The 288358-nt window shown below is 34.2% G+C and overlaps 1 protein-coding gene across 1 annotated transcript; it reads right to left on the reverse strand.

Moving 5' to 3' along the window:
* Window positions 1-52384: 52384 nt before the first annotated feature.
* LOC139891610 (chitinase CLP-like) lies at window positions 52385-53968 on the reverse strand. Its single transcript, XM_071874585.1, has one exon. The coding sequence runs from the start codon at window positions 53873-53875 to the stop codon at window positions 52595-52597; it is 1281 nt and encodes a 426-aa protein (XP_071730686.1). The 5' UTR covers window positions 53876-53968; the 3' UTR covers window positions 52385-52594.
* Between the last annotated feature and the right edge of the window lie 234390 nt (window positions 53969-288358).

The raw sequence follows: 288358 nt of genomic DNA on the forward strand, positions 1-288358 counted from the left end.
TGTATTCTAATATATTATGTAATCTTGGGATACCATAGACACGTATGCAAATGTTTTGACATATCCTATCGACCCATGTATATATATTATTTGGAACAACCATAGACACTCTATATGCAGTAATGTTTGAGTTAGCTATACAGGGTTGAGGTTGATTCCAAAAATATATATACTTTGAGTTGTGATCTAGCCTGAGACGTGTATACACTGGGTCGTGGATTGATTCAAGATAATATATATCAATTTATTTTATGTACATCTAACTGTGGACAACTAGTTGTAGGTTACTAACGAGAACAGCTGACTTAATAAACTCAAATCATTATAACGTAATAAAAAAATGTTGTAAATATATTTTGAACATACTTTGATATATATGTACATATTTATTATAGGTTCGTGAATCGACCAGTGGCCAAGTCTTACTTCCCGACGAAGTAAAAATCTGTGAAAGTGAGTTATAGTCCCATTTTTTTAAATCTAACATTTTTGGGATGAGAATACATGCAGTTTTATAAATGTTTTACAAAATAGACACAAGTACGTGAAACTACATTCTATGATTGAATTATTAAACCGAATATGCCCCTTTTTAGTCTGGTAATCTAAGAATTAGGGAACAGACACCCTAATTGACGCGAATCCTAAAGATAGATCTATTGGGTTCAACAAACCCCATCCAAAGTACTGGATGCTTTAGTACTTCGAATTTATCATGTTCGAAGGGAGTACCGGAATGATAGGGGATATTCTATATGCATCTTGTTAAGGTCGGTTACCAGGTGTTCACCATATGAATGATTTTTATCTCTATGTATGGGATGTTTATTGAAATATGAAATCTTGTGGTCTATTATTACGATTTGATAAATATATAGGTTAAACCTATAACTAACCAACATTTTTGTTGACGTTTAAAGCATGTTTATTCTCAGGTGATTATTAAGAGCTTTCGCTGTTGCATGCTAAAATATGGACAAGATTTGGTGTCAGCATGATTGTATAATATTGTTTAAAACTGCATTCGAGATTTATTTTGTTGTAACATATTAATATTGTAAACCAATATGTATTGGTAGTGTGTAAGTGTGATATTTTTAGATTATCATTTCTGGATAATCTAGGTGGTGTCCTTTTAACCATGTCGATAAAATAAAGGTTATGGTTTGTTTTTAAAAACGAATGCAGTCTTTGAAAAACGTCTCATATAGAGGTCAAAACCTCGTAACGAAATCAATTAATATGGAACGTTTATAATCAATATAAACGGGACATTTCAATTTGCCTCACCCGGATGGTATTTAATATCACAATCATAATCTTTAATCAATTCTTGCCATCGTCTCTGATGCATATTCAGTTCTTTTTGTGAGAAGATATACTGCAAACTCTTGTGATCTGTACATATAACACAATAGGTTCTATACAAATAGTGTCTCCACAGTTTTAAAGCAAACACTACTGCTACTATTTCAAGATCATGCACTGGGTAACTCTACTCATGAATTTTCAACTGACGCGAGGCTTAAGCAATCACTTTGTCTCTCTGCATCAATACACAACCCAACCCAGCTAATGAAGCATCAGAGTATACCACAAAATCATCTGAACCCTCTGGTAAAGCTAACACTGGTACTTGACATAATAACTGTTTCAACGTCTGAAAAACCTTTTCTTGTTCATCACTCCATATCAATTTAACTTAGTCAACGGACCCACAATTTTTGAGAAATCATTGATAAATATGCGATAATAACCTTCCAATCCCAGAACACTCTTAACTTCAGTCGGAGTCCTCGGAGAATTCCAATTCATTACCTCTTCTATTTCAGATGGATCCACTTTAATACCTTTGGCACAAATCACATGACCTAAAAACTTAACTTCTCTTAACCAGAACTCACACTTTGAAAACTTAGCAAACAACTGTTCACGTTTCAACAAATTTAAAACCTGTCTAAATGTTCAACATCTTTGGTTTATATTTTATAATACACCAATATGTCATAAACACAATCATAAACTTGTCTAAAAATGAACGACACACTCTATTCATCAAATTTATGAAGATTGCTGGCGCATTTAGTAAACAAATGAGATGACCAAAAACTCGTAATGACCATACCTTGTTTTAAACGCTGTCTTTGGTATATCTGATTCCGCAACACGAACTTGATGATACCCTGAATGCAAGTCTATCTTTGAGGAATACAAAGTACCCTATAACTGATCAAACAAATCGTCGAATCTGGGTAACAGGTACTTATTCTTCACTATTATTTTGTTCAACTCGCGATAATATATACACAAACGCATTGAACCATATTTCTTTTTAACGAACAATACCGGAGCACCCCACGTAGAAGAAATCAGTCGAATAAACCCACGATCTAATAATTATTAAATCTGAGACATCATCTCTTAGATCTTAGATGGAGCTAAACGGTATGGAGCTTTCGCAATCGGAGTAGTTCCCGGCACTAACTCAATCTTATATTCCATTCCCTCACTGGAGGCAGACCTCGTAACTCGTTTGGAAACACCTCTAGGAATTCAAAAACCACTGGAATATCAGAGATCATTTTCTTCTCTTTCTTGGCATCAATCACATACGCCAAAAATGATTCATAACCGTTCGCCAACGACTTCTTCATTTTCATCATTGATATTAACAAAAAACCATACCCACGTCTTTCCCCTCGGGCGACAACACTAGCTCCATCAGTCAATGGAAGTTAATAGTTTTCCTATCACACTTAATGCTGGCCCTATGGAGGCTCAGCCAGTTCATACCTATTTCTACATCAAAGCTACTAATAGGCAACACTAAGAAAGACATAGAAAAAGGTCTTTCATTAACTTTTATGCTAACCCCAGACGCATATGTGGTAACTGGGACCGTCTTACCATCAGCTAACTCAACTCTTACAGGCTTAGACAACACATTAGCAGGTAACTTAAGCTTAGCAAAAAAATCCTAAAGACATAAATGTCCTATTCGCACCAGAATCAAACAATACTCTAGAAGGTACTGAGTTGATTAAGAACATACCAATAATTACATCATCATTTGCAGTACCCTTCTCAACTAACATCTGAAAAGTCCAGGACTATGCTATTAGAAGGTTCTTCCTCTTCTTCCAACTCGAGGTAGTAGACCCTCCGGCTGATGCTGAACGCGTACCCAACCCTGTCCCCGAACTAACACTCTTTGAATAACAACTTGCTGCACGATGCCCTGATTGATGACAACTCCAGCCTACACTACTCGGATATGAATACAATTGGGACTCATGCCCAATAACACCACATCTTATACACCGCCTTGTTGCATCTGTACACAGACCACTATGCAAAGATTTACAATTGCGGCACCAATCCCCTCTACCTGATCCAGACCCAGAACTACTCTAGCCACTTTTACCCTTCTGTCTAAACCCACTAGACTTCTTAGATTTAGATACTGACTGACTTGATGCGTACCCACTCTGGTGCATCACATTACTGAACATTCTATTTCTCACAGCCTTGACATCACTTTCCACCATCTTGGCCATCACTTTTCACCATCTTGGCCATTACAATAGCCTGAGATAGTGATGTAGTTATCCTTACAAAAGTTTTGTATTCTAGTAAAATCACATTCATAAAATGCTGAATCCGAGATGATTCAACTAGCACACCCTGTTGCACAAATCTTTGCTTATCCATGTATTTCTCCATTACCTCATCAATTGTCATTTTTAGGTGTCATCTTCATTTCATGAAATTTAGTTTTGATACGATTCATATCAAACAGATTTCAACACTATTCACACACTTTGCTATGAAATTGTTCCCATGTGATCAAGCTTACTTGTTCCCTCGATATGTTAGAGATAAATGAATCCCACCAAACAATTGCCCTACCCTTCAACTACCGAATAGCGTAAGTAACTCGTAACTCGGGCTCACACTGACAGGCTTCAAATACCCGCTCAATTTCTCTCAACCAGTTAAGAGGTCTGTCGAATCTGTACCTCCTGAAAATGCTAGCATTTTTCAATCACGGAAATTCTTGTAAGAACAATTTTTGGAGGTTGAATGAACTGTTGTGGAAACATCGGCAATTGATACTGATTCATCATCGCTTGATTTTGGTAAGGATAAGCATTTTGAGGTGGCAAATAGTACTGTTGAGGTATTTAGTTTTGCATCGGATACTAAAATTAGGTCTGGTTAACATTAGATAAGGTTTGGGATTGCACGGTTGGAAATTCCGGTGGTGTATCATCATTCCCCGAATGTATGACTAATTCAAGCTCATCAAATCTATCTTGAGCCTCTTTTAATTGACTTTCCAAATTGAGGATGTAACTCTGCTGGTCATCATCAGATTCATAACCTTCCTCTGGTGCTCTGAAGGCACCGGGGTTGGACGGGCCAGTCGCGTTTCTATCAGCCATCCCTGTGCTAAAAAATAGGTCACACAAATGCTTAGTGGATATCGATTAGTTCAAGCACAACTAACACACTAAATATCCTACATTCACTTAATCCTACCCCACTAACATGTTTAACTTATAAAAAGGTTTGGGAACAAGATACACACATGTTCTTGCGGCCAAACCTATGCTCTAATATCAACTTGTAACATCGAACATTTTTTTAAAACACAGCAAAAGACATTAATTTATTGAACACAACAATATTAACATTATTACATAAATCCAAGTCATGGCGTTAAACGTTTGCAACGACGTTACTTGATACAAAATACATTTCACAAAAGTCCACATCAGAGTTTATGATTCAAACATGTCTTCAACACCTGCACCCGATCCAACTAGCAGTACCTAAACCTGCAAGGGTGGAAATGTGGGGGATTCGCATAACGTTAAGTGAATGGAACCTATCTAACAGAACAAGCTTAAGAACCATACATGCATTTAGTGTAACATCCCGTTTTTCTGCATACATGTCCGAGGTACGTAATTGATCTTTAGAACGTTCATACTTGGTTGTATAATTGTATAAATATGATTGTACGAAGCGTGTATGAAGGGTACCAAGCATGTACGTGTTGCTTGTTCGAATGTCGAAGAAAACTGAACTTTGTTTGAGTTACAAGGTGTGTACGTACGTTTTTTACCCCAAATAAAGTTTGAGTTGATGTTTCAAAACCTTACCATTAGAAAGGAAATCTTATTACGTTTCCAACGATATTTGATTCATCGAAAACGGAGTTACAGTTTGAAAGTTACGACCAAAACAAGTGTCAGAAAAATGCGAAAAAGGGCCCAGGCGCAAATTGCGGCTGGTGGGCGCAATTTGCGGCTGGCGGGGGTTCTTCAGCACCCAAATGGGCGTATTCTTGCGGCCACTTTTGCGGCTGGCCATAATTTGCGGCCAGTAGGCTCAAATTGCGGCTGGAAACGCATTTTTGGTGATTTTCTTGATATTTTGAGTTTTAATGAAGGGTATTTGTGTCTTTTCACTTGTGGACGGATTTGTAGCCATAATATCAGTTTGGGATCCAATTTTGGATCATTTTCACATCCACACAACTCTCTCATCTCATCTTGGAGAGAGAGGGAGATTTCTAGTGAGAGAGTTAGAGATTTGGGGAAGGAGAAGCTTGAATCGATCAAAGGTCTGAGTATTAAAGTTTTTCTCCTCGTTCTTGGCTATGTTTTGGTTGTAGTGGTAAGTTCTAACTCCGAAATTCATCTTTATGATTTGATATTCAAGTTAGGGATTTAAGCTTTTTAGTTGTAAAACCCATTTAGATGATGAAGTGGGTTTATGGAAACTAGTTATTTTTGTTACATGGTGGGTTTTGGGATGATTGACGTTTTGGCCATGATTAGGCTTTGGTTTTGGGTGTAATCACTTAGTTTAGTGATTTTGGAAGCGTTGGAACCCTTTTGGGTATATTTGAGTTGACTAATTTTGAAATGGGTCAAGATTAGGGTTTATGTGTCAAAATGGGTTTCGAGTGTTGAAATTATGAGTTTGGGTCTTGCGTGTGTTGGTTAAACGTTAGAACACTTGTGTTGACTTGGTTTTTGGGTGTAAACCCTAATTTAGGTCAAAACGGGTCAAATGGGTATTTCGGGACAAGTAAGCTTGATTCGGTGTCAAATTAGGTTTTAAGTCAAGTTTTGATAAATCAAGTAGGTAAATACTTGATTTAAGTGTTAGTGGTTGTCTTGGAAATATAATCACTAGTCGTTAGTGATTTTGGGGCGTTTTATGATTTTGGTCAAAATGAGCAATTTGAATTGGGTCAAAATTGAGGATGTCACTAATTTGGATTAATTGGATGTTAAACGCAATTGTTAAGTGTTAAATGATGCTTTTGATGTAATTACTCGCGAGAAGTGATTTTAGGTTAAAATTTGGTGTTTTAGCAATAAAGTCAAACTTGGTCAACCATGGAATGGGTTTTGTGTAAAATACGAGCTAGTATGCGTTTAGAGGTTAAAGTTGACATATTTGGGTATTTCGGGAACGCAGGAACTAGTCTAATTAGTTTTGGACCTTCGGGTAGCGTTAAAAGTGCAAAAGGGTGTATTTTGCACTTGTTGTTCATTTGAGCGGGTCGAGAGTCCAAATGGGGTTGTATGTTGATTATGTGTATACCTATATGCGTATTATAGGTAAAATCTTGCTCGGTTGCGTGTGGTGAAGATTTCGCGCATGGTTTGTAATGCTCGAGTTCACGAGGTGAGTGGAATAATTATATATGTATATATATGATTTATTTACTTGTGGGGTATGGGTTTAAAGTTCGATGTTGACGATACCATATCCTCGTGCGAGTTGCTATTTAATGTATGGAGTTAAAGTTCGATGTTGACGATGCCATACCATTTATTGTTTGTTGGATGAGGGTTTAAAGTTCGGTGTTGACGATACCTCATGTATGGAGTTAAAGTTCGATGTTGACGATGCCATACCACTATTGTAGTGATTTTGATGAGGGGTTAAAGTTCGATGTTGACGATACCTCATATGTGGGTTTTAAGTTCGATGTTGACGATACCACATTAAATGGGGCGAATGGGGTTTAAGTTCGATGTTGACGATACCATTCGCGGGGCTAGCCTTGAAATCTCGGATACTAATGGATGTTGTGAACATCACTATTTTTGGTGTGATGTAGCGTAGCATATTATATTGTTCGTGTTATATGCTATTGTTTGTGCTAGCTTGCATATTGGAGATTTTAGCGTTATACTTTGCAATGGTATGCTAATTATATTGCTAGCGTGTACGCGGTAATTGTGTAAGTGATTGCAAGTAAGTAGATTATATATGTATGCGTATAATTATTGCATTCACTAAGCGTTAAGCTTACCCCTCTCGTTGTTTACCTTTTTACAGGTATTGTGATTATGAAGCTAGCTAGTTGTAGACTAGATGCTTAGGTGCGCTTGGGCTCGATGGGGTAGCTTTTGGATCTTTGGACGTGGATGGGGGATTTGGTAGTCCCCGGGATTATGCTCTTGGTATTGGGTTGGGTTATTGTGTATTAACCCGTATTTCTTGTGATCGGGTCATTATTACAAATGATTTTGTAAAGTGTAATTTGTGTACCAAGGGTCATAATAAATTGTTAAACGTATCATTATGATGTTATGTTTTGATTAAAACAGAGTAGAAAGTGTATTGTATTAATGGGACCTAACTTATATAAAAAAAAAATGTGCTCCGTTTTTGGTTAAACGGATTGGGGTTGTTACAAGTGGTATCAGAGCATAGTCTAAGGGAATTAGGTGACCTTGGAATAGGTGCCTAGTCTTAGACTTATTGGCGGTTGTGCATTACTTGCGGGACTTGTAGGAATACGGGTCGGATTGAGATTTGTTAGTGCCTTAGAGTAGGTGACTAACTAGGACTTGTGTTTGTCCAAAGTGTGATTATGTGGGCCTTATTTCGTGTGTAAATTAGTGCCTTAGATTGCTAGTGCCTAATGTAAGCAGGCGAACTTGGACGTTGTTTTAGTGATAGTCACATAGGTTGTAGGTTGACTTGTTGTTGCGGTGTACTTGTGTATATTTATTATTATATTATATATAGGTGTATATATACAGGTATCTATTGGTGCGGCGTCCTAGAGACGAATCTATTGGAGAGATTCGAATGTTTGGCGGTTCGAGTGATCAAGTTCGCGGCAAGGACTTTGGTCATTCGGGTACTAGGAATTATCTCGTCTTATTTTGTGTGAATGTTGCGTCAGTCCGGGTAAAGTACTTTGTGTGACCATGCGAAAATGGTAAGGTACGCATTTGTAATAGTGACCGATCACCATTATTACGAATGTGTATCTTGACACCAAGCATGACATGACGAGTACCGAGCAGAGGAAACGTGGCATGGTTGGGGTAGAATCGGGACGAGTTAGGAATCTTTTATTGGTTCCTAGGATATAGTAGTCTCGAGTGATGTACTTTTGTCACATCGGGTTCTCTGTGAGTCGGGAAGTATTACGGTGGATTCGGTTAGTTAAGTGAGTGAGCCAACTCACGAGTTTGATGCATGCTTAGTCACCGTAAGTAGTGGGTGCACTATTGAGATTGTTATTGGTTTTAGTTACCATCGTAACTATGATGACCGATTTATTGTATGCGTGTGTGTGCGTCGAGGACTTAAATTCCGTAATGGAATGCGACAAGTCTAATGATTGTAGTTTTGAGTTACACTCGGTAGAGTGTGTGGTTAGAGAATCGTGTTGGGATTCTTGTTGTGAGTCGCCTTGGAATTGGCGAATCGAGGAGTCTTCGGGTCATTAAACTCATGGGAGTGGGACCCGTATGACCGTGATTGCGTTGGTGCGTTAGTGTGTTATGGATTATAGGGTAACATTCCTAACGGAATATCCCTTGTAGTAGTGGTGTTATCGAGATGTAGAAGGGTGTAAGACTTGGTGTTCCCGAGCATCTCCTTAGTATTAGATGAAGGGCCTCATTAGGCTATATCGTTTGGCCTTGTGGAATTGCGGGTGATGTGTAATCGCTAGGAACTTTTGAGAAGACAATAAACCGTAAGGTTTGTCGGGTAGGTATGACTTCGGGTCATTATTGTGGAGACGTTGGTGACATCGGGTGTATGAAACCTAAAGATCGAGTTTCTAAATCTCGATAGGTTGCGGTGGGAGTTGCATGAAACTGCGACGGGTGCCTTTTTATACCTGCTGGTGTAATGGTCAACCCTGGTAGTGGTGTGATCACTTTGTGCTTAGGGTTCTCGTGAGATACCCTTGAAAGCAGCAGAGATTACGAAAGTGATCGATGGGTGATAGTAATTCGACGGTTGCGAAAGTCGAAGTTTAAGAGCATTGCGGGAAATACTTCTTATGAAGTGGTGGATGAGCGAATCTGGTTGCTCTTAAGTGATAGACGGGTAAGATGACCGGTGAGCCGGTGACGGACTTAATGGACGGATAGGCCTAAGGTTATGATGAAGTGTTGATATTGTGGTCAACGAAATTATTGTACCGGATTGGTCACTCTTCTCCATGAGAGTGAGCAATTACGGATACTGGTTCATTGAGTGGAAGGTCAGGTGATCTCGACTGAGATGCACGACTGATTTATCGGAGTGACGTATGCTTACGCATAGAGACGTATGTGAGACTTTGGTGGAGTTCGCTTTGCGAACGATTAAGGCAGTCGATTGTGAATTGTGGTATGAAAGTGCGAAGTCGTCACTTGTACGACATCTCTGGTAATTTTGTATGATGGCTCTGAGAGCCTAAAGTGAATTTACAGTGATTCGGTGTTTATGATCAGTGATGAGAATGATCATGTGTGTTGTGGAATGGAAATTCCGCGGTATGTTATCATCTTGGCGATGAGAATGTGGAGCTGAATCCAAAGTGGGGGAGTTTTTACTACCGCCCGAGGAAGCTCCCGTGGTACTAGATCAAGTGAAGTGTTAGACTTCTTATGTAAGGTGGTCGTGTAGTATCAAAGTGTGGTATGAGACCAAGTTTGAAGTTTGAGATCACGGAAGTGAGAGAGTGAAGCTGTCATTGGTGCTCTCGTAGTGAAAATATGGATTATCGTGAAACTCGGACAGTATTATTGAATGGGAACGAGTTCGATATCGTGGTGGTTGTTGTATTTATTCCCTATCGGGAAACGTGATCGTGAAAATTGTCAGTGGATTATTCCACTTCGTGAATGATTGTGAGGCGGGGAGTGCCGGTCCAGATAGTCTCACATAGAGACACGCGGTTGTTGTTTATTTGTGAGAGTGTGTTCCCTAGTGATGCGACCCGTTGGTGGCATGGAAATGTCGAGGCCATCCTTAATGGACTGTCTAGGTAGGAGGATTGACCCTGCATAGGTGAATATATTTGTAGGTCCGTGTGGCAAATCGAGAGTTGTTATGATGATAATTCGCTGTTGACGGGATTCTAGTACACGAATAGTTTCCATGCTATTACTAGGAAGCCGTAGTGTATGATGTGTTGTAGGGTTTAAGGGAGAAACCCTGTGTCGAGTGTTGATGTTTTGCCTAGTTCGTGGTGTATTATTGTCGTCCTGGATTAATCCGGAGACTGGTGGTCGTGTGCGGATCGATCGATGGGAAAGTTTGTGTTCCCTAGAGTGATTATTTTAGTGATACCGAAATTTCTTCGTTGAAGGAATAATCCGGTGGCGGAGATGAGGGAAGTTGTTTCTTGAAATAGAGAACATACTTGATTGGCCGGTTGAGTGGTGCGTTATGGACTGTTAAAGTACAGAGTTTTAATGGGGGCAATTTGAACGTCGAACGCGTGAAATATCGCTTGTTGCGATAATGCACGCTATTGATTATTAGCGTGTGGTGAAAACTTCGGATTAATGGAAATCGTTATTTGAATTGTTGCGGACATCAAGTTTGGATGTGTGTCGGAGGACTATAGAGTGTAGGTTCGGATTGGTTAAGTGACTAGGATCACGAGGACGTGATCGAAATAAGTGGGGGAGAGTTGTAACATCCCGTTTTTCTTCATACATGTCCGAGGTACGTAATTGATCTTTAGAATGTTCATACTTGGTTGTATAATTGTATAGATATGATTGTACGAAGCGTGTATGAAGGGTACCAAGCATGTACGTGTTGCTTGTTCGAATGTCGAAGAAAACTGAACTTTGTTTGAGTTACAAGGTGTGTACGTACATTTTCGACCCCAAATAAAGTTTGAGTTGATGTTTCAAAACCTTACCATTAGAAAGGAAATCTTATTATGTTTCCAACGATATTTGATTCATCGAAAACGGAGTTACGGTTTGAAAGTTACGACCAAAACAAGTGTCAGAAAAATGCGAAAAAGGGCCCAGGCGCAAATTGCGGCTGGTGGGCGCAATTTGCGGCTGGCAGGGGTTCTTCAGCACCCAAATGGGTGTATTCTTGCGGCCACTTTTGCGGCTGGCCATAATTTGCGGCCAGTAGGCGCAAATTGCGGCTGGAAACGCATTTTTGGTGATTTTCTTGATATTTTGAGTTTTAATGAAGGGTATTTGTGTCTTTTCACTTGTGGACGGATTTGTAGCCATAATATCAGTTTGGGATCCAATTTTGGATCATTTTCACATCCACACAACTCTCTCATCTCATCTTAGAGAGAGAGAGGGAGATTTCTAGTGAGAGAGTTAGAGATTTGGGGAAGGAGAAGCTTGAATCGATCAAAGGTCTGAGTATTAAAGTTGTTCTCCTCGTTCTTGGCTACGTTTTGGTTGTAGTGGTAAGTTCTAACTCTGAAATTCATCTTTATGATTTGATATTCAAGTTAGGGATTTAAGCTTTTTAGTTGTAAAACCCATTTAGATGATGAAGTGGGTTTATGGAAACTAGTTATTTTTGTTACATGGTGGGTTTTGGGATGATTGACGTTTTGGCCATGATTAGGCTTTGGTTTTGGGTGTTATCACTTAGTTTAGTGATTTTGGAAGCGTTGGAACCCTTTTGGGTGTATTTGAGTTGACTAATTTTGAAATGGGTCAAGATTAGGGTTTATGTGTCAAAATGGGTTTCGAGTGTTGAAATTATGAGTTTGGGTCTTGCGTGTGTTGGTTAAACGTTAGAACACTTGTGTTGACTTGGTTTTTGGGTGTAAACCCTAATTTAGGTCAAAACGGGTCAAATGGGTATTTCGGGACAAGTAAGCTTGATTCGGTGTCAAATTAGGTTTTAAGTCAAGTTTTGATAAATCAAGTAGGTAAATACTTGATTTAAGTGTTAGTGGTTGTCTTGGAAATATAATCACTAGTCGTTAGAGATTTTGGGGCGTTTTATGACTTTGGTCAAAATGAGCAACTTGAATTGGTTCAAAATTGAGGATGGCACTAATTTGGATTAATTGGATGTTAAACGCAATTGTTAAGTGTTAAATGATGCTTTTGATGTAATTACTCGTGAGAAGTGATTTTAGGTTAAAATTTGGTGTTTTAGCAATAAAGTCAAACTTGGTCAACCATGGAATGGGTTTTGTGTAAAATACGAGCTAGTATGCGTTTAGAGGTTAAAGTTGACATATTTGGGTATTTCGGGAACGCGGGAACTAGTCTAATTAGTTTGGGACCTTCGGGTAGCGTTAAAAGTGCAAAAGGGTGTATTTTGCACTTGTTGTTCATTTGGGCGGGTCGAGAGTCCAAATTGAAATGTCCCGTTCTTATTGATTAAAAACGTTCCATATTAATTGATTTCGTTGCGAGGTTTTGACCTCTATATGAGACGTTTTTCAAAGACTGCATTCATTTTTAAAACAAACCACCTTTATTTCATAAATAAAGGTTTAAAAAGCTTTAAGTAGATTATCAAATAATGATAATCTAAAATATCCTGTTTACACACGACCATTACATAATGGTTTACAATACAAATATGTTACATCGAAATCAGTTTCTTGAATGCAGTTTTTACACAATATCATACAAACATGGACTCCAAATCTTGTCCTTATTTTAGTATGCAACAGCGGAAGCTCTTAATATTCACCTAAGAATAAACATGCTTTAAACGTCAACAAAAATGTTGGTGAGTTATAGGTTTAACCTATATATATCAAATCGTAACAATAGACCACAAGATTTCATATTTCAATACACATCCCATACATAGAGATAAAAATCATTCATATGGTGAACACCTGGTAACCGACATTAACAAGATGCAAATATAAGAATATCCCCATCATTCCGGGACACCCTTCGGATATGATATAAATTTCGAAGTACTAAAGCATCCGGTACTTTGGATGGGGTTTGTTAGGCCCAATAGATCTATCTTTAGGATTCGCGTCAATTAGGGTGTCTGTTCCCTAATTCTTAGATTACCAGACTTAATAAAAAGGGGCATATTCGATTTCGATAATTCAATCATAGAATGTAGTTTCACGTACTTGTGTCTATTTTGTAAATCATTTATAAAACCTGCATGTATTCTCATCCCAAAAATATTAGATTTTAAAAGTGGGACTATAACTCACTTTCACAGATTTTTACTTCGTCGAGAAGTAAGACTTGACCACTGTTGATTCACGATTCTATAACAATATATACATATATATTAAAGTATGTTCAAAATATATTTACAACACTTTTAATATATTTTGATGTTTTAAGTTTATTAAGTCAGCTGTCCTCGTTAGTAACCTACAACTAGTTGTCCACAGTTAGATGTACAGAAATAAATTGATAAATATTATCTTGAATCAATCCACGACCCAGTGTATACGTATCTCAGTATTGATCACAACTCAAACTATATATATTTTGGAATCAACCTCAACCCTGTATAGCTAACTCCAACATTCACATATAGAGTGTCTATGGTTGTTTCGAAATATATATAGATGTGTCGACATGATAGGTCGAAACATTGTATACGTGTCTATGGTATCTCAAGATTACATAATATACAATACAAGTTGATTAAGTTATGGTTGAAATAGATTTGTTACCAATTTTCACGTAGCTAAAATGAGAAAATTATCCAATCTTGTTTTACCCATAACTTCTTCATTTTAAATCCGTTTTGAGTGAATCAAATTGCTATGTTTTCATATTGAACTCTATTTTATGAATCTAAACAGAAAAAGTATATGTTTATAGTCGGAAAAATAAGTTACAAGTCATTTTTGTAAAGGTAGTCATTTCAGTCGAAAGAACGACGTCTAGATGACCATTTTAGAAAACATACTTCCACTTTGAGTTTAACCATAATTTTTGGATATAGTTTCATGTTCATAATAAAAATAATTTTCTCAGAATAACAACTTTTAAATCAAAGTTTATCATAGTTTTTAATTAACTAACCCAAAACAGCCCGCGGTGTTACTACGACGGCGTAAATCCAGTTTTACGGTGTTTTTCGTGTTTCCAGGTTTTAAATCATTAAGTTAGCATATCATATAGATATAGAACATGTGTTTAGGTAATTTTAAAAGTCAAGTTAGAAGGATTAACTTTTGTTTGCGAACAAGTTTAGAATTAACTAAACTATGTTCTAGTGATTACGAGTTTAAACCTTCGAATAAGATAGTTTTATATATATGAATCGAATGATGTTATGAACATCATTACTACCTCAAGTTTAGTAGGTAAACCTACTGGAAGTGACAAGAAATGATCTAGCTTCAAAGGATCTTTGATGGCTTGAAAGTTCTTGAAGTAGGATCATGACACAAAAACAAGTTCAAGTAAGATTTTTACTCGAATTAAGATAGTTTATAGTTATAGAAATTGAATCAAAGTTTGAATATGAATATTAACTTGAATAAGAAAGATAACCTATTGTATATAACAAAGGTTTCGTGATCTTAGATGATTACTTGGAATGGATTAGAAAGCTTGGAAGTAAATTAGTAAACTTGAAGGGATTTTTGAAGTGTTCTTGAAGTGTTCTTCCTATGATGATTATAGGTTGATTCTTGAAGTGATTTTTGATGAAGATTATGATTAACTACTGGAAAAATACGTTCATAATAGTGTGTGTGTGTGTTGAGAGAGAATTAGAAAGAGAATTGGAAGTGAAATGGAGTGAATGATGAGTGGTAATTGGTGAGTGGTGAGTGGGGTTAAAAGGAGTTCTAGTTAGTTGACTAGCTCATGGTAGAAGTTAAAATTGATTAGTCATACATGACATAATCAAGAGTGGAATCCCATGCTAGTTTCTATTGGTATATACCCATAGTAAGTACGTTTTGAAGCTGTGTATAATACGGGTAAGAATACGACTAGAATTCTTGATGAAAGAAAAGAATGGGAAAGTAACTGTAACCATTTTCGTTAAGTATGAGTGTTTTGATATATGTCTTGAAGTCTTCCAAAAGTATTTTAATACATCTAAATACACTACATGTATATACATTTTAACTGAGTCGTTAAGTCATCGTTAGTCGTTACATGTAAGTGTTGTTTTGAAACCTTTAAGTTAACGATCTCAATTAATGTTGTTAACCCTTTGTTTATTATATCTAATGAGATGTTAAATTATTATATTATCATGATATTATGATATATTAATATATCTTAATATGATATATATACATTTAAATGTCGTTACAACGATAATCGTTACATATATGTCTCGTTTCGAAATCCTTAAGTTAGTAGTCTTGTTTATATGTATATAACTCATTGTTAATATACTTATGGAGATACTTATTTATCATAATCTCATGTTAACCATATGTATATCCATATATATATATCGTCATGTCGTTTTTACAAGTTTTAACGTTCGTGAATCGCCGGTCAACTTGGGTGGTCAATTGTCTATATGAAACATATTTCAATTAATCAAGTCTTAACAAGTTTGATTGCTTAACATGTTGGAAACATTTAATCATGTAAATATCAATCTCAATTAATATATATAAACATGGAAAAGTTCGGGTCACTACAGTACCTACCCGTTAAATAAATTTCGTCCCGAAATTTTAAGCTGTTGAAGGTGTTGACGAATCTTCTGGAAATAGATGCGGGTATTTCTTCTTCATCTGATCTTCATGCTCCCAGGTGAACTCGGGTCCTCTACGAGCATTCCATCGAACCTTAACAATTGGTATCTTGTTTTGCTTAAGTCTTTTAACCTCACGATCCATTATTTCGACGGGTTCTTCGATGAATTGAAGTTTTTCGTTGATTTGGATTTCATCTAACGGAATAGTGAGATCTTCTTTAGCAAAACATTTCTTCAAATTCGAGACGTGGAAAGTGTTATGTACAGCCACGAGTTGTTGAGGTAACTCAAGTCGGTAAGCTACTGGTCCGACACGATCAATAATCTTGAATGGTCCAATATACCTTGGATTTAATTTCCCTCGTTTACCAAATCGAACAACGCCTTTCCAAGGTGCAACTTTAAGCATGACCATCTCTCCAATTTCAAATTCTATATCTTTTCTTTTAATGTCAGCGTAGCTCTTTTGTCGACTTTGGGCGGTTTTCAACCGTTGTTGAATTTGGATGATCTTCTCGGTAGTTTCTTGTATAATCTCCGGACCCGTAATCTGTCTATCCCCCACTTCACTCCAACAAATCGGAGACCTGCACTTTCTACCATAAAGTGCTTCAAACAGCGCCATCTCAATGCTTGAATGGTAGCTGTTGTTGTAGGAAAATTCTGCTAACGGTAGATGTCGATCCCAACTGTTTCCGAAATCAATAACACATGCTCGTAGCATGTCTTCAAGCGTTTGTATCGTCCTTTCACTCTGCCCATCAGTTTGTGGATGATAGGCAGTACTCATGTCTAGACGAGTTCCTAATGCTTGCTGTAATGTCTGCCAGAATCTTGAAATAAATCTGCCATCCCTATCAGAGATAATAGAGATTGGTATTCCATGTCTGGAGATGACTTCCTTCAAATACAGTCGTGCTAACTTCTCCATCTTGTCATCTTCTCTTATTGGCAGGAAGTGTGCTGATTTGGTGAGACGATCAACTATTACCCAAATAGTATCAAAACCACTTGCAGTCCTTGGCAATTTAGTGATGAAATCCATGGTAATGTTTTCCCATTTCCATTCCGGGATTTCGGGTTGTTGAAGTAGACCTGATGGTTTCTGATGCTCAGCTTTGACCTTAGAACACGTCAAACATTCTCCTACGTATTTAGCAACATCGGCTTTCATACCCGGCCACCAAAAATGTTTCTTGAGATCCTTGTACATCTTCCCCGTTCCAGGATGTATTGAGTATCTGGTTTTATGAGCTTCTCTAAGTACCATTTCTCTCATATCTCCAAATTTTGGTACCCAAATCCTTTCAGCCCTATACCGGGTTCCGTCTTCCCGAATATTAAGATGCTTCTCCGATCCCTTGGGTATTTCATCCTTTAAATTTCCCTCTTTTAAAACTCCTTGTTGCGCCTCCTTTATTTGAGTAGTAAGGTTATTATGAATCATTATATTCATAGATTTTACTCGAATGGGTTCTCTGTCCTTCCTGCTCAAGGCATCGGCTACCACATTTGCCTTCCCCGGGTGGTAACGAATCTCAAAGTCGTAATCATTCAATAATTCAATCCACCTACGCTGCCTCATATTCAGTTGTTTCTGATTAAATATGTGTTGAAGACTTTTGTGGTCGGTATATATAATACTTTTGACCCCATATAAGTAGTGCCTCCAAGTCTTTAATGCAAAAACAACCGCGCCTAATTCCAAATCATGCATCGTATAATTTTGCTCGTGAATCTTCAATTGTCTAGACGCATAAGCAATCACCTTCGTTCGTTGCATTAATACACAACCGAGACCTTGCTTTGATGCGTCACAATAAATCACAAAATCATCATTCCCTTCAGGCAATGACAATATAGGTGCCGTAGTTAGCTTTTTCTTCAATAACTGAAACGCTTTCTCTTGTTCATCTTTCCATTCAAATTTCTTCCCTTTATGCGTTAATGCAGTCAAGGATTTTGCTATTCTGGAAAAGTCTTGGATGAACCTTCTGTAGTAACCAGCTAGTCCTAAAAACTGGCGTATGTGTTTCGGAGTTTTCTTGGTTTCCCACTTTTCAACAGTTTCTATCTTTGCCGGATCCACCTTAATACCTTTTTTGTTCACTATGTGACCGAGGAATTGAACTTCTTCCAACCAAAATGCACACTTTGAAAATTTAGCGTACAATTCTTCCTTCCTCATTACTTCTAACACCTTTCTCAAATGTTCACCGTGTTCTTGGTCATTCTTTGAGTAAATAAGTATGTCATCAATGAAAACAATGACAAACTTGTCAAGGTATGGTCCACACACTCGGTTCATAAGGTCCATGAACACAGCTGGTGCATTAGTTAAACCAAATGGCATGACCATAAACTCGTAATGACCGTAACGTGTTCTGAAAGCAGTCTTTAGAATATCATCTTCTTTCACCCGCATTTGATGATACCCGGAACGTAAGTCAATCTTTGAATAAACAGAGGAGCCTTGTAGTTGATCAAATAAGTCGTCGATTCTCGGTAGTGGGTAGCGGTTCTTGATGGTAAGTTTGTTCAACTCTCGGTAGTCGATACACAACCTGAATGTACCATCTTTCTTCTTGACAAACAAAACAGGAGCTCCCCACGGTGATGTGCTTGGTCGAATGAAACCATGCTCTAAAAGTTCTTGTAATTGGCTTTGCAGTTCTTTCATCTCGCTGGGTGCGAGTCTGTAAGGAGCATGAGCTATTGGTGCAGCTCCTGGTACAAGATCTATTTGAAATTTAACGGATCGATGTGGAGGTAATCCCGGTAAATCTTTCGAAAATACATCGGGAAATTCTTTTGCGACGGGAACATCATTGATGCTCTTTTCTTCAGTTTGTACTTTCTCGACGTGTGCTAGAACAGCATAGCAACCTTTTTTTATTAGTTTTTGTGCCTTCAAATTAGTAATAAGATGTAGCTTCATGTTGCCCTTTTCTCCGTACACCATTAAGGGTTTTCCTTTTTCTCGTATAATGCGAATTGCATTTTTGTAACAAACGATCTCTGCTTTCACTTCTTTCAACCAGTCCATACCGATTATCACATCAAAACTCCCTAACTCTACTGGTATCAAGTCAATCTTAAATGTTTCGTTAACCAGTTTAATTTCTCGATTCCGACATATATTATCTGCTGAAATTAATTTACCATTTGCTAATTCGAGTAAAAATTTACTATCCAAAGGCGTCAATGGACAACTTAATTTAGCACAAAAATCTCTACTCATATAGCTTCTATCCGCACCCGGATCAAATAAAACGTAAGCAGATTTATTGTCAATAAGAAACGTACCCGTAACAAGCTCCGGGTCTTCCTGTGCCTCTGCCGCATTAATATTGAAAACTCTTCCGCGGCCTTGTCCATTCGTGTTCTCCTGGTTCGGCCAATTTCTAATAATGTGGCCCGGTTTTCCACATTTATAACAAACTACATTGGCATAACTTGCCCCGACACTACTTGCTCCGCCATTACTCGTTCCGACACCATTTGTTCCTTTCGTTCTATTAACCCCTGGTCCGTAGACCTCACACTTCACCGCGCTATGACCATTTCTTTTACACTTGTTGCAAAATTTGGTGCAGAACCCCGAGTGATACTTTTCACACCTTTGGCATAGCTGCTTCTGATTGTTGTTGTTGTTGCGGTTATTATTGTTGTTGGGATGATTGTTGTAGTTGCTGCTGTTGTTGTTGTTGTTGTTGTTGTTGTTGTTGTTGTTGTTGTTGTTGTTGTTGGGCCGTTTGTTGTAGTTGCAATTGATGTTGCGATTGTTGGGATAATTGTTGCGATTATTGTTGTAATTGCTGTTGTTGTTGTATTGGTGATTCTTATCACCGTTTTCCTCCCACTTTCTTTTGACTTGCTTCACATTGGCCTCTTCAGCAGTCTGTTCTTTAATTCTTTCTTCAATCTGGTTCACTAGTTTGTGAGCCATTCTACATGCCTGTTGTATGGAGGCAGGCTCGTGTGAACTTATATCTTCTTGGATTCTTTCCGGTAATCCTTTTACAAACACTTCGATCTTCTCTTCCTCATCTTCGAATGCTCCTGGACACAATAGGCACAATTCTGTGAATCGTCTTTCGTACGTGGTAATATCAAATTCTTGGGTTCGTAACCCTCTAAGTTCTGTCTTGAGCTTATTGACATCGGTTCTGGGACGGTACTTCTCGTTCATCAAGTGCTTGAATACTGACCACGGTAGTGTGTACGCATCGTCTTGTCCCACTTGCTCTAGATAGGTATTCCACCATGTTAACGCAGAACCTGTGAAGGTATGCGTAGCGTGCTTCACTTTGTCCTCTTCAGTACACTTACTTATGGCAAACACCGATTCGACCTTCTCGGTCCACCGTTTCAATCCGATCGGTCCTTCGATTCCATCAAATTCCAAAGGTTTGCTGGCAGTGAATTCTTTGTAGGTGCATCCTACATGATTTCCTGTTCTGCTAGATCCAAGGTTATTGTTGGTATGTAGCGCAGCCTGTACTGCAGCTATGTTTGAAGCTAGAAAAGTACGGAATTCCTCTTCATTCATATTCACGGTGTGTCGAGTAGTCGGTGCCATTTCCTTCAAAATAGTCAAATGGAACAAGTTAATCATACAGAATATCAAGAGTAGTTAATAGTATTTCATAGCATAATATGAACTCATTTATAAAAGCTTTTTCTTCATATTAGCGTTTTATAAGTTTAAATCCGGGTAGTACCTACCCGTTAAGTTCATACTTAGTAGCTAATATACAATTCAACTACTACAATTCTATATGAAAAACTGATTATAATAATATTTCGCGTTCAAACTTTTATACAATATTTTACAAACTTACAATACCGCTTATTTTACATAAAGCATGAAATATAGCACACAATAACTTTGATACAAGATAGTTGTTTAGATAATTCTAGCTAGTACACAAGTCGTTCAGCAAAGGCAATAAAGACACGTAATTCATACATCCAGAAACAAGTCATGCATTCTGGTTTTACTAGGACTACTTCCCATCCTTGGTCTTGTGGAACATAACCGTTATGGCCGTTGATAATACAGCGTGTTGTAACGTCGTCAAAGGGACGAGGGTTACGTAATGTCCAACAGTCCCGTAACAATCTAAAAACCTCATTTCTTACCTCAATTACCGACTCCGTCACTTGTGGGAACGTTTTGTTTAATAGTTGTAGGCCGATGTTCTTGTTCTCACTTTGGTGAGAAGCGAACATTACTAATCCGTAAGCATAACATGCTTCTTTATGTTGCATGTTAGCCGCTTTTTCTAAATCACGAAGTCCAATATTCGGATATATTGAGTCAAAATAATTTCTTAACCCATTGCGTAAAATAGCATTTGGGTTCCCCGCAATATATGCGTCAAAGTAAACACATCGTAACTTATGGATTTCCTAATGTGATATCCCCCATCTTTCGAACGAAAGCCTTTTATAAACCAAGGCATTCTTGGAACGTTCTTCGAATGTCTTACAAACTGACCTCGCCTTAAATAGTTGTGCCGAAGAATTCTGACCGACTCTAGACAAGATTTCATCAATCATGTCTCCGGGTAGGTCTCTTAAAATATTGGGTTGTCTATCCATTTTGTGTTTTTATACTGTAAAATAGACAAGAGTTAGATTCATAAAAAAAATACTTATTAATACAAGCAATTTTTACATATATCATAAAGCATAAGCACACTACATTACATATATTACACCACACGAATACAACTATCTTATTCCGACTCGCTTGTTTCTTCTTCTTCGGTTTTGGTTCGTTTTGTCATGTTTCTAGGGATATATGATGTTCCCCTAATACGAGCCGTCGTTATCCACATTGGTTTAGAAAAACCTGGTGGTTTAGAGGTTCCCGGGTCATTATTACAACTTAAGGACTTCGGGGGTTGACGATACATATAAAGTTCATCGGGGTTGGAATTAGATCTCTCTATTTTTATGCCCTTTCCCTTATTATTTTCTTTTGCCTTTTTAAATTCAGTTGGGGTAATTTCTATAACATCATCGGAATTCTCGTCAGAATCCGATTCATCGGATAATTGGTAATCCTCCCAATATTTTGCTTCCTTAGCGGAAACACCATTGACCATAACTAACCTTGGTCGGTTGGTTGAGGATTTTCTTTTACTTAACCGTTTTATTATTTCCCCCACCGGTTCTATTTCTTCATCCGGTTCTGATTCTTCTTCCGGTTCCGATTCTTCTTCTGGTTCCGACTCTTCTTCCGGTTCCTCTTCGGGAACTTGTGAATCAGTCCACGAATCATTCCAATTTACATTTGACTCTTCATTATTATTAGGTGAGTCAATGGGACTTGTTCTAGAGGTAGACATCTATCACATAATATCAAACGCGTTAAGAGATTAATATATCACATAATATTCACATGTTAAAAATATATAGTTTCCAACAAAATTTGTTAAGCAATCATTTTTCAAGTAAACACGGTCGAAGTCCAGACTCACTAATGCATCCTAACAAACTAGATAAGACACACTAATGCAAAATTCTGGTTCTCTAACACCAACGCTCGGATACCAACTGAAATGTCCCGTTCTTATTGATTAAAAACGTTCCATATTAATTGATTTCGTTGCGAGGTTTTGACCTCTATATGAGACGTTTTTCAAAGACTGCATTCATTTTTAAAACAAACCATAACCTTTATTTCATAAATAAAGGTTTAAAAAGCTTTACGTAGATTATCAAATAATGATAATCTAAAATATCCTGTTTACACACGACCATTACATAATGGTTTACAATACAAATATGTTACATCGAAATCAGTTTCTTGAATGCAGTTTTTACACAATATCATACAAACATGGACTCCAAATCTTGTCCTTATTTTAGTATGCAACAGCGGAAGCTCTTAATATTCACCTGAGAATAAACATGCTTTAAACGTCAACAAAAATGTTGGTGAGTTATAGGTTTAACCTATATATATCAAATCGTAACAATAGACCACAAGATTTCATATTTCAATACACATCCCATACATAGAGATAAAAATCATTCATATGGTGAACACCTGGTAACCGACATTAACAAGATGCATATATAAGAATATCCCCATCATTCCGGGACACCCTTCGGATATGATATAAATTTTGAAGTACTAAAGCATCCGGTACTTTGGATGGGGTTTGTTAGGCCCAATAGATCTATCTTTCGGATTCGCGTCAATTAGGGTGTCTGTTCCCTAATTCTTAGATTACCAGACTTAATAAAAAGGGGCATATTCGATTTCGATAATTCAACCATAGAATGTAGTTTCACGTACTTGTGTCTATTTTGTAAATCATTTATAAAACCTGCATGTATTCTCATCCCAAAAATATTAGATTTTAAAAGTGGGACTATAACTCACTTTCACAGATTTTTACTTCGTCGAGAAGTAAGACTTGGCCACTGTTGATTCACGAACCTATAACAATATATACATATATATTAAAGTATGTTGAAAATATATTTACAACACTTTTAATATATTTTGATGTTTTAAGTTTATTAAGTCAGCTGTCCTCGTTAGTAACCTACAACTAGTTGTCCACAGTTAGATGTACAGAAATAAATCGATAAATATTATCTTGAATCAATCCACGACCCAGTGTATACGTATCTCAGTATTGATCACAACTCAAACTATATATATTTTGGAATCAACCTCAACCCTGTATAGCTAACTCCAACATTCACATATAGAGTGTCTATGGTTGTTCCGAAATATATATAGATGTGTCGACATGATAGGTCGAAACATTGTATACGTGTCTATGGTATCTCAAGATTACATAATATACAATACAAGTTGATTAAGTTATGGTTGGAATAGATTTGTTACCAATTTTCACGTAGCTAAAATGAGAAAATTATCCAATCTTGTTTTACTCATAACTTCTTCATTTTAAATCCGTTTTGAGTGAATCAAATTGCTATGGTTTCATATTGAACTCTATTTTATGAATTTAAACAGAAAAAGTATAGGTTTATAGTCGGAAAAATAATTTACAAGTCGTTTTTGTAAAGGTAGTTATTTCAGTCGAAAGAACGACGTCTAGATGACCATTTTAGAAAACATACTTTCACTTTGAGTTTAACCATAATTTTTGGATATAGTTTCATGTTCATAATAAAAATCATTTTCTCAGAATAACAACTTTTAAATCAAAGTTTATCATAGTTTTTAATTAACTAACCCAAAACAGCCCGCGGTGTTACTACGACGGCGTAAATCCGGTTTTACGGTGTTTTTCGTGTTTTCAGGTTTTAAATCATTAAGTTAGCATATCATATAGATATAGAACATGTGTTTAGTTAATTTTAAAAGTCAAGTTAGAAGGATTAACTTTTGTTTGCGAACAAGTTTAGAATTAACTAAACTATGTTCTAGTGATTACGAGTTTAAACCTTCGAATAAGATAGTTTTATATATATGAATCGAATGATGTTATGAACATCATTACTACCTCAAGTTTAGTAGGTAAACCTACTGGAAGTGACAAGAAATGATCTAGCTTCAAAGGATCTTGGATGGCTTGAAAGTTCTTGAAGTAGGATCATGACAAAAAAACAAGTTCAAGTAAGATTTTTACTCGAATTAAGATAGTTTATAGTTATAGAAATTGAATCAAAGTTTGAATATGAATATTACCTTGAATAAGAAAGATAACCTACTATATATAAAAAAGGTTTCTTGATCTTAGATGATTACTTGGAATGGATTAGAAAGCTTGGAAGTAAATTAGTAAACTTGAAGGGATTTTTGAAGTGTTCTTGAAGTGTTCTTCCTATGATGATTATAGCTTGATTCTTGAAGTGATTTTTGATGAAGATTATGATTAACTACTGGAAAAATACGTTCATAATAGTGTGTGTGTGTTGAGAGAGAATTAGAAAGAGAATTGGAAGTGAAATGGAGTGAATGATGAGTGGTAATTGGTGAGTGGTGAGTGGGGTTAAAAGGAGTTCTAGTTAGTTGACTAGCTCATGGTAGAAGTTAAAATTGATTAGTCATACATGACATAATCAAGAGTGGAATCCCATGCTAGTTCCTATTGGTATATACCCATAGTAAGTACGTTTTGAAGCTGTGTATAATACGGGTAAGAATACGACTAGAATTCTTGATGAAAGAAAAGAATGGGAAAGTAACTGTAACCATTTTCGTTAAGTATGAGTGTTTTGATATATGTCTTGAAGTCTTCCAAAAGTATTTTAATACATCTAAATACACTACATGTATATACATTTTAACTGAGTCGTTAAGTCATCGTTAGTCGTTACATGTAAGTGTTGTTTTAAAACCTTTAAGTTAACGATCTCAATTAATGTTGTTAACCCATTGTTTATTATATCTAATGAGATGTTAAATTATTATATTATCATGATATTATGATATATTAATATATCTTAATATGATATATATACATTTAAATGTCGTTACAATGATAATCGTTATATATATGTCTCGTTTCGAAATCCTTAAGTTAGTAGTCTTGTTTATATGTATATAACTCATTGTTAATATACTTATGGAGATACTTATTTATCATAATCTCATGTTAACCATATGTATATCCATATATATATATATCGTCATGTCGTTTTTACAAGTTTCAACGTTCGTGAATCGCCGGTCAACTTGGGTGGTCAATTGTCTATATGAAACATATTTCAATTAATCAAGTCTTAACAAGTTTGATTGCTTAACATGTTGGAAACATTTAATCATGTAAATATCAATCTTAATTAATATATATAAACATGGAAAAGTTCGGGTCACTACACAAATGGGGTTGTATGTTGATTATGTGTATACCTATATGTGTATTATAGGTAAAATCTTGCTCGATTGCGTGTAGTGAAGATTTCGCGCATGGTTTGTAATGCTCGAGTTCACGAGGTGAGTGGAATAATTATATATGTATATATATGATTTATTTACTTGTGGGGTATGGGTTTAAAGTTCGATGTTGACGATACCATATCCTCGTGCGAGTTGCTATATAATGTATGGAGTTAAAGTTCGATGTTGACGATGCCATACCATTTATTGTTTGTTGGATGAGGGTTTAAAGTTCGGTGTTGACGATACCTCATGTATGGAGTTAAAGTTCAATGTTGACGATGCCATACCACTATTGTAGTGATTTTGATGAGGGGTTAAAGTTCGATGTTGACGATACCTCATATGTGGGTTTTAAGTTCGATGTTGACGATACCACATTAATTGGGGCGAATGGGGTTTAAGTTCGATGTTGACGATACCATTCGCGGGGCTAGCCTTGAAATCTCGGATACTAATGGATGTTGTGAACATCACTATTTTTGGTGTGATGTAGCGTAGCATATTATATTGTTCGTGTTATATGCTATTGTTTGTGCTAGCTTGCATATTGGAGATTTTAGCGTTATACTTTGCAATGGTATGCTAATTATATTGCTAGCGAGTATGCGGTAATTGTGTAAGTGATTGCAAGTAAGTAGATTATATATGTATGTGCATAATTATTGCATTCACTAAGCGTTAAGCTTACCCCTCTCGTTGTTTACCTTTTTACAGGTATTGTGATTATGAAGCTAGCTAGTTGTAGACTAGATGCTTAGGTGCGCTTGGGCTCGATGGGGTAGCTTTTGGATCTTTGGACGTGGATGGGGGATTTGGTAGTCCCCAGGATTATGCTCTTGGTATTGGGTTGGGTTATTGTGTATTAACCCGTATTTCTTGTGATCGGGTCATTATTACAAATGATTTTGTAAAGTGTAATTTGTGTACCAAGGGTCATGATAAATTGTTAAACGTATCATTACGATGTTATGTTTTGATTAAAATAGAGTAGAAAGTGTATTGTATTAATGGGACCTAACTTATATATATAAAAAAAAATGTGCTCCGTTTTTGGTTAAACGGATTGGGGTTGTTACATTTAGCATCACAAATATTCTAACAACCAAGTAGCATACAAGTAAAGACAATACGAGGATCGGCGGCTTGTACCAGCACATGACTCCTAGCTGATCGGGCTAGAGTCTACCAATAGTCCTTGCTACTCGATTCATAGTATAGTTATCCGGATGCAAGGGATGCGTCATTCAACACTATACTCCATAATCAATAGCACTTGGACCCAACCTCCTCGGGCCTGGTTGACCTCATACGAATTCTAACCTCCTCGGGCCTGGCTATGAGTCCCCAGCCTCTTCCAGCCTAGCTGATGCCAAACACAGTTCGTACACAATATCACATAATCACAGCAAGAATGCAATCATCTAACTGTCATGGAAAATTATCTAAACATGACAATATCACTAAATCAAAGCAGGGTAAACGAGTTAATCATAGCAGCATGACATGCTACCTAATCTCTATCAGGAGATAGACCCACTCACCAATTACTAGCAACATCTCAGTTATTTAACTCTGAGCTTCGTCCTTGTTCTTATCGCTTGAGAACAATATAAACCAAGTGAGTATAGTGCTCTAATAAAAAATTAAACAAACGGGAACCATAACGGCTAAAAACGGGCTCTTTTCACAAAATTTCCCAAAAAAAAAAATACACTACCCGAACTTGGTAGTGGGTATTTAGACAGTCGGTCGAGTGTCTAGACACACGACCTACTAAGTAGAGACACACTACAGACTGTCTTTCAAAAGATACACGGCCAACTGAGTTGACAAACAGCTCACCAGAAAAGTCACACAGTCGAGTGTGTAAAGACACTCGATTGAGTGTGTTCTTGAGCTGCAGTAGTAGCAACAAACTCACGTGTTTCACCCAAAAAGCACCAGATCTCAATCTTGGACTCGATTTTGACCTCAAAACCAACCACATCTTGTTTGTAAAACATTATGGAAGATAAACCCACAAGATTTAGCGCAAACAACATCAAAATCAAGAAATTTAACAAAAAATCACCCTTATAATAAAACCTAACTTAAAACCCCAATTTGATACATATTTGGACATGAGAATGAACGATTCTTACCTTGATAGATTTAAAATGACACAAGGAACAATTTCTAAAACATATCAAGAACCAAATCGAGATCAAGAGATGATTAGGGTTTGAGATTGAGAAGATGTTAGGTGTGGTATATGTGTGTATGAAACTTCTGGAACCCAACAAGGAGAAATGAAACAGATGCATTCACTTATTTGGGTTAAAACCCATAACCCACAACACACGGGTATTTAGTAGTTATCTAAAATCTTACGTCCATAATAAGATGACCCCAACGAGTTCCAAATTAAACAAACAAACTTTTTCAGTGACCCTTGTCACAAACTGGTCTCCACCAAATAATAAAATTAAACTAAACACTTCACTAAAATAAAGACATGTAATTAGTTAAATATTAACCTAAGGGAAAAATAGTTATCTTACATCTAGTCCAGGTTTTATTCTGTTACAAATCCACCCCCTTAAAGAGATTACGTCCTCGAAATCTGGTCTAGGTCAAAAAATGAGGGTAACGAGTCTTCATCAACTCTTATGTTATGTAACATCTCAGAAATTTAAGGTATTATTTTATTATATTCTTATATATTAATTTAATAATACCAAGAGCGATCGAGATGTTTCAGGATGTTATTAGTGACTTGTGATATTATTATTTTTATAATAATAATGTGTTTAGTATGTCGGGAGTTAAATGTGTAAAGTAGTGAGTATGTTGTAGGGTTATGCGAACCTTCACTGTTTAGGACATAATTTTCTCGTACGAACTTGGATTTAGGCGTTACAAAAGCCCAGTCGACTGTAACTCGAGCCCGAACAACTTTATAAAAAAATAATAATAATACGGAGTAATAAGGTGGGCGCCACGTACATTATATGTGCACGCTGCGCACAGTCAGCAGGACAGAAGGGGCTGTTTTGTTAATTGCTTGAACTCGTGCCCTTAGATGCAATTATGCATGTGAAGGGTTTTAAACACCCAAACATGATTTTCGGGCATATTCATTTCATTTGTCACCCCCAAAATTCACTTTAAAGAGAGAGAGAGTGTGAGGAGAGCTAGAGAGAGCTCGAGATGGGGAAAAAGCGGGTGTTGCATGCACGTTTTAGAGTTCATCTTGGTTTCTCTAGCCACTAGGCTTCTTCTTGGTGTTTGTGGTAAGCCATATTATAAGTTTTATTGTTTTGATTTCGGGTTTGATTAGGGTTGTGCATGTATTGGGTTATAAACCCCATTCCTCATGAAATTTGGGATTATTGGGTCAAGATTAGGTGTATGAACCCTTAATATTGAGGGTTAGGGTTTGGATGACGAATTTTGGGTAATTAGTCATGATTTTAGGAGTGAATCAATAGTTAAGGTGTTAGTGGGTGTTTTAGATGTTCTTAAGAACATGTGTGTAAGTCAAAATTGGGTGTTGACTTTGATTTGGGTCAAAACTAGTGTTAGTCACTTGTATGTGTGGGTTAAGTACTTAAAGTACTTGGTTTATGTTGTAAATTGGTGATGTAACACTCCGTTTTTCAGAAATGTATTGCTTTGGAAGTCTTATGAAGTTCCAAGGTCTGTGAATGATTTTAGAATGTAAAACATTGACCGCGTTTGACCTATTTTGATCAAAAAGTGTAAGGTGCTGAAACAGCTAGACCTCGCGGTCGCGACCAGGCACCTTGCAGTTGCGATATGTGGTCAGGTGATCAACATTTTTTTTTATTTTGCAGGCTCGCGGTCGCAACCCAAAACCTCGCAGCCAGTTTTTGAACTTTGTTTTGGGGTTTTAAAAGGGGCATTTTGGTCCTTTCACTTAGAGGCCAAGTTTTAGGCCACAAATTTGGTTCAAGGCTCATCTTGAGCTCATTTCTTATCCTTTTAAACACTCCTATTTAGAGAGATATAGATTTATAACTCTAGAGAGAGAAAGCTTGATTCACGTGAAGAAGAAGCTAGTTCTCACCAATTAGAGTTGGATTTTTTTTTTATTAAATCCACTTGCTAGCCATCTTTTGGTGTTGTGTTAAGTTCCAATTCTAAATGCTAGTGCTTAATTTGAGTTATGGCTAGGGTTTGGTCATGTGTTGGGTGTAAGCCCCATTTCCATGAAAAAAATTGGGGATTTTGGGTAAGATTTATGTACATAGACCTAAGATTCATAATTTAGGGTTTGATGATGATATTTGTGGTTTGTGAGTCTTAAATTGTTGTTAAATCACTAGCACACTTATGTGTTAATGAAATGGGTGTTATTAGGGTTCATGTTTGACACAAATGTGGTTGTTGACCTTGAAATGGGTCAAATGGGTATTGAGTGACCCAATTAGCAAGATGAGGCTTTAATTACTCAAAACTTGTGTTAGTTAGTGTATTTAGACTATAATCACTAGCTATTGGTGATTTTTGATAGTCTTTACCTAGTAGGGGTGTTAGTAGTGCAAATGAGTCACATTTGCACTATGGGCTATAATTGCACTAGGGGTTATGAGTTGGTAAGTAGTCCAACTTGTTTGTGTGTTAATTGTGTGATTAATGTAATAGGTACATTTCATTGAAGGGTGCGGGACTTTGGTATTGACTTTCACCAAAATGATAAGGTGAGTGGAATAATTATACGTGTATGCATATAGTGTATTTACTTGTGCTATGGTATGAACCAAGTGCCAGTAGCACCATAGCGTGTGCGTAATGGGTGCTATGATGTGAACCAAAGAGCTGGTAACATCGTGGCATTTGTGTTGTGGTGTGAGCCAAAGATCCGGTAACACCTTAGTGTGAGTATGACTCATGTGTTATGATGTGAACCAAAGAGCCGGTAGCATAATGAGAATTACGTAATGGCGTGAACCAAAGAGCCGGTAGCGCCATAGCATATGACGTATGGTGTGAACCAAAGAGCCAGTAGCACCATAGCATGGGGATGGTTAACCATATTATGTGTGTGTTGTTAAATTAGAATTATTTATATGGTATGCTAATCGGTTGTTAGCTAGTTGTGGGTGGTGGTTATTTGGCTTTATACATTGTTATAATTGCTAATTGGAATTGCTAGCATGTATGCGGTATTTGTGTAAGTGTTTGCAAGTAAGTAGATTATATATGTTAATGTACAATTGTTGCATTCACTAAGCGTTTTGCTTACCCTCTCGTTGTTTACTCTTTTAGATTCAGGTGTGGATAAGGGCAATGGTAAGCTTGTGGATTAGAGATCTCCCTCTAGTGGATATTGGAAGATACTTTTGGATTCGACCTAAGTCGGGTAGTTTAACCCCAAACGCAATGCTCCTCTTTTGTTTGGAACTTAAACACTTTTGGTCAAAATTAATTTTTGGTTATGTTAAACGGGTCTTGGAAATCCACGGGTTGTTATGCCCATTTTGATACTTGAACTTATGTACTTAACATATTTAAGTTGTTTAAACTTGTTGATGTATTGGACGTGTTTTGAAAACGAAATGGCGATGATGATATTAATACTATTAATCTTATATATAAAAAAATGAAAAAAAAATTATGTCGGTTGAATGACGGGTTGGGTCATTACAGGTGACTAATCTTGATATTGGTCAAAATGTGTAATTTTGGGAAGTAAGTACTTAAGTACTTGGGTTAATTGGGTAATTGGTGTTTTGGTATCCCAATTACTAGAAATAAGTGATTGTGGGTGTTTTTGACGTGTCAAAATAGGTTTTTGTGCATTTGGGTCAAAATGGTACTTGTTTATGTGTGGGTTAATATTACCATCCATAGTAGTAATTTAGAGATGTCCATTAGGTGTCTAATTGGACGGGTTCTATTGAGCAAGGTGGGAACCCTTAGTTAAGGGTGTGGGTGCTAGATTCTGTTTTAGAGAATAAGTGTGTATGTGTTTAAATGCCTATGTGTCATATATGTGGATACTTGCTCGGATGAGATGACGAAGGTTGTACATACATGGCTTGTGTTTGTGTGTGTGCCCAAGGTGAGTGGAATAATTATGCATGTATGCATATGATTTACTTGCTTGCGGTGGATGTGTTTAGTGTTCTCCGTCTGTCAGATTCACTAGAGTGAATAAATCATGTGTCGTATCACTCAAGTTCGTGTGTTGACACCACATCGGTAACGTGGTTAATAAATCGTGTGTCGTATCACCATGGGTTGTAAGGTGGATATCGTGTGTTCGTACCACCTATGGGGTTAGTGAATAAATCTATGTGCAGCTCGACCTTCAATCTGCATGCAGCTCGAGTCAATCTGCGTGCAGATCGAGTCAATCTGCGTGTAGCTCGAGTCAATCTGCGTGCAGATCGAGTCAATCTGCGTGCAGATCGAGTCAATCTGCGTATAATATTACTTTTACGACTTGTACATATAGCATCAAATCTGTACCATGGGTAAATGTTTTAGTCCGTAGAATTTAAAGCTTGATAAATTTATTTAGGGTGAACCGGAATAAAATAGTGCTTTAAGATATTTTATTTTAATTTTATTACTTGATCTCATTCATTTGTTATTTTGGGTTTCATATATGTACGCTATCATTAAGTAGTATATATATATTAATTATAATTATATCCGTAACTAATATATATTAATATTACTCATCAAAAATTTTTAACGGATTTATTTTTCTTTTACCCACGAATTAGATTCCATCGCCATTACAGTTCAACTCAAAATAATTTTACGAACAAAACACAATAGATTGTATTCGAAACGTAGCTTCGATGCAAACCCAATATAGCATTTCTTTTTAGCAATAAATATGAAAGTCATTTTAATTTACAGTTTAAGTCCTTAAAATATATATCATACCATTATTTTACTCAAATGACTAACAACTTTTCTAAAATTAAACTCGTGGGTTATACTACTATTCAAAAAAATGTTGTATATAATATTTCTAAAGTAATATAACTTATATTTTACTAATGTTACATTTCATGAAAAATTTTCATTTTACTCTAAATATTAGGTAGTATATAATTTATATATTAAAAAGATATTAATGATGAGAAATAAAAATTGTAGACATTAAGTTACTAACACCATCCAAAATCACTTTTAAAATTTGTCAACACCACGGGCTCTTAAACTTAAATGAACTTTTAAAATTCGTCAACACCACGGGCTCTTAAACTCAAAAGAAATTTTTAAAATTTGTCAATATCACAGGCTTTTAAACTTAAAAGAATTTTTAAAATTTGTCAACATCACGAGCTCTTAAATAATTCATATATTTTTCCTATTCTTTTAGTATCGCAATTTACATATCAATATGGACTGCGAATTAAATTTTTTGCACAGTTTCTTACACACCCTTGCAACGCACGGGCTCAAAAACTTGCACGGGCTCAAAAACCTAGTATTCATACACACACACACACGCACACACACACACACATACACACACACACACACACACACACACACACATATATATATATATATATATATATATATATATATATATATATATATATATATATATATATATATATATATATATATATATATATATATATATATATATATATATATATATGGGTGGGATCAATGGGGAAGTAACCAATCGGGGGGAAGCGGGGGAAGCAATGTTTTTTTCTTCGTTTTTTTGGAATTTTTTTTCAGGCAACAAGATCACACGAAAATATGAACATTTAGAAAAGACATTTTGTGACGGCCCGTAAAAAACCATCATGTACGATTCGTCAACAACATGTCCATTACACGGTATAATACTACATGCTGTTTTAAAACAAGTTTTGCATTCATGAAAAGATAATGTTTTACAAAAGATAACGTGATACAAAGGTCGTTACAAAGCCATTATTCAAAATAACATAAGTTGCGAATGCAAAATAAAAGTTCCATGATTGAGACATCTCTAAGTAATGCAGCGGAAGTATAACATAACGAGTTTGTAACAGCAAGTCTATAACACCAAGTCTAACAGCAGAAGCAATAACATCTAAGCACCTAAGAAATACACGCTTAAAAAGTCAACACGAATGTTGGTGAGCTATAGTTTGTATTCAGTAATGTAATGCAGGCCACGAGATTTCGTATTCAAAACAGTATGAAAAGTATATGCTTATCCGTGGGCACCCGGTAACTAACTTAACAAAGAAATATAAATATCACCCCCTAAAAGTACACTTGGTGAGTGCGTATGTTCTTGAAGTATCAAACACCCGTTAAATGCTAGCGCGACTAGCCCGAGTGGGGATGTCAAACCCTATGGATCCATATCTAATATTCGCGTTCACCGGTTCAAAAACCAATGATTAAACGTTACCGTGCTTAGGGGAATCTTTGTGCCGTTATATCACCCACACATATATAAAGTTTAAGTACTCGTGTCTAGTATGTAAAACATAAAAAGCGCATGTATTCTCAATCCCAAAAATAGTAAAGTAAAAAGGGAAGCTATAACTCACAGTGAACAAGCAGTAAAAGTCGAGATGAAAAGTATGCAGGTAATAAGTCGGTCTGAAAGGTCGTCAACCTAAGTTAAAGGTTACTAGGTTAGTAAATTGTCCCCAAAAGTTTTAAAAGTGAATAAATTAAGTTTAAGTATCATCGTCATCATCATCATCATCATCATCATTCGTAAAAGATAAAGTAAGTTTTCAACAAGAATAGAGATCGAAGCAAAAGGCTGACTTCGGACAGCTGCTACGACCTCTATACAAACCGAAAAGACGTGTGGTTAGTGGCCAAGGCTCCGTATGAGAGTCCTTGTACCGCTTTCCAATGTTCAGATCCTAACTCAATGTCGTTTGACGGTGGTGAGGGTTCAAGCGCGAGTAGGTCAGAATTTTCAGCACATCGTTACATAGGCGTAGTGATTTTCGGAAGGCTATAAATCCTAAACAGTATATCGGATTTAGGCGAGTCTTAAATGAAAAGTCATCTAATCGAAACGAACTATCTGAAAATCAGTTTTCCAGAAGTACCAGGTGTGGTATCAGACCCCGAAAAACAGAAAACAAGTGCTCCGGTGGGTTTCTTGGTGCTTGATGCTCATCACGGTTATCATCCTTGATGCGTGTAAGCCTTAAGTGTACAACTATTTGATGTTTTAGCATCACTAAGTTTTAACCATCAACACATAACTAAGAGTAAAAGCTAACTTTTTACAAGTTTTGAACATCAAGGTTGTCTCTTTATTGTATAATCACGATAAAGCTTCAACCTTTGTCCTTTTGATACAAGTTTATGCATCTTCATCATATGAGATGATGAAGACTTGATTTTTATCACCATAAAAATCATTAAAAAGTTCCAAGTAAGTGAGATCTACAATAATAGCTTAGATCTTCAAGTATTAAGAAACCCTAAGCCAGAAAGCTTGGATCTTTACAAGATTAATGAGACCATAAGCTAGAAAGCTAAGATGTAGTAAAAGTAATGAGACCATAAGCTAAAAAGCTTAGATCTTAAACAAAATAATGAAACCCTAAGCTAGAAAGCTTGGATCTTAAATGTTCTTGAAGATTCTTAAAGCAAAAGGCTAGATCTTCAAGTTTCGTGAAGATCATAAACACAAGTTTTGATCTTTTTAACAAAATTAAGGGATCATAAGCTAGAAACTTAGATCCAACAAAGTAATGGATATTCAAAGCTAGAAAGCTTGAATCTTTCATGTTCTTGAAGGATTCAAATTAAAGTTTGAATTTTCAAGATATAACAAGATCAAGAAGCTAAAAAGCTTGATTCTTTAATGATGATGATCATGTCGTGTAGTAGAAGAGAAGAAGAAGAAGAAGAAAATTTAAAACTTACAATTTTTAGAGTGAGAAAGACTAGAGAGAAAATTAGAGAGTAAGTGTGTGTAAAATGAGAATGAGATCAAGTGTGAAATGGGTGAAATAAGGCTTGTATTTATAGTGGTGGAGGTGGTGGTGGGTGCCCTAAAACCATAGGCCTTAGATGGGGGACAAGGGGACAACTTTTTGCTTTTTGGTTAGTGGTGGTCTAAATTATTGTTAGGATCCCATGCAACATGTGTGGTAATGGTTAACAAAAATGCTAGTATGTTGGCTCTTATAAATGGGTTTCTGTCCTACTTCTTAATGGGTCATAATCCATTTAAAATTGGGCTTATTAAATGGTCCATTAGCTAGAGTAGGGTGGGCTAAAGTCCAACAAGACTAACTAGTGTGCATTAGTAAATTACTAAGCATAATTAAGCAACTAATAAGCCAAGAAATTGTCATTAGGAAATAACAATTAGTATTACGTAGTCATAATATTCCAATTATGACAAAAGTTAAACGTGCACCAAGTACATAGCTCGTTCTAAACGTCAAGTGACACTAACGGTCATAAAAGCATTCGAGGATCAAGTTAAGTGATTACGCACTTAATAACACGCTGTAAGGTATTAACGAAAGTAAGTAATCATGAAATAAGATCCCGGAGCATAAACTAGCTCAGTACGCATAAATACGCAGTTTCCTGAAAGTATAGAGCACAAAAATATAAGTCGAAAAAGTCGGGTCGTTACATTACCCACCTGTTAAAGAAAATTTCATCCCGAAATTTTGAGGATGGACCAACAACGGTACCGAATTTGAAGAAGAAGCAGCGTATCAAAGTTTCGAGAGATTCGTAGGCTCAGAAGTGAGCGATTTACCTTAAAAGGTACTTGAGCGTATAAAAGTAAGAATAGGTATATGCCATTAATTAAGTCTCTTATCCTAAGAGATCAACAAATTGATTTCGTTTCTGGTTAACATGAGTATGTCATCTGAATATATATCCACAAAGGAAAGATTATTTTTTTAGGCTTACAGGCATCTTCAGTAAGCTGGATGCATGAAATGCGTCATGAATGTTACCAAACTCATCTAAAACATTGAGCACTTATGTCGCAATACAAAGCTGACAGATAGAATGGAAAATATGGTGATCACAACCATGCGATTTGATGCCTGGATAGTGTTAGCCACGGATTTTACTAATCCCTTAATTTCGGAAGGATGTCATAGGAATAGAGAACCCGATATTTAAGAAACGTTTCATTTAAATAAATGAATTGAAATTTTAGCTGAGAGTGACTAATCAGACTTACATGCAATGCAAGCCATAATTATTTATAGTGTCTTCAGGATGGTCTGAACGGACAATGAAAGATATCACCCAGTTTACCATACTGCATGTAAACTTATCCTTGGATGGAATGAAAGCGCAGTTCCATAAGGTAACTATATGCCTTCAGTTACATGTTGAAGTTAGGGTTAACATCGACTAGAACAACATATAGTTGCAACCAATGAAGGAAGAAATATATAGAGTAACCACATCAGTGTTATAGATGTTTTAAGCAGTCCCTTCCAAGAGGATAACATGATTCATAGATTTTTAAAGTAATTTACATTACATTTCCAAAAGAAAATCGCACGAAAGGTGTGATCTTTGAACGAGAGCGAACTCTTCGTACAACGAGCGAATTGATCTAAATTTATCCTTATACTTAAGGGGATGCGCGGATGAGAAGATACGTAAACCCTTGGTCATATAGAATGGTTTACTCCAAGTAAAAAGAATCTCAAAAATGAGTTCTTGTACCTCAACATATCGATTCATAAAGTTGATGTTTACGAGGGTGTTGCGATTAGCCGTGAAATATTGAGAGTAGAACCCCACCTAGTGCATTTCCTACAATAGGGTGACCACTGAGTGTACCTCAGAAAATAGATTTATCGGCCCGCATTTTTGCCATGTCTAATCTTAAAAGGAACATTTTACGAGCGCAAATACTTCCTATCAAATTTTATAAAACTGCCATCCAAAGTGGCTCAAGAGTTTTTAACAAAGATCTTTATGGTAAGCTTCATCCCTAAATGGAGGACGAGAAGAAGTGTGATCTATACATGGTGTAGACTAATACGAAAACCTTTAATAAACTCAACCAATGAAGTTTTGAAAAACCTTTAAACGTTTGATGTGACAACATAAACGGAACGAAGTTCCTAGTAAATTTAGAAGTATGTACAATGTGTACCATTCTGCACAAAACTATTTGACTTAAGTTAGACAACTCATTAAAGGAGCGATTTTTAAATGATTTGAAGGTATAACTTAGTATGTACTAACCAAAATAAGTAAAGGTAAATTTATTAACTTAATTATATACAGACATATATGATTTTATAAATCGCATAAGTGACAGGAAAATTTTTATTACTTTCATTTGTCCATAAATCACGTGAGAACCGCACAATAAACGTGTAAAAATTTTGATAAACATAGTTTTTCGTATTTCAGAGGTTACGAGTTAAAAAAGATTGAGTGAAAAAAAAAAATCCTTGAATCATCGGGTGACATGTTACTAGGTAATGAAAACTAATGGATTAAATGTAGTTTTGATAATTATTAGGACATAATTCTTTGAGCCAAAAATGTTCACGTGTGAAGTCGTTGCTAAAAAGTGAGGTATGAACGATAGAGCATGAGGACGGGAAGTTAGTCGCTTCTTGACTTTTCAAAATGTCAAACTGGTCATGACTAATATTAAAGTCGGAATACTGATGGTGTCAATATCACTAAATGAGAATCTCCTGGAATAAGTCAGGACTTAGAGTTATGTAAAAAAGAGCATCGTTCCAACAGGTGTGGCAAATAAGATCCTTGGGGTAACGCAATAGTTTTGAATGGTTTAACTATTACTGGATGCCCGAAGGCTCTGCATGACGTGGTATTAAGTGCCTTTATCACATACACACACACACGCACCCATGAATCTCTTAATTTCGACGGTTGTAAAGTCTTCATGATGACTTAGATACGAATAAGCAACGAAGATTTTTATAGAAATCGTTTAAGGTGACAATATAAGAAAAGAAACGAAGTTCTGAGTAAACTATAGTTATGTACAACATGTACTATTCTAAGTAAAATATCTTTTGAATAAAAGAATTGATTTGTAAAAGCGAAAGTAAAATTTCATATGTACTAGTCAAAAATAAGTAATTATTTACTTTATTATATATATGATTTCTAAATTTGTACAAATGGCAATAAAATAAATTTATTTTTATAAACTTCGAGGGGATTGTATAGTAAAATAGTGTGGGTAAAATTTTGGCAAACAAAATTTTCATATTTCGGAAGTTACAAGTTGGAAAAAGTTTGATGAGGATTGGGTAAAAGATTTTTGAAAATTTCGGGTGATATTTGAGGTAATAAAAACTATTGAATTTAAATGTGGTTGACAACTATTAGTAGGACATAAGTCTTTTGACCACAAATGCTTAAGTGTAAAGTTGCTGCTTATAAGTAAGATACGAATGGGAGAGTATGAGGATGAGAATTAACCACCCATTGATTTTGGAAAATTTTGAACTGGTATGACTAATATCGAAATAAGAAGGAGGATGATGGTGTGATTATCATCGAATGAGGGATCTCTCGGAATAAGTTAGGATTTAGAGTCGCGTAAGAACGAGTATCAAATGAGATTCTCGGGTAGTCTTTAATATAGAATCTGAATCGCTGAAGTGACGGGATACAATTTCTTTTATGTATCGTTGTGCAAGTTTGTCCATTGTATCGGTTTCTTTTATGGCTAGAAAGTAAGCATTTTTGGTGAGACGGTCAACAATAACTCAGATAGTGTCCTAACCGCCTACCGTTTTTGGTAGCTTCGTGATGAAATCCATTGTTATTCCTTCCCATTTCCATTGTGGGATTTCGGGTTGTTGACATGCAACTAATAAGGTTCAGCTTAGGGCTACTTCTCTCCCCGTAAACTATTAATGGCCCACCATTCTCGCAAGGTATACGAATAATCTTCTCACTATAAATAACTTTGGCTTTCATCCTTGAAAGCCAGTCCGTTCTAACTATTTCATCAAAGCTTCCTAAGTTGATGAGTATTAGGTTAATCCTAGAGTCCATTCCAACTATTACATCAAGCTTCCCAAATTGATGGGTGTTATGTTAATCTTAGGGTTTATTCCAACCAAATCTTACTATACTACCATGAAAAATTCTACCAATCTTCTCAAATAACATATGCTTGTGCGTAGGTAACTAATCCTTTCTAACTACTTCTTTAAAACTTCCAAGTTTTGTTGACATGAGGTCATCTCCAAATGACTCACCTGTTAAATTTAAGGTACTACCTTAAATTATTCCTCTATCTCTGCCAGCTTACCATTAGCTTGTCCTATAGAATATTTAACTCTCATGGTTGTTAATGGCTTATTAGTCATAACACTAAGGTTCTTAGATATAAGGTTTCTATCGCTCTAGTATTAAAAAACTTCGAGACAATAAAACGTTGTGACGAAACGTACCCTAACTAAAATCAGGATCCATGCGAGTCTCCATAGCTGAGATAACGATTGCTCTACCGCAAGTAAGTCCAAAGTTTTTCCTATTTGAGGACTTTTTCCTTAAGTGTCCAAGGTGCCTATATCTATAACAAATTTTCGGGTTATCAATTCTGCAATCAAGGCTCTTCTTGTACAGTATCTGGGCTACGCAGTTCTTCTTTCCCTACCTCTAATAGACCATAATGCGTATACTCAAGTGGTTCCTACCAAAATTTTCTCTGAATCACTTCATAATCCTTATATAGTAACATTGGGACTTCTGCATGATTTACTTCAATATAATCACGCTGGCCTGGCGTCATTATATTGTACTAAATCGTACGTTCATTCCAATATCATTCCATATGGTCAATGTAACGTGATCACTTTAAGTCCTACTCAATTTCACCTAACGGTGCTTTATCTATGCCATCTCAAAACAAAGTCTACATAATTAATCTCACGGTATCTCGGTGTGGGTTCGTTGGTTCCGTAGGTCGTGCATCAATGCCTAAATGTCTCGAAATTTCTTCAAAATGTTCGGGTTTAGATAATGTCGTTAGGTTCCTTTCTAGAAATTTAATCTGGGTCTCATGTCGAGTTGTAGAAAGTAGTACTACGATATGTCTTGAGGCGACTCCCAAGTCCTTGGGTATGGCTGAGCATCAGTGAAAGACACTATGAACTTGTGAAAGGAGATGCCTTCCCGACTTCTCCAATGCCTAAGAGTGTTAGGGACCTAAGTCCAGAAGTGTCGTTAGATCGTCGAGTAGTGGTGAAGAATGAAAGAGATAAGTGACGGTCATGAAAGCGTACGGGATAGGGTCAACTTACAGAAACTGAACAACGTTGTACGTGGCTAATTAGGGTGATCTCGGGGGTACGGTTACTCCAACAAGTCCTCACATATCTCTTTCTCCGAGGATCAACTTTAGCGGGCGTGTAACCCGAGGGGCACTCTTCCTAGATTGTGTGAAGTAATGTTTCGATCTCTGGAACGGTGGAACGGTAGTACCAGGTGGAGTACAATACTAATCCTTAGGGTTAGACGAGTGGGAAAAGGGTTCAGAAAAACATCTGAACTAGGAAAGATAAATTTTCTAAGTCGGTACAGCGAATAGCAGACATGAAGCAAGCACGTAATCAGGCATAATAACTACAGCAGCCTAGATCGTCTACAGCAGTACATAGCATGACAATAATAACAGTATTAAATAGAAGTATCATGAAAAAAGCAGATAGTGGCATGCAGTAGCGAGAATAAGCAGTAGCATACAACAAGTTCACATGGCAGTAAAAGCAAGCGGTAGCATGCAGCAAGATCATATAGCAGTAAAAGTAAGCAGTAGCATGCAGCAGTTCCGCAGAAACAAGTAAACGAGCAAGTTGTAGATTAGTCCTGTTAACGAATCCTACTCGGCTCGGTCAAGACTCACTAATGCAACTTAATTCCCTATAACCAATGCTCTGATACCAAATGTGACGCCCTGTACAAAACCATCATGTACGAATCGTCAACAACAGGTCCATTACACGGTATAATACTACATGCTGTTTTAAAACAAGTTTTGCATTCATGAAAAGATAATGTTTTACTAAAGATAACGTGACACAAAAGGCGTTACAAAGCCATTATTCAAAATAACATAATTTGCGAATGCAAAATAAAAGTTCCATGATTGAGACATGTCTAAGTAATGCAGCGAAAGTCTAACACAACGAGTCTGTAACAGCAATTCTATAACACCAAGACTATCTAATCGAAACGAACTATCTGAAAATTAATTTTCCAGAAGTCCCAGGTGTCGGATCAGACCCCGAAAAACAGAAAACAAGTGCTCCGGTGGGTTTCTTGGTGCTTGATGCTCATCACGGTTCTCATCCTTTATGCGTGTAAGCTTCAAGTGTACAGCTCTTTGATGTTTTAGCATCACTAAGTTTTAACCATCAACACACAACTAAGAGTAAAAGCTAACTTTTTACAAGTTTTGAACATCAAGGTTGTCTCTTTATTGTATAATAACGATAAAGCTTCAACCTTTGTCCTTTTGATACAAGTTTATGCATCTTCATCATATGAGATGATGAAGACTTGATTTTTATCACCATAAAAATCATAAAAAGGTTCCAAGCAAGTAAGATCTACAATAATAGCTTAGATCTTCAAGTATTAAGAAACCCTAAGCTAGAAAGCTTGGATCTTTACAAGATTAATGAGACCATAAGCTAGAAAGCTAAGAACTAGTAAAAGTAATGAGACCATAAGCTAAAAAGCTTAGATCTTAAACATATAATGAAACCCTAAGCTAGAAAGCTTAGATCTTTAATGTTCTTGAAGATTCTTAAAGCAAAAGGCTAGATCTTCAAGTTTCATGAAGATCATAAACACAAGTTTTGATCTTTTTAACAAAATAAAGGGATCATAAGCTAGAAACTTAGATGCAACAAAGTAATGGAGATTCAAAGCTAGAAAGCTTGAATCTTTCATGTTCTTGAAGGATTCAAATCAAAGTTTGAATCTTCAAGATATAACAAGATCAAGAAGCTAAAAAGCTTGATCCTTTAATGATGATGATGATGTCGTGTAGCAGAAGAGAAGAAGAAGAAGAAGAAAATTTAAAACTTACAATTTTTAGAGTGAGAAAGACTAGAGAGAAAATTAGAGAGTAAGTGTGTGTAAAATGAGAATGAGATCAAGTGTGAAATGGGTGAAATAATGCTTGTATTTATAGTGGTGGAGGTGGTGGTGGGTGCCCTAAAACTGTAGGCCTTAGATGGGGGACAAGGGGACAACTTTTTGCTTTTTGGTTAGTGGTGGTTTAAATTATTGTTAAAATCCCATGCAACATGTGTGGTAATGGTTAACAAAATGCTAGTATGTTAGCTCTTATAAATGGGTTTTTGTCCGACTTCTTAATGGGTCATAATCCATTTAAAATTGGGCTAATTAAATGGTCCATTATCTAGAGTAGGGTGGGCTAAAGTTCAACAAGGTAGAAAGTTCAACAAGACTAACTAGTGTGCATTAGTAAATTACTAAGCGTAATTAAGCAACCAATAAGCCAAGTAATTGTCATTAGGAAATAACAATTAGTAATACGTAGTCATAATATTCCAATTATGAAAAAATTTAAACGTGTACCAAGTACGTAGCTCGTTCTAAACGTCATGTGACACTAACGGTCATAAAAGCATTCGAGGATCAAGTTAAGTGATTACGCACTTAATAACACGCTGTATGGTATTAACGAAAGTAATTAATTATGAAATAAGATCCCAGAGCATAAACTAGCTCAGTACGCACAAATACGCAGTTTCGTGAAAGTATAGAGCACCAAAATATAAGTCGAAAAAGTCGGGTCGTTACCTTACCCACCTGTTAAAGAAAATTTCGTCCCAAAATTTTGAGGAGGGACCAACAACGGTACCGAATTTGAAGAAGAAGGAGCGTATCAACGTTCCGAGAGACTCGTGGGCTCAGAAGTGAGCGATTTACCTTGAAAGGTACTTGAGCGTATAAAAGTAAGAATATGTATATGCCATTAATTAAGTCTCTTGTCCTAAGAGATCAACACATTGATTTCGTTTCTGGTTAACATGAGTATGTCATCTGAATATATATCCACAAAAGGAAAGATTATGTTTTTAGCCTTACAGGCATCTTCAATAAGCTGGAAGCATGAAATGCATCATGAATGTTACCAAACTCATCTAGAACATTGAGCGCTTATGTCGCAATACAAAGCTGACAGATAGAATGGAAAACATGGTGATCACAACCATGCGATTTGATGCCTGGATAGTGTTAGCCACGGATTTTACTAATCCCTTAATTTCGGAAGGATGCCATAGGCATAGAGAACCCGATATTTAAGAAATGTTTCATTTAAATAAATGAATTGAAATTTTAGCTGAGAGTGACTAGTCAGACTTACATGCAATGCAAGCCATAATTATTTATAGTGTCTTCAGGACGGTCTGAACAAACAATGAAAGATATCACCCAGTTTACCATACTGCATGTAAACTTATCCTTGGATGGAATGAAAGTGCAGTTCCATAATGTAACTATATGCCTTCAGTTACATGCTGAAGTTAGGGTTAGCATCGACTAGAACAACATATAGTTGCAACCAACGAAGGAAGAAATATATAGAGTAACCACATCAGTGTTATAGATATTTTAAGCAGTCCCTTCCAAGAGGATAACATGATTCATAGATTTTTAAAGTAATTTACATTACATTTCTGAAAGAAAATCGCACGAAAGGTGTGATCTTTGAACAAGAGCGAACTCTTCGTACAACGAGCGAGTTGATCTAAATTTATCCTTATACATAAGGGGATGCGCGGATGAGAAGATACGTGAACCCTTGGTCATAAAGAATGGTTTACTCCAAGTGAAAAGAATCTCAAAAATGAGTTCTTGTACCTCAACATACCGATTCATAAAGTTGATGTTTACGAGGGTATTGCGATTAGCCGTGAAATATTGGGAGTAGAAACCCACCTAGTGCCTTTCCTACAATAGGGTAACCACTGAGTGTACCTCAGAAAACTGATTTATCGGCCCGCGTTTTTGCCATGTCTAACCTTAAAAGGAACATTTTACGAGCGCAAATACTTCCTATCAAATTTTAAAAAAACTGCCATCCAAAGTGGCTCAAGAGTTTTTAACAAAGATCTTTATGGTAAGCTCTATCCCTAAACGAAGGAGGAGAAGAAGTGTGATCCATACATGGTGTAGACTAATACGAAAACCTTTAATAAACTCAACCAAGGAAGTTTTGAAAAACCTTTAAACGTTTGATGTGACAACATAAACGGAACGAAGTTCCTAGTAAATTTAGAAGTATGTACAACGTGTACCATTTTGCACAAAACTATTTGACTTAAGTTAGACAACTCATTAAAGGAGCGATTTTTAAATGATTTGAAGGTATAACTTAGTATGTACTAACCAAAATAAGTAAAGGTAAATTTATTAACTTAATTATATACATACATATATGATTTTATAAATCGCATAAGTGACAGGAAAATTTTTATTACTTTCATTTGTCCATAAATCTCGTGAGGACTGCACAATAAACATGTAAAATTTTTGATAAACATAGTTTTTCGTATTTCAGAGGTTACGAGTTGAAAAAGATCGAGTGAAAAAAAAATCCTTGAATCATCGGGTGACATGTTACTAGGTAATGAAAACTAATGGATTAAATGTATTTTTGATAATTATCAGGACATAAGTCTTTGGGTCAAAAATGTTCACGTGTGAAGTCGTTGTTAAAAAGTGAGGTATGAAGGATAGAGCATGTGGACGGGAAGTTAGTCGCTTCTTGACTTTGCAAAATGTCAAACTGGTTATGACTAATATTAAAGTCAGAATACTGATGGTGTCAATATCACTAAATGAGAATCTCCTGGAATAAGTCAGGACTTAGAGTTATGTAAGAAAGAGCATCGTTCCAACAGGTGTGGTATATAAGATCCTTGGGGTAACGCAATAGTTTTGAATGGTTTAAATGTTAGTGGATGCTCGAAGGCTCTGCATGACGTGGTAGTAAGTGCCTTCATCACATACACACACATACCCATGAATCTCTCAATTTCGACGGTTGTAAAGTCTTCATGATGACTTGGATACGAATAAGCAACGAAGATTTTATAGAAATCGTTTAAGGTGACAATGTAAGAAAAAAAAATGAAGTTCTGAGTAAACTAGAGTTGTGTACAACATGTACTATTCTAAGTAAAATATCTTTTGAATAAAAGAATTGATTTGTAAAATCGAAAGTAAAATTTCATATGTACTAGTAAAAAATAAGTAATTATTTACTTTATTATATGTATGATTTCTAAAATTTGTACAAATGGCAATAAAATAAATTTATTTTTATAAACTTCGAGGGGATCGCATAGTAAAATAGTGTGGGTAAAATTTTGGCAAACAAAATTTTCGTATTTCGGAGGTTACAAGTTAGAAAATGATTGATGAGGATAGGGTAAAAGATTTTTGAAAATTTCGGTTGATATTTGAGGTAATAAAAACTATTAGTGGGACATATGTCTTTTGTAGGATAGGGTAAAAGACTATTAGTGGGAATTTAAATGTGATTGACGACTATTAGTAGGACATATGTCTTTTGACCAAAAATGCTTAAGTGTGAAGTTGCTGCTTATAAGTAAGATACGAATGGGAGAGTATAAGGATGAGAATTAACCACCCATTGATTTTGGAAAATTTTGAACTGGTATGACTAATATCGAAGTAAGAAGGAGGATGATGGTGTGATTATCATCGAATGAGGGATCTCTCGGAATAAGTTAGGATTTAGAGTCGCGTAAGAACGAGTATCAAATAAGATTCTCGGGTAGTCTTTAGTATAGAATCTGAATCGCTGAAGTGACGGGATACAATTTCTTTTATGTATCGTTGTGCAAGTTTGTCCATTGTATCGGTTTCTTTTATGGCTAGAAAGTAAGCAGTTTTGGTGAGACGGTCAACAATAACTCAGATAGTGTCCTAACCGCCTACCGTTTTCGGTAGCTTCTTGATGAAATCCATTGTTATTCCTTCCCATTTCCATTGTGGGATTTCGGATTGTTGACATGCAACTAATAAGGTTCAGCTTCGGGCTACTTCTCTCCCCGTAAACTATTAATGGCCCACCATTCTCGCGAGGTATACGAATAATCTTCTCACTATAAATAACTTTCGCTTTCATCCTTGAAGGCCAGTCCGTTCCAACTATTTCATCAAAGATTCCTAACTTGATGAGTATTAGGTTAATCCTAGAGTCCATTCCAACTATTACATGAAGCTTCCTAAATTGATGGGTGTTAGGTTAATCTTAGGGTTCATTCCAACCAAATCTTTCTATACTACCGTGAAAAATTCTACCAATCTTCTCAAATAACATCTGCTTTTGCGTAGGTAACTAATTCTTTCCAACTACTTCTTTAAAATTTCCAAGTTTTGTTGACATGAGGTCATCTCCAAATGACCCACCTGTTAATTTTAAGGTACCACCTTAAATTATTCATCTATCTCTGCCAGCTTACCATTAGCTTGTCCTATAGAATACTTAACTCTCATGGTTGTTAATGGCTTATTAGTCATAACACTAAGGTTCTTAGATATAAGGATTCTATCACTCTAGAATTAAACAACGTCGAGACATTAAACGTTGTGACGAAACGTACCCTAACTAAAATCAGGATCCATGCGAGTCTCCATAGATGAGATAACGATTGCTCTACCGCAAGTAAGTCCAAAGTTTTTCCTATTTGAGGACTTTTTCCTTAAGTGTCCAAGGTACCTATATCTATAACAAATTTATATCAATTCTGCAATCAAGGCCCTTCTTGTACAGTATCTGGGCTACGCGGTTATTCTTTCCCTACCTCTAATACGTATACTCAAGTGGTTCCTACCAAAATTTTCTCCGAATCACTTCATATTCCTTATATAGTAACATTGGGACTTCTGCATGATTTACTTCAATATAATCACGCTGGCCTGGCATCATTATATTGTACTAAATCGTACGTTCATTCCAATATCACTCCATATGGTCAATGTAACGTGATCACTTCAAGTCCTACTCAATTTCACCTAACGGTGCTTTATCTATGCTATCTCAAAACAAATTCTACATAATTAATCTTACGATTTCTCGATGCGGGTGCATAGGTTCCGTAGGTCGTGCATCAATGCCTAAATGTTCTGAAATTTCTTCAAAATATTCGGGTTCAGGTAATGTCGTTAGGTTCCTTTCTAGAAATTCAATCTGGGTCTCGTGTCAAGTTGTAGCAAGTAGTACTACGATATGTCTTGAGGCGACTCCCTAGTCCTTAGGTATGGCTGAGCATCAGTGAAAGACACTATGACCTTGTGAAAGGAGATGCCTTCCCGACTTCTCCAATGCCTAAGAGTGTTAGGGACCTAGGTCCAGAAGTGTCGTTAGATCGTCGAGTAGTGGTGAAGAATGAAAGAGATAAGTGACGGTCATGAAAGCGTACGGGATACGGGTCAACTTACGGAAACTGAACAACGTTGTACGTGGCTAATTAGGGTAAGCTCGGGGGTGCGGTTACTCCGACAAGTCCTCACATATCTCCTTCTCCGAGGATCAACTTTAGCGGGCGTGTAACCCGAGGGGTACTCTTCCTAGATTGTGTGAAGTAATGTTTCGATCTCTGGAACAGTGGAACGGTAGTAGCAGGTGGAGTACAATACTAATCCTTAGGGTTAGACGAGTGGGAAAAGGGTTCAGAAAAACATCTGAACTAAGAAAGATAAATTTTCCAAGTCGGTACAGCGAATAGCAGACATGAAGCAAGCACGTAATCATGCATAATAACTATAGCAGCCTAGATCACAGTACATAGCATGGCAATAATAACAGTATTAAACAGAAGTATCATGCAAAAAGCAGATAGTAGCATGCAGTAGCGAGAATAAGCAGTAGAATACATCAAGTTCACATGGCAGTAAAAGTAAGCGGTAGCATGCAGCAAGATCATATAGCAGTAAAAGTAAGCAATAGCATGCAGCAGTTCCGCAGAAACAAGTAAACGAGCAAGTTGTAGATTAGTCATATTAACGAATCTTACTCGGCTCGGTCAAGACTCACTAATGCAACATAATTCCCTACAACCAATGCTCTGATATCAAATGTGATGCCCCGTACAAAACCATCATGTACGAATCGTCAACAATAGGTCCATTACACGGTATAATACTACATGATGTTTTAAAACAAGTTTTGCATTCATGAAAAGATTATTTTTTACAAAAGATAACGTGACACAAAGGTCGTTACAAAGCCATTATTCAAAATAACATAAGTTGCGAATGCAAAATAAAAGTTCCATGATTGAGACATCTCTAAGTAATGCAGCGGACGTCTAACACAGCGAGTCTGTAACAGCAAGTCGATAACACCAAGACTATCTACTCGAAACGAACTATCTGAAAATCAATTTTCCAGAAGTCCCAAGTGTCGGATCAGACCCCGAAAAACAGAAAACAAGTGCTCCGGTGGGTTTCTTGGTGCTTGATTCTCATCACGGTTCTCATCCTTGATACGTGTAAGCTTCAAGTGTACAACTATTTGATGTTTTAGCATCACTTTGATCAAGTTTTAACCATCAACACACAACTAAGAGTAAAAGCTAACTTTTTACAAGTTTTGAACATCAAGGTTGTCTCTTTATTGTATAATCACGATAAAGCTTCAACCTTTGTCCTTTTGATACAAGTTTATGCATCTTCATCATATGAGATGATGGAGACTTGATTTTTATCACCATAAAAATCATAAAAAGGTTCCAAGTAAGTGAGATCTATAATAATAGCTTAGATCTTCAAGTATTAAGAAACCCTAAGCTAGAAAGCTTGGATCTTTACAAGATTAATGAGGCCATAAGCTAGAAAGCTAAGATGTAGTAAAAGTAATGAGACCATAAGCTAAAAAGCTTAGATCTTAAACAAAATAATGAAACCCTAAGCTAGAAAGCTTGGATCTTTAATGTTCTTGAAGATTCTTAAAGCAAAAGGTTAGATCTTCAAGTTTCATGAAGATCATAAACACAAGTTTTGATCTTTTTAACAAAATAAAGGGATCATAAGCTAGAAACTTAGATCCAACAAAGTGGAGATTCAAAGCTAGAAAGCTTGAATCTTTCATGTTCTTGAAGGATTCAAATCAAAGTTTGAATCTTCAAGATATAACAAGATCAAGAAGCTAAAAATCTCGATCCTTTAATGATGATGATGATGTCATGTAGTAGAAGAGAAGAAGAAGAAGAAGAAAATTTAAAACTTACAATTTTTAGAGTGAGAAAGACAAGAGAGAAAATTAGAAAGTAAGTGTGTGTAAAATGAGAATGAGATCAAGTGTGAAATGGGTGAAATAAGGCTTGTATTTATAGTGGTGGAGGTGGTGGTGGGTGCCCTAAAACCGTAGGCCTTAGATGGGGGACAAGGGGACAACTTTTGCTTTTTGATTAGTGGTGGTCTAAATTATTGTTATGATCCCATGCAATATGTGTGGTAATGGTTAACAAAAATGCTAGTATGTTGGCTCTTATAAATGGGTTTTTGTCCTACTTCTTAATGGGTCATAATCCATTTAAAATTGGGCTAATTAAATGGTCCATTAGCTAGAGTAGGGTGAGCTAAAGTCCAACAAGGTAGAAAGTCCAACAAGACTAACTAGTGTGCATTAGTAAATTACTAAGCGTAATTAAGCAACTAATAAGCCAAGTAATTGTCATTAGAAATTAACAATTAGTATTACATAGTCATAATATTCCAATTATGACAAAAGTTAAACGTGTACCATGTACATAGCTCGTTCTAAATGTCAAGTGACACTAACGGTCATAAAAGCATTCGAGGATCAAGTTAAGTGATTACGCACTTAATAACACGCTGTAAGGTATTAAGGAAAGTAATTAATCATGAAATAAGATCCCAGAGCATAAACTAGCTCAGTACGCACAAATACGCAGTGGAAAGTATAGAGCACAAAAATATAAGTCGAAAAAGTCGGGTCGTTACACACTTCTTGATGAATGTTTTTATTTAGGCGGAAAAACGATCGACAAAATAACATTCAAGATAATATTGTTAATGAAGAATGTTAACGTTTTTTTCTTCTTCATGTTTTGTGAAGTAAAATTTAGCCCGATTTAGAGTTTAGGGTTTAGGGTTTAGGGTTTGGTGTTTTGGGTTTATGGAATAAATTCAAAACACCAAACCCTAAACTCTAAACCGTTCGTGTTAAAAATTCAATCTAAATTCTAAATCTAAACCCTAAATCTAAACTCTAAACCCTAAATTTCTAAACCCTAAATTTCTAAACCCTAATATCTAAACTCTAATATCTAAAATCTCAACATACGCCCGAAAAACACGATAATTGTTATATATTAGGTCTTCGAGTGTTTTTCCGCCGAAATAAAAACATTTATCACAAATGTCTTTATTAAATGTTCACATTTTCATCCAATCTATAATGTTCGTGAACAAAGTTTTTCCAAAAAAAAAAAAAAAAAAAATTTTGCTTACTTCCCTCTTGATCCTACCATTGTATATATATGGGAGATGATATTTCCACCACCAGTTTTACTACTTCCACCTAAATGTTCTATTATACCCTTAATGAAGTGTTACATGAATTTCTTGGTATACTCAAATAAGGGATAGTTTTGGAAATGAAGTATCAAATAATGGTGGAAAAATAAATTTCAATGGCGGAACTATCATCTCCTTATATATATATATATATATATATATATATATATATATATATATATATATATATATATATATATATATATATATATATATATATATATATATGCAGGATCAATGGGAAAGTAACCAATCGGGGGGAAGCGAGGGAAGTAAATTTTTTTTTTCCTTTTTTTTTGAATTTTTTTTTCCGGCATCAAGATCACACGAAAATATGAATATTTAGAAGAGACACTTCGTGATGAATGTTATTATTTAGGCGGAAAAACGATCGACAAAAATAACATTCAAGATAATATTGTTCGTGAAAAATATGAACGTTTTTTTCTTCATGTTTTGTGAAATAAAATTTAGCCCGATTTAGAGTTTAGGGTTTAGGGTTTGGTGTTTTGGGTTTTATTCCATAAACTCAAAACACCAAACCCTAAACCCTAAACTCTAAACCGTTTGTGTTAAAAATTCAATCTAAATCCTAAATCTAAACCCTAAATCTAAACCCTAAACCCTAATATCTAAACCTTAATATCTAAACCCCAATAGCTAAAACCTCAAAATACGCTCGAAAAACACGATAATTGTTATATATTACTTCTTCGAGCGTTTTCCTGTCAAAATAAAAACATTTATCACAAAGTGTCTACTAAATGTTCATATTTTCATCTCATCTATAATGTTCGTGAACAAAGTTTTTTCAAAAAACGAAAAAAAAAAAAAAATTTATTCCCCGCTTCCCCCGAATGGTTACCTCTTGATCCTACCAAAAAAAAAAAAAATATATATATATATATATATATATATATATATATATGACATGAAAACCAAGATTAACTAACAATTTAACGAATAAAAGGGAATTGCATACACCAAATCATCTCTCTTATTAACGGTCACACTTACAGATGATCACTTCATTATTACTTGATTTGGAAAGGAGTCGTTTACAATTTACAAACTACCCATTGATTAAATTCGACATTTTTATTCGAAAATTCTCTGCTGATCAACATATTATTAAGGAGCCCTCAAAGGCTTAGAAATATACATAGCATGAATTTTTGAATCCTTATTCTGTTGCCCATTACCATTTTCGAATCAATTCGTTTGGGTAAAGTTGAAGTTGCTGCAAGAAATGCCTCGAGCTAATAACGATGAACTGAACCCCAATTTTTGATTCTTTAAATCGAAGAACAAGAAATTATTCTCCATCTGAAACGTCCCGATCACAATTGGATCTTTAACTCCCGATCCACCGTCGACAAATGCAAGACACGCTGCACCGTTCCCAGCGTCCTTGATCAAGTTGTTTTTCGAAATCGTCCAAATTTTCCCACTTTCGGTTACAAGATCAACACTAGGAACGGACCCAATTGCACTAGCTTTTAAACAATAACTAAAAGGTTTAATTGCTTTAACTTTAGGAATGTTTTTAGTAGCTTCTGAAAAACTTGTGACAACAGCTTTATATATGTCACTTCTTAGTGTCGTGTACGGCATAACCGTACTAAGTTTCACTGAACTACCTTTTAGTAAAGGTAGTGAAACTGGCGTTTTCTCGATCGAAATCCCTTGTATTTTTATAAAATATCCAAGGGATTTCGACGTTTTTCTGATCATAGGAGTGTACAAAAGTACACTCCTAATATCAAGATTTGGTGACGAAGTAAAATAAAATGGGCCCTCGCCTAAAAATGACACCCCAGGTGAAGATATGGATGTGGAGCTTGGTAGACAAAGACCTAATTTATCTACTTGATCAGGATTATGAGTTTGACGAATAAACGACAATTCAGACCATGAATAAGATGCAACACCTCTCACACCACTAGGAAATGAAGTTAAAATATTTTTAGGTGCACATGATAAAACGTATTCTACTCCGAAAATTGGGTTTGGACCGGGACTAAAACTACGCCCATTGGTTACGCGTATATTCACCAAATCGGTTGTTAATTGTGACAATTTGCACGTTTTTGAGATGGGATTAAACGGTTGGACCGCGCATATATTGCAACCATATTTGGCTACGAGATCGAGTGACGGACACGTAGGATCAGGATTGATGTAATTACGAGCTTCTTTGCACTCGGTTGTGTCGCATCTTTTAGGAAAACGACATCCTTCTTCTAATCCACAAGCGACCTCTGAATGACGTATGATGCAATCATACCAAGTGAAAGGAGCATCGAGGTCGATGAGATAATATGCTTTGGTATCGGAATCGGGTACCACAAATGATAATGAAATTTTGTGAAGAGATGTTGTGGCATCCTTTACTACGGGTATAACCGAGGTGTTGTAACGAGCGGTTTGGGATAAGGCATTATGATACAAGGATAAGAAGGTAAATAAAATTATAGTAAATTGGTTCATCATTATGAAACCAGTAACGTTTTTATTTGTGAACAACAAGGTGTATAAAATTTTGATATATTATAGAGAAGAGTTTATGCGGTGGTTGTGGTATTCAATGATATGAAGAAAATGTTGTTATATATAGGACGAGTGTTTGACCATGTATAGTCATAAACGTAGATTGGATTTAAATAGTAAACAAAGATGGCTAATAAAGTTACCGACAAGAGTGTAAAGAAACGCCCACGAGGATCACTACGCAGCCGCCCACTTGTGAAGGAATCATTTTACTAAATTGATTACTCGATAGCTTTAACGGTACTTATTGAAAGTCACAAACTTGCGGTTCCCACCGGAACCAAAGTGGACCCTAAAATGATGAATTGTCCACTTGCAAGATAAATTTTGCTGAAAATACGGTGGTGATATCGGAACTCATCTATTTGATCATATCTTTCGTACGAACATTTTCAGTCCTACAGCTAAGAGGAAATCTCCACGATGAATCCATACGAAAATCGCGTGTAACAAAACCCTCTTGGGTAAAGCTCAAACGCAAGATGTCCGCAACTTCTGAGGCCCATGAAATGAGTAGGTGATTTTAAAGGAAATATTTGAACCTCATAGAAATCGAACCCCTAACCTCCTTAATGTAAAGTCAAATTATCACTAATACATCAACACCTTAATTTTGATGCGTTATGTTGTACTAGAATTTTTATTGTTTGATTTGGCATGGTATGTGTTACAACTTCATTATTTAATATTTATTCATTAACGGTATCGAAAGTTTAATGGTACCGAAGTAATCTTTTTAATCAAAAGTTTATGAATTTTTTTTTATGTTCCAAAAAATAAAAAAGTTTATGAATTTAAGTTTTGAGATGGACATTTATAGATATGTGTTGAAAAATTTATGATGCGTGCGAGTTTGTCATAGAAAAACTATAAGTTCATGCTTTTATCGGCAGATAATGGTTAACATTGCTTGAGTGGTGAAATTTTAGTTAGATTATGCCTTCTTCCATTGTGGAGTTTTCACTAGATTAGAATGGTGGTATGGGTATAAAGGTGAGTGCTTTTTGAAGTCTAATTGGACCGGCGACATCTAGGACGATTTGATTACTTAGGAATGATGTCGTGTTTAACGGGAGGTATTCTTTTGGGCCGCTTTAGCTTCACGTATAACGATTAAAGTATTTCAATGGCTTGTTAACGCAAAGATGTGCTCAAGTCGCCAATTTTCTGTATGGATATCACAACCTTGGGTGCTAATTTAAGGGAGAAAGAAGGATGTGGCTAATGTTTGATAGTAATGGGTAGAATTTGCAGTGCAATTGCATTTTACCTACTGTATGTATTTTCATTTTGTTTGAGTGGATATGGGCTAAGTATTGTAAATTCATTTCAAACCTCATACGTAATTGTGGCTTTTCACTCCTGCGTGAATTGCTTATTTATTTTATTTCTGTTTTTTGCCAAAATATAAAAAAAAAAAAAAAAAAAAAAAAAAAAAAAAAAAAGGTTACAGCATTACGAATTGATGATGTAAATCACCTTCTATAAAGTGTAAGATTGACCGGGTAGGAAAATAGGTGAAAAAAATGGATAAGATTTGGCTTACATGAATATATATATATGCAGATAACAGATCACGTGTATGAGAATAGGTAGACCACATGTAATGATTTTGACCGGCTACACCACCTGGATTAATGCGAATATGCGATCCACCATTATTTCCAAAGTAAAAATACCCGTAAAATTATGGGTTCATTAAATGAGAAACCTTTTAATAGAATTGTAAAGATTTACAATGTATTCACATCAAAGGTTCAATGATATAAATAAAAGTCTTGCCTATTGAACTTTAGATTCGAAATAAATCTTGCACCTATTATTATTATTATTTGCTGGTGCATGTAATCCGCAGTCCTATATTTAAAACTTGTTTTATTTCAGTCATATAATGTGTGAACACTTGTGTTTGAATATTGGTTATCGTTTATTAATGTTTATCGTGTTTAACCAATGCCGAATGATGAGTTCAGAGTTGTTGGTTGGCAACTCTGACCATCGCCCGATGGAAGGTGATTGAGCCTAAATTTGATCAATTGGATCAAATTCAGTCCGAGTGCAATAATGTTGAAGATTGAAGCTTTTTTTTAAGTTTAAGGGACCTTATGATCGTCTTCCATTCATTAAGAATGGTCAATCACCATGTCCCGGTCTTGATTGTACCTCGTGAGATATAAAGAGAAGCTATAACATCTCTGGAGAGTTCACTGCTTCAAGAACCCCCAAATGAAGACACAAGTCTCCTATTTTTAGTTTTCGGATGATTGCGCGTTATATTGTATAAGCGCCATTCTTTGCGGATTTACTCTATCTTTATAATTTTTTATCTGCGTGATAATCAAATATTCCGGTTTATATTTTATTTTCCACGCAACTTTGCAACTCATTGCTTGTCCTTGCGCAATGCTTATAACATTGCGCATATTATGTGTATATTTATACATATCATCAAGTCCCCCAGTTCATTACATTATTATTTTATTTGTAATATAAAATGTAACGTGATGAACTTCTAATAATAAAAGAAATAAAAGAAATAATGTAAGTTGACGCGTAACGGCATCCTGCAGAAACGGATGATTGACTAGGCAAGTCTCATCTCTTGTCAGCGTAACAATATGTGGTTATATTTTAATGCGTTTCTCAAGGAAAAATCATAACGGACCTTTCTCACTTTCGCTATAAATATCCCATTATACATCTTCTCGCAAATTACGCGTTCAGATTTACTCAAGAATACTCAATCTTAGCATACAATCTTCATATTTTTCATCGCTATATATTTTTAAAAGAGTCAAAATCAAACTAAGGTTACTTTACTTTTTCACTTCCACTGTTTGTTATTACATAATTAATTGCATCATGTCTACTCCTTCTACTCCTTCTTCGTCAATTATTAGTGACAAACTTGTCGATCATGTTAAATCACACATAACCGACGCTAAGATTGCAAAACTCCTTGAGTTTAAGCCAATGTTAGCAGACTTTGCACCTTCGGCACCAACACCAGACGAACGTGCCAATAAACCTTCCCCCTATAAAATAGCTGTTTACGAAGCAGCAATGTTTTTTGGCAACTTACGATTTCCTGTTAGTCATTTTTTCCTTGGCGTCCTGCAAGCCTACTCAATTGAATTTGGTCAATTGCACCCATACGCGGTTGCGAAAATCATAGTTTTTGAAATGTTCCGTCGCGCTAACAATCAACAACCTTTACTTAGCGTTTTTCAACTTTATAATGTTATTCAACCCTGCGATATTGTATGGTTTACTTTCAAATCACGCTTAGGCGTTATTAAAACTCCGAAAGCTGCCATTGGTCCATGAAAAAAAGTCTTTGTTTTTTGTTGATGTTTTTGGTTAGTGATCCGATATCAACATTCAAATGTTAACCACTTTGTTTTGATGATCACACCAAGTCTTGTGTGCTTAAACAACGTATAGAACAACACAAGTTCACAAGCCTACACAATCTTTAGCAAACGACCAATACACAAAACCGTTAAGTCAAAAGAATCATTTGAAAAAGACTGAAGGAAACACGACTGGGTCCACGGTCGATCGCATGTCAGACTGTGGATGCCCTTGGTTCTTCGAAACAAGGTACACGGTTGACTCCACGGCTGACCGTGGGTCGACCGTAGTTTCTCACTTTCCGGATTTTTGATCAAAAAATGTTTGACTACTTCGGGGAATCTATAATTTACAAAACTCATTTAAACATACTTAGAATAATTTCCTTTTTCATATCCAAATGATTTTTGGTCACTAAAACACTAATCTTGGTTAATCACACTTAATGACGTCTTAATGACACTTTTAACTTGTGATTAATGTTAAACACACAAGTATTGCTAAAAGTTCTTTTTCAAAAATTATCTTTTTATATCTAAATCAAATGTAATGAAATATTTAAGATGGTCATTAAAGTCCCAACTAAAGAGATTATCTCCACTTGATTAACCATTAAGCATTGCTTACATGCATAAGTATGATTATTCTTGGTAATTAGTGCAACTTTCAAAAAATCTTTGCAAGGTTCAAATTAGTTTAATTTGGAAGGTTGCAAGTAATCAATGGATGCATATACTTGTGATATGGTCTTTGGAAGCTTACTAATTGTCATGGAGCAAAAATCAGCATTTACCTCTTTTGGAAACAATGACAAAATTATTAAGAAAAGATACCTTCCTCTTTGGTATTTTATGGAAAGTCAAGAATGGAAGACTTACTCCTTTGGTTGGTGTCAAGTCACTTTCATGGAATAAATCCAACAAGTCACTTTCATGGAATAAGACCAAAAGACTTCAAGTATGTAGTACATGGCTAGTAAAATGGTGTCATCAAAAGTAAGAGACAACATTTCTTTGTTTCTCTTTGGTTTCTTGGAATCTTGTAAATGGAAAATGGAGAAAACTCATCAACGGATATATTGAAGACATAAGAAGCAAGTCAAAAGATGTCATACTTCTTACATGCTTTTGTAAGATCCATATTAAGTATTGAAGCTAAGTATCTATTCAAACACTAACGGATATAATTCAAATGGAAACATGATCTATAAAAGCAAAGGCTTGAAGACATTTGAAGACAACCCTCTCACACTCCATTCAAGTACATCAAAGATCACATAGCACTCCATATTCTTATATTTAGATATGTGATTAGCTAGAGGGATATTCTATGTTGTACCCAAGATAGAATTAATGTAAACTCTAATCTTAATTCTTTATCATTAGTGAGTTTACATTGTAAGCTACTTTCTTTGAAGTAATCAAAGAAGTAGCATCTACTTTCAATTAAACTTAGGTGATTGTAAGCTACTAACTTGGGGTGATAAAGTTAGTAGCATTGTTCTTGTGGTAAGAACATAATTCGACTTAGCGGTAACCAATTTCCTTAAAGGGACTTAGGAAATTGATTGTTCTTCTGACAAGAACAATACATATCTCATTGGAGATATGGGTGATTGAAGTAGTTTTTAATCTTTCGACGAGATAGAAAGATTATTTGTGTGGCTTATTGAGGAACAATTGTTGTAAACGGATCTCCACCGGGTTTGGAGAAATGCTTAGTGAAACTAACTCTCGATTAGTGAATCGAGTAGTGGATTAAGGTGGATTAGTTAACATCCACCCGAACCACTATAATTCTTTGTGTTTGAGCACTTTACATTATTTCATATATAGTCTAACAAACACAAGCATACGAATTTGTCAAAACTAGCGTTTTGAATTTGAAACAAAACAAAATCAGAGTTGAACATAACTGTAACATCCCCTTTTTTCCCGTACGTGTCGAAAGGTACATACTTAATCATTTGTACGTTTATAACTCGTTAGCTTATGCGTAAATGTATGAATATATGTATAGATATATATATATATATATATATATATATATATATATATATATATATATATATATATATATATATATATATATATATATATATATATATATATATATATATATATATATATATATATATATATATAAATGAATACTTGATAATGTGTGCATATGCAAGTATATATGTGGGTTTTGATAGCGTTAAGTCTTGTGAGACTATTGTTGAAGGCTAGGTGAAAATAGGAAGCGGGTTTGGAATGTACAAATTAAATTAAGTCGAAACTTGTTAAAGATGGTCGAACAGTTCAGATGCAGCCTTAGGCCGCGCTGCGACAAATGGGTCCGCGCCGCGGCATAACAAGCAAACCAGGATCAGAAAGTGAGTTAAGGAGGGTTGATTTTCCCGTTGTACGTCGCGCCGCGACGAATTAAGCCGCGCCGCGGCAGTCCTGCTGGACAGAATCCGGTTTTAGCTCAAATTAAATGACTTTAAGGGGCAAATTGGTAATTTAGCGTATAAATCTGATGGGAGCATTAAATCCCAGCCACTTATCCATTTCATTTAATTTCTTTTCCCTTTTCTTTCTATTTTCTCTCCCAAAACTTAAAACCCAATTGAATTAAAGGTGAGATTTGAGAGTGAAGGATTGAGGGTTGATCTTTGGAACAAGAATTAAAGTTGCTCCTCTTGTCTCTAGCTACCCGTTGATAGTCTCGGTAAGTTCTAACTCTAAGTTTTAAGTTTTAATTGGTTAATGGCTAGGGTTTTGGTTGCTAGAGACTTGTATGACCCATTTGGGGTTAAAATGGGTGAACTTGGGTTATGTGGGTGAAAGGAAATCTTAAATAGCTATAACCTAGGGGTTTGGCCTTATGATTTAAGATGTGTAAGTATTAATGGTGTTGTTAAGCTTTAAAACACTTGTTTAATGTTGAAAGAGTGTTAAAATGGGTCAAAAGGGGTAATGTTGACCTAGTTTGGGTGAAATGGGTATGAATTACCCTAAGTTGTGATTAATTAATGTTAGTAGACTTAAATCACTAGCTTTAGTGATTTAATATGAGTCTTGGCCATTTATGGGCGGTTTTGAGGTCGGTGAGCTATTTAATGCAAATGGGTCATTAAATGCTCAAGTGATATGTAGTGTGGTAAGTTCCACTAGTTGTGTAATTAAATGTGTACTTATGTATTAGGTACGTTGCCTTGAAGTTTTGGAAGTGCATAATCATCACCGAAGTGTTAAGGTGAGTGGAATAATTATATGCGTGCATATATGATGTATTTATTTGTGTAGTTGAGTTGTGAAGTGTCGACGTGTTAATACACCACTCCTCACATGGCGAGTGAAATGTCAATGTGTTAAGACACCACTCGGGAGTGAAGTATCGATGTGTTAAGATGCCACTCCGAGAGATGTAACGAGTGAAGTGTCGATGTGCTAAGACACCACTCGGGGTGAAGTGTCGAAGTGTTAAGGCACCACCCGGGGTGAAGTATCGATGTATTAAGATGCCACCCGTGGGGTTAGTGTACAGAGTGTTAAGTGCACTAATGGTTGTTATGAACTCCGACGGTCTTTAAACACCGTTCCCTCGTTCGTTTGGTTAACCATGGTTGTGTGTGTGTGGATCGTAGCATATTATATTGTTTAAACTATATGCTATTGTTATGCTAGCTCGTATGGTGGAAGGTTTAGTGTTATACTTGTGATGGTATGATTACTTATAATGCTAGCATGTATGCGGTAAATGCGTAAGTGATTGCAAGTAAGTAGGTTGTATATGTAAACGTATAATTGTTGCACTCACTAAGCATTAGCTTACCCATCTCGTTGTTTATCTTTTTAGATGCAGGTGTGGACAAGGGCAAGGGGGTTGTTGGGCACTAGGTGTCCCTTGATGATGTTATGTTGGAGCTTTTGGAAGTTGGCCTAGCGTTTTGGGTAGTTTAGTCCCAAACCATGCTCGATGTGTTGTTTGGTTTAAAACTATCATTTTTGTATTGGTCAAACTTGTATCACATTCGTTAATGGCCTTTGTGCCTTTTGTAAATACTAAACTTCTTGTATGTTTTAACGAAACGTGTGGAATGGTTTACATATTTAATTGGCGCGTAAATGTGTATTATTTTAAAAAAAAATCTATCGTATGGAATACGGGTTGGGTTGTTTCAATAACGGGCACAGTATAACGACTCTCATTTTTCCATTCTATATTTCTCATTTTCCCATTCAATACTTTTCCTTATTAAATGCCCAATAAAATAATTAAACTTAATAAGTAAACTTTAATCGATAAAGGTTAAGCGTTAAGAATTATAAAATACGATAATTAACTTTGTACATTAATTGACAAGTTAATAAAAATAATAAGTTAATAAACTTTTGTGAGAAAATAAATAACTAAAAAGACTTGTGTAATTAAAATGAATAAACTTGAATAATTAAGGGTTATTAAGCTAAATCAAAATACAAGAACTTAAGTGAAAATATTAAAACCCTAGCTCATAAAACCCTAGCCAATTTGGAAGGAAAAAATTACCCTTCTACCCTCCAAATTTTCGGCCCAAATCACCACCGTAACCCCTTCTCCAAGCCTACTTGTTCCCTAAGTAATTCCTTATTAAAACCTAATTCTAGAATGCTCCATTCCTCCCTTTAAATAGGCTCCTAAGTTAAACCATTCCATGCACCAAATCATAAACAAATCCCTCACTCAAAAATCTCTCTATCCCTCTTCAATTTTTGGCCAAAATTGAAAATTCACCACCACCACCATCGAAATCCTCAAGGGTTTCCAAGTGATCTTCAAGTGTTCTTCGCGTTCTTCGTGATCTTCAAGAATCTTCAAGGCGTTCTTCAAGATATTCAAGGCTTTGATCTTTCATCTTCATCAAGTTCTTCTTTTCTTCGTTAGTCATCTTCGAATCTTCAAAGGTATAACATAAAACCCTAACTTATTTTCTTAATTCTTTGATCTTTGTTTTAATCTATATTCACATAAAATCATAAACACATAAACATAAGAACAAACCTAGATCTATACATGTAAAAAAAAAGATAAATCTATACATATACATATACATGTCGACTAGGATAAAAAAAAGGGAAGAAACTTTGATCTTTAAAACCCTAGATACAATTAAGAGATTTGTTAGTGGTTAATTAAGGGAAAAAAATAACTATATGTATATATACATATATATCGACACATATACATATATACTTGTAAAAAATAAATTTTTATATACATATATACATATACACGACATTATATATGTATACATACTAAAACCCTAAATCCTAATTTAACTTATACTACTTTAATTAAAACCCTAGTTTTATTAAAAACCTAATAAATTATTAAACCCTAATTCATTAAACCTAACCCTAATTATTTAATACCACTTTAATTATTAAACCCTAATCATTACCTAATCATTATTACATTAAATAAAACCCTAATTTACTAAACCCTAATTTATGAAATCCTAGGACATTAATTACTAAACCCTAGTTAATTAATTACTACTTTAAATAACTAACTCTAATTAATAAAACCCTAATACTACTTATACTATTAATTAACCTGTATACACTATTACTATTACAAGCACCTATAACCTACAACTTATATTATAACACTTAAGAACGTTTTGGGATATGTATTAGAGATGTATAGATCTTCGAACTTTCTTGATGAATGGTTCTACGAGACTCTAGGCAGAGGGTTTGGATTTTCGATTTAAAGGGTCCTATAGCTCAAGCCCCTAGATCTCAAATGGCCATTAGAAGGGAAATGGGTGATTGGAAGCTGATCTAATACGACAAGTATCCTAAAATGGAAAACACTCTTTAAGTAGAAACTTTCTAAGTATAGAAACTTACTAGGAATAGGAACTTAGTGAAACAAACTATACATAAACACGTACTTAAACTCAAACATGGGCAAAACACTTAACTACTCTTAAATGTCATAGGTTGACTTTCCTGCTCACTCGTTCAACTCTCCATTCCAAGGAATAACTCTCTCTCTACTTACTAAGGTGAATTCATAGCCCCTCTTTACTGCTAGCAAACTTACTTACTTTACTTGGGGTGAGACACATGCTGTTTTTACTTTTTACACTTTAGACACAAGTACCAAACTGTTAAACTATGCTATACTAGGCTATGTCCGACTAAGTTCCTACAGTGATATTTTTAATTGCTACCGCATGCTTAATTATTGGGGGTAGGCCTATCGGGGGTAACGTCCCCGATACATTTGACTCAGTCTTTGTATTACTTGATAATGAAATTAAAACAGACAAGGACAGACACAACTTGTCATGGGGCAAACTTAAATGTTTAGTCTAAATATCACGCTTTGGCATAACTTTAGATCCTGCAGGAGATCAACTTTACAAACTAAATCTTGTGGTCTAAAACAACGGTCAAACTTTTGTTAAACCTATGAACTTCACTCAACCTTTTTGGTTGACACTTTAGCATGTTTTGTCTCAAGTGCTGTTTGATTCAAGCTTACTTATCTACTGCTTATGTGATGCTACTTGGACATAGGATCAAGAGATTATCGCATATTTTACTATTGCATTTAAACATTTACTTTATTCCGTTGTAACGACATTTCAATTTCCGCTGCGTACTCATTAAAGTTAATTTTCTCATTTAGTATTGTTCTCGTCATTATAATATGTTGGTATATTTTGATATTAAGTCACATTTTGCCCAGGCCCTTACTGGGGGTGTGATAGATTGGTATCAGAGCAAACCAGGCTATTATAGAGAACCAGGATTGCATTTTTATGTGTGCCTTATTTGCTAGCTAGGGTGCCTTAGCAATCTAGGAAACTATAACCTTTCCTGCCTTAGACTTTAAAGCACTTAGGATTGCCCTCTAATCTTAACATTTATGCTTTCCAAAACTTGACTAAAAAGATTCTAAATCAAAGTCTCTTTCCTAATGATAGGATGTCAAGCTCAAGCGTTAACAAGCCCAACAAGGCAAATCACAACCCTACTACCAAAGTAGGTGTTGGACACTCTGAAACATCAAGACCTGTTTGAAGTCCTTCTTACAGTCCTGCCTCACCAAACTATAGTCCAAATACTCTGTGAAATTCACAAAGGTCTCCTCAATATTATCCAACTTCGAGAATCAAAGATAAAGGAAAACGTCATGAAGAAGCCGGTCCATCAAGGAAGAGAGCCCGGACTCCTTCTTATAATGATGCTGCTAAGTATGAGGATTTGCTTCACCACATGGCGAGAGTAGAGGTCCGAAGGATCGCGAAATTAAGAAGTTGGTGGAGGAAAATGTTGAACTAAGAAAAGAATTAAGGCTCCTAAAGTACGAGGAAGAACGTAACACTCGTAGGGGGAAGCAATCACTTGCTCATCTCCAGGAGAATGTTGACTTCCGAATGAAAATGGAGAGAAGCCGAGTCGACAAACAACTTGCCCTAAGGGAATACGACACCAATGCCGTTAACAGTCATGTTATCAACCTCAACGACAATCTCAAATATCTCTACGAAAAGTAAAAAGGGAAGAACGGGCGATATGATAAGTTTATCAAAGAGTCTCTCGACTCTCAAACCAAAAGGCTAGAGAAACTTGTGAAGGATAACATGGAAAAAGTCATGAAGCAGTTCGAGGATGAGAAGAAGAGATATGAAGATTATTTCAATCTTAATATTCTTTAGTTATCTTTCCTATTTTTCCATCTATGTAAAGGCTATGCCTTAAAACTATTCCTAATTCTGAATCGTGTAATAAGGCTTATTTAATGCGTCGTTCCTTAATAAAATAAAGTGTTTTATTTATATCATGTGATATTAATACTTTATCTTATTCCTACTTGTAATTGCTCAACCCTATAATTTGTTAACTTATCCGACTTATGTTCACTTATGTAGCGACATTATGGTTCGTCCAGCTGCACCTACTGTTAACAATATCGTCTTGACTACTGAGCAATTCCAACAACTACTCACTGTCGCACAAGGAAACAACCAAGCTAACAATGTTAATCCTCAATCGAAACCTTGTTCCTACAAGGATTTTTCAAACTGTCATCCTCCTGTATTTAAGGGAACTGAGGAAGCTGTCGAACTAGTCCGTTGGTTCGAGAAGATGGAATCTATTTTTCGTATTTGGAATTGTGGTGATGACGATTGAGTAAAGTATGCCACTAGCTCATTGAGTGGTAATGCTTTGACTTGGTGGACTGCGCATGCCAAGTCCGTAGGAATTGATAATGCTAATGCAATTCCATGAGACGAACTCAAAAGCATGATGGTCAACAAATTTTGCCCGAGGAGTCAAGTTCAGAAACTTGATGCGGAGTTCTGGGAACTCAAGGTTAAGGATACTAATATTGAGAACTATACCAATCGTTATCTGGAACTTTCTACTCTATGTCCTGAGATGTTTCCTACCGAAGCTAGAAGAATTGAGCGGTATATAGAAGGTCTTCCTGAGGATGTTCAAGGGAATGTTATAGCTGCCGAGAAGGTTACTCTGGATACTGTGATTCTTATGGCACAAAATCTGATGTTGGCTAAGAGAAGAAGAGCGTCGGCCAATAAGCAGGTTGAAACCAAGGGTAATGATGGTAAGAGGAAGTTTGAGCCATCTCAAGGTTCGGCTTAGAATGATAATAAGAAGCCTGCGAATAACACAAGGTCGAATTATAAGGGTACTTATCCCTTCTGTATTCGCTGTGAGAGGCATCACCCGGGGAAGTGTACTGCGGTTTGTGCATTATGTAAGAAAGTGGGACACATTGCTAAGACGTGTAAGACTCCTCCAAAGGATAAGGCTATTGTTCCAGCCAAAGCTCCTCCAACCTGCTATACTTGTGGAGAAAAGGGACACATTAGTCCTAATTGTCCTAAGAAGAAGGATAATCCCGCTACTGGAGCTAATGCTACTACTGCGAAGGGTCGTGCGTTTGTTATCACTGCTGCCGAAGCCCGAGATGAGGATGAGGTCATTACGGGTACGTATCTTGTCAATAATTGTTATGCAACTATTTTATTCGATACTGGTGCCGACTGAAGTTATGTGTCTAGTGTTTTTTTGTACCCTATTTACAAAAAAGCCTCAACCCTTAGAAACTAAACGATTAGTAGAAGTAGCCAACCAGAAAAGATCATGCAAGTCAATAAAATCTATAAAAACTGCAACTTAATCTTAGCCGATAAGGAATTTAAGATAGACCTTTTGTCGGTCGAACTCGGAAGTTTTGACGTTGTAGTCGGAATGGATTGGTTACGTCCATTACATGCTACCATCATGTGTTACGATAAAACTGTTCATGTTCCATTGGGAAATTGAGAGACTCTCATCATCCAAGGTGAAAAGAGTGGTTCCAATCTCAATATCATCTCCTGTATTAAAACTCACAAATACCTTATGAAAGGTTATCCAGCTATTCTAGCCCATGTTAAGATGATTGAATCGAAAGAGAAGCATATTGAAGATGTACCAGTGGTTAAAGACTTTCCCGATGTGTTTCCTGAAGATCTTCCTGGTCTTCCACCTCCTCGACAAGTTGAATTTCAAATTGATTTAACTCCTGGTGCTGCTCTTATTGCTAAAGCGCCGTGTTGTTTAGCACCCTTCGAGATGAAGGAATTATCCAACCAGCTCCAAGAACTATTGGATAAAGGTTTCATTCATCCTAGCTCGTCCCCATGGGGAGCTCCTATTCTATTTGTTAAGAAGAAAGATGGTACGTTAAGGATGTGTATAGATTATCGCGAACTTAACAAGCTTACTATCAAGAACTGTTATCCGTTGCCACGTATAGATGATCTATTTGACCAACTTCAAGGGTCAAACTTCTATTCAAAGATTGATTTGAGATCTGGTTATCACTAACTCCAAGTCAAAGAATCTGATATTCCTAAGACTGATTTTCGTACTCGATATGGACATTATGAATTCTACGTCATGCCTTTTGGTTTGACCAATGCTCCTGCTGTATTCATGGATCTTATGAATCGTGTTTGCAAGCCTTACCTCGATAAATTCATTATTATGTTCATTGCCGATATCTTGATCTATTCCAAGAGTGAGAAAGAACATGAGCAACATTTGCGTATGATTCTTGAACTCTTAAGAAAGGAACAACTCTATGCTAAATTTTCTAAGTGCGATTTTTGGCTCAAAACCGTACAATTCCTTGGACATGTTGTTGATAGAGAAGGAATACATGTCGATCCAGCTAAGATTGCTGCTATTCGGAACTGGGAGATACCAAAGACTGCGAAACATATTCGCCAGTTTTTGGGACTTGTCGGTTACTATCGAAGGTTCATAAAAGATTTTTCTCTCATTGCTAAACCTCTTACAAAGCTAACTCAAAAAGGGAAGAAATTTGAGTGGTCCGAAGAACAGGAATCTGGTTTCAAGATTCTGAAGGTGAAATTGACCACAGCCCCGATTCTATCTTTACCTGAAGGTACTGATGATTTTGTTGTTTACTGCGATGCTTCGAAGCAAGGCTTTGGTTGTGTTTTAATGCAACGAGAAAATGTTATCAGTTACGCATCTAGGCAGTTGAAGAAACATGAAGAAAACTATACCACACATGACCTTGAGTTAGGTGCCGTGGTATTTGCATTAAAGATATGGATACATTATTTGTATGGTACCCATTTTATGGTGTACACTGATCATAAAAGTCTTCGACACATCTTTGATCAAAAACAGCTGAACATGAGGCAAAGCCGATGGCTTGAGTTATTGAACGATTATCACTGTGAGCTGAAGTATCATCCTGGCAAGGCGAATGTAGTTGCCGATGCCCTTAGTCGGAAAGACGATGTTAAACGTATTCGTGCTCTAAACCTGAAAATCAAATCAAATCAAATCTTATCTCACGAATCTGTGAAGCTCAATTGGAAGCCATTAAACCGACACTTATCAAAGGTGAAGGACCCATTGGTTTTGAGAACCAACTTCAAGTGAAAGATAATGGTACACGGTATTTTGGCAACAGAATTTGGGTTCCTCGTTTCGGTAATCTCCGTGAACTGGTCTTGGATGAAGCTCATAAGACTAGATATTCTAATCATCCCGGTTCCAGTAAGATGTATCACGATGTGAAGAAATTCTACTGGTGGCCTAACATGAAAGCCAACATTGCTACTTTTGTTAGTAAGTGTCTTACTTGTTTGAAGGTCTAGGCCGAGCATCAAAAGCCTTCTGTTCTGTTGACACAACCCGATATTCCGCAGTGGAAGTGGGAATGTATCACTATGGACTTTGTTACTAAGTTACCGAAGACTGCGAACGGTAATGATACTATTTGGGTCGTAGTTGATCATCTTACTAAATTTGCACATTTCATACCAATCAAGGAAACCGACACGATGGAGAGATTAGTACAACTTTATATTAAAGAAATCGTCTCATTTCATGGTGTTCCTATCTCGATTATTTCTTATCGCGACAGTCGATTTGTTTCTAGATTCTGGAAAACTTTACAATCTGCTCTTGGAACTCAACTCGACATGAGTACAGCCTATCATCCACAAACTGATGGTCAAAGTGAACGGACTATTCAAACCATGGAAGATATGCTACGTGCTTGTGCAATCGATTTCGGCAAAGGTTGGGATAGACACCTACCTTTGGTTGAATTTTCTTACAATAACAGTTATCACTCCAGTATTAAAGTTGTACCGTTTGAAGCTTTATATGGACGGAAGTGTAGATCCCCTCTGTGTTGGGATGAACTTGAGGACAGACATTTAACTGGTCCTGAAATTATCCACGAAACTACCGAAAAGATAGTTCAGATTAAGCAACATTTAGAAACTGCCCGTAGCCGACAGAAGAGCTATGCCGATAAGAAACGAAAAGACATCGAATACCAAGTTGGAGATAAAGTCATGTTGAAAGTATCCCCTTGGAAAGATTTTGTTCGCTTCGGTAAGCGAAGTAAACTCAGTTCACGATATGTAGGACCTTTCACAATCACTGAAAGGGTCGGTCCTGTGGCATATCGATTAGAACTACCAACCGAACTCAGTCAAGTATATGATGTGTTTCATGTATCAAATCTTAAACGGTGTCTTGCTGATGACACACTCGTTATTCCTCTGGATGATGTTTCCATTAATGAGCAAACGCACTTCGTTGAAGAACCTATAGAAATCATGGAAGGAGAAGTCAAACAAATGCGTAAAAGCAACATACCTATTGTTAAAGACCAGTGGAATTCGCGTAGAGGCCCCGAATATACCTGGGAACGCAAAGACCATATGAAACGGAAATATCCCCATCTCTTCTCAACTGCTGATGCAAACGAGGAAACCACCTAAAAACTCCGGGACGAAGTTTTCAATAACGGGGATGTACTATAACGACTCTCATTTTTCCATTCTATATTTCTCATTTTTCCATTCAATACTTTTCCTTATTAAATGCCCAATAAAATAATTAAACTTAATAAGTAAACTTTAATCGATAAAGGTTAAGCGTTAAGAATTATAAAATACGATAATTAACTTTGTACATTAATTGACAAGTTAATAAAAATAATAAGTTAATAAACTTTTGTGAGAAAATAAATAACTAAAAAGACTTGTGTAATTAAAATGAATAAACTTGAATAATTAAGGGTTATTAAGCTAAATTAAAATACAAGGACTTAAGTGAAAATATTAAAACCCTAGCTCATAAAACCCTAGCCAATTTGGAAGGGCAAAATTACCCTTCTACCCCTCCAAATTTTTGGCCCATATCACCACCATAACCCCTTCTCCAAGCCTACTTGTTCCCTAAGTAATTCCTTATTAAAACCTAATTCTAGAATGCTCCATTCCTCCCTATAAATAGGCCCCTAAGTTAAACCATTCCATTCACCAAATCATAAACCAATCCCTCACTCAAAAATCTCTCTCTCCCTCTTCAATTTTCGGCCAAAACCAAAAATTCACCACCACCACCATCAAAATCCTCAAGGGTTTCCAAGTGATCTTCAAGTGTTCTTCGCGTTCTTCGTGATCTTCAAGAATCTTCAAGGTGTTCTTCAAGATATTCAAGGCTTTGATCTTTCATCTTCATCAAGTTCTTCTTTTCTTCGTTAGTCATCTTCGAATCTTCAAAGGTATAACATAAAATCCTAACTTATTTTCTTAATTCTTTGATCTTTGTTTTAATCTATATTCACATAAAATCATAAACACATAAACATAAGAACAAACCTAGATCTATACATGTAAAAAAAAAGAAGATAAATCTATACATATACATATACATGTCGACTAGGATAAAAAAAAATGGAAGAAACTTTGATCTTTAAAACCCTAGATACAATTAAGAGATTTGTTAGTGGTTAATTAAGGAAACAAAATAACTATATGTACATATACATATATATCGACACATATACATATATACTTGTAAAAAATAAATTTTTATATACATATATACATATACACGACATTATATATGTATACAGATTTCATCTTAAACTTCATTTGTATCTTGACGATTACAATCTGCATCCAAACCTTTCGTAATTCTTGAAAACACATCAATCGAGAGGATGAACCAACCGCACTTCATCTACGTAAGAAGAGATTGATGCATATAGTTATGCACTTGAAAACACTAGGAACCTGAGTAAAAGTTTAACAAGTATTTGTGCTAATTCCTTTAGTATTATTATTACCCAAAATAACTTGGTAATTACTTTCAAAGTAGCAAATTTTGTTACTAAAACCATAAATCCTAATTTAACTTATACTACTTTAATTAAAACCCTAGTTTTATTAAAAACCTAATAAATTATTAAACCCTAATTCATTAAACCTAACCCTAATTATTTAATACCACTTTAATTATTAAACCCTAATTATTACCTAATCATTATTACATTAAATAAAACCCTAATTTACTAAACCCTAATTTATGAAACCCTAGGACATTAATTATTAAACTCTAGTTAATTAATTACTACTTTAAATAACTAACTCTAATTAATGAAATCCTAATACTACTTATACTATTAATTAACCTGTATACACTATTACTATTACTAGCACATACAACCTACTACTTATATTATAACACTTAAGAACGTTTTGGGATATGTATTAGAGATGTATAGATCTTCGAACTTTCTTGACGAATGGTTCTACGAGACTCTAGGCAGAGGGTTTGGATTTCCAATTTAAAGGGTCCTATGGCTCAAGCCCCTAGATCTCAAATGTCCATTCGAAGGGAAAGGGGTGATTGGAAGCTGATCTAATACGACAAGTATCCTAAAATGGAAAACACTCTTTAAGTAGAAACTTTCTAAGTATAGAAACTTACTAGGAATAGGAACTTAGTGAAACAAACTATACATAAACACGTACTTAAACTCAAACATGGGCAAAACACTTAACTACTCTTAAATGTCATAGGTTGACTTTCCTGCTCACTCGTTCAACTCTCTATTCTGAGGAATAACTCTCTCTACTTACTAAGGTGAATTCATAGCCCCTCTTTACTGCTAGCAAACTTACTTACTTTACTTGGGGTGAGACACATGCTGTTTTTACTTTTTACACTTTAGACACAAGTACCAAACTGTTAAACTATGCTATACCCGGCTATGTCCGACTAAGTCCTTACAGTGATATTTTTAATTGCTGCTGCATGCTTAATTATTGGGGGTAGGCCTATCGGGAGTAACGTGTAGTGACCCGAACTTTTCCATGTTTATATATATTAATTGAGATTGATATTTACATGATTAAATGTTTCCAACATGTTAAGCAATCAAACTTGTTATGACTTGATTAATTGAAATATGTTTCATATAGACAATTGACCACCCAAGTTGACCGGCGATTCACGAACGTTAAAACTAGTAAAAACGACATGACGATATATATATATATATATATGGATATACATATGGTTAACATGAGATTATGATAAGTAAGTATCTCCATAAGTATATTAACAATGAGTTATATACATATAAACAAGACTATTAACTTAAGGATTTCGAAACGAGACATATATGTAACGATTATCGTTGTAACGACATTTAATTATATATATATATATATATCATATTAAGATATATTAATATATCATAATATCATGATAATATAATAATTTAACATCTCATTAGATATAATAAACAATGGGTTAACAACATTAATTGAGATCGTTAACTTAAAGGTTTCAAAACAACACTTACATGTAACGACTAACGATGAATTAACGACTCAGTTAAAATGTATATACATGTAGTGTATTTAGATGTATTAAAATACATTTGGAAGACATCAAGACATATATCAAAACACTCATACTTAACGAAAATGGATACAGTTACTTTCCCATTCTTTTCTTTCATCAAGAATTCTAGTCGTATTCTTACCCGTATTATACACAGCTTCAAAACGTACTTACTATGGGTATATACCAATAGGAACTAGCATGGGATTCCACTCTTGATTATGTCATGTATGACTAATCAATTTTAACTTCTACCATGAGCTAGTCAACTAACTAGAACTCCTTTTAACCCCACTCACCACTCACCAATTACCACTCATCATTCACTTCATTTCACTTCCAATTCTCTTTCTAATTCTCTCTCAACACACACACACACACACACACACACACACACTCTATTATGAATGTATTTTTCCAGTAGTTAATCATCATCTTCATCAAAAATTACTTCAAGAATCAAGCTATAATCATCATAGGAAGAACACTTCAAGAACACCTTCAAGTTTACTAATTTACTTCCAAGCTTTCTAATCCATTCCAAGTAATCATCTAAGATCAAGAAACCTTTGTTATATACAGTAGGTTATCTTTCTTATTCAAGGTAATATTCATATTCAAACTTTGATTCAATTTCTATAACTATAAACTATCTTAATTCGAGTAAAAATCTTACTTGAACTTGTTTTTGTGTCATGATCCTACTTCAAGAACTTTCAAGCCATCCAAGATCCTTTGAAGCTAGATCATTTCTTGTCACTTCCAGTAGGTTTACCTACTAAACTTGAGGTAGTAATGATATTCATAACATCATTCGATTCATATATATAAAACTATCTTATTCGAAGGTTTAAACTCGTAATCACTAGAACATAGTTTAGTTAATTCTAAACTTGTTCGCAAACAAAAGTTAATCCTTCTAACTTGACTTTTAAAATTAACTAAATACATGTTCTATATCTATATGATATGCTAACTTAATGATTTAAAACCTGGAAACACGAAAAACACCGTAAAACCGGATTTACGCCGTCGTAGTAACACCGCGGGCTGTTTTGGGTTAGTTAATTAAAAACTATGATAAACTTTGATTTAAAAGTTGTTATTCTGAGAAAATGATTTTTATTATGAACATGAAACTATATCCAAAAATTATGGTTAAACTCAAAGTGGAAGTATGTTTTCTAAAATGGTCATCTAGACGTCGTTCCTTCGACTGAAATGACTACCTTTACAAAAACGACTTGTAACTTATTTTTCCGACTATAAACCTATACTTTTTCTGTTTATATTCATAAAATATAGTTCAATATGAAACCATAGCAATTTGATTCACTCAAAACGGATTTAAAATGAAGAAGTTATGGGTAAAACAAGATTGGATAATTTTTCTCATTTTAGCTACGTGAAAATTGGTAACAAATCTATTCCAACCATAACTTAATCAACTTGTATTGTATATTATGTAATCTTGAGATACCATAGACACGTATACAATATTCCGACCTATCATGTCGACACATCTATATATATTTCGGAACAACCATAGACACTCTATATGTGAATGTTGGAGTTAGCTATACAGGGTTGAGGTTGATTCCAAAATATATATAGTTTGAGTTGTGATCAATACTGAGATACGTATACACTGGGTCGTGGATTGATTCAAGATAATATTTATCGATTTATTTCTGTACATCTAACTGTGGACAACTAGTTGTAGGTTACTAACGAGGATAGCTGACTTAATAAACTTAAAACATCAAAATATATTAAAAGTGTTGTAAATATATTTTGAACATACTTTAATATATATGTATATGTTGTTATAGGTTCGTGAATCAACAGTGGCCAAGTCTTACTTCTCGACGAAGTAAAAATCTGTGAAAGTGAGTTATAGTCCCACTTTTAAAATCTAATATTTTTGGGATGAGAATACATGCAGGTTTTATAAATGATTTACAAAATAGACACAAGTACGTGAAACTACATTCTATGGTTGAATTATCGAAATCGAATATGCCCCTTTTTATTAAGTCTGGTAATCTAAGAATTAGGGAACAGACACCCTAATTGACGCGAATCCTAAAGATAGATCTATTGGGCCTAACAAACCCCATCCAAAGTACCGGATGCTTTAGTACTTCGAAATTTATATCATATCCGAAGGGTGTCCCGGAATGATGGGGATATTCTTATATATGCATCTTGTTAATGTCGGTTACCAGGTGTTTACCATATGAATGATTTTTATCTCTATGTATGGGATGTGTATTGAAATATGAAATCTTGTGGTCTATTGTTACGATTTGATATATATAGGTTAAACCTATAACTCACCAACATTTTTGTTGACGTTTAAAGCATGTTTATTCTCAGGTGAATATTAAGAGCTTCCGCTGTTGCATATTAAAATAAGGACAAGATTTGGAGTCCATGTTTGTATGATATTGTGTAAAAACTGCATTCAAGAAACTGATTTCGATGTAACATATTTGTATTGTAAACCATTATGTAATGGTCGTGTGTAAACAGGATATTTTAGATTATCATTATTTGATAATCTACGTAAAGCTTTTCAAACCTTTATTTATGAAATAAAGGTTATGGTTTGTTTTAAAAATGAATGCAGTCTTTGAAAAACTTCTCATATAGAGGTCAAAACCTCACAACGAAATCAATTAATATGGAACGTTTTTAATCAATAAGAACGGGACATTTCAGTTGGTATCCGAGCGTTGGTCTTAGAGAACTGGAATTTTGCATTAGTGTGTCTTATCGAGTTTGTTAGGATGCATTAGTGAGTCTGTACTTCGACCGTGTTTACTTGAAAAATGATTGCTTAACAAATTTTGTTGGAAACTATATATTTTTTACATGTGAATATTATGTGATATATTAATCTCTTAACGCGTTTGATATTATGTGATAGATGTCTACCTCTAGAATAAGTCCCATTGACTCACCTAATAATAATGAAGAGTCAAATGTAAATTGGAATGATTCGTGGACTGATTCACAAGTTCCCGAAGAGGAACCGGAAGAAGAGTCGGAACCGGAAGAAGAATCGGAACCGGAAGAAGAATCGGAACCGGATGAAGAAATAGAACCGGTGGGGGAAATAATAAAACGGTTAAGTAAAAGAAAATCCTCACCAAACCGACCAAGGTTAATTATGGTCAATGGTGTTTCCGCCAAGGAAGCAAAATATTGGGAGGATTACCAATTCTCCGATGAATCGGATTCCGACGAGAATTCCGATGATGTTATAGAAATTACCCCAACTGAATTTAAAAAGGCAAAAGAAAATAATAAGGGAAAGGGCATAAAAATAGAGAAATCTAATTCCAACCCCGATGAACTTTATATGTATCGTCAACCCCCGAAGTCCTTAAGTTGTAACAATGACCCGGGAACCTCTAAACCACCAGGTTTTTCTAAACCAATGTTGAAAACGACGGCTCGTATTAGGGGAACATCATATATCCCTAGAAACTTGGCAAAACGAACCAAAACTGAAGAAGAAGAAACAAGCGAGTCGGAATAAGATAGTTGTATTCGTGTGGTGTAATATATGTAATATAGTGTGCTTATGCTTTATGATATATGTAACAATTGCTTGTATTAATAAGTATTTTTTTTTATGAATCTAACTCTTGTCTATTTTACAGTATAAAAATACAAAATGGATAGACAACCCAATATTTTAAGAGACCTACCCGGAGACATGATTGATGAAATCTTGTCTAGAGTCGGTCAGAATTCTTCGGCACAACTATTTAAGGCGAGATCAGTTTGTAAGACATTCGAAGAACGTTTCAAGAATGCCTTGGTTTATAAAAGGCTTTCGTTCGAAAGATGGGGGATATCACATTGGGAAATCCATAAGTTACGATGTGTTTACTTTGACGCATATATTGCGGGGAACCCAAATGCTATTTTACGCAATGGGTTAAGAAATTATTTTCACTCAATATATCCGAATATTGGACTTCGTGATTTAGAAAAAGCGGCTAACATGCAACATAAAGAAGCATGTTATGCTTACGGATTAGTAATGTTCGCTTCTCACCAAAGTGAGAACAAGAACATCGGCCTACAACTATTAAACAAAACGTTCCCACAAGTGACGGAGTCGGTAATTGGGGTAAGAAATGACGTTTTTAGATTGTTATGGGACTGTTGGACATTACGTAACCCTCGTCCCTTTGACAACGTTACAACACGCTGTCTTATCAATGGCCATAACGGTTATGTTCCACAAGACCAAGGATGGGAAGTAGTCCTAGTAAAACCAGAATGCATGACTTGTTTCTGGACGTATGAATTACGTGTCTTTATTGCCTTTGCTGAACGACTTGTGTACTAGCTAGAATTATCTTCACAACTATCTTGTATCAAAGTTATTGTGTGCTATATTTCATGCTTTATGTAAAATAAGCGGTATTGCAAGTTTGTAAAATATTGTATAAAAGTTTGAATGCGAAATATTATTATATTCAGTTTTTCATATAGAATTGTAGTAGTTGAATTGTATATTAGCTACTAAGTATGAACTTAACGGGTAGGTACTACCCGAATTTAAACTTATAAAACGCTAATATGAAGAAAAAGCTTTTATAAATGATTTCATATTATGCTACGAAATACTATTAACTACTCTTAATATTCTGTATGATTAACTTGTTCCATTTGACTATTTTGAAGGAAATGGCACCGACTACTCGACACACCGTGAATATGAATGAAGAGGAATTCCGTACTTTTCTAGCTTCAAACATAGCCGCAGTACAGGCTGCGCTACATACCAACAATAACCTTTGATCTAGCAGTACAGGAAATCGTGTAGGATGCACCTACAAAGAATTCACTGCCTGCAAACCTTTGGAATTTGATGGAACCGAAGGACCGATCGGATTGAAACGGTGGACCGAGAATGTCGAATCGGTGTTTGCCATAAGTAAGTGTACTGAAGAGGACAAAGTAAAGTACGCTACGCATACCTTCACAGGTTCTGCGTTAACATGGTGGAATACCTATCTAGAGCAAGTGGGACAAGACGATGCGTACGCACTACCGTGGTCAGCATTCAAGCACTTGATGAACGAGAAGTACCGTCCCAGAACCGAGGTCAATAAGCTCAAGACAGAACTTAGAGGGTTAAGAACCCAAGGATTTGATATTACCACGTACGAAAGACGATTCACAGAATTGTGCCTATTGTGTCCGGGAGCATTCGAAGATGAGGAAGAGAAGATCGACGCGTTTGTGAAAGGATTACCGGAAAGAATCCAAGAAGATATAAGTTCACACGAGCCCGCCTCCATACAACAGGCATGTAGAATGGCTCACAAACTAGTGAACCAGATTGAAGAGAGAATTAAAGAACAGACTGCTGAAGAGGCCAATGTGAAGCAAGTCAAAAGAAAGTGGGAGGAAAACGGTGATAAGAATCACCAATACAACAACAACAGCAATTACAACAATAATCGCAACAATTATCCCAACAATCGTAACATCAATCACAACTACAACAAACGGCCCAACAACAACAACAACAACAACAACAGCAGCAACTACAACAATCATCCCAACAACAATAATAACCGCAACAACAACAACAATCAGAAGCAGCTATGCCAAAGGTGTGAAAAGTATCACTCGGGGTTCTGCACCAAATTTTGCAACAAGTGTAAAAGAAATGGTCATAGCACGGCGAAGTGTGAGGTCTACAGACCAGGGGTTAATAGAACGAAAGGAACAAATGGTGTCGGAACGAGTAATGGCGGAGCAAGTAGTGTCGGAGCAAGTTATGCCAATGTAGTTTGTTATAAATGTGGAAAACCGGGCCACATTATTAGAAATTTCCCGAACCAGGAGAACACGAATGGACAAGGCTGCGGAAGAGTTTTCAATATTAATGCGGCAGAGGCACAGGAAGACCCGGAGCTTGTTACGTGTACGTTTCTTATTGACAATAAATCTGCTTACGTTTTATTTGATTCGGGTGAGGATAGAAGCTATATGAGTAGAGATTTTTGTGCTAAATTAAGTTGTCCATTGACGCCTTTGGATAGTAAATTTTTACTAGAATTAGCAAATGGTAAATTAATTTCAGCAGATAATATATGTCGGAATCGAGAAATTAAACTGGTTAGCGAAACATTTAAGATTGACTTGATACCAGTAGAGTTAGGGAGTTTTGATGTGATAATCGGTATGGACTGGTTGAAAGAAGTGAAAGCAGAGATTGTTTGTTACAAAAATGCAATTCGCATTATACGAGAAAAAGGAAAACCCTTAATGGTGTACGGAGAAAAGGGCAACAAGAAGCTACATCATATTAGTAATTTGAAGGCACAAAAACTAATAAGAAAAGGTTGCTATGCTGTTCTAGCACACGTCGAGAAAGTACAAACTGAAGAAAAGAGCATCAATGATGTTCCCGTCGCAAAAGAATTTCCCGATGTATTTCTGAAATAATTACCGGGATTACCCCCACATCGATCTGTTGAATTTCAAATAGATCTTGTACCAGGAGCTGCACCAATAGCTTGTGCTCCTTACAGACTCGCACCCAGCGAGATGAAAGAACTGCAAAGCCAATTACAAGAACTTTTAGAGCGTGGTTTCATTCGACCAAGCACATCACCGTGGGGAGCTCCTGTTTTGTTTGTCAAGAAGAAAGATGGTACATTCAGGTTGTGTATCGACTACCGAGAGTTGAACAAACTTACCATCAAGAACCGCTACCCACTACCGAGAATCGACGACTTATTTGATCAACTACAAGGCTCGTCTGTTTATTCAAAGATTGACTTATATTCCGGGTATCATCAAATGCGGGTGAAAGAAGATGATATTCCAAAGACTGCTTTCAGAACACGTTACGGTCATTACGAGTTTATGGTCATGCCATTTGGTTTAACTAATGCACCAGCTGTGTTCATGGACCTTATGAACCGAGTGTGTGGACCATACCTTGACAAGTTTGTCATTGTTTTCATTGATGACATACTTATTTACTCAAAGAATGACCAAGAACACGGTGAACATTTGAGAAAGGTGTTAGAAGTATTGAGGAAGGAAGAATTGTACGCTAAATTTTCAAAGTGTGCATTTTGGTTGGAAGAAGTTAAATTCCTCGGTCACATAGTGAACAAAAAAGGTATTAAGGTGGATCCGGCAAAGATAGAAGCTGTTGAAAAGTGGGAAACCCCGAAAACTCCGAAACACATACGCCAGTTTTTAGGACTAGCTGGTTACTACAGAAGGTTCATCCAAGACTTTTCCAAAATAGCAAAACCCTTGACTGCATTAACGCATAAAGGGAAGAAATTTGAATGGAAGGATGAACAAGAGAAAGCGTTTCAGTTATTGAAGAAAAAGCTAACTACGGCACCTATATTGTCATTGCCTGAAGGGAATGATGATTTTGTGATTTATTGTGACGCATCAAAGCAAGGTCTCGGTTGTGTATTAATGCAACGAACGAAGGTGATTGCTTATGCGTCTAGACAATTGAAGATTCACGAGCAAAATTATACGACGCATGACTTGGAATTAGGCGCGGTTGTTTTTGCATTAAAGACTTGGAGGCACTACTTATATGGGGTCAAAAGTATTATATATACCGACCACAAAAGTCTTCAACACATATTTAATCAGAAACAACTGAATATGAGGCAGCGTAGGTGGATTGAATTGTTGAATGATTATGACTTTGAGATTCGTTACCACTCGGGGAAGGCAAATGTGGTAGCCGATGCCTTGAACAGGAAGGACAGAGAACCCATTCGAGTAAAATCTATGAATATAATGATTCATAATAACCTTACTACTCAAATAAAGGAGGCGCAACAAGGAGTTTTAAAAGAAGGAAATTTAAAGGATGAAATACCTAAAGGATCGGAGTAGCATCTTAATATTCGGGAAGACGAAACCCGGTATAGGGCTGAAAGGATTTGGGTACCAAAATTTGGAGATATGAGAGAAATGGTACTTAGAGAAGCTCATAAAACCAGATTCTCAATACATCCTGGAACGGGGAAGATGTACAAGGATCTCAAGAAACATTTTTGGTGGCCGGGTATGAAAGCCGATGTTGCTAAATACGTAGGAGAATGTTTGACGTGTTCTAAGGTCAAAGCTGAGCATCAGAAACCATCAGGTCTACTTCAACAACCCGAAATCCCAGAATGGAAATGGGAAAACATTACCATGGATTTCATCACTAAATTGCCAAGGACTGCAAGTGGTTTTGATACTATTTGGGTAATAGTTGATCATCTCACCAAATCAGCACATTTCCTGCCAATAAGAGAAGATGACAAGATGGAGAAGTTAGCACGACTGTATTTGAAGGAAGTCATCTCCAGACATGGAATACTAATCTCTATTATCTCTGATAGGGATGGCAGATTTATTTCAAGATTCTGGCAGACATTACATCAAGCATTAGGAACTCGTCTAGACATGAGTACTGCCTATCATCCACAAACAGATGGGCAGAGCGAAAGGATGATACAAACTCTTGAAGACATGCTACGAGCATGTGTTATTGATTTCGGAAACAGTTGGGATCGACATCTACCGTTAGCAGAATTTTCCTACAACAACAGCTACCATTCAAGCATTGAGATGGCGCCGTTTGAAGCACTTTATGGTAGAAAGTGCAGGTCTCCGATTTGTTGGAGTGAAGTGGGGGATAGACAGATTACGGGTCCGGAGATTATACAAGAAACTACCGAGAAGATCATCCAAATTCAACAACGGTTGAAAACCGCCCAAAGTCGACAAAAGAGCTACGCTGACATTAAAAGAAAAGATATAGAATTTGAAATTGGAGAGATAGTCATGCTTAAAGTTGCACCTTGGAAAGGCGTTGTTCGATTTGGTAAACGAGGGAAATTAAATCCAAGGTATATTGGACCATTCCAGATTATTGATCGTGTCGGACCAGTAGCTTACCGACTTGAGTTACCTCAACAACTCGCGGCTGTACATAACACTTTCCACGTCTCGAATTTGAAGAAATGTTTTGCTAAATAAGATCTCACTATTCCGTTAGATGAAATCCAAATCAACGAAAAACTCCAATTCATCGAAGAACCCGTCGAAATAATGGATCGTGAGGTTAAAAGACTTAAGCAAAACAAGATACCAATTGTTAAGGTTCGATGGAATGCTCGTAGAGGACCCGAGTTCACCTGGGAGCGTGAAGATCAGATGAAGAAGAAATACCCGCATCTATTTCCAGAAGATTCGTCAACACCTTCAACAGCTTAAAATTTCGGGACGAAATTTATTTAACGGGTAGGTACTGTAGTGACCATAACTTTTCCATGTTTATATATATTAATTGAGATTGATATTTATATGATTAAATGTTTCCAACATGTTAAGTAATCAAACTTGTTAAGACTTGATTAATTGAAATATGTTTCATATAGACAATTGACCACCCAAGTTGACCGGCGATTCACGAACGTTAAAACTTGTAAAAATGACATGATGATATATATATATATGGATATACATATGGTTAACATGAGATTATGATAAGTAAGTATCTCCATAAGTATATTAACAATGAGTTATATACATATAAACAAGACTACTAACTTAAGGATTTCGAAACGAGACATATATGTAACGATTATCGTTGTAACGACATTTAAATGTATATATATATCATATTAAGATATATTAATATATCATAATATCATGATAATATAATAATTTAACATCTCATTAGATATAATAAATAATGGGTTAACAACATTAATTGAGATCGTTAACTTAAAGGTTTCAAAACAACACTTACATGTAACGACTAACGATGAATTAACGACTCAGTTAAAATGTATATACATGTAGTGTATTTAGATGTATTGAAATACTTTTGGAAGACTTTAAGACATATATCAAAACACTCATACTTAATGAAAATGGTTACAGTTACTTTCCCATTCTTTTCTTTCATCAAGAATTCTAGTCGTATTCTTACCCGTATTATACACAGCTTCAAAACGTACTTACTATGGGTATATACCAATAGGAACTAGCATGGGATTCCACTCTTGATTATGTCATGTATGACTAATCAATTTTAACTTCTACCATGAGCTAGTCAACTAACTAGAACTCCTTTTAACCCCACTCACCACTCACCAATTACCACTCATCATTCACTCCATTTCACTTCCAATTCTCTTTCTAATTCTCTCTCAACACACACACACACACACACACACACACACACACACACTATTATGAACGTATTTTTCCAGTAGTTAATCATCATCTTCATCAAAAATCACTTCAAGAATCAAGCTATAATCATCATAGGAAGAACACTTCAAGAACACTTCAAAAATCCCTTCAAGTTTACTAATTTACTTCCAAGCTTTCTAATCCATTCCAAGTAATCATCTAAGATCAAGAAACCTTTGTTATATACAATAGGTTATCTTTCTTATTCAAGGTAATATTCATATTCAAACTTTGATTCAATTTCTATAACTATAAACTATCTTAATTCGAGTAAAAATCTTACTTGAACTTGTTTTTGTGTCATGATCCTACTTCAAGAACTTTCAAGCCATCCAAGATCCTTTGAAGCTAGATCATTTCTTGTCACTTCCAGTAGGTTTACCTACTAAACTTGAGGTAGTAATGATGTTCATAACATCATTCGATTCATATATATAAAACTATCTTATTCGAAGGTTTAAACTCGTAATCACTAGAACATAGTTTAGTTAATTCTAAACTTGTTCGCAAACAAAAGTTAATTCTTCTAACTTAACTTTTAAAATTAACTAAACACATGTTCTATATCTATATGATATACTAACTTAATGATTTAAAACCTGGAAACACGAAAAACACCGTAAAACCGGATTTACGCCGTCGTAGTAACACCGCGGGCTGTTTTGGGTTAGTTAATTAATAACTATGATAAACTTTGATTTAAAAGTTGTTATTCTGAGAAAATGATTTTTATTATGAACATGAAACTATATCCAAAAATTATGGTTAAACTCAAAGTGGAAGTATGTTTTCTAAAATGGTCATCTAGACGTCGTTTCTTCGACTGAAATGACTACCTTTACAAAAACGACTTGTAACTTATTTTTCCGACTATAAACCTATACTTTTTCTGTTTAGATTCATAAAATAGAGTTCAATATGAAACCATAGCAATTTGATTCACTCAAAACGGATTTAAAATGAAGAAGTTATGGGTAAAACAAGATTGGATAATTTTTCTCATTTTAGCTACGTGAAAATTGGTAACAAATCTATTCCAACCATAACTTAATCAACTTGTATTGTATATTATGTAATCTTGAGATACCATAGACACGTATACAATGTTTCGACCTATCATGTCGACACATCTATATATATTTCGGAACAACCATAGACACTCTATATGTGAATGTTGGAGTTAGCTATACAGGGTTGAGGTTGATTCCAAAATATATATAGTTTGAGTTGTGATCAATACTGAGATACGTATACACTGGGTCGTGGATTGATTCAAAATAATATTTATTGATTTATTTCTGTACATCTAACTGTGGACAACTAGTTGTAGGTTACTAACGAGGACAGCTGACTTAATAAACTTAAAACATCAAAATATATTAAAAGTGTTGTAAATATATTTTGAACATACTTTAATATATATGTATATATTGTTATAGGTTCGTGAATCAACAGTGGCCAAGTCTTACTTCTCGACGAAGTAAAAATCTGTGAAAGTGAGTTATAGTCCCACTTTTAAAATCTAATATTTTTGGGATGAGAATACATGCAGGTTTTATAAATGATTTACAAAATAGACACAAGTACGTGAAACTACATTCTATGGTTGAATTATCGAAATCGAATATGCCCCTTTTTATTAAGTCTGGTAATCTAAGAATTAGGGAACAGACACCCTAATTGATGCGAATCCTAAAGATAGATCTATTGGGCCTAACAAACCCCATCCAAAGTACTGGATGCTTTAGTACTTCGAAATTTATATCATATCCGAAGGGTGTCCCGGAATGATGGGGATATTCTTATATATGCATCTTGTTAATGTCGGTTACCAGGTGTTCACCATATGAATGATTTTTATCTCTATGTATGGGATGTGTATTGAAATATGAAATCTTGTGGTCTATTGTTACGATTTGATATATATAGGTTAAACCTATAACTCACCAACATTTTTGTTGACGTTTAAAGCATGTTTATTCTCAGGTGAATATTAAGAGCTTCAGCTATTGCATACTAAAATAAGGACAAGATTTGGAGTCCATGTTTGTATGATATTGTGTAAAAACTGCATTCAAGAAACTGATTTTGATGTAACATATTTGTATTGTAAACCATTATGTAATGGTAGTGTGTAAACAGGATATTTTAGATTATCATTATTTGATAATCTACGTAAAGCTTTTTAAACCTTTATTTATGAAATAAAGGTTATGGTTTGTTTTAAAAATGAATGCAGTCTTTGAAAAACGTCTCATATAGAGGTCAAAACCTCGCAACGAAATCAATTAATATGGAACGTTTTTAATCAATAAGAACGGGACATTTCATAACGTCCCCGATACATTTGACTCAGTCTTTGTATTACTTGATAATGAAATTAAAACCGACAAGGACTTAAACGTTTAGTCTAAATATCACGCTTTGGCATAACTTTAGATCCTGCGGAAGATCAACTTTACAAACTAAATCTTGTGGTCTAAAACAACGGTCAAACTTTTGTTAAACCTATGAACTTCACTCAACCTTTTTGGTTGACACTTTAGCATGTTTTGTCTCAGGTGCTGTTTGATTCAAGCTTACTTATCTACTGCTTATGTGATGCTAGTTGGACATAGGATCAAGAGATTATCGCATATTTTACTATTGCATTTAAACATTTACTTTATTCCGTTGTAACGACATTTCAATTTCCGCTGCGTACTCATTAAAGTTAATTTTCTCATTTAGTATTGTTCTCGTCATTATAATATGTTGGTATATTTTGATATTAAGTCACATTTTGCCCAGTCCCTTACTGGGGGTGTGATACACGGTCGACCATAAAGTCGACCGTGTAACATCTAAACCTAAAAAAATTAAAGTTTTTGTTTCGGAATTATTCACCCCCTCTAGTACCTACAATTGGTATCAGAACGGTTACTCCAATCTTCGCTAAAAAAACGTTTTTGTCATGTCTAAAAACTATTTTGTGCAAAAACCCGAGTTAAAGATCTTTGAACTAAGCTCTACTTGGTTGGAGAATGCAAAAGAGATTTTGGATGAGTTAGTCTTGAATCACGATGAAAATTTTCATATGAGAAGCAACTTCAAGACACTCGCGTGATGAGGAGTCAAGGATCGAACCCGAATGCTCAAACTCACATCCATTACATTGCGGAAAAATACCACCATTCACATGGCAAGGTAAGCTTACTTAGTCTATTTAATATTTATGTACTCTAAATGTTGTGATAATTAACAAAACTATGATTGAAAAGAAAAGCTTGAACAAAGAAACATCTTTTGAATAAATCAAGTTAATTTAAAAAAATAAAAATAAAGTATGTAAAGAAAAATGTAGGGTTGGGTTAAAATCATAACTATAGTGTACACAATAGAAGCACCTTAAAACTTACCATGAAACTTACATCCATGCAATGTATGTTATAATTGAAATTAGTTGTGGCTTGAATCCCTGCATGAAAAATGACATGAGTTATTGCTTAATGTGTGCTTGATAAACTAATCTTACATGATAGAATACGTAGGTTGTCACACATCTTAGAGCCTTAAGTGATAGACATAATATCTACGATTAGACTTTAAGCATCTAAATAAGTATTCTCAAAACTCATATAGTCAAACAAAAGGTTACTTAGGGGTAATAATAATTTGAAATTAAAATCACTAGCTTGTGACTATTTTGAACAAGAAAAAGAATTACCTTTCTTTAAAAATGACAAATAGTGGTGATATAGTAAAAGTGATTTTTAAATTTAATGATACCAAATGATAAACCAACACTTGGCTATAAAAGACACCTTGAGTAAATCTATCACAAACTTTTGAAAACACACTTTATAAAACTCAACATAGTGCCAAACAATATAGGCGGTCGAACCTACAGCCGACCGTGGATCGACCGTATAGGCTATGATCAAAATGTGCTTTCGTAATTTTAAGATCGGTCGTAGTTTGACATTTTTAGATGTTGAATCGTTTTAAAATGATTATAATATTAGTTTTATATTGTTTATTGGTAACATTTAAACATTTGCTAATGTGAAGCTAATTTTCGTCATTAAACGACACTCGTTTAAAAGGTAAAGTTTTCAACCCGTAAGTGTTAGTGACTTTCAAATAACTATAAGCGTACAAGATCAATTATTCTCAATCAAGACATGAAATTGGTTTGGGAAATTTAAAATATAAACATGTATAAAAGAGCAATAATCTACTCCTTGAGAAAGTACAAAGATGAGTTTTCGTGAGAATATTTGATGCTAACAATCTCGGACCCAACAAACATTGGGTACCATGTTTTGTGTCTCTAACACGTTGTAGGTTTGTTAACAAGTGTGGTGGAAGATGATGTAATCACAAGTACTCAAAACACATGTCCTTGATAAATATATCGCACCAAGCACAAAGAACATGACGATGGTGACGTAATATTGGATGGACATATTTGAGGAATAATCATCGGTGGAGGTAACTTTACTTACAAATGAAATACTCTTAAAAGTGTGCTATTTGATTTCTATAAGTGTTTAATATGCAAATATCTTAACATGATAGTTAAAGTCATATTTCATTTAAGAAAACATGTTACAATCAGGTAGAATATCTTATATGCTTGCAAGTGAAATTGGTGAAAAGATAAAAACATGTCAACGTATGTTTTTTCAATTTGATGGCATATAAGATTAGATCACACGACCATGAATCTAATCATTAGTGATCTACCTAAAAGTAATATATGATGGTCACTAAGTGACCTAATATGACGACCCTCTATTTTTCATTCCTGTTTCAACTGTTCAATTAATAAGACTGCTTGTACTCGTAAACTTTGTTAACAACTTTGATTAAATAGTAACTTTTGATCAATATTTCCGTTAATATAAAGTTTATGTATTTTCCGTGTTCTATATTTATAAAGCTACTTGTATTATTAGAAGTGATATTTTATAACCTTTAAAAATGAATATAAACTAATTGGAACTAAATAAAATTAATAAAAGTTAGGGGCAAATAAATAAATAAAATGTATTTAAATAAATGCAACCCTAATATTAATAATATTAGGAATAATAATAATAAAAAAATATAAAACAATTAAATTCACTAATAAAAATCGACTGTAGAGTTATTTAGGGGAATTAGACTTGATCCTTAAGCTTCTCATCCTAATTAAACTCAAACTACCATCCTTGATCACCAAGAAATTGTGTAGGATTAGGAAACCCAACAATCCTATATAATCCCTCAAGTTTTTCCAAGTCTTTCACCACAATAAACCTGCTGCAATTAGTCGACTAGTTCTCCCTGCATTCCCTCCTTTTCTGTCGATCAATAACCCTCAAGAAAACTCAGCCTGGATCGAATAAAACCACCACTAAACAACCTGAATTCGTCCTCCTGTCCAGCTCCTGTTGTCGACTGAAAAACCACCTTAAAAAACCTTGCTGTGCAGTCGATAAACACCACCACAAAACCTCCTGCAAACCGTCACTATTCCTGCTCCAGTTGCTGCGTTTTCTGCTGCTGTATTGTTGCTGATTCTGTCGATCAAAGAGGACCCAAGAAGAATTTGTTTTGGGTCGTGGTTGCGGCAGTCTGAATTCTACTTCTGTTCGCGTATCATCATCATCCTTACTCTCAATCTTGTTAAGGTAGTCTATAAACCCTTGTTAATCTTGATCTTAATTTAATTACCTTTAAGTTATTGTTATAAGTATTAAGATCAAGTATTAGGATAAATTGTTTATAAGAAGGTTATGATTTTTATGATAATGAATATGAATTATGAATGTTACTAGTAATAAAGATAATGATAATGATAAAAAAGGGTATGAACTAGTATAAGATTATGATTTTGATTTTATGTAAGTGAATGTTAGGAGATAAATATGAGTTGTTTATGATTAAAAAGGTTAGGGTTAATGAATTAAGGATAAAAGATAATGAAGTTTATGATTTTGTGTGAAAAGTTAATAAGCTAGTTAATAATAATAGATGAAGATTATGATCATGAGTTAGATTATGAATTATGATTATGTATTGAATAAGTAAAGAGTTAGAAGATTTGGTTAAGGTATAGTTAATAAAGATGAATATTGTATGATTAATTAAGTAATATCATGTTATTAGGTTTAGTAAAAGTTATGATTTTATGTGAGGTTGATTAATAATTAATGATATGCATGCATGCATATGTATGTATGTACATATGTATAGGTAGGTATATGCTTGTGTAAATATTTAGATATATACATACGTGTATATGTATGTGTATATATGTATGTATATGTACGAGTGTATGTATGTATGAATGTGTATCATGTAAATATTATACAAGGTTAGTAAATAATAAGAAAAGTAATAAGTATATACATATGTATCATCTTACACTTATATATATGTAACACCTACACCTAATATGTATATATATATATATATATATATACACCATATAGTTATGAACACATACTTGTATAATATATATATATATATATATATATATATATATATATATATATATATATATATATATATATATATATATATCACATAGGTATAATTATATATGAAACATATAATGATAAGTATACATAATAGTTGATTAAGTAATTAATAATACTATTATTATAACTTATACACTATCCTATATAGTAACACTTAATAACACTAAATATATATATATATATATATATATATATATATATATATATATATATATATATATATATATATATATATATATATATAACTAATAAGTATCTTAATAATTTGTTTATGTGTATACACTATAACGTGAATGTTGTAATTAAAGATAGCGTACAAAGACTACAAACCTCACCACTACTTGTGGCCTAGGGTGATCCTTGGTACCATTATGGGACGCTTGTGGACCTCGAATGCCATGACTTAGATTCTGGTCAAGAGATCCTGGGCCGCTCGGTAATAATAGATCACTCGAGTGACTTGCATGGTAGCAACGAAGTTTGGATGAGATTATGCAACATCTTTGTTAAAGATTATAACCCGAACATTCTTAAATTAGACGCTTACTAGAAGTGGAAGCTTTCCATAAATAGTAAGTTTCCAAATATAGAAACTTTTGAGAAATAATAACTTTTCTCGAAAATGGTCACTGTTAATATAGGTTGCTATATTAATAAACAAACTTTATGTCTATTAGACATTAACTAATTGAGCATTATATCTCTAGGTTGAGATCTCCGCTCACACACTCCTTTCATACTACTTGCATGGAATTTCTTGCTTGCTATAAGGTGAACTTCGTAGCCTTTTAACTGTTTCTATTACTTATTTTGAACTTTTGGGGTGAGACACAAGCTTGCTTTCAAACTTTTTTACGCTTAGACACAAGTACATGAAAACTATATTTTGATTAGTTCAAACTGTGCTATGACATGCTTTGATTCATGCTTAATCCCCGCCATGATATCGTTAGTTGCTAGAATTTTGGCAAACTTAATTATTGTGAGGAGCACTATTGAGAGTGACGTCTCTATCCGGATGACCGTTGGTCAATGGATACATAATAAGGATCTAACGACACGAACGAATAAAGTGATCACACGGGGTAACTTGTTTAGTTTCGATATCATACACCTCAACACTACTACCGAACTGATTAAACTTTATAGTTAAATCTTGTGGTCTAAACACTATTATAAACCTATGTTGTTCACTCAACCATTTTGGTTGACACTTTAAGCATGTTTTGTCTCAGGTGAAGATTGCTAAAGATTTTGTGTGCTATTTGGACTTTGCTGCTTTTGAAATCCTCATTTTATCATTTATGTTATTGCATTAAAACACTTAGATTACATTTACTTATGTTAAGGATTCATTTTTAATGACTTTATACTTTCCGCTGCGTTAATACATTGGTTTTTAATTAAAACGTCTCATATAGTGTCGTTCTCGCTTTACACTTGTGTTATGATATTGGTTAGTTACATATTACCCCCTGTTCCATTTAGGGGGTGTGACAGATTGGTATCAGAGCTGAGCAGTTATAGAGAACCAGGATTGCATTTTATGTGTGCCTTATGTGTTAGTTAGGGTGCCTTAGTAATCCATAGGTCTATAACCTTTCCTGCCTCGATTTTTAAGTACTTTTTCCTTACATTTTATTAGTACCTTTACGTCTTCCTTAGAACTTGCCTAATTTCGTTCTTTCATGTCTTTTAGGATGTCTCGCTTTAGCCCGATCATCATCTCTGACAACGAGTCCGAAGGATCCGTTAACTCACCGATCTACACACCTACTACTCCACCCGCATCACCGGTTTATGAACCTGCTACACCGTCTACATTACCTGTTTACATGCCCGCTACTCCACCACACTCTCCTCCGATGGAAGAATCCCGCACTAATGCTAATTATGATAGGGATGACAAGGAGGAAGAACCCGAACCTGAATCCGAGCCCTCTGTTGACGTACCTCCCTCTTTGAAGAGGAAGGAGCCCGAGACTCCTACTAATGATATCCCCGATCCTTCTAAGAAACAAGACACCACCGACTTGGCAATGATCATTAAATGCCAAGATAAGTTGTCAAAGGAGCACGAGAGCATATTTCATTTCATGTCTGTTTATATCAAGGACCAAAAGCAAAAGAACAAAGTGATTGAAGGTTTCATGAAGTTTGTTCAAGATCTCCTATGGGATAAGGAGCAAGCGTTTGTTCATGCCCGATTGGCTAAGGTCGAAGAGAACCAAGACCAATTGGGGAAGATGATGGCTAAGATGAAAGCGCTTCAAGATAAGACAATTGAGGATTTTGAAGATTTCTTTAAAGAGTACCATTAGATAGTTGTTCTTCTAGCATATGTTTCCATTTCGTATTAGTGCTTTCATTCATTGTAAAGGCTTTGCCTAAAACTACTATCCTAGTTTCGTTCCATGTTATTCTCGTTTCGTACCGTGTGTAATAAAAGATGTTAGTTATCTTTGTGATGTTTAATAAAATTGAAGTGTTTTTATTACATCTCGTTGTTTTCTTTTATATATATTTCCCTATTACTTGTTGTGTGAAATTTGTGCATTTATTAAACAATTTATAACTTACTAGCACCATAACTCTTCAACTAATACTGTTTTTATGTATTGAAGATCATGTCTCATCATACTCGTGGTGCTAACACTCTTCCAAATGTCACTTTGACTCCCGCACAATTTAAACAACTGCTTGTTGCCGCTCAAGGCAACAATAATCAAGGGAACAACCAAGGGAATCCACCTACATCATGCACCTACAAGGAGTTTATGAACTGTAAGCCTCCATCCTTCAATGGGAATGAGGAAGCAGTCGAGCTAACTCGTTGGTTCGAAAAAGCCGAATCAATCTTTAGTATATGTAATTGTGCGGAAGCTGACAAAGTGAAGTATGCCACTCACACACTAGGTGGCCTTGCTTTGACTTGGTGGAACGCTTATGCCCAAACTGTGGGGCTAGATGCTGCTAATGTTATTCCATGGGCCGTGGTGAAAAGAATGATGACGGATAAGTTTTGCCCAAGGAATCAAATTCAAAGGCTAGAATTAGAGTTTTGGGAATTGAAGGTCAATGGTACTAACATTGAAGCTTATACCAACAGGTTTATAGAGTTGGTTTCTTTGTGTTCGGATATGGTACCAACTGAACAAAAGAAGATTGAGCGATACATAGAAGGTCTTCCTGATGAGATTCAAGGAAATGTTATTGCTGCTTGTAAGGAGACTTTAGATGCAGTGATACTTATGGCTCAAAACTTGATGATGGATAAGAGGAGAAAGGCCGCAGCCAATAAACAAGCCGAGGCTAAGACTAGTGAAGGAAAGAGGAAGTTTGAACCATCTCAAGGTTCAAGCCAAGGTTCAAATAAGAAAGGTGCTGATAGTTCTAGAAGTGGTTATGCTGGGACAAAACCACAATGTAGTCATTGTGATAAGCATCATCTTGGGAAGTGTATGGCTCAGTGCACCAAGTGCAAGAAGGTGGGTCATATAGCTAAGTATTGTAGAACTTCTGCTACTCCTGTTACAAAGTCAAACGCGTTTGTTCCAACTTGCTATGGTTGTGGAGAAGTTGGACATTTCCGCAATCAGTGTCCGAAGAACAAGGGTATTAATGGTAATGCTAAGAGCCGTGCGTTTGGGATAACTTCCGAAGAAGCCCGTGAGGATGATGAAGTGATAACGGGTACGTTTCTTGTTAACAACATCTATGCTACTGTTTTATTTGATTCTGGTGCTGATAGAAGTTATGTGTCTACTGAATTTTGTGCCCTATTCATCGAAAAACCACAAGCCTTAGAAATTAAACGACTCGTAGAAGTAGCAAATGGTAAGGTTATGAAAGTAGACAACGTGTATAAAAACTGTGATCTGATTCTAGCCGATAAACACTTTAAGATCGACCTTTTTTGAGTCGTGTTAGGAAGCTTTGACGTAGTCGTAGGAATGGATTGGTTACGCCCATTAAGAGCTGCAATCATGTGCTATGAGAAAACCATTAACATTCCTCTAGAAAATGGTGAAACCATAATCGTTCAAGGAGAGACAAGTGGTTCTATACTTAATATCATCTCTTGTTTCAAAACTCGCAAATATCTAATGAAGGGATATCAATCTATTTTGGCTAATGTTAAGAAAGTCAAACCGGAAGAGAAATGTATTGAAGATGTACCAGTGGTTAGAGACTTTCCCGAAGTATTTCCCGAAGAACTCCCTGGTCTCCCTCCCTAATGACAGGTTGAGTTTCAAATTAATTTGACTCCCGGTGTTGCACCGATTGCAAAGGCACCATACCGATTAGCTCCATCCGAAATGAAGGAATTATCTAGCCAACTACAAGAACTTTTGGAGAAAGGTTTCATTCATCCTAGCTCGTCACCGTGGGGAGCACCTATTCTATTTGTCAAGAAGAAAGATGGCACGTTGAGAATGTGTATTAATTACCGAGAACTTAACAAGCTAACCATCAAGAATCGTTATCCACTCTCGCGCATTGATGACCTGTTTGACCAACTGCAAGGGTCATGTATTTACTCAATAATTGATCTTAGGTCGGGTTATCATCAATTGATAGTCAAGGAAAACGATGTTTCTAAGACTGCTTTCTGAACTCGCTATGGGCACTATGAGTTTCTTGTCATGCCTTTTGGTTTAACCAACGCTCCTATTGTATTCATGGATCTTATGAACCGTGTATGCAAGCCCTATCTTGATAAATTCGTGATAGTATTCATCGATGATATTCTAATCTATTCCAAGAATGAGAAAGAGCATGAGCAACATCTGCGATTGATTCTAGAGCTCTTAAAGAAGGAACAACTGTACCCCAATTTCTCTAAATGTGAATTCTGGCTGCGAACCGTACAATTTCTTGGACATGTAGTAGATAGTGAAGGGATACATGTCGATCCGGCGAAAATCACTACTATTCGGAATTGGGAAGTGCCTAAGAGTGCGAAACATATTCGCCAATTTTTACGACTTGCTGGTTATTACCGAAGGTTCATCAAAGATTTTTCTATTCTAGCCAAACCTCTCACTAAGCTAATCACAAGGGGAAGAAGTTTGAGTGGTCTGAAGAATAGGAATCTGCTTTTAAGGTTCTAAAGGATAAATTGACCACAGCCCCGATTCTATCATTACCCGAAGGCAACGACGATTTTGTAGTCTATTGTGATGCCTCGAACCAAGGTTTCGGATGTGTCTTAATGCAACGTAACAAAGTTATAGCTTATGCATCTTGACAATTGAAGAAACATGAGAAAAACTATACCACGCATGAGCTAGAGCTAGGAGCTGTGGTATTCGCATTGAAGATATGGAGACATTATCTCTACGGAATTAAATTCACGGTGTTTACCGATCATAAAAGTCTTCAACATATCTTTGATCAGAAGCAACTAAACATGAGACAAAGGCGTTGGGTCGAGTTATTAAATGACTACGACTGTGAGCTTAAATATCATCCTGGTAAGGCGAATGTAGTTGCTGATGCCCTTAGTAGAAAGGATCGTGCCAAACCGATCCGAGTCCGAGCTTTAAACATACGTATTCGTACGAATCTTACATCTCAAATTCGTGAAGCACCACTTGAAGCATTGAAGGAAGAGAATGTCCAACTCGAGGGACTTAAAGGTCTCGTAAAGCAACTTGAACTTAAGGGAAACAGAATAAGGTATTTCAATAACCGAATCTGGGTCCCAATTTTTAGAAATCTTCGAGAACTAGTCTTGGATGAAGTACATAAGACTAGGTATTCTATTCACCCAGGCTCTAGTAAAATGTATCACGATGTGAAAGAGTTTTATTGGTTGCCTAATCTTAAATCTGATATTGCCGATTATGTGAGCAAGTGCCTTACTTGTTTGAAAGTTAAGGCCGAGCATCAAAATCCGTCTGGTTTACTTCAACAACCGGATATTCCACAGTGGAAGTGGAAGTGTATCACTATGGATTTCATTACCAAGTTTCCTAAGACTTCAAACGGAAATGATATTATATGGGTCATAGTGGATCGTCTTACTTAATCTGCACACTTCTTACCGATCAAAGAAACCGACAAGATGGAGAAATTGTCACAACTTTATATCAAAGAGATTGTCTCGCGTCATGGAGTTCCTATTTCAATTATTTCAGATCGCGACAGTCGATTTATCTCTAGGTTTTGGAAAACTTTACAATCTGTTCTTGGAACTCAACTCGACATAAGTACTGCTTATCATCCGCAAACCGATGGTCAAAGTGAATGAACCATTCAAACATCGGAAGATATGCTTCGTGCCTGTGTTATCGATTTGGGCAAAGGTTGGGATAGACACTTGCCTTTAGCTGAATTTTCTTACAACAACAACTATCACTCAAGTATCAAGGCTACACCTTTTGAAGCCTTATACGGGCAGAAATGTAGATCTCCACTGTGCTGGGATGAACTAGAGGATAGACAATTAACTGGTCCAGAAATCATTCATGAAACTACCGAAAAGATCGTTCAGATTAAGAAACGATTAGAAACTGCCCGTAGCCGACAAAAGAGCTATGCTGATATTCGTCGGAAAGATTTAGAATTTCAAGTTGGTGATAAAGTCATGTTGTAAGTATTCCCTTAGAAAGGAGTCGTACGTTTTGGTAAACGAAGCAAACTAAGTCCGCATTTTGTTGGACCTTTCAAGATTATCGAAAGAATTGGTCCCGTGGCTTATCGATTAGAACTACCTGCCGAGCTTAGTAAGGTACACGACGTGTTTCACGTCTCAAATCTCAAAAAGTGTCTTGCTGATGACACACTCGTTATTCCTTTGGATGACATTCGCATTGATGATAAGATGCACTTCATTGAAGAACCAATTACGGTCGTTGATCAAACTGAAAAACGCTTGAAACAAAGCACTATACCTATTGTTAAAGTTCGTTGGAACTCACGACGAGGCCCCGAGTATACCTGGGTACGTGAAGACCAAATGAGACGGAAATATCCCCATCTCTTCTCAATCGCAGATGCATCCGAGAAGTCCACCTAAAACTTCGGGACGAAGTTTTTATTAACGGGGAGGTACTATGACGACCCTCAATTAATAAGACTGTTCACTGTTCAAATAATAAGACTGCTTGTACTCGTAAACTTTGTTAACAACTTTGATTAAATAGTAACTTTTGATCAATATTTCCGTTAATATAAAGTTTATGTATTTTCTGTGTCTCTATATTTATAAAGCTACTTGTATTATTAGAAGTGATATTTTATAACCTTTAAAAATTAATATAAACTAATTGGAACTAAATAAAATTAATAAAAGTTAGGGGAAAATAAATAAATAAAATGTATTTAAATAAATGTAACCCTAATATTAATAATATTAAGAATAAAAAAAAATATAAAACAATTAAATTCACTAATAAAAATCGGCTGTAGAGTTATTTAGGGGAATTAGACTTGATCCTTAAGCTTCTCATCCTAATTAAACTCAAACTACCATCCTTGATCACCAAGAAATTGTGTAGGATTAGGAAACCCCAACAATCCTATATAATCCCTCAAGTTTTTCCAAGTCTTTCACCACAATAAACCTGCTGCAATTAGTTGACTAGTTCTCCCTACATTCCTTCCTTTTCTATCGATCAATAACCCTCAAGAGAACTCAGCCTGCATCAACTAAAACCACTACTAAACAACCTGCATTCGTCCTCCTGTCCAGCTCCTGTTGTTGACTGAAAAACCACCTCAAAAACCTTGCTGTGCAGTCGATAAGCACCACCACAAAACCTCCTGCAAACCGTCACTTTTCCTACTCCAGTTGCTGCATTTTCTGCTGCTGTATTGTTGCTGATTCTGTCGATCAAAGAGGACCCAAGAAGACTTTATTTTAGGTCGTGGTTGCTGCAGTCTGAATTCTGCTTCTGTTCGCGTATCATCATCATCATCCTTACTCTCAATCTTGTTAAGGTAGTCTATAAACCCTAGTTAATCTTGTTCTTAATTTAATTACCTTTAAGTTATTGTTATAAGTATTAAGATCAAGTATTAGGATAAATTGTTTATAAGAAGGTTATGATTTTTATGATATTGAATATGAATTATGAACGTTACTAGTAATAAAGATAATGATAATGATAAAAAAGGGTATGAACTAGTATAAGATTATGATTATGATTTTATGTAAGTGAATGTTAGGAGATAAATATGAGTTGTTTATGATTAAAAAGGTTAAGGTTAATGAATTAAGGATAAAAGATAATGAAGTTTATGATTTTGTGTGAAAAGTTAATAAGCTAGTTAATAATAATAGATGAAGATTATGATCATGAGTTAGATTATGACTTATGATTATGTATTAAATAAGTAAAGAGTTAGAAGATTTGGTTAAGGTATAGTTAATAAAGATGAATATTGTATGATTAATTAAGTAATATCATGTTATTAGGTTTATTAAAAATTATGATTTTATGTGAGGTTGATTAATAATTAATGATATGCATGCAAACGTATGTATGTACATATGTATAGGTAGGTATATGCTTGTGTATATATTTAGATATATACATACGTGTATATGTATATATATATATATGTATGTATATGTACGAGTGTATGTATGTATGAATGTGTATCATGTAAATATTATATAAGGTTAGTAAATAATAAGAAAAGTAATAAGTATATACATATGTATCATCTTACACTTATATATATGTAACACCTACACCTAATATATATATACCATATAGTTATGAACACATACTTGTATAATAATAATAAAGAAAATATATATATGTATGTATCACATAGGTATAATTATATATGAAACATATAATGATAAGTATACATAATAGTTGATTAAGTAATTTATAATACTATTATTATAACTTATACACTATCCTATGTAGTAACACTTAATAACACTAAATATATTATCACTTATATATATATAAAACTAATAAGTATCTTAATAATTTGGTTATGTGTATACACTTATAACGTGAAGGTTGTAATTAAAGATAGCGTACAAAGACTACAAACCTCACCGCTACTTGTGGCCTAGGGTGATTCTTGGTACCATTATGGGATGCTTGTGGACCTCGAATGCCATGACTTAGATTCTGGTCAAGAGATCCTAGGCCGCTCGGTAACAATAGATCATTCGAGTGACTTGCATGGTAGCAACCAAGTTTGGGCGAGATTGTGCAACATCTTTTTTAAATATTATAACCCGAACATTCTTAAATTAGAAGCTTACTATAAGTGGAAGCTTTCCATAAATAGTAAGTTTCCAAATATAGAAACTTTTGAGAAATAATAACTTTTCTCGAAAATGGTCACTGTTAATATAGGTTGCTATATTAATAAACAAACTTTATGTCTATTAGACATTAACTAATAGAGCATTATATCTCTAGGTTGAGATCTTCGCTCACACACTCCGTTCATACTACTTGCGTGGAATTTCTTGCTTGCTATTAAGGTGAACTTCGTAGCCTTTTAACTGTTTCTATTACTTATTTTGAACTTTTGGGGTGAGACACATGCTTGCTTTCAAACTGTTTTACGCTTAGACACAAGTACATGAAAACTTTATTTTGATTAGTTCAAACTGTGCTATGACATGCTTTGATTCATGCTTAATCCCCGCCATGATATCGTTAGTTGCTGGAATTTTGGCAAACTTAATTATTGTGAGTAGCGCTATTGAGAGTGACGTCTCTATCCGGATGACCGTTGGTCAATGGATACATAATAAGGATTTAACGACATGAACGAATAAAGTGATCACACGGGGTAACTTGTTTAGTTTCGATATCATACACCTCAGCACTACTACCGAACTGATTAAACTTTATAATTAAATCTTGTGGTCTAAACACTATTATAAACCTATGTTGTTCACTCAACCATTTTGGTTGACACTTTAAGCATGTTTTGTCTCAGGTGAAGATTGCTAAAGATTTTGTGTGCTATTTGAACTTTGCTGCTTTTGGAGTCCGCATTTTATCATTTATGTTATTGCGTTAATACATTGGTTTTTAATTAAAACGTCTCATATAGTGTCGTTCTCGCTTTACACTTGTGTTATGATATTGGTTAGTCACATATTACCCCCTGTTCCATTTAGGGGGTGTGACACCTAACGTGTTAAAAAGATCATCCTTAACAATGTAAATATTTGAGAAACGATGATAACTAAGAAAGGATAAATGACAAGATCATAAAAAGAATCATAACAAACAAATCTTAGGAGACATCAATAGGAGACATATATAGGAGACTGATCAAGCATAATTTCGCCTAGGGCTAGAAACATACTTGAGTGCAATAGACGGAGGGTTTTATTAGTTCAGTGGCATTAACCTCCGGTCCGGATACCGTGATAACCCTAGCCGAGATGATGATCTCGGGAGGGTGGCCAAGGGTTGACCGCCGGCCAATGGATGGCGCTCCGATTAGCAGCAAGGGAAAAACCCTACCAAGGGTGGTAGGTAAAAACCTTGGAGTTGATTGTGCAGAATCTCCCTTAAACGCTTAGATTACCCCTCTATTTATAAGAAGGAATCAGGGTTTAAGGAGGAAGACGTGACCGCGGCACATGGACCAAGCCCAATTGCTCGGCCCGATGGGCTCCGCACATCATCAAGTCCCCCAAGTTCAGTGTGACATAGTAATGTCATATCGAAGTTACAAATATGCCACCGCAAATAACTCATAACATAACCCGAACCAACTACGAAGTCAAGGGCCATGCATAACGAATCTACATAGTAATGTGATGATGCGATGTAATAATTTCGCACGCCATGCAGCCATGCGGTAAGCGGGGATCCGTAGGGTGAAACCCTGCACAGCACAGCCCACACATCATAACTATGCGCGACATAGCCCCGCGCATTGCAATCATGCGTGATACGACCAAATGTGACGCATGCATGTTAACCACAACTACTCGCGATGCATCCTTGTGCTTAATGCGATGCAGCGATGTGAGAATGCTAACTTCCACTACCACCCGCAATGCTCAAAGCAGCGATGTAGAAAAAACAAAATTGAAGGGATACTGATAGTATACCATCACTCCCCCAGTTTGGTATGAAATGTGAAAACATGTCATGGCGAACTATAAATAAGACCACGTCAAAGTGACATCTTGAAACAACTAGCTGATCGTAACATTGTAGTATACAAGGCATCTCAGACTCGCGGAGTCCAATCTCAGAGTAATATTGAGGATCCCTACCACATATTTGTGAGGGGTATCAAGTAACCATGCGCTTATGCAGCGTAATCATGGAAATTTATGTATTTGATTGTAATTGCCTATTATCGCGAACTAAGACAATTCACACAATGTGCGCAGAAGTTAACCAAAACTTATGCACAATTTCGAGCACTGCGTAAAATAAACCAATATTTTAACAAAAATCCCGTGTGCGAGTCCGCACGTAAAAAGTTTATACTCACATTTCAGCTTGGTCCATGGGCAGCGGTCAAGTCATCCTCCTTAAACCCTGATTCCCTCTTATAAATAGAGGGGTAATCTAAGCGTTTAAGGGAGATTCTGCACAATCAACTCCAGGGTTTTTACCTACCACCCTTGGTAGGGTTTTTCCCTTACCGCCAATCAGAGCGCCATCCATTAGCCGGCGGTCAGCCATTGGCCACCCTCCCGAGATCATCATCTCGGCTAGGGTTATCACGGTATCCGGACCGGAGGTTAATGCCGCTAAACTAATAAAACCCTCAGTCTATTGCACTCAAGTATGTTTCTAGCTCTAGGCGAAATTATGCTTGATCAGAGACAAATTAGATCTTAAGTGTGTAGTATAAGTTCTCCGTTTTCTAGGTATAGTATAGATTACCAAAGTTCAATTTACTAAATGGGTTGTATATGATTTCTATCATCTATGCTTAATGAGATACATTTATGATGATAGAACTCATTCTAGGCTAACACTTAAAAAATATTATTCTTGTATAAATTGCTAGAGTAGTAGTCATTGATAAAAATTGTTAGCTAAACGAATAAGCATTTTTTGAGTTGTTTAAATGTCTAAAACACACTTAGATATATTAGGACGGATGATGACGTGACCCGTCCCAATCCATAAGGACGAATACAATAACATATGGTTACATTGCAAGGTATTTGACCTCTATATGATACATTTTACAAAATTGCATTCGTTTTAAAAGACAAACTTTCATTTCATCGAAAGTTGACAGGCATGCATACCATTTCATAATATCCAAACTATGAATGACCTAATCTGTCATTTACTTAATAATAATCTTTATTGAACTCAATTACTTGAATGCAATGTCTTTTGAAATATGTCATGAATGACTCCAAGTAATGTCTTTAAAATGAGCGAATACACATCGGAAGATTTCTTTAATACCTGAGAATAAACATTCTTTCAAGTGTCAACCAAAAGGTTGGTGAGTTCATTAGTTTATCATGATCATTCATTTTCATTATTTTAATAGACCACAAGATTTCCAGATATTTAATTGTACACATAACTCGAGTACAAAATAATATGCGTAACCCGCGAATTAAAAATCTTTCATATGGTGAACACTTGATAACCGAACTAACAGGATGCATATAGAATATCCCCATCATTCCGGGACTCTCATCGGATATGATAATCGAAGTACTAAAGCATTGGTAACCCGAATGGGACGTGTCAAGGTCCATAGATCTATCTTTAGGATTCGCGTCAATTAGAGGCCATTTCCCTAATTCTTAGGCTACCAAGTTAAAAAGGGGCATATTCGATTTCAATAATCTAACCATAGAATGTAGTTTCGATTACTTGTGTCTATTTCGTAAAACATTTATAAAGCAGCGCATGTATTCTCAGTCCCAAAAATATATATAAAAAGGGAGTAATGAAACTTACTATACTGTATTTCGTAGTAAAAATACATATGTCGTCATTGAACAAGTGTAGGGTTGGCCTCGGATTCACGAACCTATATTATGTATATATATTTGTATGTTGGTCAATATCTGTCTAACAATTTAGGTCAAGTTATAGTGTATCACAATCCTAATGCTCGAGACTGATATGCAAAAGTTGACAAAAGTCAATTTGACCCAAAATGACTTTCAAAATTTTTACATGTTTATTATCTAACTTAAATATAGTCGTTTTATATATATAATATATATTTATCAGATTTTTATTAGAGTAAATAATACAAGTCATTTATTAATAAAAATTTTATATTAAAAATTATATATGATAAAAATATACTTCTATATATCTTAAGTAATAAAATTTATAAAGCTCACTTAATATCATAAAAATATAGTGGTATGTATTATAAATGTAATTATATTACGTGTGATAAAAATATCTTTGTATCACATATTTATTTGATAAAATAATATTAATAATAATAATAATGAGTAGAAGTTATATTATTTTGTAATAATAATAATGATAATAATAATAACGATAATGTTATTAAAAGTACTTTAATATAAATAATAATGATATTAATAATACTAATTAAATTGATAGTAATTTTAAATAAAACGATAGTTTTTAAATTCTATACTTTTTAATGATAAAAATATTCTAATAAAAACGATAATAATAATAATAATTTTTAATAGAATGTTAGTTTTAATAACAATGATAAATTTTAAATGATAATTGATAGTATCGATACTTTAATATTAGTAAAATTAATATAATTTATCTTAATAATAATATTTACTATATATATAATAATTATCATAATAAGAATAGTAATAATAACATTTTATAAAAATAATTTTATCAAGAATGATAATTTTTAATAGTAATAATCCTAATATGATAATAATGATAATATTTTTATAATAACAATGATATTTCTAATAGAAATGATAATTTTTAATAAAAGTGCCAATTTTAATATTAATGATACTTTTAGTAATAATAATAATAAAATGATAGTTTTTATAAAAATGTTAATTTTTAATAATAACGATAATAATTTCAGTCATAATATCAATGTTAATAATAATAATAATAATAATAATAATAATAATAATAATAATAATAATAATAATAATAATAATAATAATAATAATAATAATCTTTAGTGATAATAACGATAGTATTAATAATAACAATAACAATCTTAATGATAATACCTATATTGATAACGATAATGATAGTAATAATTTTGATAATAAATAATAATCTTTAATGTCATAATAATAATAATACTATTACTAATAATGATAATTTTCTTGAAAATATAAATTTTAAGATTTATAATGATATTTTCTAATAACCATGATAATTTTAATAATAACGATATTTTTAATATTAACAATAATAATAATAATAATAATTTTAATAATAATACTAAAATGATAAATATAATAATAATAATAACAATAATAATAATAATAATGATGATAATAACGACGATAGTAATAATAATAATAATATTAAAATTAACGATAATTCAGTTGACTATAACATTAAATCCGTTCATCGAAATTACACGACTTCTAAATGAAAAGTTATTAATTTTTCGACAACTTTCCAACGACATGCATATCATATACCTTATATCAGTAATATATTTAATAAACTCGTGATTCACATACACTATATAACGACAAAATTAAATATACAAGCATGCATAATCATATATACTCGAGCACTAGTCAGGGATACACTATTTATATATAAAAGATAAGATATGAGTGCTCACGTATCAATATTGAGATTCAATATTGCAGGAAAGTACGTAGACGTAACGGAGATGATAAATACTAGTTTGACCTCACGAGCTATACCCCTGAACCATACCCATAACCTCCATAGTTATAACCCATAATTTCCTTAGCTCTATCCCTCTTGAAAAATCCATTTTAAAATCATGCGAGCAGAACCTCGTCGTAGTATTTTATGTATAAATAATAATAATACTAATACTAATACTAATAATAATAATAATAATAATAATAATAATAATAATAATAATAATAATAATAATAATAATAATAATAATATTAATCTTTAATAATAATAATAATATAAATAATAAATATAATACGGAGGAATTGAAATGGAGAGGTATGTGTGTGTGTTTAACCGAACTAGGAATCGAATGAATTTATATGATTTTTTTTAGTTTTGACACCCCATGCGATCGCATGGGTGTATAGGCCAAATGACATGCGATCGCATGGCCAGCTTGGTCCAGCTCACAAACTTTTGTTTTACTCTGCCGACGGTTTTATTAATTATAAATATATTTATATATTAAATCTTAATAATTATATAAATATTATATTATATTTACGTGTTTAGTTGACTTGTAACCTTAGTTCCATTGGGACGTACGTTGGAAAAAATAGTTTATGACTTGGTTCCGGTTTTTCGAACGACATCTCGTACACTTAGAAAACTTGTACTTTACATTTCGTGACTCGTACCCTTGTCAAAATATAACCTTAAATTATCGATAAATTATATTACACGAAGTATAACTTGTACATTTGGATGTTTTGGTCATTTGCTTCTACAAATCAACTTCTCGCTGTTTATTAAAATATATTTAATAATATATATAAGATATTACTTAAATCAAAACATTTTATAACAATGTTAATATTACCTTATATATATATGTATATATATATATGTATATGTATATATATATATATGTATATATATATATGTATATATATATATATATGTTCGTTTAGAAAATATATACTTAATTAAAATATTTATTTAATATATTATTTAGTTTTTCAAAAGTAATTATGTTTTAAAGTTGTTTTATTTAAAATCGTTTAGATAATAGAAGTTATTATATCAAATAATGTTTTTAGTATTATGCAAACAAAATAGTTAATTTACCAAGGGTCACGAGGCAATCACTGTAAAGTATGTTTTTGAAAATTAACGGGAATCTTCATCAACTTTTGACTAACTCTCAATGATTGACACATTTGTTCTTACATGAAATTCACTTTACCATTTATTCCGAATATCGTTAAAAAGGACAGATTTTCTTAAATCGGAGTGGACCTCTTAACAGAGACCCATAATCATAATGAATCTTGATAACTCAATCGTTTGATATTAACTTTCAATTTCATTGATAAATATATTGAAACGAATACGTTCATGTAAAGTATATTATACATCTAATACTTTGTTAACATATATATATATATATATATATATATATATATATATATATATATATATATATATATATATATATACATATAATCATATCCAAATAATGGTTCGTGAATCATCCGAATTTGGTCAAGGTTAAATGAATGTATGAACACAGTTTAAAATTCTTGAGATTTAACTTAACAACTTTGCTTATCGTATCGTAATAATATGAAGATAAAGTTTAAATTTGGTCGAAAATTCCGGGTTGTCACAGTACCTACCCGTTAAAGAAATTTCGTCCCGAAATTTAATTGGGATGGTCATGGCTGACAATAAGTATGTTTTCATGACGCATACGAGCTGAAAATTAGAGTTTTATCATTAGCGAGTAATATGGATAAAACAATTTGTTTATGTGAAGCGTACGAGTGAAGTTATCACAAAAGAGTGAAATGAGAAGGTTAAAGTTTCGTCATATCTTTTGACGTAGACAGAATTGATTTCCAGAGTTCAAGGGATTTGGAGAAAATCTTCGTAATAAGATTTGAGTCTTTGGTAATTAAGGGAATTAGGATCCTCTTTGGTTAAATGCGATAATCTGTCTCGATTCCTCTGTCGGATATTTTACTATTAATCCACTCCCTTCGTTTCCTTATTTTCACAGCTCACACCTTCTATTCTTTCTTATTTCATATTTCCAAAAGATTGTGGAAATGCTTCATCCAGTTCTGATTCTTGATATATTCATAACTTTCATATCTGTCATTCTTATTTTTCATCTACCACAGGAGGATTTTATTTACTTTTACTATTACCTTGGAGTTATAGTGTTTTTAATTCTCCCGTGTCTTTACGTTGCAATACGTATTGATATACACGGTTTGTAATTTATGTGTTATTGTTGGCTTTATATTTTCCTTTTATAATTAAGATTTTCATGCTTTTGTCTCTTCTTCCCAACTTCAAGTCAAGCGAATAATGGTCCAGAATTCGTAGGTATGAAATTCGGAATGAACCTAGCTAATGCTCTAAGAAAGAAATTGTGATAGCTCGATCTGACTTGTCAAATTACTAGAAGTCACGAAAAAGACCGAATCATCAAGAAAAATATTTTCTTGATATTTTTAGAGGTTAAATAGAATGAAAGAGTTATGTAACATGGCACGTGATGATGGTATGGTCTGTGAATCATCATGTTCCATTTAGAAACTCAGCATGACTTATTGTAATATAATCACGTTGATCAAGTGTCATTATATTATACTATCTCATGCTTCAGTTCCCAATACTACTTCAAAAACATTCATATTTTAAACTCGAAGGTTTTCAGAATATAGAAACAAAACAGTTTCCTTTATGATGTAATACAGATAGTGCGAAGAGATAATTGATTTCAGATAAGAATAGTTATGAAGATATCCCCAGAAATATCGAGGATATTTATAATGAAAGATACGATGATATCTTAGAATTTCTAATATTGATGAATGATGAATAAAATTTATCCGTAAATATTTAGAGTCAGGAGTAATGTATTTGTTAATGACTTGAGTAGACACTGAATCATTTGGATTCTTTGAAGGCAGGTTTAGTCTTTGTGATTTGTCCACAGCCTCCTTCATGGTTTGCTCAATCCGTTTTTCAGTACCAAATCTTCTCTTTTTCTGAGCTTTGCCAACACACTATTCTTTATCATCAACTTTTGGCTGTTAATGTCGTCTACAGTTTTTGCTACTTCATCATCATTTTTCAAAATTCGGAGAACTAGTTCGCAGTTTAGGGTGTTTTTCAGAAACTTCACATTCGAAGTATATAAGTCTAGGAGATGGACGTTATATGTATATATATAACTGTTGATGTAGACATGCTGCGAGATTTCAAAATACTGATTGCTGATTTTGGATAATTGGTATGACAATTCTCGTTACAAGGTGCAGATGAGTATATGATAGGGTTTCAATGAATATAATGATTTTTCTGAAAATCAAAGATTAATGAAGTTGTTGGTAAGTTTACTGCTAATGTGGTGGAATATAAATGGTTCCCCGATAACGATGGCGAAAGGGTAACGTATATATCGAGGTTATAATAAGACCGTTTCGACTGAAAAGTCGAAGTTGACTTGCTGAAACTGTGATAAAGCTGGCTACTTTGGAAAGGAATCGTAAAGTTATTTTTGCTAATAAATGCCAAAGGATTTGACACAGATACGTGTTAAACTATGACTTTGGTTTCGAGAGTTTTTCAGGGGCATGACTGTGGGTAACATGTGATTAGATCATCATCTCGATTGTTCATTATTTGAAGTGTCTTCAGGAATTTCGAGGGGTTTGAACACAGATTGTAATCGTTAATATACATATGATGTTCTGAGATTTTGAATGATACAATTATTTTTTTGGGTTCTATGATGTTCTAGCACAGCTTTGAAGTCAAAGTATTGCTTTGAAAGATGTAGGAATCTAAGAGTGACGATACCGGTTATATATCGACTTGGATTCTGATATGTTAAAATCAGAATATGTAATTGAATTTGGATGAGTATGGTTGTTTTTGATTTCTATGAAAGAATGTATATCGTTGTGAAAGTAGTGAGTCTAGTTGATGATTTGTTGAATCAGAATTAAAGAATGTAACATATTAATTGTGAATTTATATAACTCTCGGGTATTACCTACCCGTTAAAAGTTTCACAAGTAATATGTTGTACCATAGAATTTTATTGCCGTATTTATGAAAATATATGTATATTTTCTTCAGATGTAATACAGATTTAATGAGTTAATATCATATTAAGCTCATTTGATTTTCAGCTGGAACTAGAAACGAATAATCTCTAAAACTTTAGAAATTTCGTAAATTTTCGTGGATTATCACATCAACGTAAATGAAATTATGAATCAATACTTCATTATTCATTTTTATTGATATTTACTCGGTGAATGATGTTGGTGTCCGTGGAACTCTTGTGAACTTCGCAAGGAACGAATAATGTTGTCTAGAAAGTTTCGAATACATTGAAGATGAAAATGTAAAATCAAACATGTAATTGATTAATAGACTTGATTTATTATGAATTGGAATTCATTGAGTTTGGGACAGAGATTGTAGTTAACAATGGTTAAGTCGTTAACGAAGGATGTACATCATTGCATATTAGTAATATGAATTAACCGAATAGTATCTACCCTTATTTAATTCATACATAATAGCTTAGTACAGAAAATATATTATGATTTCAAGATTTATATATATAAGATATACATATAAATTCTTTAGTGGAAATGGGTTAATACTTCATAACTTGTTATTTCAACATACCCATTGATGATAGTAATGTCGATATCGCCGATGATTATGGAGCTATGTAACCTGTGGTGCTACAGGTGTTGTTGCTGTTGACGATGCTGACGGCACTAACAGTGTTGGTAAAACAAGTCTAGCTTGTAAATCGTGCGCCATTTCGGTCAGGGTTTCATTTCTTCATTTCTATTCACTTCACTCATCTGGTTTATAATTAGAACTAGAATAAATAATCTCTAAAACTTTTAGAAACTACATATTCTCTGCAGAATATTTCTTCGATGAAGTTATGAATCAATACTTCATCGTTTATTGTTGTTGGTATTCCTTGGTATATATAGTGCATGTGACGTTGGTGCTCGTGGGTCAGATTGTGATGTTAAGGCTTGCGATGCAGATGTTGTTGGTGGTACTGGTGTTGTTGATGGTGGTACTGTTGATGCCGGTGTTGCTGCTGGTGCTTGTAACTTTGCACCATATACTCTAAATCCAATACTCGAGCGCGAAGCTCGTTGACTTCTTCTATTACATCGGGATGATTGGTGGTTCGAACGAGCGGGTGAATAAGATATAGAATTTGAGATAATATATAATCGTGACGAGACACCCTGGAAATGAGAGAAAAAATGGTGTCTCGGACAGGTTCGCCGGTAAGTGCTTCAGGTTCTTCGCCAAGAGGAAAATGTGGTGGATGGAAGGGATCACCTTCTTCTTGTCTCCAATGATTAAGTAGACTGCGAACCCATCCCCAATTCATCCAGAATAGATGATGGCTGATTGGTTGATCCATTCCGGTCACATTGCTTTCGGAGCTCGAATGAAACTCCATATCAGAATTCGATGAACTTGAACTAGTCGAGGGATCCATCTCATATGATCAGGGAAATGAATTTTGATATGTAATAGATTATAGGATTTAGTTTGGTATTCTTCAATACATATTGTACATATGTATATATAATACCAAGATCTCATAAGTTACAGAGAAATTTTTGAAAGACGTCAGACATAGTTTACTTTAATAGATATGTAAAGATATGAATTTGTCTATACACTATCTATGCAATGAATGCAGTAAGACGCGTATAGACTTAAGATGATAAGCAGTTAATTTTCGACAAAAATGATAAGAAAAACTTTTGATATGCAGACACGGTCGAAGTCCAGACTCACTAATGCATCTTAGTAACTATCAGTTAGACACACTAATGCAAGACCTAGTTCGCTAAGACTACCGCTCTGATACCACATGAAGCGACCCGTCCTAATCCATAAGGATGAATACAATAACATATGGTTACATTGCTAGGTATTTGACCTCTATATGATACATTTTACAAACATTGCATTAGTTTTAAAAGACAAACTTTCATTTCATCGAAAGTTGACAGGCATGCATACCATTTCATAATATCTAAACTATGAATGATCTAATCTGTCATTTACTTAATAATAATCTTTATTGAACTCAACGACTTGAATGCAACGTCTTTTGAAATATGCCATGAATGACTCCAAGTAATATCTTTAAAATGAGCGAATACACAGCGGAAGATTTCTTTAATACCTGAGAATAAACATGCTTTCAAGTGTCAACTAAAAGGTTGGTGAGTTCATTAGTTTAACATAATCATTCATTTTCATTATTTTAATAGACCACATGATTTCCAGATATTTAATTGTACACGTAACCCGAGTACAAAATAATACGTGTAACCGGCGAATTAAAAATCATTCATATCGTGAACGCTTGATAACCGAACTAACAGGATGCATATAGAATATCCCCATTATTCCGAGACTCTCATCGGAGATGATAATCGAAGTACTAAAGTATTCGTAACCCGAATGGGACGTGTCAAGGTCCATAGATTTATTTTTAGGATTCGCGTCAATTAGGGGCCATTTCCCTAATTCTTAGGCTACTAAGCTAAAAAGGGGCATATTCGATTTCGATAATCCAACCATAGAATGTAGTTTTGATTACTTGTGTCTATTTCATAAAACATTTATAAAGCAGCGCATGTATTCTCAGTCCCAAAAATATATATAAAAAGGGAGTAATGAAACTCACTATACTGTATTTCGTAGGGTTGGCCTCGGATTCATGAACCTATATTAAGTATATATATTTGTATGTTGGTCAATATCTGTCTAACAATTTAGGTCAAGTCATAGTGTATCACAATCTTAATGCTCGAGATTGATACGCAAAAGTTGACAAAAGTCAATTTGACCCAAAATGACTTCCAAAATTTATACATGTTTATTATATAACTTAAATATAGTCATTTTATATATATAATATATATTTATCAGATTTTTATTAGAGTAAATAATACAAGTCATTTATTAATAAAAATTTTATATTAAAATTTATATATGATAAAAATATACTTCTATATATCTTAAGTAATAAAATTTATAAAGCTCATTTAATATCATAAAAATATAGTGGTATGTATTATAAATGTAATTATATTACGTGTGATAAAAATATCTTTGTATCACATATTTATTTGATAAAATAATAATAATAATAATAATAATAATAATAATAATAATAATAATAATAATAAAAAAAAAATAATAATAATAATAATAATAATAATAATAATAATAATAATGAGTAGAAGTTATATTATTTTGTAATAATATTAATGATAATAATAATAACGAAAATGTTATTAAAAGTACTTTAATATAATTAATAATGATATTAATAATACTAATTAAATTGATAGTAACGATAATTTTTAAATAAAATGATAGTTTTTAAATTCTATACTTTTTAATGATAAAAATATTCTAATAAAAACGATTATAATAATAATAATTTTTAATAGAATGATTGTTTTAATAACAATGATAAATTTTAAATGATAATTGATAATTTTGATACTTTAATATTAGTAAAATTAATATAATTTATCTTAATAATAATATTTACTATATATATAATAATTATCATAATAAGAATAGTAATAATAACATTTTATAAAAATAATTCTATCAAGAATGATAATTTTTAATAGTAATAATCCTAATATGATAATAATGATAATATTTTATAATAACAATGATATTTCTATTAGAAATGATAATTTTTAATAAAAGTGCCAATTTTAATATTAATGATACTTTTAGTAATAATAATAATAATAATAATAATAATAATAATAATAATAACAATAAAATGATAGTTTTTATAAAAATGTTAATTTTTAATAATAATGATAATTTCAGTCATAATATCAATGTTAATAATAATAATAATAATAATAATAATAATATTTATTATTATTATTATTATTATTATTATTATTATTATTATTATATTAATAATAATCTTTAGTGATAATAATGATAGTATTAATAATAATAATAACAATTTTAATGATAATACCTATATTGATAACGATAATGATAGTAATAATTTTGATAATAAATAATAATCTTTTAATGTCATAATAATAATAATATTACTAATAATGATAATTTTCTTGAAAATATAAATTTTAAGATTTATAATGATATTTTCTAATAACCCTGATAATTTTAATAATAACGATATTTTTAATATTAACAATAATAATAATAATAATTATTTTAATAATAATACTAAAATGATAAATATAATAATAATAATAATAATAATAATAATAATAATAATAATAATAATAATAATAATAATAATAATAATTATATAATAATAATAATTATAACAACCCTCACTTTTCCCTTCTGAATTTACCAAGTTGTCCTTAGGGTTTCAATGTCATATTCTGTGCATCATCATTAGGGTTGTTATCCATTTCGACAAACGAACATTTATACTTTCATTAAATGATCGTAATTATTATTAAAACCCTAATATGATATAAAACCTTAAACCTAACCATACCTATTAACTACAAAACCCTAATACCATTTAATATTAAATAATAAACCCTAACCCTAGTACTTAATAAATAATATAAACTATGTGTATTAATATTAAATGTGACATTTTATAACTATTAAAAACTAACAAGCAAATAAAAACCAAACTAAGAATTTATAAAGGTTAGGGACTAATAATTAAATAAAATGTAATCTTAATAATATATATATATATATATATATATATATATATACACACAAAATAAACAATTAAAACCGTAAAAAAAAATTAAATTAATTAAATAAATAATATGCATTAGCAATACAAATGGGCTAAAAAAATAAAATAAAAGGAGAAATGTTAAGCTTGCTCATTAAGTTATTCACAAGACCTAGTTTGAATCTAATTAGTGCTTGATCTCCAAGTAATTTGAAGGAGATTAGGAAACCCACACAACTATATAAACCTTCATGTATTCACCACAAATAAACCCTACCATCTTGCATCTAGTCGACAGATTTTATCCAGCTTTTCCTTCCCTTCTGTGTCGACTAATAAACCCCTTCTGTAGCCCTCTTTTAGTTGACATCCACCTTCACAAACTTGCTGTTTTTGATCATCTGCTACAGCATTTAAACGCCACTTCTTGCTGTTGTTACAACCCATCTGTGCAGCTCTTTAAACCCTCCTGCATTCGACCCAAAACAACCCTTCATAGCCTGCAAATTAATCACCCATTCAGCCCTCCATTCGACCACCATAACAGCCCTTTTACCTGCAATTATCCTACTGCAAATTTTCATCTTCACAGCTCCTTCAACAACTGCAATCGACCACCCATCACAACCCTTTTCTGTCGCCACCTCCTACTATGTTCTTGCAGTTTTTTTCGTCACCTGTTACAGCAAAAAAAAAACAGTCGCTACTTTTTGCTGTTTTTTCTTGCTGCATTCGTGTTCACAACAACCCTTTTGTTTCCTGTTAAAATCGTGATCGAAACAGCCCTAATCAAGCCGATTGTTGCTGCTATTTTCTGCTGTATCTGTCGAACAAAAGGACCCAAGAAACCCTTCAATTGGGTCGAAGTTACTGCTGCAGTTTGCTTCTGTTTCACCTGTCAATCATCAACCCTTTCTTGATCTTTAATTTCATAAGGTAGTCCTAAAAACCTAGCTTAATCTTGTTTCATATTTATTACTTTTAAGTATTATGTTAAGTATATTGAATTAATAAAAGTGACTTTGTATGAATAAATATAAGTATTATGAATATGTTAGTGATGATGAAAAAGATTAAAGTATAGATTAAATTATGAACTAGTAATAAATTTAGTATGAAAATAAGTTGATCATGAATGTTGATACAAGTTAATTAAAATAAATAAAAGTTATAGGTATGATGAACATGACTATAATAAAGGATAATGAATAAAGATAAATAGGTTATGGTTATGAAGAAGTAATAATTTGTTAATGAATATTGAATATAATTAGGTAATGATGATTAAAAAGGTTAGGGTTTATAAGTATGATCATGATGATAGAGGATTAATGAATGAGATGAATATGATTATGGCATAAGATATGAGTATGAATTGAATAGATTAATAAGTTACTAGGTTATGAATAAGTATTAAAATTATGATTTTATGTGATGAGTAATGATATTAGGATATGATAATGAATAAAAGTTATGATTTTATGTGCATAAGTTCGATTAATAGGTAATAATGATATTGATATACATGCATGCATGCATGCATGTATACGTACATATGTACATGTATATATTGTAGGTATATGTGTGTGTATATATGCAAGTTTATACATACATGTATATGTATGTGTATATATGTATGTATATGTACGTGTGAATGTATGTATGAATGTGTGTTGTGTAAGTATTATAATAAGTTAGTAAACATAATAATAAAAAGTAGTAAGTGAATATATATGTACCATCTTACACTATTATATAAGTAACACATACATCTACTATACATATATCATATAGTATTGAACACATACATGTATAATAATAATAAAGAATATATATGTATGTATCACATAGATATAATTATATACGTAACATATAATGATATATATACATAGTAATTGATTAAAGTAAATAATAATACTATTATTAGTATAACTTATACACTTAATTATATAGTAACACTTAATAACACTAAGTATACTATTATTTATATAAATGTAGCTTTTCTCGGAAACGATCACTGTTAATATAGTTTGCTATATTAATAAACAAACTTTATGTCTATTAGACATTAACTAATCGAACATAATATCTGTAGGTTGAGATCACTGTGTTCAAGACTCCGATCATATAACTTGCGTGGAATATCTATCTGCTATTAAGGTGAATTTCATAGCCCCACTTTTTTAATTTTCTCTATTACTTATTTTGAACTTTTGGGGTGAGACACATGCTTGCTTTGAAACTATTTTACACTTAGACACAAGTACTCGAAAACTGTTTAACTGTGCTGACATGCTTTGATTCATGCTAAATCCCTACCATGATATCGTTAATTACTGGAATTTTGGTAAGCTTAGTTATTGTGAATAGCGCTATTGAGAGTGACGTCTCTAACCATTTGACCGTTGGTCTTTGGTTACATAATAATGATTAAACGACACTGACAGTTCAAGGTGTCCAGGGGTAACTTTGTTTACGTCTCGATATCATAACTTCAGCATTTACTTTTGATAACTAAATCTTGTGGTCTAAAATTATATATATTAAACCTATGTTGTTCACTCAACCTTTTTGGTTGACACTTTAAGTATGTTTTGTCTCAGGTGAAGATTGCTAAAGATTAATTGCTACTTGGACTTTGCTGCTTTTGGAGTCCGCATTTATACATTCATATTATTGCATTAAAACATTTAAGTTCAATTGTAATGACATTACTTTCCGCTGCTTTAAATACATTAGTTTATGCTAAAAACGTCTCATAAAAAGTCGTTCTCGTTTATACATACTTGTGTTATGATATTGTGAAGTCATATTTCCCCGACCCTATTTGGGGGTATGACAGAGTGGTATCAGAGCCAGGTTGTTATAGAGAATCAGGATTGCATTTTATGTGTGCCTTATGTGTTAGTTAGGTGCCTTAGCAATCTATAGGACTATAACCTTTCCTGTTTTAGTTCTAGTGCATTTTCCCCTTACATTTTATTCGTGCTTTTGAGTCATCCTTAGAACCTACTTAATCATCTCTCTTTCTTTTCATTTATAATGTCTTGCCTTAACCCGATCGTCATTTCTGACTCCGAGGAATCCTACTCTGAAAGATCTGTCCGCACACCGACTTATGGACCCGTTTCCCCACTTTTTTCACCAACTCACCCAAACTATGTCCCTGCTAGTCCACCACACTCCCCTCATTTGGAAGAATCCCACACTAATGATAACTATGATGGGGATGACGAGGAGGAAGAGTTTGTGGAGGAGGTGATTGAAGAAGAAGAAGTTGAGGAAGAATCCAAGTCCGAGCCCTCTGTTCAAGGCAATGGCAACAATGGCGTACCGCGAAACCTTTCGACTATTCATTCTCATCAAAGTTTTATAAGCTACCCGCCCCCTACATACAGGAGTACTGAAATACCTGGGCTCAGTAATATAGAAATGGTGAATGCTGATCTCATGAGCTACATCAACCGATTTCAAGAGTTTGCTCTCATGGCTACTCCCGAGTATCTAGGGATCTAATGCTACATCAATGGATTGCCTAATGAAGTCCGAAGAGATGTTATCTTGGAGAACCCAAGCACCATATAAGAAGCTGCTTGTATGGAAAGCTATTTCATCGACAAACATAAGGAGAAAGAAGGTGCAAAAAGGAAAAGAGAAGGAATGGGGCAAGAAAATTCTAAAAGCAAATTCAAAAAGTTGTATAAGAGAAAACGTCCTTATTGCAAGAGATGTGAGAAACATCATGAAGGATGGTGCAATGCCAAGTGCACCAAGTGTGAGAAGGTGGGTCACGTAGCCAAGAATTGTAGAGTTGTTATCCTATCAATCAAAACTCCAGCAAATGCAACCGTTCCTACTTGCTATAACTGCGGAGGAGTAGGGCATTTCAAAAATTAATGTTCGGATAAGAAGAAGAATGAAGAGGCACAATGAAAAGTTTTTGGAAACCACTAGAGACATTTAAACTTTTCATTTTCATAGTGTTCTTTATGTTACCATTTAGTACTTTTACATTTTGGAAGATTTCGCTAAGTTTCTGTAATACTCTGGTTAATTTCTTTTAAATGAATGAATAATGTTATTTTCTTTTTATTAAATTATTTCTCTCGAAGAAGATGCATATTGACTAGATGACATAGTAGTAACCTTATGGAGTGATAAAAATATGATTTAGAATAATATAATGACACTTGATCAACGTCATTATATTATGATAAGTCATACAGAAATCCTAATGGATCATGATGGGAATAAGATTTGATCAACGTTAGGACCATTGTGTACCATTACATACTCCTTATCACTATATTGTCAACTAAAAATATCAACCCTAGATATCATATTATCCTTTACTTGTAAACTATCTACACCCGGTGCTGTACCTATTGCATAGGTACCATACCATCCGTAATGAAGGAATCATCCAATCAACTCCAAGAACTTTTGGATAAAGGTTTCATTCATCCTAGCTCGTCTCCGTGAGGAGCACCCATTCTATTCATCAAGAAGAAAGATGGCACATTGGGAATGTGTATTGATTACCAAGAACTCAACAAGCTAACCATCAAATATCGTTATCCATTCCCTCTTATTGATGACCTGTTTGACCAACTGCAAGGATCAAGTATCTATTTGAAGATTGATCTTAGGTCAGGTTATCATCAATTGAGAGTCAATGAAGTTGACGTTTCTAAGACTGCTTTCCGAATCCGTTATGAGAATTATGAGTCTCTTGGCATGCCTTTTGGTTTAACCAATACTCCTGCTGTATTCATGGATCTTATGAACCGTGTATGAAAACCTTATCTTGATAAATTCGAAACCGTTTTCATTGATGACATCTTAATCTATTCCAAGAGCGAGAAAGAGCACGAGCAACCTCTGCGAATTATTCTAGAAGTACTTAAAGAAGGAACAACTGTATGCCAAGTTTTTTTCCAAGTGTGAACTTTGGCTGCGAACCGTACAATTTCTTGGGCATGTAGTTGATAGTGAAGGAATACATATCGATCCTATAAAAATCACCGCTATTTAGAAATTTTTCGAGAACTAGTCATGGATGAAGTCCATAGGACTAGATATTTTAATCACCTAGGATCTTTTAGCCAAAATTTCATGCAACATCAGCTCTCACTCAAATAGATCCCCGCTGTAATTAAGTGTAGACTTTGCTTTAACAAAACGATGACCGAATACTAATTTTTAGTCAACACTTCCTGTTAATTAAAGTTCATACATTTCACATCTCGAATCTTAAAAAGTGTCTTGTTGACGACATACTCGTTATTCCCTTGAATGATCTTCGCATTAATTTCACTTCATCAAAAAACCTAAAGAAGATATGGATCGTAAGATTAAACGTTTGAAATAAAGCTCTATTCCGGTTGTTAAGATCCGTTGGAATTCACGAAGAGGCCCCGAGTATACCTGGGAACGTGAAGAACAGACGAAACGGAAATATCCACATATATTCTCACTCGCTGATGCATTCGAGAAGTCTTCCTGAAACTTCGGGACGAAGTTTAAATTAACGGGGAGGTACTATAACAACCCTCATTTTTCCCTTCTGAATTTACCAAGTTGTCCTTAGGGTTTCAATGTCATATTCTATGCATCATCATTAGGGTTGTTATCCATTTCGACAAACGAACATTTATACTTTCATTAAATGATCGTAATTATTATTAAAACCCTAATATGATATAAAACCCTAAACCTAACCATACCTATTAACTACAAAACCCTAATACCATTTAATATTAAATAATAAACCCTAACCCTAGTACTTAATAAATAATATAAACTATGTGTATTAATATTAAATGTGACATTTTATAACTATTAAAAACTAACAAGCAAATAAAAACCAAACTAAGAATTTATAAAAGTTAGGGACTAATAATTAAATAAAATGTAATCTTAATAATATTAGGATATGATAATGAATAATGATATTAGGATTAAATTAAATAAAATGTAATCTTATGTGATGAGTAATGATATTAGGATATGATAATGAATAAAAGTTATGATTTTATGTGCATAAGTTCAATTAATAGGTAATAATGATAATGATATATATGCATGCATGCATGCATACGTACGTATGTACATGTATATATTGTCGGTATATGTGTGTGTATATATGCAAGTGTATACATAAGTGTATATGTATGTGTATATATGTATGTATATGTACGTGTGAATGTATGTATGAATGTGTGTTGTGTAAATATTATAATATGTTAGTAAACATAATAATAAAAAGTAGTAAGTGAATATATATGTACCATCTTACACTATTATATAAGTAACACATACATCTACTATACATATATCATATAGTATTGAACACATACATGTATAATAATAATAAAGAATATATATGTATGTATCACATAGATATAATTATATACGTAACATATAATGATAGATATACATAGTAATTGATTAAAGTAAATAATAATACTATTATTAATATAACTTATACACTTAATTATATAGTAACACTTAATAACACTAAGTATACTATTATTTATATAAATGTAGCTTTTCTCGGAAACGGTCACTGTTAATATAGTTTGCTATATTAATAAACAAACTTTATGTCTATTAGACATTAACTAATCGAACATAATATCTCTAGGTTGAGATCACCGTGTTTAACACACCGATCATATAACTTGCGTGGAATATCTATCTGCTATTTAGGTGAACTTCATAGCCCCACTTTTTTAACTTTCTCTATTACTTATTTTAAACTTTTGGGGTGAGACCCATGCTTGCTTTCAAACTATTTTACACTTAGACACAAGTACCCGAAAACTGTTTAACTGTGCTGACATGCTTTGATTCATGCTAAATCCCTACCATGATATCGTTAATTACTGGAATTTTGGTAAGCTTAGTTATTGTGAATAGCGCTATTGAGAGTGACATCTCTAACCATTTGACCGTTGGTCTTTGGTTACATAATAATGATTAAACGATACTGACAGTTCAAGGTGTCCAGGGGTAACTTTTTTTTACGTCTCGATATCATAGCTTCAGTATTTACTTTTGATAACTAAATCTTGTGGTCTAAAACTATATATATTAAACCTATGTTGTTCACTCAACCTTTTTGGTTGACACTTTAAGCATGTTTTGTCTCAGGTGAAGATTGCTAAAGATTAATTGCTACTTGGACTTTGCTGCTTTTGGAGTCCGTATTTATACATTCATATTATTGCATTAAAATATTTAAGTTCAATTGTAATGACATTACTTTCCGCTGCTTTAAATACATTAGTTTATACGAAAAACGTCTCATATAGAGTCGTTCTCGTTTATACATACTTGTGTTATGATAATGTGAAGTCATATTTCCCCGGCCCTATTTGGGGGTATGACAATAATAATGATGATAGTAACGACGATAGTAATAATAATAATAATATTAAAATTAACGATAATTCAGTTGACTATAACATTAAATCCATTCATCGAAATTACACGACTTCTAAATGAAAAGTTATTAATTTTTCGACAGCTTTCCAATGACATGCATATCATATACCTTATATCAGTAATATATGTAATAAACCCATGATTCAACATCCACTATATAACTACGAAATTAAATATACAAGCATGCATAATCATATATACTCGAGCACTAGTCAGGGATACACTATTCAATATTGCAGGAAAGTACGTAGACGCAACGGAGATGGTAAATACTAGTTTGACCTCACAAGCTATACCCCTGAACCATATCCATAACCTCCATAGTTATAACCCATAATTTCCTTGGCTCTATCCCTCTCAAAAAATCCATTTTGAAATCATGCGAGCAGAACCTCGTCGTAGTATTTTATGTATAAATAATAATAATACTAATACTACTAATAATAATAATAATAATAATAATAATAATAATAATAATAATAATAATAATAATAATAATAATAATAATAATAATATTAATATTTAATAATAATAATAATAATAATAATAATAATAATAATAATAATAATAATAATAATAATAATAATAATATAAATAATAAATATAATACGGAAGAATTGAAATGGAGAGGTATGTGTGTGTGTTTAACCAAACTAGGAATCGAATGAATTTATAGGATGTTTTCAGTTTTAACACCCCATGCGATCACATGGGTGTATAGGCCAAATGTCATGCGACCGCATGGCCAGCTTGGTCCAGCTCACAAACTTTAGTTTTACTCTGCCGATGGTTTTATTAATTATAAATATATATTTATATATTAAATCTTAATAATTATATAAATATTATATTATATTCTCATGTTTAGTTGACTTGTAACCTTAGTTCCGTTGGGACGTACGTTTGAAAAAATAGTTTATGACTCGGTTCCGGTTTTTCGAACGACATCTCATACACTTAGAAAACTTGTACTTTACATTTCGTGACTCGTACCCTTGTCAAAATATAACCTTAAATTATCGATAAATCATATTACACGAAGTATAACTTGTACATTTGGGTGCTTTGGTCATTTGCTTCTACAAATCAACTTCTCGTTGTTTATTAAAATATATTTAATAATATATATAAGATATTACTTAAATCAAAACGTTTTATAACAATGTTAATTACCTTATATATATATTCGTTTAGAAAATATAAACTTAATTAAAATATATATTTAATATATTATTTGGTTTTTCAAAACTAATTATGTTTTAAAGTTGTTTTATTTAAAATCGTTTAGATAATAGAAGTTATTATATCAAATAATGTTTTTAGTATTATGAAAACTAAATAGTTAATTTATCAAGGGTCACGAGGTAATCACTGTAAAGTATGTTTTTGAAAATTAACGGGAATCTTCATCAACTTTTGACTAACTCTAAATGATTGACACATTTGTTCTTACATGAAATTCACTCTTCCATTTATTTCGAATATCGTTAAAAAGGACAGATTTTCTTAAATCGGAGTGGACCTCTTAACAGAGACCCGTAATCATAATGAATCTTGATAACTCAATCGTTTGATATTAACTTTCAATTTCATTGATAAATATATTGAAACGAATACGTTCATGTAAAGTATATTATACATCTAATACTTTATATATATGTATGTATATATATATATATATACACACACACACACATACATATAATCATATCCAAATAATGGTTCGTGAATCGTCGAAATTTGGTCAAGGTTAAATGAATGTATGAACACAGTTTAAAATTCTTGAGATTTAACTTAACAACTTTGCTTATCATATCAGAATAATATGAAGATAAAGTTTAAATTTGGTCGGAAATTTCCGGATTGTCACAGATGATTGTAGATCTTTGAGGTTAGAAAACTTTAAGAATAATTGATTCTCTTAGTTTCTAAACTAGGATTAGGTTTGCATCAAACGAATACCTAGTACAAACGAATGAATTGAAAAGTTTCACTAACCTTCTATACGTAAAAGAGTTAGATAATCTTATCCCACACAAATGCATATTCAAACTCTTTGTCTTGAGTCTTAAACTTACATGGAATGAGTTTGATGAAAGTATGATGAGTGTTCTCAAAGTCTTACTCAACTCATAAATCAAATTGACTCTAAAATAGCACTCTTAAATCAACCTAAAGAATACACTTAAAATTTTGGTATGATAAGTGCTAAGGCATTAGACACACCTATGGAAGAAATTAATGCTAGATTATCAATCAAAGGTGTAGGTGTGACTCTAAGGTAAGTCCGTCTCTAGAATATGCTTTAGAAATCAAAACCTAACTAGGTCAAAATAGACGCCCGAGTAGCCTTAAGGAATAATCGAACATACATGAAAAGGCTATATCTTTGCACCTTGAAAGTTTTGATAGACTTAGGGCATTCTTACTTAGTCATACATGAGAAATGCTAAAAAGTTTACAATAAATTATTTGCTAAGAAATATTAGAATGAAATCTTAATTATTCATGGCTTGGTCATTGATCCAATTAACCATTTTCCTTGTGATAAGTTCTTTGAACTCATGAATGATAAGTTTGAAATATACTTGATAGAAAAACTTGAATGCTTTATGGTATGCTTTACACTCTAGGCTTAACACTAGGCTTCCGCTCATTATACACTAAGTGTAAACTGCATAATCTTTATCGGCTTCCGCTCATTATACACTAAGTGTAAACTGCATAATCTTTATCTCTTATATATGCCATATATGTGTTCATTGCTTGTATACGTGTGTGTGCAACATCTACATGCCATACTTGTATGCTTATGTGTTCGTATATATGCAAATCTACTTGTCATACTCGCATGCTCATATGATCTTCATGCTTGACAACTTGAGTTATCTCTTTCGAACCTATGTTGCTTGAAACCACCTTGAAAGATGTTACCTTACACACTTAAAGATCATTAACTTGCTAATTGCATTTTATTTGTGAGGGCATTGTGCTTAATATTTGCTACATCTAACATGCTATACATTTTTTGTCATGCTTATGTGCTTGCATGCTTATGATTTATTAACATGTTAAAAAAATATGCTTGGATATTTTTGTGCTCATGATATAATAGAACACTCCAAATTTCTAACATTATTCATAGTTAAGTTAATAACATATGTTGACATGATGATAATTATCTTAGATCATAATTGTTGAGTGCCTGATAAGTAATTGGATATTAGCTTGTTTTCCATGAAATCTGTGATTGCTTGTTATGTTATATCATTTAAGTGCACTCTGGGGCTATATTTGAAAAGATAACTAAATAAGAAGTGATATAACGTATATCGTATTTTGATTTGAATTGCGAGTTAAATGCCTACCCGATTTAGTTATTTAGGTTATGAATATGCTCATCAAAATTCATGCTATGGAACATGCCTTTATTTGATTATCATGGTTACTTGCTTGCTATGCATGATTGTTACTTGTAATGTGAATTCTAATTGAGCTTATTATGCATGATTGCTTATTTTGTTGTGATATGTGCTTACTATAATTATTCTTGAATTCTATGTATGCATATATTTCTAACAATGCTTGTGAGACTTCAAATGCACCGTTATGCTCATCACCCAAACAAAGGAAAGTCCAAATATGTCACACATTAAAAGGATCTTTAGAGTAATCTAAAGGGTTCTATGCATCATGAATATTATGTGCCTTGGAGATTCGGATAATGATGGATAACTACTATTTAGAAGAATGGTGTGTGTGCATTAGTTGGTTTATGCATAACCTCTCAGATCTTAAAGGAACAAACATCTGTAGCTCTCTCTCTCTCTCTCTCTACTACCAAAGTTGAGTATATAACAATTGAAAGATCATGCGCTCAAGGCTTATGGATGAAACAAACTTTCCTCAATTAAGGTACATCTTCTTTCAAAACTCATATATGTGTGCATCCGCTTGCTAAAATTAGACTATTCAACCTAATAAGTGATTATTTGAACACCAATTTAGCTTTGATCATTACATGATATGTGAAATATTAACATGCTCTATATGTTTAGGTTATACATATGTTCATCACTAAGTATACAAAGATATATGCTCTTAGTTGAATAACTTGAAACTTAGTGTATGATTTTTCAACGATAACTTATCATGTGGATAACATTTCGACTTATCATATCTGCCTTATTGATCACTATTTATGATATTTGCCATATGTATGCCATGCTTGTGTCCTTACATTCCTGTTAAAACTACTATGTTAGTATTTATAGTGTTGCATGATATGTTATGCTTGTATTTTAACATGCTTGTTTGAACTTACTCTCCTGCTCTAGCATCTAAGATTATAAATATGATTGTTATGCATGATTATTTTCTTGACAATTGATCTCATGTATATTAGCTTTTGCATGCTACTCTCACGTATGTTTCCACATTGTGCTATGTGCAATATGTATACCATGCTATGCTATACAGTTCTACATGCTTGTTTAAACCTACTTGCTTCTATACATGCCTGAAATTGGTAGAACTAGTTGAGTAATGTTGTTAGTTAATGATAATGTTTCATGATATACTAAGGCTTTTGCTCACTACATGTTATATCGCACATTCATGCTATACTATTCATTAACTCTTATATGTGGTGGTTCATACGTACTTTTGATCTTACATGCTCTCTAACGATCACATATATTGGTCAAAGTGCTCACTCCACTATCTTTGTTATCTATGACACACAATGATTCTTATGCTTGCTATATATTATTATGTGTGTGTACTAACCCTTTTGAAGGTTTATCCAGCTCGTTGAGTTCATATCACTTCTTACTTGATATTATGACTTATGTGTAGACTAATCCTATTTTCTATAAGTGTTATATTGCGCATTTCAAGGGGGAGCTATATCATCTACCACTATGTAAGATTCAAGGGGGATCATTACTCTAGGGCGCGCTTAGTTTCAGGGGGAGCTAACCTTTTTGCTTTGACAAAAGGAGGAGAAAATACATGGCAAGTGATGTTAACACATGTGTATATTGTAAACTTAAGCACACTTACATAGGTTTGTCATCATCAAAAAGGGGAAGAATGTTGGTTAGTGATCCAATATTAACATTCAAATGTTAACCACTTTGTTTTGATGATGACACCAAGTTTTGTGTGCTTAAACAACGTATAGAACAACACAAGTTCACAAGCCTACACAATCTCTAGCAAACGACCAATACACAAAATCGTTAAGTTAAAAGAGTCATTTGAAAAAGATTGAAGGAAGAATGGCTAGGTTCACGGTCGACTACAGGCCAGTCTGTCGACTACAGGCCAGTCTGTCGACTACAAGTAACCTTGGTTCTTCGAAACAAGGTACACAGTTGACTCCACAGTCAGACGTGGGTCGACTGCAGTTTCTCACTGTCAGGATTAAGGATAAAAAAATGTTTGACTACTGCGGGGCATCTATAATTTACAAAACTCATTTAAACATACTTAGAATAATTGCCTCTTTCATATCCAAATGAGCTATGGTCACTAAAACACTAATCTTGGTTAATCACACTTAATGACGTCTTAATGACACTTTTAACTTGTGATTAATGTTAAACACACAAGTATGGCTAAAAGTTCTTTTTCAAAATATATCTTTTTAAATTTAAATCAAAAGTAATGAAATATTTAAGATGGTCATTAATGTCTCAACTAAAGAGATGATCTCCACTTGATTAACCATTAAGCATTACTTACATGCTTAAGTATGATTATTCATGGTAATTAGTGCAACTTTTAAAAAGTCTTTGCAAGGTTCAAATTAGTCTAATTTGGATGGTTGCAAGTAACCAATGAATGCATATACTTGCAAAACTAATGTTGACAAATGCATGAAAGACTTGTGATATGGTCTTTGGAAGTTTGCTAATTGTCATGGAGCAAAAATAAGCATTTACCTCTTTTGGAATCAATGACAAAAAAATTAAGAAAAGATACCTGCCTTTTTGATATTTTATGGAAAGTCAAGAATGGAAGACTTACTCCTTTAGTTGGTGTCAAGTCACTTTCATGGAATAAATCCAACAAGTAACTTTCATGGAATAAATCCAAAAGACTTCAAGTATGTAGTACATGGCTAGTATATCATCAAAAATATATAAGAGACAACATTTTTTTTTGTTTCTCTTTGGTTTCTTGGAATTTTATCAATGGAAAATGGAGAAAACTCATCAACGGATATATTGAAGACATAAGAAGCAAGTCAAAAGATGTCATACTTCTTACATGCTTCTGTAAGATCGATATCAAACATTGAAACTAAGTATCCATTCATACACTAACGGATATAATTCAAATTAACACTAGATCTATAAAAGCAAAGGCTTGAAGACATTTGAAGACAGCCCTCTCACACTCCATTCAAGTAAATCAAAGATCACATAGCACTCCATATTCTTATATTTAGATATGTGATTAGCTAGAGGGATATTCTATCTTGTACCCAAGATAGAATTAATGTAAACTCTAATCTTAATTATTTATCATTAGTGAGTTTACATTGTAAGCTACTCTCTTTGAAGTAATCAAAAAAGTAGCATCTACTTTCACTTAAACTTATGTGATTGTAAGCTACTCACTTGTGGTGATAAAGTTAGTAGCATTATTCTGTGATAAGAACACAATTCGACTTAACTAACCAATTTCTTTAAAGGGACTTAGGAAATTGATTGTTCTTGTGACAAGAACAATACTTATCTCATTTGAGATATGGGTGATTGAAGTAGTCTTTAATCTTCCGACGGGATAGAAAGATTATTGGTGTGGCTTATTGAGGAACAATTGTTGTAAACGGATCTCCACCGGTATAACACCCCAGATTTTTTTTTAAAACAGCGGAAAGCAAATTTATCAAATACATTATACAAACATGTATATATAGAAAACCCACTTAATATTAAACACGTTAATAAATAAATGACCGGGTATTATATTAAAACATTAATTCAGCTTTAATAGAAAAGGACTCGACATCGGAGTTCCGAATAGTCAAATATCTCACAACAATCCGTCTCCCTGGAATCTATCAAGCATGCAACAATCAACCTGCAGGGAGGAGGAGGGGGTTAGCACAAAGCTAAGTGAGTGCAACTAACTACAGGTGATAGCATACAAAAGCCGTCATACTAATTATATCACATAGTCTAACACATAATCATCACCCAAGTGCAGTCTACAGAGACTCGAACGGTATATATATAATCCACACGCGATGGACGCGTCATTCACACATATATACACCACGATTGTCTAGGCTACCACATGAGGAACCCAACCTGCAGGTTGATCTCTCCTACCGAGGCTACCACACAATAGGGACGCACTAGGCTCCAGTAGACAAGCATCAACTAACATGCAGTCATCACAACATACTAACTAACCATAGTAGCAAGTATATCTAACAAGAATGACAATCATAATAAAACATGCTACTCTATATTATATATTCTAGTTAGTCCCACTCACCGATACCGGCAACACTCGGTAGTCTAATGTCACCGAGTCTTATCCTCATCTGTATCACCTGAAAACAATACCCACAAATTAGTAAATCATATTCCAAATACTAACAATCTCACAATCACAATGTATATATATATACATACACACATATATACATATATACATATATCCACACATACACACACATGCATATACACTTATATACATAAACACATACTTCAGCATAACTTAAACGAAGTAATAACATCATATATTCATCACTTGATAAGTCTACAACATAATTCCATTCAATAACGTCATATAAGTACGTGGAAAACGGGACATACATGCTAAAACCTAGTTTCCTGCCCTGAAAAAGTTTGATCTAGCTTCTTAAAAGTTTACCATTGAAAATTACTCATCAATATGATTCCAACAATATTTGATTCATCAAAAACGGAGTTACGGTTTAAAAGTTATGAACAAAACAATTTTCACACAATGCTGAAAAGACACACTACCCAACTGCAAAGACACGCGGCCGAGTGTCTAGAGACACATGACCGAGTGTCTAGACACACAACCGAGTGTCTAAAGACACTCGACTGAGTGTGTTCTTGAGCTGGTGAAACTGCAAAAAGTGACGGGTTTTAGTTATTTTCGACCAATTCTTGCTCCAGGACTCCTTTTTTTACCTCAAAACTTACCACATCATCATTATAAAACATTTAGGAACATAAACCCACAAGTATTACATCAAAATAACAACAAATTCAACCAATTTGACATTAAAACCCACTTTGATAAAAACCTAACTTCAAACCCAATTTGACACAAATTTAGATAATGAAAATGGGTAATTCTTACCTTCTTTGAATCTGTAAAACACAAGGAGTCGATTTCTAACACAAATCAGACTTCAAATCGAGATTTAGAGAATTAGGGTTTTCAAGAATGAGAGGAAATTAGGTACGGGGTGTTTAGGTGATGTTTCTAGAGAGAAGGAGAGAAATGAGTTGAACAACCAGCTCATAGTCACTTATTTAAGTTAAAACTCATACCCCTCAACACACGGGTATTTATCAGTTATCTAAAATCTTACGTACCTCGTTAGGCGGCTTTAACGGAGTCCAAATTAAATAAACAAACCTGTTCTGTGACCCTTGTTACAAACTGGTCTCAACTAAACATTCAAATATTCATAAACGTATAATATTAAAATCCTTAATTAACACCATACAAGGGCAATTTGGTCATTTCCACATAAGCCCGATCTCTGGATGTTACAAATCTACCCCTTAAAGCGATTTCGTCCTCGGAATCTGGTCAGTCAAAGTCATCAAAGGTCATGGGTACAACAAGCCAACACAACGGGCCACCACGTGACCTAAGTCATGTCATGTCTTGCGGTCACAAGCGTTACAAAGTTCAGTCCATTCTCATAGGTTAAATGAAAGCTCAATGGTCCAAAGTCAAACACAATAGTTTGATAAGACTACTAAACCTCTAATCAAAGATCCGCTATACGCCGGTCTGCAAGTTTTACTTACACTACACGAATACCCGAATCCTTCCCCACCCTCAGGTCTAAATCATCATCCTCACCACTTGCAAAAAGTAATTCAATACTGAAAATCTGTCGCTATTGAAAAACTGAATGAGTCAAATTCTGTCCGAATCCCAAACTGAAAAGGTTAACAAGTCATCAGTCAATCATTGTCAGTCACACACAATTTTGTTCATAAAAACAATATAACTCAGATCAATCACCTTGTTCCATCGTCAATCTTATGGATTTCATTAGATAAGTCATATCATGACTATGTTAATGCACTAAAGTCATAAATCACCGCTAACGATCCGCCACTTTTTATCATTCAATATTGTTTTTGAAGTTAACTCTGAGTCATTTCCATTGGATTTCCAAATCATTATAGTCCAAATAACTGGTGAATATCTATTATAGACCTTTAAATGCACAAATGAGCTAATTCCAATCATACATAAATGCTAAGTTAAACCGAATTACACTAAAATTACCCAAATTCTGTAATTCAATACCCGTTTCAATTCGATATATAAGAATTTCGTCTGATTTTGTAATGACCCGGAAATTTCCGACCAAAATTAAACCTTAATCTTTATATGTTTCGGACAGGATAAGCTAAGTCTGGTAGGTTGAGTCTCAAAAATTTTGAATTTGTTTCATTTATCCAATTGACCATCGACTGCTCTCGGCGATTCACGAACCATTAATTGTAAATGGATATGTGTGAATGGATTTATACATAATAATTAGAAACATAAATTGAAGTACTTAAAAAGGGCTACTAGCTATAGTCACATTTATTTTATTATAATTAATAATTAATACTTTATTACAATCTATATTTAGATATATATGTATATATAATCTATGGGGTATTTTAGGAGACATAAGAAGACCCACTTGTATAAATCATCCGTAAATTTAGTTCATTGAAAGGGTACTGTGTTATGATTAAATTGAAGATATAATTAATTAATGTCGATGAGAATGATACAAAAACTTAGATGCCAACTATTAAGTTTACTATTTTTGGAGTTAAGAATCTTATGTATTCACATTACTGTTTTTGCTATATGAAATTGATATTTATCATTCTTCTATCTATATATACATATACATGATATATTACGAACACACATACAAGATTACATCATCATTCACACACAACCCACACCACCTTCTCTTTTCCGTTTAATTATGTTTTGACAAACAACAAACCACACCCACTTGTGATTCTATAAGACTACTTGCACATTTTGGTTCTTTTCATCATCATCGCCATTTAAAAGGTATCATCAATACACTCTCATTCAAACACATCATTTTTCCTTGAATTATACCATTTTTTTTAACGACATCATCATCACCTAAGAACAATATTCAACAAAACCCACTTTCATCATTTGAAAACCAAGAACTACCTGCACCCTCTACTTTTCTGTTTTCATTTAAATCACAAGACAACCGACACCTTTCACCTTAGAACTACCATGATCCAATCAACGAGCCACCTTGAAAGTAAACCGCCACCTTATTACCCATTTAAACACCACCATCTATTACTTGATCAATTGTTACTATAACTATATATTTCTGTTTTGGCTGTAACAAAAACCGAAACTCACTTGGAATTTATTACTCGTTGAACCAGGAGTGTTACTGCAACCCATAACTAGTGCTGCTTATTTCTGTTTTTGATTAAAAGAACACAAACCTAATAACACTATTGTTGTTCCGGTTATTACCTCAAAGACCACCACATCACCACCTCTAAACACTTTCCCGTTTTCTATTTTACAACTCGACACAACCATCAAACTTCTTGCTACGATGCTGTTTCCCTGTCAAGATCATCATCAACCACCTTGCAAATCAAGATCACCATTAGTTGTTGTTTTTATTCGAATGTAAACCAAACCCAAACACTATATTACTCGAACCCGGTTATAAACCCAAAACCATTATCATACCCGTACCATCTTCAAACAATACAAATCACTTGTGTCTATCTCCTTTCTGTTTCTGTTATTTCGGAAACCACCACAACATAACACCACCTTCACCAATAAATAAAAGCCACCTCGTGTCCTATTTCCTTTTTCAACAGAGAATAAAAGTCGACCATGTTTTTGGTTTGAGTTACTTTCGTCACGTGATAATGGGTGGGCCGTAATGAACCATCAATCACTAATTGCAATTCTTTTTGAGTTACATCTAAATTACTAGTATTATATCTAAAGTGTTAGCCACCTATATGTTATGATTAGATTATGGGTACGTGTTCACAGTTTTAGATAGTCAAGATGACTATAAAATAATACTATATGGTATATTATCAAATTACAAGTGGAACCAAACCAACATAGTGGCCGACACTTTTAGTAATAGGAAGTTGACGTTGGCATTTTAATATTTAGATTGTAAGAGGAAAAGGGATGTCGTGTATTATGATGATGAATGATCCGAAGATGATGATGACAGATTACTGTAACCGTAACCTTGATACAAATTTAGGCTTGTTTTATCCTTTTATTTGGAATTGAAACTCGGGCCATTAATTGTTAAACGAATTTAGCTAAATAAATGATTTGGGCCGTATGTTTATTTAGATTGTTGAGCTACAATCAGTTTCTGTTGGGCTTGGGATTATTAGTAAATGATGTATGTTGATCGATGATGATAATGGCGATCATGAGATTAGGATGAGGATGAGCAAATGATTATGATATGTGTAGGATTATGATGATAATTCGGAACGAGATGATAATGGGGATGATTAACATAATTGGAGATAACAATAATTACATGTGATAATACATAAAATCACAAAAGATGATAATAATAAAAAAAAATGATGATGATGATTAGTTTCGGTGATGATGATATAGATGATGATTAGGATCGTGATTGTTTTTTTGAACTATGAGTTAGGGTAGTGGTTAAAACATAAATGGAATGGCGATTGAATGATTAAGGAACGTTATCGGGTTAGCGGAACGTCGCGAGTTTAAACTCGGACTTGGGCATTTTTTTTAAGGACAACTCCTTTGAGGTTCGTGAATCCAAGGCCAACCTTATACTTGATCAATGATGTTATATGTATTTTTACTACAAAATACATTAGGTGAGTATATAGTCCCTTTTAAACTCTAATTATTTTGGGCTGAGAATACATACGCTGTTTTATAAATGATTTACGTTATGGACACAAGTGATCAAAAATAAAATCTACGTTGAGTTGTACCATGGCATATCTCTTTATACTTGGTAACTGCTAATTACGTGAGGAGCGTAAACGCGAATCCTGTTGATAGATCTATCGGGCTGACATCCCCAACCGGGCTGGACGACCAGCATTTAACGGTTGCACAGTACTTCGTTCTCGTTACTACACTTGGTACGGTGTAGGGTTTATTTAAGAATATGCTGCTGTGACTTTTAGTTAAGTATGGTTACCAAGTGCTCAACTGCTTTTCTATACACGAGGAGTGTATTATGTATAAACTTAAAATCTTGAAACCATAGTTATAACGCTGCTAGCATTAAACCTATATCTCACCAACTTTATGTTGACTTTTTAAAGCATGTTATTCTCAGGTACGAATTAAGTCTTCCGCTGTGCATTTGCTCATGTTAAGGACCTTACTTGGAGTCGATCATCGCAATGGGACCAAATGTTGATGATTTCGTCCAGGGGGATAAGGACGGGTCCTCACAGGTGGTATCAGAGCGATGGTCTTAGCGAACCAGGCCTTGCATTAGTGTGTCTAACTGGTAGTTGTTAGGATACATTAGTGAGTCTGGACTTCGACCGTGTTTGCGTGTCAAAAGTTTTGCTTATCATTTCTAGTCAGAAATCATCTGTTTATCATCCTTAGGAGATTACCTGCTTATCATTCTTAAGTCTAGACACGTCTTACTGCATTTAGTGCATCGATAGTTTATGGACAAAATTCATATCTTAGCGCATCTGTAGACTTGCCTGACATATGCCGTAGGTTCCTCTGTAGTCTACGAAATCTTTAGTACTATATATATAGATATACTATATAGTTAGAATACCATCTGATATCCAAAGATCATTCCACATCGAAGATCCCTTCCATCCACCAAAAATTGCCCTCTTGACGATGAACCTGAAGCACTTACCGGCGAACCTGTCCGAGAAACCATTTTCTCTCTTATTTCTAGAGTCTCTCGTCACGATTATATACTATCTCCTTATTCGAATCTTGTTCATTCGCTCGCTCCAACTGTCAATCATCCCAGTGTACCAGCAGAGGTTAACAAATTTCGCGCTCGCATGACGGCTTTAAAGAACATGGTGCGAAGGTTACAAACACCAGCAACAGCACCAACACCAGCAGCATAATCAGTACCACCATCATCAACACCAACAGTACTCTTATCACCCCCAATCACAACCACGTCGTAAATCTCAATATCACAATCTGTACCTCGGATATCAACCTCACACGCCTCAATAACCCCATCTGTACTTTGAGTATGATCTTCGTTCTACATATCGTTCTACATTGATTATCTTCGCTTTACATATCGTTCTACCTCATTTATCTTCGTTTGTCATGACGATTATGTAATTTCTAAAGTTTTATTATTAGCGATAAATCAAATGAGTTTAATATCTTATTGACTCATTAGATCCATGATTACATTCGAAGAAAATATATATGCAAGTATATTTTCATAAAGATTATAATTAAAAAAAAATTCTTTCGTACAAACTATTAATGGTGAAAAATATTTTAACGGGTGGGTAGTACCCGAGGAATATTTAGAATTCACATTAATAAGTTACACTGTACATTCTTCGAATCTGATTGAACGATCATTTACTATCCTACTTACAACTACCGATATACGTATTCGTTCACCACAGAATAACCATTTCTATTCAAATTTCATATTTGGATTTTGACCTATCAGAATCCAACAAGTGGCATAACGAAGAAAACATTGGACAAAAATAAAAAGTGTTAGAAACAAACGAATTAATTAATTGAAATTGTGATAGGATTTCACGCTAACTGTTCCGGCTAATTGTTCCCAGCTAACTGATTAACATTTAATTTATCGCAATTTACCTTCTCGCAATTTTAATTTCTGCACTGTACATACTGTCGGGACACATGTACAACAATACGTCGGATTAATTCTGAGACAACACGTTGTATAATGGGTCATGATATATATTTATTTATTTTACGCATTTTAAATAACGGGACACGTATGCAAGGTTTCGACTTATCATATTGACCCATATATATATATATATATTTTGGAACAACCATAGACACTCTATATGTGAAGGTGGGAGTTGGCTATACAGGGTCGGAGTTGATTCCAAAATATATATATACTTTGAGTTGTGATTGACACTGAGACCGGTACACGGGTCACGATACGTATTAATTATGTATATTAAATTATATATGAATATATTGAACTGTTGAACTATTGGACCATTGGACAATCGGACTAATAGACTGCTAACTATGGACAAATAAAATGAATTAAAATATTGATTATAACATATGAAACTAAACTAATCTTCAAGTTTGCCACTTGATTCTATCTTAAACCTCATTCGTACCTTGACGATTACAATTCACATTCACAACTTTTTATGATTCTTGAAAACACCTCGATCGGGAAGATGAACTAGCCGCACTTCATATACGGAAGAAAAGATCTATGCACCTGAATAACTCTCGAACCCAAATTCATAATTTAACACATACCTGTGTTAAATCTTTTACCATTTATTAGCAAAAACAACCCTATAATTCCTTTTCAAAAAGCTAATTTTGTCACAGCTCCACTTCGACTTCTCGGTGAGACTACTCCTATTATAATCTCGATATTTATACCTTGTCCTTTCGCCGTCGGAGAACCTTTTATATTTCACAACATCATCAGTAGACGTACCAGCAACTCGTTATCTCTTTGGCGAAATCCGCAATCAGTATTTTGAAAATCTCGTAGAAATTCTCCCAGTTATACCGAAAACGTCTATCCCTAAGAATTACATATTTCGAATGTGAAGTTTCTAAAAAATATCCTGGACTATGAAGTAGTTCTTAAAATGCTGATGAAGCAGCAAAAACCATAAACGACTTTAATAGTCAAAAGTTTACGATGAAGTACAGTATGTTGGAAAAGCCCAGAAAAGGAGAAGTGTTGAAACTGAAAAACGGATTGAGCAAAGTATGAAGGAGACCGTGGACAAATCATGAAAACTAAACCCGACTTCAAAGAATCCAAACGATTCCGTGTCTGCTGAAATCGTTAGTAAGAACCCTACTCCTTATTCTAAACCTTTTCAGATGATATTCTTCATCAACATCTTATCTTAGATATTATAAGATATCCTCATATCTTCCATTATACATATTCTCCAAATTGTTGGAGACATTTTCACAACTATCCTTATCTGAAATCATCTATCATTCCGTAATATCTGCGATACAATATAAAGGAAACTGTGTTAGTTTCTAAATTCTGAAACCTTCGAGTTTGAAATAGGAATGTTCTGAAGCAGTGTTGGGAACTGATGCCTGGATTAGTATAATATAATGACACTTGATCAACGTCATTATATTACAGTAAGTCATGTTAAGTTTCTAATGAAATGTGATGATTCACAGTACCATCATCATGTGCCATGTTACACGACTCTTACATTCTATCCAATTTCCAAACATATTGGGAACATATCATCTTGATAGTTTTATCTTTTCCAGGATATTCTGGTAATTTGACAAATCAAAAATTGTTCCATTACCATTTCTATCTTAGAGCATTAAATATGTTCATTCCAAATTTCATACCTACGAATTTCGAATCATTGTTTGCTTGACTCGAGAACTGGAAGAAGAAACGAAGGGACAAAGCCCCGAAATAGAAATTGGAGTAAAAATCGCAGCAAATAGGAGAAAGCATTAACTGTGGATGACAATGAAGACAGAAGCAGGAACATCGAAGTATAAGGGAAAATATAAAACCCAATAACCACCCAGAATTCACAAACCGTGTATATTGATGCAGATAGCAATATAGAGACACGGGAGAACTAGAAACACTATAAACACAAGAGTATAGTAGAAGTAAATAGATTCTTTTGGTGATAGATGAAAAAGAAGAATGACAGATGTGAAAATTAAGAGCCAGAATGGGATGGAGCATATTAACGAATATCTTAAAGAAGGAGCATGTGAGTTGTGGAAAATAAGGAAACGAAAGGGAGGATTTATAGTGAAATATCCGGCAGAGAAATCGAAACAGATTGGCGCATTAAATCAACGAAGATCATAATTCCCTTATTCGCCGAAGAATCAAATCTTTTAGATTTCCAAGATTTTCTTTTAAATTCCTAAAATTCCGGAAATTCACCGTGACTACGTCAAAAGCTAAAATCTCTATCTCTATCTCAATCTCTTGTGAAAGCTTCACTCGTATGCTTCACATAATCGAATTGTTTTTCCACTAATACTAAATGGTGATAAAACTCTAGTTATCAATTCATATTCGTCATAAAAGCATTTTATTGTTAGTCATGACGATCTCGATCAAATTTCGGGGACGAAATTTCTTTAACGGGTGGGTACTGTAATGACCCGGAAATTTCCGACCAAAATTAAACCTTAATCTTTATATGTTTCGGACAGGATAAGCTAAGTCTGGTAGGTTGAGTCTCAAAAATTTTGAATTTATTTCATTTATCCAATTGACCATCGACTGCTCTCGGCGATTCACGAACCATTAATTGTAAATGGATATGTGTGAATGGATTTATACATAATAATTAGAAACATAAATTGAAGTACTTAAAAAGGGCTACTAGCTATAGTCACATTTATTTTATTATAATTAATAATTAATACTTTATTACAATCTATATTTAGATATATATGTATATATAATCTATGGGGTATTTTAGGAGACATAAGAAGACCTACTTGTATAAATCATCCGTAAATTTAGTTCATTGAAAGGGTACTGTGTTATGATTAAATTGAAGATATAATTAATTAATGTCGATGAGAATGATACAAAAACTTAGATGCCAACTATTAAGTTTACTATTTTTGGAGTTAAGAATCTTATGTATTCACATTACTGTTTTTGCTATATGAAATTGATATTTATCATTCTTCTATCTATATATACATATACATGATATATTACGAACACACATACAAGATTACATCATCATTCACACACAACCCACACCACCTTCTCTTTTCCGTTTAATTATGTTTTGACAAACAACAAACCACACCCACTTGTGATTCTATAAGACTACTTGCACATTTTGGTTCTTTTCATCATCATCGCCATTTAAAAGGTATCATCAATACACTCTCATTCAAACACATCATTTTTCCTTGAATTATACCATTTTTTTTAACGACATCATCATCACCTAAGAACAATATTCAACAAAACCCACTTTCATCATTTGAAAACCAAGAACTACCTGCACCCTCTACTTTTCTGTTTTCGTTTAAATCACAAGACAACCGACACCTTTCACCTTAGAACTACCATGATCCAATCAACGAGCCACCTTGAAAGTAAACCGCCACCTTATTACCCATTTAAACACCACCATCTATTACTTGATCAATTGTTACTATAACTATATATTTCTGTTTTGGCTGTAACAAAAACCAAAACTCACTTGGAATTTATTACTCGTTGAACCAGGAGTGTTACTGCAACCCATAACTAGTGCTGCTTATTTCTGTTTTTGATTAAAAGAACACAAACCCAACAACACTATTGTTGTTCCGATTATTACCTCAAAGACCACCACATCACCACCTCTAAACACTTTCCCGTTTTCTATTTTACAACTCGACACAACCATCAAACTTCTTGCTACGATGCTGTTTCCCTGTCAAGATCATCATCAACCACCTTGCAAATCAAGATCACCATTAGTTGTTGTTTTTATTCGAATGTAAACCAAACCCAAACACTATATTACTCGAACCCGGTTATAAACCCAAAACCATTATCATACCCGTACCATCTTCAAACAACACAAATCACATGTGTCTATCTCCTTTCTGTTTCTGTTATTTCGGAAACCACCACAACATAACACCACCTTCACCAATAAATAAAAGCCACCTCGTGTCCTATTTCCTTTTTCAACAGAGAATAAAAGTCGACCATGTTTTTGGTTTGAGTTACTTTCGTCACGTGATAATGGGTGGGCCGTAATGAACCATCAATCACTTATTGCAATTCTTTTTGAGTTACATCTAAATTACTAGTATTATATCTAAAGTGTTGGCCACCTATATGTTATGATTAGATTATGGGTACGTGTTCACAGTTTTAGATAGTCAAGATGACTATAAAATAATACTATATGGTATATTATCAAATTACAAGTGGAACCAAACCAACATAGTGGCCGACACTTTTAGTAATAGGAAGTTGACGTTGGCATTTTAATATTTAGATTGTAAGAGGAAAAGGGATGTCGTGTATTATGATGATGAATGATCCGAAGATGATGATGACAGATTACTGTAACCGTAACCTTGATACAAATTTAGGCTTGTTTTATCCTTTTATTTGGAATTGAAACTCGGGCCATTAATTGTTAAACGAATTTAGCTAAATAAATGATTTGGGCCGTATGTTTATTTAGATTGTTGAGCTACAATCAGTTTCTGTTGGGCTTCGGATTATTAGTAAATGATGTATGTTGATCGATGATGATAATGGCGATCATGAGATTAGGATGAGGATGAGCAAATGATTATGATATGTGTAGGATTATGATGATAATTCGGAACGAGATGATAATGGGGATGATTAACATAATTGGAGATAACAATAATTACATGTGATAATACATAAAATCACAAAAGATGATAATAATAAAAAAAATGATGATGATGATTAGTTTCGGTGATGATGATATAGATGATGATTAGGATCGTGATTGTTTTTTTTGAACTATGAGTTAGGGTAGTGGTTAAAACATAAATGGAATGGCGATTGAATGATTAAGGAACGTTATCGGGTTAGCGGAACGTCGCGAGTTTAAACTCGGACTTGGGCATTTTTTTTAAGGACAACTCCTTTGAGGTTCGTGAATCCAAGGCCAACCTTATACTTGATCAATGATGTTATATGTATTTTTACTACAAAATACATTAGGTGAGTATATAGTCCCTTTTAAACTCTAATTATTTTGGGCTGAGAATACATACGCTGTTTTATAAATGATTTACGTTATGGACACAAGTGATCAAAAATAAAATCTACGTTGAGTTGTACCATGGCATATCTCTTTATACTTGGTAACTGCTAATTACGTGAGGAGCGTAAACGCGAATCCTGTTGATAGATCTATCGGGCTGACATCCCCAACCGGGCTGGACGACCAGCATTTAACGGTTGCACAGTACTTCGTTCTCGTTACTACACTTGGTACGGTGTAGGGTTTATTTAAGAATATGCTGCTGTGACTTTTAGTTAAGTATGGTTACCAAGTGCTCAACTGCTTTTCTATACACGAGGAGTGTATTATGTATAAACTTAAAATCTTGTGGTCCATAATTATAACGCTGCTAGCATTAAACCTATATCTCACCAACTTTATGTTGACTTTTTAAAGCATGTTATTCTCAGGTACGAATTAAGTCTTCCGCTGTGCATTTGCTCATGTTAAGGACCTTACTTGGAGTCGATCATCGCAATGGGACCAAATGTTGATGATTTCGTCCAGGGGGATAAGGACAGGTCCTCACAGATTTTCACTCAACCGTATCGATATTCACCCAATAATTCATTGACTAAATCATCTTTCAAGTCAACTCAATCATAGTAGAAACGATTACCAATCCAATTTAAAATCAATTCAATCATTACATCACAAATATTGAGTAAAAAATAACCGTCCTCACATTCCGGAAGTAATTTTCCAAGTGTTAATTCCCTCAAGTAACATCAATACACATGCCCAACACTACTAAAGTTACCTTAGAAAGATCATCACTTGGTTAAAATTCTACCAGAACCCACAATTCTATACCTAGTTCAAACTCAATATTTAAAACCTTTGTCAATTCACTCAACTTATGTCAATATTTGAACGATGACCCATTACTTAAATTATATCTATGATCATATCATCATTAGTATAAACACTTACAGACGCAATTCCAAATCAATTTTAATCATTCTATCACGGATTTTCAAGTCAACGATATTTACTATTACAATCAATAAGTAACTATCTACCAGTTAAGTCCATCGAATGACATTAATACACGTGCCTGACCGCTAAAACCATCTCAGAAGCGTCATTGCTTTGATTAAAATTCCATCAAAATTTGCAAATTATCCTTATTTGACCAATAATAACCTAAGGTCTAGATACAGTACAACTATCATTACTATAATAGAAAAGTCATCTCTCGGTCAACATTTACCAAAATCTCATTAATCGTCAATCAACATCTGATCTAACACTCGCTACATCTCTTCCGACTCTCGAAACTACTGTATGATCTACTACAATGTATTTTCGTTGGCCAGACGTAATACATCATACTAATTACACCTTTATTTCGAGTATTTCGGAACAAGATTTTAATCGAGTTCATCAATACAACACGGTCTATTACCTCAAGTCACTGGTAGTTATAAATCTCCGCTATATCCCAAACTAATAGATTTTACAATCTAGGACTATTAAAGCCGTAAAAAGTCAGGAAAGTAAACACCCAACTCGGTGCTAGTTTGATCTTAATTCTACTAAGTCCTCTTTAGCAACCACATTTGTAAATCTGATCCAACATTCAATAAAATATACCTACTTACTTCATCTTATTTGCAAATACTGTTATCATCCGTCGTCGATCTTACATTCAAATCTTCAAAAGATAAAATATTCACAACAGTCACTATCAAAATACCAGATGAATGATTCTACCTTAACAGTAATATGATCACTGTTCTAATCACGTCTCTCAGCCTAGTTAAGATTCATCATAATTCAGCTTGAACTGAATTCCTATTCCCGTTAAGGTCTTCTCTACTTCCAAGAAAGTCACTAAACGAACGTCTCCTATAATGACATCTAATGAGTCACATCAATTCACAAAAGTCAACAACTTCACAGGACAACTCTACGAGTCCTACACAGCTAGTCAAATCTTGCAACGGTACAACCAGGCTAGTAATACTCCTTACCTAACGAAAAAACATAGTTTTTCCTATCTTCAGTCAAGACTATATGGAAAGTTCCATTCAAACTTACTTCCTAAAGGTCACCACCAACTCACATGAGCCTATGGTAGGAAAATGATTCCTCAAGGTCTTACTAAGGTCACAATCATCTGAACGAAAAGTCAACATCATACGTGACACGCAAACCACATACATACGGTAGCAACAAACATGGTTCGGGTCCTCTTATTAGAAGACAAGGAAACTACTACTCTATTCTAATCCTTACGGGCCACTACGTGTGTCCCTTCGATACATGGAAAGGAATTACATTTCACCTAAGTCCAACAAGACAAGTCCCGTTATACTACAATATCACAAGGTCCGTCATCTACTGGTTCAGTCACGGTCGACAAGCATAAAAACTACACTTCACATAGTTACACCATAGGGTTCGGGACTTTACCCTAATCAGTCTCTATGGGTCACCACACGTGTCGCATCAGTCAATGGTAAATAAAGGACTTCGTATTCATCTTTGTTAACACTAACGAATCATTCACCTTAATTTTTTCCAGTCTAGGCCAACAGTAGTCTCACATACAGTATAACATGCCATATAACAAACAATTCACAATAGCATGACACCTTATCACAAAAGTCATATCTATAAAGTCTCACAGAACATGGCAGTCATTCTAAGGTAATAAAATCCCGATAGTGGCAAGGGTAGCTCTAGTGACAATCGTTGTAACTAGATTCGTCAACTGTCATCTACTTCTATCTTACAGGAATAAATAATCAATCACAACTAGAAACACTAATCGTCATAGATTATTATTACAACAAACACGAAATTCGACAAAGACAGGAACACAAACTACAAATACAATAATAATTACAGTAAGGTAACAAGAATGTACCTTTATGAATAAGAAGATATCTTATGTATGTATCAACACCTCGATCGCGCCTGCACCCTTGACCCTCATCAATTCTGCAACTGAATCTTCATCCTTGGAGCCATGGCAACTTATACTCGTCAAGTCCTTGATCCAAATTGGTATCAAACATGTCCACCGAGGTTTTTTCAGCACTGAGGGTCAACGGGGCACTAGCAGGGTGTAATCTATGTCGTACCTGTCTTATCACAAAATCTCACACACAAAAGCTTAGTATAAAAGGTTAGTAGCTAACGGCTAACACAATTATACCTACTTCATCCACTTAACCCATCCCCCAAGATATGTTTGACTCGACTCACGATTTAGGAACATGTCACTTCCGTCAACATGCTGCCAAATCTATGCTCTGATACAACTTATAACACCTCAGATTTTTTTTAATACAACAGAAAGCAAATTTATCAAATTCATTATATAAACATGTATATATAGAAAACCCACTTAATAATAAACACATTAATAAATAAATGACCGGGTGTTATTAATACAACTTTAATAGAAAAGGATACGACATCAGAGTCTCGACTAGTCAAACATATCTCACAACAATTTGTCTCCCTAGAATCTATCAAGCATGCAACAGTCAACCTGCAGGGAAGAGGAGGGGGTTAGCACAAAGATAAGTGAGTGCAACTAACTACAGGTAATAACATACAGAAACCTTCATACTAATCATGTCACATAGTCTAACACATAATCATCACCCAAGTGCAGTCAACAGAGACTCCGGCGGTTCGGCCAAACCATTAACACCAGTTAATCGGACTGCTACTTACTAGAAGTTCCTCCACCATCGTGTTGTGTATATATAATCTACAAGCGACTGATGCGTCATTCACACATATATGCACCATGATTGTCTAGGCTACCACATGAGGAACCCAACCCGTAGGTTGATCTCTCCTACCGAGCCTACCACACAATAGGGATGCACTGGGCTCCAGCAGACAAGCATCAAATAACATGCAGTCATCACAATATACTAACTAACCATAGTAGCAAGTATATCTAACAAGCATGTCAATCATAATATAACATGCTACTCTATACTATATACTCCAGTTAGTCCCACTCACCGATACCGGCATCACTCGGTAGTCTAATGTCACCGAGTCTTCTCCTCACCTATATCACCTGAAAACAATACTCATAAGTTAGTAAATCATATTCTAAATACTAACAATATCACAATCACAATGTATATATATATATATATATATATATATATACATACACACATAGATATATACATATATCTACACATACACACACATGCATATACACATATATACATACACATATACTTCATCATAACTTTAACACAAGTCATAACATCATATATTCATCACTTGATAAGTCTACAACCTAATTCCATTCAAAAACGTCATATAAGTACGTGGAAAACGGGACATACATGCTAAAACTTATTTTCACGCCCTGAAAATAGTTTGATCCAGCTTCTTAAAAGTTTACCATTGAAAATTACTCATCAATATGATTTCAACGATATTTGATTAATTAAAAACGGAGTTACGATTTAAAAGTTATGACCAAAACAATTTTCACACAATGCTGAAAAGACACACTACCCAACTGAAAAGATACACGGCCGAGTGTCTAGAGAGACACGATCGAGTGTCTTGACACACTACCGAGTGTCTAAAGACACTCGACCGAGTGTGTTCTTGAGCTGCTGAAACTGCAAAAAGTGACCGGTTTAAGCCATTTTCGACCAATTCTTACTCCAGGACTCGTTTTTATACCTTAACACTTACCACATCATGACTATAAAACATTTAGGAACATAAACCCACAAGTATTACATCAAAACAATAACAAATTCAACCAATTTGACATCAAGACAAACCTAACTTCAAACCCAATTTGACACAAATTTAGGTAATGAAAATGGGTAATTCTTACCTTCTTTGAATCTGTAAAACACAAGGAACCAATTTCTAACACAAATCAGACTTCAAATCGAGATTTAGAGAATTAGGGTTTTCAAGAATGAGAGGAAATTAAGTACGAGGTGTTTAGGTGATGTTTCTAGAGAGAAGGAGAGAAATGAGTTGAACAACCAGCTCATAGTCACTTATTTGGGTTAAAACTCATACCCCTCAACAAACGGGTATTTATCAGTTATCTGAAATCTTACGTACCTCGTTAGGCGGCCCTAACGGAGTCCAAATTAAATAAACAAACCTGTTCTGTGACCCTTGTTACAAACTGGTCTCAACTAAACATTCAAATATTCATAAACGTATAATATTAAAATCACTAATTAACATCATAAAAGGGTAATTTGGTCATTTCCACTTAGGCCCGATCTCAGGATGTTACAACCGGGTTTGGAGAAATGCTTAGTGAAACTAACTCTCGATTAGTGACACGGGAGTGGATTAAGGTTGATTAGTTAACATCTACCCGAACCACTATAATTCTTTCGGTTTGAGCACTTTACATTATTTCATATATAGTCTAACAAGCACAGGCGTACTGTAACGACCCGCCAAAATTGCTATTGACGTGGTACGTTATTCATTGATTTCTTAGTGAGGTTTTGACCTCTACATGATACGTTTTGTAAATATTGCATTTTTTTGAAAAGACACACCATAAATGAATATCTAATTCCAAGGTTTTTGACATTTAATGATTTCTACATATAGACAATCACCGTAAAGAATATTTTATAATAATACATCCGTTGATAATGCAGTCAAAATAAGATACATGGTGATGATTTTGTGAATGCAAAGTTTCTCGAATAAAGCATGTATGACTCCATGCACATAGCTTGTATAACGTATAAGCAAACAGTGGAAGACTTCTAGGAACCTGAGAATAAACTTGCTTAAAGTGTCAACACTGTAATGACCCGAACTTTTCCATGTTTATATATATTAATTGAGATTGATATTTACATGACTAAATGTTTCCAACGTGTTAAGCAATCAAACTTGTTAAGACTTGATTAAATGAAATAAGTTTCATATAGACAATTGATCACCCAAGTTGACCGGCGATTCACGAACGTTACAAAATTGTGAAAACTACATGTTGTGGTATATATATATATATATATATATATATATATATATATATATGGTTGACATGAGATTATGATGAGTAAGTATCTCACTAAGTATATTAACAATGTGTGATATACATAAGAAATGAGATTACTAAGTTAAGAAACTCGATATGATATATATAACGATTATCGTTATGATAACGTCTACTAAATACATATGTATCATATTAAGTTATTGATACACTATATTTAACATGATAAAATGATATTTAAATATATCATTAAGTGTGTTAACAATGAACTACATATGTAAAAACAAGACTACTAACTCAAGAATTACGAAACGAGACTTATATGTAACGATTATCGTTGTAACGATATTTTAATGTATGTATCATATTAAGAGATATTCATACATCAAAATATCATGATAATATAATAATTTAACATCTCATTTGATATAATAAACATTGGGTTAACAACATTAATTGAGATCGTTAACTTAAAGGTTTCAAAACAACACTTACATGTAACGACTAACGAAGACTTAACGAATCCATTTGAATGTATATACATGTTGTGTTTTGATTTGTATTCTTACACTTTTTAAAGACTTCAAGACACATATCAAAGTACTTCTACTTAATAAAAATGCTTACAATTACATCCTCGTTCAGTTTCATTAACAATTCTACTCGTATGCACCCGTATTCGTACTCGTACAATACACAGCTTTTAGATGTATGTACTATTGGTATATGAAATGTCCCGTTCTTATTGATTAAAAACGTTCCATATTAATTGATTTCGTTGCGAGGTTTTGACCTCTATATGAGACGTTTTTCAAAGACTGCATTCATTTTTAAAACAAACCATAACCTTTATTTCATAAATAAAGGTTTAAAAAGCTTTACGTAGATTATCAAATAATGATAATCTAAAATATCCTGTTTACACACGACTATTACATAATGGTTTACAATACAAATATGTTACATCGAAATCAGTTTCTTGAATGCAGTTTTTACACAATATCATACAAACATGGACTCCAAATCTTGTCCTTATTTTAGTATGCAACAGCGGAAGCTCTTAGTATTCACCTGAGAATAAACATGCTTTAAACGTCAACAAAAATTTTGGTGAGTTATAGGTTTAACCTATATATATCAAATCATAACAATAGACCACAAGATTTCATATTTCAATACACATCCCATACATAGAGATAAAAATCATTCATATGGTGAACACCTGGTAACCGACATTAACAAGATGCATATATAAGAATATCCCCATCATTTCGGGACACCCTTCGGATATGATATAAATTTTGAAGTACTAAAGCATCCGATACTTTGGATGGGGTTTGTTAGGCCCAATAGATCTATCTTTAGGATTCGCGTCAATTAGGGTGTCTGTTCCCTAATTCTTAGATTACCAGACTTAATAAAAAGGGGCATATTCGATTTCGATAATTCAACCATAGAATGTAGTTTCACGTACTTGTGTCTATTTTGTAAATCATTTATAAAACCTGCATGTATTCTCATCCCAAAAATATTAGATTTTAAAAGTGGGACTATAACTCACTTTCACAGATTTTTACTTCGTCGGGAAGTAAGACTTGGCCACTGGTTGATTCACGAACCTATAACAATATATACATATATATCAAAGTATGTTCAAAATATATTTACAACACTTTTAATATATTTTGATGTTTTAAGTTTATTAAGTCAGCTGTCCTCGTTAGTAACCTACAACTAGTTGTCCACAGTTAGATGTACAGAAATAAATCGATAAATATTATCTTGAATCAATCCACGACCCAGTGTATACGTATCTCAGTATTGATCACAACTCAAACTATATATATTTTGGAATCAACCTCAACCCTGTATAGCTAACTCCAACATTCACATATAGAGTGTCTATGTTTGTTCCGAAATATATATAGATGTGTCGACATGATAGGTCGAAACATTGTATACGTGTCTATGGTATCTCAAGATTACATAATATACAATACAAGTTGATTAAGTTATGGTTGGAATAGATTTGTTACCAATTTTCACGTAGCTAAAATGAGAAAAATTATCCAATCTTGTTTTACCCATAACTTCTTCATTTTAAATCCGTTTTGAGTGAATCAAATTGCTATGGTTTCATATTGAACTCTATTTTATGAATCTAAACAGAAAAAGTATAGGTTTATAGTCGGAAAAATAAGTTACAAGTCGTTTTTGTAAAGGTAGTCATTTCAGTTGAAAGAACGACGTCTAGATGACCATTTTAGAAAACATACTTCCACTTTGAGTTTAACCATAATTTTTGGATATAGTTTCATGTTCATAATAAAAATCATTTTCTCAGAATAACAACTTTTAAATCAAAGTTTATCATAGTTTTTAATTAACTAACCCAAAACAGTCCGCGGTGTTAATACGACGGCGTAAATCCGGTTTTACGGTATTTTTCGTGTTTCCAGGTTTTAAATCATTAAGTTAGCATATCATATAGATATAGAACATGTGTTTAGTTGATTTTAAAAGTCAAGTTAGAAGGATTAACTTTTATTTTCGAACAAGTTTAGAATTAACTAAACTATGTTCTAGTGATTACAAGTTTAAACCTTCGAATAAGATAGCTTTATATGTATGAATCGAATGATGTTATGAACATCATTACTACCTCAAGTTCCTTGGATAAACCTACTGGAAATGAGAAAAATAGATCTAGCTTCAAAGGATCCTTGGATGGCTTGAAAGTTCTTGAAGCAGAATCATGACACGAAAACAATTTCAAGTAAGATTTCCACTCGAAATAAGATTGTTATAGTTATAGAAATTGAATTAAAGGTTGAATATGATTATTACCTTGTATTAGAAAGATAACCTACTGTAAGTAACAAAGGTTTCTTGATCTTGGATGATTACTTGGAATGGATTTAGAAAACTTGGAAGTAAACTTGCAATCTTGGAAGTATTCTTGATTTTATGAAACTAGAACTTTTGGAATTTATGAAGAACACTTAGAACTTGAAGATAGAACTTGAGAGAGATCAATTAGATGAAGAAAATTGAAGAATGAAAGTGTTTGTAGGTGTTTTTGGTCGTTGGTGTATGGATTAGATATAAAGGATATGTAATTTTGTTTTCATGTAAATAAGTCATGAATGATTACTCATATTTTTGTAATTTTATGAGATATTTCATGCTAGTTGCCAAATGATGGTTCCCACATGTGTTAAGTGACTCACATGGGCTACTAAGAGCTGATCATTGGAGTGTATATACCAATAGTACATACATCTAAAAGCTGTGTATTGTACGAGTACGAATACGGGTGCATACGAGTAGAATTGTTGATGAAACTGAACGAGGATGTAATTGTAAGCATTTTTGTTAAGTAGAAGTATTTTGATAAGTGTCTTGAAGTCTTTAAAAAGTGTATGAATACATATTAAAACACTACCTGTATATACATTTTAACTGAGTCGTTAAGTCATCGTTAGTCGTTACATGTAAATGTTGTTTTGAAACCTTTTGGTTAACGATCTTGTTGAATGTTGTTAACCCATTGTTTATTATAACAAATGAGATGTTAAATTGTTATATTATCATGATATTATGATATATAATATATCTTAGTATGATATATATACAGTTAAATGTCGTTACAACGATAATCGTTATATATATGTCTCGTTTCGAAATCATTAAGTTAGTAGTCTTATTTTTACATATGTATTTCATTGTTAATACACTTAATAATATATTTAATTATCATTTAACATAATTAACCATGTGTATCAATATCTTAATATGATTCATATGTACCTAGTAAGACGTTGTTATAACGATAATCGTTATATATATCGTTTTCGAGTTTCTTAAATTAATAGTCTCATTTTTATGTATATAACTCATTGTTAAAATACCTAATGAGATACATACTTATAATAAAATCATGTTAACTATATATATAACCATATCTATGTCATCGTATAGTTTTTACAAGTTTTAACGTTCGTGAATCACCGGTCAACTTGGGTGGTCAATTGTCTATATGAAACCTATTTCAATTAATCAAGTCTTAACAAGTTTGATTTCTTAACATGTTGGAAACACTTAATCATGTAAATAACAATTTCATTTAATATATATATAAACATGGAAAAGTTCGGGTCACTACAGTACCTACCCGTTAAATAAATTTCGTCCCGAAATTTTAAGCAGTTGGAGGTGTTGACGTATCTTCTGGAAATAAATGCGGGTATTTCTTCTTCATCTGATCTTCATGCTCCCAGGTGAACTCGGGTCCTCTACGAGCATTCCATCGAACCTTAACAATAGGTATCTTGTTTTGTTTAAGTCTCTTAACCTCACGATCCATTATTTCGACGGGTTCTTCAATGAATTGAGGTTTTTCATTGATCTGGATTTCGCCCATCGAAATAGTGAGATCTTCTTTAGCAAAACATTTCTTCAAATTTGAGACGTGGAAAGTGTTATGTACAGCCGCGAGTTGTTGAGGTAGCTCCAGTTGTTAAGCTACTGGTCCGACACGATCTATAATCTTGAATGGTCCAATGTACCTTGGATTTAGTTTCCCCCGTTTACCAAATCGAACATAGCCTTTACAAGGTGAAACCTTAAGCATGACCATTTCTCCAATTTCAAACTCTATATCTTTTCTTTTACTATCCGCGTAGCTCTTTTGTCGACTCTGGGCGGTTTTCAATCTTTGTTGAATTTGGATGATTTTCTCTGTAGTTTCTTGTATTATCTCCGGACCCGTAATCTGTCTATCCCCCACTTCACTCCAACAAATCGGAGACCTGCAATTTCTACCATAAAGTGCTTCAAATGGCGCCATCTCAATGCTTGAATGGTATCTGTTGTTGTAGGAAAATTCTGCTAACGGTAGATGTCGATCCCAACTGTTTCTGAAATCAATAACATAAGCTCCTAGAATGTCTTCAAGCGTTTGTATCGTCCTTTCGCTCTGCCCATCAGTTTGTGGATGATAGGCAGTACTCATGTCTAGACGAGTTCCCAATGCTTGCTGTAATGTCTGCCAGAATCTTGAAATAAATCTGCCGTCCCTATCAGAGATAATAGAGATTGGTATTCCATGTCTGGAGACGACTTCCTTCAAATACAGTCATGCTAACTTCTCCATCTTGTCATCTTCTCTTATTGGCAGGAAGTGTGCTGACTTGGTGAGACGATCAACTATTACCCAAATAGTATCATAACCACTTGCAGTCCTTGGCAATTTAGTAATGAAATCCATGGTAATGTTTTCCCATTTCCATTCCGGGATTTCAGGTTGTTGTAGTAGACCTGATGGTTTCTGATGTTCAGTTTTGACCTTAGAACACGTCAAACATTCTCCTACATATTTAGCAATATCGGCTTTCATACCTGGCCACCAAAAATGTTTCTTAAGATCCTTGTACATCTTCCCCGTTCCAGGATGTATTGAGTATCGGGTTTTATGAGCTTCTCTAAGTACCATTTCTCTCATATCTCCAAATTTTGGTACCTAAATTCTTTCAGCCCTATACCGGGTTCCGTCTTCCCGAATATTAAGATGCTTCTCCGATCCTTTGCGTATTTCGTCCTTTAAATTTCCCTCTTTTAAAACACCTTGTTGCGTCTCCTTTATTTGAGTAGTAAGGTTAGTGTGAATCATTATATTCATAGATTTTACTCGAATGGGTTCTCTGTCCTTTCTGCTCAAGGCGTCAGCTACCACATTTGCCTTCCTCGGGTGGTAACGAATTTCAAAGTCGTAATCATTCAACAATTCAATCCACCTATGCTGCCTCATATTCAGTTGTTTCTGATTAAATATGTGTTGAAGACTTTTCTGGTCGGTATATATAATACTTTTGACCCTATATAAGTAGTGCCTCCAAGTCTTTAATGCAAAAACAACCGCTCCTAATTCCAAATCATGCGTCGTATAATTTTACTCGTGAATCTTCAATTGTATAGACGCATAAGCAATCACCTTCATCCGTTACATTAATACACAACCGAGACCTTGCTTTGATGCGTCACAATAAATCACAAAATCATCATTCCCTTCAGGTAATGACAATATAGGTGCCGTAGTTAGCTTTTTCTTCAATAATTAAAACGCCTTCTCTTGTTCATCCTTCCATTCAAATTTCTTCCCTTTATGCGTTAATGCAGTCAAGGGTTTTGCTATTTTGGAGAAATCTTGGATGAATCTTCTGTAATAACCAGCCAATCCTAAAAATTGACGTATATGCTTCGGAGTTTTTGGGGTTTCCCACTTTTCAACGGTTTCGATCTTTGCCGGGTCCACCTGGATACCTTCTTTGTTCACTATGTGACCGAGGAATTGAACTTCTTCCAACCAAAATGCACACTTTGAAAACTTAGCGTACAGTTTTTCTTTCCTCAATACTTCTAGCACTTTTCTCAAATGTTCTTCGTGCTCTTGATCATTCTTTGAGTAAATAAGTATGTCATCGATGAAAACAATGACAAACTTGTCAAGATATGGCCCACACACTCAGTTCATAAGGTCCATGAACACAGTTGGTGCGTTAGTCAATCCAAACGGCATAACCATAAACTCGTAATGACCATAACGCGTCCTAAAAGCAGTTTTTGGAATATCATCCTCCTTTACTCGCATTTGATGATATCCAGAACGTAAATCGATCTTCGAATAAACCGACGAGCCTTGTAGTTGATCAAATAAGTCGTCAATTCTCGGCAGTGGATAACGGTTTTTGATGGTAAGTTTATTCAACTCTCTGTAGTCAATACACAACCTAAATGTACCATCCTTCTTCTTGACAAAAAAAACAGGAGCTCTCCATGGTGATGTGCTTGGTCGAATGAAACAACGTTCTAATAGTTCTTGCAGTTGGCTTTGCAGTTCTTTCATCTCGCTGGGTGCGAGTCTATAAGGAGCACGAGCTATTGGTGCAGCTCCTGGTACAAGATCTATTTGAAATTCAACAGATCGATATGGAGGTAGTCCCGGTAATTCTTTTGGAAATACATCGGGAAATTCTTTTGCTACGGGAACATCATTGATGCTCTTTTCTTCAGTTTGTACTTTCTCGACGTGTGCTAGAACAGCATAGCAACCTTTTCTTATTAGTTTTTGTGCCTTCAAATTACTAATAAGATGTAGCTTCGTGTTGCCCTTTTCTCCGTACACCATTAAGGGTTTTCCTTTTTCTCGCATAATGCGAATTGCATTTTTGTAACAAACAATCTCTGCTTTCACTTCTTTTAACCAGTCCATACCGATTATCACATCAAAACTCCCTAATTCTACTGCTATCAAGTCAATCTTAAATATTTCGCTACCTAGTTTAATTTCTCGATTCCGGCATATATTATCTGCTGAAATTAATTTACCGTTTGCTAATTCGAGTAAAACTTTACTATCCAACGGCGTCAATGGACAACTTAATTTAGCACAAAAATCTCTACTCATATAGCTTCTATCCGCACCTGAATCAAATAAAACGTAAGCAGATTTATTGTTAATAAGAAACGTACCCGTAACAAGCTCCGGGTCTTCCTGTGCCTCTGCCGCATTAATATTGAAAACTCTTCCGCGGCCTTGTCCATTTGTGTTCTCCTGGTTCGGGCAATTTCTAATAATGTGGCCCGGTTTTCCACATTTATAACAAACTACATTGGCATAACTTGCTCCGACACTACTTGCTCCGCCATTACTCGTTCCGATACCATTTGTTCCTTTCGTTATGTTAACCCCTGGTCCGTAGACCTCACATTTCACCGCGCTATGACCATTTCTTTTACACTTGTTGCAAAATTTGGTGCAGAACCCCGAGTGATACTTTTCACACCTTTGGCATAGCTGCTTCTGATTGTTGTTGTTGTTGCGATTGTTATTGTTGTTGGGACGATTGTTGTAGTTGCTGTTGTTGTTGTTGTTGTTGTTGTTGTTGTTGCGATTGATGTTGCGATTGTTGGGATAATTGTTGCGATTATTATTGTAATTGCTGTTGTTATTGTATTGGTGATTCTTATCACCGTTTTCCTCCCACTTTCTTTTGACTTGCTTCACATTGGCCTCTTCAGCCGTCTGTTCTTTAATTCTTTTCTCAATTTGGTTCACTAGTTTCCATTCTATATGCCTGTTGTATGGAGGCGGGCTCGTGTGAACTTATATCTTCTTGGATTCTTTCCGGTAATCCTTTCACAAACGCGTCGATCTTCTCTTCCTCATCTTCGAACGCTCCCGGACACAATAGGTACAATTCTGTGAATCGTCTTTCGTACGTGGTAATATCAAATCTTTGGGTTCGTAACCCTCTAAGTTCTGTCTTGAGCTTATTGACCTCGGTTCTGGGACGGTACTTCTCGTTCATCAAGTGCTTGAATGCTGGCCACGGTAGTGCGTACGCATCATCTTGTCCCACTTGCTCTAGATAGGTATTCCACCATGTTAACGCAGAACCTGTGAAGGTATGCGTAGCGTACTTCACTTTGTCCTCTTCAGTACACTTACTTATGGCAAACACCGATTCGACCTTCTCGGTCCACCGTTTCAATCCGATCGGTCCTTCGGTTCCATCAAATTCCAAAGGTTTGCAGGCAGTGAATTCTTTGTAGGTGCATCCTACACGATTTCCTGTACTGCTAGATCCAAGGTTATTGTTGGTATGTAGCGCAGCCTGTACTGCGGCTATGTTTGAAGCTAGAAAAGTACGGAATTCCTCTTCATTCATATTCACGGTGTGTCGAGTAGTCGGTGCCATTTTCTTCAAAATAGTCAAATGGAACAAGTTAATCATACAGAATATTAAGAGTAGTTAATAGTATTTCGTAGCATAATATGAACTCATTTATAAAAGCCTTTTCTTCATATTAGCGTTTTATAAGTTTAAATTCGGGTAGTACCTACCCGTTAAGTTCATACTTAGTAGCTAATATACAATTCAACTACTACAATTCTATATGAAAAACTGATTATAATAATATTTCGCGTTCAAACTTTTATACAATATTTTACAAACTTACAATACCGCTTATTTTACATAAAGCATGAAATATAGCACACAATAACTTTGATACAATATAGTTGTGAAGATAATTCTAGCTAGTACACAAGTCGTTCAGCAAAGGCAATAAAGACACTTAATTCATATGTCCAGAAACAAGTCATGCATTCTGGTTTTACTAGGACTACTTCCCATCCTTGGTCTTGTGGAACATAACCATTATGGCCGTTGATAAGACAGCGTGTTGTAACGTCGTCAAAGGGACGAGGGTTACGTAATGACCAACAATCTCGTAATAACCTAAAAACCTCATTTCTTACCCCAATTACCGACTCCGTCACTTGTGGGAACGTTTTGTTTAATAGCTGTAGCCCGATGTTCTTTTTCTCACTTTGGTGAGAAGCGAACATTACTAACCCGTAAGCATAGCATGCTTCTTTATGTTGCATGTTAGCCGCTTTTTCTAAATCATGAAGTCCTATATTCGGATACATTGAGTCAAAATAATTTCTTAACCCGTTGCGTAAAATAGCATTTGGGTTCCCCGCAATATATGCATCAAAGTAAACACATCGTAACTTATGGGTTTCCCAATGTGATATCCCCCATCTTTCAAACGAAAGTCTCTTATAAACCAAGACATTCTTGGAACGTTCTTCGAATGTCTTACAAACTGATCTCGCCTTAAATAGTTGTGCCGAGGAATTCTGACCGACTCTAGACAAGATTTCATCAATCATGTCTCCGGGTAGGTCTCTTAAAATATTGGGTTGTCTATCCATTTTGTGTTTTTATACTGTAAAATAGACAAGAGTTAGATTCATAAAAAAATACTTATTAATACAATCAATTTTTACATATATCATAAAGCATAAGCACACTATATTACATATATTACACCACACGAATACAACTATCTTATTCCGACTCGCTCATTTCTTCTTCTTCGGTTTTGGTTCGTTTTGCCAAGTTTCTAGGGATATATGATGTTCCCCTAATACGAGCCGTCGTTTTCCACATTGGTCTAGAAAAACCTGGTGGTTTAGAGGTTCCCGGGTTATTGTTACAACTTAAGGATTTCGAGGGTTGACGATACATATAAAGTTCATCGGGGTAGGAATTAGATTTCTCTATTTTTATGCCCTTTCCCTTATTATTTTCTTTTACTTTTTTAAATTCAGTTGGGGTAATTTCTATAACATCATCGGAATTCTCGTCGGAATCCGATTCATCAGAGAATTGGTAATCCTCCCAATATTTTGCTTCCTTGGCGGAAACACCATTGACCATAATTAACCTTGGTCGGTTGGTTGAGGATTTTCTTTTACTTAACTGTTTTTTTATTTCCCCCACCGGTTCTATTTCCTCCTCCGGTTCCTCCTCTTCCGGTTCTGATTCTTCTTCCGGTTCCTCTTCGGGAACTTGTGAATCAGTCCAATATATATTCGACTCTTCGTTATTATTAGGTGAGTCAATGGGATTTGTGCTAGAGGTAGACATCTATCACACAATATCAAACATGTTAAGAGATTAATATATCACATAATATATACATGTTAATAATATATAGTTTCCAACAAAAATGTTAAGCAATGTCCCGTTCTTATTGATTAAAAACGTTCCATATTAATTGATTTCGTTGCGAGGTTTTGACCTCCATATGAGACGTTTTTCAAAGACAACATTCATTTTTAAAACAAACCATAACCTTTATTTCATAAATAAAGGTTTAAAAAGCTTTACATAGATTATCAAATAATGATAATCTAAAATATCCTGTTTACACACGACCATTACATAATGGTTTACAATACAAATATGTTACATCGAAATCAGTTTCTTGAATGCAGTTTTTACACAATATCATACAAATATGGACTCCAAATCTTGTCCTTATTTTAGTATGCAACAGCGGAAGCTCTTAGTATTCACCTGAGAATAAACATGCTTTAAACGTCAACAAAAATGTTGGTGAGTTATAGGTTTAACCTATATATATCAAATCGTAACAATAGACCACAAGATTTCATATTTCAATACACATCCCATACATAGAGATAAAAATCATTCATATGGTGAACACCTGGTAACCGACATTAACAAGATGCATATATAAGAATATCCCCATCATTCCGGGACACCCTTCGGATATGATATAAATTTTGAAGTACTAAAGCATCCGGTACTTTGGATGGGGTTTGTTAGGCCCAATAGATCTATCTTTAGGATTCGCGTCAATTAGGGTGTCTGTTCCCTAATTCTTAGATTACCAGACTTAAAAAAAGGGGCATATTCGATTTCGATAATTCAACCATAGAATGTAGTTTCACGTTCTTGTGTCTATTTTGTAAATCATTTATAAAACCTGCATGTATTCTCATCCCAAAAATATTAGATTTTAAAAGTGGGACTATAACTCACTTTCACAGATTTTTACTTCGTCGGGAAGTAAGACTTGGCCACTGGTTGATTCACGAACCTATAACAATATATACATATATATCAAAGTATGTTCAAAATATATTTACAACACATTTAATATATTTTGATGTTTTAAGTTTATTAAGTCAGCTGTCCTCGTTAGTAACCTGCAACTAGTTGTCCACAGTTAGATGTACAGAAATAAATCGATAAATATTATCTTGAATCAATCCACGACCCAGTGTATACGTATCTCAGTATTGATCACAACTCAAACTATATATATTTTGGAATCAACCTCAACCCTGTATAGCTAACTCCAACATTCACATATAGAGTGTCTATGTTTGTTCCGAAATATATATAGATGTGTCGACATGATAGGTCGAAACATTGTATACGTGTCTATGGTATCTCAAGATTACATAATATACAATACAAGTTGATTAAGTTATGGTTGGAATAGATTTGTTACCAATTTTCACGTAGCTAAAATGAGAAAAATTATCCAATCTTGTTTTACCCATAACTTCTTCATTTCAAATCCGTTTTGAGTGAATCAAATTGCTATGGTTTCATATTGAACTCTATTTTATGAATCTAAACAGAAAAGGTATAGGTTTATAGTCAGAAAAATAAGTTACAAGTCATTTTTGTAAAGGTAGTCATTTCAGTTGAAAGAACGATGTCTAGATGACCATTTTAGAAAACATACTTCCACTTTGAGTTTAACCATAATTTTTGGATATAATTTCATGTTCATAATAAAAATTATTTTCTCAGAATAACAACTTTTAAATCAAAGTTTATCATAGTTTTTAATTAACTAACCCAAAATAGCCCGCGGTGTTACTACGACGGCGTAAATCCGGTTTTACGGTGTTTTTCGTGTTTCCAGGTTTTAAATCATTAAGTTAGCATATCATATAGATATAGAACATGTGTTTAGTTGATTTTAAAAGTCAAGTTAGAAGGATTAACTTTTATTTGCGAACAAGTTTAGAATTAACTAAACTATGTTCTAGTGATTACAAGTTTAAACCTTCGAATAAGATAGCTTTATATGTATGAATCGAATGATGTTATGAACATCATTACTACCTCAAGTTCCTTGGATAAACCTACTGGAAACGAGAAAAATAGATCTAGCTTCAAAGGATCCTTGGATGGCTTGAAAGTTCTTGAAGTAGAATCATGACACGAAAACAATTTCAAGTAAGATTTCTACTCGAAATAAGATTGTTATAGTTATAGAAATTGAATTAAAGTTTGAATATGATTATTACCTTGTATTAGAAAGATAACATACTGTAAGTAACAAAGGTTTCTTGATCTTGGATGATTACTTGGAATGGATTTAGAAAACTTGGAAGTAAACTTGCAATCTTGGAAGTATTCTTGATTTTATGAAACTAGAACTTTTGGAATTTATGAAGAACACTTAGAACTTGAAGATAGAACTTGAGAGAGATCAATTAGATGAAGAAAATTGAAGAATGAAAGTGTTTGTAGGTATTTTTGGTCGTTGGTGTATGGATTAGATATAAAGGATATGTAATTTTGTTTTCATGTAAATAAGTCATGAATGATTACTCATATTTTTGTAATTTTATGAGATATTTCATGCTAGTTGCCAAATGATGGTTCCCACATGTGTTAGGTGACTCACATGGGCTGCTAAGAGCTGATAATTGGAGTGTATATACCAATAGTACATACATCTAAAAGCTGTGTATTGTACGAGTACGAATACGGGTGTATACTAGTAGAATTGTTGATGAAACTGAACGAGGATGTAATTGTAAGCATTTTTGTTAAGTAGAAATATTTTGATAAGTGTCTTGAAGTCTTTCAAAAGTGTATGAATACATATTAAAACACTACCTGTATATACATTTTAACTGAGTCGTTAAGTCATCGTTAGTCGTTACATGTAAATGTTGTTTTGAAACCTTTAGGTTAACGATCTTGTTGAATGTTGTTAACCTATTGTTTATTATAACAAATGAGATGTTAAATTGTTATATTATCATGATATTATGATATATAATATATCTTAGTATGATATATATACAGTTAAATGTCGTTACAACGATAATCGTTACATATATGTCTCGTTTCGAAATCATTAAGTTAGTAGTCTTATTTTTACATATGTATTTCATTGTTAATACACTTAATAATATTTTTATTTATAATTTAACATAATTAACCAAGTGTATCAATATCTTAATATGATTCATATGTACCTAGTAAGACGTTGTTATAACGATAATTGTTATATATATCGTTTTCGAGTTTCTTAAATTAATAGTCTCATTTTTATGTATATAACTCATTGTTAAAATACCTAATGAGATACATACTTATAATAAAATCATGTTAACTATATATATAACCATATATATGTCATCATATAGTTTTTATAAGTTTTAACATTCGTGAATCACCGGTCAACTTGGGTGGTCAATTGTCTATATGAAACCTATTTCAATTAATCAAGTCTTAACAAGTTTGATTGCTTAACATGTTGGAAACACTTAATCATGTAAATAAAAATTTCATTTAATATATATATAAACATGGAAAAGTTCGGGTCACTACAGTATATACACTCCAATGATCAGCTCTTAGCAGTCCATGTGAGTCACCTAACACATGTGGGAACCATCATTTGGCAACTAGCATGAAATATCTCATAAAATTACAAAAATATTAGTAATCATTCATGACTTATTTACATGAAAACAAAATTACATATCCTTTATATCTAATCCATATACCAATGACCAAAAACACCTACAAACACTTTCATTCTTCAATTTTCTTCATCTAATCAATCTCTCTCAAGTTCCATCTTCAAGTTCTAAGTGTTCTTCATAAATTCCATAAGTATAGTTTCATAAAAATCAAGAATACTTCCAAGTTTGCAAGTCTACTTCCAAGCTTTCTAATCCATTCCAAGTATTCATCTAAGATCAAGGAATCTTTGTTATTTACAGTAGATTATCTTTCTAATTCAAGGTAATATTCATATTCAAACTTTGATTCAATTTCTACAACTATAACAATCTTATTTCGAGTGAAAATCTTACTTGAACCGTTTTCGTGTCATGATTCTGCTTCAAGAACTTTCAAGCCATCCAAGGATCCTTTGAAGCTAGATCCATTTTTCTCATTTCCAGTAGTTTTATCCAGAAAACTTGAGGTAGTAATGATGTTCATAACATCATTCGATTCATACATATAAAGCTATCTTATTCGAAGGTTTAAACTTGTAATCACTAGAACATAGTTTAGTTAATTCTAAATTTGTTCGCAAACAAAAGTTAATCCTTCTAACTTGACTTTTAAAATCAACTAAACACATGTTCTATATCTATATGATATGCTAACTTAATGATTTAAAACCTAAAAACACGATGAACACCATAAAATCGGATATACGCCGTCGTAGTGAAACCGGGGGCTGTTTTGGTTTGGATAATTAAAAACTATGATAAACTTTGATTTAAAAGTTGTTCTTCTGGGAAAATGATTTTTCATATGAACATGAAACTATATCGAAAAATCTTGGTTAAACTCAAAGTGAAAGTATGTTTTTCAAAATGGTCATCAAGATGTCGTTCTTTCGACGGAAATGACTACCTCTTTAGTAATTAACATGTAACTTAAATTTTCGACTATAAACCTATACTTTTTCTGTTTGAATTCTTAAATTAGAGTTCAATATGAAACCATAGCAATTTGATTCACTCAAAATAGATTTAAAATGAAGAAGTTATGGGTAAAACAAGATTGAATATTTTTGATCTGTTTAGCTACGGGAAATGTTTAACAAATCTATACAAATCATATCCTAGCTAACTTATATTGTATTATACATGTATTATAATATATTATGTAATCTTAGGATACCATAGACATGTATGCAAATGTTTTGACATATGATATCGACCCATGTATATATATTATTTGGAACAACCATAGACACTCTATATGCAGTAATGTTGGAGTTAGCTATACAGGGTTGAGGTTGATTCCAAAAATATATATACTTTGTGTTGTGATCAAGCCTGAGACGTATATACACTGGGTCGTGGATTGATTCAAGATAATATATATCGATTTATTTCTGTACATCTAACTGTGGACAACTAGTTGTAGGTTACTAACGAGGACAGCTGACTTAATAAACTTAAAACAGTAAAACGTATTAAAAATGTTGTAAATATATTTTGAACATACTTTGATATATATGTACATATTTGTTATAGGTTCATGAATCGACCAGTGGCCAAGTCTTACTTCTCGACGAAGTAAAAATCTATGAAAGTGAGTTATAGTCCCACTTTTAAAATCTAATATTTTTGGGATGAGAATACATGCAGGTTTTATAAATGATTTACAAAATAGACACAAGTACGTGAAACTACATTCTATGGTTGAATTATCGAAATCGAATATGCCCCTTTTTATTAAGTCTGGTAATTTAAGAATTAGGGAACAGACACCCTAATTGACGTGAATCCTAAAGATAAATCTATTGGGCCTAACAAACCCCATCCAAAGTACCGGATGCTTTAGTACTTCGAAATTTATATCATATCCGAAGGGTGTCCCGGAATGATGGGGATATTCTTATATATGCATCTTGTTAATGTCGGTTACCAGGTGTTCACCATATGAATGATTTTTATCTCTATGTATGGGATGTGTATTGAAATATGAAATCTTGTGGTCTATTGTTACGATTTGATATATATAGGTTAAACCTATAACTCACCAACATTTTTGTTGACGTTTAAAGCATGTTTATTCTCAGGTGAATACTAAGAGCTTCCGCTGTTGCATACTAAAATAAGGACAAGATTTGGAGTCCATATTTGTATGATATTGTGTAAAAACTGCATTCAAGAAACTGATTTCGATGTAACATATTTGTATTGTAAACCATTATGTAATGGTCGTGTGTAAACAGGATATTTTAGATTATCATTATTTGATAATCTATGTAAAGCTTTTTAAACCTTTATTTATGAAATAAAGGTTATGGTTTGTTTTAAAAATGAATGCTGTCTTTGAAAAACGTCTCATATGGAGGTCAAAACCTCGCAACGAAATCAATTAATATGGAACGTTTTTAATCAATAAGAACGGGACATTTTAGTTGGCATCAGAGCGTTGGTTATAGAGAACCATAAAATTTGCATTAGTGTGTCTTATCGAGTTTGTTAGGATGCATTAGTGAGTCGGGACTTCGACCGTGTTTTCTTTAAAAATGATTGCTTAACATTTTTGTTGGAAACTATATATTATTAACATGTAAATATTATGTGATATATTAATCTCTTAACATGTTTGATATTGTGTGATAGATGTCTACCTCTAGCACAAATCCCATTGACTCACCTAATAATAACGAAGAGTCGAATATATATTGGCAAGATTCACAAGTTCCCGAAGAACCGGAAGAAGAGGAAACGGAACCGGAAGAAGAGGAACCAGAAGAAGAGGAACCAGAAGAAGAGGAACCGGAAGAAGAAGAGGTTCCGGAGGGGGGAATAGTAGGAACCACAGAAAACCGGTCAAATAAAAGAAAATCCTCAACCAATGGACCAAAGTTAATAATGGTCAATGGTGTTTCCGCTAAGGAAGCAAAATATTGGGAAAATTACCAATTTTCCGATGAATCAGATCCCGATGAGGATTCCGATGATGTTATAGAAATTACCCCGACCTAATTTAATGAGGCAAAAGAAAATAATAAGGGAAAAGGCGTCAAAATAGAGAAATCTGATTCCGACCCCGATGAACTTTATATGTATCGTCAACAACCGTATTTTTAATATCGTGACAATAACCCGGGAACCTCTAAACCACCAGGTTTTTCTAAACCAATGTGGAAAACGATGACTCGTATTAGAGGAACATCATATATCCCTAGAAGATTAGGAAAAAGAACCAAGTCCGAAGAAGAAGAAACCAGTGATTCAGATTAGAGGGGTGTGAGCATGTTGTGTAATAAATGTATTGTAGTGTGCTTGTACTTTTATGTTCTATGTAAAAATTGCTTGTATTGTTTGTTATTACGAATCTAATCCTTGTCTATTTTATAGTAAAAAAAAATGGACGTTAAGGGTAGACAACTGAATATTTTAGAAGACCTACCAGAGGATATGATTGAGGAAATCTTGTCTAGAGTCGGTCAGAATTCATCAGCACATTTAGTTATGGCGAAATTAACTTGTCAAACATTTAAAAGACTTTCTAGAAATGCCTTAGTTTATAAAAGGCTTTCCTTTGATAGGTGGGGTATATCACATTGGGGAGACCGTAAGTTACGCCGTGTTTTCTTTAAAGCGTTAAATGCGGAGAACCCAAATGCAATTTTACGCTATGGGTTAAGAACTTATTTTGACTCAACATATCCCAACATAGGATTTCATGAATTAGAAAGAGCTTCTAACATGCAACATAAAGAAGCATGTTATGCTTACGGGTTAGTGATGTTCGCTTCTTACCAAAGTGAGAAAAAGAACATCGGATTGTAGCTTTTAAATAAAACTTTCCCACAAGTGACGGATTCAGTAGTTGGGGTGAGAAACAAGGTTTTTAGATTATTACGGGGCTGTTGAACATTACGAAACCCTCATCCTTTTGACGACATTACAACATGCTGCCTAGCCAATGGTCATAACGGTTATTTTCCACAAGACCAAGGATGGGAAGTCGTCTTAGTAAAACCAGAATGCATGACTTGTTTCTGGACTTATGAATTACGTGCCTTTATTTCCTTTGCTGAACAACTTGCGTATTAACTAGATTTATCTTCAAAACTGTCCTGTATCATAGTGTACTATATTTCATGTTATATGTAATATAGCAAAGTTGTAAGTTTGAAGAATATTTGTATGTGATATATTATTATAATCAGTTTTTCATATGGAATTGTAGTAGTTGAATTGTATATTAGCTACTAAGTATGAACTTAATGGGTAGGTAGTTGTGAAGACCCGGAAATTTCCAACCAAATTTAAACTTTAATCTTTATATTATTCCGACATGATAAGCAAAGTTTGTTAAGTTAAATCTCAAGAATTTTAAACTGTGTTCATACATTCATTATAACCTCGACCAAATACCGACGATTCACGAACCATTATATATAGATAGATATGTATATGTATATATATATATTATAACTTGAGAATATTAATAAAGTATTAAACGTATAATACTTTACACGAACGTATTTGTTTCAATATGATTTTCGACTAAATTAAAAAAATATATATTAAATGATTGAATTATCAGAAACATTGAATTATGATTACAAGTCTCTGTTGAGAGGTCCACTATGATTTGAGAAAATCTATTCCTCTTAACGATATTCAGAATAATTTGTAAAGCTATTTATAAATAAAAACAAAAAGTGTCATTTACGAAAGTTAGACAAAAGTTAGTGGAGAATTGGTTTCCATAATATTCTATTAATCTATTTTCAAACGTACAAAGACGTTTTCAGTTTAAAAAAAGAACTTTATTATTAAAACGTATATAACTTTTATAAATATCTAGAATCACTTTTGACAACTCATTACTTAACCAGTATAATAAATATAACGATATTTATATTTTATTTCATTAAATATATATAACGATTTAAATTAATGTTATATATATTTATACGAGTATTATACATACATAGTTTTTATACTTTTACTATACTTTAACTTTACCTTTACTTTACTTTTACTTTACTTTAACTTTAATAATTCACTTTAATAATTCATACTTTAATAATTTACTTTAATAATTCATACTTTAATAATTCACTTTAATAATTCATACTTTAATAATTCACTTTAATAATTCATACTTTAATAATTCACTTTAATAATTCAAAAATCTATTATAAATAAAATTCAATAGGTTTCATTATTTCATAGAAACTTGAAAATATATTTCTCTAAACTCTCTCAATCGATTTATATATATATATATATATATATATATATATATATATATATATATATATATATATATATATATATATATATATATATATATATATATATATATATATATATATATATATTTGCTCTGTATTATTTCAAGATATTATTAGTATACATAAAATATTATGACGGAGTGCTGTCCGAGTGATTTCAAAATAGTTTTTTTTTGAATGAGTCGAAGCTAAGGAAATTATCGGTTATAGCTATGGAGGTGATGAGTATGGTTCATGGGTATGCTCGTGAGGTCAATCTAGTGTTTATCATCTCCGTTGCATCTACGTACTTTCCTGCAATATTGAATCTCAATATTGATACGTTCGTGAATTCAAGGCCAACCTTGCACTTGTTAAATGACGTTATATGTATTTTTACTACGAAATATAGTATTGTGAGTTTCATTTGCTCCCTTTTATATATATTTTTGGGACTGAGAATACATGCGCTGTTTTTATAAATGTTTTACGAAATAGGCACAAGTACTAAAACTAATTCTACGTGGGTTTAAACCAGAAATATACCCTTAGCTTGGTAACATTAAACTACTTGTCTATGTACGGTAGGCGCGAATCCTAAAGATAGATCTATTGGGCCTGACAAACCCCATCCTGACTATGGGATGCTTTAGTACTTCGAGGTTATTTTAAACACACCTGATCTGGTGTACTTCAGAGGGTAAAACATGAACGTTAAGGCTTGTTACCGGGTGCCTACAACTTATAGAATACTTTTATACACTTGCGAGTGTACATATATTTATAAACGGAAATCTTGTGGTCTATTAATATATTGAAATGATTGTTATGATAAACCTATGAACTCACCAACCTTTTGGTTGACACTTTAAAGCATGTTTATTCTCAGGTATTAAAGAAATCTTCCGCTGTGCATTAGCTCATTTTAAGGATATTACTTGGAGTCATTCATGGCATATTTTTAAAGACGTTGCATTCGAGTCATTGTGTTCATCAAGATTATTATTAAACCAATTATAGTTGGATGTATTATGAAATGGTGTGCATGCCGTCAACTTTCGTTGTAAAGAAAGTTTGTCTTTTAAAAACGAATGCAATGTTTGTAAAATGTATCATATAGAGGTCAAATACCTCGCGATGTAATCAACTATTGTGAATCGTTTATAATGTATATGAACGGGTCCTTTCAGTTGGTATCAGAGCGGTGGTCTTAGCGAACCAGGTCTGCATTAGTGTGTCTAACTGATAGTCGTTAGGATGCATTAGCGAGTCTGGACTTCGACCGTGTCTGCATGTCAAAAGTTTTGCTCATCATTTTTGTCGGAAATTACCTGCTTATCATTCTTAGTCTAGACACATCTTATTGCATTGATTGCATGAATAGTGTATAGACAAAATTCATATCTTAGCGTATCTGCAAATTCATATCTTAGCGTATCTGTTACTGTAAACTTTGCCTAACATATTCCGTAAATTCCTCCGTAATCTACGAAACCTTTTGCTCTATATAATTAGAATACCACCCGATAGCCGGAAAATCATTTCATATCGAAAAATTCTTTATTCAATCGTACGAAATGGAATTCGTCATTAGTTCAAGTCCCTCGGATTCCGAAATGGAATCCCACTCAAGTTCCGAAAGCAGTGTGACCGGAGTGGATCAACCAATTAGTCATCATCTATTCTGGATGAATTGGGGATGGGTTCGTAGCCTCCTTAATCATTGGAGACAAGAAAAAGGTGATCCCTTCCATCCACCACATTGCCCTCTTGGCGATGAACCTGAAGCACTTACCGGCGAACCTGTTCGAGACACCATTTTCTCACTCATTGCTAGAGTATCTCGTCATGATTATATACTATCCCATATTGCAAATCTTATTCATCCGCTCGTTCCAACCGCCAATCATCCTGGTGTACTAGCAGAAATTAACGAACTTCGCGCCCGAGTAGTGGCTTTGGAACACATGGTGCAAGGATTACAAACACCATCAGCAGCACCAGCAGCATAACCAATACCGCCAGTAACATCCACATCGCAAGCCTCAATACCACAAGCTTCAGCATCATCACCAGCAGTTACCGGCAGTATCATCAACAATATCGTCAGCACCACCATCACCGTCAGTACTGTCAGCATCATCAGCACTAGCAATACCTATAACATCACAAGTTCTGTCAGTTCAAGAATCACCGTGGATGTCATCATTGATCAACAACGAGTATTTTGTATCAACGAGTTATGAAGTATTAACCCATTCTTCTGAAGAAATTATATATATATTTTATATATATGAATGCTGAAACTATAAAAATCTTTCGTACTAAGCTATTGAATATGAATTGAAAAAGGGTAGATACTACTCAGTTAAATTCATATTACTAATATGCTATGATGTACATCCTTCGTTAACAACCTAACCATCGTAACTACAATCTTTGATTCAATTAAATGAATTCGGTTTCATAATAAACCAGGTGTATCATTCAATAACATGTTTGATTTTACACTTTCATCTTCAATGTACTCGAAACTTACTGGAAAACAACATTCGTATCTTGTGAAGTTAGCAAGAGTTCTACGAGCATCAGCATAATTCACTAAGGAAATATCTATAAGAATAAATATTGAAGTATTGATTACATTAGCGAAATACTCCGCGAAGATTATGTAATCTCTAATGTTTTAGAGATTATTCTTTACTAATCCAAGCCGAAAATCATATGAGCTTAATATGATATTAACTCATTAAATCTGTATTACATCTGAAGAAAATATACATACATATATTTTCATAAAGACTGTAATGAAAAATTCTTGTTCAAAATATTATTTGTGACATTTTTTTTAACGGGTAGGTAATACCCGAGAGATATATAAATGCACAATTAATATATTACATTCTTCGATTCTAATTCAGTAAATCATCAACTATACTCCCTATTTTCACAACAGTATACCTTCTTTTATAAAAATCAAAACAACCATACTCATTCAAATTCAATCACCTATTCTGATTTTTGAAATCTCAGAATGCAACTCGAGATATAACAAAACCATCACTCTTAGATTCCTATATCTTTTAAAGCTATACTTTGACTTCAAAACTGTGTTAGAACATCATATGTATTAACGATTACAATATGTGCTCAAACCCTTCGAAATTCCTGAAGACACTTCAATTAAGGAACAATCGAGATGATGATCCAACCACATGTTACCCACAGTTATACACCTGTAAAACTCTCGAACCCAAAGTCATAGTTTAACACGTACCCGCATTGAATTCTTTAGCATTTATTAGCAAAAACAACCTTACGATTCTTTTCAAAGTAGCCAGTTTTGTCACAGCTCCAAAAAGTCAACTTCGACTTTTCAGTAAAAATAATTTTATTATAACTTCGATAGATACGCTGCCCTTTCACAATCTTACTGGGGAACCTTTCATATCTCACCACATTAGCAGTAAACTTATCAACAACTTCATTAACCTTCGACTTAAACCTCTCCGAAAAGTCACTATACTTTTTCATTGAAACTCCATCTCTTACTCATCCGCATCTTGCAACAAGAATTGCCATACCAATTATTGAGAATCAGCAATCAGTATTTTGAAACCTCGCAGCATGTCTACATCAACAATTACATATATACACAACGTCAACCTCCAAGACTTACATTCTTTGAATGAGAAATTTCTGAAAAACACCCTAAACTGCGAACCAGTTCTCGAAATTTTGAAAAATGCTGATGAAGCAGCAAAAACTGTAAACGACCTTAACAGTAAAAAGTTGGATGATAAAGGATAGTATATTGGCAAAGCTCAGAAAAAGAGAAGGTTTGGAACTAGAAAACGGATTGAGCAAAGTATGAAGGAGGCTGTGGACAAATCACAAAGGCTGAACCTGCCTTTAAAGAATCCAAATGATTCAGTACTTGCTGAAGTCATTAACGAATACCTTGCTCCTGACTCCAAACCCCTGCGGACAATATCCTTCATCATCCTCTGATATTAGACATTCTAAGATATCATCGTATCTTTCATTATAAATATCATCCATACTTCTGAAGATATTTTTATAATTATTCTTATCTGAAATCATTTACCTCTTCGCGCTATCTGTATTATATCATAAAAGAAACTATTTTAGTTTCAAAATTCTGAAACATTTGAGTTTAAAATAGGAATATTCTTGAAGAACTGTTGGGAGCTGAAGCATGAGTTAGTATAATATAATGACACTTGATCAACGTGATTATATTACAGTAATTCATGATGATTCACAGATCATAACGTCATCATGTGCTATGTTACACGACTCTTGTATTCTCTTTGATCTCTAAATATCAAGAAAATATTTCTTGATGATTCGGCCTTTTCCGAGGTATTCTGGTAATTTGACAAGTCAAGATCGTTCCATTACAATTTCCTTCCTAGAACATTAACAATGTTCATTCCAAAATTTATATCTGCGAATTCTGGACCATTACAAGCGGTGCTTAATTGCAAGAAGAAGAAACGAAAGGACAAAGCTCCGAACTAGAATTGGGAGTATAAATCATCGCAAATAGAAGAGAACATTAACTGTGGATGGCAATGATTATAGAAGAAGCAAGGACTTTGAAATATAAGGGAAGATATAAAACCCAACAACAACCCAGAAATCACAAACCGTATATATCAATGCATATAGCAAAATAAAGACACGGGAGAACTAAAAACACTATAAAACCAAGAGTATAGTAGAAGTAAATAGATTCTTCCGGAGGCAGATGAAAAAGAAGAGCGACAGATATGAAAGTGAGGAGTATATCAAGAATCAGCACTGGATGAAGCATATTGACAAATACTTTAAAATATGAGTTGAGAAGGTGTGAGTTGTGAGAAAACAAATGAGGTGGATTTATAGTGAAATAACCGACAGAGAAATCAAAATGGATTATCGCATTAATTCGAAGAGGATCATAGTTTCCTTAATCGCCGAATATTCAAATCCAATATAGATTACAAAGATTTTCTTTTCGGAGATCAATCGTGATGACGTCAAAAGATACGACGAATCACTATTATCTTATTTTATTCATTTACGATAACTTCACTCACACGCTTCGAGTAATCGAATTATTTTATCCATTCTTCTTGAACATGATAAAACTCTGTAATCGTTATAATAACATTCTCATTGTTAGTCATGACGACCTCTATCAAATTTCGGGCACGAAATTTCTTTAACGGGTAGGTACTGTGACGACCCAGAAATTTCCAACCAAATTTAAACTTTAATCTTTATATTATTCCGACATGATAAGCAAAGTTTGTTATGTTAAATCTCAAAAATTTTAAACTGTGTTCATACATTCATTATAACCTCGACCAAATTCCGACGATTCACAAACCGTTATATATAGATAGATATGTATATGTATATATATATATATTATAACTTGAGAATATTAATAAAGTATTAAACGTATAATACTTTACACGAACGTATTTGTTTCAATATGATTTTCAACTAAATTAAAAAAATATATATTAAATGATTGAATTATCAGAAACATTGCATTATGATTACAAGTCTCTGTTGAGAGGTCCACTATGATTTGAGAAAATCTATTCCTCTTAACGATATTCAGAATAATTTGTAAAGCTATTTATAAATAAAAACAAAAAGTGTCATTTACGAAAGTTAGACAAAAGTTAGTGGAGAATTGGTTTCCATAATATTCTATTAATCTATTTTCAAACGTACAAAGACGTTTTCAGTTTAAAAAAAGAACTTTATTATTAAAACGTATATAACTTTTATAAATATCTAGAATCACTTTTGACAACTCATTACTTAACCAGTATAATAAATATAACGATATTTATATTTTATTTCATTAAATATATATAACGATTTAAATTAATATTATATATATTTATACGCGTATTATACATACATAGTTTTTATACTTTTAATATACTTTAACTTTACCTTTACTTTACTTTTACTTTACTTTAACTATAATAATTCACTTTAACAATTCATACTTTAATAATTCATACTTTAATAATTCATACTTTAATAATTCACTTTAATAATTCATACTTTAATAATTCACTTTAATAATTCATACTTTAATAATTCACTTTAATAATTCAAAAATTTATTATAAATAAAATTCAATAGGTTTCATTATTTCATAGAAACTTAAAAATATATTTCTCTAAACTCTCTCAATCGATATAAATATATATATATATATATATATATATATATATATATATATATATATATATATATATATATTTGCTGTGTATTATTTCAAGATATTATTAGTATACATAAAATATTACGACGGAGTGCTGTCCGAGTGATTTCAAAATAGTTTTTTTTTGAATGAGTCGAAGCTAGGGAAATTATGGGTTATAGCTATGGAGGAGATGGGTATGGTTCATGGGTATGCTCGTGAGGTCAATCTAGTGTTTATCATCTCCGTTGCATCTACGTACTTTCCTGCAATATTGAATCTCAATATTGATACGTTCGTGAATTCAAGGCCAGCCTTTGTAACGACCCGCACTTTTCCGATCGTTCTATACTTATGAGATTAATATTTACATAAATTAAACCTTACCAACATGATAAGCAATCCAAATTGTTGAGACTTATGTTTTTGAAAAGAGTTTTACACAACGTTTGACCGTCTAGTTTGACCGATGATATCACGAACTATACAATATATGATAATTATACATACATATTTAACATGATCTAAGGATGTTTTAATATCTCATTTTGTATTAATAACAAAAAGTCATAAGTATATTTTGAAACTACTAACTTAAGTTTTCAAAACAATAACCTACGTAACGTTATTTGACATAAATACTGATGATTTATAATGTTTATACATATATCGTATAAGTAATGTATTTAATCATTTTTAAAGGGCTTTTATACATAAAACAATATAAGTATATTTACAAAAGATAGTTATATTTGAATTCTCGTTCCGTTTCCTCAATAATCCTATACGTATATCTAGGGTACTATACACAGCTTCTAGAAGTATTTACTATTGGTATATACCAATAGAAATCTTCAATTATTGGAATAATATGTCATTCATGACATAATAAATTTTAACTTATCTTAGATATTTTCACTAAAAACCAAATTTTCAAGCCTATAAATAAGCACCATTTCTAACTCATTTTTTACACATTCATTTTCCAAATTTTACTTCCAATTTTCACACACACTTGCAAGAACTCTCTCAACTTTTATTTTACTACTTCTTTCCAGCAACTTTACATTTTAAACTTGAGGTAAAAACTCTACTTCAACTCTTTTTCAATTCATATATTTAAAGCTATATATATAAGAGTTTATAAACTAGAACATAGTTTGAATGATTTCAAACTTGTTCGCAAACTAAATAGATCCTTCTAACTTAACTTTTAAAATACTTCAAGACCTGTAACATATCTTAATTATATGCTAACTTAACAAGGTATAACTTGGTTTTTCAAAGAACACCTTAAAAACTGTTTTTACGACGTCGGAGTGCAACCGGGGACTGTTTTGGGTTGGATAATTAAAAACCATCTTAAACTTTGAATTGGAAGTTTATCTTCTGGAAAAATGATTTTTAATATGAATATGATAACACATAAAAATTTCATGATTTAATTCAAAGTATAAGTATTTTTAGAAAAATAATCATTTAAGGTTGTTTACATAAAGGAAAATGTTTAACTTCATAAGTTTCACTAAAGTTTCACCTATGCCGTGTGATTTTGAATACAAACCAAGGTATTTTCAGTTTATAGTCTTAAAGAGGAACTCGATCCAAGGAGATGGCAAGTTGAATCAACGAAAACGGATTTGTAACGAAGAAACTATGACCGAAACAAAATTGGTTATCCAAGACTTGTTTAACTTCGGGATTAATTGGGAAAAATTAAATAAAATCACATCTTTCTAAGATAACATGATATTTTATATATATGTACTTATAATTCAATTTTATATGGTTCAGGATCACCCATAAACAATACGAGAAGATTAATCATAAGATCCCATGATTGTACGCAACACGTCATTTGACAACACCGGTACTTTATGTACGCAACACGTCATTTGACAACACCGGTACCATGGGTCAAGATTAATCTCGACCAATACATATACGATGGGGTTTTATTTATTTCGTTGGGGGTTTTATTTATTTCATTGCGGGTATATTAAACATCTAAAAATGAACCATTAAAATTGAATTACTAACAACGAACTGCTAACTACGGACTAAGGAATTATTCAAAGTATTAAAAGTATAACAAGTATATATATGTGACGTTTGTTTAAAAAGAAAAGGTATTGATATATTATATATAGATAGGTTCGTGATATCAACCGGAGACCAAGTCAAATTATATATATATCTTCAAGACGAAAGTGAGTATATAGTCCCACTTTTAAACTCTAAATATTTCGGGATGAGAATACATGTATTTTATGTTTTACGTCATGGACACAAGTAACTAAAAAATATATTCTACGTTGAGTTGTACCACTGGCATACTTCCCTGTAGCTTGGTAACTGTTATTTACAGCGGTATTGTAAACGCGAATCCTGTTGATAGATCTATCGGGCCTGACAACCCCAACCGGACTGGACGACCAGTATTCAACGGTTGCACAGTACTTCGTTTCGTGACTACACTTGGTACGGTGTAGTAAGATTTCATAATAAAGGGAATATGCGACGTGATTAAATGTTAAGTATAGTTACCAGGTGCTCAACCACTTAGAATATTTTTATTAAACTGTTTATATACGAAATCTTGTGGTCTATATATATATATTGCTGCCGGCATTAAACCTATATCTCACCAACTTTATGTTGACCTTTTAAAACATGTCTATTCTCAGGTGATTACTAAAGCTTCCGCTGCATTATGTTGAATTTGAGCAGGATCTTGCGTACGCATATTTGTGTCAAAAATAAAACTGCATACCCAAGGATTTGTGTTGTAAAATATGCTCGAAATCGTGTTGTTATCATTATATGTAAAGTTTGTAAGTCGAAGATTATCGCTAAACGATAATCATCTTTTTATTGTCTAAAGCTTGTAACAAAAATAATGGTTATGGTTTGTAATATATATGCAGTTTCTCTTTTAAAAATGTCGCATATAGAGGTCAATACCTCGCAATGAAATCATACGTTATCTAACACGTTCTTATGGTTAAGGACGGGTTATGACATGTGGTATCAGAGCGGTGGTCTTAGCGAACCAGGTTTGCATTAGTGTGTCTAACCGATAAGTCGTTAGGATACATTAGTAAGTCTGGACTTTGACCGGGTCTGATTTAAAAACCATTGCTTATCATTGTTGGTTAAAATTTATATGTAAATATTATGTAGTACTAATGGGTTAGTTGTTGTATGATAGATGTCGGGCTCAAAACTTGTTATCACATTTAGCGACTCCGAACCAGAATCTTCAGATGGTGTTCCAGTCATTAACCTATCCGATGACGAAAATAATATCTTTGGGGAAGACTCACAAATTCCGGATGAACCGACTATAGAGAACCCGGAAAGTGAACACGAGGAGGAAAGTGAACCCGAGGAGGAAAGTGAACCCGAGGAGGAAAGTGAACCCGAGGAGGAAAGTGAACCCGAGGAAGAAATACAGGAAATTACAAAAGACGAGTTCGAACTAGGAAAGAAACGAAAGGCTAATGAATTAGAAAATTCAAATCCCGAGTTTAGTAAGGATGATGTGGCACCAACTCCACTAGACACTACCACCCCTATTTCCGCTATTCCTATTCGTGCTGTCCCGGCATCCAGTTCTTCAGCCCCACAGCCAAAATATAGGCAGACGGCTAAGATAAGCGTTAGGCCATTCCTTGAACCTAAACGTCCTAGAAAATAGACCAAACGATGCGCTGCCGTATTAAACCATGGGATCATATAATGTTTTGTATAATATTATTAGTGTGGTTTGCTTAATGTTCGATATAAGATAAGCATATGTAAAATAGTGAAGTGTGAAATGCAATAATTTTCCATGGTTAAGTATTATTTAGATGGTAGTAATTGATTCTGTACTAAGCTATTAAGTATGGACATTAACGGGTAGGTACTACCCTGGATATAATTATAAAACGCTAATAAGAAGAAAAGGCTTTTATAATAATACCTGGTTCATATTATTAATAAGCTATAATGTACTGTAAATATACACTACATCTATAATATTCAATGTGAATAATTATTTTCTTTTCATTCTTATAGAAGAATATGGCGCGATTGAACCGAATGACGGAACAAGAAATCCAGGAACTCATCAATCAACGAGTGAACGACAGAATGTTATGGGTCGAGGCTGCAAGAGGTGCTGCAGTTAACCCAAATCCTCGTGTGGGGTGCACTTACAAAACTTTTCAAGCTTGCAAGCCCTCATCATTCAGTGGAACAGAAGGACCAATCGGTTTAACCCGGTGGATAGAAAAGATGGAGACTGTGTTTAAAATCAGTGGTTGTGTTGAAAAGGATATGACCAAGTATGCATCGTGCACTTTACAAGATAGTGCACTCACGTGGTGGAAAAATTATGTGAAGGCTGTAGGAGGAGATGTAGCTTATGATACTCCGTGGGAAGAATTCAAAACAATGTTAATCAACGAATATTGTCCAAGGAACGAGGTTAGGAAGTTGGAAGATGAGTTACGAAGTCTGAAGGTTATTGGTACTGAAATCACCAACTACAATCAGCGATTCATGGAATTAGTTTTGCTATGTCCTGAATTGGTTCCAACCGAAGAACGGAAGATTGAAATGTACAAAGATGGTTTGCCCAAAAAGGTCAAGGCAAACGTTACAGCATCGAAACCTAAGACAATTCATGAAGCTATAACCATGGCAAACGAGCTAATGGATCAGGTCATCATGGATAAGAAAGCATCCAATACTGATGTGAAGGTATCAGGTAATAAAATAAAGTGGAATGGAAATTATGATCGAGGTAACCAACAACAATCTTTTAAGAAACAAGAAACCATACAAGGTGCAGGTGGTGGTTCAAGCTTTGGTTACAAAGGACAAAATCCTTGATGCAACCGATGCCACAAACATCACTCTGGCTACTGTAATGTGGTATGCAACAAATGTAATCGAAAGGGTCATCTTGCTGAAGATTGTAGGGCTCTCGTTACAAATACAAATGGTACCAAGACTCCTGCCACCAATGCAAATAGAACTGCTTTGGCTACCATTACTTGTTATGGGTGTGGAAAACAAGGTCACTATAAGAGCCAGTGTCCGAATCCAGAGAAGAATAATGGATCTGCACGTGGAAGAGCATTTGTTATTAATGCTAGAGAGGCGTGTGAAGACCCGGAGCTTGTTACGGGTACGTTTACCATTAATAACTTATCCGCATCTATTATATTTGATACTGGTGCCGATAGAAGTTACGTGTGTAGAGACTTTCACGCTAAATTGAATTGTTCATCATTACCTCTAGATGCTAAGTACATGATTGAGTTAGCTAATGGTAAACTAATTAAAGCCGATAAAATTTGCCGTGATTGTAAAATAAATTTAGCCGGAGAAACATTTAAAATTGACTTAATACCCGTAGAATTAGGAAGTTTTGATGTAATAGTCGGCATGGACTAGATGTCCAAAGTAGGAGCTGAAGTTGTGTGTGCCAAGAAGGCAATTCGCATTCCTTGTAAGGATAGAATGCCGGTGATGATTTATGGAGAGAAGGGTAACTCAAAGCTAAAACTCATTAGTTATTTGAAAGCTCAAAAGTGCTTGAAGAAAGGGTGCTATGCTATCTTAGCACATGTTAATAAAGTCGAAAAGAAAGAAAATGAGAAGTGCATCAACGACGTGCCTGTGGCAAGAGATTTTCCTGAAGTTTTTCCGGAAGAGTTGCCGGGATTACCTCCATTTAGATCTGTAGAATTTCAAATAGATTTAGTACCAGGAGCCGCACCAGTGGCTCGTGCTCCATATAGACTTGCACCGTCCGAGTTAAAAGAACTTCAGAGTCAGTTAAAAGAATTACTGGATCGTGGATTCATACGACCAAGTACTTCACCGTGGGGAGCTCCGATTCTATTTGTTAAAAAGAAAGATGGATCTTTTAGGATGTGTATAGATTATCGTGAATTAAATAAGTTAACTATCAAAAATCGGTATCCACTACCGAGAATTGACGACTTATTTGATCAACTCCAGGGATCATGTGTTTATTCGAAAATCGACCTAAGATCGGGCTATCATCAACTACGTGTCAAAGAAGAGGACATTCCGAAAACTGCTTTTCGGACACGTTATGGTCATTACGAATTTTTGGTCATGCCGTTTGGATTGACGAATGCGCCAGCTGTATTCATGGACCTCATGAATCGAGTTTGTAGTCCATATTTAGATAAGTTTGTTATCGTTTTCATTGATGATATTCTTATCTATTCCAAGAGTGAGCAAGAGCATGAGCAGCATTTAAGGTTGATATTAGAGTTGTTGAGAAAAGAACAGCTATACGCTAAATTTTCTAAGTGTGCTTTCTGGTTGAAAGAAGTGCAATTTCTTGGCCACGTTGTTAGTAGCAAAGGAATTCAGGTTGATCCAGCAAAAATTGAAGCCATTGAAAAATGGGAGACTCCTAAAACACCAATGCAGATACGCCAATTTTTGGGTTTAGCCGGTTATTATAGAAGGTTTATTCAAGATTTTTCCCGAATAGCTAAGCCGTTGACAGCATTAACGCAAAAAGGGAAGAAATACGAATGGACCTCGGAGCAGGAGAACGCATTTCAATTACTGAAGAAGAAGTTAACTACGGCGCCTATTTTATCGTTACCTGAAGGGAACGATGATTTTGAAATATATTGTGACGCTTCGCGACAAGGTTTTGGTTGTGTTCTTATGCAACGAAAGAAAGTTATTGCATACGCATCTCGACAATTGAAGATTCACGAGCGGAATTATACGACGCATGATCTAGAACTGGGAGCAGTCGTGTTTGCGTTAAAGATATGGAGACACTACTTATATGGGGTTAGATGCACTGTGTTTACTGATCATAAAAGTCTTCAACATATTTTTGATCAGAAACAGCTGAACATGAGGCAACGTAGGTGGGTCGAGTTAATAAACGACTATGATTGTGAAATTCGTTATCATCCCGGGAAAGCGAATGTGGTGGCTGATGCACTAAGCAGAAAGGAACGAGAACTAATTCGAGTACGAGCGATGAACATAAAAATTCGCATGAATCTCAACTCACAAATCAAAGAAGTTCAACGAGAAGCACTTACTAAAGAAAATATAGGAAATGAAATAATGAAGAAGTATGAGAAGCAACTCGTTATACGGGAAGATGGAATTCGATATTTTGCAAACCGTATTTGGGTACCGAAGTTGGGTGGATTAAGGAAGTTGATATTGAACGAGGCACATAAGACAAGATACTCGATACATCCTGGAGTTGGAAAGATGTATCAAGATCTTAAGACACATTATTGGTGGCCTAACTTAAAGACAGACGTTGCAACATATGTTGGGGAGTGTTTAACTTGTTCCAAGGTCAAGGCAGAACACCAGAAACCATCAGGGTTACTTCAACAACCAGAAATCCCAGAATGGAAATGGGATGGTATTACCATGGATTTCATCACGAAGTTACCAAAGACTGCCTGGGGATACGACACCATTTGGGTGATTGTTGATCGTCTTACCAAATCTGCCCATTTCTTGCCTATAAAGGAAACGGATAGAATGGAGAAACTATTACGATTGTATATAAAGGAAATTGTTTCAAGGCATGGAATACCTATTTCCATTATATCCGATCGTGATAGTAGATTTACCTCAAAGTTCTGGCAATCACTGCAGGAGGCACTAGGAACTCGTTTAGATATGAGTACCGCATATCATCCGCAAACCGACGGGCAGAGTGAAAGAACGATTCAGACTCTTGAAGACATGCTCAGGGCATGTGTGATCGATTTTGGAAACGGATGGGATAAGTATCTACCGTTAGCAGAATTTTCGTATAATAATAGTTATCATGCAAGCATTAAAGCTGCACCATTCGAAGCATTGTATGGAAGGAAGTGTAGATCTCCTATCTGTTGGAATGAAGTAGGAGATCGACAATTAACTGGTCCCGAGATCATACACGAAACGACTGAGAAGATAGTACAAATCAAGGAGAGATTGAAAACAGCCCGAAGTCGCCAAAAGAGCTACGCCGATGTCCGAAGGAAACCATTAGAGTTTCAGATTGGGGACATGGTTATGCTAAAGGTGTCACCTTGGAAAGGTGTAATACGTTTCGGTAAAAGAGGTAAACTGAACCCAAGATATGTAGGCCCGTTCAAGATCATCGAACGCATTGGACCGGTAGCTTATCGACTCGAGTTACCGCAACAACTCGCCGGAGTACACAATACCTTTCACGTCTCAAACCTTAAGAAGTGTCTTGCAAAGGAAGACCTCACCATTCCTCTTGAAGAAATCCATGTCGATGAGAAACTACAATTCATCGAAGAACCAATCGAAATCATGGATCGTGAAGTTAAACAGCTCAAGCAGAGCAACATACCAATCGTTAAGGTTCATTGGAATGCTCGAAGAGGTCCTGAGTTTACTTGGGAACGAGAGGATCAGATGAAACAAAAGTATCCACACTTGTTTCTCGATGACGCAAAATAGGTACAATTTTAAAATTTCGGGACGAAATTTATTTAACGGGTAGGTACTGTAACGACCCGCACTTTTCCGATCGTTCTATACTTATGAGATTAATATTTACATAAATTAAACCTTACCAACATGATAAGCAATCCAAATTGTTGAGACTTATGTTTTTGAAAAGAGTTTTACACAACGTTTGACCGTCTAGTTTGACCGATGATATCACGAACTATACAATATATGATAATTATACATACATATTTAACATGATCTAAGGATGTTTTAATATCTCATTTTGTATTAATAACAAAAAGTCATAAGTATATTTTGAAACTACTAACTTAAGTTTTCAAAACAATAACCTACGTAACGTTATTTGACATAAATACTGATGATTTATAATGTTTATACATATATCGTATAAGTAATGTATTTAATCATTTTTAAAGGGCTTTTATACATAAAACAATATAAGTATATTTACAAAAGATAGTTATATTTGAATTCTCGTTCCGTTTCCTCAATAATCCTATACGTATATCTAGGGTACTATACACAGCTTCTAGAAGTATTTACTATTGGTATATACCAATAGAAATCTTCAATTATTGGAATAATATGTCATTCATGACATAATAAATTTTAACTTATCTTAGATATTTTCACTAAAAACCAAATTTTCAAGCCTATAAATAAGCACCATTTCTAACTCATTTTTTACACATTCATTTTCCAAATTTTACTTCCAATTTTCACACACACTTGCAAGAACTCTCTCAACTTTTATTTTACTACTTCTTTCCAGCAACTTTACATTTTAAACTTGAGGTAAAAACTCTACTTCAACTCTTTTTCAATTCATATATTTAAAGCTATATATATAAGAGTTTATAAACTAGAACATAGTTTGAATGATTTCAAACTTGTTCGCAAACTAAATAGATCCTTCTAACTTAACTTTTAAAATACTTCAAGACCTGTAACATATCTTAATTATATGCTAACTTAACAAGGTATAACTTGGTTTTTCAAAGAACACCTTAAAAACTGTTTTTACGACGTCGGAGTGCAACCGGGGACTGTTTTGGGTTGGATAATTAAAAACCATCTTAAACTTTGAATTGGAAGTTTATCTTCTGGAAAAATGATTTTTAATATGAATATGATAACACATAAAAATTTCATGATTTAATTCAAAGTATAAGTATTTTTAGAAAAATAATCATTTAAGGTTGTTTACATAAAGGAAAATGTTTAACTTCATAAGTTTCACTAAAGTTTCACCTATGCCGTGTGATTTTGAATACAAACCAAGGTATTTTCAGTTTATAGTCTTAAAGAGGAACTCGATCCAAGGAGATGGCAAGTTGAATCAACGAAAACGGATTTGTAACGAAGAAACTATGACCGAAACAAAATTGGTTATCCAAGACTTGTTTAACTTCGGGATTAATTGGGAAAAATTAAATAAAATCACATCTTTCTAAGATAACATGATATTTTATATATATGTACTTATAATTCAATTTTATATGGTTCAGGATCACCCATAAACAATACGAGAAGATTAATCATAAGATCCCATGATTGTACGCAACACGTCATTTGACAACACCGGTACTTTATGTACGCAACACGTCATTTGACAACACCGGTACCATGGGTCAAGATTAATCTCGACCAATACATATACGATGGGGTTTTATTTATTTCGTTGGGGGTTTTATTTATTTCATTGCGGGTATATTAAACATCTAAAAATGAACCATTAAAATTGAATTACTAACAACGAACTGCTAACTACGGACTAAGGAATTATTCAAAGTATTAAAAGTATAACAAGTATATATATGTGACGTTTGTTTAAAAAGAAAAGGTATTGATATATTATATATAGATAGGTTCGTGATATCAACCGGAGACCAAGTCAAATTATATATATATCTTCAAGACGAAAGTGAGTATATAGTCCCACTTTTAAACTCTAAATATTTCGGGATGAGAATACATGTATTTTATGTTTTACGTCATGGACACAAGTAACTAAAAAATATATTCTACGTTGAGTTGTACCACTGGCATACTTCCCTGTAGCTTGGTAACTGTTATTTACAGCGGTATTGTAAACGCGAATCCTGTTGATAGATCTATCGGGCCTGACAACCCCAACCGGACTGGACGACCAGTATTCAACGGTTGCACAGTACTTCGTTTCGTGACTACACTTGGTACGGTGTAGTAAGATTTCATAATAAAGGGAATATGCGACGTGATTAAATGTTAAGTATAGTTACCAGGTGCTCAACCACTTAGAATATTTTTATTAAACTGTTTATATACGAAATCTTGTGGTCTATATATATATATTGCTGCCGGCATTAAACCTATATCTCACCAACTTTATGTTGACCTTTTAAAACATGTCTATTCTCAGGTGATTACTAAAGCTTCCGCTGCATTATGTTGAATTTGAGCAGGATCTTGCGTACGCATATTTGTGTCAAAAATAAAACTGCATACCCAAGGATTTGTGTTGTAAAATATGCTCGAAATCGTGTTGTTATCATTATATGTAAAGTTTGTAAGTCGAAGATTATCGCTAAACGATAATCATCTTTTTATTGTCTAAAGCTTGTAACAAAAATAATGGTTATGGTTTGTAATATATATGCAGTTTCTCTTTTAAAAATGTCGCATATAGAGGTCAATACCTCGCAATGAAATCATACGTTATCTAACACGTTCTTATGGTTAAGGACGGGTTATGACAGCCTTGCACTTGTTAAATGACGTTATATGTATTTTTACTACGAAATATAGTATTGTGAGTTTCATTTGCTCCCTTTTATATATATTTTTGGGACTGAGAATACATGCGCTGTTTTTATAAATGTTTTACGAAATAGGCACAAGTACTAAAACTAATTCTACGTGGGTTTAAACCATAAATACACCCTTAGCTTGGTAACATTAAACTACTTGTCTATGTACGGTAGGCGCGAATCCTAAAGATAGATCTATTGGGCCTGACAAACCCGATCCTGACTATGGGATGCTTTAGTACTTCGAGGTTATTTTAAACACACCCGATCTGGTGTACTTCAGAGGGTAAAACATGAACGTTAAGGCTTGTTACCGGGTGCCTACAACTTATAGAATACTTTTATACACTTGCGAGTGTACATATATTTATAAACGGAAATCTTGTGGTCTATTAATATATTGAAATGATTGTTATGATAAACCTATGAAGTCACCAACCTTTTGGTTGACACTTTAAAGCATGTTTATTCTCAGGTATTAAAGAAATCTTTCGCTGTGCATTAGCTCATTTTAAGGATATTACTTGGAGTCATTCATGGCATATTTTGAAAGACGTTGCATTCGAGTCATTGAGTTCATCAAGATTATTATTAAACCAATTATAGTTGGATGTATTATGAAATGGTGTGCATGCCGTCAACTTTCGTTGTAAAGAAAGTTTGTCTTTTAAAAACGAATGCAATGTTTGTAAAATGTATCATATAGAGGTCAAATACCTCGCGATGTAATCAACTATTGTGAATCGTTTATAATGTATATGAACGGGTCCTTTCAGTAGTACCCGAATTTAAACTTATAAAACGCTAATATGAAGAAAAAGCTTTTATAAATGAGTTCATATTATGCTACGAGATACTATTGACTACTCTTAATATTCTATATGATTAACTTGTTTCATTTGACTATTTAAAAGGAAATGGCACCGAATACTCGACACACCTTGAATATGAGCGAAGTGGAATTTCGTGCCTTTCTTGCTTCAATTATAGCCGCAGTACAGGCCGCGCTACATACCAACAATAACTCTGAATCTAGAAATACAGCTAACGGCGCAAGAAATCGTGTAGGATGCTCCTACAAGGTATTCACTGCCTGCAAACCTTCAGAATTTTGATGGGACCGAAGGACCAATCGGATTGAAACGGTGGACCGAGAAAGTTGAATCGGTGTTTGCCATAAGTAAGTGTGCTGAAGGAGACAAAGTGAAGTACGCTACGCATACCTTTACAGGTATTGCGTTAACATGGTGGAATACCTATCTAGAGCAAGTGGGATAAGATGCTACTTACGCGCTACCGTGGTCAGCATTCAAGCACTTGATGAACGAGAAGTACCGTCCCAGAACCGAGGTCAATAAGCTCAAGTCAGAACTTAGAGGGTTACAAACACAGGGATTCGATATTACTTCGTACGAAAGATGATTCACAGAATTGTGCCTATTGTGTCCGAGAGCGTTCGAAGATGAGGAAGAGAAGATCGACGCGTTTGTGAAAGGGTTACCGGAGAGAATCCAAGAAGATATAAGTTCACACGAGCCTGCCTCCATACAAAAGGCATGTAGAATGGCACACAAACTAGTGAACCAGATTGAGGGAAGAATTAAATAACAGGCGGCTGAAGAGGCCAGCGTGAAGCTAGTCAAAAGAAAGTGGGAGGAAAACGGTGATAAGAGTCACCAAAACAACAACAACTATCCCAACAATCGCAACATCAATCGCAACTATAACAAACGGCACAACAACAACAACAACAACAACAACAACAACAACAACAACAACAACAACAACAACAACAACAACAACAACAACAACTACAACAATCATCCCAACAACAATAACAACCACAACAACAACAACAATCAGAAGCAGCTATGCCAAAGGTGTGAAAAGTATCACTCGGGGTCCTGCACCAAATTTTGCAACAAGTGTAAAAGAAATGGTCATAGCGCGGCGAAGTGTGAGGTCTACGGACCAGGGGTTAACAGAACGAAAGGAACAAATGGTGTCGGACCGAGTAATGGCGGAGCAAGTAGTGTCGGAGCAAGTTATGCCAATGTAGTTTGTTATAAATGTGGAAAATCGGGCCACATTATTAGAAATTTCCCGAACCAGGAGAACACGAATGGACAAGGCCGCGGAAGAGTTTTCAATATTAATGCGGCAGAGGCACAGGAAGACCCAGAGCTTGTTACGGGTACGTTTCTTATTGACAATAAATCTGCTTACGTTTTATTTGATTCGGGTGCGGATAGAAGCTATATGAGTAGAGATTTTTGTGCTAAATTAAGTTGTCCATTGACGCCGTTGGATAGTAAACTTTTACTCGAATTAGCAAACGGTAAATTAATTTCAGCAGATTATATATACCGGAATCGAGAAATTAAACTGGGTAGCGAAATATTTAAGATTGATTTGATACCAGTAGAATTAGGGAGTTTTGATGTAATAGTTGGCATGGACTGGCTGAAGGAGATGAAAGCAGAGATCGTATGTTACAAAAATGCAATTCGCATTGTACGAGAAGAAGGAGAACCCTTAATGGTGTACGGAGAAAAGGGCAACACGAAGCTACATCTTATTAGTAATTTAAAGGCACAAAAACTAATAAGAAAAGGTTGCTATGCTGTTCTAGCACACGTCGAGAAAGTACAAACTGAAGAAAAGAGCATCGATGATGTTCCCGTCGCAAAAGAATTTCCCGATGTATTTCTGAAAGAATTACTGGGACTACCTCCACATCGATCTGTTGAATTTCAAATAGATCTTGTACCAGGAGCTGCACCAATAGCTCGTGCTCCTTACAGACTCGCACCCAGCGAGATGAAAGAACTGCAAAGCCAACTGCAAGAACTATTAGAACGTGGTTTCATTCAACCAAGCACATCACCATGGGGAGCTCCTGTTTTGTTTGTCAAGAAGAAGGATGGTACATTTAGGTTGTGTATTGACTATAGAGAGTTGAATAAACTTACCATCAAAAATCGTTATCCACTGCCGAGAATTGATGACTTATTTGATCAACTACATGGCTCGTCGGTTTATTCAAAAATCGATTTACGTTCTGGATATCATCAAATGCGAGTAAAGGAGGATGATATTCCAAAAACTACTTTTAGGACGCGTTATGGTCATTACGAGTTTATGGTTATGCCGTTTGGATTGACTAACGCACCAGCTATGTTCATGGACCTTATGAACCGAGTGTGTGGGTCATATCTTGACAAGTTTGTCATTATTTTCATTGATGACATACTTATTTACTCAAAGAATGATTAAGAGCACAAAGAACATTTGAGAAAAGTGCTAGAAGTATTGAGGAAAGAAAAACTGTACGCTAAGTTTTCAAAGTGTGCATTTTAGTTGGAAGAAGTTCAATTCCTCAGTCACATAGTGAACAAAGAAGGTATCCAGGTGGACCCGGTAAAGATCGAAACCGTTGAAAAGTGGGAAACCCCAAAAACTCCGAAGCATATACGTCAATTTTTAGGATTGGCTGTTTACTACAGAAGATTCATCCAAGATTTCTCCAAAATAGCAAAACCCTTGACTACATTAATGCATAAAGGGAAGAAATTTGAATGGAAGGATGAACAAGAGAAGGCGTTTCAGTTATTGAAGAAAAATCTAACTACGGCACCTATATTGTCATTGCCTGAAGGGAATGATGATTTTGTGATTTATTGTGACGCATCAAAGAAAGGTCTCGGTTGTGTATTAATGCAATGAACGAAGGTGATTGCTTATGCGTCTAGACAATTGAAGATTCACGAGCAAAATTATAAAACTCACGATTTAGAATTGGGTGTTATTGTTTTTGCATTAAAGACTTGGAGGCATTATTTATATGGGGTCAAAAGTATTATATATACCGACAACAAAAGTCTCCAATATATATTTAATCAGAAGCAACTGAATATGAGACAACACAGGTGGATTGAACTGTTGAATGATTATGATTTTGAGATTCGATACCACCCGGGGAAGGCGAATGTGGTAGCTGACGCTTTGAGTAGAAAGGACAGAGAACCTATACGGGTAAAAGCTATGAATATAATTATTCGTACTAACCTTACTACTCAAATAAAGGAGGCGCAACAGGGAGTTGTAAAAGAAGGAAAGTTGAAGAATGAGATACCCAAAGGATCAGAGAAACATCTTAATATTCGGGAAGACGGAACCCGATATAGGGCTGATAGAATTTGGGAACCAAGGTTTGGAGATGTGAGAGAAATGGTACTTAAAGAAGCACATAAAACCAGATATTCAATACATCCCGGAGCGGGGAAGATGTATAAAGATCTCAAGAAACACTTTTGATGGCCGGGTATGAAAGCCAATATTGCTAAATATGTAGGAGAATGTTTGACGTATTCTAAGGTCAAAGCTGAACATCAAAAACCATCAGGTCTACTACAACAACCTGAAATCCCGGAATGGAAATGGGAAAACATTACCATGGATTTCATTACTAAATTGCCAAGGACTGCAAGTGGTTATGATACTATTTGGGTAATAATTGATCGTCTTACCAAGTCAGAACACTTCCTGCCAATGAGAGAAGATGACAAAATGGAGAAGTTGGCGCGATTGTATTTGAAGGAGGTTGTCTCTAGACATGGAATACCCGTCTCTATTATCTCTGATAGGGATGGTAGATTTGTTTCAAGGTTCTGGTAGACGTTGCAACAAGCATTGGGGAGTTGTCTAGACATGAGTACTGCCTATCATCCACAAACTGATGGGCAGAGCGAAAGGACGATACAAACGCTTGAAGACATGCTACGAGCATGTGTTATTGATTTCGGAAATAGTTGGGATCGACACCTACCGTTAGCAGAATTTTTCTAAAACAACAGTTATCATTCTAGTATTGAGATGGCGCCGTTTGAGGCACTTTATGTTAGAAAGTGCAGGTCTCCGATTTGTTGGAATGAAGTGGGGGATAGACAGATTATGGGTCCGGAGATAATACAAGAAACTACCGAGAAAATCATCCAAATTCAACAACGATTGAAAACCACCTAGAGTCGACAAAAGAGCTACGCGGACAGTAAAAGAAAAGATATAGAGTTTGAAATTGGAGAAATGGTCATGCTTAAGGTTTCACCTTGGAAAGGCGTTGTTCGATTTGGTAAACGGGGGAAACTAAATCCAAGGTACATTGGACCATTCAAGATTATAGATCGTGTCGGACTAGTAGCTTACCAACTGGAGCTACCTCAACAACTTGCGGCTGTACATAACACTTTCCACGTCTCGAATTTGAAGAAATATTTTGCTAAAGAAGATCTCACTATTCCATTGGACGAAATCCAAATCAATGTAAAACTTCAATTCATTGAAGTACCCGTCGAAATAATGGATCGTGAGGTTAAGAGACTTAAGCAAAACAAGATTTCGATTATTAAGGTTCGATGGAATGCTCGTAGAGGACCTGAGTTCACCTGGGAGTGTGAAGATCAGATGAATAAGAAATACCCGCATCTATTTCCAGAAGATTCGTCAACACCTTCACTAGCTTAAAATTTTGGGGCGAAATTTATTTAACGGGTAGGTACTGTCGTGACCCGAACTTTTCCATGTTTATATATATTAATTGAGATTGATATTTACATGACTAAATGTTTCCAACGTGTTAAGCAATCAAACTTGTTAAGACTTGTTTAAATGAAATAAGTTTCATATAGACAATTGATCACCCAAGTTGACTGACGATTCACGAACGTTACAAAATTGTGAAAACTACATGTTGTGGTATATATAGACATATATATATGGTTGACATGAGATTATGATGAGTAAGTATCTCACTAAGTATATTAACAATGTGTGATATACATAAGAAATGAGATTACTAAGTTAAGAAACTCGAAATGATATATATAACGATTATCGTTATGATAACGTCTACTAAATACATATGTATCATATTAAGATATTGATACATTATATTTAACATGATAAAATTATATTTAAATATATTATTAAGTGTGTTAACAATGAACTACATATGTAAAAACAAGACTACTAACTCAAGAATTACGAAACGAGACTTATATGTAACGATTATCGTTGTAACGATATTTTAATGTATGTATCATATTAAGAGATATTCATACATCATAATATCATGATAATATAATAATTTAACATCTCATTTGATATAATAACATTGGGTTAACAACATTAATTGAGATCGTTAACTTAAAGGTTTCAAAAAAACACTTACATGTAACGACTAACGAAGACTTAACGAATCCATTAGAATGTATATACATGTTGTATTTTGATTTGTATTCTTACACTTTTTAAAGACTTCAAGACACATATCAAAGTACTTCTACTTAACAAAAATGCTTACAATTACATCCTCGTTCAGTTTCATCAACAATTCTACTCGTATGCACCCGTATTCGTACTCGTACAATACACTGCTTTTAGATGTATGTACTATTTGTATATACACTCCAATGATCAGCTCTTAGCAGCCCATGTGAGTCACCTAACACATGTGGGAACCATCATTTGGCAACTAGCATGAAATATCTCATAAAATTACAAAAATATTAGTAATCATTCATGACTTATTTACATGAAAACAAAATTACATATCCTTTATATCTAATCCATATACCAACGACCAAAAACACCTACAAATACTTTCATTCTTCAATTTTCTTCATCTAATCAATCTCTCTCAAGTTCCATCTTCAAGTTCTAAGTGTTCTTCATAAATTCCATAATTATAGTTTCATAAAAATCAAGAATACTTCCAAGTTTGCAAGTCTACTTCCAAGCTTTCTAATCCATTCCAAGTAATCATATAAGATCAAGGAACCTTTGTTATTTACAGTAGGTTATCTTTCTAATTCAAGGTAATATTCATATTCAAACTTTGATTCAATTTCTACAACTATAACAATCTTATTTCGAGTGAAAATCTTACTTGAACTGTTTTCGTGTCATGATTCTGCTTCAAGAACTTTCAAGCCATCCAAGGATCCTTTGAAGCTAGATCCATTTTTCTCATTTCCAGTAGTTTTATCCAGAAAACTTGAGGTAGTAATGATGTTCATAACATCATTCGATTCATACATATAAAGCTATCTTATTCGAACGTTTAAACTTGTAATCACTAGAACATAGTTTAGTTAATTCTAAACTTGTTCGCAAACAAAAGTTAATCCTACTAACTTGACTTTTAAAATCAACTAAACACATGTTCTATATCTATATGATATGCTAACTTAATGATTTAAAACCTGAAAACACGATGAACACCATAAAATCGGATATACGCCGTCGTAGTGAAACCGGGGGCTGTTTTGGTTTGGATAATTAAAAACTATGATAAACTTTGATTTAAAAGTTGTTCTTCTGGGAAAATGATTTTTCATATGAACATGAAACTATATCCAAAAATCTTGGTTAAACTCAAAGTGAAAGTATGTTTTTCAAAATGGTCATCAAGATGTCGTTCTTTCGACGGAAATGACTACCTCTTTAGTAATTGACATGTAACTTAAATTTTTGACTATAAACCTATACTTTTTCTGTTTGGATTCTTAAATTAGAGTTCAATATGAAACCATAGAAATTTGATTCACTCAAAACGGATTTAAAATGAAGAAGTTATGGGTAAAACAAGATTGGATATTTTTGATCTTTTTAGCTACGGGAAATGTTTAACAAATCTATACAAATCATATCCTAGCTAACTTATATTGTATTATACATGTATTCTAATATATTATGTAATCTTGGGATACCATAGATACATATGCAAATGTTTTGACATATCATATCGACCCATGTATATATATTATTTGGAACAACCATAGACACTCTATATGCAGTAATGTTGGAGTTAGCTATACAGGGTTGATGTTGATTCCAAAAATATATATACTTTGAGTTGTGATCTAGCCTGATACGTGTATACACTTTGTCGTGGATTGATTCAAGATAATATATATCGATTTATTTCTGTACATCTAACTGTGGACAACTAGTTGTAGGTTACTAACGAGGACAGGTGACTTAATAAACTTAAAACAGTAAAACGTATTAAAAATGTTGTAAATATATTTTGAACATACTTTGATATCTATGTACATATTTGTTATAGGTTCGTGAATCGACCAGTGGTCAAGTCTTACTTCCTGACGAAGTAAAAATCTGTGAAAGTGAGTTATAGTCCCACTTTTAAAATCTAATATTTTTGGGATGAGAATACATGCAGGTTTTATAAATGATTTACAAAATAGACACAAGTACGTGAAACTACATTCTATGGTTGAATTATCGAAATCAAATATGCCCCTTTTTATTAAGTCTGGTTATCTAAGAATTAGGGAACAGACACCCTAATTGACGCAAATCCTAAAGATAGATCTATTGGGCCTAACAAACCCCATCCAAAGTACCGGATGCTTTAGTACTTCGAAATTTATATCATATCCGAAGGGTGTCCCGGAATGATGGGGATATTCTTATATATGCATCTTGTTAATGTCAGTTACCAGGTGTTCACCATATGAATGATTTTTATCTCTATGTATGGGATGTGTATTGAAATATGAAATCTTGTGGTCTATTGTTACGATTTGATATATATAGGTTAAACCTATAACTCACCAACATTTTTGTTGATGTTTAAAGCATGTTTATTCTCAGGTGAATACTAAGAGGTTCCGCTGTTGCATACTAAAATAAGGACAAGATTTGGAGTCCATGTTTGTATGATATTGTGTAAAAACTGCATTCAAGAAACATATGTCGATGTAATATATTTCTATTGTAAACCATTATGTAATGGTCGTGTGTAAACAGTATATTTTAGATTATCATTATTTGATAATCTACTTAATGTTTTTAAAACCTTTATTGATAAAATAAAGGTTATGGTTGTTTTAAAAATGAATGCAGTCTTTGAAAAACGTCTTATATAGAGGTCAAAACCTCGTAACGAAATCAATTAATATGGAACGTTTATAATTAATATGAACGGGACATTTCAAACACAAAGGTTGATGAGTTCATAGTTTTAAATGTTGCTTATAATCTGTATATAAAAGGTGGATCACAAGACTTCAGTTGTTTCATCCAGAAACGTTTATCAAAATATTCTACGAAATTGAGCACCTTGGTAACCAAACTTAATTTATATATAATAAGTACCCCTGTTTTAACATACATGCAACCAACATGTACAATACATGCAAACTAATGTGTACTAAACTCAAATAGCATACGTCCGCTTTATAGTTCAGGCTAGGGTCTCTATACCTGGAACGGACGGGGATGTCAAGCCCTATGTGTGACGCCCCGTACAAAATCAACGTGTACGGATCATCAACAACAGGATCATTACAAGGTCAAACACTATATGCTGTTTCAAAAGAAGTTTGCATTCATAAAACGGAGTGACGTCTTAACCAACATTAAAAGTTTTACAACCGATAGTGTGTTTCTGCGAATAGAAGGCAATAATAATAGTACGTGACCCAATGGTCGTTACGAATACATTGTTCAAAAGCAACATAGTTTGAATGCAAAATAAATGTTTCATGCGGAGAAATCTCTAAAAGCAGCGGAAGTCTACAGCAAGACTAGTGCAGCGGATACAACCAAACTCTAAGCACCTGAGAAAACATGCTTAAAAATATCAACACGAATGTTGGTGAGCTATAGTTTAAGTATAACAGTAATGTAAGGTAGGCCACGAGATTTTAGTGTTTCAAAAAGTATGAAAAGTATATGTTCAACCGTAGGCACTTGGTAACTAACTTAACGTAATATCACCCCCTAAAAGTACACTTGGTGAGTGCGTATGTTTACGAAGTATTAAACACCCATTAAATGCTAGCGCGACTAGCCCGAGTGGGGATGTCAAACCCTATGGATCCATATCTAAGATTCGCATTCACCGGTTCAAAGACCAATGACTAAACGTTACTGAGCTAAGGGGAAAGTTTATGCCGTTGTATAACTCACACATATATAAAGTTTAAGTACTCGTGCCTAGTATGTAAAATGTAAAATGCGCATGTATTCTCAGTTCCCAAAATAGTTAAAGTAAAAAGGGATGCTATAACTCACAGTGAAAAGTAGTAAAGTCGGTACGAGAATGAGTAAGCAAGTAGTTGGTCCGGAAGGTCCTCTACCTAAGTCAAAAGTTACTAAGTCAGTAAATCGTTCCCAAAGGTTTAAAAAGTATGTAAATTAGGTCTTAAGTATCATCATCATTCATCATCAAACAAAAAGTGTAAAGTAAGTTTCAATCAAAAATAGAGTTTGAAATAAAGGCTGACTTAGTTCAGTCGCCACGACCTCTATACAAAATGAAATGAGGTGAGACCAGTGGCCATGGCTCCATATATGAGTCCCCTAGAGGCTGACCAATTTCCAGAACCAAACTCGTCTTCATTTGACTATGACGATGGTTTAAGTGCGAGTAGGTTTGAAATTTTAGCACAACGTTAAAAGGGTGTAGTGACTTTCGGAAGGCCATAAATCCTAAACTGTAACTCAGATTAAGACGAGGTCTAAACGGAAAATCATCTACTCGAACCAAAATAGCTGGAAATCAACTTTTCCAGTAGCCCATGTGAAATGTCCCGTTCTTATTGATTAAAAACATTCCATATTAATTGATTTCGTTGCGAGGTTTTGACCTCTATATGAGACGTTTTTCAAAGACTGCATTCATTTTAAAACAAACCATAACCTTTATTTCATCAATAAAGGTTTAAAAAGCTTTACGTAGATTATCAAATAATGATAATCTAAAATATCCTGTTTACACACGACCATTACATAATGGTTTACAATACAAATATGTTACAACAAAATAAGTTTCTTGAATGCAGTTTTTATACAATATCATACAAGCATGGACTCCAAATCTCATCCTTATTTAAGTATGCGATAGCGGAAGCTCTTAATAATCACCTGAGAATAAACATGCTTAAAACGTCAACAAAAATGTTGGTGAGTTATAGGTTTAACCTATATATATCAAATCATAATAATAGACCACAAGATTTCATATTTCAATACACATCCCATACATAGAGATAAAAATCGTTTATATGGTGAACACCTGGTAACCGACATTAACAAGATGCATATATAAGAATATCCCCATCATTCCGGGACACCCTTCGGATATGATATAAATTTCGAAGTACTAAAGCATCCGGTACTTTGGATGGGGTTTGTTAGGCCCAATAGATCTATCTTTAGGATTCGCGTCAATTAGGGTGTCTGTTCCCTAATTCTTAGATTACCAGACTTAATAAAAAGGGGCATATTCGATTTCGATAATTCAACCATATAATGTAGTTTCACGTACTTGTGTCTATTTTGTAAATCATTTATAAAACCTGCATGTATTCTCATCCCAAAAATATTAGATTTTAAAAGTGGGACTATAACTCACTTTCACAGATTTTTACTTCGTCGGGAAGTAAGACTTGGCCACTGGTTGATTCACGAACCTATAACAATATATACATATATATCAAAGTATGTTCAAAATATATTTACAACACTTTTAATATATTTTGATGTTTTAAGTTTATTAAGTCAGCTGTCCTCGTTAGTAACCTACAACTAGTTGTCCATAGTTAGATGCACAGAAATAAATCGATAAATATTATCTTGAATCAATCCACGACCCAGTGTATACGTATCTCAGTATTGATCACAACTCAAACTATATATATTTTGGAATCAACCTCAACCCTGTATAGCTAACTCCAACATTCACATATAGAGTGTCTATGGTTGTTCCGAAATATATATAGATGTGTCGACATGATAGGTCGAAACATTGTATACGTGTCTATGGTATCTCAAGATTACATAATATACAATACAAGTTGATTAAGTTATGGTTGAAATAGATTTGTTACCAATTTTCACGTAGCTAAAATGAGAAAAATTATCCAATATTGTTTTTCCCATAACTTCTTCATTTTAAATCCGTTTTGAGTGAATCAAATTGCTATGGTTTCATATTGAACTCTATTTTATGAATCTAAACAGAAAAAGTATAGGTTTATAGTCAAAAAAATAAGTTACAAGTCATTTTTGTAAAGGTAGTCATTTCAGTCGAAAGAACGACGTCTAGATGACCATTTTAGAAAACATACTTCCACTTTGAGTTTAACCATAATTTTTGGATATAGTTTCATGTTCATAATAAAAATCATTTTCTCAGAATAAGAACTTTTAAATCAAAGTTTATCATAGTTTTTAATTAACTAACCCAAAACAGCCCGCGGTGTTACTACGACGGCGTAAATCCGGTTTTACGGTGTTTTTCGTGTTTCAAGGTTTTAAATCATTAAGTTAGCATATCATATAGATATAGAACATGTGTTTAGTTGATTTTAAAAGTTAAGTTAGAAGGATTAACTTTTGTTTGCGAACAAGTTTAGAATTAACTAAACTATGTTCTAGTGATTACAAGTTTAAACCTTCGAATAAGATAGCTTTATATGTATGAATCGAATGATGTTATGAACATCATTACTACCTTAAGTTACTTGGATAAACCTACTGGAAAATAGAAAAATGGATCTAGATTCAACGGATCCTTGGATGGCTCGAAGTTCTTGAAGCAGAATCATGACACGAAAACAAGTTCAAGTAAGATCATCACTTGAAATAAGATTGTTATAGTTATAGAAATTGAACCAAAGTTTGAATATGATTATTACCTTGTATTAGAATGATAACCTATTGTAAGAAACAAAGATTTCTTGAGGTTGGATGATCACCTTACAAGATTGGAAGTGAGCTAGCAAACTTGAAAGTATTCTTGATTTTATGTAACTAGAACTTGTAGAATATATGAAGAACACTTAGAACTTGTAGATAAAACTTGAGAGAGATCAATTAGATGAAGAAAATTGAAGAATGAAAGTGTTTTTAGGTGTTTTTGGTCATTGGTGTATGGATTAGATATAAAGGATATGTAATTTTGTTTTCATGTAAATAAGTCATGAATAATTACTCATATTTTTGTAATTTTATGAGATATTTCATGCTAGTTGCCAAATGATGGTTCCCACATGTGTTAGGTGACTCAAATGGGCTGCTAAGAGCTGATCATTGGAGTGTATATACCAATAGTACATACATCTAAAAGCTGTGTATTGTACGAGTACGAATACGGGTGCATACGAGTAGAATTGTTGATGAAACTGAACGAGGATGTAATTGTAAGCATTTTTGTTAAGTAGAAGTATTTTGATAAGTGTATTGAAGTCTTTCAAAAGTGTATAAATACATATTAAAACACTACATGTATATACATTTTAACTGAGTCGTTATGTCATCGTTAGTCGTTATATGTAAGTGTTGTTTTGAAACCTTTAGGTTAACGATCTTGTTAAATGTTGTTAACCCAATGTTTATAATATTAAATGAGATTTTAAATTATTATATTATCATGATATTATCATGTATGAATATCTCTTAATATGATATATATACATTAAATGTCTTTACAACGATAATCGTTACATATATGTCTCGTTTAAAAATCATTAAGTTAGTAGTCTTGTTTTTACATATGTAGTTCATTGTTAATACACTTAATGATATGTTTACTTATCATAGTATCATGTTAACTATATATATATATCCATATATATGTCATCATATAGTTTTTACAAGTTTTAACATTCGTGAATCACCGGTCAACTTGGGTGGTCAATTGTCTATATGAAACATATTTCAATTAATCAAGTCTTAACAAGTTTGATTGCTTAACATGTTGGAAACATTTAATCATGTAAATATCAATCTCAATTAATATATATAAACATGGAAAAGTTCGGGTCACTACAGTACCTACCCGTTAAATAAATTTCGTCCCGAAATTTTAAGCTGTTGAAGGTGTTGACAAATCTTCTGGAAATAGATGCGGGTATTTCTTCTTCATCTGATCTTCACACTCCCAGGTGAACTCGGGTCCTCTACGAGCATTCCATCGAACCTTAACAATTGGTATCTTGTTTTGCTTAAGTCTTTTAACCTCACGATCCATTATTTCGACGGGTTCTTCGATGAATTGAAGTTTTTCGTTGATTTGGATTTCATCTAACAGAATAGTGAGATCTTCTTTAGCAAAACATTTCTTCAAATTCGAGGCATGGAAAGTGTTATGTACAGCCGCGAGTTTTTGAGGTAACTCAAGTCGGTAAGCTACTGGTCCGACACGATCAATAATCTTTAATGGTCCAATATACCTTGGATTTAATTTCCCTCGTTTACCAAATCGAACAACGCCTTTCCAAGGTGCAACTTTAAGCATGACCATCTCTCCAATTTCAAATTCTATATCTTTTCTTTTAATGTCAGCGTAGCTCTTTTGTCGACTTTGGGCGGTTTTCAACCGTTGTTGAATTTGGATGATCTTCTCGGTAGTTTCTTGTATAATCTCCGGACCCGTAATCTGTCTATCCCCCACTTCACTCCAACAAATCGGAGACCTGCACTTTCTACCATAAAGTGCTTCAAACAGCGCCATCTCAATGCTTGAATGGTAGCTGTTGTTGTAAGAAAATTCTGCTAACGGTAGATGTCGATCCCAACTGTTTCCGAAATCAATAACACATGCTCGTAGCATATCTTCAAGTGTTTGTATCGTCCTTTCACTCTGCCCATCAGTTTGTGGATGATAGGCAGTACTCATGTCTAGACGAGTTCCTAATGCTTGCTGTAATGTCTGCCAGAATCTTGAAATAAATCTGCCATCCCTATCAGAGATAATAGAGATTGGTATTCCATGTCTGGAGACGACTTCCTTCAAATACAGTCGTGCTAACTTCTTCATCTTGTCATCTTCTCTTATTGGCAGGAAGTGTGCTGATTTGGTGAGACGATCAACTATTACCTAAATAGTATCAAAACCACTTGCAGTCCTTGGCAATTTAGTGATGAAATCCATGGTAATGTTTTCCCATTTCCATTCCGGGATTTCGGGTTGTTGAAGTAGACCTGATGGTTTCTGATGCTCAGCTTTGACCTTAGAACACGTCAAACATTCTCCTACGTATTTAGCAACATCGGCTTTCATACCCGGCCACCAAAAATGTTTCTTGAGATCCTTGTACATCTTCCCCGTTCCAGGATGTATTGAGTATCTGGTTTTATGAGCTTCTCTAAGTACCATTTCTCTCATATCTCCAAATTTTGGTACCCAAATCCTTTCAGCCCTATACCGGGTTCCGTCTTCCCGAATATTAAGATGCTTCTCCGATCCTTTGGATATTTCATCCTTTAAATTTCCCTCTTTTAAAACTCCTTGTTGTGCCTTCTTTATTTGAGTAGTAAGGTTATTATGAATCATTATATTCATAGATTTTACTCGAATGGGTTCTCTGTCCTTCCTGCTCAAGGCATCGGCTACCACATTTGCCTTCCCCGGGTGGTAACGAATCTCAAAGTCGTAATCATTTAACAATTCAATCCACCTACGCTGCCTCATATTCAGTTGTTTCTGATTAAATATGTGTTGAAGACTTTTGTGGTCGGTATATATAATACTTTTGACCCCATATAAGTAGTGCCTCCAAGTCTTTAATGCAAAAACAACCGCGCCTAATTCCAAATCATGCGTCGTATAATTTTACTCGTGAATCTTCAATTGTCTAGACGCATAAGCAATCACCTTCGTCCGTTGAATTAATACACAACCGAGACTTTGCTTTGATGCGTCACAATAAATCACAAAATCATCATTCCCTTCAGGCAATGACAATATAGGTGCCGTAGTTAGCTTTTTCTTCAATAATTGAAACGCCTTCTCTTGTTCATCCTTCCATTCAAATTTCTTCCCTTTATGCGTTAATGCAGTCAAGGGTTTTGCTATTTTGGAGAAATCTTGGATGAATCTTCTGTAGTAACCAGCCAATCCTACAAATTGACGTATATACTTCGGAGTTTTTGGGGTTTCCCACTTTTCAATGGTTTCAATCTTTGCCGGGTCCACCTGGATACCTTCTTTGTTCACTATGTGACCGGGGAATTGAACTTCTTCCAACCAAAATGCACACTTGGAAAACTTAGCGTACAGTTTTTCTTTACTCAATACTTCTAGCACTTTTCTCAAATGTTCTTCGTGCTCTTGATCATTCTTTGAGTAAATAAGTATGTCATCGATGAAAACAATGACAAACTTGTCAAGATATGGCCCACACACTCGGTTCATAAGGTCCATGAACATAGCTGGTGCGTTAGTCAATTCAAACGGCATAACCATAAACTCGTAATGACCATAACGAGTCCTAAAAGCAGTTTTTGGAATATCATCCTCCTTTACTCGCATTTGATGATATCCAGAACGTAAGTCGATATTTGAATAAACAGACGAGCCTTGTAGTTGATCAAATAAGTCGTCGATTCTCGGTAGTGGATAGCGGTTCTTGATGGTAAGTTTGTTCAACTCTCGGTAGTCGATACATAACCTGAATGTACCATCTTTCTTCTTGACAAACAAAACAGGAGCTCCCCACGGTGATGTGCTTGGTCGAATGAAACCACGCTCTAAAAGTTCTTGTAATTGGCTTTGCAGTTCTTTCATCTCGCTGGGTGCGAGTCTGTAAGGAGCACGAGTTTTGGTGCAGCTCCTGGTACAAGATCTATTTGAAATTCAACGGATCGATGTGGGGGTAATCCCGGTAATTCTTTCGGAAATACATCGGGAAATTCTTTTGCAATGGGAACATCATTGATGCTCTTTTCTTCAGTTTGTACTTTCTCGACGTGTGCTAGAATAGCATAGCAACCTTTTCTTATTAGTTTTTGTGCCTTCAAATTACTAATAAGATGTAGCTTCGTGTTGCCCTTTTCTCCGTACACCATTAAGGGTTTTCCTTTTTCTCGTATAATGCGAATTGCATTTTTGTAACAAACGATCTCTGCTTTCACTTCTTTCAACCAGTCCATACCGATTATCACATCAAAACTCCCTAACTCTACTGGTATCAAATCAATCTTAAATGTTTCGCTAACTAGTTTAATTTCTCGATTCCGACATATATTATCTGCTGAAATTAATTTACCATTTGCTAATTCGAGTAAAAATTTACTATCCAAAGGCGTCAATGGACAACTTAATTTAGCACAAAAATCTCTACTCATATAGCTTCTATTCGCACCCGAATCAAATAAAACGTAAGCAGATTTATTGTCAATAAGAAACGTACCCGTAACAAGCTCCAGGTCTTCCTGTGCCTCTGCCGCATTAATATTGAAAACTCTTCCGCAGCTTTGTCCATTCGTGTTCTCCTGGTTCGGGCAATTTCTAATAATGTGGCCCGGTTTTCCACATTTATAACAAACTACATTGGCATAACTTGCTCCGACATTACTTGCTCCGCCATTACTCGTTCCGACACCATTTGTTCCTTTCGTTCTATTAACCCCTGGTCCGTAGACCTCACACTTCGCTGCGCTATGACCATTTCTTTTACACTTGTTGCAAATTTTGGTGCAGAACCCCGAGTGATACTTTTCACACCTTTGGCATAGCTGCTTCTGATTGTTGTTGTTGTTGAGGTTATTATTGTTGTTGGGATGATTGTTGTAGTTGCTGTTGTTGTTGTTGTTGTTGTTGTTGTTGTTGTTGTTGTTGTTGTTGTTGTTGTTGTTGTTGTTGTTGTTGTTGTTGTTGGGCAGTTTGTTGTAGTTGCGATTGATATTGCGATTGTTGGGATAATTGTTGCGATTATTGTTGTAATTGCTGTTGTTGTTGTATTGGTGATTCTTATCACCATTTTCCTCCCACTTTCTTTTGACTTGCTTCACATTGGCCTCTTCAGCAGTCCGTTCTTTAATTCTTTCCTCAATCTGGTTCACTAGTTTGTGAGCCATTCTACATGCCTGTTGTATGGAGGCGGGCTCGTGTGAACTTATATCTTCTTGGATTCTTTCCGGTAATCCTTTCACAAACGCGTCGATCTTCTCTTCCTCATCTTCGAACACTCCCGGACACAATAGGCACAATTCTGTGAATCGTCTTTCGTACATGGTAATATCAAATCCTTGGGTTCGTAACCCTCTAAGTTCTGTCTTGAGCTTATTGACCTCGGTTCTGGGACGGTACTTCTCGTTCATCAAGTGCTTGAATGCTGACCACGGTAGTGCGTACGCATCATCTTGTCCCACTTGCTCTAGATAGGTATTCCACCATGTTAACGCAGAACCTATGAAGGTATGCGTAGCGTACTTCACTTTGTCCTCTTCAGTACACTTACTTATGGCAAACACCGGTTCGACCTTCTCGGTCCACCGTTTCAATCCGATCGGTCCTTCGGTTCCATCAAATTCTAAAGGTTTGCAGGCAGTGAATTCTTTATAGGTGCATCCTACACGATTTCCTGTACTGCTAGATTCAAGGTTATTGTTGGTATGTAGCGCAGCCTGTACTGCGGCTATGTTTGAAGCTAGAAAAGTACGGAATTCCTCTTCATTCATATTCACGGTGTGTCGAGTAGTCGGTGCCATTTCCTTCAAAATAGTCAAATGGAACAAGTTAATCATACAGAATATTAAGAGTAGTTAATAGTATTTCGTAGCATAATATGAACTCATTTATAAAAGTTTTTTCTTCATATTAGCGTTTTATAAGTTTAAATTCGGGTAGTACCTACCCGTTAAGTTCATACTTAGCAGCTAATATACAATTCAACTACTACAATTCTATATGAAAAATTGATTATAATAATATTTCGCGTTCAAACTTTTATACAATATTTTACAAATTTACAATACCGCTTATTTTACATAAAGCATGAAATATAGCACACAATAACTTTGATACAAGATAGTTGTGAAGATAATTCTAGCTAGTACACAAGTCGTTCAGCAAAGACAATAAAGACACGTAATTCATACGTCCAGAAACAAGTCATGCATTCTGGTTTTACTAGGACTACTTCCCATCCTTGGTCTTGTGGAACATAACCGTTATGGCCGTTGATAAGACAGCGTGTTGTAACGTCGTCAAAGGGACGAGAGTTACGTAATGACCAACACTCTCGTAATAACCTAAAAACCTCATTTCTTACCCCAATTACCGACTCCGTCACTTGTGGGAATGTTTTGTTTAATAGCTGTAGCCCGATGTTCTTTTTCTCACTTTAGTGAGAAGCGAACATTACTAACCCGTAAGCATAGCATGCTTCTTTATGTTGCATGTTAGCCGCTTTTTCTAAATCATGAAGTCCTATATTCGGATACATTGAGTCAAAATAATTTCTTAACCCGTTGCGTAAAATAGCATTTGGGTTCCCCGAAATATATGCATCAAAGTAAACACATCGTAACTTATGGGTTTCCCAATGTGATATCCCCCATCTTTCAAACGAAAGTCTCTTATAAACCAAGACATTCTTGGAACGTTCTTCGAATGTCTTACAAACTGATTTCGCCGTAAATAGTTGTGCCGAAGAATTCTGACCGACTCTAGACAAGATTTCATCAATCATGTCTCCGGGTAGGTCTCTTAAAATATTGGGTTGTCTATCCATTTTGTGTTTTTATACTGTAAAATAGACAAGAGTTAGATTCATAAAAAAAAATACTTATTAATACAAGCAATTTTTACATATATCATAAAGCATAAGCACACTATATTACATATATTACACCACACGAATACAACTATCTTATTCCGACTCGCTCATTTCTTCTTCTTCGGTTTTGGTTCGTTTTGCCAAGTTTCTAGGGATATATGATGTTCCCCTAATACGAGCTGTCGTTTTCAACAACGGTTTAGAAAAACCTGGTGGTTTAGAGGTTCCCGGGTCATTGTTACAACTTAAGGGCTTCGGGGGTTGACGATACATATAAAGTTCATCGGGGTTGGAATTAGATTTCTCTATATTTATGCCCTTTCCCTTATTATTTTCTTTTGCCTTTTTAAATTCAGTTGGGGTAATTTCTATAACATCATCGGAATTCTCGTCGGAATCCGATTCATCGGAGAATTGGTAATCCTCCCAATATTTTGCTTCCTTGGCGGAAACACCATTGACCATAATTAACCTTGGTCGGTTGGTTGAGGATTTTCTTTTACTTAACTGTTTTATTATTTCCCCCACCGGTTCTATTTCCTCCTCCGGTTCCTCCTCTTCCGGTTCTGATTCTTCTTCCGGTTCTGATTCTTCTTCCGGTTCTGATTCTTCTTCCGGTTCTTCTTCGGGAACTTGTGAATTAGTCCAATATATATTCGACTCTTCGTTATTATTAGGTGAGTCAATGGGATTTGTGCTAGAGGTAGACGTCTATCACACAATATCAAACATGTTAAGAGATTAATATATCACATAATATTCACATGTTAAAAATATATAGTTTCCGACAAAATTTGTTAAGCAATCATTTTTCAAGTAAACACGGTCGAAGTCCAGACTCACTAATGCATCCTAACAAACTCGATAAGACACACTAATGCAAAATTCTGGTTCTCTAAGACCAACGCTCGGATACCAACTGAAATGTCCCGTTCTTATTGATTAAAAACGTTCCATATTAATTGATTTTGTTGCGAGGTTTTGACCTCTATATGAGACGTTTTTCAAAGACTGTAGTCATTTTAAAACAAACCATAACCTTTATTTCATCAATAAAGGTTTAAAAAGCTTTACGTAGATTATCAAATAATGATAATCTAAAATATCCTGTTTACACACGACCATTACATAATGGTTTACAATACAAATATGTTACAACAAAATAAGTTTCTTGAATGCAGTTTTTACACAATATCATACAAGCATGGACTCCAAATCTCGTCCTTATTTAAGTATGCGACAGCGGAAGCTCTTAATAATCACCTGAGAATAAACATGCTTAAAACGTCAACAAAAATGTTGGTGAGTTATAAGTTTAACCTATATATATCAAATCATAATAATAGACCACAAGATTTCATATTTCAATACACATCCCATACATAGAGATAAAAATCGTTCATATGGTGAACACCTGGTAACCGACATTAACAAGATGCATAAATAAGAATATCCCCATCATTCCGGGACACCCTTCGGATATGATATAAATTTCGAAGTACTAAAGCATCCGGTACTTTGGATGGGGTTTGTTAGGCCCAATAGATCTATCTTTAGGATTCGCGTCAATTAGGGTGTCTGTTCCCTAATTCTTAGATTACCAGACTTAATAAAAAGGGGCATATTCGATTTCGATAAGTCAACCATAGAATGTAGTTTCACGTACTTGTGTCTATTTTGTAAATCATTTATAAAACCTGCATGTATTCTCATCCCAAAAATATTAGATTTTAAAAGTGGGACTATAACTCACTTTCACAGATTTTTACTTCGTCGGGAAGTAAGACTTGGCCACTGGTTGATTCACGAACCTATAACAATATATACATATATATCAAAGTATGTTCAAAATATATTTACAACACTTTTAATATATTTTGATGTTTTAAGTTTATTAAGTCAGCTGTCCTCGTTAGTAACCTACAACTAGTTGTCCACAGTTAGATGTACAGAAATAAATCGATAAATATTATCTTGAATCAATCCACGACCCAGTGTATACGTATCTCAGTATTGATCACAACTCAAACTATATATATTTTGGAATCAACCTCAACCCTGTATAGCTAACTCCAACATTCACATATAGAGTGTCTATGGTTGTTCCGAAATATATATAGATGTGTCGACATGATAATTCGAAACATTGTATACGTGTCCATGGTATCTCAAGATTACATAATATACAATACAAGTTGATTAAGTTATGGTTGGAATAGATTTGTTACCAATTTTCACGTAGCTAAAATGAGAAAAATTATCCAATCTTGTTTTACCCATAACTTCTTCATTTTAAATCCGTTTTAAGTGAATCAATTTGCTATGGTTTCATATTGAACTCTATTTTATGAATCTAAACAGAAAAAGTATAGGTTTATAGTCGGAAAAATAAGTTACAAGTCGTTTTTGTAAAGGTAGTCATTTCAGTCGAAAGAACGACGTCTAGATGACCATTTTAGAAAACATACTTCCACTTTGAGTTTAACCATAATTTTTGGATATAGTTTCATGTTCGTAATAAAAATCATTTTCTCAGAATAAGATTTTTTAAATCAAAGTTTATCATAGTTTTTAATTAACTAACCCAAAACAGCCCGCGGTGTTATTACGACGGCGTAAATCCGGTTTTACGGTGTTTTTCGTGTTTCCAGGTTTTAAATCATTAAGTTAGCATATCATATAGATATAGAACATGTGTTTAGTTGATTTTAAAAGTCAAGTTAGAAGTATTAACTTTTATTTGCAAACAAGTTTAGAATTAACTAAACTATGTTCTAGTGATTACAAGTTTAAACCTTCGAATAAGATAGCTTTATATGTATGAATCGAATGATGTTATGAACATCATTACTACCTTAAGTTCCTTGGATAAACCTACTGGAAAAGAGAAAAATGGATCTAGCTTCAACGGATCCTTGGATGGCTTGAAGTTCTTGAAGCAGAATCATGACACGAAAACAAGTTCAAGTAAGATCATCACTTGAAATAAGATTGTTATAGTTATAGAAATTGAACCAAAGTTTGAATATGATTTTTACCTTGTATTAGAATTATAACCTACTGTAAGAAACAAAGATTTCTTGAGGTTGGATGATCACCTTACAAGATTGGAAGTGAGCTAGCAAACTTGAAAGTATTCTTGATTTTATGTAACTAGAACTTGTAGAATATATGAAGAACACTTAGAACTTGAAGATAGAACTTGAGAGAGATCAATTAGATGAAGAAAATTGAAGAATTAAAGTGTTTGTAGGTGTTTTTGGTCGTTGGTGTATGGATTAGATATAAAGGATATGTAATTTTGTTTTCATGTAAATAAGTCATGAATGATTACTCATATTTTTGTAATTTTATGAGATATTTCATGCTAGTTGCCAAATGATGGTTCCCACATGTGTTAGGTGACTCAAATGGGCTGATAAGAGCTGATCATTGGAGTGTATATACCAATAGTACATACATCTAAAAGCTGTGTATTGTACGAGTACGAATACGGGTGCATACAAGTAGAATTGTTGATGAAACTGAACGAGGATGTAATTGTAAGCATTTTTGTTAAGTAGAAGTATTTTGATAAGTGTATTGAAGTCTTTCAAAAGTGTATAAATACATATTAAAACACTACATGTATATACATTTCAACTGAGTCGTTAAGTCATCGTTAGTCGTTACATGTAAGTGTTGTTTTGAAACCTTTAGGTTAACGATCTTGTTAAATGTTGTTAACCCAATGTTTATAATATCAAATGAGATTTTAAATTATTATATTATCATGATATTATCATGTATGAATATCTCTTAATATGATATATATACATTAAATGTCTTTACAACGATAATCGTTACATATATGTCTCGTTTAAAAATCATTAAGTTAGTAGTCTTGTTTTTACATATGTAGTTCATTGTTAATATACTTAATGATATGTTTACTTATCATAGTATCATGTTAACTATATATATATCCATATATGTCATCATATAGTTTTTACAAGTTTTAACGTTCGTGAATCACCGGTCAACTTGGGAGGTCAATTGTCTATATGAAACATATTTCAATTAATCAAGTCTTAACAAGTTTGATTGCTTAACATGTTGGAAACATTTAATCATGTAAATATCAATCTCAATTAATATATATAAACATGGAAAAGTTCGGGTCACTACACCATGTTACTGATCAGACCTGGAAAACAGTAGGTAAGGTGCTCCGGTGGGTTCTTGGCGCTTGATGCTCATCACGGTTCTCATCCTTGATGCTTATAGCTTCAAGTGTACAACTCGTTGATGTGTTTGCATCATCTTAACCAAGTTTTGACCATCATAACACTAGTGTAAGTCTAATATATGTAGCACAACTCAATTAAGGGTTGTAAGTAGTTTGATGAACCAAAGTTACATCAAGATCTTAGATCCGCCACATACATGAGTTCTAATAGTAATATTAAGTTACAAACTTGAAAGTAAACTAAATAAACAAGATCTTAAGTTGTAGAACTTAGTTCTTAGTTAGATATTGAAGATCCTAGACCAAAAAGTCTAGATCTAGTGTTCTTAAGTTAAACCCTAACTTATAGAACTTGGATCTTAACTTTAATGAAACCATAAGTCATGAAACTTAGGTTTTAATCTCGTAGAATGTATGTAAGCTTATAAGCTCTTATTTACAACAAAATTAGAAGACCATAAGCTATAGAAACTTAGATCTAACATAAGCGTACAAAGTTATAACTAGAAAGTTATACTTCCACGTTCTTGAACTTACAAAGTTTAACTTTAGTTTCAAGAAATATGAGATCAAGTTTAACTAGTAATACTTGACCAAATTAACAACATCACAACTTTAAATAAATAAAATGAAGATATAAACTAAAGTTACAAGTATTATGTTCATGTTTGTTTCATACTTGAGAAGATTCAAATCAAATTTTGGATCTTAAGGAAATAAACTTGAAGTCTACAAAACATGAACATAAGTATGATTATAAAGCTTATGAACTTTAAATCTTTTAACATTTTAAGTGTAGAGCCATAAGTTATGGAAACTTAGATCCTTGCTCTTGGTTCTTCATCAAACAAAGATGAAAGTAACAAGATTACATGAAGATACAAGATAGATAACTTGATCTTTAACAACAACAAACAACAAGTAACAAAACAAGAAGAAATGATGATGATAGATGTCAATTTTAATGGAAGAAAAAGAAAGAAAATAAAGCTTTGTTACTTACAAGTTTGAGAGAAAAGTGAGAGTAAGAAAAGTTGTAAGTATTATGTGTGTGTAAAAATGAAGTAAAACTACCAAATAAGTAACAAAGAAAATGAAAAAAAAAAGAACTCCCTCCCTCCATTCAAACCGATCGGCCAAGGGTTCCAAAAAGGCAAGGTCAAAACTCACTTTCAAGTATTGGGAGATGGTGTAAGCTTAAAATGGATTAAAGTTAAATTGTATGGGAAAGAGGTGCAAGCATGCTTGTGACAAGTCTCCTCATTCACTAATTAATCTAGTTTAAGCCTTAATAATTCACTAGCTTAATGATGGGCTAACTAGTAGTCCATTAAGAAAAGTAGGGTGGGCTTCCAAGTCCATGTCCATTGATAAAGGCCCAAGTCCAAGTATGTAACAATTAAATAAATAAGGCCCAAGTAATTAACTACTAACATTAGTTAATTGAAAATGATTAATAATAATTAATCATGAATGTAAATAATATTCAAAATATTATTCGTGAAAAGTACGTGTGTCACAAAGACAAGTAGGGACATGTAAAGTCAATTACGAAAACAAGTAAATATATAAAAATACATTTATTAAAGTGCAAGTATTAATAATAAATATTAATAATATAAGTTGGAAAATCCAGGGTCGTTACATTACCCACTTGTTAAAGAAAATTTCGTCCCAAAATTTTAAGCTGAGGTAGATGGAGGAGTTGGGAAAAGGTGAGGATACTTCTGCATCATTTGATCCTCTCGTTCCCAGGTAAACTCATGTCCTCGTTTTGCATTCCATCGGACTCGGATGATCGGAATCTTGTTGCGTTTCAAAGTTTTGACCTCACGGTCCATAATTTCAACAAGTTCTTCCACAAAGTGGAGTTTGTCGTCAATCATAAGTTCTTCCAGTGGCATGACAAGTTCCGGTTCAGCAAGACACTTCTTCAAATTCGATACGTGGAAGGTAGGATGAACTGAGCTCAATTGAGTCGGAAGATCCAAACTGTAAGCAACGGGTCCAACACGCTCCAAGATTTTGAAAGGACCAATGTATCGTGGGTTTAACTTTTCGCGCTTTCCAAAATGAATCACACCCTTCCAAGGTGCGACCTTCAAGATTACATGGTCACCCACGTTGAATTCAAAGTCTTTACGTTTAAGGTCGGCATAACTCTTTTGACGATCACGGGCCATCTTGAGTCTCGCTTGAATTTGGACAATCTTCTCAGTTGTTTCATGGACTATCTCGGGTCCGGTGATTTGCTTTTCGCCTACTTCGGCCCAACAAATAGGAGAACGGTACTTGCGGCCAAACAACGCTTCGAAAGGTGCGGCATTAATACTCGAATGATAACTGTTGTTGTAAGAGAACTCGGCGAGCGGCAAAGGCCTTTCCCAAGCCTTTCCGAAATCAATAACACAAGCACACAACATGTCCTCCAAAGTCTGAATCGTGCATTTGCTTTGTCCGTCTGTCTGCGGGTGATACGCAGTACTCATGTCGAGACAAGTCCCCATGGCTTCTTGCAAAGAACGCCAAAATCTAGAAGCAAAACGGGGATCGCGATCTGAGATGATTGATAAGGGCACACCATGACGAGATACAATTTCCTTTATGTATAGTTGAGCGAGTCTCTCTATCGTATCCGTTTCCTTAATGGCTAAGAAGTGTGCAGATTTGGTAAGACGGTCAACGATAACCCAGATGGTATCGTATCCGCCCATCGTCTTTGGTAGTTTCGTAATGAAGTCCATTGTTATCCTTTCCCACTTCCATTGCGGAATTTCCAGTTGCTGAAGTAATCCAGAGGGCATCTGATGTTCGGCCTTAACCTTCGAGCAAGTCAAACACTTCCCAACATAAGTTGCAACATCCTTCTTAAGATTTGGCCACCAATACTGTTCCTTGAGATCGTGGTACATTTTACCGGCTCCTGGATAAATTGAATATCTTGACTTGTGGGCTTCGTCTAGAATGAGGCTTCGCAAATCCCCATAACTAGGCACCCAAATTCTTCCGGCAAAGTATCGGAGTCCAGTCTCCTTAACCTCGAATCAAGAGACGAGAATGTTCAAGTGTTCATGAGAAATATTCTCCTCCTTGAGAGCCTCATCTTGGGCTGCTCAGATCTAGCTATTGAGGTTCGAATGAATGGTGATGTTCAGGGCTCGGACACGAAGAGGTGCCATCCTCTCCTTTCGGCTCAAAGCGTCGGCTACAACACTCGCCTTGCCAGGGTGATAACGAAGTTCACAATCATAGTCGTTCAGCATCTCGATCCATCGACGCTGTCTCATATTCAGTTGCTTATGATCAAAGATGTGTTGGAGGCTTTTATGATCGGTGAAAATAGTGCTCTTTGTTCCATAAAGGTAGTGTCTCCACAGTTTGAGCGAAAAGACAATGGCTCCAAGTTCAAGATCGTGAGTAGTGTAGTTTTGCTCGTGAGTCTTCAGTTGACGAGAAGCATAAGCAATGACCTTCTTTCTTTGCATCAATACGCAACCAAAACCATTTTTCGAGGCATCGCAATATACGACGAAATCGTCACTGCCTTCAGGAAGTGATAAGATAGGCGCAGTGGTTTACTTCTTTTTCAAGGTTTGAAATGCTGATTCCTGTTCGGGTTCCTAAATGAACTTCTTCTCTTTGTGAGTCAGCGCGGTCAAAGAACGCGCAATCAGAGAGAAACCTTCAATAAATCTTCGGTAATAACCGGAGAGGCCTAAAAATTGGCGGATATGAGTCGGAGTAGTGGGGTTTCCCACTTGCTGATAGCTTCGATCTTTGATGGATCAACTTTGATACCTTGATCGCTCACAATATGGCCCAGAAATTGGACTTCATTCAACCAAAACTCACACTTGAAGAATTTTGCATAAAGTTGCTCTTGTCTCAAGAGTTCCAACACTAGACGAAGATGTTGTTCATGTTCTTCTTCGCTTTTAGAGTAGATGAGGATATCATCTATGAAGACGATAACGAACTTATCCAGGTATGGCTTGCATACAGGATTCATGAGATCTATAAATACGGCAGGTGAGTTGGTTAAACCGAATGGCATCATGAGAAACTCATAATGACCATAACAGATCCTGAATGCAGCCTTCATCACATCGCTCTCTTTCACCCTCAACTGGTGATAACCAGATCGCAAATCGATCTTAGAGTAAACGCTCGATCCTTGCAGCTGATCAAAAAGATCGTCAGTTCTGGGAAGGGGATACCGATTCTTGATCGTCAATTTGTTCAGCTCACGATAATCGATACACATGCGGAAAGATCCGTCCTTCTTCTTCACAAATAAAACAGGTGCGCCCCAAGGCGATGAACTTGGTTGGATAAATCTACGGTCTAGCAGTTCTTGTAGTTGACTCTGCAACTCTTGCATTTCGGAAGGTGCGAGTCTATAAGGTACGCGAGCTACAGGTGCAGCTCCTGGCACTAAATCGATCTGAAACTCCACTGCTCTTGATGGCAGTAACCCAGGCAATTCTTCCAGAAAGACATCGGGAAATTCGTTCAAAATTCTTACATCATCCACGCTCTTTACCTCGGTTTCTAATGTTTTCACATGTGCTAAAACAACAAGACGTCCTTTCTTCATGATCTTTTGTGCTTTCATGCAACTAATGAGGTTCAGCTTCGAGTTACATCTCTCTCCGTAGATAATCAGTGGATCACCATCTCCGCGTGGTATACGAATAGCTTTATCTCCACAGATAATGACGGCCCTTACCTTGGTCAACTAGTCCATACCGACAATCACATCAAAACTTTCCAATTTGATGGGTATCAAGTCAATCTCGAAATCCACACCAGCTACGTTGATAATACCTCCTCGGCTAATTGGGCAACTTTCTCAAGTTTCCCATTGGCTACCTCGACAAGCATACTCTCCTTTAAAGGAACTAACAACCAATTTATCTTAGAGCAAAAGTGTCTACATACATAACTCCTATCGGCACCAGTATCAAATTGGACAGAAGCTAATAGATTGTTGATAGTGAATATACCTGTAACCAAGTCGGGGTTCTCACGGGCATCCCTTGCATTTAAGTTGAAAGCTCTACCACGCGCTGGCCCACCGTCCTTTCTCTTGTTGGGACACTCATTCCTGAAGTGTCCCTGTTGTCCGCATTCATATCACTTTTTTGGTCCATTAGGGTTTGTCTTCACAGTTGGGGTAGTGATCTTGCTGAAATGTCCCGTTCATATTGATTATAAACATTCCATATTAATTAATTTCGTCGCGAGGTTTTGACCTCTATAGGAGACGTTTTTCAAAGACTGCATTCATTTTTAAAACAACCATAACCTTTTTTTTATCGATAAAGGTTTAAAAAGCATTACGTAGATTATCAAATAATGATAATCTAAAATATACCGTTTACACACGAACATTACATAATGGTTTACAATAAGAATATATTACATCAAAAATAAGTTTCTTGAATGCAGTTTTTACACAATATCATACAAGCATGGACTCCAAATCTTGTCCTTATTTTAGTATGCAACAGCGAAAGCTCTTAATAATCACCTGAGAATAAACATGCTTAAAACGTCAACAAAAATGTTGGTAAGTTATAGGTTTAACCTATATATTATCAAATCATAATAATAGACCACAAGATTTCATTTTTATAATAAATCTCATATCAGGCATTTCGCAAACTGCATAGAGATAAAAATCATTCATATGTTGAACATCTGGTAACCGACGTTAACTTAATGCATAGAATATCCCCAAAACAGAACCTCTCGTCTGTATAATAATCTCGAAGTACTAAACCATCCATAACCTGAATGGGGGTTGTTAAGCCCAATAGATCTATCTTTAGGATTCGCATCAATTAGGGGCCATTTCCCTAATTCTTAGGTTACCAGACTTGAAGGGCGATATTCGGTTTAATAATTCAACCATAGAATGTAGTTTTGCGTACTTGTGTATATTTTGTAAAACATTTATAAAGCTGCATGTATTCTCATCCCAAAAAAAAATATTAGATTGTAAAAGTGGGACTATAACTCACTTTCACAAATTTTTACTTTGCCGGAAGTAAGACTTGGCCACTGGTCGATTCACGAACCTATAACAAATGTGTACATATATATCAAAGTATGATCGAAATATATTCACAACATTTTTTATTACGTTTTTATGATTTAAGTTTGTTAAGTTAGCAGTCCTCATTAGTAACCTACAACTAGTTGTCCACAGTTAGATGTACAGAAATAAATTAATATATATTATCTTGAATCAATCCACGACCCAGTGTATACACGTCTCAGGCTAGATCACAATTCAAAGTATATATTTTTTTTGGAATCAACCTCAACCCTGTATAGCTAACTCAAACATTACTGCATATAGAGTATCTATGGTTGTTCTAAATAATATACATAGATGGGTCGATATGATATGTCAAAACATTGTATACATGTCTATGGTATCCCAAGATTACATAATATGTATAATACAATATATATTAGTTAGGATATGTTTAGTCTAGATTTGTTACAAAATTTTCGTAGCTAAAACTAGCAAGTTTATCCAATTTTGTTTTACCCGTCATTTCTTCGTTTCAAATCCGTTTTGAGTGATTCCAGTGGCTATGGTTTCATAATGAACTAAAATTTATGAAACTAAACAGAAAAAATATAAGTTTATAGTCAGAAATACAGGTTACAAGTCATTTTTTAAAGAGGTAGTCATTTCCGTCGAAGAAACGACATCTTGATGACCATTTTGAAAAACATACTTTCACTTTGTGTTTAACCATGATTTTTGGATATAGTATCCTGTTCATATATAATATCATTTTTCCAGAAAACAAACTTCCAATTTAAAGATTAAGATACTTTTTATTTTTTTTAACCCAAAACAGCCCCCGATTTCACTACGACGGCGTATGTCCGGTTTTACGGTGTTCTTCGTGTTTCCAGGTTTTAAATCATTAAGTTAGCATATCATATAGATATAGAACATGTGTTTAATTGATTTTAAAAGTAAAATTAGAAGGATTAACTTTATTTGCGAACAAGTTTAGAATTAACTAAACTATTTCTAGTGATTACAAGTTTAAATCTTCGAATAAGATAGCTTTATATGTATGAATAGAATGATGTTATGAACATCATTACTACCTTAAGTTTAGTAGGTAAACCTACTAGAAGTGACAAGAAATGATATAGCTTCAAAATATTCTTGGATGGCTTGAAAGTTCTTGAAGTAGAATCATGACACGAAAACAAGTTCAAGTAAGATTTCTGCTCGAATTAAGATTGTTATAGTTATAGAAATTGAATCAAAGTTTGAATATGAGTATTACCTTGAATTAAAGAGATAACCTACTATAAGTAACAAAGGTTTCTTGATCTTGGATGATTACTTGGAATGGATTAGAAAGCTTGGAAGTAATCTTGTAAACTTGAAAGTGTTCTTGGTTTAATGAATCTAGAACTTATAGAATATATGAAGAACACTTAGAACTTGAAGATAGAACTTGAGAGAGATCAATTCGATGAAGAAAATTGAAGAATAAAAGTGTTTGTAGGTGTCTTTGGTCGTTGGTATATGGATTAGATATAAAGGATGTGTAAGTTTGTTTTCATGTAAATAATTCATGAATGATTTATAATATTTTTTGTAATTTTGTGAGATATTTCATGTTAGTTGGCAAACGATGGTTCCCAAATGTTTAATGACTCACATGGGCTGCTAACGAGCTGATCATTGAAGTGTATATACCAATTGTATGTGCACCTAGAAGCTGTGTATTGTACTAGTACGAATACGGGTGCATACGGGTAGAATTGTTGATGAAAATGAATGAGGATGTAATTGTAAGCATTTCAAAAGTATACTAATACATCTAAATACACTACATGTATATACATTTTAACTGAGTCGTTAAGTCATCGTTAGTCGTTACATGTAAGTGTTGTTTTGAAACCTTTAAGTTAACGATCTTGTTAAATGTAATTAATTCATTGTTATTATACTTAAATGAGATGAGATGTTAAATTGTTATTTTAAAATGATAACATGGTGTATGAATATATCTTAACATCATATATATATGTTAAAATACTATTACAATGATAATCGTTACGTATATATATATTGTTTTGAAATTCTTAAGTTAGTAATCTTGTTTTACATATGTAGTTCATTGTTAATATACTTAATGATATATATAATTATCATTTTATCATGTTAATATAGTGTAACAATATCTTAATATGATACATATGTATTTAGTAAGACATTGTTATAACGATAATCGTTATATATATCGTTTCGAGTTTCTTAACTTAGTAGTCTCATTTTTATGTATATAACTCATTTTTAATATACCTAGTGATATACTTACTTATCATAATATCATGTTAACTATATATATATATATATATATATATATATATATATATATATATATATATATATATATATATATATATATATATATATATATATATATATATATATATATATATATATATATATATATATATATATATATATATATATATATCATATAGTTTTTACAAGTTTTAACGTTCGTGAATCGCCGGTCAACTTGGGTGGTCAATTGTCTACATGACACTCATTTCAAATAATCAAGTCTTAACAAGTTTGATTGCTTAACATGTTGGAAACATTTAATCATGTAAATATCAATTTCATTTAATATATATAAACATGGAAAAGTTCGGGTCACTACAGTACCTACCCGTTAAATAAATTTCGTCCCGAAATTTTAAGCTGTAGAAGGTGTTGACGAATCTTCTGGAAATAGGTGCGGGTATTTCTTCTTCATCTGATATTCATGCTCCCAGGTGAACTCGGGTCCTCTACAAGCATTCCATCGAACCTTAACAATTGTTATCTTGTTTTGCTTAAGTCTTTTAACCTTACGATCCATTATTTCGACGGGTTCTTCAATAAATTGAAGTTTTTCGTTGATTTGGATTTCGTCTAATGGAATAGTGAGATCTTCTTTAGTAAAACATTTCTTCAAATTCGAGATGTGGAAGGTGTTATGTACAGCCATGAGTTATTGAGGTAACTCAAGTTGGTTAGCTACTGGTCCGACATGATCTATAATCTTGAATAGTCCAATGTACCTTGGATTTAGTTTCCCCCGTTTACCAAATCGAACAACGCCTTTCCAAGGTGAAACCTTAAGCATGACCATCTCTCCAATCTCAAATTCTATATCTTTTCTTTTACTGTCCGCGTAGCTCTTTTGTCGACTCTGGGAGGTTTTCAATCGTTGTTGAATTTGGATGATTTTCTCGGTAGTTTCTTGTATTATTTCCGGACCCGTAATCTGTCTATCCCCCACTTCACTCCAACAAATCGGAGACCTGCACTTTCTACCATAAAGTGCTTCAAATGGTGCCATCTCAATACTCGAATGGTAACTGTTGTTGTAGGAAAATTCTGTTAACGGTAGGTGTCGATCCTAACTGTTTTCGGAATCGATAACACATGCTCGTAGCATGTCTTCAAGGGTCTGTATCGTCCTTTCACTTTGCCCATCAGTTTGTGGATGATAAGCAGTACTCATGTCTAGACGAGTCCCCAATGCGTGTTGCAGTGTCTGCCAAAACCTTGAAACAAATCTGCCATCCCTATCAGAGATAATAGAGATTGGTATTCCATGTCTGGAGACAACTTCCTTTAAATATTGTGACAACCCGGGAATTTCCGACCAAATTTTAACTTTATCTTTATATGATTCCGACACGATAAGCAAGGTTTGTTAAGTTAAATCTCAAGAGTTTTAAACTATGTTCATACATGCATTTAACCTCGACCAAATTCTAATGATTCACGAACCATTAAACGAACGTAAAAGATTATATATGAATACGCGTATATATATTATAACTTGATAACGTTAACGAAATATTAAGTATAAATACTTTACAATATAGTATTTGGTTCCATATGTTTGTCGATGGAATTCCATAGTAATCATTTAATGTAGTTTTCAACTGTACGAAACACTTTTTCATATAACAGGACTTGTCTATCTAAACTGCGGTTGATTAAATAAACGTAAGTTGGAATATTGGTTGTATCGTGTATTTAAAACATGCTCATTAAAAATATAGGTTTTCAAATTATGTATACGGTAGTAACACCCGCCTAGTGACGCAATTGATATTTAAAAACGATTAGTACTTGTATCCATTTAAATTCTTAAAAAAAGAAAAACGTTACGCGCTAAACTATTTTCCTAAATGAAATGAAAATAAACTTTGAAAAATAAATAATTTTGAAAAACTAAATGTTATATTGTTAAATGAAAGATTTTGGATATAAAATATATATATATATATATATATATATATATATATATATATATATATATATATATATATATATATATATATATATATATATATATATATATATATATATATATATATATATATATATATATATATATTTTAATCTCGTCATAAAACGTCTTAATTTAAAATAAAATATTTTGGTAAACAACGAGTCACTGATTTATAGAAGCAAATGACCACGACGCTCAAATTTAATAAGATACATTTTTACAAAGTAATTTATTGATGAATAAATCAAACTATTACTAAAGGTACACACCGCGTAACGTAAAAGGCTAGTTTTCTAAACGTACGAAAGTGCGCTCGAAAAACCGAAAGTGGTACATGAGTCGTGAGACCACGTCCGTGTCATTTTTGTAAAAATTAAATTTTTACCATGAACGTGAATATAATATAATATATAATTAATCATATGAATTAAATATATATTTATATATAATATTATTAAATAAAAAATGGTACGTAGTGTTTATTCAAAATCACGGGTGTCATAAAGGTGACCATTTTTTTTCATTCGCATACATTACACGTTTTTAATTTTTTTATTATTTATTTATTATACTATTATAATTATTTAATTATATTATTATTATAGGAAAACTGGTGAAAATTGTAGTGACCCGAACTTTTCCATGTTTATATATATTAATTGAGATTGATATTTACATGATTAAATGTTTCCAACATGTTAAGCAATCAAACTTGTTAAGACTTGATTAATTGAAATATGTTTCATATAGACAATTGACCACCCAAGTTGACCGGCGATTTACGAACGTTAAAACTTGTAAAAATGACATGACGATATATATATGGATATACATATGGTTAACATGAGATTATGATAAGTAAGTATCTCCATAAGTATATTAACAATGAGTTATATACATATAAACAAGACTACTAACTTAAGGATTTCGAAACGAGACATATATGTAACGATTATCGTTGTAACGACATTTAAATGTATATATATCATATTAAGATATATTAATATATCATAATATCATGATAATATAATAATTTAACATCTCATTAGATATAATAAACAATGGGTTAACAACATTAATTGAGATCGTTAACTTAAAGGTTTCAAAACAACACTTACATGTAACGACTAACGATGACTTAACGACCCAGTTAAAATGTATATACATGTAGTGTATTTAGATGTATTAAAATACTTTTGGAAGACTTCAAGACATATATCAAAACACTCATACTTAACGAAAATGGTTACAGTTACTTTCCCATTCTTTTCTTGCATCAAGAATTCTAGTCGTATTCTTACCCGTATTATACACAGCTTCAAAACGTACTTACTATGGGTATATACCAATAGGAACTAGCATGGGATTCCACTCTTGATTATGTCATGTATGACTAATCAATTTTAACTTCTACCATGAGCTAGTCAACTAACTAGAACTCCTTTTAACCCCACTCACCACTCACCAATTACCACTCATCATTCACTCCATTTCACTTCCAATTCTCTTTCTAATTCTCTCTCAACACACCCACACTATTATGAACGTATTTTTCCAGTAGTTAATCATCATCTACATCAAAAATCACTTCAAGCATCAAGCTATAATCATCATAGGAAGAACACTTCAAGAACACTTCAAAAATCCCTTCAAGTTTACTAATTTACTTCCAAGCTTTCTAATCCATTCCAAGTAATCATCTAAGATCAAGAAACCTTTGTTATATACAGTAGGTTATCTTTCTTATTCAAGGTAATATTCATATTCAAACTTTGATTCAATTTCTATAACTATAAACTATCTTAATTCGAGTAAAAATCTTACTTGAACTTGTTTTTGTGTCATGATCCTACTTCAAGAACTTTCAAGCCATCTAAGATCCTTTGAAGCTAGATCATTTCTTGTCACTTCCAGTAGGTTTACCTACTAAAATTGAGGTAGTAATGATGTTCATAACATCATTCGATTCATATATATAAAACTATCTTATTCGAAGGTTTAAACTCGTAATCACTAGAACATAGTTTAGTTAATTCTAAACTTGTTCGCAAACAAAAGTTAATCCTTCTAACTTGACTTTTAAAATTAACTAAACACATGTTCTATATCTATATGATATGCTAACTTAATGATTTAAAACCTGAAAACACGAAAAACACCGTAAAACCGGATTTACGCCGTCGTAGTAACACCGCGGGCTGTTTTGGGTTAGTTAATTAAAAACTATGATAAACTTTGATTTAAAAGTTGTTATTTTGAGAAAATGATTTTTATTATGAACATGAAACTATATCCAAAAATTATGGTTAAACTCAAAGTGGAAGTATGTTTTCTAAAATGGTCATCTAGACGTCGTTCTTTCGACTGAAATGACTACCTTTACAAAAATGACTTGTAACTTATTTTTCCGACTATAAACCTATACTTTCTATTTTTAGATTCATAAAATAGAGTTCAATATGAAACCATAGCAATTTGATTCACTCAAAACGGATTTAAAATGAAGAAGTTATGGGTAAAACAAGATTGGATAATTTTTCTCATTTTAGCTACGTGAAAATTGGTAACAAATCTATTCCAACCATAACTTAATCAACTTGTATTGTATATTATGTAATCTTGAGATACCATAGACACGTATACAATGTTTCAACCTATCATGTCGACACATCTATATATATTTCGGAACAACCATAGACACTCTATATGTGAATGTTGGAGTTAGCTATACAGGGTTGAGGTTGATTCCAAAATATATATAGTTTGAGTTCTGATCAATACTGAGATACGTATACACTGGGTCGTGGATTGATTCAAGATAATATTTATCGATTTATTTCTGTACATCTAACTGTGGACAACTAGTTGTAGGTTACTAACGAGGACAGCTGACTTAATAAACTTAAAACATCAAAATATATTAAAAGTGTTGTAAATATATTTTGGACATACTTTGATATATATGTATATATTGTTATAGGTTCGTGAATCAACCAGTGGCCAAGTCTTACTTCCCGACGAAGTAAAAATCTGTGAAAGTGAGTTATAGTCCCACTTTTAAAATCTAATATTTTTGGGATGAGAATACATGCAGGTTTTATAATTGATTTACAAAATAGACACAAGTACGTGAAACTACATTCTATGGTTGAATTATCGAAATCGAATATGCCCCTTTTTATTAAGTCTGGTAATCTAAGAATTAGGGAACAGACACCCTAATTGACGCGAATCCTAAAGATAGATCTATTGGGCCTAACAAACCCCATCCAAAGTACCGGATGCTTTAGTACTTCGAAATTTATATCATATCCGAAGGGTGTCCCGGAATGATGGGGATATTCTTATATATGCATCTTGTTAATGTCGGTTACCAGGTGTTCACCATATGAATGATTTTTATCTCTATGTATGGGATGTGTATTGAAATATGAAATCTTGTGGTCTATTGTTACGATTTGATATATATAGGTTAAACCTATAACTCACCAACATTTTTGTTGACGTTTTAAGCATGTTTATTCTCAGGTGATTATTAAGAGCTTCCGCTGTTGCATACTTAAATAAGGACGAGATTTGGAGTCCATGCTTGTATGATATTGTGTAAAAACTGCATTCAAGAAACTTATTTTGTTGTAACATATTTGTATTGTAAACCATTATGTAATGGTCGTGTGTAAACAGGATATTTTAGATTGTCATTATTTGATAATCTACGTAAAGCTTTTTAAACCTTTATTTATGAAATAAAGGTTATGGTTTGTTTTAAAAATGAATGCAGTCTTTGAAAAATGTCTCATATAGAGGTCAAAACCTCGCAACGAAATGAATTAACATGGAACGTTTTTAATCAATAAGAACGGGACATTTCAGTTGGTATCCGAGCGTTGGTCTTAGAGAACCAAAATTTTGCATTAGTGTGTCTTATCGAGTTTGTTAGGATGCATTAGTGAGTCTGGACTTCGACCGTGTTTACTTGAAAAATGATTGCTTAACAAATTTTGTTAGAAACTATATATTTTTAACATGTGAATATTATGTGATATATTAATCTCTTAACGCGTTTGATATTATGTGATAGATGTCTACCTCTAGAACAAGTCCCATTGACTCATCTAATAATAATGAAGAGTCAAATGTAAATTGGAATGATTCGTGGACTGATTCACAAGTTCCCGAAGAGGAACCGGAAGAAGAGTCGGAACCAGAAGAAGAATCGGAACCGGAAGAAGAATCGGAACCGGAAGAAGAATCGGAACCGGATGAAGAAATGGAACCGGTGGGGGAAATAATAAAACGGTTAAGTAAAATAAAATCCTCAACCAACCGACCAAGGTTAATTATGGTCAATGGTGTTTCCGCTAAGGAAGCAAAATATTGGGTGGATTACCAATTCTCCGATGAATCGGATTCTGACGAGAATTCCGATGATGTTATAGAAATTACCCCAACTGAATTTAAAAAGGCAAAAGAAAATAATAAGGGAAAGGGCATAAAAATAGAGAAATCTAATTCCAACCCCGATGAACTTTATATGTATCGTCAACCCCCGAAGTCCTTAAGTTGTAACAATGACCCGGGAACCTCTAAACCACCAGGTTTTTCTAAACCAATGTGGATAACGACGGCTCGTATTAGGGGAACATCATATATCCCTAGAAACTTGGCAAAACGAACCAAAACCGAAGAAGAAGAAACAAGCGAGTCGGAATAAGATAGTTGTATTCGTGTGGTGTAATATATGTAATATAGTGTGCTTATGCTTTATGATATATGTAAAAATTGCTTGTATTAATAAGTATTTTTTTTATGAATCTAACTCTTGTCTATTTTACAGTATAAAAACACAAAATGGATAGACAACCCAATATTTTAAGAGGCCTACCCGGAGACATGATTGATGAAATCTTGTCTAGAGTCGGTCAGAATTCTTCGGCACAACTATTTAAGGCGAGATCAGTTTGTAAGACATTCGAAGAACGTTCCAAGAATGCCTTGGTTTATAAAAGGCTTTCGTTCGAAAGATGGGGGATATCACATTGGGAAATCCATAAGTTACGATGTGTTTACTTTGACGCATATATTGCGGGGAACCCAAATGCTATTTTACGCAATGGGTTAAGAAATTATTTTGACTCAATATATCCGAATATTGGACTTCGTGATTTAGAAAAAGCGGCTAACATGAAACATAAAGAAGCATGTTATGCTTACAGATTAGTAATGTTCGCTTCTCACCAAAGTGAGAACAAGAACATCGGGCTACAACTATTAAACAAAACATTCCCACAAGTGACGGAGTCGGTAATTAGGGTAAGAAATGAGGTTTTTAGATTGTTACGGGACTGTTGGACATTACGTAACCCTCGTCCCTTTGACGACGTTACAACACGCTGTCTTATCAACGGCCATAATGGTTATGTTCCACAAGACCAAGGATGGGAAGTAATCCTAGTAAAACCAGAATGCATGACTTGTTTGTAGACGTATGAATTACGTGTCTTTATTGCCTTTGCTGAACGACTTGTGTACTAGCTAGAATTATCTTCACAACCATCTTGTATCAAATTTATTGTGTGCTATATTTCATGCTATATGTAAAATAAGCGGTATTGTAAGTTTGTAAAATAATGTGTAAAAGTTTGAACGCGAAATATTATTATAATCAGTTTTTCATATAGAATTGTAGTAGTTGAATTGTATATTAGCTACTAAGTATGAACTTAACGGGTAGGTACTACCCGAATTTAAACTTATAAAACGCTAATATGAAGAAAAAGCTTTTATAAATGAGTTCATATTATGCTACGAAATACTATTAACTACTCTTAATATTCTGTATGATTAACTTGTTCCATTTGACTATTTTGAAGAAAATGGCACCGACTACTCGACACACCGTGAATATGAATGAAGAGGAATTCCGTACTTTTCTAGCTTCAAACATAGCCGCAGTACAGGCTGCGCTACATACCAACAATAACCTTGGATCTAGCAGTACAGGAAATCGTGTAGGATGCACCTACAAAGAATTCACTGCCTGCAAACCTTTGGAATTTGATGCAACCGAAGGACCGATCGGATTGAAACGATGGACAGAGAAGGTCGAATCGGTGTTTGCCATAAGTAAGTGTACTGAAGAGGACAAAGTAAAGTACGCTACGCATATCTTCACAGGTTCTGCGTTAACATGGTGGAATACCTATCTAGAGCAAGTGGGACAAGACGATGCGTACGCACTACCGTGGTCAGCATTCAAGCACTTGATGAACGAGAAGTACCGTCCCAGAACCGAGGTCAATAAGCTCAAGACAGAACTTAGAGGGTTACGAACCCAAGGATTTGATATTACCACGTACAAAAGACGATTCACAGAATTGTGCCTATTGTGTCCGGGAGCATTCGAAGATGAGGAAGAGAAGATCGATGCATTTGTGAAAGGATTACCGGAAAGAATCCAAGAAGATATAAGTTCACACGAGCCCGCCTCCATACAACAGGCATGTAGAATGGCTCACAAACTAGTGAACCAGATTGAAGAAAGAATTAAAGAACAGACTGCTGAAGAGGCCAATGTGAAGCAAGTCAAAAGAAAGTGGGAGGAAAACGGTGATAAGAATCACCAATACAACAACAACAGCAATTACAACAATAATCGCAACAACTATCCCAACAATCGCAACATCAATCGCAACTACAACAAACGGCCCAACAACAACAACAACAACAATAACAACAGCAACTACAACAATCATCCCAACAACAATAATAACCGCAACAACAACAACAATCAGAAGCAGCTATGCCAAAGGTGTGAAAAGTATCACTCGGGGTTCTGCACCAAATTTTGCAACAAGTGTAAAAGAAATGGTCATAGCGCAGCGAAGTGTGAGGTCTACGGACCAGGGGTTAATAGAACGAAAGGAACAAATAGTGTCGGAACGAGTAATGGCGGAGCAAGTAGTGTCGGAGCAAGTTATGCCAATGTAGTTTGTTATAAATGTGAAAAACCGGGCCACATTATTAGAAATTGCTCGAACCAGGAGAACACGAATGGACAAAGCCGCGGAAGAGTTTTCAATATTAATGCGGCAGAGGCACAGGAAGACCCGGAGCTTGTTACGGGTACGTTTCTTATTGACAATAAATCTGCTTACGTTTTATTTGATTCGGGTGCAGATAGAAGCTATATGAGTAGAGATTTTTGTGCTAAATTAAGTTGTCCATTGACGCCTTTGGATAGTAAATTTTTACTCGAATTAGCAAATGGTAAATTAATTTCAGCAGATAATATATGTCGGAATCGAGAAATTAAACTGGTTAGCGAAACATTTAAGATTGACTTGATACCAGTAGAGTTAGGGAGTTTTGATGTGATAATCGGTATGGACTGGTTGAAAGAAGTGAAAGCAGAGATCGTTTGTTACAAAAATGCAATTCGCATTATACGAGAAAAAGGAAAACCCTTAATGGTGTACGGAGAAAAGGGCAACACGAAGCTACATCTTATTAGTAATTTGAAGGCACAAAAACTAATAAGAAAAGGTTGCTATGCTGTTCTAGCACACGTCGAGAAAGTACAAACTGAAGAAAAGAGCATCAATGATGTTCCCGTCGCAAAAGAATTTCCCGATGTATTTCTGAAAGAATTACCGGGATTACCCCCACATCGATCCGTTGAATTTCAAATAGATCTTGTACCAGGAGCTGCACCAATAGCTCGTGCTCCTTACAGACTCGCACCCAGCGAGATGAAAGAACTGCAAAGCCAATTACAAGAACTTTTAGAGCGTGGTTTCATTCGACCAAGCACATCACCGTGGGGAGCTCCTGTTTTGTTTGTCAAGAAGAAAGATGGTACATTCAGGTTGTGTATCGACTACCGAGAGTTAAACAAACTTACCATCAAGAACCGCTACCCACTACCGAGAATCAACGACTTATTTGATCAACTACAAGGCTCGTCTGTTTATTCAAAGATTGACTTACGTTCCGGGTATCATCAAATGCGGGTGAAAGAAGATGATATTCCAAAGACTGCTTTCAGAACACGTTACGGTCATTACGAGTTTATGGTCATGCCGTTTGGTTTAACTAATGCACCAGCTGTGTTCATGGACCTTATGAACCGAGTGTGTGGACCATAGCTTGACAAGTTTGTCATTCTTTTCATTGATGACATACTTATTTACTCAAAGAATGACCAAGAACACGGTGAACATTTGAGAAAGGTGTTAGAAGTATTGAGGAAGGAAGAATTGTACGCTAAGTTTTCAAAGTGTGAATTTTGGTTGGAAGAAGTTCAATTCCTCGGTCACATAGTGAACAAAAAAGGTATTAAGGTGGATCCGGCAAAGATAGAAACTGTGGAAAGGTGGGAAACCCCGAAAACTCCGAAACACATACGCCAGTTTTTAGGACTAGCTGGTTACTACAGAAGGTTCATCCAAGACTTTTCCAGAATAGCAAAACCCTTGACTGCATTAACGCATAAAGGGAAGAAATTTGAATGGAAGGATGAACAAGAGAAAGCGTTTCAGTTATTGAAGAAAAAGCTAACTACGGCACCTATATTGTCATTGCCTGAAGGGAATGATGATTTTGTGATTTATTGTGATGCATCAAAGCAAGGTCTCGGTTGTGTATTAATGCAACGAACGAAGGTGATTGCTTATGCGTCTAGACAATTGAAGATTCACGAGTAAAATTATACGACGCATGATTTGGAATTAGGCGCGGTTGTTTTTGCATTAATGACTTGGAGGCACTACTTATATGGGGTCAAAAGTATTATATATACCGACCACAAAAGTCTTCAACACATATTTAATCAGAAACAACTGAATATGAGGCAGCGTAGGTGGATTGAATTATGAATGTTTACGACTTTGAGATTCGTTACCACTCGGGGAAGGCAAATGTGGTAGCCGATGCCTTGATCAGGAAGGACAGAGAACCCATTCGAGTAAAATCTATGAATATAATGATTCATAATAACCTTACTACTCAAATAAAGGAGGCGCAACAAGCAGTTTTAAAAGAGGGAAATTTAAAGGATCAAATACCCAAAGGATCAGAGAAGCATCTTAATATTCGAGAAGACGGAACCCGGTATAGGGCTGAAAGGATTTGGGTACCAAAATTTGGAGATATGAGAGAAATGGTACTTAGAGAAGCTCATAAAACCAGATACTCAATACATCCTGGAACGGGGAAGATGTACAAGGATCTCAAGAAACATTTTTGGTGGCTGGGTATGAAAGCCGATGTTGCTAAATACGTAGGAGAATGTTTGACGTGTTCTAAGGTCAAAGCTGAGCATCAGAAACCATCAGGTCTACTTCAACAACCCGAAATCCCAGAATGGAAATGGGAAAACATTACCATGGATTTCATCACTAAATTGCCAAGGACTGCAAGTGGTTTTGATACTATTTGGATAATAGTTGATCGTCTCACCAAATCACCACACTTCCTGCCAATAAGAGAAGATGACAAGATGGAGAAGTTAGCACGACTGTATTTGAAGGAAGTCATCTCCAGACATGGAATACCAATCTCTATTATCTCTGATAGGGATGGCAGATTTATTTCAAGATTCTGGCAGACATTACAGCAAGCATTAGGAACTCGTCTAGACATGAGTACTGCCTATCATCCACAAACTGATGGGCAGAGCGAAAGGACGATACAAACGCTTGAAGACATGCTACGAGCATGTGTTATTGATTTCGGAAACAGTTGGGATCGACATCTACCGTTAGCAGAATTTTCCTACAACAACAGCTACCATTCAAGCATTGAGATGGCGCCGTTTGAAGCACTTTATGGTAGAAAGTGTAGGTCTCCGATTTGTTGGAGTGAAGTAGGGGATAGACAGATTACGGGTTCGGAGATTATACAAGAAACTACCGAGAAGATCATCCAAATTCAACAACGGTTGAAAACCGCCCAAAGTCGACAAAAGAGCTACGCTGACATTAAAAGAAAAGATATAGAATTTGTAATTGGAGAGATGGTCATGCTTAAAGTTGCACCTTGGAAAGGCGTTGTTCGATTTGGTAAACGAGGGAAATTAAATCCAAGGTATATTGGATCATTCAAGATTATTGATCGTGTCGGACCAGTAGCTTACCGACTTGAGTTACCTCAACAACTCGTGGCTGTACATAACACCTTCCACGTCTCGAATTTGAAGAAATGTTTTGCTAAAGAAGATCTCACTATTCCGTTAGATGAAATCCAAATCAACGAAAAACTCCAATTCATCGAAGAACCTGTCGAAATAATGGATCGTGAGGTTAAAAGACTTAAGCAAAACAAGATACCAATTGTTAAGGTTCGATTGAATGCTCGTAGAGGACCCGAGTTCACCTGGGAGCGTGAAGATCAGATGAAGAAGAAATACCCGCATCTATTTCCAGAAGATTCGTCAACACCTTCAACAGCTTAAAATTTCGGGACGAAATTTATTTAACGGGTAGGTACTGTAGTGACCCGAACTTTTCCATGTTTATATATATTAATTGAGATTGATATTTACATGATTAAATGTTTCCAACATGTTAAGCAATCAAACTTGTTAAGACTTGATTAATTGAAATATGTTTCATATAGACAATTGACCACCCAAGTTGACCGGCGATTCACGAACGTTAAAACTTGTAAAAACGACATGACGATATATATATGGATATACATATGGTTAACATGAGATTATGATAAGTAAGTATCTCCATAAGTATATTAACAATGAGTTATATACATATAAACAAGACTACTAACTTAAGGATTTCGAAACGAGACATATATGTAACGATTATCGTTGTAACGACATTTAAATGTATATATATCATATTAAGATATATTAATATATCATAATATCATGATAATATAATAATTTAACATCTCATTAGATATAATAAACAATGGGTTAACAACATTAATTGAGATCGTTAACTTAAAGGTTTCAAAACAACACTTACATGTAACGACTAACGATGACTTAACGACTCAGTTAAAATGTATATACATGTAGTATATTTAGATGTATTAAAATACTTTTGGAAGACTTCAAGACATATATCAAAACACTCATACTTAACGAAAATGGTTACAGTTACTTTCCCATTCTTTTCTTGCATCAAGAATTCTAGTCGTATTCTTACCCGTATTATACACAGCTTCAAAACATACTTACTATGGGTATATACCAATAGGAACTAGCATGGGATTCCACTCTTGATTATGTCATGTATTACTAATCAATTTTAACTTCTACCACGAGCTAGTCAACTAACTAGAACTTCTTTTAACCCCACTCACCACTCACCAATTACCACTCATCATTCACTCCATTTCACTTCCAATTCTCTTTCTAATTCTCTTTCAACACACCCACACTATTATGAACGTATTTTTCCAGTATTTAATCATCATCTTCATCAAAAATCACTTCAAGCATCAAGCTATAATCATCATAGGAAGAACACTTCAAGAACACTTCAAAAATCCCTTCAAGTTTACTAATTTACTTCCAAGCTTTCTAATCCATTCCAAGTAATCATCTAAGATCAAGAAACCTTTGTTATATACAGTAGGTTATCTTTCTTATTCAAGGTAATATTCATATTCAAACTTTGATTCAATTTCTATAACTATAAACTATCTTAATTCGAGTAAAAATCTTACTTGAACTTGTTTTTGTGTCATGATCCTACTTCAAGAACTTTCAAGCCATCCAAGATCCTTTGAAGCTAGATCATTTCTTGTCACTTCCAGTAGGTTTACCTACTAAACTTGAGGTAGTAATGATGTTCATAACATCATTCGATTCATATATATAAAACTATCTTATTCGAAGCTTTAAACTCGTAATCACTAGAACATAGTTTAGTTAATTCTAAACTTGTTCGCAAACAAAAGTTAATCCTTCTAACTTGACTTTTAAAATTAACTAAACACATGTTCTATATCTATATGATATGCTAACTTAATGATTTAAAACCTGGAAACACGAAAAACACCGTAAAACCGGATTTACGCCGTCGTAGTAACACCGCGGGCTGTTTTGGGTTAGTTAATTAAAAACTATGATAAACTTTGATTTAAAAGTTGTTATTCTGAGAAAATGATTTTTATTATGAACATGAAACTATATCCAAAAATTATGGTTAAACTCAAAGTGGAAGTATGTTTTCTAAAATGGTCATCTAGACGTCGTTCTTTCGACTGAAATGACTACCTTTACAAAAACGACTTGTAACTTATTTTTCTGACTATAAACCTATACTTTTTCTATTTATATTCATAAAATAGAGTTAAATATGAAACCATAGCAATTTGATTCACTCAAAACGGATTTAAAATGAAGAAGTTATGGGTAAAACAAGATTGGATAATTTTTCTCATTTTAGCTACGTGAAAATTGGTAACAAATCTATTCCAACCATAACTTAATCAACTTGTATTGTATATTATGTAATCTTGAGATACCATAGACACGTATACAATGTTTCGACCTATCAAGTCGACACATCTATATATATTTCGGAACAACCATAGACACTCTATATGTGAATGTTGGAGTTAGCTATACAGGGTTGAGGTTGATTCCAAAATATATATAGTTTGAGTTGTGATCAATACTGAGATACGTATACACTGGGTCGTGGATTGATTCAAGATAATATTTATCGATTTATTTCTGTACATCTAACTGTGGACAACTAGTTGTAGGTTACTAACGAGGACAGCTGTCTTAATAAACTTAAAACATCAAAATATATTAAAAGTGTTGTAAATATATTTTGAACATACTTTGATATATATGTATATATTGTTAAGTGTTGTAAATTATTATTATTTATATTATTATTATATTATTATAATTATTAGTATTAGTATTAATATTATTATTATTAGTATTTATACATAAAATATTACGACGGAGTGCTGTTCGTGTAATTTTCAAAACTAGTTTGCGAGTAGGATAGGGCTAAGGAAATTATGGGTTATAGCTATGGAGGTGATGGGTATGGTTCATGGGTTTTTTCGTGAGGTCAACCTAGTGTTTATCGTCTCCGTTGCGTTTATGTACATTTCCTGCAATATTGAATCTCAATATTGATACGTGAGTACTCATAAATAAATTTTTACATAATAATAGTGTATCCCTGACTAGTGCTCGAGTATATAGGATTATGCATGCTTGTACTTTTGATATTGCCTTTAGATAGGTTATGTTGAATCTTAAATTAGTTACACCTGTGGTTGAGATAAGGTATAAGATATGCATGTCATTGGAAAGCTAGCGAAAAATTAAGAACTTTTCCTTTAGATATCGAATGGTTTCGATGAACGGATTAGAAGTTATAGTCAATTGAATTTTTGTTTTATTATTAAAAATGATTATTATTATCGTCGTTATTATCGTTGTTCTAGTTTTTATCAAATTATTATTATTATTATTATTATTATTATTATTATTATTATTATTGTTATTATTATTGTTATTATTATTATTATTATTGTTATTATTTTTATCAATAAAAAATATTATCATTAAAAATTATTATTTTATTATTATTACTATCGTTAAAGTTATAATTATTATTATTATTATCATTAGAGTAGTCATTAGTATTATCATTATCATAATGTTTATTATTATTAGTATTATTATAATTAAACTAATATTAGCAACACTTAATTATTATAATTACTATTATTATCATTAAAATGAACGCGATATAAAAGAAGATTTAAAAGTTACTAACAAATCAATTAGGAAATAATGAGTATGAGTATCAAGATGAAATTAAAATATTATAAGATATTAATTTAGATAAAAATTATCGTTCTTATTACTTTTATCAATTTATTATTAAAAGTATTATTAATATTTTTACTAAAATTATCATAGAAATGTCATTGTTATTATAAAATATCATTACTATTATCATTTTAAATAAAATTATATTAAAAAGTATCGTAAATATTAAAGTTATCATAATTAGGATTATCATTTTATCATAATATCAGTTTTAGTAAATATAAATATAGATATTCGTATTAATAGAATAATAATAAAAATTATTATTACAAAATAATACAACTTTTACTTAGTATTATTATCAATGTTATTTTTATCAAATAAATATGTAATACAAAACCTATAATAATAATATTTTATGATATTAAATGAACTTTACAAATTTTAAGATATATAAAAGTATATTTTTATATAAAATTTTATTTATTAATAAATGAATTATATTATGTACTCTAATAAATCTTTTAAAAATATTTAAAAATATAAAAGGACGATATTTAAACTATATAATAATCATGTATAAATTTTGGAAATCATTTTGAGTCAAATTGACTTTTGTTGACTTTTGCATATTAGTCTCGAGCATTAGGATTGTGGTACACTATGACCTGACTTAATTTGTTAGACAAATATTGATCAACATATAAATATATATATAATTAATTTAGGTTCGTGAATCCGAGGCCAACCTTGCACTTGTTCAATGACGTTATATGTATTTTTACTACGAAATACAATAGGTGAGTTTCATTTGCTCCCTTTTTAAATGCTTTTGCAATATATATTTTTGGAACTGAGAATACATGCGCTGCTTTTATAAATGTTTGACGAAATAGACACAAGTACTTAAAACTACATTCTATGGTTGGATTATTAAACCGAATATCGCCCTTCAAGTCTGGTAACCTAAGCATTTAGGGAAATGGCCCCTGATTGACATGAATCCTAAAGATAGATCTATGGACATTGACAAGTCCCATTCGGGGTACGAATGCTTTAGTATTTCGAGATTATTATACAGACGAGAGGTTCTGTTTTGGGGATATTCTATGCATTAAGTTAACATCGGTTACTAGGTGTTCAATCCATATGAATGATTTTTATCTCTATGCAGTTTGCGAAATGCCTGATACGAGATGTGTATTTATGAGAAGTGAAAATCTTGTGGTCTATTAAAATGATAAAAATGATCGATTATGATAAACTAATGAACTCACCAACCTTTTGGTTGACAATTTAAAGCATGTTTATTCTCAGGTATTAAAGAAATCTTCCGCTGTGCATTAGCTCATTTTAAAGATATTACTTGGAAACATTCTTGGCATATTTCAAAAGACGTTGCATTCATGTCGTTGAGTTCAGTAAAAATTATGATTAAGTAAATGACAGATTAGATCATTTATAGATGGATATTATGAAATGGTATGCATGCCTGTCAAATTTCGATGTAATGAAAGTTTGTCTTTTAAAACGAATGCAATGTTTGTAAAATGTATCATATAGAGGTCAATTACCTCGCGATGTAATCATATGTTATTGTATTCGTTCTTATGGATTAGGATGGGACATTACATGTGGTATCAGAGCGGTGGTCTTAGCAAACCAGGTTTGCATTAGTGTGTCTAACTGATAAGTCGTTAGGATGCATTAGTGAGTCTGGACTTCGACCGTGTCTGCATGTCAAAAGTTTGCTTATCATTTTCGTCGGAAAATTACCTGTTTATTATTCTTAGTCCAGACACGTTTTGCTACATTGATTGCATGAATAGTGTATAGACAAAATTCATATCTTAGCATATCTACTAAATCATATCTTATCGTATCTATTACTGTAAACTTTGTCTGACATATTCCGTAAATTCCTCCGTAATCTACGAAATCTTTTGTTTTATATATATGGATATTCTATGTAATTAGAATACCATCCGATAGCCAGAAAATCATTACATATCAAAAAATTCTTTATCCAATCGTACGAAATGGAATTCGTCATCAATTCAAGTCCCTCGGATTCCGAAATGGAATCCCACTCAAGCTCCGAAAGTAGTGTGACCGGAATGGATCAACCAATCAGTCATCATCTATTCTGGATGAATTGGGGATGGGTTCGTAGCCTCCTCAATCACTGGAGACAAGAAGAAGGCGATCCTTTCCATCCACCACATTGCCCTCTTGGCGAAGAACCTGAAGCACTTACCGGCGAACCTGTCCGAAACACAATTTTTTTTCTCATTTTCAGAGTATCTCGTCACGATTATATAATATACCAAATTTTAGATTATATTTATCCGCTCGTCTGAACCGACAATCACCCCGGCGTAATAGAAGAAGTCAACGAACTTCGCGCTCGGGTAGTGGCTTTGGAAAATATGGTACGAAGGTTACAAACACCAGCAGCATAAACATTACCACCATCAGCAACACCAACAGTACCATCACCACCACCACCACCAACATCAACATTCGCATCCCACACCTCAACATCACAATCTGTCCCACAAACATCAACATCATACGCACCATAGATACCAAGAAGTATCAACAACAATGAACAATGAAGTATTGATCCATAACTTCATTAATATTCTGCGAAGAATATGTGATTCCTAATAGTTTTAGAGATTACTTATTCTAGCTCAAACCGAAAAGCAAATGAGATTAATATCATATTAACTCATTAAATCCATAATTACATCTGAAGAAAGTATATATGTATATATGTTTTCATAAAGATTGTAATATAAATTTTTTTTGTACAAACTGTTAATGGTGAAAATATTTTAACGGGTAGGTAATACCCGAGGAATATTTAGATTGCACATTAACAATTCACACTGTACATTTTTCGAATCTGATTCAACAGTCATTTATTATCCTACTTACATCCATAGATATACGAATCCGTTCACTACAGAATAACAATTTTCATTCAATTTCATATTTGGATTTTGACCTATCAGAATCCAACAAGTGGCATAATGAAGAAAACATTTGACAAAATAAAATTTGTTAGAAACAAACTAATTAACAATGAGAATTTTGTTAAGAATCCACGCTAACTGTTCTGAGCTACTGTTTCGAGCTAACTGGTTACATTTTATTAACCGCAATTTAATTATCGTAATTTATATTCTCGCAATTTTATTTATTGTCATTTAATTTCAGTTATTTATTTTACGCACTTTAAATATCGGGACATCTATACAAGGTTTTGACATATCATATCGACGCATATATATATATATATATATATATATATATATATATATATATATATATATATATATATATATATATATATATATATATATATATATATATATATATATATATATATATATATATTTATTTATATATATATATTATTTGGAATCACCATTGACACTCTATATGCAGTAATGCTCGAGTTAGCTATACAGGGTTGAGGTTGATTCTACAATAATATATATATTTTGAGTTGTGATCGAGTCTGAGACATGTACACGGGTCACGATACGTATTAATTAATTCGAATATTATATATTAAACTACATAGGAATTATTGGACTGTTAACTGTGGACTATTGACTGTGGACTAATAATATTGGACAATTAAAATGAATTAAAATATTAATTATAACATATAAAACTAAACAATTCTTCAAGTTTGTACTTGATTTCATCTAAAACCTCAATTGTATCTTCACAATTACAATCTGCGTTTAAATTTTTCAAAATTTCTGAAGACACTTCAAATAATGAACAATCGAGATGATGATCCAACCATATGTTACCAACAGTTATATACCTAAAAATATCTGGAAACCAAAGTCATAATTCGACACGTATCCGTGTCAGATCCTTTGGCATTTACTAGCAAAAATGACTTTTCAATTCCGTTTCAAAGTAGACAGTATTGTCATAGCTCCAGCAAGACAACTGCGGCTTCTCAATCAACACGATCTTATTATAACCTCGATAGATACGTTGCCCTTTCACCGACGTTACTGGGAAACCTTTCATATTCCATCGTATTAGCAATAAACTGACCGACAACTTCACTGATCTTTGACTTTTCGAAAAATCATTATATTTATTGAAATCCCATCATTTACTCATCCGCATCTTGTAACGAGAATTTCCATACGAATCATCGGAATTTAGCAACCAGTATTTTGAAATCTCACAGCATGTCTACGCCAACAGTTATATGTGTACGTAAAACGTCTATCTCCTAGACTTACATACTTTGAATGTGAAGTTCTGAAAAACATTTTGAACTGCAAGCTAGTTCTTGAAATGCTGAAGAAGCAGCAAAAACTGTAAACGATCTTAATAGTAAAAAAGTTTGATGATAAGGAATAGTAAGGTGGTAAAGCTGAGAAAAAGAGAAGGTTTGGAACTGGAAAACGGATTGAACAGACTATGAAGGAGGCTGTGGACAAATCACAAAGACTAAATCTACCTTCAAAGAATCCAAATAATTCAGTGCCTGCTAAAGTCATTAACGAATACCTTACTCCTTATTCAAAACCTTTACAGACAAATTTTCATCATCATCCGTCAATATTGGAAATTCTAACATATTATCATATCTTTCATTATAAATATCCTCGATATTTCTGAAGATATTTTCACAACTAATCTTATCTGAAGTCATTTATCTCTTTGCGCTATCAGTGTTACATCATATAAGAAACTATTAGTTTCTATATTCTGTAAAACTTTCGAGTTTAAACTATGAATGTTTTTGAAGTAGTGTTGGGAACTGATGCATGAGTTAGCATAATATAATGACAGTTGATCAACGTGATTATATTACAGTAAGTCATGTTGAGTTTCTAATGAAACGTGATGATTCACAGATCCTAACGTCATCATGTGCCATGTTACACAACTCTTACATTCTATCAAATCTATGACCATATCAAGAACATATTTTCTTGATAGTCGTATATTTTCCTTGAATTCTGGTAATTTGACAAGTCAGATTGTGCTATTACCATTTTCTTCTTAGAACATTAACAAGGTTCATTCTGAAACTTATATCTGCGAATTCTAGACCATTACAAGAGAGGCCCAATCGCAAGAAGAAGAAACGAAGGGACAAAGCTTCGAAATAGAAATTGGAGTATAAATTGCAGCAAATAGGAGGGAGTATTAACTGTGGATAATAATGATTATAGGAAACAAAAATAGGGACTTTGAAATATAAGGGGAGATATAAAGCCCGATAACAACACATAAATTACAAACCGTGTATATCAATGTCTATCGCAACATAAAGACACAGGAGAATTATAAGTACTATAACCCCAAGGGCAAAGTAAAAGTAAGCCGACTCCTCTGGTGGAAGTTGGAAAAGGAGAATAATTGTTGCGATAGTAAGGATAAGGACAAGGATTAGAACTGGATTAAGCATTTTCATAATCTTTTGAATTTAGGAATTAAGTATAGGAATGATAAAAATAATGAAACAGAAGAAGTTAATTTATAGTGAAATAATTGATAGAAAAATTAAGGCAGATCTCCGCATTTAATTAGAGAATTATAATTTTCATATTCGCCCAAGAATCAAATCTTTTAGATTTTGAAGATTTTCTTTAAATTCCTTGAATTCCGGAATTCAACCAATACAACGTCAAAAGTTAAGGCGAAACTCTATTTCTCATTTCAATCTTTTTGTGAAAACTTCACTCGTACTCTTCAAGTAATCGAATCATTTTATCTAAATTACTCAATAGTGATAAAACTCTATATACCAACTCATATTCATCATAAAAACATTTTTATGATTAGCCATGACGACCACGATCAAATTTCGGGACGAAATTTCTTTAACGGGTAGGTACTGTGACGACCCGGGAATTTACGACCAAATTTAAACTTTATCTTTATATGATTCCGACACGATAAGCAAGGTTTAATAAGTTAAATCTCAAGAATTTTAAACTTTGTTCATACATTCATTTAACCTCGACCAAATTCCAATGATTCACGAACCATTAAACAAACGTAAAAGATTATATATGAATACGCGTATATATATTATAACTTGATAACGTTAACGAAATATTAAGTATAAATACTTCACAATATAGTATTTGGTTCCATATGTTTGTCGATGGAATTCCATAGTAATCAATTGATGTAGTTTTCAACTGTACGAAACACTTTTTCATATAACAGGACTTGTCTATCTAAACTACGGTTGATTAAATAAACGTAAGTTGGAATATTGGTTGAATCGTGTATTTAAAACATGCTCATTAAAAATATATGTTTTCAAATTATGTATACGGTAGTAAACCCGCCTAGTGACGCAATTGATATTTAAAAACGATTAGTACTTGTATCCATTTAAATTCTTAAAAAAAGAAAAATGTTACGCGCTAAACTATTTTCCTAAATGAAATGTAAATAAACTTTGAAAAATAAATAATTTTGAAAAACTAAATGTTATATTGTTAGATGAAAGATTTTGGATACAAAATTTATATTTCTAAAAAGGTATGTATATATATATATATATATATATATATATATATATATATATATATATATATATATATATATATATATATATATATATATATATATATATTTTAATCTCGTCATAAAACGTCTTAATTTAAAGTAAAATATTTTGGTAAACAACGAGTCACTGATTTATAGAAGCAAATGACCACGACGCTCAAATTTTATAAGATACATTTTTACAAAGTAATTTATTGATGAATAAATCAAACTATTACTAAAGGTACACGCCGCGTAACGTAAAAGGCTAGTTTTCTAAACGTACGAAAGTGCGCTCGAAAAACCGAAAGTGGCACATGAGTCGTGAGACCACGTCCGTGTCATTTTTGTAAAAATTATATTTTTACCATGAACGTGAATATAATATAATATAATATATAATTAATCATATGAAATAAATATATATTTATATATAATATTATTAAATAAAAAATGGTACGTAGTGTTTATTCAAAATCACTGGTGTCATAAAGGTGACCATTTTTTTTTTCATTCCCATACATTACACGTTTTTGATTTTTTTATTATTTATTTATTATACTATTTTAATTATTTAATTATATTATTATTATAAGAAAACTGGTGAAAATGAATGACTTCTATAAATTCATTCGGTTACGAGCTGAACTATCTATCAATCTTTCTCAAATCTCTCTATACTCAGTAATATTTATTATTATTACTATTATTATTATTATTAATATTATTAATATTATTATAATTATTAGTATTAGTATTAATATTATTATTATTAGTATTTATACATAAAATACTACGACGGAGTGCTGTTCGTGTAATTTTCAAAACTAGTTTGCGAGTAGGATAGGGCTAAGGAAATTATGGGTTATAGCTATGGAGGTGATGGGTATGGTTCATGGGTTTGTTCGTGAGGTCAACCTAGTGTTTATCGTCTCCGTTCCGTTTACGTACATTTCCTGCAATATTGAATCTAAATATTGATACGTGAGTACTCGTAAATAAATTTTTACATAATAATAGTGTATCCCTGACTAGTGCTCGAGTATATAGGTTTATGCATGCTTGTACTTTTGATATTGCCCTTAGATAGGTTATGTTGAATCTTAAATTAGTTACACCTGCGGTTGAGATAAGGTATAAGATATGCATGTCATTGGAAAGCTAGCGAAAAATTAAGAACTTTTCCTTTAGATATCGAATGGTTTCGATGAACGGATTAGAAGTTATAGTCAATTGAATTTTTGTATTATTATTAAAAATGATTATTATTATCGTCGTTATTATCGTCGTTCTAGTTTTTATCAAATTATTATTATTATTGTTATTATTATTATTATTATTGTTATTATTGTTATCAATAAAAAGTATTATCATTAAAAATTGTTATTTTATTATTATTACTATCGTTAAAGTTATAATTATTATTATTATTATCATTAGAGTAGTCATTAGTATTATCATTATCATAATGTTTATTATTATTAGTATTATTATAATTAAACTAATATTAGCAACACTTAATTATTATAATTACTATTATTATCATTAAAATGAACGCGATATAAAAGAAGATTTAAAAGTTACTAACAAATCAATTAGGAAATAATGAGTATGAGTATCAAGATGAAATTAAAATATTATAAGATATTAATGAGTATGAGTATTCAAGAAACTTATTTTGTTGTAACATATTTGTATTGTAAACCATTATGTAATGGTCGTGTGTAAACAGGATATTTTAGATTGTCATTATTTGATAATCTACGTAAAGCTTTTTAAACCTTTATTTATGAAATAAAGGTTATGGTTTGTTTTAAAAATGAATGCAGTCTTTGAAAAACGTCTCATATAGAGGTCAAAACCTCGCAACGAAATCAATTAACATGGAACGTTTTTAATCAATAAGAACGGGACATTTTAAAAATGAATGACTTCTATAAATTCATTCGGTTACGAGCTGAACTATCTATCCATCTTTCTCAAATCTCTCTATACTCAGTAATATTTATTATTATTACTATTATTATTATTATTATTATTATTATATTATTATAATTATTAGTATTAGTATTAATATTATTATTATTAGTATTTATACATAAAATACTACGACGGAGTGCTGTTCGTGTAATTTTCAAAACTAGTTTGCGAGTAGGAGAGGGCTAAGGAAATTATGGGTTATAGCTATGGAGGTGATGGGTATGGTTCATGGGTTTTTTCGTGAGGTCAACCTAGTGTTTATCGTCTCCGTTGCGTTTATGTACATTTCCTGCAATATTGAATCTCAATATTGATACGTGAGTACTCATAAATAAATTTTTACATAATAATAGTGTATCCCTGACTAGTGCTCGAGTATATAGGATTATGCATGCTTGTACTTTTGATATTGCCTTTAGATAGGTTATGTTGAATCTTAAATTAGTTACACATGTGGTTGAGATAAGGTATAAGATATGCATGTCATTGGAAAGCTAGCGAAAAATTAAGAACTTTTCCTTTAGATATCGAATGGTTTCGATGAACGGATTAGAAGTTATAGTCAATTGAATTTTTGTATTATTATTAAAAATGATTATTATTATCGTCGTTATTATCCTCGTTCTACTTTTTATCAAATTATTATTATTATTATTATTATTATTATTATTATTGTTATTATTATTATTATTATTGTTATTATTTTTATCAATAAAAAGTATTATCATTAAAAATTATTATTTTATTATTATTACTATCGTTAAAGTTATAATAATTATTATTATTATCATTAGAGTAGTCATTAGTATTATCATTATCATAATGTTTATTATTATTAGTATTATTATAATTAAACTAATATTAGCAACATTTAATTATTATAATTACTATTATTATCATTAAAATGATCGCGATATAAAAGAAGATTTAAAAGTTACTAACAAATCAGTTAGGAAATAATGAGTATGAGTATCAAGATGAAATTAAAATATTATAAGATATTAATTTGGATAAAAATTATCGTTCTTATTACTTTTATCAATTTATTATTAAAAGTATTATTAATATTTTTACTAAAATTATCATAGAAATGTCATTGTTATTATAAAATATCATTACTATTATCATTTTAAATAAAATTATATTAAAAAGTATCGTAAATATTAAAGTTATCATAATTAGGATTATCATTTTATCATAATATCAGTTTTAGTAAATATAAATATAGATATTCTTATTAATAGAATAATAACAATTATTATTACAAAATAATACAACTTATACTTAGTATTATTATCAATGTTATTTTTATCAAATAAATATGTAATACAAAACCTATAATAATAATATTTTATGATATTAAATGAACTTTACAAATTTTAAGATATATAAAAGTATATTTTTATATAAAATTTTATTTATTAATAAATGAATTATATTATGTACTCTAATAAATCTTTTAAAAATATTTAAAAATATAAAACGACGATATTTAAACTATATAATAATCATGTATAAATTTTGGAAATCATTTTGAGTCAAATTGACTTTTGTTGACTTTTGCATATCAGTCTCGAGCATTAGGATTGTGGTACACTATGATCTGACTTAATTTGTTAGACAAATATTGATCAACATATAAATATATATATATAATTAATTTAGGCTCGTGAATCCGAGGCCAACCTTGCACTTGTTCAATGACGTTATATGTATTTTTACTACGAAATACAATAGGTGAGTTTCATTTTCTCCCTTTTTAAATGCTTTTGCAATATATATTTTTGAAACTGAGAATACATGCGCTGCTTTTATAAATGTTTGATGAAATAGACACAAGTACTTAAAACTACATTATATGGTTGGATTATTAAACCGAATATCGCCCTTCAAGTCTGGTAACCTAAGAATTTAGGGAAATGGCCCCTGATTGACGCGAATCCTAAAGATAGATCTATGGACATTGACACTCCCATTCGGGGTACGAATGCTTTAGTACTTCGAGATTATTATACAGACGAGAGGTTCTGTTTTAGGGATATTCTATGCATTAAGTTAACGTCGGTTACCAGGTGTTCAATCTATATGAATGATTTTTATCTCTATGCAGTTTGCGAAATGCCTGATACGAGATGTGTATTTATGAGAAGTGAAAATCTTGTGGTCTATTAAAATGATGAAAATTATCGATTAAGATAAACTAATGAACTCACCAACCTTTTGGTTGACACTTTAAAGCATGTTTATTCTCAGGTATTAAAGAAATCTTCCGCTGTGCATTAGCTCATTTTAAAGATATTACTTGGAAACATTCATGGCATATTTCAAAAGATGTTGCATTCAAGTCGTTGAGTTCAGTAAAGATTATGATTAAGTAAATGACATATTAGATCATTTATAGATGGATATTACGAAATGGTATGCATGCCTGTCAACTTTCGATGTAATGAAAGTTTGTCTTTTAAAATGAATGCAATGTTTGTAAAATGTATCATATAGAGGTCAATTACCTCGCGATGTAATCATATGTTATTGTATTCGTTCTTATGGATTAGGACGGGACATTAGAAATATAATCGCGCCAAATTCTCCATTTTATCATCTTCTCTCATTGGCAGAAAGTGTGCTAATTTGGTAAGACGATCGACTATTACCCAAATAGTATCATAACCATTTGCAGTTCTTGGCAATTTACTAATGAAATCCATGGTAATATTTTCCCATTTCCATTCTGGGATTTCAGGTTGTTGAAGTAGACCTGATGGTTTCTGATGTTCAGCTTTGACCTTAGAACACGTCAAACATTCTCCTACATATCTCGCAATATCGGCTTTCATATCCGGCCACCAAAAATGTATCTTGAGGTCCTTGTACATCTTTCCCGCTCCGGAATGTATTGAGTATCTGGTTTTATGTGCTTCCCCAAGTACCATTTTTCTCACATCTTCAAACTTTGGTACCCAAATTCTTTCGGCTCTATACCGGGTTCCGTCTTCTCGAATATTAAGGTGTTTCTCTGATCCTTTTGGTATTTCATTCTTCAAATTCCCTTCTTTTACGACACCCTGCTGCGCCTCCTTTATTTGAGTAGTAAGGTTAGTAAGAATAATTATATTCATAGCTTTTACCCGCATAGGTTCTCTGTCCTTTCTACTCAAAGCGTCTGCTACCACATTCGCCTTCCCCGGATGGTAACGAATCTCAAAATCGTAATCATTCAATAACTCAATCCACCTACGCTACCTCATGTTTAGTTGTTTCTGATTAAATATATGTTGGAGACTTTTGTGATCGGTATATATAATACCTTTGACACCATATAAGTAGTGCCTCCAAGTCTTTAATGCAAAAACAACCGCGCCTAATTCCAAATCATGCGTCGTATAATTCTGCTCGTGAATCTTCTATTATCTAGACGCATAAGCAATTACCTTCATTCGTTGCATTAATACACAACCGAGACCTTGCTTTGAGGCGTCATAATATATCACAAAATCATCATTCCCTTCAATAATTAACTATTTTGGAAAAATCTTGGATGAATCTTCTGTAGTAACCAGCTAATCCTAAAAATTGGCGTATGTGTTTCAGAGTTTTCGGGGTTTCCCATTTTTCAACGGTTTCAATCTTTGCCGGATCCACCTGAATACCTTCTTTGTTCACTATGTGACCGAGGAATTGAACTTCTTCCAACCAAAATGAACACTTTGAAAACTTAGCGTACAGTTTTTCTTTCCTCAATAACTCTAGCACTTTTCTCAAATGTTCTTCGTGCTCTTGATCATTCTTTGAGTAGATAAGTATGTCATCGATGAAAACAATGACAAACTTGTCAAGATATGGTCCACACACTCGGTTCATAAGGTCCATGAACACAGCTGGTGCGTTAGTCAAACCAAATGGCATAACCATAAACTCGTAATGACCGTAACGCGTCCTAAAAGCTGTTTTCGGAATATCATCCTCCTTCACCCGCATTTGATGATATCCGGAACGTAAATCAATCTTCGAATAAACTGACGAACCTTGTAGTTGATCAAATAAGTCGTCGATTCTCGGTAGTGGGTAACGGTTCTTGATGGTAAGTTTGTTCAACTCTCTGTAGTCGATACACAACCTGAATATACCATCTTTCTTCTTGACAAACAAAACAGGAGCTCCTCTTGGTGATGTGCTTGGTCGAATGAAACCACGCTCTAAGAGTTCTTTTAATTGGCTTTGGAGTTCCTTCATTTCACTGGGTGCGAGTCTGTATGGAGCACGAGCTTTGGTGTAGCTCCTGGTACGAGATCTATTTGAAATTCAACAGATCGGTGTGGAGGTAGTCCCAGTAATTCTTTCGGAAATACATCGGGAAATTCTTTTGCGACGGGAACATCATTGATGTTCTTTTATTCGGGTTTGACTTCTTCGATGTGTGCTAGAACGGCATAGCAACCTTTTCTTATTAGTTTTTGCGCCTTCAAATTACTAATAAGATTTAGTTTCGCATTGCTCTTTCCTCCAAACACCATTAAGGGTTTTCCTTTTTCTCTTACAATGCAAATCGCATTTTTGTAACATACGATTTCCGCTCTCTCCTTTTTCAACCAGTCCATGCCGATTATCACATCAAAACTCCCTAACTCTACTGGTATCAAATCAATCTTAAACGTTTCGCTAACCAGTTTAATTTATCGATTCTGACACATCTTATCTGCTGTAATTAATTTACCGTTTGCTAATTCGAGTAAAAATTTATTATCCAAAGGCGTCAATGGACAACTTATTTTAGCATAGAAATCCTTACTCATATAGCTTCTATCCGCACCCGAATCAAATAAAACATAAGCAAATATATTGTCAATAAGAAACGTACCCGTAACAAGCTCCGGGTCTTCCTGCGCTTCAACCGCATTAATGTTGAAGACTCTTCCTCGGCCTTGCCCATTATTATCCCCCTGATTTGGACACGCATTTTTGTAATGGCCCTTCTTCCCGCATCTGAAACAGGTAATGTCAGCATAACTTGTTCCGGCATTATTTGTTCTATTAGCCATTGATCTTTTGATTTCGCACTTTGTTGTACCATGGCCCTTTCTTTTACACTTAGTACACACTGCCGTACAGAGCCCAGTCGGATGGTATCCTTCACACTTCTGACATGGTTTCTGCCTCTTGTTGTTATTGTTGGGATTGTTGTTATTGCGGTTGTTATTGTTGTTGAAACGGTTGTTGTTGTTGTTGCTGGGGTGGTTGTTGTTGTTGCGTTTGTTGTTGCGAAAATTGGTGCGATTGTAATTGTGATTCTTGTGTTGATTGTTAAAATTGTGACCCTTGTCACTGGTTTCTTTCCACTGTCTCTTGATTTGTTTCGTGTTGGCTTCTTCGGCCGCCTGCTCTTTAACTCTTTCCTCAATTTGATTTATGAGTTTATGCGCCATTCGACTCGCCTTTTGTATGGAGGCGGGCTCGTGTGAACTTATATCTTCTTAGATCCTTTCTGGAAACGCTTTTACAAATGCGTCAATTTTCTCCTCTTCATCTTCGAACGCTCTTGGGCACAATAAACACAACTCTGTGAATCGTCGTTCGTATGTGGTAATGTCGAAACCCTTTGTTCGTAATCCTTTAAGCTCTACTTTGAGCTTATTGACCTCGTTTCTGGGACGATACTGCTCAGTCATCAGATGTTTGAATGCTAACCACGGTAGTGCGTACGCAGCATATTGTCCCACTTACTCTAGGCAGGTATTCCACCATGTTAACACAATACCTGTGAAGGTATGCGTAGCGTACTTTACTTTGTCTTCTTCAGTACACTTACTTATGGCAAACACCGATTCAACCTTTTCGGTCCACCGTTTCAATCCGATTGGACCCTCGGTTCCATCGAATTCCAAAGGTTTACAAGCAATGAATTCTTTGTAGCAGCATCCTACACGATTTCTTGTGGCGTTATTTGTATTGCTAGATTCAGAGTTATTGTTGTTGTTTTGCATTGCAGCCTGTACCGCGGCTATGTTTGCTGCAAGGAAAACACGGAAGTCTTCCTCGCTCATGTACAAATTTTGACGAGTCGTCGGTGCCATTTCCTTCAAAAATAGCTCAAAAGAATTAAGTTAATCATATAGAATATTAAGAGTAGTCAATAGTATTTCGTAGCATAATATGAAGTCATTTATAAAAGATTTTTCTTTATATTAGCGTTTTATAGTTTTAATTCAGGTAGTACCTACCCGTTAAGTTCATACTTATTAGCTAATATACAATTCAACTACTACAATTTTATATGAAAAACTGATTATAATAATATTTCACGTTCAAAATTGTATACAATATTTTACAAACTTACAATACCGCTATTATACATATAGTATGAAATATAGCACACATTAACTTTGATACAAAATAGTTATGACAACAATCCTAGTTAATTCGCAAGTCGTTCAGTAAAGGCAATAAAAACACGTAATTCATATGTCCAGAAACAAGTCATGCATTTTGGTTTTACTAAGACTACTTCCCATCCTTGGTCTTGTGGAACATAACTGTTGTGGCCGTTGAAAAGACAGCATGTTGTAAAGTCGTTAAAGGGACGAGGGTTTCATAATGTCCAACAGCACTTTAATAATCTAAAAACCTTGTTTCTCACCCCAACTGCTGAATCCGTCACTTATGGGAAGGTTTTATTTAAAAGCTGTAATTCGATGTTCTTTTTCTCACTTTGGTGAGAAGCGAACATCACTAACCCGTAAGCATAACATGCTTCTTTATGTTGCATGTTAGAAGCTCTTTTTAACTCACGAAGTCCTATGTTGGGATATGTTGAGTCAAAATAGGTTCTTAACCCGTAGCGTAAAATTGCATTTGTGTTCCCCGCATTTAACGCTTTAAAGAAAACACGGCGTAACTTACGGTGTCCCCAATGTGATATACCCCATCTTTCAAATGAAAGCCTTTTATAAACTAAGGCATGCCTGGAACGTTCATCAAATGTTCTACACACTAATTTCGCCGAGGAATTCTGACCGACTTTAGACAAGATTTCATCAATCATGTCCCTGGGTAGGTCTTCTAAAATTTTTGGTTGTCTATCCTTAACATCCATTTTTATTTTAATACTGTAAAAATAGACGAGGGTTAGATTATTAAACGATAATTATCAAATAATACAAGCAATTTTCACATACAACAAGAAAACTACAAGCACACTTATTTTACATATTTTACACCTCATGATTACAACTCTTTATTCCGACTCACTAGTTTCTTCCTCTTCGGACCTGTTTCGTTTTGCTAATTTTCTAGGGATATATGATGTTCCTATAATACGAGCCGTTGTTTTCACAAATGGTTTAGAAAAACCTGGTGGCTTAGAGGTTCCCGGGTTATTGTTACAACTTAAGAAATACGGGTGTTGACGATACATATAAAGTTCATCGGGGTTGGAATCAGGTTTCTCTATTATTTTCTTTTGCCTTTTCAAATTGGTTCGAGGTAATTTCTATAACATCATTGAAATCCTCATCGGGATCCGATTCATTAAAAAATTGGTAATCTTCCCAATATTTTTCTTCCTCGGCGGAAACACCATTGACCATTTTTAACTTTGGTCCATTGTTTTAGGATTTTCTTTTATTTATCTGTTTTTCTATGGTTCCTAATATTTCCTCCTCCGGAATCTCTTCTTCCGGTTCCTCCTCTTCCGGTTCCTCTTCGGGAATTTGTGAATTTTCCCAAACTATATTCGACTCTTCATTATTATTAGGTGAGTCAATGGGATTTGTACTAGAGGTAGACATCTAACACACAATATCAAACACGTTAAGAGATTAATATATCACATAATATTTACATGTTAACAATATATAGTTTCCAACAAAAATATTAAGCAATCGTTTTTCAAGTAAACACGGTCGAAGTCCAGACTCACTAATGCATCCTAACGAACTCGATAAGACACACTAATGCAAATTTCTGGTTCTCTAAGACCAACGCTCGGATACCAACTGAAATGTCCCGTTCATATTGATTATAAACGTTCCATATTAATTGATTTCGTCGCGAGGTTTTGACCTCTATATGAGACGTTTTTCAAAGACTGCATTCATTTTTAAAACAACCATAACCTTTATTTTATCGATAAAGGTTTAAAAAGCATTACGTCGATTATCAAATAATGATAATCTAAAATATACCGTTTACACACGACCATTACATAATGGTTTACAATAAGAATATATTACATCAAAAATAAGTTTCTTGAATGCAGTTTTTACACAATATCATACAAGCATGGACTCCAAATCTTGTCCTTATTTTAGTATGCAACAGCGGAAGCTCTTAATAATCACCTGAGAATAAACATGCTTAAAACGTCAACAAAAATGTTGGTGAGTTATAGGTTTAACCTATATATTATCAAATCATAATAATAGACCACAAGATTTCTTTTTTATAACACATTTCATATCAGGCATTTCGCAAACTGCATAGAGATAAAAATCATTCATATGTTGAACATCTGGTAACCGACGTTAACTTAATGAATAGAATATCCTCAAAACAGAACCTCTCGTCTGTATAATAATCCCGAAGTACTAAACTATCCATAACCTGAATGGGGGTTGTTAAGCCCAATAGATCTATCTTTAGGATTCGCGTCAATTAGGGGCCATTTCCCTAATTCTTAGGTTACCAGACTTGAAGGGCGATATTCGGTTTAATAATCCAACCATAGAATGTAGTTTTGCGTAATTGTGTCTATTTTATAAAACATTTATAAAGCTGCATGTATTCTCATCCCAAAAAAAAATATTAGATTGTAAAAGTAAGACTATAACTCACTTTCACAGATTTTTACTTTGCCGGAAGTAAGACTTGGCCACTGATCGATTCACGAACCTATAACAAATGTATACATATATATCAAAGAATGATCGAAATATATTCACAATATTTTTTATTACGTTTTTATGATTTAAGTTTGTTAAGTTAGCAGTCCTCATTAGTAACCTACAACTAGTTGTCCACAGTTAGATGTATAGAAATAAATCAATATATATTATCTTGAATCAATCTACGACCCAGTGTATACACGTCTCAGGCTAGATCACAACCCAAAGTATATATATTTTTGGAATCAACATCAACCCTGTATAGCTAACTCAAACATTACTGCATATAGAGTGTCTATGGTTGTTCCAAATAATATATATATATGGGTCGATATGATATGTCAAAACATTGTATACGTGTCTATGGTATCCCAAGATTACATAATATGTATAATACAATATAAATTAGTTAGGATATGTTTAGTCTAGATTTATTACAAAATTTTCGTAGCTAAAACTAGCAAGTTTATCTAATTTTGTTTTACCCGTCATTTCTTCGTTTCAAATCCGTTTTGAGTGATTCCAGTTGCTATGGTTTCATAATGAACTAAAATTTATGAAACTAAACAGAAAAAGTATAAGTTTATAGTCGGAAATACAGGTTACAAGTCATTTTTTTAAAGAGGTAGTCATTTCCGTCAAAAAAACGACATCTTGATGACCATTTTGAAAAACATACTTTCACTTTGTGTTTAACCATGATTTTTGGATATAGTATCATGTTCATATGTAATATCATTTTTCTAGAAAACAAACTTCCAATTCAAAGATTAAGATACTTATTATTTTTTTTAACCCAAAACAGCCCCCGATTTCACTACGACGACGTATGTCCGGTTTTACGGTGTTCTTCGTGTTTCCAGGTTTTAAATCATTAAGTTAGCATATCATATAGATATAGAGCATGTGTTTAGTTTATTTTAAAAGTCAAGTTAGAAGGATTAACTTTATTTGCGAACAAGTTTAGAATTAACTAAACTATGTTCTAGTGATTACAAGTTTAAATCTTCGAATAAGATAGCTTTATATGTATGAATCGAATGATGTTATGTACATCATTACTACCTTAAGTTTAGTAGGTAAACCTACTAGAAGTGACAAGAAATGATATAGCTTCAAAAGATTCTTGGATGGCTTGAAAGTTCTTGAAGTAGAATCATGACACGAAAACAAGTTCAAGTAAGATTTCTGCTCGAATTAAGATTGTTATAGTTATAGAAATTGAATCAAAGTTTGAATATAAGTATTACCTTGAATTATAGAGATAACCTACTACAAGTAACAAAGATTTCTTGATCTTGGATGATTACTTGGAATGGATTAGAAAGCTTGGAAGTAATCTTGCAAACTTGAAAGTGTTCTTGGTTTTATGAAACTAGAACTTATAGAATATATGAAGAACACCTAGAACTTGAAGATAGAACTTGATAGAGATCAATTAGATGAAGAAAAATGAAGAATGAAAGTATTTTGGTCATTGGTATATGGATTAGATATAAAGGATGTGTAAGTTTGTTTTCATGTAAATAATTCATGAATGATTTATAATATTTTTTGTAATTTTTTGAGATATTTCATGCTAGTTGCCAAATGATGGTTCCCACATGTTTAATGACTCATATGGACTGCTAAGGAGCTGATCATTGAAGTGTATATACCAATAGTATATACACCTAGAAGCTGTGTATTGTACGAGTACGAATACAGGTGCATACGAGTAGAATTGTTGAAGAAAATGAATGAGGATGTAATTGTAAGCGTTTTTGTTAAGTAGAAGTACTTTGATATGTGTCTTGAAGTCTTTCAAAAGTGTACCAATACATCTAAATACACTACATGTATATACATTTTAACTGAGTCGTTAAGTCATCTTTAGTCGTTACATGTAAGTGTTGTTTTGAAACCTTTAAGTTAACGATCTTGTTAAATGTAATTAATTCATTGTTATTATACTTAAATGAGATGTTAAATTGTTATGTTAACATGATAACATGGTGTATGAATATATCTTAACATCATATATATATATATGTTAAAATACTATTACAACGATAATCGTTACGTATATATTGTTTCGAAATTCTTAAGTTAGTAGTCTTGTTTTACATATGTAGTTCATTGTTAATATACTTAATGATATATATAATTATCATTTTATCATGTTAATATAGTGTAACAATATCTTAATATGATACATATGTATTTAGTAAGACGTTGTTATAACGATAATCGTTATATATATCGTTTCGAGTTTCTTAACTTAGTAGTGTCATTTTTATGTATATAACTCATTTTTAATATACCTAGTGATATACTTACTTATCATAATATCATATCATGTTATATATATATATATATATATATATATATATATATATATATATATATATATATATATATATATATATATATATATATCATCATATAGTTTTTGCAAGTTTTAACGTTCGTGAATCGCCGGTCAACTTGGGTGGTCAATTGTCTACATGACACTAATTTCAAATAATCAAGTCTTAACAAGTTTGATTGATTAACATGTTGGAAACATTTAATTATGTAAATATCAATTTCATTTAATATATATAAACATGGAAAAGTTCGGGTCACTACACTTGCAGTCTTTGCCAATATGCCCTGTCCTTTTACACTTTTCACAGACCACATTGCAATACCCGGTGTAATGCTTGTAGCATCTCTTGCACTGCGGGAGACTACCCTTGTAGTTAGGGTTCGAGCTAGTGTTCGGGTTGGGGTTGTTTCCCTTGAAACCCTCATGTCGCTTAGCTGGGTTTTGATCAAAGACTCTCCCCTTGTTGTTGTCCCACTTACGCTTTTCACTGCTAGCCCCTGATTCAGATTTAGCCTTTTCTGGTTCTTTGCTGGTGATTTGGTTCATCAGGGTATGCGCCATGCGCATAGCTTCCGGGACATCAGCTGGTTTTGAAGAGGAGACATTTCCCTGAATGGTCTTGGGAAGTCCCCACAAGTATCGTTCCATTCACTTAAATTCCGGGGTAACCATCGTGGGACACATCAGAGCTAATTCCAGGTATCTACGGTTATAACCATTGAGATCGGTTCCCACAACCTTCAAATCCCAGAACTCAGCCTCCATTTTCTGTATCTCTGTCCTGGGGCAATACTATTCAATCATGGCCCCCTTAAATTCCTCCTGCAGGGTAGCATACGCCTCATCAATACCCTTAGCTTAAGCAAGTGTGTTCCACCAGGTTAGGGCGCCGTCCGACGTTGTACAGGAGGCATACTTAGTTTTGTTCATTTCTGAACAGTTGCTTACACGGAACACAGCTTCTAATTTCTCAAACCACCTAGTCAGTCCAACTGGCCCCTCTGTACTGCTAAAATTGTGGGGCTTAAAGCTTTGGAATTCCTTGTATGTGCACCCGTTATGATTGTGCTGGATAACCGGTGGAGCTTGGGGGTTCATTTCTGCTATAGCTGCGGCCACCCGTTCGGCTATCATTTCTTCAATCTGTGCTACTGTGGGTGTTGATCTTCCGTTGGCCATTGATCTTCTAAACAAAAATTTTGACTCAAGTCAAAATCCAACATTCAAATAATAATAATACATTATATGGTAACCAATTATGGAATCAACACAACACATGCTAATTAAGTAACGCAAATAGATTCAGATACCATAAAATCATCATACAATAACGTAAATGGAAGCAAAAGTTCCATTCATTAATTAAAAGTTGCATACATCCGCATAAGGTTCGTACAATACATTAGAAAAACATGAAACTACAACCGGAAATACATAATGAAATCTAATACAATAGCCCTAGGGTGACGGTGGGTAAAGGATGTCCAATATGTGGGACACCTGGTCCTCGAGCTCAGTTACCCGAGCACGGAGGGCATGTACTTCCCTCGTCAGTTCCTCGACGACGGGGGATGCTGGTGGGGCAGGCGGTGCAGATGGACTAGGTGGAGCTGGTGGTGCAGATGATGCTGGTGGAGCTGGTGGTGCAGACGGTCCGGCACCAGAAGTAGATGCTGCGTATCGGGAAACCTTACGCACGAATGGATCGGCAGGGTAAGGCACAACCCGCTTGCGGGCGGTAACTCTAACCTTCAGTCCATGTGCGTTAACGAATGACCTACCTCCGTTAACCCCTGGAATAACAGTACCATCGAAATGATACCGCTTCTTCGGCGGGGTGGAGGGTGGTTGTACAGGCACCTCCTCAGGGTCCTCCTCGGAGTCATCTTCGGAATCCTCGTTGGAATCCTCCTCGCTGAAGTCATCGGATGATGAGTCGTCTGAACTATTTGAGGGTGGATCTGCTCAACCGGTGGTCATCAGTCGGCATCTGTAAGGCGGGATCGACACGACACGTCCATCAGGAAGGCATCTAACCCAATGGTTACGTTCATTACGGAAAGGACCTTCCCCATTTTCCCCAGGAATCACAGCACCACCGGAATGGTGCTACGGCTCAGGGAGTCCTGGTATGAGTGTCCGTCTGAGATGATCACTGGGTCGGGTGCATGGCTACTGTCTCCAGAGGACGAAGCGCCAGAGTCGCTGGAGGGTAGAGAGGACGGGATCTGTGTGTCGGCAGCAGTAGAAGGCGAGGTGGCGGATGATTCTGAGTCGCTCTCCAAAATGATAACGGGCGGGACATCCGACATCTGAACAAGGAAAAATAACTTTTTCCATGTCAGTAAGTCATATAGCAAGCACGTATTAGGCAAAATAACTACGACAGTCTAGATCATATATAACAGCAAATAGCATGGCATTAATAACGAATCCTACAGAAGTATCATGCAGTCAAAAGCAGATGGTAGCATGCAGTAGTGAAATCATGTAGTAGCATATGGCATATAGCAGTAAAAGTAAGCAGCAGCATGCAGCAAGTTCCGCAGAAACAAGTAAACTAGCAAGTTGTAGATTAGTCCTATTAGTTAATCCTACTCGGTCCGGTCTAGACTCACTAATGCAACCTAATTCCCTACAACCAATGCTCTGATACCAAATGTGACACCCCGTACAAAATCAACGCGTACGGATCATCAACAACAGGATCATTACAAGGTCAAACACTATATGCTGTTTCAAAAGAAGTTTGCATTCATAAAACGGAGTGAAGTATTAACCAACATTAAAAGTTTTACAACCGATAGTGTGCTTCTAAGAATAGAAGGCAATAATAATAGTACGTGACCCAATGGTCGTTACCAATACATTGTTCAAAAGTAACATAGTTTGAATGCAAAATAAATGTTTCATGCAGAGACATCTCTAAAAGCAGCGAGAGTCTACAGCAAGACTAGTACATCGGAAGCAACCAAACTCTAAGCATGTGAGAAAACATGCTTAAAAACATCAACACGAATGTTGGTGAGCTATAGTTTAAGTATAACAGTAATGTAAGGTAGGCCACGAGATTTTAGTGTTTCAAAACAGTATGAAAAGTATATGTTCAACCGTGGGCACTTGGTAACTAACTTAACGTAATATCACCCCCTAAAAGTACACTTAGTGAGTGCTTATGTTTACGAAGTATTAAACACTCGTTAAATGCTAGCACGACTAGCCTGAGTGGGGATGTCAAACCCTATGGATCCATATCTAAGATTCGCGTTCACCGGTTCAAAGACCAATGACTAAACGTTACCGAGCTAAGGGGAAAGTTTATGTCATTGTATAACCCACACATATATAAAGTTTAAGTACTCGTGCCTAGTATGTAAAACATAAAATGCACATGTATTCTAAGTTCCCAAAATAGTTAAAGTAAAAAGGGATGCTATAAGTCACAGTGAAAAGTAGTAAAGTCGGTACGAGAATAAGTAAGCAAGTAGTTGGTCCGGAAGGTCTTCAACCTAGGTCAAAAAATACTAAGTCAGTAAATCGTTCCCAAAGGTTTAAAAAGTATGTAAATTAGGTCTTAAGTATCATCATCATTCATCATCAAACAAAAACTGTAAAGTAAGTTTCAATCAAAAATAGAGTTTGAAATAAAGGCTGACTTCGTTCAGTCGCCACGACCTCTATACAAACTTAAATGAGGTGAGACCAGTGTCCATGGCTCCATATATGAGTCCCCTAGAGTCTGACCAATTTCCCAAACCAAACTCATCTTCGTTTGACCATGATGACAGTTTAAGTCCGAGTAGGTCAGAAATTTCAGCACAACATTAAAAGGGTGTAGTGACTTTTGGAAGGCCATAAATCCTAAACCGTAACTCGGATTAAGATGAGGTCTAAATGGAAAATCATCTAATTGAACCGAACTAGCTAGAAATCAACTTTTCCAGTAGCCCAGGCTAATGATCAGACCAAGAAAACAGTAGGTAAGGTGCTCCGGTGGGTTCTTGGTGCTTGATGCTCATCACGGTTCTCATCCTTGATGCTTATAGCTTCATGTGATGCCCCGTACAAAACCATCGTGTACGAATCATCAACAACAGGATCATTACAAGGTCAAATACTATATGCGGTTTCAAAAGAAGTTTGCATTCGTGAATAAAGGTGATGTCTTAACCAACATCAAATGTCTTACAACAAAAGTATGCTTTAATGAACAGAAGCAATTAGTAATAGTACGTGACCCAGTGGTCGTTATAAATCATTGTTTCAAAAGGTAACATAGTTTGAATGCAAATAAAACGTTTCATGCGGTGACAACTCTAACAAGCGCAGCGGGTGTCTACAAAGCATGACTAGTACAGCGGAAGCAAGCAAACCTTAAGCACCTGAGAAAAACATGCTTAAAACTGTCAACACAAAGGTTGGTGAGCTATAGTTTAAGTATAACAGTAATGTAAGGTAGGCCACGAGATTTCAGTGCTACAAATAGCGTATCAAAACAGTATGAAAAGTATATGTATAACCGTGGGCACTTGGTAACTAACTTAACGTTTATCACCCCCTAAAAGTACACTTGGCGAGTGCATATGTTTACGAAGTATTAAACACCCGTTAAATGCTAGCACTACTAGCCCGAGTGGGGATGTCAAACCCTATGGATCCATATCTAAGATTCGCGTTCACCAGTTCAAAGACCAAAGACTAAACATTACCGAGCTAAGGGGAAAGTTTATGCCGTTGTATAACCCACACATATATAAAGTTTAAGTACTCATGCCTAGTATGTAAAATGTAAAATGCGCATGTATTCTCAGTTCCCAAAATAGTTAAAGTAAAAAGGGATGCTATAACTCACAGTGATAAGTAGTAGTAAAGTTGACACGGGAAAAGTAAGCAAGTATGGTTGTCCGAAAAGGTCCTCAACCTAAGTCAAAAGTTACTAAGTCAGTAAATCGTCCCTATAGGTTTAAAAGTATGTAAATTAGGTCTTAAGTACCATCATCATTCATCATTAAACAAAAAGTGTAAAGTAAGTTTCATTCTAGAAAAGAGTTTAAACAAAGGCTGACTTCGATCAGTCGCCACGGCCTCTATACAAACTGAATTGAGGTGGGACCAGTGGAGATAGCTCCGTATATGAGTCCTTTAGTTTCTGTAAAAATTCCAGAACCAAACTCCTCTTCGTTTGACTGTGGCGACGGTTTAAGTGCCAGTAGGTCAGAATTTTTCAGCACAACATTAAAAGGACATAGTGACGTTCGGAGGGCCATAGATCCTAAACCGTAACTCGGATTAAGATGAGTCTTAAATGAAAAATTATCTACTCGAATAGAGCTAACTGAAAATCAACTTTATAGTAGCCCAGGTATTCTGATCAGACCTGTAAAACAGTAGGTTTGGTGTTCTGGTGGATTCTTGGTGCTCGATGCTCATCACGGTTCTCATCCTTGATGCATATAGCTTCAAGTGTACAACTCGTTGATGTGTTTGCATCATCTTTGCCAAGTTTTGACCATCATAACACAAGTGTAAGTCTAAGATAAGTAGCACAACTCAATCAAGTGTTGCAAGTAGTTTGATGAACCAAAGTTACATCAAGATCTTAGATCCGACACATACATGAACTCTAAAAGTAATATTAAGCTACAAACTTGAAAGTAAACTAAATAATCAAGATCTTAAGTTGTAGAACATAGTTCTTAGTTAGATCTTGAAGATCCAAGACCCAAAAGTCTAGATCTAAAGTTACTAAGTTAAATCCTAAGTCATAACACTTGAATCTTTACTTTAATGAAACCATAAGTTATGAAACTTAGATTCTCATCTTGTAAAGTGTATGTAAGCTCATAAGCTCTTATTTACAACAAAATTAGAAGACCATAAGCTATAGAAACTTAGATCTTTCATAAGTATATGAAGTTATAACTAGAAAGTTATACTTCCATGTTCTTGAACTTACAAAGTTAACTTTTAGTTTCAAGAAATATGAGATCAAGATTAACTAGTAATACTTGACCAAATTAACAACATTTCAACTTTAAGCACATAAAATGAAGAAATAAATTAAATCTACAAGTAACAAGTTCATGGTTATTCATACTTTAAAGATTCAAGCCAAGGCTTTGATCTTTAAGAAAGTAAACCTTAAGTTTACAAACATGGATACAAGTATGATTATAAAACTCATAACTTTAAATCTTTTAAAACATTGATTGTAGAACCATAAACTAGAAACTTTAGGTTCTTGTTTGTTCTTGAAATAACAAGATGATATGAAGAATAAACTAGATAGTTTGATTCTTACAACTTAGTCAAGAAACAACAACAACTACAAGTAATTAAACAATAATCAAAGACAAGTAATTAAACAAGCACATGATGATGATGATGTATGTATGTGCTACGGTTTTCAAAGAAAAGAAGGAGGAAGAAAAGTTCATGTTACTTACAAGAACGGAGAGAAATGTTGAGAGAAAATGAGAAGTAAGTTTGTGTGTGTGAAAAGTGAAAGGAAACTAGTGAAGAATACAAGTAATAAGCAACATAAAAAGAAAAGTGAAACCTCCCTTTACCCACCTCATGGCCGACGGTCAAGGGAGTGCCAAAAGGGGAGGTCACAAGCTTGCTTCTTATGCATGGGGAGGAGATGTTGGCTTGAAATGGTACTAAAGTTAAGTTGATATGGGAAAGTGTTGTAAGGATACTTGTAACTAGTCTTTCACTCACTAATTAATCTAGTTCAAGTCTAAATGAAATACTTGCATAAAAGATGGGCTAAATTAGTCCATTAAGTGTGTAGGCTGGGCTTCTAAGTCCATGTACATTTATAAAGCCCAAGTATGTAAGTAAGTAAAAATTAAATAAACAAAGCCCAAGTAATTAACTAGTAACCTTAGTTAATTAAAAATGATTAATAAAAATTAATCATGAATGTATATAATATTCTAAATATTATTCGTGAAAAGTTCGTGTGTCACAAAGATGAATCGGGGCATGCAAAGTCATGTACGGTAACAAGTAAATGTAATAAAATACATTCATTAAATACAAACATTAATAATAAATATTATTAATTAAACGTTGGAAAATCCAGGGTCGTTACATTACCCACCTGTTAAAGAAAATTTCGTCCCGAAATTTTAAGCTGAGGTAGATGGAGGAGTTGGGAAAAGGTGAGGATACTTCTGCATCATTTGATCCTCTCGTTCCCAGGTAAACTCAGGTCCTCGTTTGGCATTCCATCGTACTCGGATGATCGGAATCTTGTTGTGTTTCAAAGTTTTGACCTCACGGTCCATAATTTCAACAGGTTCCTCCACGAAGTGGAGTTTGTCATCAATTGTAAGTTCCTCCAAAGGTATGACATGTTCCAGTTCAGCAAGACACTTCTTCAAATTCGATACATGAAAAGTAGGATGAACTGAGCTCAATTGAGTTGGAAGATCCAAACGGTAAGCAACGGGTCCAACACGCTCCAATATTTCAAAAGGACCAATGTATCGCGGGTTGAGATTCCCATGTTTTCCAAAACGGATCACACCTTTCCAAGGTGCAACCTTCAACATTACACGTTCACCCACGTTGAATTCAAAGTCTTTACGTTTTAGGTCGGCATGACTCTTTTGACGATCACGGGCCGTCTTGAGTCTCGCTTGAATCTGGACAACCTTCTCAGTGGTTTCATGGACTATCTCGGGTCCGGTGATTTGCGTTTTGCCTACTTCGGCCCAACAAATAGGAGATCAGCATTTGCGACCATACAACGCTTCAAAAGGTGCGTCATTAATGCTCGAGTGATAACTGTTGTTGTAAGAGAATTCGGCTAGCGGCAAATGCCTTTCCCAGGCCTTTCCAAAATCAATGACACATGCATGCAACATGTCCTCCAAAGTCTGAATTGTGCATTCACTTTGTCCGTCGGTCTGTGGGTGATACGCAGTACTCATGTCGAGACGAGTTCCCAAGGCTTCTTGCAAAGAACGCCAAAATCTGGAAGCAAAACGGGGATCACGATCTGAGATGATCGATAAAGGTACACCATGACGAGATACAATCTCTTTTATGTATATTTGAGCGAGTCTCTCCATCGTATCCGTTTCCTTCATGGCTAAAAAGTGTACATATTTGGTAAGACGGTCAACGATAACCCAGATGTATCGTATCCGCCCACCGTCTTTGGTAGCTTAGTAATGAAATCCATTGTTATCCTTTCCCACTTCCATTGCGGGATTTCCGGTTGTTGAAGTAACCCAGAAGGCCTCTAATGCTCGGCCTTAACTTTCGAGCAAGTCAAACACTTACCAACATAAGTTGCAACGTCCTTCTTAAGATTGGGCCACCAATACTGTTCCTTGAGATCGTGGTACATTTTATCGGCTCCTGGATGAATCGAATATCTCGACTTGTGGGCTTCATCTAGTATAAGGTTCCGTAGATCTCCATAGCTGGGTACCCAAATTCTTCTGGCATAGCTTCGGAGTCAAGTCTCCTTAACTTCGAATCGAGAAACAAGAATGTTCAAATGTTCATGAGATATATTCTCCTCCTTGAGAGCCTCATCTTGGGCTGCTCGGATCTGGCTATTGAGGTTCGAATGAATGGTGATGTTCAGTGCCCGAACACGAAGAGGTGCCATCCTCTCCTTTCAGCTCAAAGCATCAGCTACAACATTGGCCTTGCCAGGGTGATAACGAAGTTCACAATCATTGTCGTTTAGTATCTCGATCCATCGACACTGTCTCATATTCAGTTGCTTCTGATCGAAGATGTGTTGGAGGCTTTTATGATCCGTGAAAATAGTGCTCTTAGTTCCATAAAGATAGTGTCTCCACAGCTTTAATGCAAATACAACGGCTCCAAGCTCGAGATCGTGTATAGTGTAATTTCGTTCGTGAATCTTCAGTTGATGAGAGGCGTAAGCGATAACCTTTGTTCGTTGCATCAGTACACAACCAAAACCACTTTTCGAAGCATCGCAATAAATGACGAAATCATCACTGCCTTCAGGAAGTGATAAGATAGGTGCGGTGGTTAACTTCTTCTTTAAGGTTTGAAATGCAGATTCCTGTTCGGGTTCCCAGATGAACTTCTTCCCTTTGTGAGTCAGCGCGGTCAAAGGACGTGCAATCAGAGAGAATCCTTCAATAAATCTTCGGTAGTAACCGGCGAGACCTAAAAATTGGCGGATATGAGTCGGAGTAGTGGGGGTTTCCCACTTGCTGATGACTTCAATCTTGGTGGGATTAACTTTGATACCTTGATCACTCACAACGTGACCCAAAAATTGGACTTCCTTCAACCAAAATTCACACTTGGAGAATTTGGCGTAAAGTTGCTCTTGTCTCAAGAGTTCCAACACTAGATGAAGATGTTGCTCATGTTCTTCTTCGGTTTTAGAGTAGATGAGGATATCATCTATGAAGACGACAACGAACTAATCCAGGTATGGCTTGCAGACACGATTCATGATATCCATAAACACGGCAGGTGCATTGGTTAAACCGAATGGCATCACGAGAAACTCATAATGACCATAACGAGTCATGAATGCAGTCTTCATCACATCGCTCTCTTTCACCCTCAACTGGTGATAGCCGGATCGCAAATCGATCTTAGAGTAAACGCTCGATCCTTGTAGTTGATCAAAAAGAGCGTCAATTCGTGGTAGTGGATACCGATTCTTAATCATCAATTTGTTAAGTTCACGGTAGTCGATACACATACGGAAGAATCTATCCTTCTTCTTCACAAAAAAAACAGGTGCGCCCCAAGGCGAGAAACTTGGTTGGATAAATCTACGGTCTAGCAGTTCTTGTAATTGGCTTTTCAACTCTTGCATTTAGGAAGGTGCGACTCGATAAGGTGCGCAAGCTACAGGTGCAGCTCCTGACACTAGGTCGATCGGAAACGCTACTGCTCTTGGTGGCGGCAATCCAGGCAATTCCTCTGGAAAGACATCGGAAAATTTGTTCACAATTCGTACGTCATCCACGCTCTTCACCCCAGTTTCTAATGTTTTCACATGTGCCAAAACAGCAAGATGTCCTTTCTTCATGATCTTTTGCGCTTTTATGCAACTAATGAGATTCAGTTTCGAACTACATCTCTCTCCGTAAATAATCAGTGGCTCACCATTTCCGTATGGTATACGAAGAGCTTTATCTCCACAGATAATGTCAGCCCTTATCTTGGTCAACCAGTCCATACTGACAATAACATCAAAGCTTCCCAACTTAATGGTATCAAGTCAATCTCGAAATCCACACTAGCTATGTTGATAATGGCTCCTCGGCTAATATGGTCAACTTTCTCAAGTTTTCCATTGGCTACCTCTACAAGCATACTCTCCTTTAAAGGAACTAATGACCAATTTATCTTATCGCAAAAGTGTCTACATACATAACTCCTATCGGCACAAGTATCAAATAAGACAGAAGCTAATAGATTTTTGATAGTGAATATACCTATGACCAAGTCGGGGTTCTCACAGGCATCCCTTGCGTTTACATTGAAAGCTCGTCCACGTGGTGGTCTGCCATCCTTTCGCTTGTTGGGACACTCATTTTTGAAGTGGCCTGTTTGTTAGCATTCGTAACACTTTCTCGGTCCATTGGGGTTCGGCTTCCCAGTCATGGTGGTGATCTTGCAGTCCCTGCCAATATGCCCGGTCTTTTTGCATTTTTCACAAACAACGTTACAGTACCCGGTATGGTGCTTGTAGCATCTCTTGCACTGTGGCAGACTGCCCTTGTAATTGGGGTTCGAGTTGGTATTCGGATTGGGGTTCCCACCATTGTTGTTTCCTTTGAAACCCTTATGTCGCTTCACTGGGTTTTGATCATAGGCTCTACCCTTGTTGTTATCCCACTTTCGCTTATCACTACTACCCGCTTCGGATTTTGCCTTTTCCGGTTCATCGATGATGATTTGGTTCATTAAGGTATGCGTCATGCGCATTGCTTCCAGGACATTGGGTGGCTTAGACGAGGTGACATTTCCCTTAATGGACTTAGGAAGTCCCCACAAGTACCTTTTCATACGCTTAAACTCCGGGGTAACCATGGTAGGACACATCAGGGCTAATTCTAGATACCTACGTTTGTAACCATCGAGGTCATTTCCCATAACCGTCAACTGCATAAACTCAATCTCCATCTTCTGGATCTCGATCCTAGGGCAATATTCTTCAATCATGGCCCCTTTGAATTCCTCCCATGGCGTAGCATACGCCTCATTAATACCCTTTGCTTGAGCCAATGTGTTCCACCAAGTTAGTGCTCCGTCTAACAGCGTACATGAAGCATACTTGATTTTGTTCGCCTCTGAGTAGTTACTAACTCGAAACACAGATTCTAATTTCTCAAACCACCTAGTGAGACCAACTGGCCCCTCAGTTCCACTAAAGTTGTGGGGCTTGCAGCTTTGAAACTCTTTGTATGTACACCCATTACGAATGGGCTGGATAACTGGTGGCGGTGGAGCTTGGGGGTTCATTTCCGCTAAAGCTGCGGCGACTCGTTCATTGATCATTTCCTCGATTTAGGCTACGGTGGGTGTTGATCTTCCGTTGGCCATGATGTTCTAAACAAAAATTTTGACTCAAGTCAAAATCTATCATTCAAATAGTAATAATACAGTATATGGTAACCAGCATGGAATCAACACAACACATGCTAATTAAGTAACGCAAATAGATTCAGATACCACAAAGTCATCATAGAGTAATGTAAATAGAACATCGTGCAAGAATTAAACAACACAAAGTTCCATTCATTAATAATAAGTTGCATACATCAGCATAGGTTCGGACAATACATAAGTAAAAACATAAAACTACAAATGAGATTACATAATGAAATCTAATACAAAAGCCATATGGTGATGGTGGGTGCAGGATATCCATTACGTGGGACATCTGGTCCTCGAACTCAGCTACCCGAGCACGGAGGATCTCCACCTCTCTCGTCAGTTCCTCGACATAGGGAGATGGTGGGGCAGGCGGTGCAGTCGGTACGGGTGCTGCTGGTGGAGCTGGTGGTGTAGACGGTCCGGCTCCAGAAGTAGAGGCTGCAAAGCGGTAAGGCTTACGGATGAAGGGATCAGTAGGATGCGGCACAAGCCGCTTTCGTGAGGTAACCATACGACGCCGACCATGAGCGTCAACGAATGGTCGACCTCCATTAATCCCTGGAATGACGGTACCATCGAAACGGTACCGCTTCTTCGGTGGGGTGGAGGGTGGCTGTACAGGTGCATCGTCAGGGTCCTCATCTGAATCCTCGTCACTAGAGTCGTCAGAGGATGAGTCGTCGGATGAAGAATCGGCGGATGATGTGAAATGTCCCGTTCTTATTGATTAAAAACGTTCCATATTAATTGATTTCGTTGCGAGGTTTTGACCTCTATATGAGACGTTTTTCAAAGACTGCATTCATTTTAAAACAAACCATAACCTTTATTTCAGCAATAAAGGTTTAAAAAGCTTTACGTAGATTATCAAATAATGATAATCTAAAATATCCTGTTTACACACGACCATTACATAATGGTTTACAATACAAATATGTTACAACAAAATAAGTTTCTTGAATGCAGTTTTTACACAATATCATACAAGCATGGACTCCAAATCTCGTCCTTATTTAAGTATGCGACAGCGGAAGCTCTTAATAATCACCTGAGAATAAACATTCTTAAAACGTCAACAAAAATGTTGGTGAGTTATAGGTTTAACCTATATATATCAAATCATAATAATAGACCACAAGATTTCATATTTCAATACACACCCCATACATAGAGATAAAAATCATTCATATGGTGAACACCTGGTAACCGACATTAACAAGATGCATATATAAGAATATCCCCATCATTCCGGGACACCCTTCGGATATGATATAAATTTCGAAGTACTAAAGCATCCGGTACTTTGGATGGGGTTTGTTAGGCCCAATAGATCTATCTTTAGGATTCGCGTCAATTAGGGTGTCTGTTCCCTAATTCTTAGATTACCAGACTTAATAAAAAGGGGCATATTCGATTTCGATAATTCAACCATAGAATGTAGTTTCACGTACTTGTGTCTATTTTGTAAATCATTTATAAAACCTGCATGCATTCTCATCCCAAAAATATTAGATTTTAAAAGTGGGACTATAACTCACTTTCACAGATTTTTACTTCGTCGGGAAGTAAGACTTGGCCACTGGTTGATTCACGAACCTATAACAATATATACATATATATCAAAGTATGTTCAAAATATATTTACAACACTTTTAATATATTTTGATGTTTTAAGTTTATTAAGTCAGCTGTCCTCGTTAGTAACCTACAACTAGTTGTCCACAGTTAGATGTACAGAAATAAATCGATAAATATTATCTTGAATCAATCCACGACCCAGTGTATACGTATCTCAGTATTGATCACAACTCAAACTATATATATTTTGGAATCAACCTCAACCCTGTATAGCTAACTCCAACATTCACATATAGAGTGTCTATGGTTGTTCCGAAATATATATAGATGTGTCGACATGATAGGTCGAAACATTGTATACGTGTCTATGGTATCTCAAGATTACATAATATACAATACAATTTTATTAAGTTATGGTTGGAATAGATTTGTTACAAATTTTCACGTAGCTAAAATGAGAAAAATTATCCAATCTTGTTTTACCCATAACTTCTTCATTTTAAATCCGTTTTGAGTGAATCAAATTGCTATGGTTTCATATTGAACTCTATTTTATGAATCTAAACAGAAAAAGTATAGGTTTATAGTCGGAAAAATAAGTTACAAGTCGTTTTTGTAAAGCTAGTCATTTCAGTCGAAAGAACGACGTCTAGATGACCATTTTAGAAAACATACTTCCACTTTGAGTTTAACCATAATTTTTGGATATAGTTTCATGTTCATAATAAAAATCATTTTCTCAGAATAACAACTTTTAAATCAAAGTTTATCATAGTTTTTAATTAACTAACCCAAAACAGCCCGCGGTGTTACTACGACGGCGTAAATCCGGTTTTACGGTGTTTTTCGTGTCTCCAGGTTTTACATCCTTAAGTTAGCATATCATATAGATATATAACATGTGTTTAGTTGATTTTAAAAGTCAAGTTAGAAGGATTAACTTTTGTTTGCGAACAAGTTTAGAATTAACTAAACTATGTTCTAGTGATTACAAGTTTAAACCTTCGAATAAGATAGCTTTATATGTATGAATTGAATGATGTTATGAACATCATTACTACCTTAAGTTCCTTGGATAAACCTACTGGAAAAGTGAAAAATGGATCTAGCTTCAACGGATCCTTGGATGGCTCGAAGTTCTTGAAGCAGAATCATGACACGAAAACAAGTTCAAGTAAGATCATCACTTGAAATAAGATTGTTATAGTTATAGAAATTGAACCAAAGTTTGAATATGATTATTAACTTGTATTAGAATGATAACCTACTGTAAGAAACAAAGATTTCTTGAGGTTGGATGATCTCCTTACAAGATTGGAAGTGAGCTAGCAAACTTGAAAGTATTCTTGATTTTATGTAACTAGAACTTGTAGAATAAATGAAGAACACTTAGAACTTGAAGATAGAACTTGAGAGAGATCAATTATATGAAGAAAATTGAAGAATGAAAGTGTTTGTAGGTGTTTTTGGTCGTTGGTGTATGGATTAGATATAAAGGATATGTAATTTTGTTTTCATGTAAATAAGTCATGAATGATTACTCATATTTTTGTAATTTTATGAGATATTTCATGCTAGTTGCCAAATGATGGTTCCCACATGTGTTAGGTGACTCACATGGGCTGCTAAGAGCTGATCATTGGAGTGTATATACCAAGAGTACATACATCTAAAAGCTGTGTATTGTACGAGTACGAATACGGGTGCATACGAGTAGAATTGTTGATGAAACTGAACGAGGATGTAATTGTAAGCATTTTTGTTAAGTAGAAGTATTTTGATAAGTGTATTGAAGTCTTTCAAAAGTGTATAAATACATATTAAAACACTACATGCATATACATTTTAACTGAGTCGTTAAGTCATCGTTAGTCGTTACATGTAAGTGTTGTTTTGAAACCTTTAGGTTAACGATCTTGTTAAATGTTGTTAACCCAATGTTTATAATATCAAATGAGATTTTAAATTATTATATTATCATGATATTATCATGTATGAATATCTCTTAATATGATATATATACATTAAATGTCTTTACAACGATAATCGTTACATATATGTTTCGTTTAAAAATCATTAAGTTAGTAGTCTTGTTTTTACATATGTAGTTCATTGTTAATATACTTAATGATATGTTTACTTATCATAGTATCATGTTAACTATATATATATCCATATATATGTCATCATATAGTTTTTACAAGTTTTAACGTTCGTGAATCACCGGTCAACTTGGGTGGTCAATTGTCTATATGAAACATATTTCAATTAATCAAGTCTTAACAAGTTTGATTGCTTAACATGTTGGAAACATTTAATCATGTAAATATCAATCTCAATTAATATATATAAACATCGAAAAGTTCGGGTCACTACAGTACCTACCCGTTAAATAAATTTCGTCCCGAAATTTTAAACAGTTGAAGGTGTTGACGAATCTTCTAGAAATAGATGTGGGTATTTCTTCTTCATCTGATCTTCACGCTCCCAGGTGAACTCGGGTCCTCTACGAGCATTCCATCGAACCTTAACAATTGGTATCTTGTTTTGCTTAAGTCTTTTAACCTCACGATCCATTATTTCGACGGGTTCTTCGATGAATTGAAGTTTTTCGTTGATTTGGATTTCATCTAACGGAATAGTGAGATCTTCTTTAGCAAAACATTTCTTCAAATTCGAGACGTGGAAAGTGTTATGTACAGCCGCGAGTTGTTGAGGTAACTCAAGTCGGTAAGCTACTGGTCCGACACGATCAATAATCTTGAATGGTCCAATATACCTTGGATTTAATTTCCCTCGTTTACCAAATCGAACAACGCCTTTCCAAGGTGCAACTTTAAGCATGACCATCGCTCCAATTTCAAATTCTATATCTTTTCTTTTAATGTCAGCGTAGCTCTTTTGTCGACTTTGGGCGGTTTTCAACCGTTGTTGAATTTGGATGATCTTCTCGGTAGTTTCTTGTATAATCTCCGGACCCGTAATCTGTCTATCCCCCACTTCACTCCAACAAATCGGAGACCTGCACTTTCTACCATAAAGTGCTTCAAACGGCGCCATCTCAATGCTTGAATGGTAGCTGTTGTTGTAGGAAAATTCTGCTAACGGTAGATGTCGATCCCAACTGTTTCCGAAATCAATAACACATGCTCGTAGCATGTCTTCAAGCGTTTGTATCGTCCTTTCGCTCTGCCCATCAGTTTGTGGATGATAGGCAGTACTCATGTCTAGACGAGTTCCTAATGCTTGCTGTAATGTCTGCCAGAATCTTGAAATAAATCTACCATCCCTATCAGAGATAATAGAGATTGGTATTCCATGTCTGGAGACGACTTCCTTCAAATACAGTCGTGCTAACTTCTCCATCTTGTCATCTTCTCTTATTGGCAGGAAGTGTGCTGATTTGGTGAGACGATCAACTAATACCCAAATAGTATCAAAACCACTTGCAGTCCTTGGCAATTTAGTGATGAAATCCATGGTAATGTTTTCCCATTTCCATTCCGGGATTTCGGGTTGTTGAAGTAGACCTGATGGTTTCTGATGCTCAGCTTTGACCTTAGAACACGTCAAACATTCTCCTACATATTTAGCAACATCGGCTTTCATACCCGGCCACCAAAAATGTTTCTTGAGATCCTTGTACATCTTCCCCGTTCCAGGATGTATTGAGTATCTGGTTTTATGAGCTTCTCTAAGTACCATTTCTCTCATATCTCCAAATTTTGGTACCCAAATCCTTTCAGCCCTATACCGGGTTCCATCTTCCCGAATATTAAGATGCTTCTCCGATCCCTTGGGTATTTCATCCTTTAAATTTCCCTCTTTTAAAACTCCTTGTTGCGCCTCCTTTATTTGAGTAGTAAGGTTATTATGAATCATTATATTCATAGATTTTACTCGAATGGGTTCTCTGTCCTTCCTGCTCAAGGCATCGGCTACCACATTTGCCTTCCCCGGGTGGTAACGAATCTCAAAGTCGTAATCATTCAACAATTCAATCCACCTACGCTGCCTCATATTCAGTTGTTTCTGATTAAATATGTGTTGAAGACTTTTGTGGTCGGTATATATAATACTTTTGACCCCATATAAGTAGTGCCTCCAAGTCTTTAATGCAAAAACAACTGCGCCTAATTCCAAATCATGCGTCGTATAATTTTGTTCGTGAATCTTCAATTGTCTAGACGCATAAGCAATCACCTTCGTTCGTTGCATTAATACACAACCGAGACCTTGCTTTGATGCGTCACAATAAATCACAAAATCATCATTTCCTTCAGGCAATGACAATATAGGAGCCGTAGTTAGCTTTTTCTTCAATAACTGAAACGCTTTCTCTTGTTCATCATTCCATTCAAATTTCTTCCCTTTATGCGTTAATGCAGTCAAGGGTTTTGCTATTCTTGAAAAGTCTTGGATGAACCTTCTGTAGTAACCAGCTAGTCCTAAAAACTGGCGTATATGTTTCGGAGTTTTCGGGGTTTCCCACTTTTCAACAGTTTCTATCTTTGCCGGATCCACCTTAATACCTTCTTTGTTCACTATGTGACCGAGAAATTGAACTTCTTCCAACCAAAATGCACACTTTGAAAACTTAGCATACAATTCTTCCTTCCTCAATACTTCTAACACCTTTCTCAAATGTTCACCGTGTTCTTGGTCATTCTTTGAGTAAATAAGTATGTCATCAATGAAAACAATGACAAACTTGTCAAGGTATGGTCCACACACTCGGTTCATAAGGTCCATGAACACAGCTGGTGCATTAGTTAAACCAAACGGCATGACCATAAACTCGTAATGACAGTAACGTGTTCTGAAAGCAGTCTTTGGAATATCATCTTCTTTCACCCGCATTTGATGATACCCGGAACGTAAGTCAATCTTTGAATAAACAGACGAGCCTTGTAGTTGATCAAATAAGTCGTTGATTCTCGGTAGTGGGTAGCGGTTCTTGATGGTAAGTTTGTTTAACTCTCGGTAGTCGATACACAACCTGAATGTACCATCTTTCTTCTTAACAAACAAAACAGGAGCTCCCCACGGTGATGTGCTTGGTCGAATGAAACCACGCTCTAAAAGTTCTTGTAATTGGCTTTGCAGTTCTTTCATCTCGCTGGGTGCGAGTCTGTAAGGAGCACGAGCTATTGGTGCAGCTCCTGGTACAAGATCTATTTGAAATTCAACGGATCGATGTGGGGGTAATCCCGGTAATTCTTTCGGAAATACATCGGGAAATTCTTTTGCGACGGGAACATCATTGATGCTCTTTTCTTCAGTTTGTACTTTCTCGACGTGTGCTAGAACAGCATAGCAACCTTTTCTTATTAGTTTTTGTGCCTTCAAATTACTAATAAGATGTAGCTTCGTGTTGCCCTTTTCTCCGTACACCATTAAGGGTTTTCCTTTTTCTCGTATAATGCGAATTGCATTTTTGTAACAAACGATCTCTGCTTTCACTTCTTTCAACCAGTCCTTACCGATTATCACATCAAAACTCCCTAACTCTACTGGTATCAAGTCAATCTTAAATGTTTCGCTAACCAGTTTAATTTCTCGATTCCGACATATATTATCTGCTGAAATTAATTTACCATTTGCTAATTCGAGTAAAAATTTACTATCTAAAGGCGTCAATGGACAACTTAATTTAGCACAAAAATCTCTACTCATATAGCTTCTATCCGCACCCGAATCAAATAAAACGTAAGCAGATTTATTGTCAATAAGAAACGTACCCGTAACAAGCTCCGGGTCTTCCTGTGCCTCTGCCGCATTAATATTGAAAACTCTTCCGCGGCCTTGTCCATTCGTGTTCTCCTGGTTCGGGCAATTTCTAATAATGTGGTCCGGTTTTCCACATTTATAACAAACTACATTGGCATAACTTGCTCCGACACTACTTGCTCCACCATTACTCGTTCCGACACCATTTGTTCCTTTCGTTCTATTAACCCCTGGTCCGTAGACCTCACACTTCGCCGCGCTATGACCATTTCTTTTACACTTATTGCAAAATTTGGTGCAGAACCCCGAGTGATACTTTTCACACCTTTGGCATAGCTGCTTCTGATTGTTGTTGTTGTTGCGGTTATTATTGTTGTTGGGATGATTGTTGTAGTTGCTGTTGTTGTTGTTGTTGTTGTTGTTGGGCCGCTTGTTGTAGTTGCGATTGATGTTGCGATTGTTGGGATAATTGTTGCGATTATTGTTGTAATTGCTGTTGTTGTTATATTGGTGATTCTTATCACCGTTTTCCTCCCACTTTCTTTTGACTTGCTTCACATTGGCGTCTTCAGCAGTCTGTTCTTTAATTCTTTCTTCAATCTGGTTCACTAGTTTGTGAGCCATCCTACATGCCTGTTGTATGGAGGCGGGCTCGTGTGAACTTATATCTTCTTGGATTCTTTCCGGTAATCCTTTCACAAACGCGTCGATCTTCTCTTCCTCATCTTCGAACGCTCCCGGACACAATAGGCACAATTCTGTGAATCGTCTTTCATACGTGGTAATATCAAATCCTTGGGTTCGTAACCCTCTAAGTTCTGTCTTGAGCTTATTGACCTCGGTTCTGGGACGGTACTTCTCATTCATCAAGTGCTTGAATGCTGACCACGGTAGTGCGTACGCATCATCTTGTCCCACTTGCTCTAGATAGGTATTCCACCATGTTAACGCAGAACCTGTGAAGGTATGCGTAGCGTACTTCACTTTGTCCTCTTCAGTACACTTACTTATGGCAAACACCGATTCGATCTTCTCGGTCCACCGTTTCAATCCGATCGGTCCTTCGGTTCCATCAAATTCCAAAGGTTTGCAGGCAGTGAATTCTTTGTAGGTGCATCCTACACGATTTCCTGTACTGCTAGATCCAAGGTTATTGTTGGTATGTAGCGCAGCCTGTACTGCGGCTATGTTTGAAGCTAGAAAAGTACGGAATTCCTCTTCATTCATATTCACGGTGTGTCGAGTAGTCGGTGCCATTTCCTTCAAAATAGTCAAATGGAACAAGTTAATCATACAGAATATTAAGAGTAGTTAATAGTATTTCGTAGCATAATATGAACTCATTTATAAAAGCTTTTTCTTCATATTAGCGTTTTATAAGTTTAAATTCGGGTAGTACCTACCCGTTAAGTTCATACTTAGTAGCTAATATACAATTCAACTACTACAATTCTATATGAAAAACTGATTATAATAATATTTCGTGTTCAAACTTTTATACAATATTTTACAAACTTACAATACCGCTTATTTTACATAAAGCATGAAATATAGCACACAATAACTTTGATACAAGATAGTTGTGAAGATAATTCTAGCTAGTACACAAGTCGTTCAGCAAAGGCAATAAAGACACGTAATTCATACGTCCAGAAACAAGTCATGCATTCTGGTTTTACTAGGACTACTTCCCATCCTTGGTCTTGTGGAACATAACCGTTATGGCAGTTGATAAGACAGCGTGTTGTAACGTCGTCAAAGGGACGAGGGTTACGTAATGTCCAACAGTCCCGTAACAATCTAAAAACCTCATTTCTTACCCCAATTACCGACTCCGTCACTTGTGGGAACGTTTTGTTTAATAGTTGTAGCCCGATGTTCTTGTTCTCACTTTGGTGAGAAGCGAACATTACTAATCCGTAAGCATAACATGCTTCTTTATGTTGCATGTTAGCCGCTTTTTCTAAATCACGAAGTCCAATATTCGGATATATTGAGTCAAAATAATTTCTTAACCCATTGCGTAAAATAGCATTTGGGTTCCCCGCGATATATGCGTCAAAGTAATCACATCGTAACTTATGGATTTCCCAATGTGATATCCCCCATCTTTCGAATGAAATCCTTTTATAAACCAAGGCATTCTTGGAACGTTCTTCGAATGTCTTACAAACTGATCTCGCCTTAAATAGTTGTGCCGAAGAATTCTGACTGACTCTAGACAAGATTTCATCAATCATGTCTCCGGGTAGGTCTCTTAAAATATTGGGTTGTCTATCCATTTTGTGTTTTTATACTGTAAAATAGACAAGAGTTAGATTCATAAAAAAAAATACTTATTAATACAAGCAATTTTTTTACATATATCATAAAGCATAAGCACACTATATTACATATATTACACCACACGAATACAGCTATCTTATTCCGACTCGCTTGTTTCTTCTTCTTCGGTTTTGGTTCGTTTTGGCAAGTTTCTAGGGATATATGATGTTCCCCTAATACGAGCCGTCGTTATCCACATTGGTTTAGAAAAACCTGGTGGTTTAGAGGTTCCCGGGTCATTGTTACAACTTAAGGACTTCGGGGGTTGACGATACATATAAAGTTCATCGGGGTTGGAATTAGATTTCTCTATTTTTATGCCCTTTCCCTTATTATTTTCTTTTGCCTTTTTAAATTCAGTTGGGGTAATTTCTATAACATCATCGGAATTCTCGTCGGAATCCGATTCATCGGAGAATTGGTAATCCTCCCAATATTTTGCTTCCTTGGCGGAAACACCATTGACCATAATTAACCTTGGTCGGTTGGTTGAGGATTTTCTTTTACTTAACCGTTTTATTATTTCCCCCACCGGTTCTATTTCTTCATCCGGTTCCGATTCTTCTTCCGGTTCCGATTCTTCTTCTGGTTCCGACTCTTCTTCCGGTTCCTCTTCGGGAACTTGTGAATCAGTCCACGAATCATTCCAATTTACATTTGACTCTGCATTATTATTAGGTGAGTCAATGGGACTTGTTCTAGAGGTAGACATCTATCACATAATATCAAACGCGTTAAGAGATTAATATATCACATAATATTCACATGTTAAAAATATATAGTTTCCAACAAAATTTGTTAAGCAATCATTTTTCAAGTAAACACGGTCGAAGTCCAGACTCACTAATGCATCCTAACAAACTCGATAAGACACGCTAATGCAAAATTCTGGTTCTCTAAGACCAACGCTCGGATACCAACTGAAATGTCCCGTTCTTATTGATTAAAAACGTTCCATATTAATTGATTTCGTTGCGAGGTTTTGACCTCTATATGAGACGTTTTTCAAAGACTGCATTCATTTTAAAACAAACCATAACCTTTATTTCAGCAATAAAGGTTTAAAAAGATTTACGTAGATTATCAAATAATGATAATCTAAAATATCCTGTTTACACACGACCATTACATAATGGTTTACAATACAAATATGTTACAACAAAATAAGTTTCTTGAATGCAGTTTTTACACAATATCATACAAGCATGGACTCCAAATCTCGTCCTTATTTAAGTATGCGACAGCGGAAGCTCTTAATAATCACCTGAGAATAAACATGCTTAAAACGTCAACAAAAATGTTGGTGAGTTATAGGTTTAACCTATATATATCAAATCATAATAATAGACCACAAGATTTCATATTTCAATACACACCCCATACATAGAGATAAAAATCATTCATATGGTGAATACCTGGTAACCGACATTAACAAGATGCATATATAAGAATATCCCCATCATTCCGGGACACCCTTCGGATATGATATAAATTTCGAAGTACTAAAGCATCCGGTACTTTGGATGGGGTTTGTTAGGCCCAATAGATCTATCTTTAGGATTCGCGTCAATTAGGGTGTCTGTTCCCTAATTCTTAGATTACCAGACTTAATAAAAAGGGGCATATTCGATTTCGATAATTCAACCATAGAATGTAGTTTCACGTACTTGTGTCTATTTTGTAAATCATTTATAAAACCTGCATGTATTCTCATCCCAAAAATATTAGATTTTAAAAGTGGGACTATAACTCACTTTCACAGATTTTTACTTCGTCGGGAAGTAAGACTTGGCCACTGGTTGATTCACGAACCTATAACAATATATACATATATATCAAAGTATGTTCAAAATATATTTACAACACTTTTAATATATTTTGATGTTTTAAGTTTATTAAGTCAGCTGTCCTCGTTAGTAACCTACAACTAGTTGTCCACAGTTAGATGTACAGAAATAAATCGATAAATATTATCTTGAATCAATCCACGACCCAGTGTATACGTATCTCAGTATTGATCACAACTCAAACTATATATATTTTGGAATCAACCTCAACCCTGTATAGCTAACTCCAACATTCACATATAGAGTGTCTATGGTTGTTCCGAAATATATATAGATGTGTCGACATGATAGGTCGAAACATTGTATACGTGTCTATGGTATCTCAAGATTACATAATATACAATACAAGTTGATTAAGTTATGGTTGGAATAGATTTGTTACCAATTTTCACGTAGCTAAAATGAGAAAAATTATCCAATCTTGTTTTACCCATAACTTCTTCATTTTAAATCCGTTTTGAGTGAATCAAATTGCTATGGTTTCATATTGAACTCTATTTTATGAATCTAAACAGAAAAAGTATAGGTTTATAGTCGGAAAAATAAGTTACAAGTCGTTTTTGTAAAGGTAGTCATTTCAGTCGAAAGAACGACGTCTAGATGACCATTTTAGAATACATACTTCCACTTTGAGTTTAACCATAATTTTTGGATATAGTTTCATGTTCATAATAAAAATCATTTTCTCAGAATAACAACTTTTAAATCAAAGTTTATCATAGTTTTTAATTAACTAACCCAAAACAGCCCGCGGTGTTACTACGACGGCGTAAATCCGGTTTTACGGTGTTTTTCGTGTCTCCAGGTTTTAAATCATTAAGTTAGCATATCATATAGATATATAACATGTGTTTAGTTGATTTTAAAAGTCAAGTTAGAAGGATTAACTTTTGTTTGCGAACAAGTTTAGAATTAACTAAACTATGTTCTAGTGATTACAAGTTTAAACCTTCGAATAAGATAGCTTTATATGTATGAATTGAATGATGTTATGAACATCATTACTACCTTAAGTTCCTTGGATAAACCTACTGGAAAAGTGAAAAATGGATCTAGCTTCAACGGATCCTTGGATGGCTCGAAGTTCTTGAAGCAGAATCATGACACGAAAACAAGTTCAAGTAAGATCATCACTTGAAATAAGATTGTTATAGTTATAAAAATTGAACCAAAGTTTGAATATGATTATTACCTTGTATTAGAATGATAACCTACTGTAAGAAACAAAGATTTCTTGAGGTTGGATGATCACCTTACAAGATTGGAAGTGAGCTAGCAAACTTGAAAGTATTCTTGATTTTATGTAACTAGAACTTGTAGAATAAATGAAGAACACTTAGAACTTGAAGATAGAACTTGAGAGAGATCAATTAGATGAAGAAAATTGAAGAATGAAAGTGTTTGTAGGTGTTTTTGGTCTTTGGTGTATGGATTAGATATAAAGGATACGTAATTTTGTTTTCATGTAAATAAGTCATGAATGATTACTCATATTTTTGTAATTTTATGCGATATTTCATGCTAGTTGCCAAATGATGGTTCCCACATGTGTTAGGTGACTCACATGGGCTGCTAAGAGCTGATCATTGGAGTGTATATACCAAGAGTACATACATCTAAAAGCTGTGTATTGTACGAGTACGAATACGGGTGCATACGAGTAGAATTGTTGATGAAACTGAACGAGGATGTAATTGTAAGCATTTTTGTTAAGTAGAAGTATTTTGATAAGTGTATTGAAGTCTTTCAAAAGTGTATAAATACATATTAAAACACTACATGTATATACATTTTAACTGAGTCGTTAAGTCATCGTTAGTCGTTACATGTAAGTGTTGTTTTGAAACCTTTAGGTTAACGATCTTGTTAAATGTTGTTAACCCAATGTTTATAATATCAAATGAGATTTTAAATTATTATATTATCATGATATTATCATGTATGAATATCTCTTAATATGATATATATACATTAAATGTCTTTACAACGATAATCGTTACATATATGTTTCGTTTAAAAATCATTAAGTTAGTAGTCTTGTTTTTACATATGTAGTTCATTGTTAATATACTTAATGATATGTTTACTTATCATAGTATCATGTTAACTATATATATATCCATATATATGTCATCATATAGTTTTTACTAGTTTTAACGTTCGTGAATCACCGGTCAACTTGGGTGGTCAATTGTCTATATGAAACATATTTTAATTAATCAAGTCTTAACAAGTTTGATTGCTTAACATGTTGGAAACATTTAATCATGTAAATATCAATCTCAATTAATATATATAAACATGGAAAAGTTCGGGTCACTACATGATGGGTCGTCTAAATCGGCTGGGGGTGGCTGCACGGGTGGCTCTCCTCGGGCGGCCATCATCTGTCGGTATCTGCTGGGTCCGATCGGCACGAGATGTCCATCAGGAAGGCGTCGACACCAATGGTTATGCTCATTATGGACTGCACCTTCCCCAAGTTCCGCGGGAATCACAGCACCACCGGGATGGTGCTGTGGCTCCGGAGGTCCTCGGGCAAGTGGAGCTGGAATCTCCGGTGGGTCCTCGGCTCCGTCTAAGGTAATCACTGGACCGGGTGCATGGCTACTAGCTCCAGAGGATGAAGCGCATGAGTCACTGGAGGGTGTCGACGACGGGATCTGAGACTCTAAAATGATGACAGGTGGAATATCCGACATCTGAACAAGGAAAAATAACCTTTTCCATGTCAGTAAGTCATAAAGCAAGCACGTATTAGGCAAAGTAACTACGACAGTCTAGATCATGTATAGCAGTAAGTAGCATGGCAATAATGACAAGTATCATGCAATCGAAAACAGGTAATAGCATGCAAAAGTGAAAGCAAGTAACGATATACGGCATATAGCATTAAAAGTAAGCAGCAGCATGCAACAAATTCCGCAGAAACAAGTAAACTAGCAAGTTGTAGATTAGTCCTATTTGTGAATCCTACTCGGTCGGGTCTTGACTCACTAATGCAACCTAATTCCCTACAACCAATGCTCTGATTCCAAATGTGATGCCCCGTACAAAACCATCGTGTACGAATCATCAACAACAGGATCATTACAAGGTCAAATACTATATGCGGTTTCAAAAGAAGTTTGCATTCGTGAATAAAGGTGATGTCTTAACCAACATCAAATGTCATACAACAAAAGTATGCTTCAATGAACAGAAGCAATTAGTAATAGTACGTGACCCAATGGTCGTTACAAATCATTGTTTCAAAAGGTAACATAGTTTGAATGCAAATAAAACGTTTAATGCGGTGACAACTCTAACAAGCGTAGCGGGTATCTACAAAGCATGACTGGTACAGCGGAAGCAAGCAAACCTTAAGCACCTGAGAAAAACATGCTTAAAACATCAACACAAAGGTTGGTGAGCTATAGTTTAAGTATAATAGTAATGTAAGGTAGGCCACGAGATTTCAGTGCTACAAATAGCGTATCAAAACAGTATGAAAAGTATATGTATAACCGTGGGCACTTGGTAACTAACTTAACATTTATCACCCCCTAAAAGTACACTTGGAGAGTGCGTATGTTTACGAAGTATTAAACACCCGTTAAATGCCAGCGCTACTAGCCCGAGTGGGGATGTCAAACCCCTATGGATCCTTATCTAAGATTCGCGTTCACCGGTTCAAAGACCAATGACAAAACGTTACCGAGCTAAGGGGAAAGTTTATGCCATTGTATAACCCACACATATATAAAGTTTAAGTACTCGTGCCTAGTATGTAAAATGTAAAATGCGCATGTATTCTCAGTTCCCAAAATAGTTAAAGTAAAAAGGGATACTATAACTCACAGTGATAAGTAGTAGTAAAGTTGACACGGGAAAAGTAAGCAAGTATTGTTGTCCAAAAAGGTCCTCAACCTAAGTCAAAAGTTACTAATTCAGTAAATCATCCCAATAGGTTTAAAAGTATATAAATTAGGTCTTAAGTACCATCATCATTCATCATTAAACAAAAAGTGTAAAGTAAGTTTTATTCTAGAAAAGTGTTTAAAACAAAGGCTGACTTCGATCAGTAGCCACGGCCTCTATACGAACTGAATTAAGGTGGGACCAGTGGTCATGGCTCCGTATATGAGTCCTTTAGTTGCTATAAAAATTCCAGAACTAAACTCGTCTTCGTTTGACAGTGGCGACGGTTTAAGTGCGAGTAGGTCAGAATTTTCAGCACAACGTTAAAAGGACATAGTGACGTTCGGATGGCCATAGATCCTAAACCGTAACTCGGATTAAGACGAGTCTTAAACGAAAAATTATATAGCCGAACAGAGATAACTGAATATCAACTTTAAAGTAGCCCAGGTATTCTGATCAGACCCGTAAAACAGTAGGTTTTGTGTTCCGGTGGGTTCTTGGTGCTCGATGCTCATCACGGTTCTCATCCTTGATGCATATACCTTCAAGTGTACAACTCGTTGATATGTTTGCATCATCTTTGCCAAGTTTTGACAATCATAACACAAGTGTAAGTCTAAGATAAGTATCACAACTCAATCAAGTGTTGCAAGTAGTTTGATGAACCAAAGTTACATCAAGATCTTAGATCTGACACATACATGAACTCTAAAAGTAATATTAAGCTACAAACTTAAAAATAAACTAAATAATCAAGATCTTAAGTTGTAGAACATAGTTCTTAGTTAGATCTTGAAGATCCAAGACCCAAAAGTCTAGATCTAAAGTTACTAAGTTAAATCCTAAGTCATAACACTTGAATCTTTACTTTAATGAAACCATAAGTTATGAAACTTAGATTCTCATCTTGTAAAGTGTATGTAAGCTCATAAGCTCTTGTTTACAACAAAATTAGAAGACCATAAGCTATAGAAACTTAGATCTTTCATAAGTATATGAAGTTATAACTAGAAAGTTATACTTCCATGTTCTTAAACTTATAAAGTTAACTTTTAGTTTCAAGAAATAAAAGATCAAGATTAACTAGTAATACTTGACCAAATTAACAACATTTCAACTTTAAGTACACAAAATGAAGAAATAAATTAAATCTACAAGTAATAAGTTCATGGTTGTTCATACTTTAAAGATTCAAGCCAAGGCTTTGATCTTTAAGAAAGTAAACCTTAAGTTTACAAACATGGATACAAGTATGATTTTAAAACTCATGAACTTTAAATCTTTTAAAACATTAATTGTAGAACCATAAACTAGAAAGTTTAGGTTCTTGTTTGTTCTTGAAATAACAATATGATATGAAGAATAAAGTAGATAGTTTGATTCTTACAACTTAGTAAAGAAACAACAACAACTACAAGTAATTAAACAATAATCAAAGACAAGTAATTAAACAAGCACATGATGATGATGATGTATGTATGTGCTACGGTTTTCAAAGAAAAGAAGGAGGAAGAGATAGTTCATGTTACTTACAAGAAAGGAGAGAAATGTTGAGAGAAAATGAGAAGTAAGTTTGTGTGTGTGAAAAGTGAAAGGAAACTAGTGAAGAATACAAGTAATAAGCAACATAAAAAGAAAAGTGAAACCTCCCTTTACCCACCTCATGGCCGACGGTCAAGGGAGTGCCAAAAGGGGGTGGTCACAAGCTTGCTTCTTATGCATGGGGAGGAGATGTTGGCTTGAAATGGTAATAAAGTTAAGTTGATATGGGAAAGTGTTGTAAGGATACTTGTAACTAGTCTTTCACTCACTAATTAATCTAGTTCAAGTCTAAATGAAATACTTGCATAAAAGATGGGCTAACTTAGTCCATTAAGTGTGTAGGGTGGGCTTCTAAGTCCATGTACATTTATAAAGCCCAAGTATGTAAGTAAGTAACAATTAAATAAACAAAGCCCAAGTAATTAACTAGTAACCTTAGTTAATTAAAAATGATTAATAAAAATAAATAATGAATGTATATAATATTCTAAATATTATTCATGAAAAGTTCGTGTGTCACAAAGACGAATCGGGGCATGCAAAGTCATGTACGGTAACAAGTAAATGTAATAAAATACATTCATTACACACAAGCATTAATAATAAATATTATTAATTAAACGTTGGAAAATCCAGGGTCGTTACACTTCAAGTGTACAACTCGTTGATGTGTTTGCCTCATTTTAATAAAGTTTTGACCATCATAACACTAGTGTAAGTCTAAGATATGTAGCACAACTCAATTAAGGGTTGTAAGTAGTTTGATTAACCAAAGTTACATCAAGATCTTAGATCCGACACATAATGAGTTCTAATAGTAATATTAAGTTACAAACTTGAAAGTAAACTAAATAAACAAGATCTTAAGTTGTAGAACTTAGTTCTTAGTTAGATCTTGAAGATCCTAGACCAAAAAGTCTAGATCTAGTGTTCTTAAGTTAAACCCTAAGTTATAGAACTTGGATCTTAACTTTAATGAAACCATAAGTCATGAAACTTAGGTTTTAATCTCGTAGAATGTATGTAAGCTTATACGCTCTTATTTACAACAAAATTAGAAGTCCATAAGCTATAGAAACTTAGATCTAACATAAGTGTACAAAGTTATAACTAGAAAGTTATACTTCCATGTTCTTGAACTTACAAAGTTTAACTTTAGTTTCAAGAAATATGAGATCAAGTTTAACTAGTAATACTTGACCAAATAAACAACATCACAACTTTAAATAAATAAAATGAAGATATAAACTAAAGCTACAAGTATTATGTTCATGTTTGTTTCATACTTTAGAAGATTCAAATCAAAGTTTGTATCTTAAGGAAATAAACTTCAAGTCTACAAAACATGAACAAAGTATGATTATAAAGCTTATGAACTTTAAATCTTATAGCATTTTAAGTGTAGAACCATAAGTTATGGAAACTTAGATCCTTGTTCTTGGTTCTTCATCAAACAAAGATGAAAGTAACAAGATTACATGAAGATACAAGCTAGATAACTTGATCTTTAACAACAACAAACAACAAGTAACAAAACAAGAAGAAATGATGATGATAGATGTTGATTTTAATGGAAGAAATAGAAAGAAAATAAAGCTTTGTTACTTACAAGTTTGAGAGAAAAGTGAGAGTAAGAGAAGTTGTAAGTATTATGTGTGTGTAAAAATGAAGTAAAACTACCAAATAAGTAACAAAGAAAATGAAAAAAAAAAAGAACTCCCTCCCTCCATTCAAACCGATCCTCCAAGGTTTCCAAAAGGGCAAGGTCAAAACTCACTTTCAAGTATTGGGAGATGGTGTAAGCTTAAAATGGATTAGAGTTAAATTGCATGGGAAAGAGGTGCAAGCATGCTTGTGACAAGTCTCCTCATTCACTAATTAATCTAGTTTAAGCCTTAATAATTCACTAGCTTAATGATGGGCTAACTAGTAGTCCATTAAGAAAAGTAGGGTGGGCTTCCAAGTCCATGTCCATTGATAAAGGCCCAAGTCCAAGTATGTAACAATTAAATAAATAAGGCCCAAGTAATTAACTACTAACATTAGTTAATTGAAAATGATTAATAATAATTAATCATGAATGTAAATAGTATTCAAAATATTATTCGTGAAAAATACGTTTGTCACAAAGACAAGGCGGGACATGTAAAGTTAATTACGATAACAAGTAAATGTATAAAAATACATTTACTAAAGCGCATAATATATATTAATAATATAAGTTGGAAAATCCAAGGTCGTTACACTATGGATCCATATACAACTACTCGCGCCCACCAGTTCTTATAACCGGCAGTTACTAGTTACCAAAGCTAAGGGATTTTCGGTTCAAACTCAGTGTAGAATTAAGTATGTACTTGTGTCCATTGCATTTAAAATAAAGTGCATGTATTCTCAGCCCAAAAATATAAATTGCAAAAGCAATTAAAAAGGGATCTATAAACTCAGGAATTAATATTGTGGTTCAATATTGCAGGAAAAATATGCAGACGCAACGTAAATGATAAGTGCAAGGTTGGCCTTTGATTCACGAACAATACCCCTGAACAATACCCATAACCTCCTTAGATAATACCACAATTTCCTTAGCTTTAACCCATTTGAAAACCCGTTTGTAAATCACCCGAACATAACTCTGTCGTAGTATTTTATGTATACATAACTAATATAAATAATTATATAAGATTAATAATAATAATAATAATAATCTTAATAATTTTAATAATAATAATAATAATAATAATAATAATAATAATAATAATAATAATAATAATAATAATAATAAAATAATAATAATAATGATAAGATCTTACAGAGTAATATATATGTATGTATGTGTAAAATGATCGATTGCAGAAACTGAATCGAGTCATATATATAGTTTAATAATATAGTATAATTATATAATAAAGTAATAATATAATAATATTAAAATAATATAATAATATAAAAAAATTAAACGTGTGAATTAGAATTCAATAATATCTGCCGACAGTTTTCACGGACCGGTATTTCGTACTCTTGTTATTAATAATTGACGGGTAAAAGTATGAGTAAAAATTCCACTTTTTTTATTTAAATACATATATATCTGTTTTGGTCTTAAGCTTTATAAAATTAGTTGTAAAAATGTTCTTTTATAAAGTTTGTACGCGTAATATGTTTTTTCCTAGTTTTTAACTGAACAAAGATATATAATATAATATTAATTTAATTATAATAATATAATAATTATAATAATATAATAATATTGAAATAAAATATAATAATATAATAATAATTTTGAATCAAATTTTGAATCGTAAATATTTAAAAAGTCGTATTTCTCAAATACTTTGAGGGTATATTATGTAACTTATAATTAATAATTATTATCATGTCGCTTTCATGTGAATAGTAAATTAATTAATTTCGTTTCATTTACTATTTATATGAATAGTAAATAAATTAATTTCGATTCAACTATTTAAGTTACATTGTTGTACGTTGTGCTTTACAGCTTGTATATCTTTAATTTAATTGCGTTTTTCTTATAAATTATAAAAAAATACATCATAAAAATAAAACAATTATATACGTAAAATTTTTAATTTGAAATTGCATCATTCAATAGTAATTTTTTATCATTTCGTATATAAATATTATTCGCATGTTTCCGTTTATATAATTATCACAAGTTATGACGTTCGTGAATCGTTAGACAAACAGGGTGGTCAACCGTTATATAAAACTCATTTACAAAAGTTATAAAACTTGTCAAAATGCATTGCTTATCATGACAAAAATATTAAATCATATAGAGAATTGGTTTAAATAAGTCAAAATTTTCCGGTCATCACAGTACCTACCCGTTAAAGAAATTTTGTCCCGAAATTTGATCGAGGTCGTCATGGCTAACCATAAAAATGTTTTCATGATGAATATGAGTTGATAAATAGAGTTTTGTCATCATTGAGTAATATGAATAAAACAATTTGATTACGCGAAGAGTATAAGTGAAGCTATCACAAAAGAGTGAAATGAGTAAATGCAGATTCATTTTAATCGATGACGTAGTCACGGTTGATTTCCGGAATTCAAGGAATTTAGAGGAAATCTTCGTAATAAGATTTGGTTCTTCGGTAATTAAGAAAATTGGGATCTTCTTTGGTTAAATGCAATAATCTGTTTTGATTGCTCTGTCGGATGTTTCACTATAAATCCACTCCATTCGTTTCCTTATTTCCACAGCTTACACCTTCTTTTCTTTCTCCCTCAATTCATACTTTAAAGCATTCGTCAATATGCTTAATCCAGTTCTAATTTTTGATATTTTCCTGGCTATCGTATCCTTCATTCTTCTTTTTCATCTGCCACCGGATGAATTTATTTTCTTCAATTATTACCTTGGGTTTATAGTGTTCTTAATTCTCCCGTACCTTTACGTTGCAATACGTATTGATATGTACGTTTGTAATTTATGTGTTGTTGTCGGCTTTATATTTTTTATTTTAAGAGTTCCATTCTTTTGTCTCCTCTTCTCGACTTCGAGTCAAGCAAATAATGGTCCAGAATTCATAAATATGAAATTTGAAATGAACATATCTAATTTTCTAAGAAAGAAATTGTGATAGCTCGATCTGACTTGTTAAATTACCAGAAGTCAAGAGAAAAAGATAGAACTATCAGGAAAATATATTCTTGATATGTTTGGAGATTAGGTAGAATGTAAGAGTCGTGTAACATGGTACATGATGACGTTATGGCTTGTGAATCATCACGTTCTATTAGAAACTCAGCATGACTTACTGTAATATAATCACGTTGATCAAGTGTCATTATATTATACTAATTCATGCTTCAATTCCCAACACTACTTAAAAAACATTCATAATTTAAACTCGAAAGTTTATAGAATATAAAAACTAAACAGTTTCCTTTATGATGTAATGCAGATAGCACGAAGAGATAGATGATTTCAGATAAGAATAGTTATGAAAATATCTTCAGAAATATCGAGAATATTTATAATGAAAGATACGATGATATCTTAGAATTTCTAAAATCAAAGGTTGATGAGGAAGATTTGTCCGCAAAGGTTTAGAGTCAGGAGCAAGGTATTCGTTAATGACTTTAGCAGATGCTGAGTTATTTGGATTCTTTGAAGGCAGGTTTAGCCTTTGTGATTTGTCTACAGCCTTATTCATGGTTTGTTCAATCCGTTTTTCAGTACCAAATTTTCTCATCTTCTGAGCTTCTTCAGCCACTATTCTTTATCATCTTAAGGTTGTTTACAGTATTTGCTGCTTCATTCAACATTTTCAACATTTAGAGTATTGATTCGTAGACTGGGTGCTTTTCAGAATTTCAAAATGGAAGATCCTAATTCTAAGAGATAAATGTTATATGTATACATATAACTGTTGATGTAGACATGCTGCGAGATTTCAAAATACTGATTGCTGATTCCTGGTAATTGGCATGGCAATTCTTGTTAAAAGATGCGAATGAGTAAATGATGGGGTTTCGATAAATATAATGATTTTTTAGAAATTCAAAGATCAATACAGTTGTGGGTAAGTTTACTGCTAATGTGGTGGAACATAAACAGTTCCCCGGTAAAAATGACGAAAATGGCAGACGTATATATCAAGGTTACAATAAGGTTATATTGAATGAAAAGTCAAAGTTGATTTGCTGGAGGTGTGACAAAATTGGCTACCTTGGAGAGGGATTGTAAAGTTATTTTCGATAATAACAACGCCAATGGGTCACGGATTTGTGTTAAAATTCTACTTAGGTTCCAGCAGTTTTCCAGGTGCATGATTGTGGATAATATGTGGTTGGATCATCCTCTCGATTGTTTCTTAATTGAGAGGTTTTCAAGAATCATGAAGGGTTTGAACGCAGATTGAAATCTTCAATATACGTATGATGTTCTAGAATTTTGAACGACACGAATATTTTTCTGGGTTTTATGAATAAATGTGATGTTCTATCACAGTTTTGAAGTCAAAGTAGAGCTTTGAAAGATGTAGAGATTTTAGAGTGATGATATCGGTTATATCTCGACTTAGATTCTGATATGTTAAAATCAGAATATGTATTTGGATTTGAATGAGTATGGTTGCTCAGATTTCTATGAAAGAATGTATATTGTTGTGAAAGTTGTGAGTATGGTTAATGATTATCAAGTAATTTAAGAATGTACAATGTAACATATTAATTGTGAACTTATATATTTCCCGGGTATTACCTACCCGTTAAAAAAAAAATTTCACAATTAATATTTTTATACAATAGAATTTTACTACAGTCTTTATGAAAATATATATATGTATACTTTCTTCAAATGTGATACAGATTTAATGAGTTAATATACTATTAAACTCATTTGATTTTCGGCTGGAACTAGAAATGAATAATCTCTAATACATTAGAGATTACATAATCTTCGCGGAGTATTTGACTAATGTCATCAATACTTCATTATCTATTCTTATTGACATTCCACGGTGAAGGATATTAGTGCTTGTGGAATTTTGTGAATTTCGCAAGGTACGAATGATGTTTTCTAGAAAGTTTCAAATACGTCGAAGATGAAAGTGTAAAATCAAACATGTAATTGATTAATACGCTTTGTTTATTATGAAATGAAATTCATTGAGTTGAAATAGAGATTGTAGTTAACGATGGTTAAGTCATTTAACGAAGGGTGTACATCATAGCATATTCGTAATATGAATTTACCTAGTAGTATCTACCCTTTTTCAATTAATACATAATATCTTAGTACGAAAAGATTTATTATTTTTTCCAAAATTCATATATATATATATATATATATATATATATATATATATATATATATATATATATATACATATATATATATATATATATATATATATATATATATATATATATATATATATATATATATATATATATATATATATATATATATAAATTCTTTAGAAATAATGAGTTAATACTCCATAACTCGTTATTTCAACATAACCATTGGTGATTGTGTTATCGATATCATCGGTGGTTATGGAGCTGGTGGAGCTTGTGGTGCTACAAGTGTTGCTGGTGTTGGTGATACTGATGGTGATGCTGGTGATGCCGGTGATGCCGCTGGTGGCGCTTGTACAACAAGTCTAGCTTGAAAATCACACACCATTCTTGTCAGGGTTTCCTCTATCATCTCTATCCATCTACTCATCTGGTTTACGGTTAAAACTAGAATAAGTAATCTCTAAAACTTTTAGAAATTACATATTCTCTGCAGAATATTTTTTCAATGAAGTGATGAATTAATACTTCATCATTTGTTGTTGTTGGTACTCCTTGGTACCTATGGTGCGTATGATGTTGATGCCCAAGGTACAGATTATGATGTTGAGGCGTGTGATGTGGATGTGGTTGTTGGTGGTACTTGTGTTGTTGCTGGTGCTTGAAATCTTTGCATCATATTCTCCAGCGCCACTACATCAGCGCGAAGATCGTTGACTTCTTCTATTACACCGGGATAATTGGCGGTTCGAACGAGTGGATGAATAAGATTTAGAATTGTAAATATTATGTAATCGTTGCGAGCTAATCTGGAAATGAGGGTGAAAATGATGTTACGGATTGGTTCGACGGTAAGTGCTTCAGGTTCTTCGCCCAGAGGGAAATGTGGTGAATGAAAGGGATCACCTTCTTCTTGTCTCCAATGATTAAGTAGATTACGAACCCATCCCTAATTCATCCAGAATAGATGATGGCTAATTACTTGATCCATTCCGGTTACGCTACTTTCGGAGCTTAGATAGAAATCTATATCGGAAGAGCTATCGGAATCTGAGGAATTTGAAATAGATGCGGGATCCATCTTGTATAATCAGGGAAATGATTTTTGATATGAAATAGATTATAGGACTTAGATTGGTATTCTTCAACACATAATTTACATATGTATATATAATACCAAAATCCCATAAATTACGAAGGAATCTTTGGAAGATGTCAGGCAAAGTTTACAGTAACATATATGCTAGGATATGAATTTGTCTGTACACTATATATACAATAAATGCAGGAAAACGTGTCTAGACTTAAGAATGATAAGTATGTAATTTTCGACAAGAAATGATAAGCAAAAATCTTCAAAAACAGATACGGTCATAGTCCAGACTCACTAATGCATCCTAACAATTACCAGTTAAACACACTAATGAAATTCTGGTTCCCTATGACCTCAAGCTCGGATACCAACTGTAACGACCCGCCAAAATTGCTATTGACGCGGTACGTTATTCATTGATTTCATAGTGAGGTTTTGACCTCTATATGATACGTTTTGTAAACATTGCATTCTTTTCAAAAGTCACACCATAAATGAATATCTAATTCCAAGGTTTTTGACATCTGATGATTTCTACATATAGACAATCACCGTAAATAATAGTTTACAATAATACATCCATTGATAATGCAGTCAAAATAAGATACATGGTGATGATTTTGTGAATGCAAAGTTTCTCGAATAAAGCATGTATGACTCCATGCACATAGTTTGTATAACGTATAAGCAAATAGCGGAAGACTTCTAGGAACCTGAGAATAAACATGCTTAAAGTGTCAACATAAAGGTTGGTGAGTTCATAGTTTTAAATGTTGCGCATAATCTGTATATAAAAGTTGGATCACAAGATTTCAGTTATTTCATCCAGAAACGTTTATCAAAATATTCTACAAAATTGAGCACCTTGTTAACCAAACTTAACGTATATATAATAAGTACCCCTGTTTTAACATACATGCAACCAACATGTACAATACACGCAAACTAACGTGTACTAAACTCAAATAGTATACGTCCGCTTTATAGTTTAGGCTAGGGTCTCTATACCCGGAACGGATGGGGATGTCAAGCCCTATGGATCCATATACAACTACTCGCGCCCACCAGTTCTTATAACCGGCATTTACTAGTTACCAAAGCTACGGGATTTTCGGTTCAAACTCAGTGTAGAATTAAGTATGTACTTGTGTCCATTGCGTTTAAAATAAAGTGCATGTATTCTCAGCCCAAAAATATAGATTGCAAAAGCAATTAAAAAGGGATCTATAAACTCACGTATCAATATTGTGGTTCAATATTGCAGGAAAAATATGCAGACGCAACATAAATGATAAGTGCAAGGTTGGCCTTTGATTCACGAACAATACCCCCGAACAATACCCATAACCTCCTTAGATAATACCACAATTTTCTTAGCTTTAACCCATTTGAAAACCCGTTTGTAAATCACCCGAACATAACTCCGTCGTAGTATTTTATGTATACATATCTAATATAAATAATTATATAAGATTAATAATAATAATAATAATAATAATAATAATAATAATAATAATAATAATAATAATAATAATAATAATAATAATAATAATAATAATAATAATAATAATAATAATCTTAATAATTTTAATAATAATAATAATAATAATAATAATAATAATAATAATAATAATAATAATAAAATAATAATA

This window comes from Rutidosis leptorrhynchoides, chromosome 2 (genome assembly GCF_046630445.1).
Source record: "Rutidosis leptorrhynchoides isolate AG116_Rl617_1_P2 chromosome 2, CSIRO_AGI_Rlap_v1, whole genome shotgun sequence".
NCBI lineage: Eukaryota > Viridiplantae > Streptophyta > Magnoliopsida > Asterales > Asteraceae > Rutidosis > Rutidosis leptorrhynchoides.

Excerpts from the sequence above, each read along its gene's own strand:
- LOC139891610 (XM_071874585.1), bottom strand. The coding sequence starts at position 53,875 with ATGATGAACCAATTTACTATAATTTTATTTACCTTCTTATCCTTGTAT.